At 37.8% G+C, this 275,528-nt stretch overlaps 15 protein-coding genes across 17 annotated transcripts; 8 read left to right on the forward strand and 7 right to left on the reverse strand.

Moving 5' to 3' along the window:
* Positions 1-79,157: 79,157 nt before the first annotated feature.
* On the forward strand, positions 79,158-84,476 carry LOC119692533 (early growth response protein 1). Its single transcript, XM_038113426.2, has 2 exons — positions 79,158-79,640; positions 81,216-84,476. The coding sequence occupies exons 1-2, from the start codon at positions 79,451-79,453 to the stop codon at positions 82,067-82,069; spliced, it is 1,044 nt and encodes a 347-aa protein (XP_037969354.2). The 5' UTR covers positions 79,158-79,450; the 3' UTR covers positions 82,070-84,476.
* Positions 84,477-86,042: 1,566 nt separating this feature from the next.
* LOC105381978 (protein TAPT1 homolog) lies at positions 86,043-91,114 on the reverse strand. The gene is made up of 10 exons (XM_011551789.3): positions 90,814-91,114; positions 90,464-90,728; positions 90,069-90,382; positions 89,730-89,827; positions 88,237-88,475; positions 87,753-87,941; positions 87,312-87,461; positions 87,070-87,184; positions 86,622-86,765; positions 86,043-86,317 (listed from the first exon to the last, which is right to left on the reverse strand). Exons 1-10 carry the CDS (start codon positions 90,959-90,961, stop codon positions 86,147-86,149), a joined length of 1,833 nt encoding a protein of 610 aa, XP_011550091.3. The 5' UTR covers positions 90,962-91,114; the 3' UTR covers positions 86,043-86,146.
* A 426-nt stretch (positions 91,115-91,540) lies between these two features.
* Positions 91,541-100,029, forward strand: LOC105381979 (eukaryotic translation initiation factor 2 subunit 3). 2 transcript variants are annotated; one of them, XM_011551790.3, is made up of 9 exons: positions 91,555-91,795; positions 92,160-92,334; positions 95,695-95,931; positions 96,454-96,671; positions 97,084-97,269; positions 98,390-98,572; positions 99,040-99,177; positions 99,569-99,717; positions 99,887-100,029. In XM_011551790.3, the coding sequence occupies exons 1-9, from the start codon at positions 91,727-91,729 to the stop codon at positions 99,942-99,944; spliced, it is 1,413 nt and encodes a 470-aa protein (XP_011550092.1). In that variant the 5' UTR covers positions 91,555-91,726; the 3' UTR covers positions 99,945-100,029. The 2 variants fall into 2 exon arrangements, with proteins under 2 accessions (XP_037969287.2, XP_011550092.1); XM_038113359.2 differs by lacking the exons at positions 95,695-95,931; positions 96,454-96,671; positions 97,084-97,269; ... (2 more) ...; positions 99,569-99,717; positions 99,887-100,029 and adding an exon at positions 93,067-95,235 and having other exon boundaries at positions 91,541-91,795.
* Positions 100,030-100,153: 124 nt separating this feature from the next.
* LOC105381980 (cullin-5) lies at positions 100,154-103,219 on the reverse strand. The gene is made up of 4 exons (XM_011551792.3): positions 103,037-103,219; positions 102,400-102,961; positions 100,467-102,097; positions 100,154-100,364 (listed from the first exon to the last, which is right to left on the reverse strand). The coding sequence occupies exons 1-4, from the start codon at positions 103,043-103,045 to the stop codon at positions 100,227-100,229; spliced, it is 2,340 nt and encodes a 779-aa protein (XP_011550094.3). The 5' UTR covers positions 103,046-103,219; the 3' UTR covers positions 100,154-100,226.
* Positions 103,220-103,671: 452 nt separating this feature from the next.
* On the forward strand, positions 103,672-104,694 carry LOC105381981. Its single transcript, XM_011551793.3, has 3 exons — positions 103,672-103,853; positions 104,004-104,425; positions 104,507-104,694. The coding sequence occupies exons 1-3, from the start codon at positions 103,759-103,761 to the stop codon at positions 104,671-104,673; spliced, it is 684 nt and encodes a 227-aa protein (XP_011550095.3). The 5' UTR covers positions 103,672-103,758; the 3' UTR covers positions 104,674-104,694.
* A 2,605-nt stretch (positions 104,695-107,299) lies between these two features.
* LOC105381984 lies at positions 107,300-119,246 on the reverse strand. The gene is made up of 6 exons (XM_048629457.1): positions 117,928-119,246; positions 117,171-117,357; positions 116,794-116,998; positions 115,878-116,128; positions 115,303-115,419; positions 107,300-109,970 (listed from the first exon to the last, which is right to left on the reverse strand). The coding sequence occupies exons 1-6, from the start codon at positions 118,654-118,656 to the stop codon at positions 109,876-109,878; spliced, it is 1,584 nt and encodes a 527-aa protein (XP_048485414.1). The 5' UTR covers positions 118,657-119,246; the 3' UTR covers positions 107,300-109,875.
* Positions 119,247-119,479: 233 nt separating this feature from the next.
* Positions 119,480-121,676, forward strand: LOC105381985 (peroxisomal N(1)-acetyl-spermine/spermidine oxidase). The gene is made up of 3 exons (XM_011551797.3): positions 119,480-120,911; positions 121,006-121,126; positions 121,331-121,676. The coding sequence occupies exons 1-3, from the start codon at positions 119,572-119,574 to the stop codon at positions 121,517-121,519; spliced, it is 1,650 nt and encodes a 549-aa protein (XP_011550099.3). The 5' UTR covers positions 119,480-119,571; the 3' UTR covers positions 121,520-121,676.
* An 895-nt stretch (positions 121,677-122,571) lies between these two features.
* LOC105381986 (8-oxo-dGDP phosphatase NUDT18) lies at positions 122,572-124,342 on the reverse strand. The gene has a single exon (XM_011551800.3). It carries the CDS (start codon positions 124,125-124,127, stop codon positions 123,126-123,128), a length of 1,002 nt encoding a protein of 333 aa, XP_011550102.2. The 5' UTR covers positions 124,128-124,342; the 3' UTR covers positions 122,572-123,125.
* A 224-nt stretch (positions 124,343-124,566) lies between these two features.
* Positions 124,567-126,159, forward strand: LOC105381987 (ATP synthase subunit O, mitochondrial). Its single transcript, XM_011551801.3, has 4 exons — positions 124,567-124,727; positions 124,806-125,060; positions 125,315-125,506; positions 125,889-126,159. Exons 1-4 carry the CDS (start codon positions 124,701-124,703, stop codon positions 126,042-126,044), a joined length of 630 nt encoding a protein of 209 aa, XP_011550103.1. The 5' UTR covers positions 124,567-124,700; the 3' UTR covers positions 126,045-126,159.
* Positions 126,160-126,375: 216 nt separating this feature from the next.
* LOC105382016 (c-Myc-binding protein) lies at positions 126,376-127,128 on the reverse strand. The gene is made up of 2 exons (XM_011551833.3): positions 126,968-127,128; positions 126,376-126,872 (listed from the first exon to the last, which is right to left on the reverse strand). The coding sequence occupies exons 1-2, from the start codon at positions 126,980-126,982 to the stop codon at positions 126,594-126,596; spliced, it is 294 nt and encodes a 97-aa protein (XP_011550135.3). The 5' UTR covers positions 126,983-127,128; the 3' UTR covers positions 126,376-126,593.
* A 304-nt stretch (positions 127,129-127,432) lies between these two features.
* On the forward strand, positions 127,433-130,814 carry LOC105381988 (T-complex protein 1 subunit theta). Its single transcript, XM_011551802.3, has 6 exons — positions 127,433-127,610; positions 127,851-128,408; positions 128,533-128,907; positions 129,153-129,379; positions 129,604-129,799; positions 130,086-130,814. The coding sequence occupies exons 1-6, from the start codon at positions 127,551-127,553 to the stop codon at positions 130,305-130,307; spliced, it is 1,638 nt and encodes a 545-aa protein (XP_011550104.2). The 5' UTR covers positions 127,433-127,550; the 3' UTR covers positions 130,308-130,814.
* A 1,597-nt stretch (positions 130,815-132,411) lies between these two features.
* On the reverse strand, positions 132,412-141,864 carry LOC105381989 (kelch-like protein 5). 2 transcript variants are annotated; one of them, XM_038113503.2, is made up of 11 exons: positions 141,511-141,864; positions 140,091-140,251; positions 139,626-139,828; positions 138,970-139,164; positions 137,887-138,069; positions 137,663-137,716; positions 136,931-137,083; positions 135,214-135,374; positions 133,822-134,029; positions 133,138-133,327; positions 132,412-132,766 (listed from the first exon to the last, which is right to left on the reverse strand). In XM_038113503.2, the coding sequence occupies exons 1-11, from the start codon at positions 141,735-141,737 to the stop codon at positions 132,624-132,626; spliced, it is 1,878 nt and encodes a 625-aa protein (XP_037969431.2). In that variant the 5' UTR covers positions 141,738-141,864; the 3' UTR covers positions 132,412-132,623. The 2 variants fall into 2 exon arrangements, with proteins under 2 accessions (XP_037969431.2, XP_037969432.2); XM_038113504.2 differs by lacking the exon at positions 137,663-137,716.
* Positions 141,865-146,389: 4,525 nt separating this feature from the next.
* Positions 146,390-215,310, reverse strand: LOC105382017. The gene is made up of 4 exons (XM_038113487.2): positions 215,110-215,310; positions 198,626-198,995; positions 148,912-149,072; positions 146,390-148,530 (listed from the first exon to the last, which is right to left on the reverse strand). Exons 2-4 carry the CDS (start codon positions 198,879-198,881, stop codon positions 148,471-148,473), a joined length of 477 nt encoding a protein of 158 aa, XP_037969415.1. The 5' UTR covers positions 198,882-198,995; positions 215,110-215,310; the 3' UTR covers positions 146,390-148,470.
* A 5,055-nt stretch (positions 215,311-220,365) lies between these two features.
* LOC105387007 (phospholipase A1) lies at positions 220,366-225,357 on the forward strand. Its single transcript, XM_038113763.2, has 3 exons — positions 220,366-220,511; positions 222,488-222,684; positions 222,763-225,357. Exons 2-3 carry the CDS (start codon positions 222,540-222,542, stop codon positions 223,716-223,718), a joined length of 1,101 nt encoding a protein of 366 aa, XP_037969691.2. The 5' UTR covers positions 220,366-220,511; positions 222,488-222,539; the 3' UTR covers positions 223,719-225,357.
* Positions 225,358-233,436: 8,079 nt separating this feature from the next.
* LOC105386964 (D-beta-hydroxybutyrate dehydrogenase, mitochondrial) lies at positions 233,437-268,166 on the forward strand. Its single transcript, XM_048629463.1, has 8 exons — positions 233,437-233,536; positions 236,575-236,722; positions 239,117-239,296; positions 247,448-247,651; positions 250,955-251,108; positions 253,840-254,027; positions 264,831-265,004; positions 267,904-268,166. Exons 2-8 carry the CDS (start codon positions 236,615-236,617, stop codon positions 268,060-268,062), a joined length of 1,167 nt encoding a protein of 388 aa, XP_048485420.1. The 5' UTR covers positions 233,437-233,536; positions 236,575-236,614; the 3' UTR covers positions 268,063-268,166.
* Positions 268,167-275,528: the final 7,362 nt, after the last annotated feature.

Below are 275,528 nucleotides of genomic sequence, written 5' to 3' on the forward strand. Positions count from 1 at the left end.
AATCGTGTGATTAATTAATTCGACATTTGAAATTGAATCGAAAAGGTGGTGAAGAAAGAGGCTTTATTCGATTGCGTGCGCGCAGCGAGTGTCCCGCTACCGACGGTTAGATCTTCGGAATAATTAACGAAAACTAAACCCTGTTAGAACGTGTACTGACTAATGATCGTGAATAGGTTCATTTGCATGGAACAGTGAATGCTGGCCTTAATTACTGGGAAAATTACAAATTAAAGAAAAAATAATGTGTTGCCCGAAGAAAACGCTTGAGCCGAGAGCAGTTAGGAGAATACAAAATGGGTACTATGCTAATGCGCTTTGGTTTTAAACGTATTGAACAAAAACAAATTATACGCGTGTATTGACGTATCAACCAATACTGACGTAAAATTTCCGTCTCGCGTGGGAACCTTCTGGATATTAATTCCCATTCCAATACACAAAGTATGGTTAAAAAATTTGTTTTGCTAAACCAATACCGATTAAAGCCAATCCTTAATCGACTGGAGCAATTAGTTTTATCGATATGTCCTGTATCGATTGCAATAAAAGCAGGTGAAGAGGAGGTTTCTTCGACTGCTTCCACGCAGGCCGATTACTATTGCTATCAAAACTCATAAGACATAAAACATTTCATCTCTGTGGGGCGCCCGGCCGCCGCGGGAGCGCGGGGCGGCGGCGGCGGCGGCGGCGGCGGCGGCGGCCGAGGGCTCTGCAAATGTCTTACGACACTGCCTGTGCACCAGAGCGGAGCAGTTTTTGAGGCAATAACCGACCATTGCATGAGCGGAGTTTATATGCAATTTCATTGGTCGATTTTTACCTCGAACACCGCTCCGATCTGGTGGACAGGTACCCTAAAGCCGTGTCAATGACGCCTGCGATATTACGAGGCAAACGGATTATTAGAGTGACATTACATTTAAAATACTCTCACGGACAATGAAAAGGTTCCATTGAGAAATGTACCAAATTACTACAAAACTGAAAAAGCTAACTGAAGTATATTTAACAGAGCATCAGGATATTACCGACTAAAAAGGTAATATTTTGTTCAAATATTAAACGAAATGTTTGAAAAAATTGGGGTTCTTTGGTGTCGTCATTTTGTGAGTGGAACTTTCTCATTTCCCGTGAGTGTATATTATGCATAATATATATTTTTAAAGGTGTCAGATATAAGTATATAAAATATTGTACCTGTATCAAAACTATCCAGACAATAAATACATTTATCCACCGTCATTCAGCAAGAAACGCTCCACCGATACAAGGCTTAAAACAGATAGATCATCCCAGATTTTGAATAAATCATCCTATCTCTACTTTAAATCAGACTTGAACCCTTGCGCGTCGCCACACCATATATCAATCATGTTCCATTGTCGCTAAAATATCCCGTTTCCAAGTTGAAGGCAGTTGTGGAGCACTACTCTGATTTGACGACGGTTTACAAGGTTTCGTAGCGTTGAATCCGCAAGATGTGTGAAGCAAAGTGAGAAGAATCCTTAATCGTAATTTTATAATCGTGAGATCGAAGTAGATTTGCTGATTCGCCACAACAAGACACGATCACCCGAGCTAACACCAAACTCTCTGCGATCATTGTCTGATGCTTATACATGAAGATCAGACCATGTTTCCATTTCCACAAACTTCTTATATTTGTTATTATTTAGGTACATGTATAACGATCAAAATTAAATTTCCAACTCTAAAACTTGCTACTGATCTCGAGCGCCACGAACTTTCGTATAAAAGATCTAGTTAGTAATTAATCATTACATGCAGCATTAAGTGCACATTAACATAACCTATTAACGCATGTGGAGCCGAAAATAAAATAAATAGAACTAAGGAAATAATAATAGCACACACCGAAACTCACTTTACTGACACACCTTATTTGAATAAACTATCACATGCCCATTTTTTTAATAACCCTCAATTAATTGTAGCATACTTGCTTAATTACAAACTAAACTTACACTACGGTTTAATTGAAATCTTTTAACAGAACAAGGGAAGTAATTGAGTGATTAATTATAATCGTAGCCTGACTGAGGTGAGGTGTTTATCTTATCTATGTACATCTACACATTACGCATTTGTGTATCGCGCGAATACAAATCTTTCGACTATTCGGTATTGGTATAATCTTTGAAATTGGACTGAAATGATCGAGTCTTCAAATTATAAAACTATAAAGAACATTCATTAATCAAACTTAAACCATAATTATCAGATTTACTTCATTCTTGACCAAAAATAAAGCTTTCACATTACATAACTACCTACTAGTAAATTATAAATCAATTTTCATTTTGTAATTGTCCACCAAGCGGTCCAAGATAAGATCTCTTGTCAAATTAATCACCAATATTATCTTATAAGCATCCCAAATTAAGCTATTACAATAAAAACTATCTAAAATTACACAACTCCCACCGCACAAATGTTGTTTTGGGAAGAATTCACGACATACCAGACGTATCATTAGAAACTATCAATAAATATTGTGGCACATTGTTTAAGACCTCACTGAGAGGCTTCGAATAGAGTTGTCGCGCCGTACCACCCATGGACTTTATAAAAATTGCTGAAATTATACGCTGTGTAGAGGAGATGGGCTGAGTGATAACAGCTATTAGAATAATGGTGGGTCATTGGTTCGAGGGTCCACTGGAGGCACGCGGAGCGCCAGCGTGAGCCCAGCTGGGTCACACTTGCAGCGTTTCAACATACCCGAATTTAAAGGCTTCGTTTTACATGACACTTTTATCAAAGAATTTTCATCTTTTACACCCAAGTGTGGCTAAAAATGGTAGATACCTCTCCTCTTCAATCTCTTCAGAAGAGAGAATCTCCTCATCACTGTAGTTTTATAGTAAGTACATAGTAAAGGTTTTACTTTTTAAGATAATGAGCAAGATTGATTGTTACATACTGTAGGACCTGTTGTAAAGCATAAATTACTTACAAACAAATTATCGTTTACAAATATTTGATATGCAGTTAATGGGCAGATATAAAGAGCAAATCTGTTCACGGAGGAGATAATTATCATAGTTATACACATGAAGAAGTTATCTTCGATTAACTAGCTATCAATTTATTTTAAATTATTTTCCCAGGCAAATACTTTCATAAACATCAGTTGCTTATTCTTATTACGAAGTTTGCGTCGCAATCATCTCATTATAGGAGGAACTGTTAAACCAATTACAATGTAAACATAATTTAATAGTAAATTAAAGCTTGCCTTACATTTGTGGAATATTGATGTGCCATTAATTGTTGAAAGAGAGGAACAAATAAATTTCGAAATATTGGTCTGTAAACCGTTTTGTTAGCCAAATAAATAAATAAATTACTTACAACTCACTATGTACTTAACAATTTATCAATGCATGAATCTGAAAACAATTCCTGAAAAATGTACTTATATGTACTTTTGGTCGAGATCATAGATCTTTACACATTATTAAGTAAATATTATTATGATATAAGTATATATCAAATATACTTTGTAAAATATAGCATTTAGTCCTATGATAGCCGTCAAATGCATACATTTTATTTGCCATTTGTTTGATTTCAAGCGAAAACCAGCTTTATTCACCAGGAATAAGGATCTGCCAATGAAACGTCACAGGGCTCACGCTATTTTATTTTACAAACTATAATTATACACAGCAACCTATTAGTTCCTATCGAAGCCGCTGGACACACCAATAGCCACAAAGTCAACATCGTATTGCAGAAGGACACTGATTCAATTAAAACAGAAAACTACCCAGTTCATTACGTGGCGTGTCGCATAAATTCCCCCGGGCCCAGCCGCCGCCTGTCCGCGATGACACTAAATGCATATAAACGTAGCATCCGCTGAAATCGATGCCGATTTGATTTCGCAGCGTTCATTAACGATCACAGAATCCGGTCCTCATTTGAATGAGCTACCGCGCCTTAATGATACCGACCTCTTATTCTGTTTAATGCCGTATTTAGGTGGCGGCCTCTTTGAACTGCCTTCAATGTTTGTCGTTGAAGCTTGTATTCGAACTGGCAGTTCCGTTCCGTTCTTACTGTTGTTGTTGAAGTAGCCTGAAGTATAGAGGACCGATAGAATATCGTGGTAGCGGAATCCGCGATAGTCGTGTAGCGTCTAGCGTGCGCGCGCGCAGAATGTCTGGAAGAGATAGCGCGTATCCAACCAATTAATATGCCTAATGCTAACATCATTATTACTCGGCGCACTTACCATGGTATATCCATTTACATTTTGATTTGTGTCGGGAAGCGGTACGATTAATCGGCGGGCGCAGGCGCCGCTGATATATTGCGAGTGGGGAGCGGGCGCGGGGCGGGCGGGGGTGAGGAGCGGGGCGGGCGGGGGTGAGGAGCGGGGCGGGCGGGGCGCGGGGCGGTGGCGGCGCGGGCGCACCTCGCGTGCTGTCAGCGTTCGCGAAGCTCACATACTGCGCCTCCTAGCTGTTTGAACATGTTCAGGAGGCGATATCCCGATCTCTGACTGGTTTCAAATTTAATGCTATGATTTAAATGGTAAAATAACGTTTTACAATACTAAATAATCAGACTTTCATTAATGTGTGCAAACTGCAAACCCTAGTCCTATATAAGTACTCTATATAATCGACACGCTAAAAGAAAGCTGTAATAATAGGTACATAAGTACTCTTTTAATTATTTGATTAATCATCTTAAAAAAAATTGCTGTGAAGGAAAATGTTGTTACGCTTATGATCGAGAACATCACCACTACACCTGTACAGTGTTTTTTTCTGTAAGCAAATTATGTACTGATTGTCATAAAATTTGCCTCCTACAGTACAAACAATACCTGTTGAATAAAAATGTACCGTGCAAGGGGGCGTAGAGGATTTATAACCTTGATAGCGATACCTTAATGGTGGTTTTACACCCGTATTACCTGTTCAATTAGCATACCAGACCTGAAACTCAAATTAGTTTATAATACAAAACCATCTTAGTTCAAGTAGCGTACTAAAACCGCAATTTAGGGCGAGCAGTAAAGTTAGAAGGTATATTTATTGAACTACAAATAAGCTTAATCAGATAATTACGATAAGTTGTACAATTATTGCCAAACTAATGACTGCGGTAGAAGCGGTATGGTGTGATGTGTGATATCAGTGTAGAGATTTTTAAGTGCTAGACTACTGTTATTCCGGCATTTCCACGTTAAATCTTATGAAATATGCCATTGCAGAAACATGCACATTTACACAATCATTTCACAAATTTCGCTAGCAGCAAATCTAATTACCTAACCGAAAACCTCACAATTAGCCGAGTCAATAAATCTACCGCAACCACAGCCAGTTGCCCGCTTGTTGCCACAATAAATCAGGTATCAGATGATCTGGGGGGTCACTCTACCTCACAAGAAACGAAATTTCGGAGCGCTTCTGCGCTAACCACGACTCTATATTGTATGACAGCGCTCGTTCGTTCGTGTTTTTTTAAGTAAGAGTAACCCTCCCGAGGCTGTAGTGAACGGTAGCCGGCCCCCGCCCACTGCGGGAGTTATCCGCGCGAGCCCACGGCAGGACGGCGAGCGCTCCGAAACGATTTTTTTATGCTGAAAAACGCTGAAATGAATCCCGGGACGCGGCTAGTGAGTGTCAAGCATGGAGGTTGAAGCAAAAGCCTTCCACTCTTGGGGATGTCCCATGTCTTGCAGTGGATTCTATCCCGGAAGGTGTGCACACTTTACTTTGATCGGTATTACAAAGCTTATGTTTTTTCGGGAGCCTATCATTCACACTCTACATGCTCAAAATATTTTAACTGCCGCATTTATTATTTACTTAGAATAATACCTATATATATATATATATATATAATCTCTAGCTTTATTTACAAAACCTAATAACCAACGAAATCAGTAGAAGTAATGCTTTCTGGCCACTAGCAAACCAATCAGCCGAGATGACGGAACAGCCCCACAAATACACCAATCTCATTATCATGCACAAAACCTATTGCAGTAAACACTAAATCCCGGACTCTCAATAAGCATTCGCAACAGCTATCTTTCAGCCCGCTGCTTTCAGCGACGCAGTAATGTCTGTCAGTTATGCCTCAACAGTATAAACTAGGGAGCAGACTGCGGGATTAGCATACCCGTCTCTTTATGGTCCCTTGTAGTGTTTAGGCACCCACTCGAGGATTGCGTGATCTTATAAGACCCCTGCATTTGTACCCTGCTCAGTGCTACTTTTGAAGCTTTCAAGCGCTTTGTTACAGTGTGTAAAGCTTGTTCGGATGTTTACAGGCCTGGAGGCTAAAAAGACCAAATACAATTTGTGAAATAGCTTGGAAAGCACATACTTAATTAAATTTATAAATACCGACGAATTTGAATATTAACTAACAAAAAAATATGAGCACAGACCAAGTGAAACACTTCTCTATTTTATAAGTCGTTTCTAACGATACTTAACTTATAAAATAAAAGAAGTTAAACTACACACTAGTCAACGTCTAGAGTCCAAATGGAACGGAGCAAAACAACTTAGTGTTACCATTTATTTATCACTCACTCCCGTGGATTATTGCTTCGGAAACAACAGGCAGATATGCAAAGATAACGACTCAGCATTCACTGCAATATCACTCGATCTATGCTACTAACACCTAAAGGCTAGTCCATAAATTCAAACTATGAAACGAGTATGAAACTTATTCGATTTGCTTACTTGAGCTTTGAATTTAGAATTATGTACTTATTTATGCATTTGTATTTCTGTATGTTACATAATAAATAAATTATTAAAATTAGTTATGTACCTTAAAAAATATTGTAAGAGGTGTACAGTGCTCCAAAATTGATAATGCGCATAGAAATCTTTGACAGATCGGGTGTTTTCGATTATGTGACACATGATATTGACTCCTATTTCTTTCGAACAAGGTGCAAAATGCAAGTGTTTTTTTAAGGCTCTTACGATTTAATTACTCGGATGTGAAGATCTGCATGTGCATTATTAATTTTGGACAAGTGTACCTAGATGTCAAAAAACTGTAAAACTGTATATTGACTGGTGGCTAATTGATAAGTTACGGAATCTACGCTGTTATAATATTCAGCGCTACTACTGCCGATGGAGTGATTATTTGTTGGAAAATATGATCAACGTCACAGTTAATATGTTTGTTTGTACATTAACATATCAATTCAAAGTACAAACACAAAATAAGTACTTAAATAGTCATTCAATACTTCGATATTCATAATAGCGAGTGGCGTACAGTTGACCGCGTTCCAAGATTGATTCGATATAGTAGCCTGTCACTTCCAATCTCTCATCTGCTATAGTAACATCTCAAGCCATCATCTTCCAATTGTCGTCCAGGGCTGCGCCCGCGCAAGCTATCAGACAATTAAATCAACATTCGGAGGCCGACGTGGCTTTTTAATTCGGTGCCCGCCAACGGCGGCTAAACTCTTTACAATGACTCGGATACATGACAAATAACGTTTTGATTGGACACTCGTACGCCAAACACACAGCTTCATTTGTTTCCAATGGACGTCACGTGCCGTGCCGTGGCCGTGCCGTGGACGCATGTTCATGCAGATGAAGGTATATAATGTAGCTGCTCTTCTTGAATCTATATGAAAAAGTGTATGACCACGGCTATCCTGTAAATATTAACAAGTTGATTTTTTTTCGCCCTTCATCTTATATGTCAACAGCAGTTGTACACCTACATAGTATAGTCGGGTTTATTTTCGAAATAACCAGCATTTCATACATTCCTTCAACTCAAAATTAAACAAATAACTTTAAAAGCTTTCTTAAGGTGTAATGGAAACAAACTATCAAGAATGATATAGTCATCTGCGTCATTATTACGTTCCATTATGAAGGCAAAGTGATAAACTTTTATAATAGCAGCTTTGATGCCCCTGACATTTGAGCTTCAGGCCTGTGTATGATCGTAATGAACTTCATATTAAAGTCGCACCGAGCATCGTTCACATTTGAAACGTAAATATCAATCAGACGTTTACATGACGGCCTGTCCACTGTCCGCCGAGTCAGGCCATAGCTCAGTGAGCTCTTCCTGTTAAAAAGGGCATCCATAATGACGCGAAGATAAACGGCATCACAAATTCCAAGTAAGCGGGTAACTAATCTAAATGTGGCATTTGATTTGGGCCAATGCTGGCCGGGGCGTGTTCCCGGGCAGATCTCGTAAATATTCATAGCCGCAGCTGGCGACAAAACGCTTTTCATCGAGCTCGCGCGGCCTCCCGACGCGCGAGTTATGGCGGACAGCTCCGGAGGTGACGCGCCTCCATATATCCCCTACTTAACAGCGGCTCCACTTCGTAAACATCACCTCTATACGGTGCACCAACCTTTTAATTGCAAGCGATTGCGCAAGGGGCCCCGCACTCTTTGAAAGCTTCATCCAGTGACAACTAATTTTTGTTCCGTCTTTCGCGTAGTAACTTACGGCGTCGTGCTGCGCGAATCACGATTATTATGCGACAGCGCCGACCGGAGCCTTCGGAAAAATATTCATGGCTCGCTTCTTAAGTAATTTAGTTGTAGAGCAATCCAACTTTTATTGCACTTGTAAAGCTGCTCACAGATTCATTTTCTAAATGTTTTGTTTTACTTAAAAGCGCTTTTAATGTGGAGCCACGTGAAACAGAATAGGTCGTTAAATCTACGGTGGTCTGCAATAAAGTGGTAAATGTCCTATTACACTGCACTTAAATTTGGGCAGCTGATCTAAATTTCAATGAACATTTCATTGCTATTGCACCTTGAATAGCGCACATACCATTAAAACAATAAAACCCCGATGCTGGTTCTGTTTGTGGCCGGGGGCGCTAGTGGGGGCGCGGCGTGCGCGACTGTACTAAGCACGTAATTTCGCTTTTCCCACAACAAATCACACAAGTCAAAGTTCACGGGCTAATTGCGCGGCGTTATCGACAGATCCGACCGCTGCGGGACAGAATATATCAATAACATGTAATTAAAATTATTTAGTCGGAGCCGGGCGCTTTGTGTCCCCCGGGCGAATATACCACATTCACGGCGAGAGGTCCGCACCCGTCATTAGCCGGGTTATTTTTATTCCTTTCTCTTTAATTTCCGTCAGTGGACGTAAATGATGGCGGGTACCGCTGCCGCCGCGGGGACGCGCGCGCGCCTGCACAACCAGGGTTGCCAACCTCATGGTAACTCCTCGGTACTTTCGTATTGAGAATCCACTTTGATACGGTCAGGGGCGGCGAGACCTGACCCCCCTCTCATAGTAACAATGCTTCTGAGAAGGGCAGGTGTGTCACATAGAAGATTGTTTTTTAAGAAGAACAGTAAAAAATGCATGGTGGGTTTTTCTTTCAGGTAACCTAACAACAGATATTTACATCATAATTTCTCGGCCCGTCCCTATAGACAAAGTTTAAATGAGTGAATTGATCACCGAAAGCTGGCAACCCAGGCCGCGGTCACGGGTCAACTTGTGTGTTTTTATTAATAACGTTGTTGCCATCTCCGCCGTCGATTGGCGTATAGCTCTTAATGTACCGGGAACGCATTAAATAATTATAATTTAGCCGCATTGGAAAACTTTCGGCCCTCATAAAAATGAATAATAATAGCCTCATCGATTCTGCGGCCGTAATTTATAGACATTTCTGGCAATGAATTTGTCGTTGAACTCTTAAGAATATTTTTGTGTATGGCATATACGAAAGTATAATAACTTCTAATTATGACAGCCACAAAATAGATCGATAAAGTTTTAATTTAAAGCTAATACCGTATTCGAATCTGAGTATGTCGAGACTAAATCCCAATAGATACACATGTATACGACTAACTTTTAGTGTCTCGATTTACGATATATATAAGTATATTAAAAATATATAACTACTCGTATTTTGTAATTATATACTTACCTTTATACAATATGGTGTGTAGGTATAAGCAAAAATCATTAACGAATCTCGACTATACCGTTTTTATGTTATATTGTGTCGATATTACGTCGTCGATGAATGACAGATTTCGTAACCGTATATTCAACCTTTTTTCATCATTAATTATTAGTACGTAGGTAGGTATAGGTTTTATAACCACCCTGAAAGTATATTAGTTACGTAAGTAGGTATACACAACACCTAAATATTGCAAAGTGGTATACTAAGCCTACAGAGGGCGACTTAGGGTTTCATTTTTAACAGGTTATGTTGAATTATTTTCTGCGAATTTCCAAAAGACTTAGTATAAAAAGTTGTTCAGGGTGACCCCCTAAGTCACCACCTTTCGGCTTAGTATACAATTTTTGCAACAACCTGTATAGTTACAATGTAAATTAAATAGTAGATCGGTGAACAAAGTGTATCAAACGGTATTTATACGAGCAAACCAATAATTATCTTGTTGAGTATTTTATTATAGCTCTAATCTAATAAGCCCGAACCTGTCTCATAATGATAACGTTAGGTATTCTCTTAGTAGAGTGGCGAGTCATTCGCGTTCATCTTTTATTTCAATAAAACTATATCGGTCCGGAAAGGTTCCGTAGCGAACATAAATCTCTAAGTATATAATTAACGAATAAATAAGTTATACAGGATGTAACATGACAATAGCAAACGATCTTTTCTGTCAATAAAGTATATTCATTCATTCATTCTTTCGCCTAATAATAAGGGCCTCAGGGGTAATTTTCAGCAAATTTTGTTCTACTACTATGGGACTAACATAAACCCCCTTTTTCCTAGATTTTCATTAATTTCGTGCAATATAATGTATATCAAAACTGTATCTACCTATCACCCCTAGTTTTCAGTCTCTAACTGCTAACCAACCTGTAGGCACCTACTCAGACTACTCACCTACATACTCTTCCAATATCAAGCTAGCAACGGATCCTTAACTATCGAACTTTACAATGTCGGTTACTGGGCTTTGTCTTAGACATAATTGATATGTAAAGTCTATGAAACAATCGGGACGTCAAAGATATGGACGCTTTTAGGGCGAGTCCTTCGCTTAGTCAAAGAAAGCCGAATTTGTTAAGCTGCTTTGACAAGCGCATCAAAGACTCACCATGACTTGTTTCTAGATTATTATCTATAGCCATAAAATCTTAATTACAGTCAACACAAGAAACGTTTAAAAATAAATGACCTATCTATTGATATTCTGGTTTGTCTTGCATGTTCGTTCTTTTAGCAGGTAGTACTTATATTTCCCCACAAGCTTTATATTGCATTCGAGCTTTCGCGAAAATGTTTTTTTAGTAGGTATGTCAATGAAGTTTTCCGTGATGGGTGATTATAAAATATTTATGCTTAATTAAGTTATACCTAGGTACTTACAAATCTTTTTTTCTTTATTTGTTGCCACTTGTCGGCGTCTGCTATCAGATTTCACGGTAAGTCGGTAGTCGTTTTATACAATTAGTAAGCGCACGCGTCGATTCGCCCATAAACAACTCACTCTTATATTTATTATATTCTATTTATTGTATTTTATAGTGCTCGATGCCGCCAATTAACTCGTTTCTCTTACAAGGCCGACTTAGCTTATCTGAGACGAATACGACTGAATTATTAGTAGCTATTAAAGGCGCCTTACAAAAATATTCGTTATCAATATTTTTAATACAGTAGCGAGTAACATATTCAAATTTTATGTACGCGTGACTAAGTTCATTACGGAGAAATATTCTTTGCGGCGTTCTTTAAAACGAAATGGGGATTTATAGAGCTTATATTGACTGATCACATACTCTGTGCTTACGAAAATTGTAAGTACATTTTTTTAACAGTAACCTATCATGCTGATTATAATAAAATTAATCATATACAATACATAGAAGATATTTTTTTCTTTTTTAGATAATATGCCTAACTTGGCTTATAGGTAGATTTTCAGCTTCTAAGTCAAGATTTCCATATTGGCTTTAGTTAATTGCTCTGCAATCTTCTATTCTTTGTTGATATTTGACATAGCTACTTACATACTTATTTCTATTCTAAGAACCGTAGGTCATTATAGAAAGCTGTCTAGGAAATATAATTGAAACTGTTACTGTAGCTATTAATTCATTAACGGCGCGTTTAGTTGATGGTTCATTTATTTTATCGAATAAATGAGTTTATTGAAGAGGAATTTAATAGAGCGGAGAAGTCGGTGCATTTCTAATCTCCGTAAGCCTCGCAGCTATGGGGACCAGTGATATGTTTAAACCCGTTGTAAAACTCGGCTGTAGTCTATTCAATATAACCTGTCTCATGTAGCTTCGGGGAAAAGTACCTATCACTTTTTTTTCTAAACTTTACTATATAGACAGTTAACATTTAATCAAATGTAGTTCGGTATTTAATGCAATTATGCTATGTAATAGGTTTCCTTTTTTCAAATACATTATTTTAACAAATGACTATGATTACCTATTTTACAGAAAGCTTTTTAGTAAAGAACTCTTGCAGTTTTTCTCAAATCCGTCCGGGACATAGTTCCACGTGCCTGTGTCCAGGAATGCGACCAACAAGAACATGCCGAGACGCAACTGGCCCTCGGCACAACAGTTGTATTAATAACATGTAAATATTACATATTCATGAGTCTCGGCCACGGGTCAAACATTCATTCTCAAAAGTACCCGCACTCATATTTATTAAGGACAGAGATATACGTAATTATCATAACCGCATGTAAAAGATGCCACTAATGGACGTAGGACAGAAATGTACGCTCGAAGATATATGAGTTTATTATCGAACGTCTCTTTATGCGTCGCCCGAGCTAAGAAATTCAAAATTATTATCTACTTGCAACGATATAGATTATTAAGCACGTAAAAGTGACGTTAATATACAGGGTGGCCCAAAGAGTGACGTCCAAAGGAAAATGTTTGATTCCTTAGGTCAAGGGGTAGCCAAATCACCCCCATATATGTTCAGCAATTTTTAGTAGTTTAGGAGTTATGATTTTTTTTTCCATTTTTTCTACGAAAATCGACCTCAGTGGATTAATTATGTTTTATTATTTTTTGGATAACTTTTTTATAGCATTTTTTATTTTTGTGTCATCCTCTTAAGTTGTTCTTTTAACCATAAAAGTTTCAGCTTCCTAGCTGTAATGTAAGTTAGTTATTTTTTTATCGAAAGTACGAATTATATCATCGAGCTAGACTGCTCTGAATTTTCTACTTGAAATTAAAAATAGAAAAAGATATTCTCATGGTGCCTTATTAATTTTAAAAACTCCGCAAGGTTCCAAAATTACATAAAAATAAAAATAAACTATTGCTTAATAGGGTATTATTTGCAGAAAAAAGCCTTCAAAGGTACCTGGGTGGAAATTACCTAATTAGTAAATTGTTTCAGAAAGTTGAAATATTCCTAAAAAAAGTTGAAAAATGTTTTAGTCTGAGTAGTAAGATTTATGAGATAATTTTATTATTAATAATAAGTAAATAAACTCTAATAATTATTTTAATTATCGTCACTCAAGCTGATGTTTATATTAAACATCAGCTTGAGTGACGATCAGTGGAGCCAGGCGGGACTACCCATTCGTCATGGTGGTTTGGGAATACGACGGGTGAAGGACACTGGACTTGCAGCATTTTTGGCCTCATCTCACGGGGTAGTGGAACTGGTCACTCACATTCTCAATGTTAATGGTGATGAGTTTCAATTGCCTTTTGTAGATGAGGCTTTAGCTGCGTGGTCGGCTTTGTGTCCTGGTTGTGATCCACCTGATCAGCCAAAATCTCAAAGAGGCTGGGATGACGTCCGGGCTCAGATCGTTTTTGAAGATCTCGAAAGGAGAAGCTCAGGCGCAGACTTAGCGAGGATTAAGGCATCAAAGATACCAGAGTCTGGGGCATGGTTACATGCTCTCCCATCACCTCAGTTAGGCACTTTAATGGATGATGACTCATTAAGGATAGCAGCAGCCCTTAGACTTGGTTGCAATATCTGCGAGCAGCATAGGTGCATCTGCGGTACATTAGTTGATGTTAAGGGATACCATGGGCTGAATTGTTTGAGGTGTACTGGCAGGTATCCAAGGCATCACGCCTTAAATGACATCATCCGAAGGGCATTGGTATCTGCAAACATCCCATGTGTACTCGAGCCCCCAGGTTTGAGCCGGACAGATGGCAAACGTCCAGATGGCTTGACCCTTGTTCCCTGGGAGCGGGGAAGATGCATGCTGTGGGACGCTACCTGTGTAAGCACCTTTGCTGCCTCCCACTTACCTCACACTATTTGTAGTGCCGGATCTGCCGCAGAAAAAGCCGCGCGACAGAAACACCTTAAATATGATGTCCTAAAGGCTTCGTATATTTTTATGCCTGTCGCGTTTGAGGTGACGGGTGTTTGGGGAACTGAGGCCAGGTTGTTAATTCGTGCAATATCCCGACGACTGCGAGATAGGGGTTTTGACCGTCGCTCCGGGTCGTACCTGTCTCAAAGGATATCCATGGCTATACAGCGCGGAAATGCAGCTAGTATAATGGGTACATTTGAGCCAGGTACGACCAGGGGTGGCCTATTTTACTAGGTATATTATTATTATGAATTTATTATTATTTTTAATGTAATTTTTTTTTTGACGAAGCACGCGTTGCTGATGTTTTTATTCTAGTGATTTGACGATGTATATTACAGAAAAATCTATGTTTTTATTTTTATATTGACGAAGCATGTTGTGGATTATTTATTGATTGAATTTTCATATTATTATTTTTTTTGCTATGAAATTAATTTATTATTTTACACATTTACTCACAATAAATTTTCAAAATGGCGACCTCCCATAGCAATACACAACCTACATCTACGCAAGAAATTTTCTTTAAGTCGCCTATACGCTTCTCTGTTTCATTCAGATGTAACTTTTTGACAGATGTCACATTTTTGAGAAAAGGTACTTTTTAACATGTTTAACCTTTTGATAAATGTCATATTTTTTACATTTGTCACTTTTTTGACTTAAAGAAAATTTCTTGCGTAGATGTAGGTTGTGTATTGCTAAAGGGAGATCGCAATTTTGAAAATTTATTGTGATTAAATGTGTAAAATAATTATTAGAGTTTATTTACTTATTATTAATAAAAAAATTATCTCATAAATCTTACTACTCAGACTAAAACATTTTTCTAAGAATTTACATTCAAAAATGTAACGTAAATTAAAAAAAAAGTAAATAATTTAATTTTCCCTTTAATTTGATACATTTTCTAACTTAATTAGTCCTTAGTAATGACATAACAGGAATATTTCAACTTTCTGAAACAATTTACTAATTAGGTAATTTCCACCCAGGTACCTTTGAAGGCTTTTTTCTGCAAATAATACCCTATTAAGCAATAGTTTATTTTTATTTTTATGTAATTTTGGAACCTTGCGGAGTTTTTAAAATTAATAAGGGACCATGAGAATATCTTTTTCAATTTTTAATTTTAAGGAGAAAATTCAGAGCTGTCTAGCTCGATGATATAATTCGAACTTTCGATAAAAAAATAACTAACTTACATTACAGCTAGGAAGCTGAAACTTTTATGGTTAAAAGAACAACTTAAGAGGATGACACAAAAATAAAAAATGCTATAAAAAAGTTATCCAAAAAATAATAAAACATAATTAATCCACTGAGGTCGATTTTCGTAGAAAAAATGGAAAAAAAAATCATAACTCCTAAACTACTAAAAATTGCTGAACATATATGGGGGTGATTTGGCTACCCCTTGACCTAAGGAATCAAACATTTTCCTTTGGACGTCACTCTTTGGGCCACCCTGTATAAGTAACGGCGTAAAAAATAAGTTATAATGAGGTATCTAAAAATAAAACGGCTATAGATCCACTTTGTTATATTTTAAAATTGCGAATAAGATTTTAATAAATAAAACAATATTCTGTATGTATCTTTTGAAAACGTACCGAATAATTAAAGTTAATTAAACGGATTTCAAAATATGTAATAACATAAATTTGATAAATAATGCAATCTCACCGCCATCGCCATCATCAACGAAACGATCCACACTTTTATAAATTCTTTTTTCGCGAGTACAGTAGGTATTCTGATCATATCGGGCAGTTATCTGGACGAATCAGCTAAAAACCCGTTGACAGGGAACAAATTTACCAAGAATCGTGCGGAGGCGATCTCTCGCATGACATTTATGGGTGCGATTTAAATCTTATCCGGCCTAAGCTCCTGTGGGCTTAATAAAATGAGTGAAGATGTTTGGCACACGACTCACACCCTCGCTTCGGTAGCCAGGGCGTGGGCGCGGCGCGTGCCGGGCACCGGTGTAGAGATGCCCTGTAGAGACGAATTGTATAAAAGAACTTACCGCTCTCAGGCGCCTGTTTTGTGTTTAATGAATTTTGGGAGCTATGGCGAAAAATTGCACTTATACATTACTAGCGTATCCTTTGAAATCATTGCTTGTATGTTTATTAAAAAGGCTTTAGTGTACAATAGTTTCCATACGATACTCTTTATAAATTAAAACAATTGAATATAATAATGATAAATTGATTATAGTTGTTGAACATATTATGGTCTTAGGTGGATAAAGTCGCGGGCGAGTCGCTCACGACGGCGCCGGCGCCACAGTCCACATTTGGAAATCAATTACAGCGTTTGACAACGCTTTCGTTGCGCATAAAACAATATTTTTATAGACTTACGTGACGACAGGCTACATGTATTGGTCGGAAATGAGTATGACAGGCCATAAAAGGGCGAAGTCAAACCGAGCCGACATGTCGCTAGACAAGAGGGAACATGGATGCCTGATGATGTAGTGCGCAGCCACGCTAGGCGGCGGCGGCGGCGCGTGCTTGACTTACGGCCGTGTAAAGACCGCACTGCCTCCATCACTCATGAATATTTATCAAAAAAATACACATTCGAATATCACTGCTCGATACCTCAGCCGCACAAACACCGATAAATATTTCACTAAGAACATTAACAGGAAACATTACACGTGTTATTATTTTACGATTCGTAAATGAAACGGGACAGGCCAGTCTAATAAGCGCATTGGGGATGCTGCAGGCCTCAGCCCGGTGTGTGACTCTCCGCGGGCGATGAATAACTTATCAGCTACAAACGTTATACACATTAAAGTTTTCACGTCATATAATTGGATAAAAATATTTTTATTAGCCCCCATAATAGTGGCACGAAACTTAGAACCGAATAGATATTTCGTAAATGTATCGCATAAGTTCGGACTGTAGAGGCATAAATAACAGCTTAATGAGCAATAAAACGATATCAATTATTAAGCTAACATTACTGTCCTAATTCGAATATTGGTCGTATTTATAATACCAACGCATATTTCCCAACCCATAAACCGTATCTTGTTTGAGTTCAATTAATATGAACCTCAACTAAAAAACCTAAAGGGGTCATAAAAGAAAATGTATGTGTAATTTCTTTAATCTGTTTGATACAGATTAAAGAAATTACACATACATTTTCTACAGAAGAGCTTGGTCTAGTCGGCGGACGAGTGTGGAATAAAATACATTTGGGGGACCCATTAAAAGTATGTTTTATCTATTTTTAAATATTTAGATATTCATCTGGTGAAAGTTATCTAAAATTTGGTTCATTACCGGCGAGCATGTGTCGTGAAACCGAACCCTACACGAGGAGACCTCTCGCCTTCGTGTTTCTGATAACACTCGACACATAATAGTCTCACAAAACTTTATATTATAAAATTTATACTGACTTGATCAAATCTGTCTTAACGATCTAAATAATCTCCAAAATATTACACTTTATTACACCCTTACCTAATTCGGCTATCAATTTAATTCATTTGCATACATGAGCTTCGAATGAAATTAAAAGCGTAAAAGTATTGCAGCGAAAAGAAAATTTAAATGGCCGATTAAAAAGTCGTGTCCGGGATCTTAATGAGGCCGATAAGTCTCGGGAGCATTATGAGATCAAGCACAGGGTCAAAATCATTGAATAATCAATTTACAAGCTTAGTCAATTAAACAGTTTTACGATTGAACACCAGATGGCGTGTCCAGTTGTCTAGCTCGGCTCCCAACACAGTAGCGGCCAGACTGCGACACATATACGTGGGCAGAGCTAACTGGGTTTCCTCTAAACAAGTGTTTAGAAACTATTCTCGGTGCATTTTCTTCAACTATATTTATGTAGAGACCCTGAGACGCATACTAATCGCCTGAGCCAGACATCAATGAAAGGGTTTTTCTGTCTGTATAAATCTTTACTACTGTATTTTTAAAGGGGTCACATGAGGGTAAAATGAAATGTCACCAGTGGCTATTTATAAATACCGATTTTCCCCTTTAATATCCAATGCTAAGTTTAAGGTATGTAGATATTCATTTTCAAGTTTAGTGGCATTCCCCGACATAGAAAGTTAGTTTTAGACAACGTATAAAGTTTGTTCAATACTGCTGAATAAAATTAAAGTTGTGCGGTATTAGACTAGAACAGAGGTAAGTTTATTTTACTTGACATTATTTAGAATACCCTATCCAAGTAGGTGGGTCTGAAAATTAAAAATTTGCGTTCTATCTAAGTTTTAAGATGAAAATGTTTTATACAAAGAGAATGTATGTTTCACCGTGTTTATGTACTCTCACTATACTTACCATGGCGGTCACTGTTTTCTTAATAATTTCAGACAAGACCTGTAAGACATTTAGGTAAGGAGGCGTAGTAAACATTTAAAAAATATATAGGTACGTCTTTTCGGTATTTTTCTTACGTCTTACTATTGTGTCTAACTGAAATATAGAAATATACCTATTATTTACCTCTATAATTGATTTTCTCTTCGGGTTGATCCCCGTCCGTACAGCTGCGTAACCCCGGGCCTCGCTCATATTCCCCGACGGTATCAAATGGCGTGCTGTCACCGCATTACTCTCCCGACTACTAATTGCGGATCAGAAGATGTTCACATAAATATAATCCGTAGTGAGTCCGACTCATTTGTAGCCAGCCAGCGGTTGTCATGTAGCCGTATATCGATGAATAAGAAATTCGTTATGGATGAGCTACAAGGCTGGCCATTACTGAACATTGTGGCGGGGGACCCACTGGGCTGATGGGGATTGACCAAATATGTAGATAGACATAGTACTAATGCACTTTTTCTTTTTTTAGATTGGATTTGTAAATAGATTGATGCTGCTTAACCACTGGCGACGAAATATGCTCGAAATGTACACCGTAAATTACTCATTATGTGGCTGCTATCTTAGCCTCTCTTCATACCTCTCCTCGAGTGAACAATTGTCAGTCTTTTTCCCTATAACCTGTAGTAGCAATTAATTATTTTAAAAATAAAGGAAAATAGCCCTTTAATTAAAATGACAGGCCTATTATAGGTCTACATCTAACGACGAAGGATTTTAGGTAGTTTCCGTCCAGGATCCTAACAATTTTTACAAAACCATAATGCGTCATATATTTTCTAATCTTCCAGGTACAACAGCTCGGTTTGACGGGCCCACCTACCCTGCTTCAGCTGCCGCCGTGTTGGATGGCTACCAGCGCCTCCTGTCGACTGCGTTTATCTGTCTGTCTGTATGTTTGTGTGTTTACTCGCCATCATTATTCATAACGTTTGTGTTTACAATGCACTACACGGCCGTGCGCAAGTGTTAGATATCAAGGCGCGTATGAAAAATTGTATGACTTTTAAAGGTCGGTTATCGGGAATGTACCTACTTAATCTTTTGAATTTCGAATGTTATGTTCTACAAAAAATAAGTAAATTATACTTATTTCGACGATTACTTGACATGTCTTAAACATTAACTATGTACCTATGTATAGTACGAGCAATGAAAGAATGAAAGTTTCACTCACTTGGTGAGTTCCTATGTCACTGTATCAATTCGTCTAATACCTACTTACCTATTTGTAGATTACGCAAATTTTACTCAACAACTGTAAATATCAATTAAATTTCCCCTCTGAACACTTGGTCCGACTGCTTAGTCCGACTGATCGGACCAAGTAAACTTTTTTTTCCTATTGGTTCGATTAAGGAATCGAACTATCATTACTACTTTGAAATTAGAACTTATGGTCCGCCTGATCGGACCAAGTAGTCGGAGTCGGACAGAAAGAACTAAAACTTTTAGAATATAATAGAATAGAATAGAATAGTATGGAATAGTGAGACAACTTTTAGAAATCAAACAAAACTTTATTCGGAACTTTAGGTAACTTAAGAACTTTAGGTTAAAAAACATTCTAAGCACAACAAAAAAGAGAACAACAGTGAGACTTTATTACATCATTAGCCTATAGCAGTCCACTGCTGGACGTAGGCCTCTCCCAAAACACTGGATGCGATCTTTAGCTTTCCTCATCCAATCGTAACCAGCCGGAGTATCTAGCCGGAGGGTGACTACGTTTGCCTAGTCGCGGCCTCCACTCCAGAACACGTTTACCCCATCGGTCATCGGTTCTTCGACAGATGTGACCAGCCCACTGCCACTTAAGCTTACTAACTCGGTGAGCTATGTCGGTGACTTTAGTTCTCTGTCGGATTACTTCGTTCCGGATGCGATCTTTCAGAGAGACTCCAAGCATAGCTCTTTCAATCATAGCTCGCTGAGTGTCCTTCAGTTTGTGAACCAGTCCCACTGTAAGTGTCCGCGTTTCAGCCCCATAGGTCATAACCGGTATGACACACTGATCAAAGACTTTCGTCTTGAGACTTTGTGGTATAGGCGATGAGAAGACTTAACGAAGTTTGCCAAATGCTGCCCAGCCTAACTGTATTCTTCTATTGACCTCTGATTGGAAGTTGTTTCTACCCAGCTGCAGAGTCTGTCCAAGGTAGACATATTGTTGAACAACTTCTAGGGTCATGCCATCAACGGTTATTGGACACGGGAGAACGTGGCTATTATACATAACCTTATTAATCTTCACTTAAATAATGATCCTTTCCACGCCATCCGTATGTACCTAGGTATGTATGATTTACACTTTGATGTTCCAGGCTTCGTCAAATTGAAAAAAACCGGGGACTAAGCAGAGAGGACAAAGTGGACTCACGTTTCCTACTCGTCCGATGATTCGGATCAATAGTTCACTTGATCCGATCGGTCGGACAAAGTGGACTCACTTTTCCTATTCATCCGATGATTCGAACCAATAGGAAAAAAAAGTTCACTTGGTCCGATCAGTCGGACTAAGCAGTCGGACCAAGTGTTCAGAGGGTAAATTTCAAATCTCATCACAAAACGGAGAAGTAATTAAGATATTGATGAAGACATAATAATATTTTAAATAGACAATTTATTTACATAAAGTAGAGAATACGTAATTATTTGAAGCCTACTCTTTAAGGCGGCAATCAAAGAAAAAAACCAACACGCCCGTTCCGTGTAAATCCGAACTGAGCTGACAGATCGGTTATCGTTTTATTATCATTATCGATAATGGAGCTAATATTCAATAATCGATGGACATTAAGCGAAATTAATTTTATTGGGTAATCGCGGTCGTGCGAGCCGCGGGTAGCGCCGCACGACTCGCTGTGACCTGGAGGATCACTCTAGCTAGCTTAGGGCCACTTGCAGAAACATATTAAATCTATATTTAGTGTCAAATGTCGATTTAAGAAACGTCAGTCCATATAAAATTTGACTCTAAATCGAGATTTAACACTAAATCTAGATTTAATTTGCTGGTGCAAGGGGCCCTTAAGGGATAAGCGGTTGACTATTCACACATCTTTCAAAAATTTACTATGGAGATGACGTATAATTGATCAACCTTTCCGTGGTTACAATCTAACCGACTATGGAGTAATTGGAGCTTAGTATAAAAGCCGATTCACACACTATTTAGTGTGAGTGTTTAGTTGACGTACATGGCTGGGTATGTATGGCAGATTCAAAAGTGTCGCAAATACTATACAACAAGCCCAGCAATTAGGTATACTTAACACTCGCACTAAACAGTGTGTGAATCGGCCTTTACACTAAGCTCCAATTTCTCCATAGTCGGTTAGATCGTAACCAGGGAAAGGTTCATCAATTATACGTCATCTCTATAATAAATTCTTGATAGATGTGTCAAAAGTCAACCACTTATACCTTGTTATGATCTAACAGAGTATGGTGAAAGTGGGGCTAAGGATAACAAAAAACTAATGAATTTGATCTGTAATGCAGTCGGTAGGTTGCTGAAACTACGTTTTTCGTAAGCTAGAGTGATCCCTCTGACACGCTGTACTATTTTGAACTGAAATCATTAAGTTCGAAGCTTTTACAGGCTTTTTTTATTTTGCTGCTTTTTTATTCCATAGAACCAGATTAGTTTCTAAATTTAACGTTGTTTTTCAAATGAATTCATGATTGCCAAGTATATTTTTCTAATGAGCTTCTTTTATTGATAAATACTTAAATGCCTGAAGTAGGCACACAAAAAGTGTAATTCCCTAATTATTGTATTTTTGTAACAAACAAAACACTCGAGTTTCTTTTCATGAAACCTCTTCAGACAATCTATGTAAGTACCTAAATACCTAATAGCAGAAATAAAAACATAATATCATCGACGAATATTTAGTATATTTTCTAACAAGCGCTCTTTTTCACTCCTTTGAATTTCACCTTTAGAACGAAGTAAAGGGCGGGGATGTTGGTACAAAAATGTATTAATAAAGAATAATTCCGTCTCGAGTGTTGCCTACGAGGTCGTCACCTGTTGGAATCAATTTGCCAGAAGTTTCGCAAGTCCATTATGTTACACCATCTATTACGCCGCAATAATGAACGATGTCGAAGGGGTTTAGAGGCAATTTACGAAGTGAGTCCTTACGTCAGCCCTCAGATAATGATGCTTCCATTTTAGTCCACAATTGGCCCACTTCGGCACAGGCTTGGCAGACACGATATCATTTTCTTCCATATTACTATGGTTAATTTAATAATAGTAATAGGATGGTGGCGTTTATGAGCAGGATTTACTGTTTAAATTAGGTAATAGACTGCTTTCGATATAAACTATTTAGGTATCCTACTTCCTACTAATATTATAAAGGCGAAAGTTTAAGAGTATGTGTGTATGTTTGTTACTTCTTCACGTCAAAACGGCTAAACCGATTTTAATGAAGTTTGATATGGAGTTAGCTGACACCCTGGATTAACACATAGGCTACTTATCGCGGAATTCCCACGTAAAAAAAACTTTTTAAGGCACAGCTACACATGGGAACAGCTAGTATTCATATAATTAGAAGGTTTGAAGTGGCAACAATAAAACATATTCTTCATACCAGAAAACCTTAATTCTATAACTATTACCCGCCCATACTCAATTTTCAATTTCTTTACCATGAAAGGATAATAAAACCACATATTTTGACGTAGCACGTGTCTTCACATCTGTGTCGTAATCAAAATACGGTCAGAACAAGAATAAATAAAACAGTTGAAGATCGAAAACAATTGAGTCTTAGAAGAGGCGTAGAGGAGACAATCGCCACATACCAGTTCATACATTTGGTACTGTTCACTGAAGTAGCTCTTATCAAAACACATTCAGAAAAGAACAATGATGTAGAAATATCGGTGCTTTTGGTCGGTCATCGTGCCTCTTTACAACCTGCGATGTGAACTGACGTAGTGGACAGGCTTGCATGATAAACAAAAACATTTAAATTTTATTATTATGAAAACTTAAAGAGGTCAACTGAAGTTTTTATCCGAGCCATGCGTAAGTATTATCAAATTATCATAAGAAATTTTCCACGTTCCTATATTACACACACATAGTTCACAGTTACAAAAGAGTTATCACCATTCTACATAAAAAGACTGATTATATCATGACTAGGGTGCCGATTCGATTCAAAAGTCTTATGGTGTAAAAGGTGTAAAAGGTCCCGCAGTGTCCACGCGCTATCCGGCGTCGGGCGCGCGTGTGGTCACCATACATGTCACCCAACAATGGACCACTGATATAAAGAAAATATTTATTCTCCAAATTTGACAATAAAATCCAGTCATCATTATGTTACGGCAGATTGTAAAGTAGACTACACATGTGGACCGCGTCCACTTTGTCTACAGATATTGTAGTTTACGGGCAGCGCGTGTGGCGTATGCAAACACAATCTTTTATGAATTTTATACGTGTCACTATACATATTTTATAACGCTTTGATGGGTGATTTAACAAAAAAATATTGCTTTCGAATCTATTCATGCCGTAGCTTCTTGTAGTGTTTTTATTCTGTCTTAAATATTCAAATCGGCCACAATTCTTCTAGATTACCCCATCTATATGTATTCGTGTAGTGAAAACAATTTTGATATCGATCGTGAAATCCCGGTGGCATGTCAAATAAATAAAGTTTATGTGCGGGCACCGGTAAAGGCGGATCCAATTGCAACTTTATATTATGTATAGTAGCTGTTGCCCGCGAGATTCGCTTTACCTTAAAAGGTTTTCCCGTGCTGGACTCCTATTTTGAACCACAATATTGATGTCTACACCCCAACGTAGGGGTTAACCTAGAAGAGGCTGTCTATGTACCTATGTCGAGGCCTAGCTTCCAAACGGGTACGATCGTACGAATAATGATGTATATGATAAGCCATGCACATCGCGTCGGTAAATCGCCACAAGCATTTGTTTCATCAAGCAATAAGTCACCGGCATCGCCAGCCGTACTGCTCCCAATTAATTAAAAACATCAATGGAGCCGAGATCACGACCGTAATATTAAGAAATGAAACTAATCATAAGTTGTAATAAAACAATGATAGAGTATTTGGCACATTCCTCGGCATCTAGCCTCTATAATGATTACAAGGTACGTAGGTACTAGAACTAAACCAATGAGTTACCACAAGTGACAGAAGGGGTGTATAAATGGGGCCTACTCAAGTGAAGTATCACTCTGTACTGTATAGGGACGTCCGACGCACCCTGGGCTCCAATGCGAGGTCAAAACGAAATAACATTTACGAAGTAATTAGCGTCAAATTCAATACAATTTGAATCCGAAAATCGTTGTTAAAACAAGTTCGCAATAGAGAGCCTGGGCAGTATACCATTTGCAGAAACTTTAAACTTTACAGAAATTATGGCAACCGGGCAACCCTACTATCCACACATGACCTCTACTAGAGCAAGATCTTGATCATGTAACTACTACGTGAAACAGTATAATAAAAACACTATTGAGTATGTAGCGACGGCTTCAGACAACACAAGCGCATCATTAACAACATCGGAACCAGAGTTATGATCACAGAAAAGAAAGCAGCACAACCCGGTAGGTCCCATTGAATAGCCACATCAATTCAAATTAAACGAAATGATGCAGAATCGGCGTTTACGCCTCGTAAACCTACTTACAAGCTTATCCAATGAATCAATGCCGATACCAAAACTGCATGACTAATTATTTCAAAAACATACCGAGACCGGAACTAATGTGGTCTACATTTAATTACTGTATTCATAACAAATGACATCACTAACGAAGCCATATTATTAATACTTATCAAAAAAGACCTTCGAAAGAAATATTTGCCTATATCTTATTGAAGCCAGTCCACCGCTTCTGGTTATTATAATTACTTTGTTTAAACTTAATTACATGTTGGAGTTAAGTTTACTGCTTAATTACTTGAGAGTATACTTAATAATATGGCTCGTAAACCGTTGATTACTACAAGTAAATAATATCTTACCTTTAACTTATACTTAAGTCAAGTTTCACTGAACGCAATCAAATTTATAGCCGTATCTTTAGACCTATCCTGGGAGTGATGATCATGTGAGGACTGTCACGATGTAGAGACAATTATAAAGGTGTTTTATTTAGATCAATTTTTCAAATGACTGCAATTAGATAGAGTGCATACTGCATATACAGGCTGTTCCCGTTTAGCCGGCAACTACTGGCTGTTTATCATTCGCAATCAAACTGCGTCGCGGGGTGATTAAGCGTTTGTCTTATCGAGGCAGACGGCTTACACTGTCGCTAATCATGTGCCTTTTGTACTACTGCGATTCTGGGTAGAGTGCTACAGGACGTCTAACATATCTATTTCATTAACTATTCCAAGATATAGGAAATTAAATGTCTACGATCAGTTATAAATAGACCACCAACAAATACTTAGATTAGCATTTAATTTGTGTTCATACAAAGTTTGCTATTAACCCTGAAAGGTCTTTTAATTGTTTTTTTTCTGAGGAGGACTATAATCTTTCAGCATTCCGCACCCTGAATTATAGTTTGCTACAGATAAGTCGTACGACTGATGGAAAATATTCACACGTTTGTCATTTTCCTTTTCTCGGCGATATGGAAGCTAACTACAGGGTGTTACACCACTGCCGTCAAACTAATCGTCTATAAAAAGTTGCGTTAATAATAACGTTGTTAAGCGGTCCCCACCTGTAGCCTCATTCTGCTAAAATTATGAGCAACTAATATGCAGTGCGCACTGCCGTTTCCATGAATTTAAAAAAGGACATACATGATTGCTTTTGCTTTTCGGAACTATTAAGAAAATTAAAATATTTATGTGTATCAGTCAGATGCAGTGCCTTTATGTTACGTAATATGTGGGGATATTTATGTATATAAAGCTTCAAATCATAGAACTAAAATTGGTTCTGGACGTAAATATTATGTTAATTTCGAATAACATCTATAATTTAATTGTATTGCCGTCACAGAGTATGCTGGTATTGGCTGGATGAGGAAGGTCGTAGAGTGATGTGCCTCCTTGGGAATTACAGTCATGTAACCCGCACACCTGTAAGGCTCATAGGTATGATAGCAGAATAGGGGCCTGCAATCAAACGCTTGTCCGGACCGCATTTAATAGTGTCACAGGCCGTATCTGATCCGCACCCCCGCACCCCGCGCCTCACACCCCGCGCCCCTCACACCAGTACCACTCCTCACCACTCGAACTATGTAATTATCGAGGGGACTTTCATAACACAACTCCGACCGCTCTAAACAAGAATGAGAGATATTTCTGAAAGGCCCAGCGCGTTGTCGTTTAATTATACGTTGCCGTTGTCACGTTAATAGAATTTAATTGTATAGCTGATATTTAGCTCGCATTCAAACTTGTTTTGCATTGAATGTAAAACTGATATGAAATGATTGCGCAAGATATTAAATTTTATCCGACGCATAGATACATAGTAGTGGTGTGGAACATCGCAGCGTAGAGACAGATGTAGTGTGTAGATACGCTATTAATATTTGTCGAGGCTACTGCACTTTAAACCAGATCGAAAACTGCTGAGTTATATCATCGATCACTACATAAATCAAAATAGTTTTACTCCGGTTAAGGTCTTTGTACACTGAAATCATGGTACTATAATATTAATCTTACACACGAGTTTTCGGACCAAATTCTTTGAGAAGTTTATTGAAGAAAAAGAGTTTCAGATGAACTTTTCTGACCTTTAACGAATACAATGCTTTTTTATTCATACACCTACTATAAACCTCAATGTAAAAGGTTACTCTTAAGCTTTGGTAAGCGTCTGGAACATTCATAGGCAAAAGATTACTTAGGTACCACTTATGAGAACCTGCTTTCTTTGATCAGGATTAAACTTATACACGCGTCACCTAGGCCCACACGTGCTGAGGTACTAAGTAAGATATTTATTTCCAGAATTTACCTTCACGTTCTAGAAAATATCCAGTATTTTTTTTAGTACAAAAATATTTTATGTTTTTTCAAATACTCATATCAGAATTTATTTGCAGTTTCTGACGAATTAATGGTCAATTTTCTTCAAAACACCGAGAAACAACTGAAAGAACTTTAAAGTTATGCTTCTAATAATCTAAAGCTCAGCTCACACTAGTGCTCAACGCTAGCCGGGTTTTCCGGAGCGCATCCCGTTAACCACGGGCCGGCTCGTTGCGGCATTGTGCCGCCGCCGCCGCCGCCGCCGCCGCCGCAGCAGTCAGCCGCCGATGATACATTATTTTTATAACAATAAATCGTTGCAAGTAAAGCACCGACTGCGCCGGTGGTCCAGAGCAACGCTCTTGATGTGTAGCTGACTTAAGCCCAACATCTTTATGAGCACAATTTGCAATTAATTTCTTGCTTTCCGTGCGGTTCTACTCGTCTTTTATGTTGACCTCCTGTTAATAATGTAATTATTTATAGGGGTTACTGTATAGTTGAGGGTTTAAGCAAGAACAGAATGCGGTTTTTGACCACTTCATGAAATCATATTCAGTATAATTTAAATTTAATTAAATTTAATTAAATTATGTAGACAGCTAGATGTAAAAGTACAGTTTATTGAAATTCATATAATTAAATTTTGGCCCTAATGTCTCAAGAAAACTTTACGGTTCAAAATAACGTGTTTAATTGATTGTCCGTTGGTTGTTGAGAGGTTGAATTCCTAGAATATTCTTAGGAGTGTTGTGAGTGTAGCGGCTGCGGGAAGCAGCTACATTTATTAACAGCCTTCTATCATGCACCGAGATAAGGCCTTCGACTTTTCAATAATATATTTATTTATTATCGTGAGGCAGATAGAATCTACTAGTTGCATACATAAAGATAAACGCGACTGCTTGTAGGGGCGTCAACAGGCAGTGTTGTGATAGGGATCGTAAAAATTAATAGTGTTTGACGACACAGCCGTTTCAATTTGCTTTTTAATTAGTGTTGCAGCAGAGGAGTCGTACGTCACAGTGATAGTGGCGATAAACCTCTATCGACCATCGATAATAACTCAGTCGTTTCGGCGATAAAACATCGTGGCAACCGGCGTCACCTCATCAGCTTGTTAAACACGTAAGCACGGCAGAGTCTCCATATTTCGTAAGATTCTTAATTACTGATAAGAAAAAGAAAGTTATATTTCAAATATGTATAAACTACATAAGTATGTAACTTTGTAACTAATGTTAGAACTTTACAACGTATGGATATCATGAGCGTGACTCAAGGAAATCAGATCATCTAGCTACTCGCGTTGAGCAAGCTATTACCAACTTAAATTATTTTATTTCCTACATTTAATGGTTCTGGGTAGTGCAGCCGTCCAGGTGAAATGGATTTTAAATTAATTTATTTAACATCAGAGTCGCTCTGGACTCAGTAAAGCTGCTATTTGAATTTTAACTGATCATTGAAATGCAAGACAAATTGATTTTAATAGTTAGTATTTAAGTATGCGCATTTATTAAAATATATCTCGGATTAAAACACATTAAAGATGGATCGATGGAGGCTTAAGCTAAAATCGATGCTATTAATTAATTTAAAGTCCCTTCCCTATTCCCCTGAGCTCTTTTAGAGCTGCGGCGTGCTATTAGCGCGTCAAATTAAGTGAACTACTTAGCTACATTAGAATCGGTATCGACTATTGCATCGAGTCACTTCGAGTTCATTAATCGAGAGATACACGAGAGCTTACGAGAAGCCAGTCGGACATAACTGTGTTATGTGAGTATATTTATTTCGGAAACATACAATTAAGAAAGCCAATACGAGGAGTAGGCTCTTAATCAAACGTCAGATTTAGTAAATATTGACTTTAATAATAAGTTTGGGTGAGTTAAGCTGGTATGATTAATGGTGGTAGCCGCGACAGAAGTTGGAGGTATATAATATTTTACATAGAATGTGTGTCGAGCGCGTGCTACCGGCGCGGTGTCGGAATCGACCTGAGATTTACGGCGCACACCACACAACAACACAATTCTCTACGATTTAGTAAATATTAATAAAAAATATAATTAACTTCTTTTAAAAATTCATATTTCGTAGGTAGGTACGAACTTTGGTTTTGCCAATAAGCAAATGCAACTTGGATATGAGTAAGTACCATCTGATAGAGGTACTTAGATACTTATGTAAAATATATAGTGAACCGTAATATCAGTAACTTTCCTATACTTAGATATTACTTAATTTCAAATCGTGCTATTAAATCTAATTAAGTATAGGGTAACGTAACGTAAGTACCTAGGGACATTTTCGACTACCCCAACTTTGAATGAAGCTATCGCAGCGTACAACTAAGATATTAATGTGAAATTTTCTTTATTCGGTAGGATATATAATCTATTATCACTAGTATTTGTGCTAAAGCTTTAGTGTGGCCAGATTTTATTAAATTAAGATAAAAGTAAAAAGGCTTGTTTTGACCCAAGGTACGTTACACGTTTGTACCTTGGGACACTGTTTCCTATAGCTTTTTACTATGGAAAATGCAAACTTCTAAATAACGCCTTATATCTCTGTTCTTATTGATTTACTGCATCTCTCTTCTGTCTAGTTTCACTCTGGCACTAATAAGAACAGAGAAATAAGGCGTTATTTGGATGTTTGCATTTTCCATAGTACAAAGCCATAGGAAATAGTGTCCCAAGGTACAAATTTAATCGTGTCCCAAGGTACAAAAAAGCAATATTAAACCAAAATTTAAATATCTTTATTTTTAATTAATAGGAATCTTTCAGATAATTGCCATGTCATAAAATTTAATAACTGAAAAGTTATACGTGACATCCATGTCTTTATTTTGAGCATGCCTCAATGAGATAAAGCAACACAAAAAACTATAAAAAAGCTACTTTTGACTCCAAAAAACTTCATATTGTCTTCAACACACACTCGATGCTGGTATGATCACGAGACTCACTAGTTTTGCCAAGCGAGTAAAATACTATACCTAGGGTAGAATTTTAATGTGTTTATTTAGCCGGTTTTTAAAATACAATCAATGTCCCGAGGTACAAGCGTCCCAAGGTACGTTACGTTACCCTACCTACTTAATCAAAACAGGGAAGTGGTGGTTATAATTTCAATATTTTTTGACCCCAGAGAATATTTTGTTTTCATTTGTAGTTGTTCTGTGAATTGTTACCGGGGTCCCAACACTCCGTAAAGTGATTCAAAGAGCTTTATTCGGCACGCGCCAGGAAGTTATTATCTGCTGTGGCTGTGCCAGTAATAAATCTCATTGAAGACAGTTAGTAAAAAGCAAAAATCACCCAGGAAACGGTTGAAAAGTAAATTTATCATAATTCATTAGTCGGTCATTGAGCATAGTATGCGTTTGCCGGAGCCGGGCGGCCATTACCCGGGATGACGGCGCGTGCCGCCCCGCCCCCCGCGCCGCCTGCCCGCGCGGGCGTCCGCGGGGGAGCCGCCTGCGCCGCGCAGCTCACGCTACATCGGACACGTCACGCCGCCGTCGCCTCTAAATAGGAAACGACATGTTTATCCAATTAGAAATTCACCATATCTTTGTGATAGTTGAAGAGGAAATTTGAGCAATCAGCGTGCGGAGCGCCTCGGCGTTCCTATCACAGTTTATTCAATTGAGCTCGTAATGAAGTTACGCGCGAGCCACAAATGTAACACATCATCGAAACTAAACAATTTCAGTCGCACCTAATCCTCGGATCACGGCGCGAGCGGCCGAGGTGTCAATAAAATAAATCATTGCAGCTCCAATTTAAAATAATTGCATCGGTAATGTAATGATGCTCGACGAGTTGTGTAAACAAATCAGTTTGGGCCATTAGTGCCACTAAAATTGCGTAATTTAACTACAGTAATATAGATGTTACCGTCATTTACGTAAATGACTGGGATAATTCCGCTAGACTCGTTGAGCTGCCTAAGCTACTAGCTATATACCTACATACATATACACATGCAAAAATACGACGCAGCACTTATGGTCAGGTTATGGTCCAGTCTGACCTCAATTGAGAATTAACTGTTCACTTTGAATTATAGGTGGCATGCTAAATGGACAACGAAATTTACGAGAGTGATTTCACAAAAGCATTTATAAAGTTAGAATCAAGTTGTTGTTACAAGGTGTTGAACCTGCTTTCCTGATTTATTGTAAGTTGCTATTAGCTTATGATGAATGTTGGACTGGCCTGTCCCATTGTCTCAAGCGTTTTATCAACATTAAAACAATGCCCCCATCAATCGGTGTCGCTGTGTTAATGCGACTTAATAACGAACTGTTCTGGAGATCAAACACAATTATCAAAGGATATTTGAGAATATTTAATGCACATTATAAATTTTAATACACTTATTTATGCCAGTGTACATTACCAAGGTATATTTTTAATATGACGATTCCAATCCCAGTAAGTAACTAGCTTACAACATAACTTACGTCCTAAGACCGTTGCACTTAGGACGATTTTCAGGCACATTGGAAAGCTACTAACGTTTCTTTAATAGGGCAATAATACTTAAGTATTATAAGTATTTGATAGATTATATTATTAATGGCAGGCCACGACTTGAGCAATATTTTTGACTGTTTGATTATAAACTGCTAGTTCACACTTGTGGTTTTATCTCGCGCGCGCCGCAGCGACCCCTCTCACCGGATTGACCTCAAACATAAATCCTCATTTAAGTTATTCGTAAGTGCTCAGCTTTATTCGCTAAACGAACGACACCAAAAATTGATGATAAAACTTAATGTCTTACTGATTATAGACACTTAACAATTCAGTAGGTAACTTAAAACGGTATTGGCTAATCTTCGTTTTGTAATTACTCACCTGTTGTAAACCTCAGTTGGCAAAATAACGGAGAGAGAATGGTCACTTGAAACTGGCATTCCTGGAGCATTATCTAGCGCTGGTATCTGACCTGAGCGGCGCAATCAGCGCGTGCGGCGTCGTCCAGCCCCACTCCAAATTAATATATCCTGGCTATTGCCGTGATTCCTAATATTATATTTAGACGTGACACGCGCTCGTTTGTATCAATTGGCCCCGTCTGTCTCGCTGATATACGGCAGACGCTACTTTAGAACAATGACGGCACAAATTGCGCGATTACGCGCGCGAGTTGCCCCGCGCCGCGCCGCATTCCGACCGGCCGGTAATACATAGCTCATCCACACCAGGACCAGCCGCGACATATGCCATCCACACATCTACTCACGTGAGAATCCCCCATCACCTCTATCAAACCACGCGACACTTATCGAAATGACTTCAGTGACCGATTAATCGAATTAGCCAGTTGCGGGCCGAGCTCGTAAAAGTAACGGAGGACTAATCCGATAAATGAGCGCACAAATGATGCTCACGTCGGGGACAGCCGATTCCAATACTCATTAATATCCGCCGCCGCTGTGCCGCGGTACAAATCTGTCTAATGAGCGCATCGCATGAAAGCCTTTTAATTTCCCATTTGGTGCGGCCACCTCCGATATCGGCTGACTGATATTAATACAGGGTCGGGGGCTGCCGGCGACCAGCGGCAACGGTATCGGACGCACCGCACTTATCTTCAGCTATTAATTACGCCGCGATATGCACTGGACAAGTTTTAATGCAACCGCTTCATTTGTTGCCGCACTCAGAGTGCCATATCGGAGACATTATAGGAGTGATAACTTTGTACCGAGTGGCAGCCGGTCGCGACACTCGGAATGGGTCCGATGCGGGAAGTCGATTCGCCAGTTTGATTTGTAATAAGTCAAGCTTTGAGGCAAGAATTAGACTAATTGTGCAAAATGCTATTTAAGTTGTGTAGATAAGGATCTAAAGCGCAGCGCGGCCGGCAGTGCGCGATGGCAGGCGGCCGCAGCTGACGCAATTATCGGTGGTATTCATAAAAGAAGACAGAATCAGATCGCGCGAGCCCGCGGGCGGCGCGCTGGCCCTCGCTAATAACACCCCGCGACTGTTCGCTGCTGTTACAAATTAAATGGATCTGGTATCGTGCTCTGTTTAAATCACTATTTATTTCAATCGAGCACCGGCAACCGCCTTGTTGTACTTGCAACCTCCATATTTCGCTAAAAATACAGCTACCTATAAACAAGCCTATCGTGGAAAAAACAAGCAAACAAACTGAAGCATATTATTTCCACCGGAATTACCACAGTCAAGCACACGGAGCCAGTCCATATTTCACTCATAGTGCTGTCGACAGGCGGCTGGTCAGATAAAAATAATGATTCCAAGAGATGCCGACATCCCGCGGCGACTGGTCAGTTGGTCAATGAGACTTACTGAAACTTGTAAGCGCCACTAAACGTATTGCGGATGGGAATATGTACCATATATGCAGTAGCAAACATTTCACCTGCCACCTTTACATAGTTTTTCAATACTTTACTCTGGACAGTGGTTATTTGGGGATTGAGAAATGGCGGTCAGTTAAAAATCTTTATGTACTTATATAATACATTTAATTCTATGTATGTTGAAATAGAGGTATATGTATAATTTTGTAAATAATTAATACCTGACAATCAGCTTTATTACTCGTTGCACTGTTGCACTACCCAGACGTCACAAGTAACGTAAAATATTTGCAAAGGCATTTACAATGATAACATAACCACAGCCTCGTGGGGCCCTCTACATCTCCTATCTGACTACAAATTATACTATTAATTTAATCTTAAGGCACAACTAAATCTGTAGCCATAAAGCTCGATGAAGATAAACTTTTAACTCGTAAACGTAAGTACTGGTATCATTATTTCCAATCAAATGCGTTGTATTACATCATCATTAACGGACAACTCGACATTTGTATGCAAAGACGATCGATTTACCATGTTTGGAAGATACTATGCAGCACTAACTACGTAACTTGCTTAGCCTTATTCTCTTGCAAATAACAATACGGCTATCGTCCATTAATTACGTGTTTCTAGTTGGGTAATCGGTTCAAATTGTTTTATTGTAGAATGTAAAAAAATAAGAAAGATAAATGATAGGTCAACTTTAGTCAACGAACTGTATTAAAGTCGAGAGACGTTATAAATCAATTCAACTAGATTTAATCCACTTTAAAGGAGGAAGTCAGTTTATAGTATTTAACCCGTGTACAAGAACATATTCCTCAATTATATATTGGATAGAGAACAAAATGTGTACGTAGTGGTGGTTCGACCACGATGGTAGTAGAGATTTAAAATTCGGTGATGATGACAGGATGCTATTTATTGCGAACCGTACCTACGGTCCGTCTATAAGATGTCCAAAGACCTCTATACTCTCTATAGTTAGGCACACTCTCTCTACATAAATACAATATAAAATTGGAACTTATATGTATTACTACACAGGTCTATCTAAGATTACAGACTGATTGGGAAGACAATTAATGTTGTAACACCATAGCACATTATAACTGTGGTGACGAGGCAAATAAAAAAAAACTGTTGATGTTGATTTCACCGTAACTCAAATCGATAAGGTAGCCCAGTAGTACCGTATTCTATAGGTAGGGTAACCACAAAATAGTATCTAGTAGTGATTCCGTGTTACAAATATTGATATATTTACTAAATAATATCCACCAAATAGATCAATGTAGTAGAGCAATTATAAAAAGAAAATTATTATGCGAATTTTTCTGTCGCTCCAATCTCCAATATACGATTACTTATTATATTATACGACTTTCTGAATACCTACTTATTTATGTATAGGTGGAACATGTTGCCAAATTGAAACGGGTCAAATATTAGTTACAGTTTACATCCCAACAGTAGACTGCAGCAACCGAACTGGTACCGACAAATAACACAGATAAGCTTGTAACGGTCACCTAAACGCCGGCATCTGTCTCGAGATAGTATTTAATAATTATGACTATAAAGTGAATTTTCGTAGATATCTGATGAGCCACGTGCCTAGCAGTGCCACTGATATGTAAATAGTAAATATTGGACTTGTCCCAGTATAACCTTTATTTCACTTTTTTATAAACTACCTAAGTAGGTATATTACAATATTATGTTAAGCTTTCATTGTACATAAATAGCAATCTAAAGAAACATCTCATCAAATAGTGAAACTAAAGTACTTATTTAACAAATTCAGCCTGGAAATTTACAACAATCTATTTATAAAACGTACCTATAGATAGCTTTTGGTAGATCAGTGAATAGAAACTAATAATATCAATAAAGTTTGGTTCACAACTCAGGGTACCAGTACAAACTCCAAGTTTCTTGTCGCCTTAGCTATTTTAAGGTAATTTATAAAGTGTATTTTGACTGGTGGCTACGAAATCTACGCTGTTATAATAATATTCGGCGCTGCTACTGCCGTGGACTGATTATTTGTTGGGAAATATGATCGACGTCACAGTTATTATGTTTGTACATTAGCATATGAAATGTGCAATTAAAGAGATAGATTTCTGGTGAAATTTAAACAAGGTAACAATAAAATAAATGAAGTCTGTTAATCACATATGAACATTATTTACGTAAGTATATAGAAAATACAGAATTTTTACACATTTTTTTAAAGAAAGTACTAATCCTTTTCTGGTTTATTAATATCTGCTGCATTCTTACGTTTGGTCGTTGTTTATAATTTTTGATTGAAATTTCATCTTTATATTCTGTTTCTTGAAAGTGTACTTAAATTTTTCCTCTTCCATGCTTCGTTCTTCACTGATGTTTATAAACACTCGTAAAGTACCTGAAAACTTGAACCTCTGGCCTTAAATGCTACAAAGAATCAGGTTTTCAGGGTATTTCACTAAAGTGCGCTCATTCTGTCTGTAAAATAATGAAAAAAGTATTTTATGCGTATAATTACACACACACACACACGCACTCACGCCTTGTACTAATGTACTCCCTTGCGGGGTAGGCAGAGGTACATTGCTGCACCCACTTTTCGCCAGAGTGTTATGTTAGTCCCAATGTAATAGGGGGCGGGCCTATTGCCATTTTACGGGCACATCCAAGACCCGAGAACAAATATCTGTGTTTAAACAAATATCTGCCTCAGCCGGGAATCGAACCCGGGACCATCGGCTCAATAGTCAGGGTCACTAACCACTACGGCATTCGGTCGTCATGCGTATAATTGTATCATCAAATCCATCTTCCATCCATCGTCCATCATTTTATGTACTGATGACCAATGGCTCTAGTATAGAAGTACATTATGAATGAATCAAGTACCTGTATACTATGCTATTCGAATGCTGAAAAGTAACTGAAAATATACTAATACCCATACACTTTTTATACAAACATACGAGCTTTTTAACTATATCGTTGGGTGGAACACCGGAGTCCGCGCTGTTCTCTGGATGTATCCATCGAAGCACTAAACAAAACTTTATGGGTATATTATATATATAATATACCCATATTTTCACGATATACTAAGAAGAAGAAGCAATACCGTTAACAGGAAAATATGTTTGAGGTTAGAAAATATCAAAATCTTTTGGTTATTAGTTATTTTAATGTATTCGGGGTCGGTAAATGTGCCCTTACGATGAAACGTCACATAAACTGCGTCCTCTATAGGTTTAAATTAGGAGAGATCACGTAAACTGACACCAAACACATTAACTGGTGGCATTTCATCGTGACCATTCTCTATCTTATTAAAATCAAATCAAATTTTACTATTCGTATGGTAATCTGATTAAATTGAATGGGTTTCCTACTAATTTTTATTTACGTGCTTAACCCTAAAAATACCGCTACTGACATTGCTAACTTATTAGATGGTTTTAAGATTGGGAACCTTAATGATGAATATACAGTAATTATATTTTTTTCAATTATACGCCTTTTAAGAATTGCTACGAACGTTTAAGATTTTTTAATAATATGCTTTAGTAATTTTCTCCGTATCATCCAATAAGTACTTAATCACAACACTGTACATTCCCGACTTAATAAACCCCCATATTCGGTCAATGGAAACTTTTATTAAAGTATGCGACTTACGATTTTCCTTCTCCGAGAGCTATAGTCCTCCTAACTCTGCAATAGGAATAATAGGATGTTAGTAGGACCTTCCATTAACAATATACGAATGGTGTTTCACATACAAAGACAAAGCAAGAAGTATTATAATTTTGTAAAATCATTTTGTTCACTTATTTTGAATTAGTCCGGTTAAAAGATTTGTGACTTTATTTATTGGTATAGTGGTTGGATTATCCTAACTAATATTATAAATGCGAAAGTAACTGTGTCTGTCTGTCTGTCTGTTACTCTTTCACGCCAAAACTACTGAACGGAATTGGATGAAATTTGGAAAACATATGGTCTAAGCCCTGAGAAAGAACATAGGCTACTTTTCATCCCGGAATTCCTACCGGAAAACTTTTTGATGCGAAGCGAAGCTCGCGGGTACAGCTAGTATTATATAACTTAAAGTTTATCTTGGTTTGACAGAAAAATGCGGCCAGTAGGTATTTAGCTTTATTTTTGTAGGTACATATGTGACACTACATCTATTTCGTAGGTATATTGTTTATCGAAGCATCCTGTAGATATAAGATAAGGAATGTCAGATTCAGTATGTTTGTATCTTGATGATTGATTACCGAGAATCCGACAGTTCTATAATAATTTTAAACATACTTATGGTATGATGTGTTTATGTGTCTTGATGACTTCGTACTTTGCACTTAATTGCCTTGAACTCTTATTACTGCTGACTTCTAACTGGTGATGCTGATATGTTTAAATGGAAGCAAGGATTTTACTTATTCAAAAGACCTAGGTCTAGGTACCTCCTCACAGTCAACAAACGCTCAGGTAGATTATACTCAAAATTTAAAATATAGATTTTCGAATAGACGAAAGCAAACCTCGTTGCATTGCACTGTGAATTAATTATTGCTTTGGAATCGCTGAGCCTTATGACATGGTAGGTGGTGTCAACGCAACATTCCTCACCGCGACGCGAATGCAAAACTAAGGTTTGAGCAATCGAGACGCAGTCTGCGATCACAGATACCAGACTGTGCGTATTGTTGACTCATCTATACGCCTAGTGGGAGTTTTTACTCACCATTCGAGCAGTCAAACCTATGCACAGGTCAGCTAGGTGGAGTGTCTATCGTGCTATACGAATTCGCGTTTACTTTTGGCTACTCGAGCGGTGAATAAACTCGCACTCCGTATGGTCGCGTCGTGATGGGACATCGCGACCTGTCGCTAGCAGCTTTATCAGAGCCGCGACAACCAGTCGGCGGCCGCGGACCGGGCCCAGCGGTCGCCACTCAGCCAGCTCTCACTTAACGTCATAAATAACTTTGTCAATCTGCTAACTTAATAGCATAATTTATCCATACCAGGACAACATAACGAGCCGTGCCGATAATAAACCAGAATAGCCATGAGGTGATAATAGCCATTCGTAAATAATGATGCCTGATTGCCGGTCCACACCTCAGCGGCCCGCCGTCGCGGAAACATAATACCACTTACAGCTGGAACCTACAAAAAGGTCCTTATCTAAAATTTACGCAGACAACCTCGCGACAGAGTGCACAATGTTACGACATTAAATAGTTTGAATAACAAAAGGCCTTCCTGGATGTAGTCCCGGCCAGAACAAGTTCTGATCTGACCCCGCGCATGTGGTGAGCTGGTAGAATGCAATCGCAGTCTAATTAACGCCAGCAGACACGGCCGCCAGCCCGGGATGTTCGATTAGGCCGCGGCCCGGTAAGGAGAAACAATCACATCTCAAACAAGGAATGGGCACGATTACGCCGCGTCTGCAGAGGAGCGACCAGCTGTGATTCACGGCCATACGAGGAGCGGAAACTTTTTCGAATTAAAATGTAAAACGTATTTCTTGAACAGCGAACTCCTTTTCAATGCTCGTATCGGAGTACTGAGATGGCAGTAAATAAAATAACACCTGTAACTGGCTCAATAAGACACCGCATAATAAGGTCCGGTGATGGCGCATGCGCCGCTATCTGTCAGCTGACATCGGGTGCATAATTCGCGTTTTGGTAAATCGGCCGCAGCTCCGGGCGGGAGCGTTTCAATGCTCGGGCTTGTCGCGCGGCGGCGGCGGCGGCGGCGGCGGCGGCGGCCACTGTGCACCGCACTATGTCGATGTGCTACCAGATAGCCCCCGCTCTAAGGAACACCATTTATTCATGGTGCAATAAATTCAAATTACCGGATTAACAATAGTACGGATAGCATCTCACGACCGATACTTTCCAGCCGATATCGACCATCAACAAATATTACCTTTGCTCGCTAGCTACCGACGACGATGCAAATTAAGCATAAAATTTGACGCAATCTGAAATACGTGCGCTTGGTAAATTATTGACGCGGTATAAATCTGAACTATTAAAATCGCTTAGAAATGGTACTTTGGTTATGTATTTATAATCATAATTTACAGTTAACGGCGCCTATCAGTAACCGTCGCGGGTGTTGCGCGCAGGGCTCGCGCATGGACAACTGGACGGGACACAGCGCAATGAAATCCGACACCGGGACGAATCGAACGCGGCCCTGTCGCTTTTGGAATTTGTGCAATATTTCGCCCTTTTCACGCAGATACCCCGCGCCCGGCGTGTCTAAGCCGCCGGACATGAAACACAATATCGCCAGACTCAATAATTTATACACTGCGCTCACCTCCAACACGGATAGATATAAGCCCATATAATCTTAAATTATTCTCTGTCAATGTACGAGTTATGTCCGACACTAAAGGATTTTTATATGCTTTTCGCAGTTGATAAAGAAGTTGCATTTGTGTGCCCTCGCCTGACACGTGAAGAGATAGTTCGTCGAGACAGGTTGGAGATACATGGAGAGGCTAATTGTCGGTGTGACATTCCTGCGCTCGCGCCGCGTCCATTTTCCTAAATAGATTCAAATGAATGCGCGCGATTAGCCCGAGCCGCCGCATCGCGGACCCGTTTTATATGTTACTACGGTTTAATTGGGCTCTGACGGCCGCAATACTCATGCAGACTTGCCGGTAAACAAACATCATATGTGTTAGAAATATGCAGAAAAGCAAGCAAACACTTATCAAATTCAAATGAGATTTGTATTGATTGACTACATTATCACTTCAATGTGCAATCTCTATTCATAACAAACTCATGGCTCAGGGCTCTACACAGCGATTAGAAATCTAATCACAATAATTTTGCCGAGTACTTTCCAGACCCCAAAAAAGATTAAGGAAAAAAACGCAGCGTCCGAGCCGCTTGAGTGCAGACGACAAGGTTGAAGCTCAGCGACTCGAAGCCATCAATCTATACGCGACGTGGACACGGCAAGCCGCGACACTAGCAGGCACATCCATCACCAACGCCGATGCGCCTGCCTCGCTGTTTGACAACACTATAAACATACCGAGATCTGTCTGTGACATCTTTATTAAATGAGCTGCTTATTGGGGCAATGTTCGATGTGTAAGCCATAAATCTTTGTTAATTTGGTCGAAGACATACCGCACAGCACTGGACAGTGCTCGTAAAGTAGGTAGAGGTAGGAACTCGTAAGATACGACGGGTGACATCGATGTCTACAAAGCAAGCTCGCCCTTGAAATACAGGTTAATTAAATACTGAAAAAGTATTTGTACAAGTACAACTATGCATAGCCTTATTACCTATGCGGCGTTGTTTACGCATGAAAGAAATACATGGACTAGATTAAATACCTACCTACCTAGGTACAAATACATATTTAAATACGAATTTCGATACGTTTACATGGAAATACCTGGGTACATAAGCATTATAATTAAGATCCCGTGTCTATCCAAAAAAAGTTTTATAGTTACATAATTTATTTACAAGTAGATATAGTGCCTATCTATAGGCTGCAGGTATTCACTATGACTATGAATAAAGTATACAAAGCTTTGTGACATCTTTATCAACCATATACACATCCAAAGTGATAATGAGGAGGTCATCACGATCATTGAGGCAATAACTAACTTTCAGTTATAAATCAAGTTGGGACATTTCTTTTATTTGTTTAGAAATTTAAATAAATACAATAAAAATGAATCTAAGCTGTATTGTACTAAGTTTGATGGCCGTGACCGCGGTCACAAAGTTTTATAGCTTCAGATAAATAAAATAGTCCATCATTCTAAAGCCGATAGACACAGTTAGTCATAAAAGTCTAAATTAACCAATAGCTATGTATTTTATAAGTTTTGTACCTAATGTGGGTACAAACTTCGAGTGTAAACATCATGAGGAAATCTTTGCGTGTGCCTTGTCGCCTCGAGGCGAGAAGTAATAGATACAGATTCGTGAGACGTGACAATTTCAAAAGCTCAGCACCACGCAAATTACATACAATTACTATAACTAACATCAAACTTTGCATGCAAAGTTATAAATAACAAACTCAAATTTAATTAACTCAACCTTTAAACATCAGACTTAACACACTGTGTAATAATCTTTGTTACAAAACAATTAAGTGACACTGATAGATTTGTTTAAATACTTCCAGATAGTATATTAGCAGAATTAGCGTGTCTGACTGTCCACAATATAGTTGCGGTCACAACAATCCAACTCAAATAACTAAAAATACTTAAACGAAAACAATCTCGGAATCTTGGCGACGTTTCAAGACAAAATATTAAGCTCTCAACATTTACTATTGTTTTCTTAAGCATTTCTAAACGTTCTTAAACGTTTTAGACTGGATTTTGGTAATTTAACAATAATATATAGGTAATATCTTCTTATTTTAGTTACATTACTACACCTACGATAGTCTACATTTTCAATGTTTAAACTTGACAATCTTTTTGCGTTTTTATTTTAATTTAATATTATACACGTGTGATGTTGATGCGGTGTCATTACACGCAAGTTGAAGTACCTACACCATAAACTAATTATAATTCTAACTGTCTCTCGCTAATGTCGCATCCTTTATGATATTCACACGGCTTTTCAGACCTGTTCCGATAACACCCTTTAATTGCTCCGCATAAAGCTACCGGTGGCGATCGCCGACAAACAATGTTCCATATAATTGTGCTGGTTCGATTAAAATGTCCATTAAAATGTATATAAAGGGGGTATTAATATGAGGGATTGTGTTCGCGGGTAAATTGTTCTGTGTGGAGGTGCGTCGGGCTGGCGGGGCTCGCGAGCGCGCGGTCCATCGCTCCGAGCGATTTATGCACCGGCCACGATAATGGCCGTATTAATGGAAATTGACACCGAGCCATCGCACCAGCTCTCGTGGGAGACCCCACCGTCGCCGCCGCATAAGGAAATATAATATTAACACCGCAATCATGATGTAATAATCCCATCCTCACACGTTGAAATGGCTTGTCTTTGAGGCGGCTTCAGCTAAGTGGCCATAATTAATTCGTCGAAGACACCAGTTTAACGTTACCTGTTTTCTAACGCATTTTATGATTTGACAAATGATTGTATTGGTATCTGATTGAAAGGAGAATTCCAAAGAAAGATGGTTATCTGGTAGAGTGTTGAGTTTGTTAGTTTGTGTGTCCTACCGTGTTCCCCGAGGGTCCCACTCTGCTTTCCACATTACCTTCATTCCTTTCTATTAAAGATCATTACAGCGGGCGAGAGTTACGGCACGAACTCACCTCGCAGACGATGGACCAACTGTCTCCCTCGCAATATTTATTGGCGTATAATGGCCTCTAATGGAAGGCTATTGAATCTGCCACCTGGATCTCTTTTATTTTCCGCAGGACCGAAAGGGGCGTGAGTGCGGCCGACGCATGTGAATATTCATATCGCAACGAAGGTTTCGATTCGACATGTGATTTAATTGATATCCAGCCGGCCGCGGACGTCCTCACGTATGGACAAAACGTAATTGCTCGTTAAGCTCCGATTCGCGATTGTTTCTTGATTATAAAACAAAATAAAACACCGGCGGCGCCGTGAGAAGAATTTTAAAGGATCACTGACAAACGATCCGAGCGCCCGACGACTCGACGTATTTGTACTGTTATTATTTTAAAACAAATGAATGTACACTTTTATGCCTGCTGCATATTCATGCGCTCCGGAGCACGGAGGTAAAGGCTGGGTCGCTGAAGATTGAAAAACCTGTCCGCCTGAATCGGATGATGATATCAAGGTAAGGAAAGCAACAAATAAGTGTGCAGTCGAATTTATTTGCGCAGTCGGTTGATAACGTGTAGGATTCAGGTTCTTTTGTTTGCGGAGCGCGACGGAGCTGGGCGCATTGCAATTTATTGATAGGTTGTCTGATAGTCGGTGGCGCGTGGGCCGGCGGCGGCGGCGGCGACACGTCAGCACTTCGACGAGCGGCGTCCGCGCCCTGCGCCCGCGCATGCTAAATACGCGCAATAAATAGTCGGCATTATGGTGTCGTAAAAACAAAGTCAAGCTGTGCGGACAGACTCTTCGCAATAAACAGAGACACAGCACTTGCAATCTCCACTTGCGGGCCCTTGTAGTTTTAACTCGCTCTCGAATTATTCCTCTGGCCGTGAGTGTGCATTTCGCTGACCAGCCATGAGCTTTTATGATTCTATTAGAGTCGAAACTTAAAAAAAACACATTGTCTTTGTCTGTAGCTATCTATATCTTAGCTAATTTGTTTGATTTTCATATAAAATTTTAATTTAGTACACATTAACCTGTGAGAAAGTTTGCTTTTTAACTGTTAAAAGCCATTCCAATATTAAAGGTCAGCGTATTCAGGAATAATCTAATTTAACGATCGTTAATGTGTAATGTGTTTACACATTTTATTATTGAATTCTCATAATCGTTACTATATTTACAATTTAAATGGTTTTCGGGGCGTTGTAATATGAAATTAATATGGAATTTAAATAAAACGGGACTAGGCTAGTCATCTAATAGCAAGAGGTGAGTATCTTTACTGACATCTCCTGTAGCGAATTGACACCTGGGGACACCTTCCCAATAACATTTACATTGGAATTAAATATAGGAATAGTGATAGCACTTGGAATTTGAATGAACACCCTGTAGCGAGCCGCGTTCTCATCAAGCGACACAACTGGTGGTACAATACAATAATATCAACTGCAACAGGTCAGTATTGTGGTTCGTAAGTTAGTTTTATTGACAACCCTTTTTTCAGCAGATTCTTGAATATTATAAGATTATATTATACCGATGATATCTTGTAAATACAATAACAAAAGTCAAGAGTCTAGCTAACTTGACGTTTTCGCTTTTTATTGACGTTATTAAATTCTTTATTGCAAATAATTTAATTTGAACATAGGCGAAGTTAATGCTATATTACTATCCTCCAGTTAACCTTATGTTGATGTTAGCGATTTGGTGGTTTGATTTGGCACTACTCTGTGCCATATAAATAACATATAATTATAAATAGAGGTAGTTAATATACTTACTAATATTTTTATTTACACAGCAAAGCGCGAGCTTTCCGATTCCGAACAAATCTCCAAAGAGTGAGTGTATCTGCCCGCGGCTTCACAATTATAGCGCGTCCGCGGGCTATCATTACTGCGAGTGTGAGAGCACTGGCCAGGGTCCTGTGCACTGTGCCCTTTGTCCTGTATCACTACTAACACTTAATCTTATACATATGGCTTTATGCCTATTGTGGCGACCGATATTATGTTTTGATTTCACAGATATGTAGTGTCCTCAATCTCAGGTCTTGGCAGCGCCATGTGTATGTGACCATAAACTCAAAAGTGCATGCAGCATTTAATTGAGTTACGAGTCGAGGTGTAATCGGGGAGCTTAGCAATTAAAAACAACTGCCACTAAATAGACGACTTTACTTTAAATATATGGTATTTGTAGATTTATAATAAATGTAAATATTTAAATAGCAAAGCTGCCATAATACATTACTCAATAATTTGTTACTTAGCTTTTAGCTAGTTTACCGTTCAGGATATGAATTACCTATGTTCAGAAATAATCTTACAATCTCTAAATGCAATTCAAGTTAAGAGATCTAGATAACTAGATATATATAGAGTTTGTACAGTATGCCCTTTCGAAAAACACCCAATGGAACTTCATCTAAGGAGTGGAGAGCATTTTGGGTTGATGGGCTGTTAAACCATCCGGCAGTTATAAACTCCAATTTCAGACTAATTGAAAAAGGAAAAAGCGGAACCCAGTCACAAATTACCGACACTACATCAAGTGCTAAACGGCACTTATCGACGCCGAAACGCGGGAGATTATTGACGATGAAAAATACACAATTTGAGGCAATAAATCAATGTCCTCATCGGCTCGCGGTAGCCTGCATCCGAATCTTTTATTATACTATTTATTACTTAAGCCGTATTTTATAAATGAAGCACTTAATAACACGCCGCTGAGCACTTAACTTTACACACCGACTCAACGGAATTTTGTGGCCGAGAACTCATCACAGATGCAAATAACTATTATACGCCGGCCGAAAGCTACATTGATTCAATACCGGGTGTAGGCAAGATTTCAATTACAGTTGTACAATTGTTTGTATTGGTGGGTTTTATATAAGGTTCGGTGGCCTGTTCACACGCAGGTCCCGGCCGCTATTTGTATTCGGAACGCATGCTCTAATACGGCGCGAGTCGTATCGACGGCGAGTAATTTATCTACACAAGAATCGAGTTTCGAGCAGCCTTGTGTCGCAACGCTTCCTGCTGCACGCCACCAAATTGCTTCTGCAAACGGCAGGGAATGCAGATTGTTCTATCATTGTTTTATTCTGTTGCACAAGTTTATTCTAAAGGCTGCGCTTGCGTATTCAACATTTTAATGCGTGCAGCGTGCGTTTCTATCTAGATCTTTTTCACACTGATGCATTGATGGGCAGATATGATCTATGAATTACACAGTGCGTCGAAGTCTAGATTAATAAAACAATAATAAAAGATACATACATATTTATGGATTGAGAAGAGTGATTCACATCTTTGTCGGGGACTAATTTGAAAATCGATCTCGCGAATCTTAATTGCAACACACAGGTAGGTACATACATCAAAAGCGCAATATTAACGAGCATCATTTTCTTCTATCAATCAAACAATACCGCCACTTAGGCTATTAGCATGATAAATACAAGCTGCGGACGCGACTACAAAACCACAGAGCATGTAGCCGTCACTGTAATAGATAGTTGGATTTGCAAGTACCTGCATGAGTGATCATAATCTGGCTCGTAGTTAATTACTGCTCCTCTCAGTTATAGCGAGTTCGCATTATTCCTTCCCTGGTGTCTTTGTAGTCGCAGCGGTGAACGTTTGAATAAAACATTCAGAAATCATGCTTCAGTTTGTCAGCGGTTGTGTTGTTCTTTACCCAGCTTTCCGCTACACCATAGTACCTAGTAGAGTTGAATAGACTGCAAATACTGTATGTAACATGTACCTACAGCTTTTTTGTCTATACGTAGGAAAATCAAAGGTATTACAGTGAAACCTGGTTAAGTGGGACCTGGATAAGTGAGAAACCTCCATAGCTGGAACTCATGCTGAGGTCCCAGCACTTTCGCACTGAATTACCTCTGTTAGTGGGACGAGGTAAGCCTCTATAACTGGGATTTGTTCTTTCGATTAATCATCATAGTTACCTCTATAACTGAGACAGCGAGTAAATTTTATATGCATAAACCTCTGTAACTGAGATTACATTTTTTGTTTTACTCATTCTTATTCTACCCACAAATTCCACACGTAATTCCAAGTACGTAAGTGCAAATTTTGAGCTTCAGTTCAGTTCAGTTCAATGTATTTATTATGCAATTACCTTCAGTTTTAGTTTCGCTTTACTCTCATACAGAAGTATAAATTTGAAAAATACCAAAACGAAAGCTACAATGGTTATCATTACCTACGTGAAAAACTGAAGTTAATATCTGTTTATGAAAGTGGGAAGACACGCGAAGAAGGTTGTGCTGAATTTTAATTAATTAAAAATTATATATGAAATTTAATTTTATTTAATGATCGCACCTGTATAACTGAAGTAACCTGTATTCTCACCTCTGTTAATGGAACCCTCTGTAAATGAGACAGATATTTATTTATACCTGTATATCTGAGACACTGGGTAAGTGGAATACCTCGATAAGTGAAACGATATTGCAGGACCCTTGAAGTCTCACTTAACCAGGTTTCACTGTATTTGTATCAAACTCTAGATTATATACTTTAATTACTATTTAGTTAAAGTAACTGCTTCCAGGTATTTCGGTACTGAAAATTCTCACGGTAAATTAGATTGACCTACAAATTTCCTAATAAGCTACTTGTTGAATACGCAATGAACGGTATAAATGTCAAACGCATGACCTAGACCTTATAATATACAAAGTAGATCACTTTAACACCCACATTTGATAATAAACGCGATTTACGATACATAAAATTACTTGTTAATTTAACTCAAGTTACAGGTAGACTTCAAAGCTAGCGTTATGTGTGAGATAAAACATTCAAGAAACTTCTTACTATTTAATCGGCCATCACACGTTTATTGCTTTATTGATAGACCATAGCCAATACAAATTATGTTAATACAATTATAGCGCGACTGGCAACCGCGAATAGGCCTGCTCTCCAAGTAACCCAGGTCTGTTCAGTTTGTAACTGAACACACCTGGGAATATAACCTAAAACAAATCACCATGTTAGGTCAAGTTAACGCATAGTTACAGAGATATGTTTGGCTTTTTATCGAACTGTGCCGCGTGGGAGTTCGGAGTTAGCAACTCAATAATATTATCTCCTTAAAAGTACAGAGTGAGATCGTTTTTTGTCCAAAATCGAGGTGGTTATACCGGGTGATATCGGTTCGGGCGGTGACGCTGCCGCTCCGCTCCGCTACCATATAAGTCCTCCTTCCTATTCGCCCCCGCACGGCTAATCGCGCAAACTAATAAAAACAACTACACCATTCTCAGACAACGGCTTCGATACAGCTAGGCACGTGTGTTAGTGTCGGCTCAGTTTTGAAGATCTAGCTCACTTACAAAAATACAAAGTAGATTAAAAAAAAGTATGTTTAGGTAGAAATAATATACTGTCTAATGTCTATGTAGGTGGGTAATCCCTATGTTGGTAGGACTTAGAATGTAAAGGTTCGAATGAGTTTTAATTTAATGGGTTTTTTATGAAGTATTTTTTTTTATAATTTTAAAGGGCAAAATCTTAAAAGTGATCTATTAATAACAATAGAAAAGATGTCTTGAATTTCTAAATAAGATAAAATATACGAGTACCTAAGCTTAAAATAAGAGAAATAACGAATCTAAATCTTATCCGAACGGAGAGTAATTTGTAAAAATTGACGTTCATCAGAAAATTTTATATTTGTACGATGAATAAAAAAATTTGAGTTTGAGTTTGAGTTTGAGTTAAATTGCGTCAATATTAGTACATAGTAGAAAAAAAAAATTTCCACTATTCCTTTTATAAAGGACGTTGATTATTTTAACATTACTACAATAAAGATTCAGTACTTAGACCCATTCCCTATTACACGATGCCGTTTTTATTAGACAAATGCACCTATGACTACCTTTGAAAGGATTAAAATACGACGGTTGTAGTGCTGAGAGAACAGCCCTATTGATGGCTCTATAGATAAAAATTAAACATTTAATTTTTGCAAGGTATAAGGTTCGTCTCGAGAGAGCCAGATACAGGAGCTTTGGCCGCAGAACAGAATAGAGAGCTTTTGTATCTTCAAAATAATAAAAAAATATTTGGAGACATTTTTCGAGAAAACTGGTAGGGGAGACCGGGGACAAAAGTATCAGTTTGGAGATTCTGTCTGATTTCTCGTTATTAGTAACATTTACGATAAAATAAATATAGTCACATATAACTTTCGTATATAGTCTACAAATATCCATTATTACTTTACTTAATACATCTCAAATTTTAGCATTTCTAAAGCCTCAAAAAAAAAAGGGAAATCGTTACTTTCGACCCCATGGTCAGGACGAAAGTAACAAGGCATGGGTCGAAAGTAACAACCCATAAATTCTGCCCAATGTTATAATACGATTCAAAAGAAAGAACAAAAAGAACAATCGAATTATTTAGATAAGAAAACTTCTTAAAAAACTATCGAAACTAAAAAAACTTATGACTTATTGACAAAACTAAAAAAAAAACTTAATATAAACTGCAAATGAGATCTATCATTTAATTAAACTGACTAACCGATAAGAAGTTGTTTTATTTGTGCCATAATATACAATATTATGACACAAATATCTAATCAAAACAACAAAAAATAAAAATTTATAATGTGACATACCAAACTTACGTAAGTAATTCGTTACTTTTGTCCTGCCGCGAGCTGTTACTTTTGTACCCATCCCCATTTTTTAAATATCAGGTGACATAACTTTAAAACAGCACGTGTTATTCGAAAACAATTTATGGCATGCTACAGACAATCTTATAATTAATCAATGAACAAATAGTCATATGGTTCTTGGCATCTTAATTCTACGTAAACACTAAATGAATAAACACACCAAAAAACTTACTTTAGGTGTGTAAAATCACGAAATGCTCACTAAAACAACCTTGCACCGCGGCACGGGCGCGGAAAATGATTTCATGTGTGGGGGGCATCGCATGCTGACTACCAGCTGTCGCTTGGGACGTTAAGGCTATTGGGGAAGTCCACAGAGTCTTTGTTACTTTCTACCCGCTGTTACTTTTGTCCCCGGTCTCCCCTACATAAAAAATATAAAATATATTGTATTACCCATCAAAACCATTCTTAAATAACACTACCATCAGCACCAAGCACGGTAATCCCCACACGCACGTCAGTGCATTATCGCACCCTATATTACGTATCGATGTCCACTACATATTATAACCTATATTATCGAAGTGGCTAATTACGAGCAATCGACTTCACAAACAGTGGATGACGTCCGAAACCCCGTGAAGGATGTCACCGTCTATTTTTACAAACAAACCGACCGATCAATAGCGGTAATTTTATCAATGACTATTATCGGAGTTACGGCACCATTGTACGTCATTCCGTGAAATGAAAAGCTTCAGTGTCGTTCCGAATGCGTCATACGGACCAATGCATGCAACTGTGACATAAATAGGGGCTGGATTGTCGGTTAATTTGATAATATAATAGGGAATATGCGTAATTTTTTTTTATACTTTTATTGGATAGTTTTACATCACTTTATTATAGTAAAAAAAAATTCAACGCCAAAATAAGTAATTTAAGGTATTTTAAAGAAAGTTAAAAAATTAGAACCATCACGACCACTTTGAAATTCCCGTCAGGATGGCGGGCTGTCGTGACGTCATAATCGTTTAATTTCACGGCTCAGAATAATGAGTCCCGTCAGTCGGCATAGATTTTTTACCTAATCAAGTAATCACAGAGTACTTTTGTATTTTCAACAAACCAATGTTGTCATGGTAACAAACGAAAAAGGAAGTGTATAAAGTGTGATCAGTGGCTATTTTGTAATGGTAATAAAGTGTGACCAGTGGCTGTTTTGTAATGGGAGCTCGTAAATAGCTGCTAGTAGCTCTTTTGAAATGGGAGCGCGCAAACCAGAGGACCTTTGTACACAATATTACGCTATTATGGCAATATGAATATAAAGTAATATTAGTATTGTATGTAAGTACTTACTGTAACTTTGGTTCTCAGTAAGAGAGACTAGGGTTAGTGGGTCATTCTATTCTATTATCTGTGGGGGTGTAAGAACCTGCACCTGGCTCTCTTGAATGGAACCATTGTGCATATCTCAAAGGTCTAAACCCCCTTATCTAAACTATCGAATAAGAGTATAAAAATATATGCATATTCCCTAATATTTGGGCACACGGCTCTCGACTTTTCAATAGTCTTTGCTGTCCTTTTCCGCAGCTGGCCACAGTTTCTGAGATTGATATATAAAGAATTATGACGTCACATCCGCCCTAAGAAAATGGGTGACGTTTCTCGGAAGTTAGAATTTGCCGAAGTTTTTTTGTACTTTTCAACTTCATTTACTTGCTCAAAAATAAATTATAATCAAAAATAATGATGGAGTCGTAGTTATGAAACAACAAAGTTTATTATAAATAATATTTGACCTTTATTTGAACCACTTGCATATTCCCTATTGAGAGGGATGATGATACTGTTATGTGTATGTCATATCATAACTACCTACAACAAAATCTGTAGCAAATGGTGTGTTTGCTGTCCTCCTTTCGCGTTTCATGCAGATACATGGAGTAAGTAGGAAAGCTGTTCAGTGACATATTGCCTGCTATTTATAGGTTAGGCAGAACTTTAGTATATCAAGCTACAGTGTGATCGGCTGAACTGGCTTTGGACTTCAGCTCCGTGCTGAGGTACTTCGATTTACTAAAAAAATAAAATAGTATACTCATTTTATAGTCTTTGACATTTATAGACACTGTTACGGTTGGCCTACTATCGGCTTACTATACAGCTTTTGCAGCACCCTGTATAAACTTTAAGCTTTTATGAATTATCCGTATTTCGATATCTTTACGTGTAGAAATTGTGAAAAAGCTTTAAGGTAGCTACGCCATTTCAGTAACTAATAGCGCTACATTTTTTAATACCAAAGGTTAGCAAGGTTCAATAACTTCTAAACTTAAGCAAACATATACCTTATTGGCATCGTCTTGGATTCCCTAGGCTCGTATTATGTACTGCCCGAATGTATAAATAAAGATACATATAGATAGAATCAATATTAATACTGATCGCATGGGTTATAAAACCTATGAAATTTACTTAGGGTTGCCCCGGGGTACAATAAAGTGATAAAATATATTATTATGTCAAGTCAGTAAATTACGAAATTTTTAAACGAAACTTTCATATAATATGAATAGCCATACACATAAAAATATGTTAATTTTACTATATCTATCACATCACACAAAAAGGCATTTATTTCGATGACAGCTAAACACATAAATACACCTAACAAAGTAGTTTTTACAAGATAGTTACTATAATCATAAACGTTCTTAATCCGTCCGAATACTGCAAAATAGGGCACTGAAAAGTCACGATATTTTGTTGAGGTTTTCGTGTTCACGTTTATACGTATACAAATGTAAAAGTAAACTATTTAGTTTACGCATTTAATACGAGTATTACAAGTTATATACTTATACAATAATTATATTATATGCATTTATATTTACGTAGGTAGTTGATAAAAAACGGTTGCTAAAAATCTCATCAAAATGTAACAAGTTCTAATCAAAATATAAAACATGCCTAATTGGTGAATGTGATCAACTTTGGCTATTATCTGATGAAGTTAAAGTTGCCCTTTGTGAATAAAAGTTGTCTACACCCCCACTTGTTGTTTTAGGTTGGATGTTACTACGAAAGTTTTAATTTTAAACTTTCCAGTCCGTAGCTATTGAATAGAGATTGCGTAGGCTTCTATAGCCCCGTAGGCTCCATTCATAATCGTAGTAGGTTTCGTAATTTTCGGTCGTAGGCGCCGGAAGGGCGTGGGTTGTTTCCGATTACACAGTTACAGTTTCATGCAGTTGTGACGCAGTGTGTGTCTGCCCTAGTCCGTCGATGGCCCTCATACGTAACTAGTGTGCAAACGATATTATCTATTTGTGCGTATTACCTATTATATTATCTGTAGGTACTTTACCATATATTATGAAAAAGGAAGGTAAATGACAGGGTGTCACTCAAAACATAAATTGTTCTGGAAAGTTTTAGAAAGGAAACGTAACATTTGCCGAATATTTATCATTTTTTCGTTCGTAAACTTTGACATTTACATCTCCGAAGCGTGTAGGATCAACAGATGGTTGCCATGGAGATGGTCGTGACCTTTCCCTTTCCCTTCGAGGAGGCGCGGCGCGGGGCGCTACGCATTGTCAAAATACGATCAAGTCATTTTATATTACGGGTACATTAATTTTTAGATTTTGTACGTTGGTTATAGTTATAAAAGCTAAGATAAGTATATTAGTGTTTTTCCACGTGAAACACATGAAAACACGTATGTCCATCAAAATATCTTATAGAGCAACGAAGAATTGTTACGTAGAGATGACCGAGTGTCTATTTATAGTTTTCCCTATGATGTGTAGCACGACGACGTAACGGCTCAAGTATCTGGAGCGGCGCGAGCACGTCACGGGCGCGCGTGGCGGCTAATTGCGGCATGACCAAAACCGTCCCCGGGAGACGCTCCGGTACGAAAGCGGCGCGTGATTCAGCGGAGAGAGTGCCGGGCGCGTGCAGCGTCACGCGTGCGGGCGAGCCTCCGCGCCCACGCCGCCGCCCCCGCCGCGCCGCCACTACACTTGTGCGCCCCGCGTTTTTCGCGCGCCTCCCTTCATCCGCGCCATTTTCCCGCGCACGTGGGCGACGATACACAGCTAGGGCGCTCGCCGGCTGAACGCCATTAACTCCATCGCCGTGAATGAATGCTGACCTCGGCCGGGTGGCGGCCGCCCATTGACAGGGCGCGTGGCGGGCGACGACCGGCATCCGGGGGCGGCGCGCACGCCCTCGCGCGCCGAGCGCTCTCAGTCGAGGATGTGGCGCGAGCAGCGCGACGACACGCGCCGACTGTGCGAAATCTGTGTTCATTTTTCAGTAGTAACCGGCGCGAGTAGCTGTAGTGTAAATAGCGCGGCGCGTTCAACCGGTTTCCTAAATAAAATCCTCTGTGATCGTGTCAAATTATTAAAACTTAAGTGACGAGTGACTTTATACGTGGAAAGATTTTTTATGTGTCGGATTGAGTGTCTCGGAAGTGTGTGTTCCGGTGCAGTGTTCAGTAGATGGTAGTGCGACTAGTGAGTGTGTGCGGCGGGTGCATGCGGCGGCGCGGGCATGCGCTCGTGCCATGCTCTCGGTGATCGCGATGCGGCGCGAGGACGAGGAGCTGGGCGCGCGCGCCGACGCCGACGAGTTCGTGGACATATCACAGATGCAGCTGCTGGTGGAGGGTGCGGGGGGCGCGGGGGGCGCGGCGCTGCACTACGGGGGCCCGCCGCCGCCGCTGGCGCAGCCGCAGCCCTACCCCCACCCGCCCGGCAGCACCGTGGACGACCTGTTCGCGCTGTACTTCACACCTACCACGCAGCATGCCCAATTCGGTGAGACTCTGTTTGCTGCACCGTTACAGACTACGGTACATTCTATTGGTCCTCGGGGGTCATGGCACTGCCGGTGTATTTAGGACATGCTATTAGTGTAATCTACATCAGTTTTTTGCAACAATATTGAAACCGGATGATAAATTGCTGTCAGTTTTTTTTTACACCAAAATAATGAATAGTATCTAACGACGACATAATATTATGAAAATAATAAAAGGAGTTAGAATAACTGCATTTTTTTTATATTAGGTACCTTTTGAAATAAGTACCTAACTAAATTCAAAAACGATTTTAAACTTTTAATTAAGTATGATTTTAAATTTATATTTATAAGTATAATGATCAGTAAATATAGGTAGAAACAAGAATTTACACTTTTAATTAAATAATGATCAGCGAGTTGGTGATTTCGTCAAACGACGGTCCAGTGCGTGGTGATGTCATGGGTTCAATCCTCGGCCAAGGCTAGCCCGGATAATAATACCTATGAGCTATTGTCCACAATGCTATGAAATGAGAGAATCTTAACAACAATAGTCCAGCATGGTACCTAACCTACACCTGTGTGAACACTGAAATGAAGTCTTAAAACAATGTAGGACAGTAAACAAATTGAATATTTCACATAACTTTATGCCAATATGCAAGGTAATCATAAAATTTGGATACCCTGAATCTGTATGGATACTGTAATAAATAGCAATAAAGTTTAAAAAATATACTAAATTAAATATTTAAAATTTCTTTCCTATTTAAATTATAAGGAGCCATGTTATTTTAGGTAGGTTTTTGATATTATAAATCATTTTTTATTAAATTAATTAGGTTTTCTTAATATCCATCAAAAATAAAATTATTAATAATTATGACTCTATTATTGAATGTGAAAGGCACTGTGCATACATGTCGGGAGTATAAACAGGGATACATCTTCTTAGTTAACGAGCCTTTGTGAAATGGTGGTAGACTACAATATTATGACTATCGACAGATATGTAATTGTAAAATTTTTAATCGAATAAAGAACATTTCCATGGAGGCGAAACTTTTGGCGAGGTTTTAGGCTAGCAACGTGACACAGACGACGCTGAGGCAGCACTCGACTACAATCACAGAGCAGCATTCCTCAGAAGAATGGCTGTTCTCAGCGTTCCGCATAATATCGTTATCGTTAGCGGATGCGGTAATCTGCTCACGCGCTACATAGTTGTCACCTATGTACCTACTGACGGCGGAATTGTACTAAATATGTGCCTGGTATCATATAAGAAATCCATAGGCAGAAGCCTTGTTATATTGATTGCATTTATAAGCCACAATCGCTTACGATAAGACACCAGCAATATATTTTTTTTATAGACCCCCTCCAATAATATATATTTTTTAAATACAACTTTAAGGACAACAACTGAGTAGATCAGATTTACACTAAACCCACTCACGGTCTCACGAATGAAAGCAGAGACCTAACGTACCTAAATTATAAAAATTGCCTTTTTAAAATAGTAGCTAAGTATATCTATCGCATAAAATTTTTGCTTCAAACTATACATTATTTTTACTTTTGGGAATTGATGTCATTTTAATAAATTATTGTATTTTATCCAAGATCGGAAATATAAAAAAATCTTCAATCATCTTATGGTGGTTATTAAACCGATTTTGATAGAGATAACTGCACGGTATGAGTGAAATTTGATTAAGTACTACTGTTTTTATTATTTCAGATCATATAGGAATAAGCTTCTTCAACAGCATCAGCTCTCCAGGTGGCTAAGTGCAGATTTTAAAAGAGTAAAGTTTCGGAGCTAAATTACCTGAGACTGGCACAAAACTCAAAAGATATACCTATATACATACATATCAAATACATAAACCATTTTCATTATCCATCATAGCGTAAGTTAAATGTAAAAGCTCGCAGTGAGTTTTAAAAATACACAATGAGAGAAACAAACTTGCATAGTATGCATAGTATGTTATAGCTGTGGTTATAGCAGGACTTGTAAACAGATGATAATGCAACTATGAATGAACATGTCACCATTGAGTGTGGGTGACCATTCGAGGCCGCAGTCGCCCGACTATATTGAACAATACTGTACATATCAATATTCATTCATAAGAGCAATGCTGTGGAGCTCTTGAAACAAAACACGACGTAATATAATATTCGTCTGTTTCATTTCATTATTTTCCGATTAGTTTATAGAAATTCGGTAATATTCGGTTTAATTTCCGTAAATATGTAGTTTATATCTATACCTGGATCTTTTATTCGACGGAATTCTGACAGTTATCTACTTTTGACATGTCAGAGATCACAAACCTTTTTTGGCTGAGCCCTTTTTTCAATACGAGTCTGGAGGGCCACTACCAAAATCAAACGAACGAACGAACAAGAGCTCCGCTCTATCTCGTTGTATTAAGCGTGCCGATTGCGTGACAATTCTTGTTCGTACGTTCGTCGATTTAGAGAGTGACCCCCCTGAACATCTAGGTCTAAACTACTCTATACATTTTATTTGTTAGTGAATGTACCTGTCCATTTTATTAAGTGCGGCGCTCCAAATTAAAAGGGGATATACCTACGGTGAGCAATAATTACGTCCCTTTACATCACAAAAATAATATACTTAATTAAAGTATAAATTAATAAATAAAGAAAAAATATAATTGATTATTAAAATATCTAATCGATGCTTAAATAATAATAAGAGCGGTGGTAGCTCTGTCGGGTAAGTGCCCGCTTCTCACGCAAGAGATGCGGGTTCGAATCCCGGCGCTGACATGTACCAATGAGTTCTTTTAACTCAAGTACAATGTATACCATCGCTCTTACGGTGAAGGAAAACATCGTGAGGAAACCTGCATATCTAGATTTAGCACATCTAGATATGTGAACCCACCAACCCGCAGTGGACCAGCGTGGTGGGAAATGGTCCAAGCTTAGGAAGGCAGTTTAGACCTTGGGGATATGCACAAAGGTTTTACTCGAGAGAGCCAGGTGCAGGTACTTACATCCCCAAAGAGAATAGAATAGAATATCTAATCATTATTAATCCTAACCGATTATGATGATACTTAGACTGCTCAATGTAAGCCATTAAAAAAAATTAATAGTGGCAATTGGTTTAATCGTTTCGGAGATATGCGTGGACAAACATTATAAACATACACACATCTATAAAATTTTGCAAGTATATTTGTTTGTTGTGCAGTCCCAATAATCTTACATAAGTACATACAAGTATGTACCGAATAAAGAATCTTTTTTTGAAATCGATTAAAAAGGTTTACTATCCCTGAATTTAGTAGGAAGTGATGCCAGCTAAAGAATAAAATAAAGTAATTAATATAAATTCCATACATTATCTGTCATTTTATTTTTTTATTGCCCAGAAATAGATCCAAATTTTTCCTTTTTTTCGGTTAAGAGCTTTTTAAGTAGCATCACTTTTGAAATGTCAGAATTCCGTCGAATAAAAGATCCAGGTATAGGTAAGGTTAAATATTTATTGAGTGACTAATTGTAGGTACGAGTACCTACTTTTAATCGACATATTTTTTTAAATAAATAAAAACTAATGTAATAATTTTTATGATTTATTCATGCGCAATAAACACAGTGCATCAAAATATTTTAAACATAAAGAAAACGTTACTAAAGGAAATAAAATTCACTAAAAAGTATGAAATGCTTTAATTTTGAGACTGCGGAAACAAATATTAAACAGGTTCTATTTTTGATGTTGGTGCGATCAATAACAAATCCAAATTATTATTGTATTTTTTTCTGTAAGCTTTATAAATTTAAACCGTCTTCGTAAAATAGCACCGAATACTTATCCGATGGCGCAGTGTGCCGAAAGCATTTTTCAATGACGATTGATTCAACAAAAGCATGCTTATTCCACATAGTTTGTCATATTGGTAATCATAATATTCTACTCTACATTTAGGTTTATGAGTACCTACATTTTCAAATTACAAGGCACAGCCCAAACCTAATTAGAATTGACCTTTAAAAAGGTACTTCACAAAGAATTTGGTAGTTTCAAGCTATATAATATGTATATAAGTACGTGGTTACTCGGTAAATTGATTAAATATACATTACATATATTAATTTATAATTATTATAAAGAGTATGAGTTGGTTTCCTACGAACTAATGGTTGGGTCCGTAGTGTAGATACAGTGTAGAGCTATTTCATCTTACCCCGGTCTCCCCTATCACCATGAAAAACTAACAAACCAAATATTTTAGAGAGAGATAGAGATAAGCATTCTAGAGATTGTTAAATAATATTCTATGTTTATTTTTTTGCAAAAGATGCCATAGCTATTTTATTCTATATTATTAACTTATAGCAGTAATTTTCTTTATATTATGTAGGCTCTATCTGGCAATAATAAAACAAGAAAATTTTCATTTTGGCTATTCCTAAGCTAAAACTGGCCTTAAATATTTTCCAAAAAAGTGTCTATTTTATTTTACTGGTGGTACAAGGATGAGCTCTATAAAGTCTTATAGCATTAGCCTAGTTCCTTTAAATTATTTCCTATATCCCTGTTTCATTTGGACCATAAAAGGGTCACCCTATGCAGGGAGCTTTGCATTTGGATCTGTACAAAAATAGGTTTGAATTGAGGTGAAACTATCAATGTATGAATTTATAAGAAAGTATAGGTTTTGCGTTTTTGATATTCAGCTACAATACCGTCAAAATACGTTCACATAGCAGACCATCATTTGTTGCGATTTACCTCTAGGAAGCAATGTGTTTGCGGGCTTTGTCAAGCGGTCCTTTTCATTTCGGCTTAGATCTCACAAACGATTCACAAGACCAATCGGAGTGGTGCCTACCTACTATTCATACATTCGCACAAAGGATGGGTAACAGATCGCGGTCTAGCTCAAAAGAAGGCGTGTCCTTTCAACACTCCCTCCGAGCGATGGGCGGGGCCTGCTAAATAAAAATACCTCTAATTTCAGTCTAGACACAATGGGCGTCTATTTAGAGTGTTTTATTGGCCATGGTTTTTTTTATCAGTAGGAAAAAACATTATATCTCATTAACGAGTCTCAACAAGTAACGGTGAAAACTTTTTCTGAGTAAAATGGTACAGATTTATCATATAAGTACCTATGTAGAATATGTAGCAACTTTAATTCAGTACCTACCTATCGACTCAAATCAAAATTTTGTGTTTGAATCCCACCAACATAAAACACACTTATCTACGTCTGATTCGGTATACCATTTTATTCTATTCTATTCTCATAGGGGGTGAAGTTCCTGTACGTGGCTCTCTCGAGTGGAACCTTTGTACATATCCCCTTGATTTCAGCTCAGCCAGCCTAGCTCCCGAGTAAACTGGAGTAGCAGGCCTGGGTGTTGTAATAGCTGAGGTAGGCGCTCTGTTGGTCCAAGAATAGATAATCTTGTTTCTGTAGTAGGTGGACAAGCTAACAAAATATGTTCAACCGTCTCATCTACTTCTTTACATGTCCTACATAAGGGACTAGTTGAGTTACCTATGGTATATAAGTGTTTATTCACGCAACAATGTCCTGTTATTAATCCTACCATTAATGATATATTACTACGGGACAGGTTGAGTAAGTAGCGTGTAAGTTTATGGTTGTATGATACAATAAACGCTTTACTTTGTCTGCAACCGGTATACCATGATACTTACCACTTTTCAGAGTTAGGTCGTGACAGTAGATACTGAAGGTGCCAATACTTATGTTTTTAATGAACTCAAATAACTCCTGAACCGACTTTCTAAATTCTTTCAGCATTATTATTTTTAATTAGAAACGGCCGGCAAACGACCAAAGCTCGTGGGAAAATCAAATTGTTTCAAAATATTTGTATTACAGAAAGCTCTTAGGATGCGGTATCGCATTAATATATCTTGGTACATACTCGTACTTCAAAGAATGTTCGCGCTTAGTTTCATGTCGAACCATCTCATAACTCAAACAAAAAAGGAGCCGCCCAAGACACCTATCAAAACCGTACGGAGTCATCAAATTTCACGTGCACACCATAAAAGCTTCTGGTGTTTCATGCTGATACTGTCAAAAAAGGTGGCGTCCCACGCTGGACGCGTCACACCAGCGAGAGGTCCCGCGTCGGAGGCCATTACTGCATGTGTCCCGATGGGCGATAGCGCCGCTTTGAGCCGCCGCTGCCACCGGGCCACGCACGTGCCTTTGAGCCGCCGCCCGCCACACGTGACCACATACAAATTGACAATCTACCAGCCACTACCACACCGCATTGAATCACCTCCGCACCACCGCCGCTTCCACGTCGCATTACTCCTCAAGCAAAGTCTGGCTAAAGAGCAACATTACCCTGATTTCACTTGTCTCAAACAACGACACTGATTCGATTGATTGGCGAACGGCTGATTGAATTAGGCGGTGCTGCTGGTCCCGCGCACCTGCGGGCAGCGGCGCGGAACAATTGCCGTGATTACGCCGGCCGAGCCCACCGCCACATATTCAAATACTCTCTACGACAATGCCAGTCTATTCCAAAGTCAATAAATTATCGCTAATGCCCAATTTGCGTCGTACGAGCAACAATGCTGGTTCTGTAACTGCGTATGATACGATCTGCGTCTGCGCAGTCATTGTCTCGATACCAGCTCGGCAATTACTGTATCGATTACTGACTTCGATTTAGTCGATTGACAGCCGTATAAAGAGTTGTTTTTATTGCCATTATTATGCCTCTGTTCGGGTAAACGGCATACAAGTTCTCCTAATTTGGATTGTTTCTTTTCCTTTGCCAATTTTGAATGCTCTAAACGCTGTCGTGAAAAAGAAAGCCGTCACCATATACATTTTTACGATCCACTGTAAATATAAATCTTTCTATACAGTGAACATGTTCTCTACACACACACATCACTCTCAACGCATAAAACTAAACCGTCTTCTTGATTGAATCGTAGCACCGAAGCGGGACTCTCCTAGCTTTTTCATTTCAATATTTAATACCAGTCAGTTTTACATTTCCATTAGACATTGGAGAATAAATCTCACCTGAGTCATGGCCGTGAGTCAAATAGAGTAAAATGAGCACGTAAACCGCGTCTGGAGCTGACAAATGGCATAAAATATTCATCTCAGTCCGCGATCTCATCTTATCGCTCCGCACCGGAAGCTCGCCATGGAAAACGTTTTATTTAACGACCTGCCTATGAGTTATAGAGAGATTAATCCTCATATTTAGTGTAGAGTACTGCAAGTGTGCACTAAACAGAATACTTTTGAATATTGTATCATACTTTTCAACGATCAGAGGAAACAGGGTTAGAAGTGTTTTGTCTGTATTTGGGTTCGTGAATATACAAAAAACTTTGATAGATAGATAGGAAAAGTACGAATTTCGCAATTTTCCCAAGCACAACAGATGCTCATAATGACAACATGTTTCACCTCCGAAGGGGATTACGATAACTTATGGGACATCATGTATACTTACTTATTTAAAAAACATAATAGAAATTACTGTTGCTATTATAAGTTAATTAAAATTGTTCATCAATTAGCCGTTTGTATATTTTATATACCTAATTAGTTGTTATTACAAAGTATATCTTTTTTTTTATCTAGATAGGCGTCCCTCAAGGATCTATTCTGGGACCATTTTTATTCCTCATTTATATTAATGACTTGCCTTTTATGGTTGAAAAATTGACTAATATAGTTTTATTTGCTGACGATACTTCTTTGCTTTTTAAAGTTAAAAGAAGTGAAAATAATTTTTATGAAATTAATTCTATTCTATCTGACATACACGATTGGTTTACCGTAAATAATCTTTTATTGAATTCTAAGAAAACGAAATGTATTAAATTTACACTGCCGAATGTTAGACAATGCGATACTAACATTATTCTAGATGGGAATAAATTGGACCTAGTTAATGATACTGTCTTTCTTGGTATGACTATAGATTCAAAGTTGCAGTGGGGACCTCACATTGCCAAATTGGCTGGAAGGTTGAGCTCCGCAGCTTTTGCTGTACGGAAAATTAGACAACTGACCGACGTTGAAACCGCCAGATTAGTTTACTTTAGTTATTTCCACAGCTTATTGTCGTATGGCATTTTGCTTTGGGGTAGAGCCGCTGATATTGAAACTATATTTGTATTACAGAAAAGAGCCATCCGCTCTATATACAAACTTGGTTCCAGGGATTCATTGAGAGAACTATTTAAAGAAATTAACATCCTTACAGTTCCATGTCAGTTCATTTTTGCCAATTTAATGTATGTACGAAAGAATATTTCCACTTTTGATACAATTGGCAGTAATCATGACATTAATACTAGGAACAAGCATAAGCTGGCTTTTCCAGCGATGCGTCTGGCGAAAGTTAATAAATCGTTTTTAGGGTACTGTATTAGATTTTATAATAAGCTTCCAACAGAAGTTGCTCAAATGCCAGAGAATAAGTTTAAGTGTTACATTAAAGAGAAACTCAGTAAAAAAGCTTATTATAAAATTGATGATTACTTAGAGGACGTTAATGCATGGCTGTGATAAGTAGTTAGCTCTGCTCATATTATTATAATAATTATTATTAAGCTTATATGTATTGTATACCAACTAGTTTTAAGTCTTTTTTTGAAAAGATGGCTCAGGAGCTTCTTGCCTCCGTTCTTCTCCTTAGACAGAAAGAGCCCCCCCTTATCCGAACGGAGAGTAATTTGTAAAAATTGACGTTCATCAGAAAATTTTATATTTGTACGATGAATAAAAAATTTTGACTTTGACTTTGACTTTGACTTAGGGTATCCTTGTAGTCACGTGTAGAACAGTTACGAATTTGGAAGCGTCACTCAATTTTTAAAAGTAAATCCAAACAAACTTTACGCACCTACATAAGTATATGTATAGCAAATTAAAAAAGTTCGCCCTTTTACCCTCTTTACAGAAACGTTTCAAAGTTACCACAAAAACTTAAGTAATACAGTATTTAAAAGATGTCTAACGCTGTGTAACGCCTAATAAATCTGGCTAATTTCATTTCAAACACTTGTTAAACAATGTTTAAAGGTTTTTCTTGTAATACAGAAAAGTGTTAAGTGTACACTGTACAGTCGTATAAAGTTTGCAAAACGCCACAACTGATGGTAGACACAGAGGAGCGGCGTCGGTACGTGGCGATGCTAATCAGCACATTCCTGAGAGAATCCTGTCCTGTTACGTGACGGCAGTGAAGCGCTGTACTTCATCACACGCATGGAAAATGCCTTCAATTTGTTCTAGGATTTGAGACGAATTTGAAAAATGCATCGTCGTGGATGACTCATCTGGTGTGGCTCACTTTATTTTTTACAGCAAAAATTTATTTTTTACTTGAATTACTTTGAAAATAGCCCCCTTTTGATGGTATTTTTATGTATTTTTTTAAAAGTATTTGAGTTAATCTAAACAATGATATCAAAACCGTATCTGCACTTTGAGGCAGACAAGAATTATTGAAATTTCAATCACACCTAACGGAGCTCAAATAAGCTGATTTCCTTTACAATCAGAACTCTTTCACTAAAAATTATGAAAGAAACACCAAAAAAAGTGGTAAGGTGTGTTTTGCTACCTTGCGTAGCTACCTAATGTCTCTACAAACGCTATGTTTGGAATAAAAATCATGCATGCTGACACTCTCTGAAACTATGTTTAAGGCAGTGACAGCATCAGCTTTCAGATAACATTTATCACATAGTGAAACATGCACTTATCCTAATCTTAAGAATGCATATGTAACGTTATTTGCTAGCTACATTCGTTGGTGTTTCATAAAAGATGATGATGAAATTAAGACATAAATATTTCAGAGAGCTACACGTAAACAACTCTCAAGTTTATAGCGGGTAGTCGGAAGGTATGACACCATTTTTTGCTATTTAGTAAGTGTGAAATTCACAGATAAGCGAAATTTTAGTATCAGTCAGCCGTCTGGACATGGGCCAAGATCCAACTCGTTTTGAGTTTTGTGCAATCGCCCTATTTTTCTGGACACGCACGTTGCACGCGACACGCTGCCTGGAAACTTCTGGGGCTAGACCAAATGACATCATAAATAACATAGCCAAAATTCGCGTCTTGAGCCACGCACGCATAGGTACTTTTACGGCAGGTACTCCTAAATACAGACACGGTAACACACTGAGCAACATACCATCAATGAGTATAGGGCACCTATTGTATATTTTTACTGCTGACTACACTGTTCAATTTCTAAACAGTTTTACAACACAGATCATTCATTCATACGAACACTCTTCAATGCGCCACTCTTTGTCCCAAACATAATTGTTCAACCAAAATTAATTAAGTTAGAGTCGCGTGCCTTCACCGCCACGTGTCGAGAGGAAGACTAATAATGTAATAAGCAGCGTAATAGAAAAGAAGCGGATACTCTAATTGATGGGCAAGAGCAAGACCCTGACCGCACGCTCGACGAATTGCTGGACCAATCAGCCGACCTCGAATAACCTACGGAATTCAAAAGCACTCCATCACCTTAGACGGCGCATTTAAAACGCCAAGATTTTAAACTAGTAACCTTGCCTCGTGTTTACTGCTCCATACTCGTATGACACGCCATCAGTCACAGCAACTCATTAGCTGTGTTTTAAACGCTTTTGCAGATTTCCGGATGCTTTGTGGCGATGGACACTGTCCTGCGATGTTAATTACGAGCATTTGTTACGGTTACGACAGTTGCTGTAATGAATAGTTATAAATGTTAACTTACAACATATTGCATAGGAAATTGCATCATTATGAAACTTTTAAAGTAAGTAAAGTATGTGTAATAATCATTTATATATTTATAATATGTTACTAATCATTGGTAATAATGAATTATTTCATTGTCATAAGATTCAATAAGTGGCAATTTCCTTAATCTTTGGTTGATTTTTGACTATTATCTTTCTATGCCCTTCGAAGTGTGAGATAAAGGTAATCAATTTCTACGCATAATGCATACTTTTTTATTTTACTTCCACCATAAAATTTTGAATTATTAAATAGAAGATTTCTCCACTTCTCTCACTTTCAACACAGGAGTTAATCATAAAGTTTACGAGGCCTAAATAAACTTATTTTATCCACGGCCGCAGAACTATTTTTTAATAAAAATATAAATATTTAATAACACTATTATTTTATATTCCGGAATCCAATTCAAAGAGTCATCCTGGGAATGTTGAGAACTGTTTTACTATTCAGTAAGTAATAAATAAAATAAAAATATGGACAGGGTAGAAATTTTAAGTGAAACATATCATCATCATCATTGTTGTTCATCGTCATTATCCGTGATCATCCACTGCTGGACTTCTCCCAAAGAGCGCCATAAAACTCCATCGTCGTCAACTATATCTTTCGCGATTCGGAGGTATGTAAGGTACTCACGGCTTTGATACATACCTATTACATGTCCTTTCGAGTCTAACTTCTTAAAGATCTTATAATTTAATGGAAAGGTCTTGTTTTATGATCCTGAACTTGGACAGTCAGACTGTGTGTAATAGTAGGAACTATTAGTAGCAGCTTTATACAAATGTAGTGGTATCTACCTCAACAGTCAACACCTCGATATAGCGACAGTTGATTTGACTCTACAAGGATTCGCAGATCCTGATGAAGTTAAAATTAGATACACATAAAACAAATACATGCCTACTGCGAAACTTCGAGGATTACAGTCATCGTGAGCATAACGCAAGCATGCAAGTATAACCAATCTGAGTCTTTTAGCTTAGCAGAATTTTGCAAGCTCGATCTTAATTAACCAATAGACAAGTCACACCTAAATTATTAGCACCATGGCGTCCTACATTTCATGACTCCAATACAAATTATAATCATACACATAAAATGTAGAGCCGATGCGTTTTACGGACTCACGGCAACATAATTTATGGCTGCGCACGCGCCGGCGACCGGCCTAATTGGCCGCCGCTCGACCTCGCGACACTTGCCTCGTTTATCTAATTAGTGGCCGACTCCCGGCTCCAGGCTCCCGGCGGCAAGACTAACATGAATGGGAGTAAGAAACGTACGAACCAATAACTCGGGGGTCACTCTCTAAGACTAAAACTGCGCGAGCCACGACTCTGTATCGTTGTTTAATACGTGCCGATTGCACGATAGCTCCCGTTCGTAAATTTTCCGTCAGTATAGAGTAACCCGCCTAGGCTAGGAAACGCTTCCTGCTTCGTGAGACTCCTGCTTGGTGTAACTGCTTAGGGCATTAATTTCGTCGTACGCGGATATAACCAGTAGAAGTCCAATGGGACGTAAGCCTCAATACTGAAGCCACGACTGACTAACTAATGACTGCAATATTAGGATATTTACATTTAGAAGCCAGGTAAATGAAAGTGAGAAAAGGAAACTTTGAATAATTATAAATACGGTTAAGTCCAACGTGCAGATTCTGCTGTAAACATAAAACATTTTACTAATGTATGGACAGCGGGAGGCTTCAAGAAAAAAAAATGTAATTGATAACTATGTTAATGAAAAAGTACTAGCTAGGATCATTTGAACATACTATAAGTATACTTAGGACTGTTAACACAGTAGCTACATATAACCGTAAAATAACTTCAAATGTAAAGTACCTACCCCTTTGGGACACAGGCGTAGGTGTAGTACGTAACATTATCTTTGCCCTTTTCGCGAACAGATGTAACTAATTCGTCTTCAAATGTAACTCAACAATGACGAATGGTACAACCCTTGTGAAAGTTCAAAGTGATGATCTAAAGATCACCCACAGGGCGATAGATCACTGGTGCACGTTAGATGATTAGAGTTAGCCCAGTTTATTGTAATTAACGTCCGAAGTTGGCCGCCGACACATCGGGAACAACATCTGTGCAGGATTCAATTAACGTACTGACCCAGACAACAATAGGCCGCTGACCCGGCCGCATTCGTCACTAAACTCATAAGACACACTTAATCGTAGAAAGAGTGTCTCTTGTTCTTTGCACTAATATTTGGAAGTATTTTATTTCATTGATTATTGTTAATTACTATAGGTTTTCATATATAAAAAGCTAGGTGTAACTGTAACTGTACTTAATACATAATTATACGTCCGGCCGACGCACCCTGGGCAGATCCTGGAAATATATTTAAGACTGGCTAATACTTTATCCACAGTAACAAACCCTTATCACCGGCACGGTAAACATAAGATCAAAAAACTTATTTACTTTAAAATACGAGTCCACCTTGTACACTTAGGGTGGCTTTTTCCAAAGTGATAAATGTATTTAACTTTTTATTTAAACACAATTTGAAATTAAATTTCCACGACCACGACTTAAATATGATTAGTAATCTGTTAAACCTAAATGCGGTCAAATGGCTATTTAACTTTACTAATCTCTAATCTTTAATCTCACGGAATTCTGACAGTTATCAATTTTTGAAATGTCAGAGATCACAAACCTTTTTTGGCTGGGTACTTTTTTCAATACGAGTCTGAACATCAGTTGTATCCGGACAATTTTCTATATTATATTTTTAAATATTTAGAATGATGGTCTTTACGTTAGGCGCAAAAGAACCACGAGGACGCTTCTTTCTGGGAGAGAGAAAGTTTGACTCTTGTGCTCTGTCAGATGGGGCCGCTTCCTGGGAAGGGCCAGGTTGTGGCTCCATAACGTTTATAAAAATCAACAACACACACACACACGAAACAACGCGAAAGGTCAACGATAAGAAACCGGCCAAGTGCCAGTTGGACTCGCGCACTGAGGGTTTCGTACAAGTCTACTTACCTGAGATATTTTTCCTTTTAATTTCATCATGATGTAGGTACATCTATATGACATATTAGCTTGATATCTTTAACCGTTTCTGAGAAAAAGGGTGGTGTCAGACAGACGGACAACAATAAGGGTTCCTTTTTTCCTTTTCAGGTACGGAACTCTAAAAAATAGTAACAATCGGATCAATCGTTTCCGAGATATTCGTGGACAAACATACATACCAACAAACAATAAACATACTTATACAATAAAAAAAATCATATTTGTTTATTAGGCTTAATGGATTGTCATATGTTAATATAGTGCAGTACCAATAATCTTACATAGGTACCTATATACCGAACATATTATTTACTTACCGAATTGAGAATCTTTTATTTGAAATCGATTAAAAAGGTTTGTTATCCCTGAATTTAGTAGCAAGTGATGCCATGCTAAAGAATAAAATAAAGTAATTAAAATTAATTCGATACAATGGTCGTGAGTCGTGATTTTACTTAATATTATAAATGCGAAAGTTTGTGAGTATGTATGTGTGTACCTTTGTTACTTCTTCACGTCAAATTAACTGAACCGATTTAAATGAAATTTGGAATGGAGTTAGTTGACACCCTGAATTAACACATAATAGCTTATGTGTTAATCCAGGGAATTACCTACGCGATAAAAAGTAGTCTTTTTATCGTGGAATTCCCACGGGAAAACTAATTAAGTTGAAGCGAAGCTCGTGGCAACAGCTAGTATTGAAATATTTCTTATTTTTGTATTACCTACTTCACTTGAGTAAGTAAATATTTAGATTTATGTTTTTCTATGAAAACATTTAAAAAAAATTGTCCTTAAATGGATCCAAATTTTACCTTTTTTCGGTGAAGAGCTTTTTTAGTGGTATCACTAATGAAATGTCAGAATTCCGCGGAATTAAAAATTAGAGTATAAACACATTTATCTATTACGCATGTCATGGCGTCAGTCGCGGCGACCAGCTGACCGACCGGCTGTCAAGAGAACTTTTCCATTTCTAGCATTTTTCCTCAGTGATGTCTAGTTGTTGTCTGTGAGAGATTCAGATGTCATTGTTCAGAGGTTGAGGTTATCTAATAAATAATGGATTTGTGGGATATTTTGTTTGATGACGATGATGAAGAATTACTTCTCTATATGAATAGACTTCGCTCATTACGCTATATTGCAGAAAGAACTAACTTATTGAGACACTACCGGATAAAAAAATTGTTAGGAGATTTCGTTTGACAAAACAAACTGTATCGCTATTCTATTCTATTCTATTCTTTGTGGGGGTGTAAGTACCTGCACCTGGCTCTCTCGAGTGGAACCTTTGTGCATATCCCCAAGGTCTAAACTGCCTTCCTAAGCTTGGACCATTTCCCACCACCCTGGTCCACTGCGGGTTGGTGGGTTCACATATCTAGATGTGCTAGATCTAGATATGCAGGTTTCCTCACGATGTTTTCCTTCACCGTAAGAGCGATGATATACATTGTACTTAAGTTAAAAGAACTCATTGGTACCTACATGTCAGAGCCGGGATTCGAACCCGCATCTCTGGCGTGAGAAGCGGGCGCTTACCCGACTGAGCTACCACCGCTCGCTAAACTGTATCGCTTCTACTACAAGAAATTCAACATAATCTTGAATTTATTTCCACCAGGTAAGTAGCTGTGAAAGCCGAAATAAGTTTTGTTTATGTTTTGAAATAAGTAGTGTTATTTTCTCTATGTTTGAAATTGATAGATTGACTACGTTTTACGCTGAGTCGTTTCGAATGTTCAATAAAAAATATGAAGTCTCTCATTAAAAGATGTGGAACTGAACGTAAATAACAAATCGCAGGATGATAAACGCATTTAACTAAATAGTAATCAAAAGACCATGGTGAATTATGAAGCTAAACATGTTTAGGATAAAATTGTTTAGTGCATTAAACGAAATTAGCTAAATGAATTTATGTAGTATTTAAATAGAAGTTCGTAACAGCCACCCTTATATCTCATATTTGTGCAATAAAGTATTAAATAAATAAATAATGGTTGGTTCAGAAAAGACAACAACATTTCTTGAAAAGTATTCATAGTGTTAAAATTGCATGATAGTGATTAACAATAACAATGAGTTTATATTGCGCATGCATATAGTGCAGCCAATTACTGGTAAAATCGTGCATTATTCCTTCACAACCACAATACACTTCAACACAGACAAACAATGAATATTTCAGTGTAAACTGCCCTTTATATCTTTGCAGAGAAAGACCTAGAAATTGGTGATACAATACCGAGCTTATTGTACTTAGTTTTAATGAGCAGGAACTCTGCAGCCCCCGCGGGCATTTTGACCTCTTGCCCGTTCGTGGACGACCTGACCCAAACACCTTTATAAGCTCTGAGTGGTTAATGATTGTTCTGGATCTCGCCTCTTTGAATTTATTGCAGTTTTCATTATTTGTTCACGGATTTTATACTGCGAATAGACATGAGACACGAAAGGTTTGTTTGTTGTAGATGTACCTAACCATTAATCTGTTTTGTTATTGGACTTAAACAAAAATAGTAAAACAAGACTTAAAGCACCTTGATGAGAAAGGTTTTGCCTTGTTTGTTTACACTCATAGTCGTAGGTGGCTATTTACTTGTAAAGGATCATCAGACATAACAAGAAATCAAATGTCAAATCGCGTTGTGAACTAACCACGAAGACAACTATACTTCCTGCCGGGCTATATACAGAAACGACCATCCGATAGGAAGTGCGGCAGTAAGAAACAACTGACAATCGTAAAAGCGCAGATGTTCGCTGATTTACAGCGCAAATCGAATCGAATAGGCTGTTTAGTCGCCGTTGTTCTGTGGGCGGGCAGCTAAATGAGGGTCTATCGCGGCCCGATCGTGAACCCGCTATGTTTACAACAAACAATGATCGGGATGAGTCAGAGGATGTTGCGGCAGACGCTCGACGCAATGGCACCGTGTTGGCGGAGACAATGCCTCTAAAACCTCTAATCGACGAAACCTGCAGGCCTTACCTTGACTCCTACGCTGGATCATACCACCTTTTACCAACCCACCTACTAAGCCTTGTGCCATTCAACTTCTACGTGTTAATGTACGCTAATTATTTACTATTTACCCATGTTTTAATGGCAATTGTTACTTATACGTCGTTTCTTGATCATGTAGATGTACTTACTTAAAACTATTGTGTACGGTCATTGCACAAGTGCATGATGCAGTAATCTTCACTCAAAACAAAAGACTGTCAATCAAAAGTTGCGTCATTTGTTGGAGCGGACCTTAAGGGCGCACTTGTTTCAATTGTTTGTTTGTTAGTGGAGTGATACGTTTTGTTATGGTATTATTCATGAGGAGTGTGGCCTCCACGTTAATGAATGGGCCTCGCCGCCACCCACGTGCCGGCCATTCATGCAGCAGCCGCGACCAAGGCGACGCCGCCTGCCCTGCATTCGCCTTTACTCTTGACATTTAATGTCAAGAACAATAATGGCTCCACGATTCGCGTAAACAAACCTCCTAATAACGTTGTACACTGCAAATAGCACCACTTTGAACAACATAAATCTTAGTACACGTATATTGTATATACATTAACTGAATTTCGATGAAAGAGATACTGTGAGCCTGTCTATTTTTCCCCGGCAAGAATTTAGGCAAACATCGTTACCATTTGGAGTAAATGTCTTAGGTCATCATGAAAGAAATGGCAGAGGTCGCATCGAATTAGGTGAATCGCTAGGCGGTTGCGGCGGGCGGCATGAATGGGCGGCGGCGTGGTGTGGGGCGGGAGGCTGCGGCCACGGCCAGGGCTGGCGCAGGCGCGCGCCGGCAGGTTCAAGGACGGCATCGATCGCCCGCACTGCCGCGCCGCCCGGGGCCACGGCCGGACGCCGCTCGGCACATCGATAATCGCACGAGGAAGTTCAATGCGAAGGATACGCTACGGTTGCGCGTGAACTTTGTCCTTTACTTTACGTGGAGCTTGTAGGTGGACTGTTGGCTTGGTAACCACGTTTTGAATAGCCTTTGGGATGGGTAACACGTGTCTCTTTTGAATGTTAAAGGTTAAAACTTAACCCTTGTAGACGTATGCCAAACTAAAATGCTCATATTAGAATCCCATTCCATTGATCTTCTAAAAGCAACCACATCAAACAACTACACACTCTACTGGTGAAATCATATCATTCAGAAAATAAGTTCTCCATTCACGATATACGATATCTCAAAAGTGCTTCGGTACCAGTTTGTAAGGTGAACCTATACAAGTATATTTTTCTGGAAGCAGGAGTTGATTGCGCGCGTAATCCGCCGTAAATAAGAGGCGCGTGCGCAGCGCTGATTACATTACCGCAGCGCACAGGGAGTGCGGCGGCCCAGACCTCAGATTTATTATTATTAACTTACACTAACCATATATTAGGACTTAAATAGAAGAAATAACTTTTGAAGAGTTAAGCACAGGCTGTCTGCCGCAGTGCGATCTTTAATGAGCTTACTCCTGTTTTAGTAGATAATTGAGTAATTCTTCATCACACTAAAACTAGGCATTAAGTGCTTGCTGCCTACACATCGGTATTGAACTTCGTTTACGCCTAAGCATAATTTAGTAAGAGAACTTAAACGAGACCAAATAGGCATCATAAATAATTGAACAAAGTTTAAATTGAGCAAGTACACTCCACTCCATTATGCGTGGTGTAGCGCGCGCCTCTGATTGCGAATGCATGTGTCGCGGACGCGTGTCCAATCGCGGCCCACGCCTCTTGCGCGCTGATGACTGGTTGTAGGTTATTCTGTCGTGCAAGCTTGCTGATCCGAAGCAGTGTATGGATATAGGTAGATTAGGTAGCTATGTGTACTTTACTGTACTTCTTCGTAAATGTCATACGTAAATTGACGTATATTTCGCCAAAAGTATAATAAGCTAACTGCACTAACAATTTAATATTAATACATCTAACTAAAAATCTATTTACCGTTGTAAAAGCTAAGGGGACATTATAACATTATATAGTTACACAAACTTGGAAATATAAACTGCAAATTGCAACCTAATACAGCCATAACCGCCACACGCAACAAATGGACTTACGCGGTCGGACATAACAATGCACACGTCACGACACATGTACCTGTGCACCCACAGAGCCAGCTAAGTAATTATATCACCCAACAACAAAGAATAGCACCAAAATAGCTCGGAAATCCAATCCTGAACCCACATGCAATACTGCATTTTCATTAAGCTCACACACACAGCGCTATTTCACCGCAAGGTGGGCTAGTGTGCATCGCCATTCATGAATTTCCCAGCTTTCAGGAACCTGGGTAGGGGCAAAGGGGGGACTAAAGCGCGGGGTGTGGGGCGCCCCCTGTTTATGAATGGGCGCGTACGTCATAGGCATCGATCGCCGCAGCGGCCCCCACCGGGGTTATGTAGCAAGGGCAGATAAAGTGGCTTCTAAGCTCAACAGGTGATCGGCTGACGCAAAACATTCAGAGTGTTTTCGATTACCGAGCCTTATCAATTACCTTATTGCGTCACGGTTATAGATCGGTTGTTTGGATGCATGTTATGTTTAAGTTTATGAAGTATTTTTTTTCAGTGCAAATGCATGGTAAGGAAACCTCATATATATTTTTGTTAAGGTTGACAAAACAAACCTGAAAATTAGATATAGTAGGTAGTACTATTTTATTTGTACGCCTGTAGTGATCCGACAATTTCAATATAATTAGGGGAACCAAAGACAGTCTTATCTCTTCTAAACATGTTTTGTATGAGTAGACTCCGAAGCTTCAGCAATGTAATGCGGTGTTGTGCAACAACGTAAAACATAATGAAATGACTGATTTCGGATTTCTAATATTCAAAAGGCTGCACGGTGCACGTAGCTAGTTCGCGTAGGTAAAGGTTTTAAAATGGTTTTGTATTATCAATGAACATAGACTGTTATAGTACTCGTACCTACAGGGTGAAATTTAATCCGAAGACAGGTCAATGTACCCGTCGACGAAGGGCAACGTCCTGAAATATGAAAAAAAACCTTTGTCGACTACGGCCTTTTTTGTAATTAAATCAAAATATTTTAAGGAATATTACCAAAAACTACATACATAAAAAGTCTGCTTGTATTGGAACATAGCTCCTGAAAATTCAAGAATCATTTCCTTAGCTACGCTTTTCGTAGCATTTGCAATATTAGCAGAACTAAAGTGCGTTGTGATTGGCTCAATTGTCGTTGAGCAGAACTCCTCAAAATTACTTGTGTAAATGTTGTAAGTACATTTTTTTTTCTTTGAGAATTGTACCTATTATGTATGGAATTAAGTAAACAGAAATTGTCGTTAGAATATTTTAAAAATAATACCACCTACGATCTACAAAATGTTTTTTTAATCAATACAATTTAAAATAGAGCTTTTTTGGGAAAAAATCTATGTATTCGTGCTCTAACAAAAAATCTACGAATTATTTTATTTTAATACCGATGTAGCTTTCCAGCTATCTTTTTACTTACTTTTTACACTGACATTCTTTCGTTGATTTTGATGCTTTAAATTGTCATCTTATTATATTTCATTACTGAATGGGGACATAAATCAAAATTAACTGACCATTCGCGACAACGTAACAATACGGAACATAACTTAAGGCATACGCAGGCAACCTGGACGCTACTTTTGTACACACTTCGGTAACTTTTATGCGGCTTTTTAGCACGTCATTCATACCATAATCATGAAAATAAAAAACTTTAGCCAACGTTACTTATGCTAAGTAGCATAAACGCTTTTGTTAAGTGCATAACTTTTCAGCGAATTTTCCTGAACAATGTGCCAGCTTCGAAGAAAACGCTTTACATAAGATTTTGGCACGTTTTGGCTCAGTACGGCAGTTGCGCAATGCTTGGAAATTTCGGTCCTTTCATTCTTACGTCCAATACCTTCGCCGTCTACACTATTGAGTGACCTACTTAGGGTGGAGTTACATCTTATGAATTATCGTCTGCCTAAAACCCGTAGCGGTTTATGAATAAGGGGGGTGAAACTCGTGTATCTAGGAGTCACGGTCGTGCGTCACGCGGGGGGCGGCGGGCGCGGGGGCGTGACGTCAGCAGACACCCTGTACAAGTATTCCGCGACGCACTGGATAAATCTATTCGTCCCCACCTCTAAGCATGCCCTTATGAAGACGGATTTCAGACTGATGTTTCCGAAGGAATTTGAATTTAAGTTCCAATCCGTTGAAGTAGGATTGCTTTAGGAAATTTTCCTACAGCGGATAATGTGAATTGAGGGAAAACTCGAATACAGAAAGTAAGTAAAAATAAAAGCTAATTAGAAAGAACGCACGCATTTCCCAGCGGCTACGTAGCCAAACCAGTATAGACTCATGTTTGGATTACATTCAAGTGGCGATTACACAAACTCTATAAATGAATCGGGATAAACATTTGATTTCAGCCTGTCTACGTCAGCGGGTGATGATGAATTGTGTGCGGAGATAGTGATGGCGTATGTGGCGTAATTATGTTAGTGAGTGTGCCGTGACGCGGGCGCGATCTCGAGATAACTAGATATCGAGTGCCAACATAGCTGGCCCGTGAGCGAGATCTATTCGCGCGGTCGCGTCATGCCACGGTTATTTCGGTTCGCGCTATCGGTCATAGAGCGTTGGGCGGGCGGCGAGCGGCGCTCTCTGTAAACCCACAAAATGTCCCGAAACATATGTTTCATGTAGATATCTAATTGTGTTTCCACATGAGTTAGCGATATCAAGAAGCAAACAAAGACCTTGTTATATGGGTAAAGCAAATTGAATATTTGTCTTCATGTTTAGATACTTCACATTTTCAGTTATGGGAATTAGACCATAAAAATAGTCTCCCATAGCCGTCTCGCACTTTCGTTATTTACAAACAATTGGCAAGTAGGAGTGAAGTAGGAACACTTAGTGCCACCGGTCCACTTTCTAATGCTCATATCATGAGTGTTTGCGCGGCGACCCGACCAGAAAATATATGTTTGCGATGTGAGCAGTCGTCCTGGACATATTTGGTATGGATCCGTTATCCGGATTTTTTCTGCGTTTCCTAAATAAAGTAGATATGAATGATACTTGAATATACAAGTACGCCCCGTATAATACCTAATGACATTAACAAAATTAGTCGCAATTATTACATCCCACATCATGACGTGTTAGTCATCTGTAAGAAAATTAATGGAAACGACATCGTGTAACTACGAGCAAAATAAACACGGGCAGACTTTATCATAACGCTACCAAAGCGTAACATGTCTCAACAAAGGTTACGTTGAAGGCGAAAAATATAATAAGGTCTAAGTTTATTTATATTAGTGTTTTGTCGAGCGTAAAGCAATATTTGTTAGGCATCTGTGTACGGAAGACTACTGTGTCCACCCACCATAACTATACAATGTTGTGTCGCCAGCCGGGCCGTGGGAAGTAAACAAACACTGTTTGTACAAATCCTATTGAACACACTCAGTGTCAATGGTCACGACCATGATAATGAGAAGCCCGCTAACTAGATATGATATTTGTGATTTTAAAGCGACAACTCTACGAGTTGGTTGGCAAATAATAAGTACCAAACATTTCCAATAAGCTGTTGTTAGGAGCTTGAAAACGTTTATAGCATTCACCAAGTCTATTTCAGTGGTTAATTATCTTGCCGTAACACCTATCAAACGACGCCGATGTCTATTGTAAAAGATCAAATTGAAGTATTCCAGCTATGGAAAACGTCTACCCAATTATAAATTTTGGCTAGCAACGACAAACATCATAAGCTAATGAGTAACTTCGAAACATTTCCACTTGCTTTCATGAGCACACCGAGTCATTTTCGCTCGAGCTGAGTAATGACAACTAGAAATAGAATGGCGATCAAAATAGAGAATGTATTAGAGTAACTGTCCGAAATAGCGTCCCGCCTCCGAACCAAAAGCAGTCTTGTTAAATATAGCGTCGTTTGGCAGGACGTTTTCATCTAGTGATTCACCTGCTGAAAGCTCGATTGTTGGGGGTTTACGTCAATCGGTTGCGTGGTGTTTACGCGGCGCGGGAGCGTCAGCTGACAGCCACGAATAGCTCTGACAGTGGCGCGGCCCGCTGCGCCCGCGCACCCGCAAATAGCGCGCTATAATTAGAAGCCAGTGAAATCGTGGGTTTGTTATTTTTCTTTATCGTCTACGTTACGCGATAATTGGGTTAGCGGTTGCATGTGGCTGATCGAGCGTCGGCGTGTCTCGTGGCCACGGCCGGGGCACCCTCGCCCTCGCAGGCTGGTGCACTACCGTACGAGACGACGTTTTTGCCAAACATCGCTCGATGCAGCTGACTCATAGTGTGCTTGTAAACAATGAACAATCGCGATTATTGATGTTATTATGGGTGATGTTTCATGAGCCATTTACTGACATTAATCTTTGGCTGCTGGCACATATTTCATCTTAACATTGCAACGATGACTAAATCATAGTTTTAATGTTCTTCTGTTATGTTTTGCTTCGATGTAGGTATGTTTGGTTTCAATTATACAGTTAACTATTCCAATTTAATAGACTTTAAGATGCCTATAGCTATCTAAGTTAAAGGACTATCATTGGCTTTTACAATATTATCAAGTTTCACAAAATAGATTGGTTTTGATTACTTCCTAAGCCACAAGCATTTCATTAACTGTTAATGCAATAAGTTCTCCTGTATCAGGCTATTTGAAGTGCCACTTAAGTGTTGGTCCTCGTATTATTGCCGTGATATTGTGTTATTGTGCGGTGAGGCCGGTCCCCGCCTACTCAGGTGAAACCTACACAAACCAGGTAATAGCCCCAGGTCTGATCAAAACAAACTGTAATAATCCCTGCTATTGGATAATAATAAAGGCCCGTTATTTACATTACTTTAATTGTTAATATAGGTCGTCAATGTCGGAAGTCAATGACATACATGAGGTAAATACTACTTAATAATTTGTCTTATTTATTAAATTAATTATCAGTTCTAACAAAGTTACAAAGAGCATGGGGCCTAATACAAAGCCTTGTGGAACTCCTACAGCGAAACGCAAATTTTTGCAAAAATATATTTTGCACATCTTTGAAAGCAATAAAAATACGCAAAAACCAACAAGGGAAGATGGCACATAAAATTGTCAAACTTGACGAAGAAAAATAAAATCACTTAAAGCACCAATATCCTTAATAAAAACCTCCAATTGGAAGTGGTACTGTTAATTGGACGGGCTCACCCGGCGCGGCGCGCGGTGGAGGCCGGGGGGCGGCGGGCGGTGGGCGCTGGGCGGAGCGGGCGGTGACGTCAGCCGAGGGGGGGGCGCCGCGGCCGCTGATTGGCGGAGCCGCGCGCGCCACTACCGAATATGGGACCGCGAGTCCATTGATAAAAGTGAGGTGCGGGGTCGCGCGGCGTTAGTCCCATTCGCACCGCCGGCGCGAGACGCCGTGTTCACGCTGGCGCTGTTTGTGATACCGTTGGGCCCTTGGGCCGAGGAGCAGGTGGTGCCGGACGGCATGGGCATGGACGAGGGCGGGGGCACCCTGCTGTCGCTGGCGGACGTGGGGCTGAGCTTCGAGTGCGCGCTCAAGCCGGCGCCCGCGCCCGGCCAGCCCGGCGGCATGCCGCCCGACCTCAACACCCCCGTCAGCACCGGCGACCTGGCCGCCTTCTTCCCCAACCTGCTGGAGCCGCCGCCCATCTCAGGTGCGACCGCAGTGATAACGTTGTAAATAAACAAGCAAGTCCTTGGACGTCCTTCAGTGCATTTCCCCCAGTTTCCCGACAGTGCAGAAAGCAGCTGTTGAAATTTTCCGCGCTCTCTATTTATACGGTTCGCGTGAAACTGAAAGTTCGCCGCCCGGCGCGCGATCGATACGCGGAGTTGAATGAAATGAAATTTCATTGTGAAGTTCAGCCGATGCTTCAGGGACTCGGTTTATTAGTGCGATTAGTTCAGTGTTTTGGTTTGTTTTCGGCTTTTGTGATGTTTTGATATGCATTTAAAAGTCCGTCGGTAAAACTGGTATGCTTTTTAAACATATTTTGGGTTTGTACAAATATTTGCTTTTATCTGATTTAGTTACTTAGAACAGTTATTTTCAAAAAAAAATATTTTGACAAAGTTAAAATACTCTCAAATAAGCTAGATCTTTGGAAAGTATAAATTATTTTCTTTTACAATAACTCTTTCAAGTAAAAATAAATACTAAAAGTAAGTAAATTTTAGAACTTAAATATTTTTTATCTTAACTTATCAAAAAAATTAGTTTTACCATTCTTATAATTGCATAAACAAAACTATAACTACAAACAACATAATTTAGAAAATATCACATTTATGCCGTGTTTTGATTGGTTCTTCAAACATGCATGTAAAAGCTTTGGGAAAGCTCTAGTTTAACATCACTCCAATGCCATGCCTTGGTTATTTTTTATTTAAAAAGTGCACTATGGAAATGAGATTTTTAGAAGTCGGCTACGCAGTCCCAGATTATTCGCGTTCGAAAAGCTCTTCATGACAAGCTGTAGCTAATTTAGTTCAAACTAATTTGTTTTTTCAACACAAAAATGCAATGTGAACAAAAGTTAAATAAAGAACATAGCCAGTAGGTGAGACAGTGGCCGGTGGTGGCAGATAGCCGTATCGCTTCCGTCGGCGCTTATCGCGCGCGCGGGCTTCCGTCGCGCATGTCAAAATAACACGCAAAATCTTTATACAACGCTGAAAAAGCTAATTCGTTTAACTATCCGGATAAATAAGATAATAGAAGGACATTTTGTTGATATCAAATCTTTTGGTGAAAATGCAATCAAGCATCTGAGATGTCGTTAGTCTAATTATTCTTTCTGTGTAGCTTTAAATGTCGGTTGTCAATATCTAATCCATTGCCTGGTTATTATGACTTTTAAGAATGAGATATTTTTATTCGTTTTTATCGATTTCATTTTATGTCGGTCTATGGGAAGAAAGTATTTCAATATGAAATATAGTTTTAGTATATAAAAATAAATGCAGCATGTTTAATATTGTGAACGGAGTGCACGAAAGGAACCGAAAGGAACTTTTATTTATTTTAGATAGATATTTCTTTTCCGGTGACCTATAGCATGGAACCCGGAAATATATTTGTATGAAGCTAGAGTGACCCTCCATGGCAACGAGCGACTGTCAACTAATCTGTCTGGTTAATCCTTTCTCTAGTATTTACCACCGACCCGACATTGCAAAAAGGTAAAAAGATTTGACCAAATTATCTAACAGTAGTGTATTGCCTGCAGGTTCCCTCACAAGCGATGAGCTGTCGCTCGTGTGCTCGCCGCGGCGGCACAAGCACGAGTCGTCGCTGTCCCCGGGCGCGCGCGCCGAGGACGCCAGCAACGCGTCCAGCGCCAGCGCGTCTCTGTACGCATCCGGCGGCGGCAAGCAGCCGTCCCCGCCGCTGCAGTGGCTGCTGCCGCCCGGGCCCGGCCCCGGACACGACAAGTACTTCACGCACGAGTACGAGGAGCGCGTCGACCTCATGCAGGACTGCCCGCCCTGCTACCAGCCGCCGCACTGCGACTACCGCGCGCCCGCGCCGCCCGCCTGGGACGAGTACCAGGCTCCCCCCGCGCCCGGCCCCTCCGGCCTGCCCAAGCGCGACCCCTACCCCGCGCCGCCGCCCCCGCCGCCCGCGCCGCACCCCGACCGCCCCGTCGCGCTCGCCGAGTACAACCCCTCCACCAGCAAGGGCCACGAGATCCTGTCCCAGGTGTACCAGCAGAGCGCGCAGCCGCTGCGCCTCGTGGCCGTCAAGCCGCGCAAGTACCCCAACCGGCCCAGCAAGACGCCCGTGCACGAGCGGCCCTACGCCTGCCCCGTGGAGGGCTGCGACCGCCGCTTCTCCCGCTCGGACGAGCTCACGCGCCACATCCGCATCCACACGGGGCAGAAGCCGTTCCAGTGCCGCATCTGCATGCGCTCCTTCAGCCGCTCGGACCACCTCACGACGCACGTGCGCACGCACACGGGCGAGAAGCCGTTCGCGTGCGAGGTGTGCGGCCGCAAGTTCGCGCGCTCCGACGAGAAGAAGCGGCACGCCAAGGTGCACCTGAAGCAGCGCATGAAGCGCGAGCGCGGCGGCGACTTGTAGCCGGACGCCGCCCGCCGCCGCCGCGGGCCCGACGACCCGGGCGCGGGCGCCGGCGGGCAGGGCGCGCTCGTGCCGCTCCTCACTCACTGAACTCTCACGCACGTTGAAGTTATCAAATAATTTCATCGCATATAGGTGTAAAGGATTGTCTTTAACGAAGCTTTATTAACTCTACATTTTGTAAATTCATTGAAATTTATATATATCTTTTTATACATATTTGTAATTATTACGGTAGGAGATGATCAGCTCGATGTATTTAATTTATTTAGATAGGTTTAAATGAATGAATCGACTGGGATCAAAGTAGATATGAAGCGAAGGTGGCCTAAATGTATCGAGCGTGCGCGAGTGCGCTTGTCTGTAACGAAGTGGAGATTTTACTAGTATTATAGGTTTAACGAGAGTCCGGACTAGCGTGACGCAGCATCCACATATCGGAGACGGCCTCAGCGGACTGAGTCCATGCATTATGTATCCTCGATCACGGACTGGTGATAAATACGTAATGAGCCTATTCGCTAGTTACTACTTAGGAAATGTATTGTACTATATTTATAATTATTCTCGTACTTGACAAACTAACGTGAAATTGTGCCATTAATTTAACTTAACGATGTGCCACTGCACAGCTAGTGTACGGTACTCTAACTCGACTGCTGAATAAGTGATATCTACTATTATTTTGTTTTATATTTCTAGTCGAAGGTATGACATGAGAACGTGTCGACTATATTTTCTTTATTTTAATGCATATTTCTGTATACGTACATTCTTATTTAATGTTTCGACTGTTTCACAAGTTCTTCTTGCTCAAATATTTTAATTTAACAAAATTTGCTCAATCCTGCTTCTTACTACTTTGTCTTTGCATTGAATCTGCTTTCCCGACACTAACGCACTTCTTGTTAACCCTCCCAGTGGCATATAATTTTTAACGTGCGTATTATAGACTAATCTAGTGAAGATAGCTATTTACTTATAGCGTTTAAATATGATCTCTTAATCAATATTAATTAATTTTCAATTATCGAAGGCCCTTTATTTATAATACTCATAAGTTTTGTATAGAAAATTGTATACTTGTAAGTTAAAACCATTTCACCAACAGGCTATCCGTTCTTACATCATAGATTCATAGGTAAATGTTCCACATATATGTTAGTAACTAAGCTTCCCAGTTTTGTTCAGTAAATAGTTGTTGTTTATGTATAAAAGTACAAAATTTGTGCACAAATAAGAAAAAATGATCATAAGATTCATGTCACAAGAATTTACTACATTGCCTTCTTCTTTAAATACAATTGTTGTTTAATTAGGAACTAGTTACATAAATAATTGTTGTATAGCGTCATTTTCTAGACAATTTAACTTCACCATTGTAAAAGGACAGGATTATTACCGGAAATGCAGTGATTTACACTAAACAACAGGGTTGGCCATTCAAAACTTTTTTCGGTCGTTATGAATTTAGGATTATCTGACAATAATATTACTAACTCTTGCGCATACTTCTGTAACTGTGAAAAAGTGGTTCTTCACTTCAACTTGTTTGACTCTTTCAGGGCATTACGTTAGGCTGTGCCATATTAAGCTTTGAATGGCATTTTTGATGATGCAAGTGCCATGTTAACAGTGTTACTGTAATAGTTGCCAATGTCCACATAGGGAGAGGCCACTCGGCCCGCGGGTCTCAGTCGACACTAGTGGTCGAGTGTCGCCCGACAGAGCACAAACCACTTGCACTTTTTATGAATCATGTTGCACGAAGGTTCATATTGTTATAGGCGAGACGTGGTCTCGGGTAGGCAAGGCTAGCTTAGATAGGTATAACTAAAGCGTTTAAATTCATGTTCGTCAAACGAGTGACAAATGTAACGAAGAAGACTAAATTCTTACACATTTTACGTAAATTTTGCATCGCGTTAAAGTTATTGATATGGTGTTTGTATAAAAGTTGACTTGGCCATTGTTTGTTACCTATAGCTAGACACTATTGTTGAGTCATTGCGGCGGCGAGGTGTAGAATGCACTGCATCGGATACCTTCATATTATTGTAGCTCATCTCTTAGACTATTTGAGAAGGGCGCTTCTTCTTATACTTTTAAGGTGTTCGCTATGTAAGAATCAAATCGAATTCTTTACGAATTTTGTGTACCTACCTATTGGTTAATTCAAAAGCCGTCGTATGTATTTTCACCTTGTGAAAGATGTTATTGATGTTCTAAGATAGTTGTAAGTATTTAGGTATTGTTAAATCTCACTAATTTTTACTAAATTCTATTTAATATATTTGTAAATACACTCTGACTAAATTTGGATTTAATGTGTATATAAGAGAAAGAGAATTTTTATTTAATTATGAAACCACCTAAGGTGCAAAAATACAAATTGTTGAAAAATTTACTTGACTATTTCATTACTTCCTTACCAAAACGAAATGACATACGATAAGATCTCGCCCTCTGAATCGAGAGGCCGTGTGTATGATGGGAATCCTGACATGCATTATTTTCAATCGAGGAATGGAATTACAACTACACCAAGGTTTCTTGCGATGAAGGAAACCATCGTGGAAACCTGTGCATCTAGAATTGTGTATGTGGTATCTTACCTAAGTACATTGTACTCATTCCAAAATAGCAATACGGCTCTGACTACCCCTTTGGGGATTATAGTAGTTTGCATATGCAAAATGACATACACGGAACTTCATTATCTTACAAATTACCAGAGAAATCTATGTAAGAAAATTATGTTTAAAATCTCAATGGACGAATAAGCTAGGCTATTGAGAAATATTGTTAGATAAACCTTAATAATACCAGAGATTCAAAAGGAAAAACTAAGACCATATTCATTATAAGAAACAATACATAATAATTATTTTTAGGGACAATGATGAGGAAAGCAGGCCTTAAAAGACTGCTAGCGCCACCTAGTAGTCGATGATGTAAATGCTAAAACAGTCGACGAACCAAACACACATCAAATTTTACTACTGCTTCACAGAATACGTTTCAACCCACAGCAAGAAATTCACTTTCCATTCATAGATGGCACTTTAGGATTAATTAATAACTATGATAAAAACTCAGGGAGTAGGCCTGGGATAATGAGTGAAATGATAATAATGAGATACAAATGATAATAAAAACTACTATTCACATTTTATGTGTGAGCATAAACTTTATTAAGATTTAACAAAGTCAGTATAAAGATTGTTGTTCTTAAATTAATATAACAAACAAGGAATAAATTAGGAGGTTAAGCAACATGTTACTTACATACATATTATTATTATGTGGAGACAATAACTTAACGGAAACATAAAACAAATGTAATACGGATAATGTATTTGATTTAGCACCACTAAACCCCTGAACTAACAATGCTACACTCAGTTCGGAAAAAAACGAGGCCAATCAACTGAAAAATATACTTAAACAATCCAGGGAAACCGCTAATCGAAGACTACGCATATCCGAATCGCCCAAGTCAGTCTTTGTCAATTTATACTTAAAAAACCAATAACCACACGCTTACAAGTACATCACTAATACAAAAATACTTTTACACCACAATGTAGCGAGCACAATGTTCCGAAGTATCACAAAACTGTCATTTCTGAATGTCACTTACGACTAGATAATTATAATGGAACCACGATAACTCTGCATTCAACTTTTTAGATTTCATTACTGATAAAAATTTTGATGTTTTTATTGAGAACTCTCTCATTGAGTTATTTACAAAAGACAAAACCCAGCATATAAAAGATTTTAGATGTTTTTATTTTGCCTGTCATCTGCCTTTGCAATAATAATACGTCAGTTAACTACAAAGCGATTTTTTATTTCACCGCATCATAGTTTTTGTCGTTTTTAACTTGGCGGCTGGGATTTTCAGCATGTATACATGTATATTAAAATTTTAAATAAAGACATATTAAAAAATTTATGACGCTCTAACAATGTACGTACTCAGTAACGAAAACAAAACGCACTGTGACCGTATCACACCTGTGCAGAGATACCGTGGCCTCCCTCTAATACGATTAGTAATCAACATACGTGTTAGGTAGTCTCTTCGTAGTGGTCCTCCGCCGTGACTAGGTTGGGTTCTGACTCGGAGCGCCGCTTGATGCGTCCCTCGAGGTCTGGGGAGGTCGGCCGCTCTTCCACCACTGGCTCTGCCTCGGCTGAAGCAGCCGCCTTGATGTCCGGCGCACTCCGGCTTACGTCCACCTGGGGTAAGGCAAGTTGAGTTGAGATTTCATAGGTATATTGGATAGGGAAAGTGTTTCAGAGGCTGGTGATGAGGGTTGCTAAGGTAATTGATAAGCGTGTAAACTCTTTTCTTCTATTATAGACTGCTAAGCAAGGCACTGCATGAGGTAATAAGTTCAGACCGTATCGTCATTTTGGAAATAGTATCTCCGCTAGAATGTAAATATGCAGGTTTCACATTGATGAAATAGTGAAAACATGCGGTGATCTATGAACAAGCATTACTTATTATACTTGACCTTTAAAATCTATTATCTCTTACCAATTCAGTTTCCAAGTAGTCTGAAGGCTCTTGTTTGACTTGCGCGTTCATTTTGTCATTCATATAGCACACGCCGTTGAGATCTATAGCACTGTTTGAGAATATGGCGGCCGCGCCCACTGACGCGTCGACTAACGGATCACCCTGAAAATGCAATACATTGGTGTGAAACCTGACAAGATCGAAGTAAGAATAATGGCTTTATACTAAGCCACATAATAAATATAGTGATTGCAGTATTTTATATAATAATTGCGAAAGAAACAAGAACATGATAGACGCTGATCCTCCGGGTAGGGAGGTTTTGAGTGAGATAGAATTTAAAGTTTTCATAAAAATCATTTAATGATATTTTATTTTCACAGTTATTACATTTAAGAACTGTACTGGTGTCTATCGATATAAAATATATAATTTACGTTACGTTATACGTATTAGAAAATCATACCATTATGATGTCCTCTGGAATTTGGAACTTTAATTGCTCTGGCTTCTTTACATTTTCTGTTTCAGATGTTTTGTGACTCAGTGGTGTATCTTTGTTTGGTAACTCCTTTTGCTCTCTGAAATAAAATATGAATTTCACAAAATTGCATAGGTAGGTACAATTACTTACATATTTTCTTTAGTAACTTGGCATACAGTGGCAACCATTAGTAATTAAAAGTCATTGCGACGATGACTACTCACTTTTTCGGTGTGCAATGATGACTGTCGCTCTTATCCGTCTGATGCTGAGAAATGAGATCACAAGCCTTGCCCAATATCACTATGGACACAAGTATCCTTACAGCTATTAGACATAAATACGCTATAGTTACAAGGAAGACTGCTGCAAACCTGCAAAGGAAAAAGGATATTAGAAGCGATAATATTAATTAAAACATCTTATAATCATAATTATAAGATGTTTTATAGTATGTATTTATAGAACATACACAACTTAACAAAGTTGTGTGTAGGTAATTTACTCGTGACTTGTTGCGATAATAATTGATTTATAGCTTCTAGTTTAGCAGATACAACATTAAAATTTATTTAACTTTAGTATGAATTGACTCCAAAGCTTCATATTTATTTATTTTATTTATATGAAAAATGATCGTTATATTATTATAATTTACTACTTACCCATCAATTTTAACGGCATGAACTAGTACCCTAGTGATTACCACGCCCAGGGGTAGAGGAATGAAGCCCATCCTCCGAGCCACCAAGTCCGAGTGGTCACTAAATGCGTGCTTCTGTCTCGTCTGTGCCACGTCGTATGCTAAACTAACTGTGTACTCTCTGTAGACTCCGTAGGGTATCTCGTTGAACCTGACAAAGAAAGAAAATTTCAGTCAGATATGCAAACAGGATGATAATGTGAAATGCCCTTTTCTTGTAGATTGACAGGAGCAGTTTCAACAATCTCATTATGTAATTATCTAATGATGCAATTTTTGACGAATTCATTAAATATAGGTTATCATGCCCTATATGCACATAAGCAGTGGTGCATTGTTGTACTTAATTTCTAGAGTCTAAGTTTTGGTCACAATTCAAGCAAGATATTGCCATTATTCAGGCACATACCTACATAGCAGCTTATTAGACAGAGTAAACAACTTACCTGGTAATAAAAGCATGTTTCACCCAGTCAATGATGACCTCAAACACCAGCACAAGGATACAGTCCGGCGCAAGAATCCAGAACCTCTCCTCTCTCCACATATACTCCTTCATGGTCTGCAGGACCACAATGAAGAGCAGGACAGAGAGATGCAGTCTCTCTCGCACATCACTACAGGATACTTGGAACAGGTTGTTCTTGTCAAACTTCTTGAACACACTGCCTTTTAACTCTACAAACTGAAACATAAAAAAGATGTAAGTATTTGGTAAGTTAAAGGAAGAATTTCTTTACTGACTGTTCTTGATGTTACACACTTTATGTAGATGATATTATTAGGGTTTCTGCTCGAGAATTCTCCAGCTCGAGAAGATTCGAGAAATTCGGCTTGGTTCGAGACGAGAAAAAAATCTGAAGACTCGAGAATTTCTCGAGCCTTGAGATAAAAATTTAAAATATTCAATTCAAATTTTCCTGCACCGCTTAACAACACACACGTATTATGATTTATTATGTTTCATCTCCATTTAAGCTAGTGCTGTACTGATAATACCAATGAATGATTAAAAGATAACGGTGTAATAGTTACGTACTGTTTTTTAGTTCAGGTGGACCAAAACAAGTCATCCGATGTTGTTTGGCTCTCTTTTTTTTTCTAAATGAAAAACTTTGATTATGTAACGTTTATTTGAACCTTTACAATTTTAATGATAAAGTCGCGAAGATGATATCGGCCAAATGGGCGCCGTCACAATTGATTGCCATACGGGTTCGTTTTATGGCATTTCTCATCACTTCAGCTAAAACTTCGGGCGAGATATTCTCGTACTCGTGTCGAATGTTGTCCTTAAAGGCTTCCAGAGACACTTATACAGAGAGGTTTATTCACATAAACACGGGACTTCAAAAAACCGCAGAAAAACTGTGTGAAACGGTTAAATCGGGCGATATTGCAGGGAAAAATTACAGATAAAACGAAAAAAAAGCGACCCAAACACTGAATAAACACAATTATTCCGCGTTCTAGGGGAGTATATCACTCCACGGCTTCTGAACTTGTATTCTGCATTTGTCAAGTCCACCAATATCAAAAATGATTTGAAATTGGCAGCCATTTGCACAAATGAGAGCAACTTCCAATAGGGTGATTACTTTTGGCCCACCTTATACTAGTAATTAGTAGCTAGCTAGACAGCTACCAATTATGAGTATTAGTAAAGTATTTCCTTTGTGATTAAGTTGACAAAGTAAAAAAGGAGTTTTAGTGTATTTTTTTAAATTAAGGCTTTTTTCTAAAGGTTTTCTTAGAAAGGCTCGAGACTCGAGAAGACTCGAGAATTTGGGCTCGAGATTTCTCGAAGCTCGAGAACGAAAACAGGTCGAGAAATCAGAAACCCTAGATATTATACATGAAGTTTATAAATAAATGTATAGAAAGTTCTGATGCATGTCTAAGTCTAAAAATTAACAATGTAAATTATTATTGTACTTACATTATTTGACATCATAATAATAAGCAGGCCTTTGTTGTTGGAATTTAAAGCCACATTTAATGTAGTTGCTTGGAACAATACTAGCAAGCTGTGGAGGACTGAATTTATATGATAAGGTAATTTATAGAAATTTTATAATTTTTCCTAATACTCATGCTGTTTATTGAACCAAATGGAATGGGATACTTAACATGGATATTTTTACCATTTTATACCATGTAAGAAAGAAATGGAGGGCAGTGTTATGGTCCCTCTTACCTATGTCCAGCAGTGGTTTCCAATAGGGTGATCACTATAATCAATTATTAGCTAAACCCAAATTTGTTTTTAAAAGGATACACACATAAATCATGGCAAATAATAAATGTGGAATGACACCCAAATGCTCTCTTCTCCTGTCTCTTGGCTCTGTTGCTGTCCAGAACAGGGCATCTATAGTGTCTTGACCAAATGCTGAAAACAACCGATCTCCAACTTCTAGCATATTGTAAAAAATATACAATTTCATAACACTCTGACTTTTCACCAAGTGATACATCATATTGGTGTCAATATAGCACATTAAAATACTGCACACAAGTAATATGAACCCCTTCAAAGCATCACAGGTCTCTGCTGGCTTCAACACATTGTTATTGGATCTTGAATTCATTCTGAAATGGAAAAATATATTAAAGCAGTTATTACAGACATTTGCCCTGCTAGGAATTAATTTCAGTAGTATAGTTACTTACCCAATACATTTCCTGACTATCCTGTTGGAGAATGACCAGAATGCCATAATAAACCTCAGTGGCAAGAAAGTATAAACAAACAGTAATGAATCTGCACATTGGAAGAAGCCATAAGCCATGAATTTTTCTAACTCCTGGGGTATTTTGATGAAGGAATAAACCTTTTCTCTTCGAGCAGAAAATCTCTCTTCATCGTGCTCCAATAAATAGCCTCTTGTTAGTTCGATGTGTAAAAATGCAAATAAGGAGGGTGTTTTCTCCCCATCTGAAAGAAACGTAACCTCATGTCATTGTAATGTTTTACCTCAGTAATTGTTCCAATAGATCACTAAAGATTGAGTGCATCATACCTTTACGTTTTATGTCCTTAGAAGACTTGGTTTCCAATGCACGATATGAATTTTCTTCACTCATATGGTCAGATGGAGACTGAATGGAAATTGATTTAAAACGCAACCTTTTCGGCTGACCGGGTATGTCTTCATTTTTCGTAACCATTACGACCGATAAATTACACAAAGCTTCTGATAAACATACACTAATAACATATAATACTATCTATTTAAATTAATTTTAGGAATAATACCTAAATGTAAAGTAGAAAGTAGCAGAAAATGAAAAACTTCATGAAATGAAAATATTTTTGACTTTAGTTTTTTTTTTTTCAGTAACGCAGACTCAGTGTTGCTAGAAATGAATAAATCGATTATTCTGTCACATGTCGTCATAGTTTATTGGTAATTTATAAAGTAAGCAAATTAATGAAATGCTATATATTATAATGAACTTAAGCCTAATAATAAATAATACAATATGTTACAACCTAAACTACCTATATATTATACAAACTATAAAACACTTCACTTCTGTCACATTCACATTACTTTTTTATGGATGGAAGAGGGAGAAATGACTGAGTAGGACTATTGCAAGAAACATAATACTGAGATTAGTGGGTGGGAGTGAAATGGTTTATTCTTTAGTTTTAGCAAGGTGCAGCAAAGATTATTTTTTGTCATGTTATGTTATTTATTTGGTTGGCTGATCTTAGCCGGGCATTTGTCGTTTGCCTTGCCGGCTTTATTTTTTAATATTGGCAACACCAAAATTTTGACTTCGACGACACGCTACGAAAAGGAACTTGATTGTGAAAGATTTTTCGATTTATTAGCCAATTTTTGGTGAAAACAAGCGTGAATTGTCCTTCTTTTGTGAAGTTAAATAGTTTTCTACTAAGGCAGTAACTTAATCTGTCTTCCAATCATGGCATCGAGTGATGGTCGTAATCCGAATCCCCAGTCGAACTTGCGTCAGCAAAATCTAACCGAATTGGTAAGCATAGAACTGCATTTACTGTTACAATAACAATGTTTTTACAATTATTCTACCCATACTTAAAGCATAACCATGTATAATGTTCAATGTAGTAATTTTTAAGTTTTAGTAAAACATAACCTTTTAGTCATTTTACATGGCGTTGAGGTTATTTTTTTGAGAGAGTTAAATTTTTTTTAGCGCCTATATCGTATGCATTTCGGTCGTATTCATTTAAACTGACTGTACCATATTAGTTAGGTGCCTCTATGAGATTATTTAAAGTTGGTCTAGTACTCACCTATAATTTCTCCCTCTTGTAACATAACTCTTACTCTATTGCTAGATAGATTGATACTAAAGTTGTATGTTTTAATTCTAGGATGTCACAAAACTATCTGCTCTGTCACCTGAAGTTATATCGAGGCAGGCTACCATCAACATTGGTACCATTGGTCATGTAGCCCATGGAAAGTCAACAGTAGTTAAGGCAATCTCCGGAGTCCAAACTGTCAGATTCAAGAATGAACTGGAGAGGAATATCACCATCAAATTAGGTAAATAACACTTTTTATATAACTTTGTGCTGGATATAAAATAGAGCAATACTGTTTTAAGTCAAATACATATTTGATATGAACAGTTTTAAACAGAAACATTACCAGGATTACCATGTCCAAGTATTTTATGTCTAAAACGGAGGTGAAAATATGTGGTATTTTGATTCTGATGTTTTTTTACACATTTTTTATTTAATTCACAAGGCACATAATATTTAACAACAAGAAATATCAAGTTACTCAAAAACTTTAATTTTGAGACAAAGGCAATAACATAAGATAAAAGCAAGTTTACTGAACAATATGTATGGCTATAGAAATAAAGTTTCATAACCCAATTAGATAAAAAGTATACTATGCTACAGAAACAATATCTGATAGAGTACTGTAGTAACTTTAATCAAGATCTATGTATCATAAAATGTAGATATTGTTTTTAATTAGTTTTGCTTAATCCTCCTCAATATAAAAGTTATTTCAAAGGTTGTTGTGTTAAATGCTTGCGACTTGATCCTATCCAAAATGCTCATTCACCACACCGCCAATAACTTACTGACCCATTATTTTAACTAGAACTACAGTTCCTTATTTATTCTTTTAACACAAATTATTAGTGTTGCTATGCAATGTACCATGTGAAGAAGTATGAATTAAATAAAAAAATACTCATTAAATTTGATTTCAATAAGTACAGGACAAAATTTAACTTAAACACATGGTATGTTGCAGAGCGCCTGTCGGACACTATCGTGAAACTGTATCATGAAAGAGCAGCTGAAAGAGAGGAAGCTATGTTCTTTGAGAAACTGCAGAGGTCACAGAAAAGACACTTCACACCTGAAATAGATGATCTTCCCCCGGCAAAGAAGAAAAAAGGAAACAAACAAGAAAAGGATGAATTTATCATTGAAAGTATACTAGATTACAAACTAGAGTCAGGCAAAGAGCTCTTCTTTGTAAAATGGAAAGGTTACTCACATGATGATAATACATGGGAGCCAATTGACAACCTCGATAATTGTCCTCTTATCCTATCAGCATTTGTGGCTGCCCAAGAGGTGAAACACTGCACTGAGTTAGAAAAACTCAAACAGGAAATATCCTTTGATGGTTTACTATCTGAAGAAAACCTTTTAAAGCGATTGAGAGATGTAGAAGATATTGACATATCTGCTATCAAGCAAACCCTCATTTTAAAGTTATTATTTATGTTAAGTCTAGATGAATCAGAAGAAGATTGTGTCTCTGACCTGGTTCAGGAAACACGTGATGCTTACCAGTTATATGTCACTGCTAGAAAACGATGTCGGCAGTTGAAGGATCTCAAAAATTGGGAAGACCATCTGAACCAAGTTGATACATCAAAAAAGCTAATTGTGGAAAATAAATACGATTTTGCAGGACCTCCGGAAAACTTTGAATACATAAATCAGAGCATACCTGGATTTGGGGTAGTGATTCCTGATGAACCCCCAATAGGATGCGAATGTACTGCTTGTGATTGTCGCTCCAAGTCTTGCTGTGGCATGCAAGCCGGTCTTTATGCTTACACCAAAAAGAAGCAATTGCGAGTGGCGCCCGGAACTCCCATTTACGAGTGTAACAAAGCCTGCAAATGTTCAGAAGAATGCAGCAACCGAGTAGTCCAAGGAGGCAGAAATATAAAACTATGTATCTTTCGTACTTCTAATGGCTGCGGTTGGGGAGTGAGAACAGAACAAAAAATAAAGCAAGGACAGTTCATCTGCCAGTACGTCGGAGAAGTCATAACATTTGAGGAAGCAGAAAAGAGAGGGAGAGAATACGATGCGAATGGCCTAACTTACTTGTTCGACCTTGATTTCAATTCAGTTGAGAACCCTTACACGATTGATGCGGCTCAGTTGGGAAATGTGTCTCACTTCATCAATCACTCCTGTGAGCCGAACCTGGGAGTGTGGGCGGTGTGGGCGGACTGCCTGGACCCCAACCTGCCCATGCTGGCGTTGTTCTCGACCTGCGACGTGGAAGCGGGCGAGGAGATACGGTTCGACTACTTACAAAAAGCATCTGAGCCTGAGGATGGCGAGACTGCTAGTAGATCGAGCTCGAGCGAAGTGCGCAGCGCGTCTGGACAAGAGCCGGTTATTCCTGGAGATTCGGAGACGGCGGCAGTCGAAGTGTCTTCGTCTCCATCTAAGACCAGGTTTGAAGCTCACCAGAGCAACCGGACACATCGAAACCTTACTGAGTGCAAGTGTGGAGCGGTCAACTGTCGGAAGTATTTGTTTTAACGAAGGATAAGGATATGATGTTAGTTTTTGATGAAATATGTATGGTGTTGGGTACAATGCATGATTGTACAGTATTTTGCTTGATTATGGAATAATGTTTACATTGTTATTTTATTATTTTGACTGTAGTATTATAAATTAGGTATTGGGATCGAGAATCTCATTTAAATTCAATTTAATATTATTAGTATCAAGTTTAGTGATACGTACTTTTTTCTGTTGAGAAATTTTGCATGTTGTTTATTAATGGTTCAATTAATTTCTGTTCTTATTCTATGATTAAAAATTACTTCCTAATTTCTTCTCATCTCAATCATCAAAAGTAAATGATTATACCTCTATTATTACTTGAACTCTCAAAAGGGCCTTGTAAAATTTTTGTAACAACTTTTGTAAGTATGGAGACAACTACTTTACAATATTGTCTGACATAATAATTATGTATAGTTAAATGATATTTTTATTAAGTATTATATTATTGTAATGTTATCATTACATATAACTGAAAACCTTAAGCACAAAAGTGGTGCTAATAGATATAACATAGACACTTAAGATAAATTGAAGCTTTAGCGGTAATACTGTGCCTTTTAGAAATAAAAAGTACCTACCTGTATACGTTTAATTTGTCTTTCATTCTAAGTTTAAGTTCAAAACAATTAAGAAAAACGGTTGCTGTATTTTACTTCACGATGAGGTGTTAAGGAGAGATAAAGACAAAGTACTTAAAGGTACCTGACACCTACACCTGAGCGAAATTCTATATTATTTATCACCTCAGACAGCAGTTCATAGTAAAATTATAGGAGATAGCTCTAGATCAGCCATCTATCGATAGACTCCACGGTCTATCCGTATATCCTCTGCGGTAGAAACTATTTAAAATCTAAATAAAAAAACTATAAACATAAAAAGATATATTATACCTATTGAATACGGTAGTATATAGAATGTTGTAAAAAGGGTACACTAAGCCGAAACCTACTTTTTGCAACACCCTGTATTATACTACCTAAACAAACATAGCAGCTATGTAAGTTTAGTCAGAGAACACCATCACCATCTAAACACCATCCCACCACAGGTTACGCGAACGCAAAGATCTACAAATGCGACAACCCCAAATGCCCGCGGCCCGCCAGCTTCATCTCGGGGTCTTCGGGCAAAGACGACAACTTCCCGTGTCTGCGGCCCGCGTGCTCGGGGCGCTTCCAGCTGGTGAGGCATGTGAGCTTCGTGGACTGCCCCGGCCACGACATCCTCATGGCCACCATGTTGAACGGAGCCGCGGTTATGGACGCCGCGCTGCTGCTTATTGCAGGTATGTATATGTACATATGTACTTGCGGGAGATATTATATTCAGGTATTATCCACTACTGGATATTTATACTCCTCTCTGAAGGAACGCCACAACACTCTGTCTTTGTCATTAGGAGTATAAATATCCAGTAGTGGATCATCATGATGATGATGATGATGATGATCCACTACTGGATATTTATACTCCTCTCTGAAGGAACGCCACAACACTCTGTCTTTGTCATTATGCTCTTAATCATTACTAGTTATTATTGTGTGATTATGCGAAGAGAGCCTAGCCTTACGCTAACCTCTTCCCCCCTCCATTCCCCTGTGGGATCTACAGAGGTGTATTGCTACGCTTTACCGACGTTTCGTCAGTGTTAAATATCCCGACGGAAAATAGATCGTGTCTCGCTTCAACAGTCAGCGCCAACCCTCTGCTCCCTTCATTCATCGCTATTCTCACTGGAAGATGCAAAAGTTATGTCTTCAGTATTTTATCTTGATAAAATTTTGACACAAGCCCAATTTCATTCCAGGCAACGAGTCATGCCCTCAACCCCAAACCAGCGAGCATTTAGCTGCCATCGAGATCATGAAGCTGAAGCACATCCTGATCCTGCAGAACAAGATCGACTTGGTGAAGGAGGGGCAGGCGAAGGAGCAACACGAGCAGATCGTGAAGTTCGTCCAAGGAACTGTAGCTGAAGGCGCGCCCATTATACCCATCTCTGCGCAGCTTAAATATAATATTGAGGTGAGTTTATTAGTCGTTGATGCGGTATATTGTTATCTGAAAACACGATAGGTACCAGGGTAGACGAGATCTGCAGTGGAGAACGCGATTCACAAACACCAATGGCGTCGCGTTTTGACCCATTCCACCAACACCTCTCCTCCAAGAGTCATCTGTTGTGGTTCTGTGTAGCCAGTGCTGGTTTGATGATGATGAACAATAGTTCTACTTGTTGTAAATATGTATACCCAGTGATGTATAAGCAGTATGTATACCCAGTGAGGTATAATATGTATAAGTAGCAGTACTAGCAGTGGATGATACCATGTAGGATATGAATATAACATCCCTAATTTTTGCGCATTAGATTTATAACATATATACACATATATAGTATATTATAACAGCATATAATCATTCTATTCCACCCCAGGTGCTCTGCGAGTACATAACAAAGAAGATCCCGGTGCCCCTCCGCGACTTCACGTCCCCGCCGCGCATGATCGTGATCCGCTCGTTCGACGTGAACAAGCCGGGCTGCGAGGTGGACGACCTGCGCGGCGGCGTGGCCGGCGGCTCCATCCTGCAGGGCGTGCTCACCGTCGGCATGGAGATCGAGGTAACTAGCGTCATAGCGTGACAGTGAGACGTGAACAAGCCGGGCTGCGAGGTGGACGACATAATTATATCGAAATATATCTGTCGCAGACATCTGGTTTAATCTCCTGTTTGATTGAACCACTAGCCCGTTCATTGGATGGCGCTATTCAGTTGTATGACTAAAGGACAACTCGTCAAGTCGTTGATTGTAACGTTCGACGTCTTGACTGAACGTCATTCAGCGGAGTCGTTGAATGGGATATAGTATAGCAACTTTGTAATGTCTGGTTAGGGTGAACATGACCCGACAAGAGTCAACAAAAATACTATGTTACAAAGCTCTTATCTCACAAATTAACTAAACAATAACAATAAACGTACCTTCATATTGTTGATTATAATTATCCAGTTACGCCACCATTTTTTCTTTGAAACTATCCGCCCGCGGCGTAATAATATGTAAATCCATGTTGTCACACTATTTTAACACAAATAACGCACTTTAAAGCTAATTTATTTGCAAAAAACTAACAATATAGGCGGTTTTTGTGTTAGCTGTTAGACGCCATATTTGTTTGGTTCACTACCTGACTGATTTTAAGTCAGCTAACTAGTTGGACGTTTTGTGACGCTTGTGCAATCAACGTTCGGCCTAGTCATACAACTAAGCAGCGTCATCCAATGAACGGGCTAGCGGTTCAATCAAACAGGAGATTAAACCAGATGCCTGCGACATATCGATTTCAAGATATGTCTAAGATGGTTGCATAAATTGAATTACAAAACCAAAAATATACATTTAAATAATCAATGCTGAAAACCTTCTGAAAACGCTATCCGCCATTATTACGACAGGATGTAATGTCAAAAGGGTTGAAAATAACTTATGTCACTGACATATTTGCGTGTTCAAAGACAAATAGCCGCTCGTCTGTCACATTATCACAATTTTCCATACTATACCTAAGTTACTGTTCTCATGAAACGTGATGATCATGAAACCCTATAGGTACAGATGGTCTCCAGTTCTTCACCAACTTCACACTTCCATAGGCTGCCCTTTTATCCTCGCCAGCCTAAGTCAGCTCGAAACTGGCTTCCAACTTCTAAACAAATGAATAAACCCATTCATCTTCCAGGTGCGGCCGGGCCTAGTGAGCAAGGACGCGGACGGCAAGCTGACCTGCCGGCCGATCTTCTCGCGCATCGTGTCGCTATTCGCGGAACAGAACGAGCTCCAGTACGCCGTGCCCGGAGGACTCATCGGAGTGGGCACCAAGATCGAGCCCACGCTGTGCCGCGCTGATAGGCTGGTTGGACAGGTGAGCGACCAATGAACGACGAGGGTTCAACTGTTAGGACCAATCGGACTTGCCGGCTGATATTTTCCCGCATCGTGTCTTTGTTCGCGGAGCAGAACGAGCTGGGAAATGCAAACACGCTACCTTTGGAATGCCTCCCTGAATCCAATGGAGATAAAATTAACCATTCTGATGCTGACTACAGTGTGAAATTTTACTAGTGAGGTTCCTATTGCTTAGTCATTAAACCCGACATTATGAGCAACTGTATAATAATTGTGGAGTAAATATATGCATTTTATATGTGTTGGTTGAGCCATATAAAATGTTTGAGCTTATTTATTATTGTTGACCGTGGTTATCAATCCACTTTCACCCCACGTTCGACCTTCACGACAATTTATGTAACCGGTTTACCAATTTCGCTTCGAAAGCACGCGATGTCTTTATGTATCTCAATCTATTCATGGTTAAATTTATTCAAACAGGTTCTCGGGGCCGTGGGCGCTCTGCCAGGAATCTTCGTGAAGCTCGAAGTGTCGTATTATCTGCTGAAGAGGTTGCTCGGAGTCCGCACTGAAGGAGACAAGAAAGCGGCCAAAGTACAGAAATTGACCAGGAACGAAGTAAGATATTGCACTATTGCTTTTTATGATCACTATTTGAATAGTACACATATAAATTATAATAACTCTTATACACACCTACATAGTACTTATATCATTGTCAATATTGTCGTACCTAACAGGTATTTATAATGATACAAAAGTATGTACCCTTAAAACAGGGCGAACTAAAGAGTATAAAGTGTCTAGTGCCTTAGAATAGACCCATTTTATTGAATTTTTTTTATTGTTTGTTGATGAACCTTATTCAATAATAAATACACTAGGAAACAAAATAATAATAATATGTCGGGCGTCTCGAGTCCTCAGACATCGGGCAATGTATCTTAGTTGGTTCAAGACTTAACATCATACGTAGTCTTATGTATTAATCGAAAATTTCGTTTCACAGATCCTGCTAGTAAACATCGGCTCCCTCAGTACTGGCGGGCGGGTGATCGCCACGAAGGCCGATTTGGCCAAGATCACCCTCACCAACCCCGTGTGCACGGAAATCGGAGAGAAAGTCGCGCTCAGCAGAAGAGTTGAAAACCATTGGCGGTAAGTTACTCCTCATTCTTGGATAGGTTATCAAGTTGCAAAACATTTGAGCAAGCTAGTCAATGTTACCTACTTGCAAGGTATTTTGTTCTAACGTTATAATTGGTTATGGCCTAAATTTAGTCCTAAGATCTGACTACTTTACTAAATGAACATTTTTCTTTTACAGATTGATTGGCTGGGGACAGATTCAAGGAGGAGAAACGATCGAGCCCACCAAGAACTAGTTGTTTTGTGTAACATATACATTATGGATTTCAACTTTTATAATACGTTCTGTCATATATTTAATAAAAAATATTATTATCGAAATAATTTGTTTGACTTTGATAATTCAAACAGAATCCTCTCTGAGGACCCTACCCTATTAATTAGCCAGTCTCATTATGAAACAATCGATCATTATAGTAGATAGAATAGAATTAAGAACTTGCAGTGAAAGTTTATGAAATGAATTTTATTTTGATTTGTTTTTGCTTACATAATGTACTGTGAGACTCGTGTGAGATTTAGGCCATGTATATGAATGTGTTGATGTCGTCGTCGTCCCGCCGCATGTACTTGTGCTCGATCAGCCACTCCAGTTGCTCTTTTATCATCTTCTTCGATGGTAAGAACATGTTCTTCAGGATTTCTACCAGTTCGCTCTGAAAACAAAAAATACAAGTTAGTAGGTAGGACCAAAATTAAAATAATGAATTATTTTCGGTGTAAAAAAAGTATATAATAGTACAGTAGTAAGATCTTACCTGAAGTGCAGTGTTGGTAATACGCTTTCGCATCTTTAATATCTTTATAATGGCTTCTTGAGTCCGCAATATCCTGAGTTGCACAATGGAATGATTGTCCTCAATCTGCGACCGTTCAGTGCTGAGCTGCAGGCGACCAATCAGATTGATCTTGCCGCGACGCTGCGGCTTGTTGTTCTTTACTAGAGCAAATTCTTGATTCACCCAGAATGTAGTGTTCTCTGCAAAGTCTTTAGGATTCTGCACTAACGGCTCGTAACACAACAACTGCCGCTTCAGCTTCGGGAACGCGACCAAAGACCACAAAGTTCTTCTTAGTTCAGGGTCAGGCAGTTCAGTTGCTAATCTCAAGTTTTCATAACTGATCTTCTCCATTGGCCTCTGATTCCACGCAAAAAGCACTGCCATTTGGAAAGTGGTGACATCCAAGTCAAATCTGCCGACAGAGTTAGCAAAAGTGATAGTACCATTGCTCATGTGGTGGTACCACTGCAATTTTCGGCCAGAATGTTTCTTCTTGTAGAATTCTTCTACTTCGGGAATATAATCCTCTAGCTCTAGAGGAAGACTGACAGTAACTCGCTCTGACCCACGGGCCCATGCGCCAGCATTCAATATTTTGATGTTGATGGCATCATGTCTGGTTGTGTCAGTTCTAAACTGAGTGTTGAGATCTTCACTTACTTTAATATCCTGGAACATTCTGGCCAGCTTGTTGACATAGTCTGCTGGCATTCCCACCTCTCTTAACCACTCAACCATATCCTCTTCCTTTTCTGAATCAGCACTGGAATCCAAAATCAACCTTCTGGTCAAATGAGCCTTGTGGTACCTCATAAACACATCTTTGTTCTCAATATACTTCAAAACTAATAGCACATCTCTTAACCGAGTCTCAATCTGCTCACTCGTAAGTCTTTTACTAAGTGGAGTTTTTCTTAACAACATGTCACAATAGTTAGCTAAAAGCTCAGGGCACTTACTCTCTGGTGCTGTCCCTTTAGTGCCTCGCAAAAGTGCTGATGATGGTAATTCTAATTTAAAAACTGTTGTGTCATTAACCACAAACTTATATGCCTTGTCCCTAGCTGTTAGAAACCGTGGGTCATCAAGGAAGGCATCCTTAACTAATGAACTGAATCTTTTAAAGAGATCAAGCAAGCGCTCCACATACTTTTCAGAGTCTGAGGTGATGATATCTGCTGATGCCACCATGTCTGCCAGACCTGCTGACACTATGTGAGCCTCTAAATCTCTCAGTATAGGAGCAACACCATCTGCCACTCGGTCAAGAAGACGGAACATTAACTGAAGTTTCTCAGTTTCTCCAGCTTTGATGAGAGGTGCACTTTCTGCCAGGATTGTGGGCAGATGTTCACTCACAAGGACTCGTTCACAACACTGAGTTAGGGCGGCCACACTACCACTGCCAGGCTCAAGGTATCGGTGAGCACGAGCTTCCTCCTCCTTTAGCCGTTGGTCAGCATAGCTCATGTAGGATTGAACTCCATTAGCAACTAAATGCTCATTAGCCTTTAACTTGTAGAACTCTTCAGTGGCCTGCATGTAAGCTGCTTCAAAGTTTTCTCTATAGATCTGCAGCTTATCAACTGGATTTGAACACAGGTTAACTGTAAGGAAAATATTTTGTTTTAAAGTATAATAGGTATTCAGGTTCAGCTGCCTTAGCTACCTTTATATGCCAGTGCTCAACATTTATAAAACTTTGAACACTACAATATATTATAACAGTCATTAATGCAGTTAACTTCAATATTATCAAAATTGGATTTACTGCAGTTTTTGCTAGCTAACAATAACCAATAAAATTGTAATATAAAAAGAGAAAGTACCCAATCATATGGAGAATTATAAAGTCAGAAGTAGAAATCTATACAGAATGAAAATTATGAAAAAATTATAAAATTCATACCATAAGATTCTCTCACACCTATAACAAGCTGTGAATCAAAAGATTCACCATTTCTCTCAGCCTGAACCAATTTCATTGCTGAATCTTGTAGTCTTTGCTTGATATCAATAAAAATGCTCTGGTTCCAGGAATCCAACATTAATTTCCGCACAAGGCTGTCTTCATTGTTGTTGTTGTTATTCTTCTTTTGGGAACTGGAAGAGTTGGAACTGCTGCCTTTCGACACATTGTTTATGGAATTCTCTAGTTGCCTGAAGGGTGTTGGCAAATAGTTGCACTGGGTGAAGAATTTACCCCATTCTGCTATGTAGGCCTTCAGTAATGCTTGCTCTTCCCGCTGGGCGAGCACACGATTCTGAGCTTGTTTTATGTAAGCGACTATATCCTGCTGTAAAGCATCACGAAGCTTATAAGGTCCTCTTTCATCCCATAAACACACCAAATGCACAGCTCCAAATAAGTCTTGCCATTCTGGTTGAGAAACAGTCTCCTGCTTGAGAAGTTTCAAAACTATTGGTCGCATAGAAGGCCATTTATCTTCAAAGGAGATTTGCCCCTTGTCCTGAAAAGTAAATGGTTTATGAGAGGAGAATGATTATTGAAATCACTTCACTGCGAGTTCGATAGTAATGTTTACCTTGAGCATGGCGAAGTTTTATTACTTTATATACACGTCAAAGACACTCAGCATACCACTAGTACGAGTGCTTTTTACATCAATTCACAATATCGTTTAAAAACTGCAATCCACATAAATTCGACCGACAAACAGCAAGCGACCTCGAAAATCTCAGAAATCTCGAATAGACATTTTTTGTTTTTTGGCACAGAATATTTTATGGATGGATTCACTATTCTGTGGTAGAGGATAAAGTCGCCGACACACTAGCGGACGCGGCTTACGGACGTGGCTGTCAGCCGCCACTGATAAGTGTGCACAGTCTTTTGGGACATTTCTTGCCAGGTCGCCCTCCTCGGACGTCTGAAAACTGAAGGTCAGTCCAAGGCATAGAGTATATTTTTTTTACTAGCGAGGTTCAACGTTACGTCCGCGACTTACGTCCATCCGTCCGATAGTTTGAACAGCGTAGTGTACATTCCTTAACAAGATACTTTTCTTAAGTCGTGGCTCACTGCCGCGTCCGTAAGCCACGTCCGCTAGTATGTCGGCACCTATATTTTTTTCCTTAAAAAACCTTTTTTTTATCTGTGAATAAAAATCTGTTTGTCATGACATGATTTGAGTTTTTGTTTTGACGTCTGTCATAAAATTCTAAATAAATCAAATTCAAAGTTTCTTTACTTTGTTTTTAGCAATTAATTAGAATTAAATAGGTACAGGTATTTATCCATTGAACCATGACTACATTTGGAGAAATAGTAGAACCAACAAGTCGCACAGCTTGGGAAGATTGGGATGATATTGAAAATAGAATAGATAGCCACATCTCGAAGTAAGTATACTTTATTTTCTGTGTACTAAACCTGTAATATTCTTTATGAAACCAATTCCAAACCTAATACGATAACTTATATCCATATCTAATTTAAGTCTATTTACTTCACAACATACCTTTTTTTTATTAAAATAAATTGCTTTACAGGTTAGCTTGGGAAAAAGATGTTCCAGTGCCTGGGCAAATTGAAAACTTGTTCATACTTGAAGGAAACTATCTCTCTGAATGTGTCAAATCGCAAACACATCTTAAATTGCAACTAATTGATTCCATCCCAGAAGTAAACCTGAATATCTTCAATGCTGTGGGCACCTTCAACTATTTTGTCACTGTGAAATATTACAACTTGGTTTTGAGCAGTGAAATTGTAGAATGCTTGAAAGGTTATCTCAAAGTTGCCCGCAATGTTGTAGCATTACAAACAAAACCTCTACCAGAGTTTCAGACATCAGTGCTAACTAACCAAGATTGTATCATAAGGACTTTATCAACCACATTGCCAGTCTCTATTGATATAAAGTATCCTAAATTGGAACAGCCTAATATTATTTCTGGAATTTCAGCTGGAGGTAAAACTTTACATAAGTACTTTGTGTCTTATAAAATTTATATTTTAAAATATAATTTTAAATTTTATTTGTATGTTACAGTGCTCAGCCTGCGAGAACATCTAGATATGAGCTGTGTAGCAATCATTTGCTTTGTCGAACAGCTAGAAGAGGTTCATGAAGTGAAAACACTGTTGGAGAAATTTAACATTGTGAGGAATGTCAATACCAAACCTGCTAATGTGCTAGATTCTAATTTGTACATATGAATAAAACCTCTTTTTAAGTTATCATAACAGTTTAATTTGGTCAGCCCTCATAAAATTGTGATCATTATGGCTTATTTCATATTTCTTCATCATCATCATCAGCCTGTAGGTATTCCTCCACTGCTTAAAATATAGCCATAAAAGGGCCTAATGTAAGTTCAGTAAAAAAAAATATTCTTAATCACGAGTAAGTAGTACCTACACTTTTTTCTATAAAATATCCTTTACTTATGCAGTTTTAAGCACTCGTCATTTCGGCTCTTTCTCAAACGCAAAACCAGTTACGAGCAAAGTAGGTATAGTTAAAAGGACTATTTGAAAATGTATCAAGGTACGTGGCGCCCCTTTTTTCGCGATAGTTATTCCTTGGCAATCGGCTTGTCACTGACTGTGATGACGTCACCACCCTGAATCTGCTTCACTCGCTGCTCAACCTTCTGCACCGCACCGGCGTCCTTCAAGAGCGAGTAGGTGAGTGTGAACTGGGCACTCTGCCCCGGCTGTAGTCGCTTCACCCGCCCCTGAGCTTCCTCTATGGTCACCGGGTAGGCGTAGTTAGTCCCCGGTTCGATACCAGTCACGTAACCCTGCTTCAGGGTATCGGTATTTTTCCATAACGTCAGCAACGGAAGCTGGCGAATGTCAAACTCGATGGACGCTCCTTTATCACCCTTGCTGCTGATGAGTGCAGCTACGGTTTTGCTATCACTATCCGCTTTAGGCGCAAGGTTGAACACCATTTCATCGAAGTCTTTCGTCGGCGCGCCGTAAACATTCCAGGTGTTCAGCCCGCTCTTGGCATAGTCATTAAAAGGAGAAACCGATTTCAGCGGTGCAATGAAGCGTGCGTCCTTTTCCAAAATGGGCGTACCAAAATTGCTGTGGTAGATAATTTGATAGTTGTGTGCATAATCCGCTTGGTTAGTCAGCACGTCGTGGACAGTGAACGAGTCAGACCCTGGCACGTAACGAAGTTCAGTCCAGGTCTCCAGCTTCGCTTTCTTAAAGGTGACTTCTTTCAGGAGCCCTCGTATGCGTATTTCATGTGGTGCCTTTTCGTCGACGGTTACTTCGACTTTTGATGCGGGTGTGTTGCCGGCCCTTCCATGCAGGGTGTAAAGCACTCCGTCCTTGGTGACTGGATGTCCGCTCCACTCGAAGCCGCATCGCACCATCATTTCGTTGAAGCCGTCAAGCCAGCCGAGTCCATTGCGGCTCTCCAGGTTTATATAGGCGGGGTTGACGACCTCCTGTACCGGGGAATCCCAGCCGAGACGCACTCCGTGGCCGCTAACATGGAGCAGATCCATACCACGCGATGGACTGAGCGTTATAGTCAAGCCATTCTGGCTGGTCACCGTCAGGACTTTAGACCCCTCCTGTTTGCCGCCGCGCTGGACCTTCTGCTCGATGCTGAAGCCCGCCCCGCTTAACTTCAGGTCATCGCTGGTGATCTTCCAGTCTCCCTTCTCCGTGCTGGTTTCCGTATCCGTTAGCAGCCAGCGTTGCGCTGATGTATTTTTGCTGATAGACGCCATCACTAACACTGTCAGAAGTTTATTTATCATTCCTTTCGGGTGTAGCAGAGTTTATTTGGCTCACCAAGCTCTATCGTATATTTAGCACACTGATCACTGACCTCTATGTGTAAAGAGGTCAGTGAGTTAGCTTCAAAGAAACACAGCAGACTAGGAAACGATTCTTGTTTCCAGTTTAATGCTCAAGCCGATACTAATGTATTGAGGTATGATAGATGGACTTATATAATGACAAACAGTAATGTATGATAATGTTTACATTACTATAGAGATTATTTTAAAGGTTAAACTGAGTCTTAATAAACAGTATCATTAAACAATGATATTTATCTATACACTATCTAGGCTGTAAGTGGTAGGTACGATTATTATGCTTTTGAACAAGTATAAAAGTGTTTCGTGAGGTAAACCTACCTATTGTTATTAAACTGAAGAATGACAAATCTGCTGATTTATATTTTAGTACTTACATAAAATATGAAGGAATAGATCGAGAATGATCGGTTAGGTATATATGTTAGGTACCTAACAAGAATGTCTTTGTGTACAAGATGCTTATAATCTAGCTAGGTACACAATAAAATATTGTTTGTGTTCATTAAATTTATTTCACATTTAATACATAAAACATACAATGAAAACATGTTATGAATCAATAAAAAAGAATAACCATACAAAATAAGCACAGCCTATTGAATCGCAGAGCAGTTATTGAGTTTGGTAAGTTTTGTGAAAAAAACTTTTCAGTTGAAGTTTCTTTTCAGTTGTTGAAGTTGCAACTTCAAGTTTTTTATACAAAACATTTTCATGAATAACATAGGGTACATAAGGATGAGGACAATGTTTAAGATATAAGTACTTATCCCATTCCACGGGGAGAGACATCTAACAGAACCCTTATTAAATTAAATTCGAATAAGGGTAGTTTTTGTTGTATCAGATGGCTTTCCCCGTGGAATGGGATATACCTAGGTACTTTTGAAATTTTATTTTACATTGTTTATATTTTTTGTTTAATTATTAATTGATTCATATTTTCTTTCCCAAAATATAATATACCTACGTATTCATAAATTTACTCATAAAAATATGAATGGCACATTAATGCTTACTCTTTGTACTATTGCTGAAACTTGGAGTTGCTGGCAAGTCAGTGACTAACTAGGTATTCAGTATACCTACCCATCACAATAATAATATTGATATTTTTCATAAAATATGTGCCAGGTTTTTATATAATTCTCAGGTACATTATAAGAGGCCCTTTACCACAATACTATGTAGTGCAATAATTAAGTTGTACGTACGTTTAAATCATTTTGTAGCAAAAATATAGGACCAAAATTGGATTTAAATATCAATATTATGAATATGATGTTATTATTCATTTATAACTGATACTGGTTTACAGTCCATCTTCACATAATAGATAAACAGTTGAATATGAGTACACTTCAGAACCTTGTTACATTAAAAAGTGATAACCAATGTACCTACAGTCAACTAGATAAATATGCAAATACATAGTAAGTACTGTACATGTGCATTTTTGTACCTTGTCAGAACGAATCTTTATGAACCACCAAAGAAAACGTGTACACGATACATATTTATCATGTCGACTGTTTGGTATTTATGTGGCTACCAACATTGTAACATTGTCATAGAGCTGATACATAGTAAGGTATAAAAAGTGCACATATTACTTTAAAACAAAATTATACAAGAATACAAATTATAAACCCTTTAGGACTGCATCTTATCATTGTTTCTTTGCAATAATAAATTGTGTTTAACCGTGATGAGTATGTTAGTTAATTTCAAGCAAAACCTTTATTCTTATACCAGTAGTGTTTATTTACATCTAATGTAACAGACGACTGAGATGCGACAATACTTTGCCTATACACGTAAAGGATGCGATTTAGAAGCACTTTTGATATTAAATTTGCCCACTTTAAGATTTAACTGAACAAACCAGCGAGTTATTAACAATAAGTTTTGATAGTCTAATTTTATATATTATGGCGCCTTCAAAATCGGCTTCAATAAGTGGTTAATAGTTTTTAACTGGCTTTAAGAAGTAGCTACTTTCTAAAATTATTGCGTTTATGAAAGTCTAAAGAGAATTAGGTACTGAGTCATCAAATGATATAGGTACCTCAATAAAAACTATAGCTATCTCAATCAATCCATAATTCACCAAATGTAGCTAACATTAAATACAAAGAGGCCGTCCAACCATCATAGTCTTTGTTGATATGATTTAATATAAACCTTGTCATTTAGAAATATGAAATATATTGTAACCATAATGCATGAATATAATTATACCATTCACCTCAAATTAAAATATTTGCAGATCGTTTCTAAACATAAACTACTTAACCCTATGGGTAAATTACATTTTACCTCGTAATCGTAACAAATTCATTATACTTATGTAATTATCTTAAAAACAAAATATTATTAAACTTAACAAAGTATGAAAAATATAATTAGGTTCTGTTAAAAATAAATATCACAATTATAAAAATGTAATCATTGGTAAACAGACAACAACTGTACAATTCAGGGAGTTAATAGATATTTATAAACAAAATACGTTGAGTAAAATAACGAACAGCCATGCAAATATGTTAACTATATAAGTTTCTCAATTTAGACATGTAAAAGAGTAATATTTTATAGAATACGAATGATTTATTTATATGTAGATATAGCGCATAAAGTCACAAGCTCTGAAGGTAATAAGGAGTTTCACTCCTTTGTTTACTAATATTGCCATTGCGTAAATTTTCAGGGTGATCACCACTACTTCTGGAGTAAATAACTTTATAATATTTATATGTGAGTATGTAGCTTACAAGTTTTAAACCAGATCATCGCAGCATATACTAAACTCCAGCCATTTAGATGTATAGTATAGGAACATATAGTACGTTCCCAAGTTCGCACATGTTTTTGACGATAATTAGATGTTTTTCTATGATTTAGGTAGCAAACAGGCGATAAATTTGGTAAGACCTGAGTCATCTGAGATAAAATATATGGCATTTTATGCGAAATTCAATGATCATAATACAGCGAAATGCAATAGTAGAATGATAACTAAGAAACGGCTAGAGCTTAGGCACCTTAATAATAACAATAACACACAAGTGTTCATAAATATTATTACTTATATTAAACTTTCTTTAAAATAATCCTTCTTATCTCTGTCGTGTATCTATAGTAAAACTACAGTTAATCGCAAGGCATATAAAATCATTGGTTTTGGTGTCTTTAGTTCGTGATTATTTTATCTCATTACAAAAATAGAGGTATGTAAAAATGCAAAGCCCTGCACATATTTTTCAACTTTTTAAAATCTTATTTATAACGTAAAGCTATACCTATGGCTAAACAACATCTATATAAATCTACAGACACCTAACTTATGGCATAATATACGATAGTCTGATTGACGATAAATGACTTAAACTTCTTACAGTGGATCTTAAAGCTACTAATGACTACATGCTCGGTTGTTACCATACAAAAATAAATTTATCTTAAACAATCGCTATTACATGATAACACATAAAATTCTCATCATTAAATAACTTTGGAGGTACCAGAACAGCCTTTCGTTTATATTCAAATGTGTATTCAACTTTCACTTTTATAGATCATGTAATCCGCCATTGTTTTTACCTGCCATGACATTATCCAGGATTTTATTGACGAACTCGGAAGTTTTTCCGGCGATTTTTACTTCTGAAAAGATGAATGAGTAAAAATTATTATGAAAATATATTTATTTGTTTTACTAACAATAGAATAAGATACATTTTTACTAACACACTATGGAGTATTTTGGTCTGAAATAAACGATTTATTATTCTTATTTTTCTAGTCCGATTCAGTGAGTGGATAGGTCAGGCTCAGGTCACGAACTAATAGGTAGAGCAGTGCCGCTTTCCAAAGTTAACCGAAATGTCTTGACATAATTATCAGTTACGGCAATTATCCGTCCCAAAACTCTATTGTAGATGTTTGTTTAAAGTAATTAAATGCGATTGTCTGTTTTTTTTATGTATAAATCGAATCCGCATTGAATCCACATAGCACAGTAACAGGCTAGGTCAATAAGTAAAAATAGACGCATTTTTCCTGAAATAAAAATGACATATTATGTATCTAGCCTATCTGAAACCTAGTTAAACATTGTGAGATATGGCGTTTCGACTTTCTCCGTGTTCGGCATCATAAGGGTCACAGTCACAGTGACAGTTAAATAAAGTCCATTTTTTCTCTCCACCTTTATTTTGCAAGGTGCGGGTGCCTATATAAATAGAGTGAGTCGCCCGCGCGCCTCAGTTGTAATATCACCATGCAGAAATGACTAGGTTTCAGATAGGCTAGATACATAATATGTCATTTTTATTTCAGGAAAAATGCGTCTATTATGTAGTCTGAGCCTATCTGAAACCTAGTTAAACATTGTGAGATGTGTTTATTATCGCATGGTGGAGAGAAAACCAACTGTGACCCATAAGCTACTGATGAGTATATCAGTAGATAAATATTTGAATCTATAAATTTATAATGCATAGATTTCTAGGTAATAGATATACTAAAAAGAAAGGTATAAGTATACATAAGACTTAAGTACCTACTTCCTTATTATTCCTGACTTGTCAGAAAGTTATGGAAGGTATGTACCTATACATATGGGTAGGTATTTACACATATGGATACACACAGTGCCTCTTCGAAAGCAATACTTATAAGTAATTATTGATCAAAATCTTGGTATTGTCAAGGCAATATTTTTAACATACACTAGCCGAATGGATGGAACCAGTGAAATACTTTGCAACAATATTTAAAAGCTGTAAAATGTAGAATATCCAGGCCGCTGGGGCTCAGGTCAGCACACGCTGACTAGGGTATGTAATTCTGGACTGACCTCAGAAATGCAGCAGCCGACCCTGGAGCCTCGTGGACCTGCTCAGTCAGCCCTGTACGACGACACGGCCTGCAACACCTGGCGCGGCATCTAGTCCTTGGAACGAGGAGTGGTGCTTGAAGGGAAGATAATTTTACTAAATATCTCAGCCTCATCAGCTACTGGAAAAGATTAGATGAAGGCTGTGACACTGGCGGATAACTAAGTATTCAGTTTTTCAAAACATGATGCAGGTCACTATATTCATATTCTAGATTGACAAGTGACACACAGTCTAATTTTGTATTCTAACTAACTCGGCGGTTAACGAGTTCCTGTGCAGTCCTACTAGGAAGGAAAGTTATTTTATAAGCCTTTGCACCGATTTTGTGGGCTACTATCATTCTGTATCATCATGTGTGAATATTATGAGCTCTGGCAGCATTCCTTGGTAGATGACATCAATTAATAATGATTGATTAACACGACAATAACAATTGTAATAGTTGATAAATGAAACCCGGCTAACATGTCTTAACTGGGTAAGTAAATGATCAGTCGTGCCACCAGGATAAGTAAAATATGTGTCGATTAAATGTTTCTTTATCTTTATCTTTATCTTTAAAATGTTCAGTACTTCATCTGAAAAACATTAACAAGGTCACCTTTAGGTATGTTCGTCAACACTAAGGGCAGGTCTCGGCCAAAACCTTAAGGCTTCGCCTTGTTGCAACTTCAAAGGTACGTAGGTAGGTACCTACTTACATTGTTGTAGGTTCGATTTTGAAACCATTAAGTCAACCTAGATAAAACAAAATAAAATAGCTCGATTAAATAAAGATGGTACGTAAAGATTTTAGTTGTACCTGATCAGACCTGATGCAACGACAGCCAACATAGACTCTAATCTGTGGAAGCAACAATCATGGTGGCGGGAACATGGACAGTTGGACGAGCCACCTCGAGCCTGACTTATCAATCAGAACTGACAGTTCGCCAACAGCGGATAGCTTGCGGCTATCTATAGGTAAACTTTGGTAGTTAGCTATACCAAAGAAAAAGTCCTTGGACATCGATATGACAGTGGAACGGCGAATAACTGTGACATTCTTTAAAACAAAAAGGCTTGTTGTTGTTGTTGTCCAGCTAAGGAAGGTTACCTACTTCAGCGACCTGGTATTGCATTCTGAAAGAACTGCGAAGAGTTAATATTATGACTAATAATTATTACTTATTTAGAAAGTTTTCAGCAAACTCTAATAAATCAAGCAGCTACCACGTCACCGCTGCCCGGTTATAACTCTGTACTAGCTTAGTAGATATATATACCAGTTCTAGCCTTCAGCTAGAGGCCAGAGAGCTCCTAAATGAGATGCGAGTACGAGCATGACACAAGTAATTTTTTACTTGGTAACTAGTTACGTAACTAACTGAAAGATCCATAAAACAGTTGAGGATTACTCAAAAAGGAATTTTGAAAACGGCACGTCTGCATCTTAACCAGTCAGTCTAAGTAGTTTCAGCAGATACAGTGTTGAAAATAGTTATGAAACGTTTGCGCCAGAATCGAATTATTTTCATTAGAGAAGCCGTTTAGGCATGAATAGGTACTTTCACCCTTTGGATAGTGCTCCAAATGATGACCTTCGAAATTCATAGAAATTTAATGACGACTGCCATTGTTTATTATCTAGCCCCGTACATTGAGTAGGGCTGCGGCTACACGTGATGTGATACACAGTACACAGTAGGTATATGCATGTTCCCAGAATAGTGGAAGTTATAATTTTACCAAAAGGTAGTCGTCTCGTGCAAGAGCACCCTTACTCGATTTATTCGATACACAACTAGTAGACAGCTGCTGCGTAGGAGGTTCACGCATTCAACAAAGAGCTCGGATACACACTCACAATCCACTGGGACATAAGGAAGACAGCTAATATGGTGCCACTCAGAAACCGCGATGACACTCCGATCATGATCACCCGACAGTAGGATCATAATAAATTCGGTAACTTGTGAAGCGGTATGGTATAGCAACAGCGACTTTCACGAAATCAGGAATTAGCTCAGTGCTTTTAGGTTGAACACTCGCCGGTGGGATTCACTTTGCTCACAGCCGAGAAAAGAAAACACTCAAAGCTGGAATCTGCCGATGTGTCATGACACTTAAGATAGTGTCTGGGGGTCACTTTATATGACGAAAAACGAACTTTCAGTGCACTGCGGCGCGAGCCGCTCTATCTGTTTGTATGTATTAAACGTGCCGATTGCACGACAGCTCTCGTTCGTTCGTTTCTCATCAGTATAGAGTAACGCTCCTGTACTTACCGTGCGACACCATTCCCATGAGCAGTCCAAAGATCTTTAGGCAGTTTAGAACAAAAGCTGCATTAGACAGTTTCTTCAGCAGAGACATCGAAATAAAAAATTGATTGCACAACTATCCCCAGGAGCAGTCTACAGGTCACTTTGGGCAGTTCAGAAGAAAGCTGCTTTAATAGAATACCCTACCTCAGCGGAGGCATCAAATTGAAGTGCTATAACACTTTTATAAGCGGTGCACGTTACCCGATTTGTCGTCATCCATGCCGATGCGGCTACGGCGACTGCAGATGGTTACTCAGGGTTCGTTGGTGTGCCCTTGTATGGCTAACATGACCAACCTTGGCAGTAAACGTTCGTCTGCATATGCCAAAATCACTGATGAATAGCGCACGTTACTCGATACCTTCTAAATAAGTCACTCATAATGATGACTGATGATGATGATGACCGTGCTAGCAATAGTGCAGGCGGTTTCGCTGAGCATAAAATCTCTTCCCAGACAGGGGGCGTTTGGATCTGGCAACCAGAACAGGAGTGCCAGGTGTGCGCAGCGATGATGGTGGGACAACACAGCCGCCAGGGCAGGAGTGCATGGCTGGGTCTATGCAGCGATGCAGGTAGCACAAACCGGTGGCCAGGGCCAGGACCGGGTGTACGCTGCGATGCAGGTGGCACGAGACGGCGGCCAGCGCAGGAGCACAGGGCCGGGTGTATGCTGCGATGCAGGTGGCACGAACCGGTGGCCAGGGCAGGAGCGCAGAGCCGGGTGTACGCTGCGATGCAGGTGCCACGAGACGGCGTCCAGCGCAGGAGCACAGGGCCGGGTGCAGGTTACACGAAACTTCAATTTCACCGAATCGGCCTGCCTACCTTCAGCGGGTAGGTACCGGCGGATCACATTACTCGCCGCACATGCCACATTGTCCCAACATACTGAAACTCGGAGCCACGTGCTTCCTGTAAAAATCCTATGACGGTCCTGGAAAGCTCCTGTTTGTAAAGCCTTACATAAGCTATAATCAAGTGCATTATTGTAATAGCAAAGTTTTTATCAACTGTTTTCTAAAAATATTAGAAATTGAGGGTAGAAAAATATATTTTTACTAAATTTTTTTTTTCCTGTATAAAATTAACATATGCTTTACTTAAAGCGGTCATTAATGTAAGTATCTAGCTCAAGCGCCACTAGTAGGACCGGAATATGTGATCAATCATCACCACGACTATTGAATCGGACCCTACTGCGTGGGATAAAAACCCCAAGCGCCGGAGCATTATGACCAGTGGCCGAGCTTTTAAAAGCAGTAAATAATAGCATTTTACTCACGGCTTATCAACTCAAACCTTCGTTGCGAAATCCTCAGCAATGGCTGCGTGCGCAGCAGCCGGCAGGCCCCGCGCCGCCTGGTCCGCATCACGCTACAGCTCCCGGCAGCGAGGACTCCGCAAATTCAATATTATATTTTTCCCCGTCGGAGCGAAGCCGACGAGAACCGTGGCTACATTGAGCCATTTTGCCGAAGTGTTCACTTCAAAAATCAAAAACCAACTGGGGCGCGCGGGCGACTCACTCTATTTATATAGGCACCCGCACCTTGCAAAATAAAGGTGGAGAGAAAAAATGGACTTTATTTAACTGTCACTGTGACTGTGACCCTTATGATGCCGAACACGGAGAAAGTCGAAACGCCATATCTCACAATGTTTAACTAGGTTTCAGATAGGCTCAGACTACATAATAGGAATATTTTTAGGCAAGATTATTCGCAAGACCTTTCGATTGCTAAAAATCGAAATGGAAGTCAAAAATGCATAATTTGAATGGCTCACCTGTAGCTGTATTGACGATGGTGTTCAGGTGAGAGGTCCAATCAACATTGTTCTGTGGATTCGTCACCCTGCTCTGGATAACTTGTTTCATTTGACTTATTCCATGGAGAAGCCGTTCTGTAGATAAATAAATTGAGTATAAATGGCTGTTTAAAAACACCTATAAGTGTAATGCTACATAAATAGTGTTTAGCTATTTTATTATGAAAATGTAGAAACGCGGAAAACATACAAGAAAAAAAGAAGCAGGACAGATGAAACAAGTTTAGAATTAATTATTCTGCCAACCAGTTTAAAATTTCACTTAGATTAGACGGTAAATACTGGAGCAATTTATTATAAATAATTTTAAGCTACATTGCAATAATAATTAGTAGAAATAATCAAGTCAAACAAATCTCAAGATTTCACTGCTTGTTTGACACAGAATTATACTGACAAGCAAAATTTTATTTACAGCAGAACAGGTAAATAAAAATATTGCTGATATCTGCAAGCTGAAGTGGCAGTACTGGGCCATATATGCTGAAGTTGACGATTACAGGCTGATGATGATGATAACTAAATGTACTTACTGTGCTCTTGTTGCAATCCATACAGTTTCAACTTGTTAGCTTCATGTTGAGCCTTCTTCTTGAGTCTGCAAGCTCTGGATGCGAGTTTGTTCTTCTCCTTCCTTGTCTTTGGTCTGACATTGAACGGAAGCTCGCTCACTGGTATCATGTCGTTGATCACTTTGCCCAAGTTGTCCAGTTCTTTTCCTATCAAGTACAGTTTCCTTGGGTTCGGTGTCAAATCATTGCCATCACCTTTTCTCGCTTTGCCACTGAAAGTAAGAGGTTACCAGTTATAAATTAAAGTTCATATTATAAAATCATTATACTCCATTATTATTGATTTGAAAGTGGTGTTAAATTACCTACAGCATAGTTAGGTTAGGTATATTACAGGTTTACTGCATCTGTGGTCTAGTGGTAGAAGCTTCGCTTCATGACCCAGAGGTCCCGGGTTCGATTCCCGGGTGGGACCATCAATTTGTGTCTCTAAATTGTGGTTCTAAGTTTGGTTAGGACATAGAAGGCTGATGTCCGAAACAGTGAAACGATCCATGCTGTCGGATGGGCATGTAAAGCAGTCGGTCCTGCGCCTAGCTCTCTCCAGTCGTGTCGGTCAATCCGTCCCATTGGGCTATGAGAGTGATGGAACAGAGAGTGCTCCTGTGTACTGCGCACACACTTGGGCACTATAATCTACTCCTGCGTAGATGGCTGATCTCAATTGAGATTGGCCGCCGTGGTCGAAATTCGGCTAGGAGGACATTATTATTACAGGTTACAGGTGACCCAGTTTACTTTTGGCGAATTCATCATTGTAGTATGAAGCATTTTGATTTACATTAAATATGTAAATTGACTATACTATACCTATTAGTTAATCATTAATGTAGGTTATGTACCTGCTCCAAAATTATAAATTTATATCTATTTATACCTGTGTTTGATGCCTCTAACACTGCAGTTGGGGCTGAATACAGGGTCAGTGACCAGATTGAGGATGTGTGGGTCTTCAGACTTCTTCTTGAGCACAAGCCTCTGTCCCTTGGGGCCCTTGGCTTGCACATTGTACTGCCAGAAGTAGCGCTCTTTTTTTGCTATGGCTCTCGCTTGCTTGTGCTCTGGGCTCTCATCATTTGACTCTGGAAAATAGAGAAAAATATATTTATCAGTAAACAGTACTTAATTACAAGTCATTTTACAACTAAACTTAAATCATTATCATAACAGATATAAATAAAAAATAATAACCTATTAAGATAGTCTTACTAAAAGAAAAAGTATTCATAAAACTATTGAATTATTTCTATTTACCATCTGAAGAGAGATCCTCATATCTGTCACTGTCTTCATCAGACTCCACATCTCTGTCATCTTCATCTTGTGAGTAGTCTCCGGTGACGGGGCTGAGCAACCCCCCGGACAGTGATGAGATGGAGCCTGCTTCAGCCAGGGAGCTTGTTGACAGCAAATGCTTTCGTGGCTCACGTCTTTGCCAAATCTAGGAAGAGAAAAAGTTTTGTAATTGTAAAAAAAACATAAATAAAAAGCATTCTTTGCTTTACTAAATGAGGACCATAAAATCAGAAGGTACTCAATACTCAATCATTTATTGCATCAGGTAATTAGGCCATTGCCTAAAATATTGAGAAACCAAAAAATCTCTACATATTTTCGATTATAAAACCACTTTTACTTTTAGTTACAATCAGTTCCAGCTGAAATTTAGTACCTAAATAAAATTCTACACAAGTTGCTTTGAATAAAATTAAGGCATAAATTACAATATACTGGTGTATTGGACAAAACATGTTTTGTCTTTCTTTCTAATTTTTTTGTCAAGATTTGTATGGAACAGAATGCATTTGTGGTAACAGGTGAAAATTATCCAAAACACTGTAATATTGCATAGTAAAAATAATAGGAATGGCCTTCATAGTTTTCCCTCTAATTTATTTATTTTATCTTTGATATGATAACAAGTTATATTTTATGATACTGATGTAATAACAAGTTTACATTACTCATCCAGCCACTAAAAATTATATGTATAAATGAATGGAGCATTTACCTGTTCCATGGTAAGATGTGTTGGGGCAGAAGAGGACAGTTGAGTGTGTGGTGGCTTTATATTAGAAGCGAATGGAGGCAGAACTGTGGACGCCGGCACAGACTGTCCCAGGGAAACCTCCCCACCGTAGCCATCCATACGCATCATCAGCTCTGGTATCTGTGTCACCGGCTGAGTGAAACTTGAGGAAGCCGAGCTGTGCTGGCTCGATGGAGAGAATGCCAGCTGGCCGTGGCTGTATGGGCTGCATGGACTCTCCGACATTATAGGATTATTAGCATGCAACTGATCAAATACTATTCGACGAGCATGCCCACTCATAGCCCCACCTATCTGCACAGCATACCCACTCTCCTCGGGCAAGAGAAGATCATCAAAATTCAAATCATCCAGCATAGTGTCAGGATTGGCATTCAATTCGGCCAGAGTCGGCCCTAATATTAAGTCTGCTTTGTCTACTTGGAATATGTCATCATCATCCATTTTTATGGTATCTGGTTTGTTAGCATCAGTGTCGTAGTTGAGCCTGGTGTACTGCATGCTGGGCAGGTTGTGGAAGGAGGACGAGTCCTGGAGACACAGGTCGATCTCCGAGGAGAAGTCGCAGAGCTCGGCGCGGCGCGAGGGGATGGGCACTGAGGCCGACATGCTGCCCTCGTAGGGACTCTCCTGCTTGATCTCCACCCCTCCCTCCAGCAGGAAGTCATGTGTGTAAATAGACTCCGACATTGCACGTGTTTGCGTAAAGTGACCTTGACGTAAACAGTCTCGTTGATAGAGAGTGGCGCACGCTCCTTGCGCCTCGATCGATTATTCAAAGGGACCCACGTGTTCTAATGTTTATTTATTCCGTGACACTACACAATAACAAAGTATATTATCGACCGAAGGTGGTCAGTTGCACGAGTTTATAGCTATCACATCCTTAGATTACATAACGCTACATCCTACAATCAAATAAAGATTTTGTGAGCACTTGATTATTCACAATGACTTTTGATATCGAAATTGTCAATGATGCTAACGCAAACAATAGATACTTCACTTTATTAGTTTAGTTCACGTTACTCGTGGCCTCAATAGGATTGCTTACACCAGTATATTATTAGAACAACACAAAATTCACAAGACTTTTCTTTGAACAATATTATTCACCACAATAACAAAAACATTGCCATTTACTAGCCAGAGTAGGTAAACAAAATGTTGAATGTACGTATTCCTACAAAGGTCATTAGAGCAAGAGAAAAAATATAAATTTATCATTGGAGTAAAAGAGAGCTAACATAGCACGAAATACCTCGGCAAAACGAGATAGCATGTTTGAAGTGAAATAGATAAACCATAGACTACGGTACACCTGCTAAATAAGAGGGGAGGATGACAGAGCGAAAGATAACGAGGAACGAGGAAATTAAATTCTCGGCCTCAGAATATTGCTGTTTTGTTTTTCTTTTTTGCGACACGTGCTTTTATTGCTAACGGTACTGACTACTGAGTGAATGAAATAAACATTTAATGTTTGACCGGAAGTAGCGCATCCCTATTAATTATGACAGTTTTTTTTTTCATAGATATGGATGTCGTAATCATCAACAGCTGAGCGTCAATGATCCTGAAAAATATTCTTCAATAAATATTATTATGGGTGACGACAACTTAAATTCTAGTAAACAATGTGATACCATTAAGTGCAATGTAATAATTATAGGAGCAGGCATGGCCGGGCTCTCTGCTGCAAACCATTTACAAAAAAATGGCATCGAAGATTTCAAAATCTTAGAAGCTCGAAAACGAGTCGGCGGACGGATTGTTTCAATACCTATTAAGAACCACAACGTTGAATTGGGTGCTAACTGGATCCATGGAGTTTTAGATAATCCGATATTCGAATTAGCTATGGCCAATGGTCTCGTGAATATTATAAACATACCGAAACCACATAAGGTTATAGCAGCGACTGAAGATGGCAAGCAAGTGCCTTTCGGAGTGCTGCAGGAGATCCACGAGGCGTACGTGACGTTCCTGCGGCGCTGCGAGGAGTACTTCCTGTGCCAGTACCTGCCGCCGCCGGACATCCACAGCGTCGGCGAACACATCAACCTTGAAGCAGCCATCTACCTCGAACGCCTCCCTACATCTGAAGAAAAAAAACTAAGACGCCTCATATTCGACTGCTTATTAAAAAGAGAAACTTGTATATCTGGATGCAATACCATGGACGAAATAGACCTATTAGAGATGGGAAGCTACACAGAGCTGCAAGGAGGAAACATTCTTATACCCAAAGGCTACAGTTCTATCTTAGAACCCATGACGAAAACTATTGCACCAGATAAAATGTTAACAGGTGATCCTGTTAAGAAAATAATATGGAATTCAGATCAACACAGCCCTAGTGATGACATTGGTGATGAATCTGAAGATTCTGATCAAACTGTGATAGAAGACATGTCTAAATCCTCTGGTTCTGGCAAAACTGTTAATGACGGCTCATCTAAATCTGTAGACACTCCCCATAAACCAAAGAAAAAATATGTAGAAGTTCAGTGCGGGAGCGGTAAGAAATTGTATGCCAATCATGTCATATGCACAATACCCTTAGGTGTCCTGAAGGAAGAAGCAGCTAATATATTTGACCCTCCCTTACCATCATACAAAATGGAATCCCTTGAGAGGCTTTTGTTTGGTACTGTAGATAAAATTTTCTTAGAATATGAAAGACCATTCCTCAACTCTGATGTCACTGAAATCATGCTTCTCTGGGAAACGCCCAGTTCTCCTGAACCCATGGAAGATTCTTGGTATAAAAAGATATATTCTTTTGCCAAAGTGACAGAGACTCTTTTACTAGGCTGGGTTTCAGGTAAGGAGGCAGAGTATATGGAGACATTAGCAATGGATGAAGTAGCCGCTACTTGCACAAAAATACTGAGGAAATTCCTTAAAGATCCATGTGTACCTGAGCCACTGACATGTGTTTGGTATGTATTATTTTCTGAGTCATTTTTACCACCATGAAATGTAAATACTTAATAACTTTATTCCTATACTTACAGTTATGTTATTTTTTTTCAGTACAAGCTGGAAGAAGCAACCTTTTACAAAAGGTTCATACACTGCTATAGGTGTTGGAGCTAGTCAAAGTGATATAGAGAGCCTTGCACAACCATTATACAGAAATGTTCATGACAAAAAGGTAATTAATATCTGGCAAAGATAGTCTAATCTAATGCTACAATCCAATTCCTATATACCAAATTATCTAGTTAGAGATATGGTTGTGTACTAACTGCATATTAATCTTAAGTTGTAATGTTTCTAGCAGTTTTAGAAAAAAAAAAACATGTTGCATTATTAAAAACAATGGCATATTTTAAAAATTAATATATTTATATTCCAGCCCACACTGCTTTTTGCTGGTGAGCACACTCACAACCAGTTCTACTCAACTGCACACGGGGCGTATCTGTCAGGACGGATAGCAGCTCAACGCCTCACTGATGCAGATGAAACTAGAGAAAGCAATATAGAATGTACTGGATCTGCTGATCTCCATGCCTGGATTCAAGGCATACAGTTAGAAGGCTAACTTCTCTCTTTTGTATCTATAGTAATCGGTAAGTCTCATTGCTATCATCAGTATAGGTATGGTCAGCGTCATTAGTAGCTATACACTTTTGTACCTTGTCAAACTCATAAACTGCGAATGTTTGAATGAATAGGCGGTTTGTAAGTATGACAAGGTACAAAAGTGTAAGTATAGCTACAAATGGTTATACATAATTAAAAACTTAACTTGATAAAACTGCTCTATGGCCTGATAGAAACCCTGAAATGTGCTATGTTTTGCTGCCACAAGAATTGTAGGACCTAGGATAGTTTAGTTACCCAATATTCCATGTAGATTTATTTATTTATTTGAAGGTTGTATAATGAAGTATGAATGGATATAAAATAGCATTAGAATTAATTCCTTATTTGGCTATCAGAAATTAAATGCTATTTGTGAATAAAATTTCGATGTATTATAAAAATAAGCTTATTGAGCTGCTACATGACTTCTTTACTAAGCATTTATTTTATGTTGAAACTTATATTATGTAAAGACAAATTAAATAGTTTTATTTCATGTTTCGTATTGTATGTATCAGTATTTTTTATGTCCCTTTGTTCAATGTTATGAAATATCATGTTGTATTGTACATTATCTGTATATTTTTATATTAAATTGAGATATTTTTGGATCTTCCTTTGATTAAAGAGTAAATTATGAGCTGAAAGCAACCAATAAGTTAAATTCTTTCTATACTTGTTTAACTTTCTTTCTGTATTTGTTACAATTATTTAGTTTTGATGATTTGCCATAGAGGCTCTCTAATTCTCTTGAACAAAAATTTATATGTTTGATGAAATTACTACTGCAACACACAAGCTAAATGTAATTAAAATTTTAAAGTACCTTTACTACTGAAATTATAAATATGTATACATAAGAAGAAAATTAGTTTATAGAATTTCTGAATTTCAGGTTGAACATATTCAATTTTCTAGTCAGCGCAAGTTTTGTATTGCTTTAATAAATAGCAAAAAACATTTGGTATTTTATTCTCCTTTTTAGGGAAATTTAATAATAATGAAATATTTTCGGAAATTAAAGTTTTTATTTCAAATTTTAACAGTAAGTATATGTATAATTGTATAAAATAATATAACAAGTAAAACCCTGAACCATGATATACAAATTTAAAGCTCAAAGTCATGACACTGCCACACATAAGAAGTTATCTTAGAAATTGTGTGCAGTAGCATCATAAACTATGTGTTAGTACAAGGAAATTAAATTACTATTAATTATGTCATGAGTTTACATATTGTATTTACCTATTCAAAGCTTTAGGGATTAGAACTTATAACTAAAATATAACATATTGTTGGATAAATATATTGAGTTGAAATATTATCTTGGAATGTAATAAAACATTTCACATTTGGCATGATTTTGAACAAAAATACCTATTATATTGTACAATAAATTATCTGCTACAAGTAGCAACATCAGATCAATGACTGGCAGGCTTATGATGAGTTGTAAAAAAATACAAAGGAAAGCCAATAAACACTACAATTTATCACTTTGTAAGAATGAGTATTCTGTCAGTGGCACTTAAAATTTACATACACAACAGTCTTCATGACTAACGCACTACATGCAGTTCAATTGTGGAGTTTTTAGATGATGTTACAGAGAGGAGCTGTTGTTCCACATCCTTGGATACCTCTTGCCAAGCACATTTACCAATGAGGGGCACTTCCTCCAAGGGGGCACGGAATGCTACAAGGAGAGTGAGGCAGCAACCATCAGAGGCTGGGTCATGTTCTAAATTCAGAAGTCCAAGAGGCCTATGCTGGCCTACATCTGCCCCAAACATTTCTACCATGAACCTTCTCAAAGTTGAATGGACACTTTTTGCTGGGTTAATCTCACACACAGGAAAATGTATGGCAGTCTTCTCACTTAGCAGCACATGTAGCCTGTTTGTACTTCTTCTTTTAATCACAACAATCAGTCTCAACAAGTCTTTACTATGAGGTATTGAAGCTGGCAAAAGATTTTTATGCCAGCCAACTCCAGGAGTACTCTTTTTATGCAACTGAGCTCTTTCTATCAGGTGCAAAATGTCATTGGATCTCAGTGAAATTTCCTGTAAGTTACCAATCCATTTTGCTTGTAGAGACTCCTTGTCTGCACTGGCAGGTGTTTTAAGTTCACCTCCAATCACGTCACCTGTCAGGACAAATCTATACCACATTCCTCCAGCTGTCTCCACTACTAGCATAGTTTTTGGATCAACCATGAGACCAGTTTCCTCCAAGACTTCTCTAATAGTAGCTTGTACAATGGTTTCGCCTTTCTCCATTCGGCCAGCAGGCAGGTACCACTTGCCGGCACAGCTTTCCTTCGCTTCCTGCATCATGAGTACTTCATCGTCGTCGTTGATCAATACGCAAGCGACTACATACGTCACATTGCTGCCAAGTACCGGTTTGAAATTAGAGGGTGTGGTGGGCGTGATACCTTGAGACTCGGCTACGGAATTCTGGTCGGCGATGGTGAAATCACATAAGTCATGGTCTTCTCCGCTTAGTCCCAATCCGTCTAACAGTTTTAGAATGCTTGAGTCCACTTGGCGCGACATAGTTACCTACTTTTCGATATTTGTAACAGAAGATATTACAGAAAATACCGCATATTATTACTGTTTCGGAGTCTCCAAATTTAGTTTAATAATCACTCAAATATCCTTCACTTATATTTTTATAAAGATAGTTTTTCAGGTTTTTAGCAATAAACAAACAAAAATTTTACACGAATGACGAATCGACGAAATCAAAAACACGCAAGAACACACAGACCCGAATAAGTGTAATCTGTGACTGCGTGTGACAGTGACAGATGGTCAGCTTCACAGAGCTCAAAACAATAACTAATTCTGCTCGATCCAGTACCCGAACTTCGCTTATACCTAAATGTTTATTGAAGATTTCCATTGCAATGCCACCCGTTCGATCATAATAAGTCTAAGGACTATTTTATCCTCAGAATAATGACTACATCTGTCAAAAATTAATTAGTTTTTATTATTCTGTGGTTCATAATTTTAGCCTGTGAATATAGTGTGGTTCATGAAGGGCGAGTAGAGTTTCGCCTATTTCCATCCATAATTTCCTGTAATTCAGGCTTCTCTCATAGCTAAATAACATCTTCCACCATGTCGATGTTGAAGACTAATATGCTCGTGAGTGTTGGTCTAAAAGGCATTGAATATTTACAGTTTTCTGCAAATAACAAGTTACTTACGTAATCTCAATTTCAGGTCCGCTCTTTGAGCACTTCAGTTTCTTCAGCTCAGATGGTGAAGCCCCCAGTTCAGGTGTTTGGGCTCGAGGGTCGCTACGCCGCCGCTCTGTACTCGGCAGCCTCCAAGAGCAAGGCCCTCGATGCAGTTGAGAAAGAACTTACTCAGTTCCAGAAATCCATTAAGGCCGACCCTAAACTCAAGGAATTCCTTGTCAACCCTTCAATGAAAAGGTCTCACAAAGTTGATGCCCTGAAGCATCTGTCTACTAAGGTAAAAAAGTATGATGTACTTAGAGTAAATGAATTTAATTACTAAATAATATTTAGAGGTTAGGTTTGATAAAAAAATATAAAATTATGTTTTTCTTTCATTAAAGTTCAATAATGTTTACATTTAATCAATCAATTAGAACCTTTGTGCATTTTGCGATTCTTAGCTCATGCAGAGGTTAAAGTTAGTTAGTAAATCAGAATTTCATACTTGCCTCTACTACATAAAACATAATACCTATGATTCTTTTACAGACTAGCTTGTCTCCCAACACTGGTAACTTGCTGGGACTCCTGGCTGAGAATGGACGTCTGAGCAAGCTGGAAACTGTCATCAATGCCTTCAAGATCATGATGGCCGCCCACCGTGGAGAGGTCACCTGCGAGGTGATCACCGCCAAGCCCCTTGACCCTGCCCAAAAACAGAGCCTGGAAGCTGCTCTGAAGGTATGTGCTATTAAAACAAAGTATTTTGAGTGAGGTGTTTCAGTTGATAGATATTGCAACAGATTCTTACTATTTCCATTGCTGATGGGAGGCACTAAATGTCTCTTTGTGAATTAAAACTGCTTCAGTTGTGTAGCTGCATTTATTTTAAGTTGCTGCTATTTATAATTAATATTTAATGGAATATAAGTAATTTTGAAAAAGGCACAAATTTTTCTATTTTCATGGAAATAGTGAACCCAATGCTCTCAAGTTCAAAATGATTAACAGAAAATTATTCAGCTACTTTAGCATGATAAAAGTTTTCTATCATTGATAAGTATAAAAATATTAAAAATAACAAATCAACAATAACCTAAAAGCCTCTTTATGTCTTTTTCAGAAATTCATCAAGGCCAAGGAAACCATCCACCTGACCGCCAAAGTAGACCCTTCAATCATTGGAGGCATGATTGTATCCATCGCTGACAGATACGTGGACATGAGCGTGGCAAGCAAGGTCAAGAAGTACACGGAACTCATCACCACCCCTGCCTAAACATACATACACCATAAATGATAGAAAACTCTTAGAAGTAAATTATGTGATCATTCAAATGTATTTTTCTTGATACATCTCCAGCAGAAATGATTATATCCTCTTTATTTACCATATATTTTTGTTTTTATTCAGTAAATTTATCTACCTTTCTTGTTACTCTTGAATTGAGTCAGATCTAAAACTATAAAAAAGAAGGGGTTTTATGTAGCAAAATGTGTACTTTTGAAATGTTATTTTGAATTTAAATACACATTTATTTCATAATTTCGAGGTTTTAATTTTCAATCCAGGAATTAATGCTTAGAAAGATGAAACACTTGAAATCATGTAAGCAAACCAAAAATTTATTGTGCTCTCTGCACTTATAACTAAACATAATGTCCTTATAACATAACAAAAACTATACTCTCACAGTAATCATAACACTGATATTTTTATAATTATTCAAGGTCAACAGGCATAAATTTTTATGAGATCATTGTAATAATATGCTATATTGAGATCAATCAATTGAATATGTAAGTAGGGGTGATTAATATCTGAACACTACGTTTCGGCGGGAGCGGCGGGCTCCGCCGCCGCCGCAGCGAGGGGTGCTTCGCCCTTGAGCAGAGCGTTTTCTGCCTCTAGCTCGGCGATGCGGGCGCGCGCCGCCTCGAGCTCGTCGTCCCCGCCATCAGTGCCCAAGTGCTTCCGAACGTACTCCAAGGCGTCTTCCGGTTTGTCGGGCTCTTCATATAAACTAACTAGAACTTTGGTTAAGGCGTCCATTACACCTGCTCTTTCCAAATAGCGCCTGAATTCCTCCCGTTTAGAATCAATAGGCTGAAAGGGAAATAGAAACATGGGTTTCAGGCATTGCAGGGAAACAACCGCGTTGTTAACGGAGTGGCCAACTTGTAGAAAGTGAGGATACTTACTTTGTATGAAGACATTTTGAAAAATATTATTTATTCCAGAATCCAGATGAAAGTAAAGGAAATTTACTTATTCTAATGTAATGTCACAACAAAACATCGAGCGGTCAATCAAACAAGACGCCATCAAATAATCAAAGACAATACAGCTTTTCTTTTTCTGATTTTCATTTGTTTTTTCTTTACTTCCGGAAATAACCAAAGACAATCTTAAAAAGTGCAGTATTGCACTGCACAAAATGCAATTTTTGCACACAGTAAAGTTACCTTATTAATAAATATGCCACCTATCCTTAACTAATATTGGCTTAAACGGTAATCAGCCTCTTGTTTCCACCATCGTCACCGCCCATTCACCGCCACATAAAGTCAGGAAACTTACGAATATACGGAGCATCGTTTCTGTGCGGCGAGCCTAATAAAATCATTCATTCGTTCAATGTTTAAAAACATAATTATTTTGTCTATGAATTTTATTTATCGTTCATTCTATTTAGCGGGTGACTAAAAATCTGGAATCATTTTTACTTTTTCAACAAAGAAAAAGAATTAATTCTAAAGAAGTGAACCACTCAAATTCAGAAAAATGGCTTTACATGTTCCCAAAGGTCCTGGTGTGCCGTCAATGCTCAAAGATGGGGCTCGAGTAAGTGTTATCCTAACCTCTAATATTAGTCATGTGCATCCCGCAGTATGTTTCTTGTATTTGAAATTAGCAATAAACTATATGGAATTGCTTTGAAAACTGTTGTTACTACCACTTCTGGACATCGAAATTACAATATTTTTCGGTTAGATCATGTCCTACGTTGTTATTAGCAACAAAAGAGACTAGTATGGAATGCTACGATCGCTCAGCAAAAATCATATATTTAATTAATTACAGATGTTCTCCGGCTTAGAAGAAGCCGTCCACCGCAACATAAACGCGTGCAAACAATTCGCCCAAAGCGTCCGCTCGGCGTACGGCCCCAATGGAATGAACAAAATGATCATCAACCACATTGACAAGCAGTTCATCACCAGCGACGCCGGCACCATCATCCGCGAGCTGGACGTGGAGCACCCGGCCGCCAAGCTCATGGTGCTGGCCAGCCAGATGCAGGACGCCGAGGTCGGGGATGGCACCAACTTTGTCATCGTCATATCTGGAGGTCTCCTAGAAGCGGCAGAGGAACTCCTCCGCCTCGGAGTCACCACCAGTGAAATCGCTGAGGGCTACGAAATGGCCCTCGACAAGTGCCTAGAAATCCTACCAGAGCTGGTCTGCCATGAGGTCAAAGACTTCAGGAACTATGAGGAGGTCACTAGAGGCATCCGCTCGTCTATTATGTCCAAGCAGTACGGCCATGAGGACTTCATCGCTGGTCTTGTAGCTAAGGCTTGCATTTCTATCCTGCCAGAAAACACCACATTCAATGTGGACAATGTTAGGATATGCAAAGTAAGTATTCTTGTTTTTTTTTATGATGTTGCAAACATGTATAATATGTGCATGTGTCAACAATACTTTAGTAGCACTTTAAAAAAATTGTTCACAGTATTAATTTATTATGTATCCATTTCAGGTCCTTGGATCAGGTCTTCTACAGTCAGAAGTTCTACAGGGAATGGTATTCAAGAGGGAAGTGGAGGGTGACGTCACATCTGCCACAAAGGCTAAAGTTGCCATCTACTCCTGCCCTGTAGATATCACCCAGACTGAGACCAAGGGAACAGTTCTAATAAAAACTGCAGATGAACTGATGAACTTCAGCAAAGGAGAAGAATCCCTCCTTGAAAAACAGATCAAGGAAATTGCTGACACCGGTGTAAAAGTCATTGTGGCTGGTGCTAAGTTTGGAGACATGGCTCTTCATTATTTGAACAAATATGGTCTGATGGCCGTCCGCCTTAACTCTAAGTTTGATCTCCGCCGCCTTGCTAAGACTGTCAATGGCACTGTAAGTATAGTTTTTTATTCATTAAACTTAATTAAATTAACTAAATTACAAAAAGAACGGCTTAGTTACATAAATAATTAAGATAAATTGTAAGAAACTTTACCTATGTTAGTTCACAATCTATTGTACATGTAAGAATAATGCAATCTTCTTGAATTCATATACCTAGTTAATATGTTTATCTCAAGTGAACCAAATCCATTTTCTCATGCAGCTTTAACACCTTTTGAATTTGTAACTTTTAGGTCCTACCCAGACTGACGACACCCACAGCCCAGGAGCTGGGCTACGTCGACACAGTGCTAGTGGACGAGGTCGGCGACACCAGAGTGGTGGTGTTCCGCATGGAGAGCTCCGAGTCCCGCATCTCCACCATCGTCATCCGAGGATCTACTGATAACTATATGGATGACATTGAACGAGCCATTGATGACGGAGTCAACACTTTCAAGGGAATTGCTCGAGATGGGAAGTAAGTAAGCCTAAGTATGTATAGCAAAAGTTCACCATTCCAATTTCCCATTTCAATTGTATCCATTCTTCTCCTCTACAGGCCTTCCAAACTATTAGCAAATAAGTAGATTTAGATTGCTTCCAATGGCCTGCTTTTGGGACAGTCCAACAGTAGACTGCTATAGGCTGAAAAAGTAATTATTGTGTTTTTTATTTTTATAACAAAGCTATTTTCTTCCCCAGATTCGTTCCCGGCGCTGGCGCCACAGAGATCGAGTTGGCCCAACGTTTGTTCCAATACGCGGACACGCTGCCCGGTCTCGAGCAGTACGCCGTGCGCAAGTTCGCGGTGGCTCTGGAGAGCGTACCGCGTGCGTTGGCCGACAACACTGGTTCTAATGCCACGGAGGTCGTCAACGCTATTTACAAGGCTCACAAGGTATGTGTGGGTTTGTGTGGACTCGTTCTACCTACAGACATGTTAAGTCAATGATTAAAAATGAGTGTAAATTACTCTTTCACGTCTAAACGGAAGTATTTCTGCTATACATAGATTGCATTTAAGACAAATGATGTAGAGTTGTTTTGTTACCAGGATTACGTACTATTCTGTTTTCCTACCTCTATTAAGCTTGAAGATCAAACCTAACACCAAATTATGAATTAATACCTCGTCCATAATTACTTCTACACCTTCAACTTTTAATTCCACCACCACTCCACAGGAGGGCAACAAAAACGCCGGCTACGACATCGACTCGGAAACGAGCGGCATCTACGACGCCACGGAGAAAGGCGTGCTCGACCTGTACGTGCTGAAGAGTTGGGGTTTAAAGTACGCCGTGGGCGCCGCCTGCACCATCCTCAAGGTGGACCAGATCATCATGGCGAAGCGCGCGGGCGGGCCCAAGCCGAGACAGCAAGCCGGCAGCGACGACGAATCTTAAACTAACTTTACCACTATAGGTGCTTATATCCCATTCCACGGGGAAAGACATCGGACAGGATCCTTACATTCGAGTAAAGGTATTTTTGTTTGTATCAGATGTCTTTCCCCGTGGAATGGGATATAGTAAAATATAGCATGAGTCCTGTGACAGATGCTAAATCATATCATTCATTTTGTCATTTTTTAGTTTTCAACATAAGGAAAACTAACTGTATTTACCAGACATAAGCAAACAAACGTTATGAGACTCATGCTATATTTTGCAAAGTATACACACTTACATCGCTAGTATTCTTATAGCCTTATTTTAACTCTTATTAATAATAATGATTAGTTCCGCTATATTTTTTGTCCGCGATCGCACGCCACTGTGTTATTTTTAACATGCTTTAATGAGAGTTTAATTTGTAGCTTACTAAAAGCAGCATTTGTTTCTGTTTAGGTATATTGTCACAAATTGTGGCTGAATTAATTAAATAATAAATATACATATTTATATGATATATTCCATGGGTTTTATTTGGAAGCTACCTTAAATTTAGAGCAAAATAACATTAACTGAAACACAATTCTATTGTTTTGATTTTATTGATTAAATGCATTTAAAATAATGGAGCACAAAATAAAGATATGTAAAAATATAGTAAACATCTCAATCCAGGAATGGTTACACACAATCTCACGTAGATAAATATAGATATGGCTTATGCCTAGAGAAACTACAAGCTTGATCTAGCAATTCCATACGTTCTAGCACTAACATCACAGTCCCGCCACTCTTCTCACATCAACTAAAATAATACTGAATTCTAAAATAAAGTCATTTTGATATCAAAAGTAAATTTTATCAAGGATTTTAGATTAAATTTATACCACCCACCACCTCTGCTTAAAGATCTAAGTACCTCATAATTTTCTATATATTCATTCAGTTGTAGTATACAATGCTAAACCATATTCAAAGAGCAAAATCATCTTCAATGTTTTAACTACAGTCCTACCAAATGACGAACAAACTATGAAGTCTAGAGCCTCTGTTTCCGAAGATCAAAACACTGGGGCATAGTAACTACTAACAAAATGCAATATTCCTGTAAGTACATCCTTAATAATGAGATCATAATTTTCCAATTCGATTATTAATGGTCCTAATTAGTAGGAAGTATATTTTTTAAAGGTTTTTCCCATAAAACATTTCAAAAGCACATACCCTTTCTTCAACTGCATTCAAAACAGTCCGCTGGGGTTCGTTTCTAGCATATTCGACCCACGATATACCCAGTGTTTTTGCAATGCTATAAGAATAATTTACGTGAGTTTCACTGGACAATTGCTACAAATAGTTACAAAAATACATCGAAACTATAAAACTAAAATAAGATCAGTTGATTAATCACAGATTAAAATCTATAAGTAAAAGTAATGAATATAAAAATATAATTATGTCTTATGCATGACCACTCAAGCCTCTTTCTAACTTAAGGGGAAAATTATTTGGATATTTTTATAGTATTTGAAGTACCTAATACGTTCTATTAATTTATCATATAACGTAAATTTAGTTAAGTATCAGGCTTTAATCCTTATTTATTTTCCTAATTTGTACCGACTACAATTTAGTCTGATTAATTCCAATTAGATAAGTACGGTGGCCTGCGCCTAAAAGTATACAGGCGGAGTTTTTAAAATAGCGATCCCTAATGATGAAGGGACCAGCTACATCTGTTATAAATCCGGGGACGTGATGTGTGTGATATGTGTAGCAGTGGTGTTTATGTGGATGTGCTTGAGCAGCATGTGAGCTTAAGATCGCTATTTTAAAAACTCCGCCTGTATACTTTTAGGCGCAGGCCACCGTACATAAACAGTAAGTAATTCTTCCGCGTTCCACTATAATATATAAAGAGTGGTGTTTCGACACACAACACATTCTAGCTAGAGGAATAATTGATTACGTATAAGTACACATATTTAACTACCTAAAGTAAGATACTATTTCTCTTGTATCAGTGGTTAGCTTAGTAACCGCTATGAGAAACCTACTCTGTCCACTATTGGCCAGCATTGCAGTAGCCATCATACCTACACTCTACTACAAGTAAAACTTCTTATTTTACTTTACTACTACTTTTGGGACACTTCACATACCTACCAAAAATATCTCAGAAGAACAAACCCGTCCGTTACGCTATCTATCATTAGATTCCTAACCCATTACAAGAGTGAGTTTTAGTGGACCCATTCTCTAGTCGTCATCATCATATTCCTCCATGGCTTGCGCGACTATGTAGGTCCACAACTGGTGGTTGATGTATCAGAAGACATTTCTTGGAGGTGGAATGGCAACCACGGCCGCGCCGGCCCTGCCTGCCCCCAGGGGAGATAACTTCTTCCAAGTGTTGGTTTCTGGGTCGTATATCTCCACGATGCAGAGGTATTGGACGCCGTCGTATCCACCTGGGGACAAAGGCGATGGTATAGGTTGGATGTTGGATAATAGAGATTAGGTGGAGATATTACACAGCATGGGTCGGCATTCAATCTACCGGTGACCTTAGGCAGGTAGGTAGCTAGTACACATTGGATAATGTAGGCGGAGACATAATGACAGGTAGGTGCCAGTATACAGATAATACCATTTAAATAAATAAATTATTATTACTGGATAATGAAGGCGGAAACTCTCCAATATTCCAAAATTTTCCGTATCATTACAAAGATCGCAGCGCCCCCTAGCGGTAATTATCACACAACTTATTAGATAAAAGGATACGCAGAAACTGTTTTCGCTTCCACCAATCACAAACCTACTACCATAACCCACTTACCAACAGCAACGATCCTGTCGCCCAACAAGCACGACCCTATAGCATCCCTGGCACAAGACAGCCGCGCCAGCAGTAGCCAGGAGTCGGTGGCCGGGTCGTACCGCTCGATGCACGCGAGGCGCCCGCCCGCCGCGTTGGCTGGCGCCTCGTGCCCGCCCAGCGCGTAGAGGTAGCCGCCCGCTGCGCATACCTGGGAGGAAGGACGTGTATCATTAATTATTAGTCTAAATCGTCAGTGCAGCAAGTATAAAACATTCTAAATGTACTATATAAATACTGCGGGTAAGAATATAGTATCATTTAGTTACCTAATTTACTGTAATTGCATCCATCATGTCACTTTTCTGACCTTGGTTGTGTATTCTAACTAAAGTTGAAAACAAAAGAAACAGTTCCACTCTCGATAGCTCAGAATATCGTAGCGTTCTACCACTGGCCAAGAAATCGTTGCCTCCCGCTCGCTACACAATACAATCAACACAGTGACTCACGCTAACACCCCCCCTCCGCCTAGTCATCGGAGCACACGGGGTCCAGTGGTTGGTAGCCGGGTCATAACACTCCACAGAGCGGAGACAGGCGCCGCCGTCCCGCCCGCCCGCCGCGTACAGCCGCCCAATCGCTTCACAATACAATCAACACAACAGTGACTCACACATTGACTTATATATTACTAGGACTCACGCTAACTCCCCCTCTCCGCCTAGTCATCGGAGCACACGGGGTCCAGTGGTTAGTAGCCGGGTCATAACACTCGACAGAGCGGAGACAGGCGCCGCCGTCCCGCCCGCCCGCCGCGTACAGCCGCCCGCCCAGCGCCGCCACGCCGCACGTGCTGCGCGCGCCCGCCATCGGCGCCACTAGCGTCCACGTGCGTGTGCATGCGTCCCATCTAGGGGGAGAGAATTAATAATAATACATTTTAATAATTAATTAATTTATTAGATTCGAAAAAAGAGTACATGTTAGTAAAACTAAGATCCCTAGCTCCCCCACTAGGATACCCTGTGTTAATAATAATAATATGTGGGGACATCTCACACACGGCCATCCAACACCCAAGACCCGAGAACAAATATCTGTCATTAAACAAATATCTGCCCAATCCGGGAATCGAACCCGGCACCTTCGGCATAGCAGTCAGGGTCACTAACCACTACACTATTCGGTCGTCTTGAATAGAATTGAAGGAAAGAGTTATTAGAACAAATTATAATATACATAATTTGTTTTATCATGGTGAGATTAGTGACCTCTAGAGGCCCTGGTTAATAAGAATCGCATTGGCGTTTGCGTAAAGCTGCGTACAGACCGGGCCAACGAACGCCAACGGTTATCCCAACGATGTATATTTATCATACATAATACAGGGCAGATTGCAGCAACGAAGGTCAAGGAAACCCGTTCGTTGGGCCGGTCTGTACGCAGCTTAAAACATATCGAATCCAGCCAGTTATAGTGCAGATAGTTATATGACAGAAGAAAACGCAAACACTTCCGATTTCGTAAATTATCGAAACTGACTCGAGACACTGGTAACCATTCAGTAGGCACAATAATTTACAGAACCACTAAGCTAAAGTCTCGGAACCCACCTCTCCACGGAGTTCAAGTAGATCCAGCCGTCGTGGCCGCCGACGGCGTAGATGGGCGAGTTGGGCGCGTCGCCCAGCACGGCCACGCCCAGCCCGTGCCAGTGCGTGTTCATGGGCGCCAGCGTGCGGCTACCCCGCTATCTTATGATGAACGATTAGGGTGAGGCCCCATTGGTGCATTGCGCTGCGTTGCGTCGCCCTTAAGCCCTAAGAGCGAGGCCCTATTAGTGCGTTGCGCTGCGTTGCGTTGCGTCGCCCCAAAGGTACGATCGTCCAAACGTCCCAAAAAATATATGGCAGTGACGACGCTGCGACGACGCAACGCACTAGTGGGGCCTCGCTCTAATTGCCTTTGAATTTATGTATATCGTGCTATCTTAGGGATGAATGCAGAAATTCCTTTCGCCACGATTATTGGCTACCATTTCATTTACAACGCTGCCATTTCATTTACAATTCCGCACAACAGCTCACAGCTCACCTCTCCACAGAGTTCAAGTAGATCCAGCCGTCGTGGCCGCCGACGGCGTAGATGGGCGAGTTGGGCGCGTCGCCCAGCACGGCCACGCCCAGCCCGTGCCGGTGCGTGTTCATGGGCGCCAGCGTGCTCCAGCTCAGCGAGGTCAGGTCGAAGCATTCCACCTGCGATGGAAGGCAGAGATTCAACATTAGTTACTACGTAAGTAAAGGGGAAAGATTAGTAGCAGGGTAGTTATATTGCTGGTAAAATTAGGCGTATCCTCTTAGCTTGTCGCTACTTTCCACGCGCTGCACTCCATGTTTATCATTATAACGCGTGCGGATTGTAATTGCGAGATAACTGATACACTCTTATTGTAAATCTATGTACGGTGGCCTGCGCCTAAAAGTATACAGGCGGAGTTTTTAAAATAGCGATCTCAAGCTCACATGCTGCTCAAGCACATCCACATAAACACCACTGCTACACACATCACACACAACACGTCCCCGGATTTATAACAGATGTAGCTGGTCCCTTCATCATCAGGGATCGCTATTTTAAAAACTCCGCCTGTATACTTTTAGGCGCAGGCCACCGTACGTACCAGGCCGCCATTTTCATACTGGTTTATATTATGTACATGAGTTATTTAGTTTCTTTAGTAGCACGCGTTATAAGTCTATTATTATGTAAAGCTAGCTATCAATATTATACATAGAATGTGCGGTCACCTGCTTTACAATATTTCTATGCCGCACTTACTCATAAGACAGGCGTTAATTTCAGCCATCATAAAACAGGCGTCAATCTAGTGCCATAGGTCACCGTATTCAACGTCTTCAACCCATCTCGGCCGCCCGCGACGACGAGCTTGTTCTGCATGACGGCGACGCCGAACTGCAGCCGGCGCGAGCCCATGCGCATGAAGGGCGCCCACGTGTCCGAGCGAGGCGAGGACATCTCCATGATACTATACTATACCAAGTTACTATAATGCATGCGGCTATAGATCAATAATGGCTAACCTACATAGTCCTAACATACTATAACGCTGCCATTTTCAGTATTGTTTCTTTTACGACACGCGTTATAGAAGCTGATAGTACATAGTCCTAACATACTATAACGCTGCCACTTTCAGTATTGTTTCTTTTACGACACGCGTTATAGAAGCCCAATGCTGATAGTTGATTACATACATCCAATGTGTTGTCACATGTTTCACGTCATTTACTCACGAAAACTACAAAAAGGTGCCAATATAATGCCATAAGTCACCGTATTGAGCGTCTTCAACCCGTCCCGTCCGCCCGCGACGACGAGCTTGTTCTGCATGACGGCGACGCCGAACTGCAGCCGGCGCGCGCCCATGCGCATGAAGGGAGCCCACGTGTCCGAGCGACGCGAGTACATCTCCATGATGCTATACCGACTTACTACAACGCAAGCGGATAAGAGAATATGAAAATGGCGAACCTACATAGTCCTAACATACTATAACGGTGCCATTTTGATTATTGTTTCTTTTTACGCATTCGTTCTTAAGCTGGCATCTGCACTATAACGCTGCCATTTTAAAATTGTTTCATTTTCCACACGCGTTATACAAACACCCTACAAAAAAGGAGCAAAAGTAATGCCATAAGTTACCATACTCAACGTCATCAGCCTGTTCCGTCTCTATTCATATTCACGAAAACTGAAAAAAAGGCGTCAACATAATGCCATAAGTCACCGTATTGAGCGTCTTCAACCCGTCCCGGCCGCCCGCGACGACGAGCTTGTTCTGCATGACGGCGACGCCGAACTGCAGCCGGCGCGCGCCCATGCGCATGAAGGGAGCCCACGTGTCCGAGCGCGGGTCGTACATCTCCATGTTGCTTGCGCCCTGGAAAATTTACGAGGAGATAAAGAAAGTGTCAACCTTTAACCGTTAAGGGTTACACAAAACGCGACGTCTCGCTCTCAGTCTGCTATGGAACACCGGCGTGTGGGAAGCAATGCGAATTCGCAGTTATGTTGTGGGAGCCCTAACTGGTAGAAAAGTTAAAATATTTCATTGGTTTTGGAGCTTAAGTTAAAAGGTCAAAATTTGGTGGCTATTATGTTGCCGCCACCAGACATAGGTTTATTAGAGCATGGCTACGTAATTTTTTTGTTGGTTTTCGTCGATAAGGTTCAAAATTATGTGGTTTCCATATTCCCATCGGTTTACAGGGTTCATCAAAACATAGCGTGAGTTTGTTTATGTTTGGGAGACATCAGTGTCAACACTGTATTCTGAATTCTGAACAAACCAAAATTATAAGCCATAACAATAAAAACACAATCTTGAATATGGGATTTAGCTGAATAGTGATGAGAGAGTTTAGATTAGATGAAGGGCTGTGGTAAGACATAATGATCAGTGTCACTTTAATAAAAGTTATGGTATTATGAAAAAAACTTACACAGCAAGGATATTTACCTTGTTGTATCCATTTTGAGAATTCGGGATGTTGATTCCGTGGCCACTGCATAACTGCAGAAATTTGTATAAAATAACGTAAAAGAAAACAAAATAAAAAGTTTTTGATGTTTATAAAGTTTGCAGTTGCCTAGCATACATATACATATTTGGATACAGTGCAAGCAAACAGCAACCTTATAAACCTCAAAATGCGGATACAACATAAATGATCGCATAAATACCTTATAGCCATCCATGCCTCCTATGGCGAGTAATCGACCAATGGTAGAGGTTCGCGGTCGCGTCCTATTGGACGAGAGGTTGAGTCTTCTGTCCGGGAGCAGATGCCATTTGACGGCCTCCATGATGAGAGGTTGGCATTCCGCCACGTTGCCACACGCCACTTCCACTTTGTCTATCAGATACTGTGAACAAATATGTATTTCAGTATATTTATAACTGCAAAATATTATTGATAGCTGGAATATACCTACAGAGTGTTGCGATGGGTGTAAGTATGTATTGTATGTATGTATTGTATAGTAAGCTAGTAGATTACTCTTGGCAACATGTATTTCTAAGTATAGCTACTAGACTTACAAAGTGTCTCGCACGCTCCAGATCACTCGGCCTAGATAGCGTGAGAAAATTAATATGATATGGTTCAATATCGTAACACTCACGCCATGTGCCAACAATGTACTTCCGTTGAGGTTCTAATAGGAGATGGGGCCTACTGTCACCATTATTCTAACACATCCAAGGCCCAAGAATAGATTATTGGTTGTGGTAATCGTAGTACCATTCGGATGATTCCAATAAACGTAGTCACTCAACCACAGAAGCGAGCAGCAATAGTAATTTAATAAACATGTGGCAATTTATTGCTAACTAGAGTGGATCAAAATTCAGTCCCAATGCAGCCTTGCAATATCTGGATGCACCCATAATTATTAAACAAAATGAATTCCCTCGTACCCCAAAGATTTTCAAGACTTAATTTTGTCTTAAAACTTACAAAAACTCGTGCGCTGGGTCATCTTCATATGTGCTGTTTCTGACATTCGTAGGGAAGTCCGTAAGATGTCCAGATATTGGGTGCCATCTTAGGGGTTGTCAACTGCCGCGCGCAATTATTCATCGAGTATTCCTAATTAAACCATCAAAGCTGGACCAACAAATGAACAAACCTCAGAAGTGAGCAGCGGCAGTTTCATAAGCTTCCGCCCATCCATCATGTAAGCGATGGGTTTTCTACTGCAGCGCGCCCTATTAAACCCTCAAAGGTAGTCCTAATTAAAGTACAAAAAAAAACAAAATCAAACCTCAGAAGTAAGCAGCGGCAGTTTGATAAGCTTCAACAGCTGCGGCAGCTGTGTCTCCCGCGAAGGCTCGTGCTGCACCCACGCCATGAGGCTCTCGAACACGTTCTCCTCGCTGTTCACGTTCAGCTCGTCCGACTTGAACAGGCTGGCCAGCTGTTCGGAGCGCAGGGAGAGGAACTCTTGGTGCTTCACTACCTGTGGATAGATTGACCGGTTTTAGGGTTGCTACACGGGTATGAGTCCCAGGAGGGTCACTCTCTAAATCGACGAACGAACGAACAAGAATTGTCACGCAATCAGCACGCTTAGTACAACGAGATAGAGCCGTGGTTCGCACAGGGCTCCGAAACTTCGGAACAACAAATATGCAGCAATAACCACGACTCTTATCTCGTTGAATTAGGGATTGCATGACAGCTCTTGTTAGTTCGTTCATTTGATTTTCGGTACAGTATTAAAATGGATTCGTTGCCGGCCTCAGTCTACCCGATATAAAAGTTACATACATAATACAGCATTATTGCATTTATTGAAAGATCAATTAACCAAATTGTAAATTGAAGAACCAAATTAAAAATAATATTAAACAAACTATAATAGAAAGAAAGAAAGAAAGAAAGAAAGAAACATTTATTTTTAATAGGCAAAACAATAACCTGCATAAAATGTTGGTACGTGTATTCCAAAGCTTGTTTGTGTAAAGCCAAGCAGCCCTGTTGCTCTGCAAACAGCGCAATGCCGAGACAGTTGCACGGGTCCAGCTGTTTCTTGAGGAAAGCGCAGCAAGCGTTGGTCACCGTGTTCAGTTGTAGCAAGCTGGCAGTCGACAGCAGGACCTCCACTGACTCTTCCCTTAGCTCTGCAAATTAAAGTGTGGCTGGCTACAGAACTAATAAATGTTTGTATGGTTGAAAATACACTGGGATGCAAAGATCAGTACAACATTTTTGCATTTCCTTTTTCTTTTAACATAGTGGTTTTTATGACTTGGTACAGTAAATCAGTTTTTCAGAACAAATATGGATTTTCAAAAAAATAGAACAGAACAGATGCTGCCCAGAATGTTGACTTGAGTCTCCTACTCTTTGCTTAGTGTGTAGTGTAGTAGTTTGTGTAGCTACCTATATTGCCGGTGTAGCAGTAGTGTATGAGTGCCTGCAGTGCCTGCGGGTCCACGCGCTCCAGTGTGATCTCCGGCAGCTCGGCCTCGCGGAGTGCACCCGTGAACATGGCCGCAAAGTACTCACTGCATGATGCCAGCACTACCTTGTGTGCGGGTATTCTACAAATAGAAATTAATTATTAAGGTAACATAATGCTAGTTATATTAATTTCGATAATATATGTTGTATTTGATTGATAGAGCATCTTAACACATTGATGGACACTAGATTAACGGTGAAATTCATAAAAACGCACAACATTTTTGTATGGGAGTTGAGTGTTGATCTGCTGGTGCACATGCCGGCACACTGCCTAGGCGCAGTAAAGAAAACACGACGTCAATGACCGTTGTGTGCGTGTGAGTTCACACTTTTTTCTGTATGAAAACTTATTGCTGTGTGAAAAAAAGGTACTCTGGGTGCACATATAACTTTGAAATCCTTCCAAATAAAGCACAACAAGATGGTCTTCATACAAACTCTAGGTAAAACAGGACTGCATTGACCGTTGTTGAAATAATTAGAAAAAGAGCGGGGACTGCATTCGACGTTGTGATTTTTTTCTAAAAGTGTGGTGGACGTCAAATGCAGTCAGTGTCCGTCAGTGGGAAGGTAGTGAAGTTTGCAGGTGTATTGCAAACCTACATTTTTGGGCAACCTTTGATTTTCTCTGAATCTCTGTAATGTCTAATATCAATAATATTCCAAAGTACTATTCTAAAGAATGTATCTATAAGGTGCCATGGTTACACTATGCTAAACCTGCAAAGTGATAAGTACTGTAAAAGAGGATTTTCTCTCATATTTTTTAAACCAATTCAGTTTAGTAGATCCAGAAATTATCATTACAACTTCATAAATATTAAGTAGGTACCTCTTTAAAGTAACTATCCAAAAGGATATAGCCAAAACATGCTAAAGAGTAACCCAGTAATATGGAACATATAAAAAATATGAATCTAATAGTAGCATAAATCCTAAAGAAGATTGGATTGTGGTACAAAAGAGAAAGCAGTAACAAAATGTTGAACATTAAAATAGTCATTGTCTGCAATTCCTGGAGAGTTCCCCTTTACAGTGATATGACTCATAAACTAAACAAACAAAACAAGTAAAGCTATGTATCTTTGTTGATAAAAATAACATCTATCCCGAATGCTACACAAAGCAAGCAAATCACACATCTAAGCTATAGTCACAGTTCATTAGAGAAAGGAATGCATTCTAACACAAACAGAACTAGTAGCTTTAATTCATGAGCATTGGGAACGAGGCCGTGTTGTCGGCGGAGCGGCAATTATTGTAATACGACCTATTCGGAGAAAGGAACACTGACGTTTCTTTGTGTTAGAAAAATGCATGTAAATAGTGGACTCACCTGCAGCCGCCAGCTATCAGCACAATGTCGCAAAGCTTTTGGGACTGATAGTAGCTGCAAACATTCTTCAACGTGTTTTCAGCGTGCCCTTTATCAGTAAACTCATCTTGGCTCGCAGCACTTGCGAGACTTAATTGACTCAGCTCTCTCGGCAAACCCTCGTCGATTGAGTTGTTGGAAATATTGTCTTTAAACCCATCAGGCTTCTGAGATTCACTAGCTGCCATGATGATTGTAAATATTTAACCAGACATTAATACAACTCAAAAGTAATTAAATATTCACACAAAGGCTTGTGAAACAAAGCCAGAAGCCACACAAGTTCGCAACACTCAACTCAAACGCAAACAAAACAAAAATTATGGCCAATGACAGGACTTGACAGGAGTTGCTGTTCTGTCAATGTCAAAACTGCAATTTGACATGATGAATGAATGAGGGCCCGTTCATTAGGGGACAACGTTGGCCAGATTTACATTATCACAGCACCTCAGAATAATATCGCACTCGCGTTTCTTTCTACACCGATTTACAAAAAGTGGTTGGTTGGTTTTCATAATAAATTCACTTATTGGTTGGTTTTGGTATTGATAGTACTACTATACTACTAGGTACCTAGGTACTATGATGAGTTTCTATCTAAATCTAGGGATCCCACCCGTCTGTTTGCCGTGAAGTTTGCGGATATATTTGTCCCTATTATTAGAGATTAAGGGTGGCTTGCGCAACCAAGTTAATCAAAATTAAATAGTTTTTCTCTTTTTAGATTTAATTTTGATTAACTTTGTTGTGCAAGCCACCATAAGAAACATGTTTCACCTTACCTCATTAGAGAACCTCTCTAATGAGAGACTTTACAGTTGTGAAAAGTCATGTGACCAAAAAGTTTCCACAAAGAAGCAAAATTTTTCTACCGAATTTTAAAAAGTCTTATAACACTAGTTGTTCAGAATGACCTCTTGAGTCTTGGTCCCCCTTTTTGGAACATTCTGTATGCTAATCGACAACCACAAGGCAAGCACAAGTGCTTATGACACGAATGTTTGGGCCTTGGGCGGGATTCGAACTTGCGCGCGGCAAGGGCGTACCCAGGATTTCAGCTAGGGGGGGGCAGCTCATACCTATTTCGAGATGATGGTCGGTTGGGTATAATGAAACAAAAAATCATGAAAATTTAATTTTAACTATCAAAAACAAAATATTAATTTAACACTAACTAATTTATTTTGTAATAGTATTAAATTTTATACTTATTTAGTTAATATTAACTAGTTTCGCGGGAGCTTCAAAATATACTGCGTAGGTAACAGTAAACCGCATAACAGTAAACCTACTATACTTAACAAATGTTGTACAATATTTAATTATAACGTAAACGCAGGTATTACCGCCATCCTTAAGCAATTTTTTGACTTTAAAGATCGAAAACAAGGGTTTTGATTGATAATTATAAATATTAATATACCTACCTATTTTTGTATACGATATACAGTGTGTTGTTTTTCGGACCCGACAAACTTTAAGGGTGGATTCTACGAGTAATTTCATCGAGAAAACCCCCATATATGTGGGGTAAAATCTCAATATTCTAGAAATGGCGGCCATTTTAAAGTAAAGATATTTTAAAGTTGACTGCGATTTCACTTTTGTGCTTTATCAAACTAACCAACTTTACTATCAATCTTTGAAAGAATGTCAATGGATTTGTTATTTTGACAAGATACAAAAGTGGTATCTATCCACTAACTTCCGAACTAGTACATATTTCGATTCGAAATAAAAAGCTATATTTGTATGCAAACGTGATTGATATCGCTATTGCTGCTTTTAAATTTTCTTATATGTAGGTAGGCTATATTATATGAATAAAGGTGTATTCGGCGTGGATCTACTAGATTTACCAACCAAATAGATTAAATACCCCTGAAAGCTGTTCGTCATCGCCTATAGCAGTCCACTAATGGACATAGGCCTCTCGTAAAGCACGCCACTGGATGCGATCTATAGCTTTCCACGACAATCGCAATAAAAGCCTTGGCCTATAAGCGGGTGCTCCTAGCTAGCAGACATCTATAGAAGATTATACACACTATTACACTAGGTATACATATACGTAAATAACTAAACAACTGAAAAAAACATACTTCTAAAAGTGCTAGGTTTTGTTCGTCATCAACTTTTTAGAAACTCCTAAACTTATACTATAATATCTAGGTACTTAGAATCCAGAAATTAATTTAATTTCCGCTACAAACGCCTGTTTTGGGTTTTTTGCTATTTACTTCTAGACCCATCACCAAATAAATTACCTACATAACTTTTTTCAACGCAACAGTAACATTTCTCTTTCTAAGCTCTTTAACACAAAAAAGTAGCAGATCTGCAAGTGACTGGCAGAAAATGCTTTCAGCATTAAGTCCACACTTTGTACCTACTTTACCTACAATAAAGAGTTAAATAATAAAATACACCCACTTCTATTTGCTAGCCATATGCAGACGTGGGCGTTAAATGTTATCTTGATCATTAAAGTAAATAACATGCAAAATGCATGTTCACTCGATTAAAAACTTGAATTGCTACGTAAATGTGCGGAATCACTACGAGATTGCTACGAAGTCTCGTAGCGCTACGAGATTTCGTAGCAATCCTTTAGTCGTTAATTTACCACATTAGTGTTCCGTTTGAATACGAAATGTTGTGCTTCTAATTTAAGTATTTGTGGTGCACTGCTACATTATGTTATGTTATTTACTTTAGAAAAGTCTAAGTAATTTACCATTTGTTAATTTAGAACATTTAAGGTAAACCGGTTGTAATGAATGATGATTCAATTTACCTTCCTTTTGCGACTCGTTAGAAGGTGTCCCAATTTAGTCATTTACACGATAAAAGTTAATTTGTATTGAAATGAAACATCTCTTTCATCTGGCTGAGGCATTTATTAACATTTATTTTTGTTTTTATTTTTTTATCTTAATACAACATACATAGTAATTAACAATACATAATAAATAGTCCAAAAGTATATTACGCCTACAAAATAGCGTAGTCGTTATAAGATTATCGCCATATGAGTTGCTAACACATATTCTGCGGAATGCCAAGGCAACTCATGTGTGGCCAGGGGGCCGTGGGAGGCCCTCGGGAGGGCTCCACTGCTTCCCGCGTGTGGATGTGAGGTGGAGGTGAGGATGAGAGGGTGCTGGAGCCCCCGCGGAGGGCGTCCCACGTCCCGCGTCCACGCGTCAGGCGCTGACGCCGCGGCGGCTGCGGCCGGGCCGGGCCCGGGTGACGTCACCTCGCCACGTGGCGTGTGATGACGTCAGCGGCCGCCGCGCGTCCCGGATGCTACTCTGTCAAGGTGCACGTTGAAGTGTCTCTCATATGTGCGGCAAGAAGTATTTCGTCTTTTGGCAAACTCAACAATATGAGAAAATATAAATCTCTATCTAGTGGTAATCAAATAGAAATATGTATCTACAAAAATAGTTGCATTTTCAAATAATATCGTGATGGAAATGAGAAGGAGTTGTAGTTCAACGCACATTGGACAGGAGATCTGAAGGCTGGCGCAGACAAAATGATCATAATTTAATTGACCAAATAAAGTGTTACTTATTTGGTGTTATGTTAACTACAAGTGGTGATCTAAAAATATGTTATTCAACATCTTTGAAGGATAGTCCTTCGTTTGAGCGCACAGAATATGTATGTTTTTTGTTTATCTTGCGGGTAATTTGAACTGGCTTCGGAAGATTTGAGTGAGCGTTTCCGTTTCTCACAGAAGGTACAATTGTTGACAATCTCAAAACGTTCACGACGTATAAAAGACTAGAAACATTTATATCAATGTGTACCTTTAGTATACTCAATACATGTATAGAAAAATTGTGCTCGCAGGTGTGCTTACATACATTATATAAACTACACAATACATAGTGTGAGGTGGTGCCGTGAGGTAAAGTAGGGCGGGACAGCCGCCCCCACTAACTAATACTTTACATTACGTTTACACACATTAGCAACTCCATAGTGTCCTTAGTGTGTCTCGCCCTTTATGACATATACAACCATAAACCGGAATTAAATGAGTATTAAATATTATATGAGCCCATGTGTTGGAGTCGGTGGCCGCGCGGGCGCAGCGCTCGCCGGCAACACACGGGGCTTACAAACAGTGGACAACAATAAATAGCGTTTCATTTATCCTAAATACACACATATATCGATAAAATTGACCAAAATTGCTAAATGTTTCCAACATAAGAGGATTATGTATAATATAATACTATAATCGATCTAGTGCGTTATAGTCTACGAAATGAAGAGATGTTTGCGGTAACTGAGGAGGCGGATCTAGACTAGAGAAAACATTGACACAAACGTGACCAAACTCCCTTCCCTTGGGTAAATGCTCTTGGAATGATGTCTCGCGACTGACTGCGTCTCGCACAGAGCACGGTGCCCTCTTTCTCGACTTTACTCGTTAAAGAATCACATGGAACGGTACACAGCCCACTCGCGAGATCATGATTTGCACCTTATCCTATAGTATTTAAAATATCACAATAAATTGCTGTGCACGTACAGAACAGGCAAATTTTGAGTGCAATTACATTAATATATAATTTAATATTTTCAATCTAATAAAAATATTTACAACTAGTAAATCATATAATAAACATGGATTTAAAATACAATCATGATGAACGCGGTGTTGCTATTAAATTCAGAAATAAAAAATAAGGTTGTAAACAAATATGAGTAATCATAAAATATATGTTTTTTTAAATAACTGGCGTTACTATGTTTTTTATTTATTCATTAGAATTAATTGAAATAGAAAATTTAGAAATTTTAAAAATGTTTTTGTTTCATTGTGTTTTTATTTTTCAAATGAGTCATAATTTCATCAATCAATCATCAAAGTAATTTTCCTGTGATGGTACCGTCATTTGAGATAGTAAAATTTAGGTTTATATGATTATCCGGGCGATGATACGTTTTCAAAGGAGTGTCGTCAAAGCAAATATTAATAAGAATGTACCCTAAATACCATAGAGTCTGGTGGCTCAAGAACAATGTTCTAACAGACCACTGCGGTATTTAGCTAATGTGACGACTATTCTTTTGTCTATAAAACTAATCACTTTATACAGAACAATCGACAAATCTACTTTTTTAATATTTTGCATTGACGTTGCCTCGTTGACCCTATGAAAACTTATCATTCCATCACTTAAACTTGCATCCGCTAATAAATAATAAAAAATTTTAAGCATTAATTCTAAACAATACTACTTTAGACCTACAATAGATTATCATAATAATGTCATAAATATTAGTTTTGATAAATAAGTAATGAATATGTTGCAATAATTTCTTGACACTATTGCTCTACCAACATTTTTTTATGTAAGTAATTAAATATATTTTGAATTTTTACCTATATCTAAAGTAATTATAATTAATAACGTAAATGCTGCCCAATTATGACGGCTATCTAACCAACTGTTCATATAATTAACATTCAATTATCTTATAGGTACTTTAATTTTTATTTAAGTAATTATTAAAATCTATAATGAGTATTTCTAATGAGTAATTTATATTTTCCATCTTTTCAAGTCTAATTACTTCACTCATAAATATTTTCCTTCTGTTTCCCACTCACTTATATTAAGATTTTTAAATATATTTAAGACATAAGTATTTTAATAATTAACCTTATGCGGATGACAACAATAAGTGATGTATACAACTATCGATTCTTCGAGAATTCCTGGAATTATTTAAAGTTATGCAAATTGAATGGTACCTACGTGACAGTATGGTTCTAAAGGCTATTCTAGTGTGTATTTGTGACAGTACACTTTTGCACTGCGAGTCCTACCTATGGCTGGTAAATGATCCAGTAAAATGTTGTATTTGTTAAATCTCAAAATTTTCTATTTCAATTATCATAATATCAATTTAAATCCACAATATTGTTTATTACTTAGGTATATCAAATACTTTGGTATTTTATTTCCGGTATAACGAAAACAATAACAGTCAATAGCAACACCAACAGTAAATAACTCTAAACTTATAATAAAAATACTTTTATAAACTTTTGCTAACAGTAGATCATTTATGAGATAACAATAATAACTATTTCTGTACAAAATATCTACGGAATTCAATGAAAATAACCGTTATTAATTTCATTACTTACACATAATAGCTGCCTAAATTTGAGGTGAACATCATAATAATAATCATATTGAAATATTCAATACTTCATAGATATAAGCGTATTTTTATAAATATATCTGAGATTTAAGAAACAATAATATTAATAAATGTTTAGAGTAACGGTAACTTACGGAACATAATCTCCGCGGCTGTTCTAACTAAATAATAGGCCGAATATTAGGTACAAAATAACACATACCGCTATGTACATACTTCGTAGAGTTAATAAACAATGGCTTACAACCCATAATACAATTAACTAATTACGAATGGAATGTTAAATAAATTCATAAATAAATAATTGATGTTCGTCAAACGAAGATTCATAATCCTAAAATATGTATGTATAATATACGCTACAGACTAACAATGTTGACTACCAGTCTCACATTTTAGTTTAATAAGTGCTAGAAGGTATGAAATATTGTAAACGAAACCATCTGCGGAGGTGAACGGGGACGAGACCGCGTCATTCCTCGATCGAGCGGCGCGCGCGCACTGCTACCGTGCATCTTACACTACACTTTAAGTGGTCATGTCTTTAGCATCGAATGCACCACTACTTGATATGTTTCATTGTGTTCACCCGCATCGAATATTGCCTTGCGATCGAGATTTGACTTGTGGATAGAGTTCGTTTGCACTCGGGGGCCCGCGATGTGTGTGGGGGCCTCAGGTGGGACGTGGATGGTGGGGCGAGGGGGGCGGGGGGCGGGGGGCCTAGCGGCCGCGGGCCCACCGCAGCAGAGCGTCCGCCAACACGTCCAGGTGCGCCTTCGTCTGGAAACAACATGGCAGAAGGTGAGATATGGTAAGCCATAGGCAAAGGCATCTTACGAGTACAACGTTTGTCTGTTTGAATTTTATCTAGAGTTTCATCTATGTTGTTAGCCTACCATAAAAGAAAGTCGCTAACGGATAATGATGATGAATGTTTGAGGTTGTGTTACATAACGAATGAAAGTATTGGTAAGGCCATACGGAATTAACATGCCTCTTTTTTCACTTCCAAAGTGTAAAACTTTAGGTAGGTAAATGTTGGTATTGGAATAGACATAGCTTTAACTCTTGGAACGTCTGATTTCCCAGCATATACGCGGTGTAAGCTTGGTAATCATGGTTATTTATCTAGATAAATAGATAGCTGAACAGTAAACTCACCGTTTTATAGAACATGCAGGCTTGCCGGTCCTCGTCCTCTCCGTTGGGACAGTCGATGAACCCGTCGCACAGCACGTGGTCGTCGATGCAGCGGTAGCGGCCCTGGCGGTCTGGCGTCGGGCACGCGAACCGCTCCATGCCGTCAGCAGCCGGCGGACACTCTGCAACCAATCAGAAACAAGGTTGAGGTTTGCGCGACCAATGGGGAGTAGGCTTGGAGTTTGGGACACCAATGGAGATCGAAGGCTGGGCGGTCTAGCGGTTAGTACCTTAACTGAAGTGCTAAAGTCTAACCGGGGCAGATTTATACTGTAAGTTTTCGGGTCTAGGACGTGCATGTCTTTGTTGCTTAACAAAATAGAAAAACATACAAAAAATACGTATAAACTAGGAACATTGAACAATAGGCGGCTTTATCGCTAAGAGGGCAAACTTGAATAGAACAAAAAGCTCACCTCACCTCCATAACATTACAGACTATAAAGAATACTGGAGAAAGACTGAAATACAGCTTTGCCTACCCGCAGTAGTACAAGGTGTGAGTTTTTGAATATACATAATGTATGAATATAATAATATACGTATGGTTTTATATAGTTGTATACAAAAATAAGGCTCTCTCCGGATTAGAGGCACATTATTTATATTTATTGCCAATATTTGCCGAAATCCCATCTTCTCGCAAATACAGATAAGAAGATTGACACTTTTCGACAAGAGTGGATCATGTCGTCTTAGCAATATTGCAAACACAACGAAGACAAAAGTAAATATTATAGCAAGTGTTGTTTTCGCAAAGAAAATTCGTTTATTTTTGTAGGTATTCTTTGATTTATTTTTCTACTCATTCGAGCAATTTATTTATTTATTTTAATACGTACACAGAACAGGCTCAAGATATTTATTTACCGACTAATTTTATGGATTGTGATTTTTTTTATCAGTAAAATGTGTAATTTATTCAATTGCTACGGACTACTACGAAATCACTATGGTAGATGTAAGAATTGCTACGAATGCTACGCAACTTAAACTGCTACGTATTACTTTCAGTAATATTTTGTTTCGGAGGGATCTTTTGTTTTATTCATTATTATTAAATTGCACGAAAACATTTATTAACGCCTTATTTCTAATATAATTATCTACTTGTTAACTTAAGCTATTGCGGGTAAGTCATAAGGGTACGGTCAAGTGCAGAGAAACCTGATCCTCCTCTCATAGTAACAATGCTTCTGTGAGGGGTCAGGTTTCTCTGCACCTTACTGTACTATTGATGGATCAATTTATAAGGTATTATATAAGTAAATCTCTCTGGCTAAAAGTGGGTGCAACAATGCACCTCTGCCTACCCCGTAAGGGAGTACGTTAGTACAAGGCGTGAGTGCGTGTTTTTTTTTTAACTAAGCTATAGCTAGTATTTGTGACCGACTAAATGCTATAAATTACATTGGTTGTATTATTGCCCCTAATTGTTCATTCACAATAGACTTATATATAAATATAATATTCCGAGGTCAAGTACCCAGACTGGTTATATAAATAGCATATAATTATATACGTGAACCAAATACTGATATCCCTGTAGATAATTTTATAAATAGACAGACAGTAACGATTCACAAAGTAGGCTCTATCCACGGGCGAGCCCGGCCCCAAGTGTGTCAAGATAACACAAGTGGTCAACCCTGGCCTTTCATCTGAAAGAAACATGCTTTTTAGGGTTCCGTAGCCAAAATGGCAAAAACGGAACCCTTATAGTTTCGTCATGTCCGTCTGTCCGTCTGTCCGTCTGTCCGTCTGTCCGTCTGTCACAGCCGATTTACTCGGAAACTATAAGTACTACAGTGATGAAATTTGATGGGAATATGTGTTGTATGAACCGCTACAAAAATATGACACTAAATAGTAAAAAAAAAAATTGGGGGTGGGGCCCCCCATACATGTAAATGAGGGATGAAATTTTTTTTTTCGATGTACGGTGGCCTGCGCCTAAAAGTATACAGGCGGAGTTTTTAAAATAGCGATCTCAAGCTCACATGCTGCTCAAGCATATCCACATAAACACCACTGCTACACACATCACACACAACACGCCCCCGGATTTATAACAGATGTAGCTGGTCCCTTCATCATCAGGGATCGCTATTTTAAAAACTCCGCCTGTATACTTTTAGGCGCAGGCCACCGTACATACCCGTGTGGGGTATCAATGGAAAGGTCTTTTAAAATGATATAAAGTTTTCTAAAAAACATTTTTCTTAAAGTGAACGGTTTTTGAGATATCAGCTCTCAAAGTCGTAAAAAGTATGTCCCCCCCCCTCTATTTTTATAACTACGGGGTATAAAATTCTAAAAAAAATTGAGGTGATGCATGCTAATTAACTCTTTCAACGATTTTTGGTTTGATCAAAGTATCTCTTATATGTAGTTTTTGAGATAGGTTGATTTAATTGCTGCTACGGAACCCTTTGTGCGCGAGCCCGACTCGCACTTGGCCGGTTTTTTATATTTAAACTCATTATTATATTTTCACCTTTACCTATATTCTATTCTATTCATATTCACTTATTACGTCATACTAATACTGGTGAAGTAGTCAGCAGTTTAGAATCCCTGGATTATAAACTGCTGACGACTTCTAAACTGTATTATAACTTCATTCTATTTACCTAATAATTGAACCCTCGTATAATCACTGTAGGTACACAATGGGGAGGTGAGTGTGGCCCGAAGGGTTTCAGTTGTGAACGTCTAGCAACAAACGAAGGAACCAACTCAAAGTGATCATTCATTTGTTATTCGCTCTCGTGAATGGCTGTGATACTCTCAAGAGGCCGCTTTTCCAATTTCAATGAAACCTCCAGGGTAAATAATCCACTTTATTATCCGGCGCAGGACGATAAGATAATGTACTTCACAAGTAAGAAACAATAATATACGCACATGAATTTCTTACGAAAATATTTTTCATATCTATTGAATAGCAAAAAGTGTGAGTTAGGTGGGGTAAAATGAATTCCGTAGCACCTTGAAATACCTAGCTGACATTCTTAAAGGTAGAAAAAGGTAAAAGGTCAAAATTAGACCCTTCAAAGAATACCTGGCTTACTCATCTTGTTACTATTAGATGTCAGCCAACCCAAGCTTTAACAGGGCAAAGGGTAACGCTCATGTAAATAAACAAATTTAAAGGTTGTTTTTGACGGTGATTATTTACACAGGACGAGAAGGTCCTCGATGGTGATGAGCGATCACCTCGCGTCCTCTGAAGTGTTAATTTTAACTTTAGCCGTCGACTGTTGACAGAGCGTCACGAAGGGTCAAAGGGTAATGAGCCGTGTCAACAAACACGCGGCGATCGATCGACGAAACTAAATATGATTACAGCCCCGCCGCGTGGCGAACGCGCTCGCAATGATGGAACTGGAGTACTTATCTTATCTGCAGATATGCACGTTGTGCAGCGTGAGCCAGATGTTATTACAATATCATGTTCGTTATCTAGTTTGCATTGAGTTTGCCCGCAATTCGTTTTGAGCGCGGAGCCGATAGCGCATACAAAGTTTGCCCATACAATGAACGGCTGACGTCATAGGGCGCTACGTCAGCACAGTAAATTGGCGTAAACATAATTCTCGGAATCTGACCCGTAAAATATTTTTCAACCCTAATACTCATTAAGGTGCGCCGTTCAAAATGGTCAAGTTTTAATGGCGCACTATATCCTAATGAAGATTAACAGTGTAATATTTCCGTAAGTTGTAGAACTTTCAGGGAGTATGTGAGGTGTTTGTAACTTGTTGCTAAAGGTGAGTAAGGAAGTGTATACCTATACAATCTCTATATATACGTTTATCATTTATTATCATTAGAGTTAGAGTGGCTGCGGAACCATGGGATGCCATCTCGCATGGCCACTTGATAGACTCGCGGACGAGTAGAGGACGCCTAGTAACGCAGCCGCTCGGCCACTTTGTCGTAGCGTCTATTTTTAGCCACCGGGGAAAGTGAGCCGACGTGAGCCGACTGCGTCCCTCTCCCTCTATTCACTTCTGTGCGACTCGACGACGGCTTGTGCATTTCTGAGTAGATTTTACCTATTCATAGATACGCGGCCATTCCTGCGCCCGTTAACAAATATCTTATGGCCACGCGTCCTATCCTATCTCTACGCCAAGTAAATATTGTTTTGCATTCTATTACTGTTATAAATAGATACTATCCTCACTATAGTGGATGCGTTTTTGCGTCAAAGTGGCAATACAGCGAAAAGAGGATGGCTCGATTGCGAGTAACCTCTGCCTATCTTTACAGGAATTACAATCGTGAGCATAATTTGGTAAATGCGGTTTTAATCAACTGACTCAATTGTGTACGTATATAAGTGTCCGTTTTATTTCCAAAAAGAACATTAATTTATATTAATTGAAACGTGAATTCGTTGTATTCGGTTTATTTTGTAATTTATTTGTACATTTAGTCGTAAGCTTCGTTAATGTTTAATTAGGTGCTGCGGTACACCGGATTCACATTTTAAGCGGATTTAGTACCTGCAAGTGTTAATTAATAACATAATAACTGGAATGAAAACTCTGTTAATAGGACTTCACAAAATATTTATATTATTGCCGTTAAAAGTGATAAAAAACTTAAACTTTCATTTGAAATTTCAGTAAATAAAATTTTAATGAAGCCTGTATTCTATATTCAGTTTTGCTCCAGACAATATCTGTAAAAGTAGAAATCGTTTAGTTTAAACGAGTACATACCTACAAGGGATCATTATTTTAAATTTAGATATCCCTGCAAGCTACTTAAGCGGTAGGAGGAAATCTAACAAAAAATATATTTAACCTGAACGTAATCTGAAAAATCTTCCAAGAGCGATTTCAAGTCCACTTTTCGTGCGATTCAAAGAATAATAATAGTGTTCAGAGCACGTAAGTTGAAAGTTGACCAGTTGTTGAGGACGGGCTAGGGCGGGACGTGCCTCGAACCCGCGAGCGCAGCCTTCAGCTAATAACAAACACTTTTTCCTTCACCGCTCAACCTTCATTGTAGAGTCAGCAAAAGAGATGTGTAAACCACTCCAACGCAAACACTTCTATTTTATGATTTACTGACGAGTGATACTGATACAGGACATGAAAAATATTGAATCTATGTATAGAGATTATGAATTATTTTATTTATCTATTTTTTTACCTATGAGTCTCTTTTGCTGACTGTACAATTGTGCCTTCCTTTCCCGACTTCACCGTTTCTATAAAATACGGTTTCTTCGAAGCTTTAAGACTTTGTAATCGTATTTTAAAGTGGACACGAAAGTAAAGATCGTTCAGGGTGTCAATTAAAATATTTCACGCTGAAAATGAAGCGTCGAATGCAAAAGTTCAAGTTCTAGAATATTACGTTACAAGGTCGCAGTTTATTACGCTGAGATGAAAACTTTACCTCTTAATAGGTTCATTAAGAAAGAAGATGTTCCATAATGACCACCGTTAGGTACAGTAATTAATTTACTCTACCGCTGAAGTACTTAATACAGTTCGAACGACAAAAATAACTTAAGCAAACTTAAGTTTCAAGAACACACTATCACAAATATGCGGAACCCTAAACGGTACTAACTAAAATAAGAGATCATAAAAACAAACTTGGCATGATAACAAGGTAAAATTTGAAATGACATTCTTTATAAAGTCGTCGCCGCCATTTGAAGACGGGAGCGGGGCGGTCGTTGCCCTGCTATTCAATTTACCTACGTTCGTGTTGTACACCTCTACATACATCCCCTAATGCCGAACTCACATTCTTTGTTCGCTCATGTGCAGGTACACGTATTTATATCAGAGCTTATCTCGTTCACGTTTTATGTGACCTACGAGAGTAAGTTTTCTCTTCGATCGCGGGGTTTGTAGCATTTACGTATCTATATGTACAAGTAAGGACGTAACTTTTTTATTGTTGAAAATAGTCGTGTTATGATCGTTATTCTTCACATTCAATAAGTTCTGGTATATTGTTACAATAACATCAACGTATATCTATGTAGTGCCTATACATATATCTATGTAAGTATAGCTTACAGAAAAAATATGCCTAAGAATATTAAGATATCTTTTACAAAGGGAGCGGGAATAAAAGTAATAAATCAGCCCGCCCACACACAGTTTCGGTAAAGACTAGTTTAGCTGTTTTCTAATTCGCATGATGAAGGCAGACGCAGTGTCGGCGATGTCGTCAGCGGAGTGTGTAGGCGTCCCGCGCCCCGCGCCCCACACCCCGCGCCCCGCACCCCGCTCCGCCCCACAACTGACGTCCCGTAGATCCTTGTTTACATACCCACTTCCATAATACGCACTTAATGTGGTAAACATGTCTGTGACACTGCACGCGGCGTGTCTAAATTGTCTATGTACGTGACTCATTCCTTATCTTTATTATTGAGGTCGATATTTTTGCGGTTTTTACCTTGCGAAAGCGACAACAAACACGTTAGTTCCAATAGGGTCGAAATTTACGCTTCGGCTTTCCAAGGCGCTTTATGTTCCCCCGAGCGTATAACACAATTTTACAACTTTTAAAGTCAAGCTTAAAGTTTTTGATCCTCTCACTCTATCACTGGATTTAACAAGTTTGTTTTTGCTTCCGTCTACGACTTTTGGAACTAACTCCCTCTATGCGTCAGCCCTGTGAGGGAGGTAGCTGTTCCTACAATACGCTTATTAAGGCTTTGAAAAGTTTTAAGGGCCTTTCAGAAATATGCCACTATTACTTTTTCACTTAAACTATAACTTACAACTTGCTGAGAATTTCCAAAAACTTTCACCTGCAGATTACTTTTCAGCCTTCAACATTCAAAGTACAGCTTTGAGTTATAATACAGTTTAACTCTCATATACAATTTACAGATACTCGAAAAAGAAAGAGAACACAAAAAGACCGAGGTCTGAAAAATTAATGAAAACGAAATTGCTCAACGAGCACTTAAGAGCGTTGGTTAATAGGAAAAAAGTTCTGTCTGGAAATAATTGTTAAGGAGAATGCAGGTTGGTGCCCGAGCCGGGCGGGCCGGGCCGGCGGCGGCGGACTCGATAAATATTTACGAGCCGCCGCCGGACGTGCGTCGGATGGCAATTGCTAAGCATCGTCGGTTTTTGCACATTTTCGACGGAATTGTTAGGAAAACGGTAACAACATGTGCCTAAAGCCCTTACTACCTCCTTTTGTATCACGCGTGGCATACAGAAAAAGGAGCCAATGGCCGGTAACGTTTAGATCGTGAAAACAAAAGTGAAGTAAAAAAAACTGGCGAGCAATGAAAAAGTTCCAGCGACATAACACTTGGCAATGGCTGGTAGATTGTTTTCATTGCTCGCGAGTGTTCATATTTTTGTATGAGTCATTATTTATCCCGAATCCACCGTAATAATACCTGTCTAGGGTACGCTATTGGTAAACTCCTACATCTTCAAAATTTAAAAAATTAATATACTATTTTACCAAAAACTTGTTGAAAAAAAATACACACTTGTTAATATTTTACAAAGAGAAACAGCTCACAGATAGCAAGCAACCATAAACAGCTGCAATTAGTCGTGTTTACGGCACAATAGCGGTGGCATCTCCGCCGCATCATTTGTAAGACGCAAGTTTAACCCGGAAACGGAAACAGGCAGTTAATCCCGGCTACCTCCACCTCGCCGGCGACGGCGACTGCTGTGTCGACTAGTGAATACGGTCTCTTAGTGGAACGTCTGGGACTAGTGAACACGGTCTCTCGCAGAATGTCGATCTAGTGACTAACCCCCGTGTGACTCACACTTTATGCCGAAATTTTGTGATTGTTATTATTTACTGTGTGGGATAAAACTGCCAAATGTTTGAGTCAGTTGAGTTATGCCTTTGATGAAATCAGAATACATTTATTAAAGATAATAATTAATTAAAATACTGTTTTAGGTGTTTTTGTTTGTAAGGTGAGTCAGAGTATCTTATCAATAATATCTGGCGCTGAAGTTTGACCGTAGTAGAATTATGTGCTTACATACAGTTTTAAAGCTTGTCAATTTTTTTTGTCATTTAATCCCTTGAGAATCATATTGGATCTAGTGACCATACTTTGAATCTAACTCAAGCTCAATAAATCCTCTCTTTAAAGAGACGTGCTTTATTTTTTAACAAGATAGCCTCTGTGTTTAAACTTGGAGTCAGGTTTAACTAACCAGACTGAGACCTCTAAATCTGATAATAGAACTTTACAGCAAAGGTTTATTTATAAAATTTGCAACCAGTTAGGTTAGAATTTAGATGCCCAACGACAGCTCAATAGACAAAAACAAAAATCTAATTTAGATTTTTCTATGTAGTATAGGAATTTATATTCATTATTATTATTCATCAAGTTTTAATTATTTATTTAAAAAAACACGCACTCGCGCCTTGTACTAATGTACTCCCTTGCGGGGTAGGCAGAGGTGCATTGCTGCACCCACTTTTCGCCAGAGTGTTATGTTAGTCCCAATGTAATAGGGGGCGGGCCTATTGCCATTTTACGGGCACATCCAAGACCATTAATCATTTATTCGGTATTTTAAATTACTTATTTTATTATTAAAAAACCTATTATTTAGCTAATTCAAAACTGATTTAATTGGTTTATTGTTATCTTTAAGTATGAAAATCTGAGCGAAATAGATTTGAAACCCAATTTATTAGCAATTGGTAATCAGTGGGTAATTGGTAAATGGGATGTCACAAACAGATACAACATACGCAATAATTGTTTCAATTATCGTGGTTATTTGTGTTTATCAACTATTCAATTACTGTTTATTTGATCAAGATTTTTCGGTCGTTAACTAATCCATAATATTTTATATTTCTCCTCCCAATCTAAGCAAATAAATAATATCTATGAGGTCCTAATTCAAACTGATTATATAAATGTATAAAAATCTATGTTGATATGCAAATAACTAGTCGTAAGTGTAAGAGGGATTCTTATAAATTTTCAGTATAAATGATTCTAGGAAAGACCAAATTTTATTATAAAGAGAATTTTGAAGTTACAAAAACGGAGGTCTATATACTTAAATATGAATATGAATTGAATGTATTCTATAGAATCCCTTGAGAACGGGCCGCAAGCCTGATATTTATTTATTTATTTATTTATTTATTTAATACTGTAACACTCTGGCGAAAAGTGGGTGCAGCAATGCACCTCTGCCTACCCCGCAAGGGAGTACTGTAGTACAAGGCGTGAGTGCGTGTTTTTTTTTTTTTTTTTTTTTAATACTGTATTGCACAAATATGAGATATAAGTGTACAAAAGGTGGACCTAATGCTAAAAGCATTTTCTACCAGATAATATAGTAAGAGAGGCTCACGTCTTATCCCAGTATATTTATAGATTGATCAGGTAACTACATTTATTCTTTTGAGTTAATTAAGTGTAATTACATGATAAAGTTATAAATATACAATAATATACAGTATTTACTAAACTATAAAATAGAAGTAACTAGATAAATAGTTAATGAAGTATATTTTTAAAACTAAACTACTTACATGCTGAGTAAAAAAATATGAACTCCACAAAACCATGAAAAATATATTATGATCTCTTTATTTATTTCTTTATCTTGGAACTGAAGTGTGAACGTAAAAGAGATGTATAAAATTATGTCATTCAATATTTATGAATGAAATTATATTTTCATAACTAATTCATAATATTGAATTACAAAGGCCCTATCTATAAATGCGGTGCTGAGATTATATGGAGATACCCACACGATACATATACATAAAGGTCATGTCCTGTGTACACTTCCAGTAACGCTCTTGTTGGTTGTGCCTTTGTCGCGAGTTTAATTAGACAGAATGTGTTTATACGCCACAAACGCCCCGGGCTAGAGGAGTAGGTAGAGTACTTGTTTTGTTATTTCCTTTTCGAAACACTGTCGCATTTTCAATGGTGTTCACTGGCTAGGATAGGTTGTGCAGCTGTAGGTATATGATGACTAATTTCAGCACTGTTTAATATACGATACGAAACTAAAATTAATTATCTAAGCACAGAAAGTGTTGATGGCATGTATGTTATGCAGTTGTATATATTAAATGGTACACTTAAACACAAACGATCAATAAAAGATACCTAAATGATGACATACGGAGGCTGAGGGAAAATATTTTATTACGTAGAAATCTTGCACTGAAGTTATAAGTATATCGGCTATTTTCTACAATTTATTCATAAACATGACATCGACATTGACCGTGTTTCCATATAAAGTAAATGTATTCCAAAGAAAATACATATAAAAGCGGAGATAGAGCGGAGATTTACTTGAAATCGTAGGAGTTCCCGTAGGAGGTTGTGTAAAGTAAAACATCCTGAAAGTCATTTACTGTAGTAAAGCAAATTTTACTTTGATCAAGGGCCCATCTTCTAGAAATCTTTTTATATTAGGTTTAGAAACAACTTTCTTGAGAAGTCGGCTTTCCCCCGAAGCGATGTGTTTTTATTCCGCCTTGTAGATACATTCTGAATTTATATGACCCTTGAAAATTGTAATTGAATGGACAAGGGTAGGCAACACTGTAAATTCAACAACATGATTCAGTATCAGCTATTTTATGTTCCTATTATTTTTCTCCAAAAATAATTACTAAACTTTGTTCATAATAGTTTTAAAGTTTTAAGTGCTTATTTGTATGTAAATTTATTTAATGTGTTGATGTTTATCTGATCTGTTCAACGAAATACTGAGAAAAGAAAGAATACCAATGCAATGGTCCAAATCAACTATCATACTTCTGCATAAAAAGGGCGACAAGGATAACATTAACAATTACAGACCAATTAGTCTCATACTGAATCTTTACAAAGTATTCTCCAAAATTATTTTGAACCGCATAACTAAAATTCTCGACGAAAACCAGCCAATTGAACAAGCTGGATTCAGAAGCGACTTCTCCACCATTGATCATATTCACACCATCAAACAGATTATTGAAAAATGCTCAGAATTTAACTTAAACATCTACCTATCATTCATTGACTACAATAAGGCTTTTGATTCAATTAAGCATACACAACTTTGGAATGCCCTAAGAACACAAGGATTACAGGACAAGTACATAAGACTAGTAAAAGAAATTTACAAACATTCAACAGCCAAGGTCAAAACAGAACGGGAAGGTGAAGAATTTCAGGTCAAGAAAGGTGTAAGACAGGGCGACCCACTCTCCCCAAAACTATTTTCAGCTGTTCTGGAACACATATTTAGAAAACTACAGTGGGATACTTATGGGCTCAACATCAATGGGGAAAAATTAAACCACCTTAGATTCGCTGATGACCTAATCTTACTAAGCGACAATCCCAAAGATCTACAAACAATGATGCAAGAATTAACAGTTGAAAGTAAAAAAGTTGGCCTAACCATGAACACCGCTAAGACAAAAATTATGAGCAACCATGAAAAAACTGATATAATAGTGAACAACTGCAAAATTGAATATGTGGATGAATACTCATATCTGGGTCAAATTATATCTCCAGTAGATCAAATGCAAAAAGAGATAGAAAATAGAATAAATAGTGGATGGAAACGCTTTTGGTCATTAAAAGAAGTAATGAAAAATCCTGAAATTGGTATAAAAGAAAAACGAAAAGTTTTTGACTCATGTATATTGCCATGCCTGACATATGGCTGCCAAACATGGGCTCTGACCAACAATCACGTCAGACAACTAAAGGTATGCCAGAGTAAAATGGAGCGGAGTATGCTGAGTGTAAAACTAGCTGACAAAATGAGACTGGAGATAAGGAAAACAACAAAAGTAAAAGACATAATACACACAGTCAGGAAACTGAAATGGAAATGGGTCGGTCACATGCTAAGAAGTCCAATAGAGAAATGGTCCAGAAAACTTACAATGTGGTATCCCAGAGAAGGAAAAAGAAGTAGAGGCAGACCACGGAAAAGATGGGAAGATGACATAAAAGAAGTTGCTGGACCATTGTGGAGGAGAACTGCAATGGATAGAAGAAAATGGAGGGCTCTAGGGGAGGCCTATGCCGAGAGGCAAGCTGATGACACAACATAATAAATAATAATGACTTTATTAAATAATAATAATTAATTAAATCAAATTGAACAATAAAAAATGTCATTAATAAGTACCTACACAAATTAAATCAATTGTATAATTAAAGTGCAAAATAAAACAAATTGTTATTTAATTGCATGTAATATTTCTTTATACTGATGTTATTAAATTGTTATTACATTTTGTATTAGGGGAGACCGGGGACAAAAGTAACAGCGGGTAGAAAAGTAACAAAGACTCTGTGGACTTCCCCAATAGCCTTAACTTCCCAAGCGACCGCTGGTAGTCAGCATGCGATGCCCCCCGCGCATGATATCATTTTCCGCGCCCGTGCCGCGGTGCAAGGTTGTTTTAGTGAGCATTTCGTGATTTTACACACCAAAAGTAAGTTTTTGGGTGTTTATTCATTTAGTGTTTACGTAGAATTAAGATGCCATGAACCATATGACTATTTGTTTATTGATTCATTATAAGATGGTCTGTAGCATGTCATAAATTGTTTTCGAATAACACGTGCTGTTTTAAAGTTATGTCGCCTGATATTTCAAAAATGGGGATGGGTACAAAAGTAACAGCTCGCGGCAGGACAAAAGTAACGAATTACTTACGTAAGTTTGCCATGTCAAATTATTATTTTTTATTTTTTGTTGTTTTGATTAGATATTTGTGTCATAATATTGTATATTATGGCACAAATAAAACAACTTCTTATCAGTTAGTCAGTTTAAATGATGGATCTCAATTACAGTTTATATTAAGAAGTTTTTTTAGTTTTGTCAATAAGTCATAAGTTTTTTTTAGTTTCGATAGTTTTGTAAGAAGTTTTCTTAACTAAATAATTTGATTGTTTTTTTTGTTCTTTCTTTTGAATCGTATTTATAACATTGGGCAGAATTTATGGGTTGTTACTTTCGACCCATGCCTTGTTACTTTCGTCCTGACCATGGGGTCGAAAGTAACGATTTCCCTTTTTTTTTGAGGCTTTAGAAATGCTAAAATTTGAGGTGTAATAAGTAAAGTAATAATGGATATTTGTAGACTATAAACGAAAGTTTTATATGACTATATTTATTTTATCGTAAATGTTATTAATAACGAGAAATCAGACAGAAACTACAAACTGTTACTTTTGTCCCCGGTCTCCCCTATATAATTATAATTAATTGCATGAAATAATTATTGTTAAATTCTCAATGCAACTGAAATTTATATTGTAAAACTAATTGCATGAAACAATTAATGTTCACATACTAATGTAAATATAATTGTTATCAGAGTAATAAAAGGCTTATAATAAATGAAACAACATTGAGTTCAACACAATACCTTTGAAATTGTGATGTAATATTTTTTTTTGGTATACGAAATCTAATCAATTGAATTCATACAATCTACGAAAATAATTCGTAATAGTCATATATTTCATACTAGTCACTTTTGCAAAACCTTTATAATAGTAAAAACGTTATTCTTAAATTCTTTGAAATGCCTACAAATGAGTACAACAAAGTCATGATCTAAATAAATTCGTGAATCAATGAGGAAAAACTGAAATATGATAGACGAGTTCTACCGCGGGTTCCTTTGTATTATGTTCTCCACAATAATTCTCGTTGTTATATTGATACAACATAACAAAGGGTGAGGATTGAACACAGCTCCATTCAAGGTAATGCGGTAGGCTCGTTTGATTGATTGATCTGTGTTCTTAGCCATCCGCTGCAGCGTACTGAGACAATTGGACAAGCGTCATAGTACTAAGTACAGCCAAGTGCATTAACCAGTACACATGGTACAAAATAGTGTATCAGTTCTAGTTGGAGTGTAATGGACGAACCGCATGCAGCTATGGAAAATTTAGTCAGAAACTTTCGTTAATTTTTGTCCCTGAGTGTTCTTAGATGTATTTCATTTGCATCGGTTGTTTGTTATCATGTAAATCTATCAACGTCGGTGTTTTTAACTTCAGTTACGAAATAACTCGATAACTCATTGACAAAAAGAACAATATACGGGAGTGTTTCCATTTTTTCCGTTCACAATATATCATCAGCATGCAAAACGATTGGAAGCAATTAGAGCCGTTCGAGCAGCGTCGCGCTGCATACAAAAGAGGATTTTCGGTTTCAAACGAACTTTACACCGACCAAAAATAAAAATGAATCGAACTCTATCGTAGTCTGTACAAAGAGTGTCAAAATATAGAATTGGGATGGTCCGCCCTTCCACCCCGGATCGGCGACACAAAAGAAGCAATTTCCCATCTGAATGAATACAATCCGTTATCTGTGGGTAGGTGATCCTTGCCATTAGGTATGTGTTATCAATACGTTTGTGTTACAGATGTTTTCAAATAAATTATGCATAAGGTAAATGCAAACACACTGGTACCAATAAAACACACCTTTTCTCACATGCATTATATGTATCGTTAAAATGAACGCTTTACTAACTCAAAATAACCTTAAAATAATCCAATAAGTCGCAGAAGTGTATTGGTTTTCCATTACACTTAGGGACAAGAACAATAGAGTAAATACTCTCATCCGTTTATCTGAAAATCTGAGTGTCGTGTTCCCGACGTAATGGAATGGAACGAAAATATCACAAACCGATTAACTTGATGGAATCACGTCCTGTGAATACAACTGGGTCTTCTGTAGGGTCAACGAGTTGTCTGTCCTTGATATAATTACGTTCTATTAATATAAGACGTGATAGAAATATCAGCAACGTAAGCCCGTTACTAGATCTCGAAGCGAGTAGATAATTCATAATAGACGTTTTATTTCTATGGCATTACGACGTGAATCAGTCGATGTATTGTGCCGAGTCACGATCTTGACTCACGAGTCTGTGGGTGTCGAAAGGAGGTTGGGGTGCCATTAATCATAGTAGAGGGTAGTTTATAGCTTCAATGGAGCCCCTATATCGACACACTAGTGCTCAATGGCCCGCATGCAAGTATCTTGTAGATCGCTATTGCCCTGGATGTGGGTTACGTGGTATTGTCGGAGCGTTTACACTCGATTTAAGTTAAACATTTACTACTGAATTCTATATCTTACGAATACGAATGATAAGAAATATCGGAATTTTGTACTATGTGTAAGATGATAAGTGAATCTGGTACTAATGTACATCATTTATTTATTTATTTATCAAATATGGAACACCAGCAGTTTACACAACTTATATTGAGAGATACATCATTTACTTACATTTACTCATGTCTTGTCATATCCAACTACCATGCTAATGAAATCTATAAAATTTAGAAGAAATCGGGCCCTGTATAACAACGTGGACTCGGATACCGCTTGACACGTAGATTGTATCAAATTTTAATCAAAATTATGGTAGTTAATCAACAGGTGTTGGATCGTATCCTTGAAACTGCATTGTATTTCGCTTTGTCAATTTGATAGTCACTATATTTTGAAAGGCACAATTTCATAGATTTTGTGTCCAAAGCGTGTGTACTGTGTGTGGGAATTACGAAAGAACGACTATTACCTACTTTACTTTGCATGAAGTATATCGGTATTATGTTTAAATTGTATGCGTTTTTTTTGAAGTCACTTACGTAAGTCACGTACCTAAATATCAAAGGTGTGTGTGCCCGTATTAAGCGCTCCTGACGGTTAATCTAAGGCTTTACCGGCTTATCTTAAGTTTATCTTCACACCTAATATTAGCAACGTAATTATATATTATCACATACTATCTCTCTCACACACACACACACACCAAAGAACAACTTAAATTATACGATTATTAAGATGTAAAAACGATGTAGGTACAATCCTGTGTTATCTATTCTAGTACCTTAAAATTTTTAGCAAAATACACTCTTACAATTTACACTCTTATTATAACTATAAAAATATAAGTTTTTAATACTTATATTAGTATAAAACAAGTTATAGACATAATTATACGAGCACATTAAATGTCAGTCACTACAATATAGTGTAGAATTAAAAATTAAACTTAATCGAAGCTCTATAATCTGTAAGTATAGTGCATAGTTATTTAATATATGTAGTATGAGTATGTATGACCTTTCTGTTTTTAACATGACCCTTCCATTTGTCCGTCGATGTTTATATAAATATCACTAAGCAGCTATAACGGGCTAACCGACGAACATTTTATACTACAAGTCAATACAATGCAAACTAGTCTTTAATACAGCTAAGCTAAGACACATTGTAGCTTTAAATAGGCATACAGGTGATTTGGTCTGTCTGTACATAATTTAGTGGCGATGCGAGTCGATCGATGGTGGAATCGGACAATTTAGGCCGAATTATTTGGCAGTTATATTTATTATTCTTATTGATACGTTGTGGAAACACATGCATTATTAATCTGTAAAGGCGTCGGAAATACTTCACGGTCAATGTGATTATATCGATGATCTGCACTCGAACGATATTGTGTTGTACGTACTATATCTAGGTACATGTAGCCAGAAGCGTAAACTAAAACAGTTTCAACTAAATTTGCAAGTTCCAAACTGAGAGAATAGTTAAATTACTGTAGCATGCAACTTCGACCATAGCCGCAGGATTAATATTTCTGTACACGTATCATTGATGTCAATACAGCTAGCATAAACGACCATTTCTTTAAATATAGCTTTCGTTCTAGACAATGTAACGGTTATCCATAAAGCAAACTTGTATTGCTTCTGAACCGACTGATGCTTCTCGTCGCAAATTAAATTAGTGTCTATTTGTCAATGTGCGACAGGTCGAATGGGTTCAATTCGGGAGAGTTATGTGTTAATATTCATACATTATAAGAGTAAAGTGCTTAAGCTGACAGTGCTCTCGGTGGCTGTCTTCAATGTTCGATGCCAAGAGTCGGAGATGCCAAACAAAGGCAATATGCTGGTTCAGGAGGCGATGCGTGCGGCGGCGGAAGTCGTTCGGCACCGCGAGTCGCTCAGACACGCCGACACACACATTATTTCATCCAACTTCCTCCAACTCGATCATATGAGCCTACTCCGTATGCAAACTGTGGCTTTGTGTAGTTAAATGATGATCATGAGAGTTGACCTTTCCTTACACACAGTGCCAGCAGCCTAGCGGTATAATTATAAAACAAATGAAGTCGATCGAATGTTGTCTGAAAATTTACACGAAGAGTACTGTGGGTGTTAGCGCAGGTGTGCACCACTTATTCGATAATTTGACTTTTAACAATACAATCTCACTTATTAATAAACTTTGCATCAACTTTCAAATTGGTGGTTAATTGAATATAACCACGGAATCGGATTAAATTGGTATTATTTGGATTAATGAAAGGCGTGGGCGGTCCGAAGTGAACGCTTTTCGTTTATAGATTTGGTTACTTAATCCGGTCGTATTGCGCTCAGAATACTAAACAGTACAAATTGACTTTAAAGGTTACGGCGTTTAATTTAAAATTTATCTTGCAAAGCTCGTCAAATTAATGTGGGGTTCCTTGCTCGGGTTCCTTGGTTAGGAGCATGCATATTCAGTAGGCGCGGCAGCCACACATGCTCACTTTGAGCAGTAAGATTATGGCAACACACGACGAGGTTAAATTATAATTCATAAGTAACTTGAAGGGCAAAATACATTACAATTTGATGACATTACACTGATGGTTTTATAAAATTAAAGTTATATACATATTTCATTTTAACATCCCAACTCATATATGTAACTACAAACAGTTTTGTAAATTAACAGGCCTCCACTTCACTATTATAAGATTGAGCACAATTCCTATGATCTTAAGTTTAATTATGTATTAGTTTGTATCGTGACATCGTGAAACGTAAGAACATAGCTGTATTTACTCGCCTTTGATTACTCGCTAAGCGCAAATTTCTTACACTATTTTGTAACCAAAAACTTTAGTGCAAGCTACTATTTAACTACCATAACACCATAGAATAACAGGTAAAGTAGTACTATTACTCGTTATTCTATGATAACACCTAAGGTTCTAAGGTAGTATATCAAAAGATAGCAAGAAGATGATTAGTGTTAGTAAGTTCGCTATCGGCCGGTATGATAGTGAAGTATTCTAATGTTATATTTTTATAAGGCCAGCAAATATTAAACTTTCGCTTGTAAACAGTTATAAGATTAAATAATTAAATTTCGCCAAGAAAATTATAATTATAAAGAAAACAAGTGAAACGTTTGACCTTCACTATTTATAGAGATCAATACAATTTTTAAACAATAATTATAGAAGAAAATTATCCTTCTAGTTCACATGGGCAAGACATGGACTCTTAAAAACAAAGTAAATAGGTTTTTGACCTCCTTTTACTGAGTTTATCTATTATAAGTCTTTATAGAAAGTAAAAACATCAACTACTTAGAAAATAAAAGAACAATGATCCTTCAATATTTACGAAACTCAATAAAACTGGACCTTTATTTGTCAATCGCGACTAAAAAGTTGCTTCTGCGACCTAGTACAATCAAACAAAAAGTCTCGTTCGATACAAAAAAAACATTGTGTTTCGTAACAATTCCGATATTTTTGTCAAACTGTTCCACTAAAACAACGTTTCTGTGCTACCAGCACACAAACAATAGCAATAGTGTATGCCTGGGTTTTTAAACACATATTGAATATTATTGACCAATATACACTATTATTGACAATTCAGCTAATCACAGCGCATAATATTTTGTATGCTGAAGTTGTGGTTAACTTAAAGTTATCACTTGAGAAACCGATAGTAAAACATAGCTCAGTATTCCTAATATATTCTTCAAAATCCTCAGCCAGCAATAACTATGTACATCCACAGTCTGCATCGACTTAAAACTTCAGCCACAAAAACACAAGTCACTAATTGACAAGTAGTGGCTAGCTGGTGAGAAGTGGGTGGTACAAATTTCCATGTGGTGTAAGTATCTGGTGACAGATGCGAAGGGTCCCGGCGGCGGCGGGCGGGGCGGGGGGGGCTGGCGACGGGCCAGCGCCGCCGTCGTCTCGTTACCGCGGCCAGCCTGCGATCTAATAGTTTTCCGTCTTTCGGGGACCATTTAATCCCCTTGTTTATATCTGTTGTGTTAAAAGTGGAGCAGCATTTTGAACGGTTTCTCGGTGCATTGTTGGAGTTTAGTCGGTTAGCTCGATTTGTGTAGTCTCGCTCGGTTTACTTTGCGAATGTGCCGGCTTCTAGTGGCTGCCTGAGGTGATCGAATTGCAGTGTTTGGATAAGCGGATTTTCTGCAAAGTGACTGATGTTCTCTAGTGCAGAATGTTTGCGTGAAATTTCACTTATGCAACACACGATTCAGAAAGTTACTCAGTGCCACTGATAACAAAATAGTATTCTGAACTAGAAAAATATATACACTATACTTTTTCTGATACGCTACAATGTCAGTGGACTAGATTAACTTCAGACTTTTAACCTTATTTATAGGATGAACTCCCTCTGTTAGAACGCTTTAAAGTTAGAGCTTAGTAAAACTTAAATCGTAGAGCAGTTGAGAGTTACTCGACGGCGATACGCGATCGCAAATGCTACGCGTCGCTACGCCATGCTACGAGCTACGAGATTTCGTAGCGGTCTCGTAGTAGTTTTGTAGCAAGTACAATAATTTTATGGTTTGTTTCTGTTCTTATCAACCATCTTGTTTAAATTACTTTAGTAAATATATAATAGTTATTATGACTCCATGCTTTAGTAATCAATCATACTCCCTCACCAAAATTGACTCAGCGTTAATGTAGTATCTATAATATGGACAAAGTTTTCAGTAAAAGTCTCCCTCTCACCTTCCAGTGGTGCTGTGTTTAAATAAACAAAATGAGTTCTCCGCAAACAAGGTGATAACAAGAAGTTATAGCGGAAAAGTTAAAAGAGTGTGAAACCAACTGTTATGTTCAATGAAGCACTGACCCTTGTCAGGTTTTAGTGGCGGCGGCGCTGCCAACAGTGATAACCTTTTAGATACCGCGCGTACCTCTACGGCAGTTTATATGCGAGCCTTGTTTAAGATACGGCTTCTCGTAAACTTCTGTATAAGATACACATGAATCCTTTTAAAAGCCTACACAGAAAAGTCATCTTAATTTTCCTTTCTAAATAAACATGAAGATAAGTTGGTGAAATGACTTCATTCAATTATTTGCTAAGCGTGATTGTGGTGTGTGCCGACTCCCGTTGCTACTTGGGGCTCTGAGAAAATTGCTTTTACGATTTAGGTGACGTAAAAGATGTGATTTAATATATTGTGCGATTCGGAACAATTTGATTGATGTCGAGTCCTCTTTGACGGCGGAAATGTGCTCTCGACAACTTTATAATGATCTGCTGATTACTTTTGAAATTCGCTAGTTTTTGAAATTTATTAAACTTTTAACGAGTTTTTCCTCTGAATAAAAGCCGACGTGGTTGCTGGAATAATATCGATTCTCTCAATTAAGATTCCAAAGTTTAAATATCTCGTAAAGACTTAAAGCAACGTTTTATATTTGAACATTAGTATTTTGATTAAAAATTTATTGCAAATAATTATTAATTATTAACTGACTGGAGCTATGAGTTAAATTATATTTAAATGGAAACGTGTATATTTTTACTTGCTGGCCAAAAAAGATTCATAGAAGCTAATAATACTAAAAACATAATAATATAATATAAACAAAGTACCGAAAAATAAACATTCGTACACAAGAGAACACCATTAAATATTTTCAATAGTTTTTAATCACCGGCATCGTTTTATGAGTTTCCTTGTTAGTGAGCTGAAACAACGCTGCAAAACGAATTCACAAAGGCCGCGCCGACCGATGAATCATTTCTGTTACCCTTTTAAATTGGCGATAGTATCTTTCAATTTGTTGAGCGGCGGAGCTGGGACTTTGTCTAATTAAGGCTCCCGGATCGTTCGACTTGGCCATTCTTCTAATCCAACCTCTAATTGGAGGTAGAGCTTAGTCGGCGGGGAGTGCGGCAGGAAGCGGCCTGCCCTGATTAGTGGCTCTCTAAGTATTAGCGGTGTTTGGGCTAAAAATACAAACTTGACCTTATCTTAACGTTGATTTCGCCCGGTGGAATCGTGATACTTTACTGGTAATTACGTACTCAAGAATGTTTACAAAGCTTGTCTTGATAGGCAAGAGATGTTAGGATATAAAAATAGTAAAGTAGGTAACGAGTAATGCGTGTGAAAGTGGCTACAAATAGCCGGCGGGTTCGTTTCCCCTGGCTGCTGCTCGTTTAGTTCGTGCCCAATTTTATTTTTACCCGCCTTTAAGTAGGTTACAAAGTACTTCCGCGCAGACAAGGTCGACAATAATTTGATTAGGGTAAAAAGGGTATAATAAACTAATGTAATTGATGTTAATGTTATGTATTTTTTATTTGATCATGTGGTTTATGTGTTACATACGTGTGTAAGGATACATTATATTATAGTATTTTTTGTACTTTTAACGGAATATTTAATCGATTAAATCAACATTTATGATATACCTAATATGATCCTGAGTGTATAATGAGGACCATATCGTCTAGTGCCTATATATACGTAATATTAAAAAATACCCTTTGTGTTCTGGCAAAGCTCGCGTGAAAAAGCTTGTATATTTTTTACACATTCACATTACACCTACGTATATTTATATTGTTATCCTGTTTTTCTTCAAAAATAGTCTACTCCCACTCAAACAAACGCCTAACTACGCGTTTTAAACAAAATACACATACGGGCCATTCTGGTGAGTAGCGAACTGTATAAATAAACAAATAAATTTTGTTTACTACCAAGTAATAAAAACCGCAATATTCTTGGCGAAGTACATTCACGGGAAAGTGAGTAAATGTCACGTCGGATTACGAAGACGTTAAATTAATATATTAGCCGGTATTCGCGAGGAATTTACGGGTGACCGTGAGATATGATTATATTTCATTCTGAACATAAAAAGGATATAAAAGATGACGTGTAAATGAATACCTGGATAGAGTTTCTAAATAAAGATTCCTAGAGCAATTTATTAATTTTCTCTGATAAGTTCCGTTTAATCCTGAATAAAAATGCTAGTAAGCACATTTTATATGTGGGCAGCCGTGAGCCGTGGGCGGGTTCCGCTTCCCCTTACCCTTCCGGAGCGGCTAGTTTGTTGGGATATTCGCAGAATTTATTATATTTCTGTTCGTCCTCTTTATAATTTGAATAAATGAATGGCTAGTAGGGGCCGTTACTTGTTTAAGGACATACTTAAGTATTTTTCTCGGTTCAGAAGAAAATCAGCAAACCCTTTATTAAATGCTTCTTTATTTTGTATGATTTAATGTAGGTTTGGTAAGTACCTATGACTAAATGTGAACATAAATATCAGGATAACTTAAGTAAGCCTAAACTGTAAGCGCCGCGGCTAAATGAATAATTTACAGAGATACGAGTCTTTCAGGCGTAAGCAATATTCGTATCGAGGCAGTGGTTTCATTCCAAGAGTAATTTCGAGAGAGTACTACGTACGGAGGGATGACACATGTCGAATATTAGTGAGATGTGGGACTCTAGGTGCGGGTGCGGAGGACGACGGCGGGGGTGAGGCGCGATCACCTGCGGCGCGGGGGGGCTGCACCCGCGTGCAGCCGCCGCCGCCAGCCAGTCTGGCGCCGCGCCGCCGCCCCCGCACCCCGCCCACACCCCGCTCACGCCTCCCCGCTTGTTTTCAACTTTGATTGATAATTTGTTATTGGAGTGCGTGCGTTCGAAAACATTATTGTTCAATTGTTGAAATTGAGTGAATACTGCCGCCTCCGCCGAGAGGACGCGGTCTACCTCGTCCACTCGTGAGGGTCATGAGTGATGCATGAGTAGGGGAATCAGCTTTCAGGTTTTCTCATTCATACCATGAAAAATAAGGAATGGTCCTAAAACTAGCCAAGACCATAGATCCATAGATTCCACCGTTTATTTACTGTAGCTGTATGCTTAATCAATAACATTAACATTCAGCAATATAATTTTCAGTATAAGTACTTAGATAAAACGAAATATTTTCCAAACTACATGTAAACTAAATTGCAATCTATTTTCCATCAGTTGAAAGAGTCGGTGATTGTGGGAACCCGGGGGCCCGAACCCGTGTCATTAGAGACTATTATCCTTTGTCCTCATGAGCCTACCACATTCAGTGTATTCCACGCAATTTATAGCTGAGGTTATCAATACATCTTGTCTTGTCATTCGGAGCGCTTCCCGGTGCGATGCGTTTATTGGGAATTCGGAAGTAAACATCATACAATGGTAAAAGTTTCACAAAACATTACTAGATATCTCGGAATGTTTTATTTATAACCGAACGGTAAGTCCAGAGTAAACTTGAAACTAAGTCGATGTTTTGTATAGTAAAATACATTTTGCTTGAGGAAACCTTCGCATATACTGCTTTGATAATACCAGATATCTATGTATGGCTCTTGCAATAGGTTTTGATGTTTTAGTTTAATTTAGTTAAAACTTTTCAAAACGGTAAACTTTTCAACGTAAATAACCTTTTTGATTGTGAGACAGTGAAAAGCTTCTAATTATGACGAGAGTGGCTCATCAACATCCTATTATTCACTATTGCTACAGCTTTCAACCGGTCACAGATTTGGAATTAGCATAATGCACAGTAATGTTGCGGTTTTAGGAACAAATATTGAAATAGTTTTTATGATAGTTATACCTACTGGTGATTTTCAATTCTATCGTCTAAGGCAAAACGTATAAGAACTTTACAAAAGCATATTTTTGAAAGTCGCGACAAAAATATCTTTAGATAGCAAATTTGCTTAAAAGGTGCATTTCATAGCATGAGGATTGCACATTTTTTCACTGATTTCATAGTTTTATACAGCAAACGTGGTTCAGAGTGACGTGTGGCCCGCTACCCTTTGTCGGCTTACAACACCACTTTTGTTTTTTTATTTAGAAGAAAATTTGAATTTAAAAGTGTTCTACTTATTTTGTAGCCTAGTGAATATCACTGAGGTGCGAATAGACTGTTCCACGCTCACAGAACATCAACACATTTACTTTAGAATTGCTAATCTGAGTACGATTCAGTCGAGCTTAAATTTATGCGTACAAATGTTAAATGACGTAGTTGTGGTAGTCGCAGTATGTACGTGTATCAGATTAACTATTGTTTTCTTATTTAGTAGTTAGGTGCTATTTCGATGATTGATTTTTATTCATAAGGAATTAAGAAACACAATCGACATTTAAGTTTTGACAGTATAGGTACTTACTTTTCCGATTATTATGTATACTAAAAGGAATATTTTTATACCTCTATTTTAAGTACTGTACCTACATTTAGATGATCATAATTAAAAGAAGCTTTCTGCGAAATTTATTTTTAAAATAAATAATATAGGTAATATTACTTTTTACAAAATGTTTCTTTACGGCTTCATCAATAACAGTATCATAGATATCAGTATCAGTAAATACTTAAATGTAATTTAAACAGAGAATGTAAGTAAAACAATAGCTTTCAAAAATAACAAAAAGTAAGCTCGGTCGAAGCGGCTAAGAGTGCAAGCGATTCAATCTCGGGGCGTTCTCGTATTCCTCAGACAAAGAAAACAAACGAATGAAGATGTAAATTCAATAACGGAAAACCGAAAACGCCGCCCTTGCCCTAAAAAGGAACCGTATAAATTGCAAATGTTAGAGTCGATTAGACCTTGAGTGACCTCCGAGAGACGCGTGGGCCGGCGCCCGCTTACTCGGGGGCAAGCCCATTCCCAACCTTAATCACATCACGCTAAGGCCTACAATAACGAGCATCAACTGGAGATTAGGATTGTTGATTAATACTCTCAATTATTTATTTAAGATGAACACAGTCATTAAAGCTACAGCCCGACATAAAATAGATGAAAACGGAAATGGATACTAAGTAATTATTTTCGCCCTTGTTTAATTGATTTATTACTTTTATATAAGCACAAATATTGAACATGGAGATTATCAATCAGTTTATTTTAAGTGAATCACAGACTGTGAGGATAAGATTTTGCAAAATCGCACTCTATTTCCAATTTTTCATTATGGGCTATAAATGGTGTATTGTTTTTCGTAAATAACATTGAAAGAAGAGAATTTAAGTGGACAATTTGCAAAGCTGTATGTGTATAAAATAATAAATAAAAAATAAAAATCATTTATTGGCACCGATAAAATGTTTTTACAATAGTCTGGTGGTTACAATAATTTGGTGAGGAGTTGATCTATATAGTGTTGACAGTGTCCCCTACACTAGGTACAACCCGTATCGTGGGGGACGGTAGGCAGGTTATTTGTATTGTTTGGTCAGGTATTCGTTAGGTGGCTTTATAATAAAATTATGGACCATTAAATGACATTAATTAACAATTTAGATTTTAAACTAACCAAATTAAACTTAAAACCTAAAACCTAAGTTAAGCAGAATGTAGGATAGAATTTAGGTATACAACCCGTATTTTGTGTGTAAAAGTGTGGGTGAGTTCTTCTTTCACAATTTAAATAATAAGCAATATAAATTACAATTTACATCATTGGAATTGTGCGTTTGGTGCTGAAAGCATGATACGTAAGTTAAATCACAGAGCAGCTGTACTAATCCGGAATTTCACATACAAAACATGTTTTACGGTGAGGCAAAGCACTCGAGAAAGATAATAAGAAATAAAAAAAAACCCTTGCGTAGCGGGCTTCCCGTTTCTAAAACATCCTTTCCCATAATATTAGTACCCAAAAACAAGTTTGTGAAACATCCGTTTCCCAAATAGATTCACTTTCCGATAAATAATGTAATGAAATAAAACACATTTATTTTTAGTTATGGTGATTTTGAATTAAGACGTGTGTTTTTAGAAAATATGTTCCTTGATTCAATAGGATTAAAACTACTAGACAAAAGAAAAGTGAGTGGCATGATATGTAAGCCATGCGGCCATAACACTTGGTCCTCGGCAATTTCCGACACTTGCCGACACCACAATCTTATATCTGACACATCTAAGCTCACTCACACACGCACCTACACACACACAATACACAAACGTTACATTATCATTTACTATTTATTTACACGCTTGAGGAAGCTACCTCTATGACAACACGGATATATACTGTCTTGTCGTTTTATCTTCAGTTCATTTATCGAGATCAAAGAAAACATTTTGTACGTTTGTAGAGTTCGATTCAAGTAAATTGATAAATTTACTTATAATTTTTTACCCGACTGCCGAAGGAGGAGGGTAATGTTTTTCGATTGTATGTTTGTATGTATGTATGTTTGTCTGTTTCTTCGTTCCCTCCTGTAGCCTATACGGCTTGATAGACTTTGATGTATAAGGTATCATTAGAAGCGTATTGATTGCGCGATGGTTATAGGCTATGTGACGTTACATCAAAATGTATTATAGCGCCCTCTAGAGGACATCAAGTGAGCTAAATGGTGAACCCTCTGTTGGTCCCCGCAATATCGTTCCGTCTTTTTTGACCATCCCTCGTGGATCGAAGCGTCTGCTAGTTATAAGGCTGACCTGCGGATGACCACGTATTTTCTATGCTTACTGTAACAATTTCTGTTTATGTTATTGACACAAATTGGGTGAATCGTATATCGGATTTTCATTTAATGTGACATTCGTTCGCATCTCACCCCCTATCCTATAACCTGTGTCATCAAATCCCTAAAGCTGTTATTCGAAACTCTGTTATTTTATGTTACGTTAAAAAACATTTTTCGTGCAATTTCCGCAGTAAAGTAAACTATCCTTTCATTTTATTACATGACATACTGTAAATTCTAAAATAAATGCGTACTTAACAGAAAAAAATAGGTTTTATATAATTAAAGCTATTTTTCATTGTTGTTTCTTTTAGTCCTCCATGGGGAATTAAAACTACTAATAAATAAATTAATGCGAAAGGAAGCGATTCATCAATTTGAATGTGTGGCTGAAAACAGCTGACAGCTTCAGTGATTGATTGCTTCTTCACTGGTCCACCTACACGCACTATATAATTATTAGCGACAGAATATTTATGGTAACACCATGTTAATCAGTGGAAGCACCCTGTTAGCCGTAAAGGTTAACTGCTATAGGACATATTATGTGGTGACGTTAAGCATAAGGCGGCGTCCTTTTATTCGAGAGACGGTTGCTTAAAATCCTAGCACATACCTACCAATCGATTGTTTAAACAAAAAATCTCAAACGTTCATTTGAGAGAGCGGTGCCACGGAACCCCGGTCGACCAGCAACGCAAGTGGAATTGGATTGGCCACACCCTCCGGAGAAATTGTGACTATATAACTTTACAGGCAATGGAAGGAAAGAGCAAGCGTGGCTGTTCTAAGCAGACGTCAAATTTTTTATTAATAATTTATTTGAAAACTAAGTTAAACGAACTTTTTTGCTACTTATATCTCAATACAATAACGAATTTTTACTTATTTAATAGTTAGGTTCATAACTTACGGCATTATTTCTGGTACAATAAGGTGTATGCGGCCTATTTTTCATTCTAACTCCGTTTTACAACCGACTGGGGAATACATTATACATAAAAGATTTCCAAGGCAAGTCCTGTCACGATATTCAAGGGAAATGTTAGCAGTGAATGTTTGAAAATATCGTCATATTGCGATGCTATGGGGATTTTCATATTTGAGAAGTAAATATAAACGTGCCATGTGGTGTTCTGTCACAACACCTAGGAAATAGTATTTTTTTTGAAGTTTATTTTAAAACTGTGAACCCATTTATAATTGTATTAAGGGGGTAAAATTCAGTAAACAAATACAGAATTTAATTTTTTAATAAAATTAAAAGTAAAACATACCTACACATATACAGTGTGTTGCAAAAAGGGTATACTAAGCCGAAACCTATATGTGCAGCATGGTATATAAAGCCCGAAAATAAAATCAGAATTTCAAAATTCGCGATATTTTTTTATCATTTTCCATAGAAGCTACGAGTATGTTGGTCACGTGACCTTTTTACTATGGAGATAGACTTTTTTTCGTATGTAGGTTTCGGCTTAGTATACCCTTTTTGCATCACCCTGTTTACAATGCGTGGTATAGGTACGTAAAATATAAAAAAAAAGATTTTTCAGACAGTATTACAAAGAAATAAGTAATTAATAATTGTTCACTTTTATTTCGAACAACGTGTTACGTCTCTGTTAACTCGAGATTAATGATGAAACAGCTAATTTTATAATGCAGCATCACTCATTGTCAGGTAGAAGATTCCCTGAGGCTGTTTGCTAATTTTAAATGTACAAACAAGATTTATATAGGTAGGTTTAGTAAGTATCTACTCTTTATTAATCGTATGTACATATTGTACATACATCATGGAATAGGTAAACAAAATCATTCTTAGGTTTCTATCTTTAAAATTCAGAAACTTTTTTTTACAATAGAATCAATCAAGAAAAATTCATATATTAAAAAACTAACTTATTCCAAGTGAATGCTCGCTGATTGAATTTTACACGGACAAAGTCACATGCGAAAAGCTAGTTGCGAGTAAAAACTAAACTACGTTTAACAAGTAGTGTTAGTGAGAAGCAGGCACCGAGTGGAGCAACAGGAAATTGTTCCAACTCGCAATCTCCACGTCAGATAAAATTCACGGCTACTTACGAATATTATATACAGTTAAACTAACATACCGAAAATGGGGCGCCCCAAAATTTACATAATGTGTTACGATGAAAACAAGACTGAGCCAATTTGGAAATTGATAACTAACAATGTAGATACTTTGAACAAACCCACGCGGTTTGCGGCTGCCGTATGTGAATGAGTATATTAATAAGTAATAACATGCTTTGCATACGGAATATAGTTCACAATTGCGGGAAATGTACAAAATTTTCATGGAATGATGTATGTAGGAGTGCGTGTAATACTTATCTTCAGGTCATAGTACTGAAGCCGAAAGGGGCTGACCCAGGGGTTCATTCTGGACAACTTTTGTTCTGACCCCCTGTGTCACGCCCTTTTAGTTTAAAATTTTATTCTCTGTTTATTTTAAAAGTAATAATACTAATACGCACTCAGAAAATATTTCAAAAACAAAAACTTTTAACAGTCCTCATATTCGTTTTTTTGTGTTTTTTTTGGTACTCTACCTGCTTTTCAGATCCCGATACAGAACCTCAGATACAGATTTAGCATATAATGTGTAAGTATCATTATTTTCTTTCGGTCAGTTCATTTGCGTACAATCAGCTATGTAATCATATATGATAGACATAAATACGAGTATATTGTTGTATCTATTGTGTTTGTGTATATATTTTCCGAGAATAGCTATATTTGAGTATTGGGTCTCCACATCAGTTTGATTGGACTCCATCTGTTCCCACGCATGACCAAGTTGCATGCAAGATGGATGGCCATTCCGGGAAACTACTGATGGAGCAAGTTACATGAGTTACTTTTCATTTGTGTGTATTTGCGAAATACTGAGTTCAGCGTAACTACTTATACTATAGTTTACTGTAAGGAAATGTCTAAAATTTAGAAATAAATAATAAAAAGTATCTTCAATCCGTAGCTTACATTAGGTTTATTTCAAACCTGTTATTAAAACTGACTGCTTTGTTTGTTCACTTGACTTACAACAAAAAGAAATACGGTTCAGGTTCAGCTATAAATAGATGAAAAGGTCTAAAGCCGGTTAAACCGAACAGACAGATCGGAAATAGAATATCACGAATGAAGCATAATAGGAATGAAAAACTTCATCCATAGAAATGATTTCCATCAGAAGAGCTTTCAGATCTGCGGCGGCTATTGTCTAAATCGTAGATAAGATCTCCGTTTATGCAACCACTCCGCTTCGCGATACCATCACTTTATTAAATAAGGGAAATGAAAAGTGGAACGCAGTTGTAATAACCTGCTATAAACTACTGTGAACTTTGCTTTATTTGTGCTAAGCGCTGAGATCGTCCCTGCTTTACTTTATTAAAGTCGTTTAAACTTTTGAAAAGGTTGATGCAAAAAACATGTAAATACCTAGGTACCTATCTTTAGAAATTTTGTTAATAAGTTGGGTCTGGTAGCATCAAAACTAAATTTTAGTACAAAAAGTAGGCTTTCGACCATCTAGGCATAAAATTGGAGAATTTCGAATATTTAGACCATAACACATACTTAGGTTTTCTTTCGTTACCTTTATGCTAAAGTTAGGTTTTTGATTTAAGTGTTTGTTATTTTGTAATTTATCTCATAAATTCAAAAGTTACCTAAAAATGGAACAAAACATAATAACAACGTCTCAGGTTATGCAAAATTATTCGCAGCCACAAAATGTACAACGAACGTCACTGGTTACGTAACTTTGCTCTTTTGTATTTTACCTAGCTTTACTTTAATTACGTATAATTTACCTAATGAAATAAGAAAATAACAGAGTACGCAATCTTTTTATTCCTACTTCGCATTCGTTTTATTTAAAGAACTTTTCAGTAGACATTATGAAGTTAAGTATTGTAACGTGATATTTATATAGGCTGACAATAAAAGAGTATTAAATAAATACCGCAGACGAAAAACATTACAAGCTGTTTTTTCTGGTTCACAGAATTTAACCACAATAATTTGCCAGTGGGTTAATCCCGGGAGGGGCGAGTGCGACACGGCGGCAGCGGCGGCGGCGGCGGTGGACCCACACACCTCGACGGGTTATTATTTAAACAGCCTAATAAGATTTACAGCTGAAACTATTCACCACTAACTCATAAAGTTCTAATAATAATGAATTTATGTGTATGTAGTATGTACAGTTTATTAAAGTTTTAGACAAAGTATATCCTTTATGAAAATATATTATCGTAGATCTTGTTTATAAAACACCATCCATCTCTAATAAATTTTAGTATATTTTTATTGATTTCATAAATCAAGTCAATCATTATACATGGTGTTAAAAAAGGGTATAGTAAGCCACGTTTCCACGTTTGTGGAAAATATACTTGAAAAACCATAAATGTGTACAAACACGCCATCTAATGCAAGATAAACTACACATCCTTACCCTAAGGTCTCAATAGAGGCAAGTTTCCGTGTCAGTAATGAATCTGCCCGGCGAGGCGAGTGTGTCTGTCCGGGCGGTAGCGTCTTGCGGCCGCGCGGCTAACAAGTGGTCGCGTGCGAACTGACGTTTAATTTGTAGTTGCAAAAGCGCAGTACGAATTTACTTATAGTGTACATACTTGCCCCGTATAGATTGAAGTAGAGAAGACGTATTGTTTTAATAATACATTCAAAATTTTGAGTAGTTGAGATTTAAAATAATGTAGGTAGTCTTAATTACAAGATATTGTGATATTGTTTTGAATAGTTATAAAATGCAAGGTACCTACCCACCGAGTTGTTTATTAGTTTAATGACATCAAAACCTCAATTTTACTTCAAGGGACACACAAATGAAAATCCAAGCAGAACGGATTTGATTAGCCGCTTTGTGTAAATGCTCTTGTTAGAGAAAACTCTTTGAAATATTGCAAGGATAAAAATGGTAAATGGTACTGTTATTTTTACTCAGCGCAGGCGAATCAAATTAAAGCGGATTATAAATACAAGCTTTGTACAGCGAGCCAGCCAAGTAGGTATCTGCCGCGGAGAGGCCCTTATAACCACTTTGTTCAGTTGCAAATACTACGCCGCTTGTTATTTGTCTTCTTTAAACTTTTGTGCAAACGGTTGTCAACTCTATGAGCAACTGGAAACTGTAATTGAAAATGTTCTTTTTATATTACTTGCACAATTTAATTACATTTGTGTAGAGTTAACAATTTATGTTAATAATAACTAAATAGGCATGTCAGTCGTCTTTTATTTATATCTGTAAAATTTTGGAATTCAGAGAGCCTGGTAGCAAATGCTGTGATTCTGATGAGGGTTATCTTGTTATCTGTATCCTTTATTTTCATATTTAAATTTAATTTAGAATTGAATGACTGGATTGAGCCAGCCTTGAACCCATGTCCAACGGAGGGTCTGAAGGTGAATTAAATTATTGCTGATTTATGGGTTGGGAAGCCATGACTTGTCTCGACCAATAGCCATTTCAATAGTGATACGGAACGTTGTATTGAATTTAAGTTTAATTATTTACCTACAACACTTTTTTTGAAACACTAGGTTTTACCACCTTTTTAAAAACTTATTCAATGAATCATAATTATTATTAGTCATCGCGTTGAAACAGAGTTTCCACCACTAGGCCACAGAGGAAAGGCTTTAAGTTAATGCTTTGTTCATACCCCGTAGAATAAGTTCATAGGTTAGTTTATAGGTTTTAAGTTTTTTGCAAGCAATAAAGAACTTTTGAATGGTCCGATATTACATCAAACAACTATTAAAACTTAAAAGTTACTCTAACTAATGGATCCCTAATTATTGATAATTAATAATATGATTATTTAACTAGTATTTACTAATTTCAGACTTATAACTATAACTAAATAATGGATCCCTTGAATTGCGATTATAGGTAGATCTTGTGTACTTATTTATAAAAATAACAAAATGTCACTTGATAAAAAGTGGTCTACAACTCGTAAAGTTCTAAGATAATTAATATTTCAGAACTGTATGTCATAGTTAGACCTAAATACAAAACATATAATTATAAAAATCCACACAATCAGCTCACATATTACTATTTGTCATAGTTTATAGAGTTCGTCGAGGCGTGTCATTCAAGATTATCCTAACTAATATTATAAATGCGAAAGTAACTGTGTCTGTCTGTCTGTCTGTTACTCTTTCACGCCAAAACTACTGAACGGATTTGAATGAAATTTGGTATACATACGGTCTATACCCTAGGAAAGAACATAGGCTACTTTTTATCCCGGAATTCCCACGGGAAAACTTTTTAAGGCGAAGCGAAGCGCGCGGGAACAGCTAGTTTTATATAAAAATATGCTTAGGCGCTCCGCTCACTGCTAGAGTCTAACTAGGCCACAAGTGTGGCTCACTTGTCAAAGCACAACTGGCATATTATGCAAAGATAAGATTTTTTTAGCATCTAGTATTTGGTCTAGGTGGGTTTGTAGCTTAACAGGAACCAAAATGTGGCGGTGTGGTCGTAATGTCGGGAGTAAACTATTTTACGAGTTCTGTATGTGATGGCGGCCGCACTCGGCTAATCAAGAGCCGTTTGTTGAGTGAATGTTCAAGTAGCCGGCCCCAAGTTGTTGGCGCAGATTCTTACTTCGGATATGTTTAGTAAAACTGTGTCTCTTTCAATTTCATCAGACTCTGAAGACAATTCTGAATCAGTCTCATTAAAGATTAACGTTACTCAAAGTGTAATTTGTTCATTAACTGTTCTAATTGTTGTTCATTAGCCAACTTAATTATTTTAATTACTTTACATCGCTTGGTACGCGTCCTCATTACATGAAGCCATCATGTAATTTTAACATCGAAGGTAGCAGGAGTATGCAAATGTCCTCAAACAATTTTGACGCTTCAACGAAGTGAATATTGGCTCTGCGACGACCCGAGCGAGACTGAAAACTGAAAGCTTTGTGCGATACAGAGATCTCTGAAATTAGGCGCGTTTGATATGCAGCTCGCTTGCGCCAAAGTAACTACGAGCTTAGAACACTAAGTATTGCTACGGTACAGTAAACAGGCATCCAATATATAGGTACTCACGGGCAATGAAGGTTCCACTGAGACAAGCACCAAATTACTCTATCGGAAAAGGCTAGCTCAATGACGCCTTCAGCAATATTGAAGTACATTAAACAGAGCATCAGGATATTACCAACTAAAAACGGTAGTATTTTGATAAAATTTTAAATCAAATGTTTGATATTATTACTATTTCATTGCCTGTGAGTGTATTTGAAGTTTAGACAAAGTTTTTTAAATCTACTTTAAAAAAAACTTGTTAATTTTACAACGAAAAGCCGGTGGCTTAATTTCTTGTGAATCACCTCAGTCATGAACATGATGTACATATTCATCTACTTGTTTATTAAATGTTCTGGTTAAATATAAATACATGGTTAGTGTAAAGATGCGCGTTTTGGCTGGATTTCAGAAGTAGGTCTACACGAGCCGGCGGCCGCCGCGCCGACGACAGCGGTCGTGTTTAGAAATGGCCGACAAGTGCCAAGTGCATCGGAGCTCAGAGTGATGGAATTCTTTTAACATTGCAATAACAGTCTCTTTTATCCACTAAACAAAAGTTATAAAAAAAAAATTGTTTTTGAGACCAATTCTTTGTGTTAGGACTAAAATACGTATTTGTAAACAGGTACTTTTCAAATTCGAATAACAATTATTTGGATTTTTTTGGTGTTCCAACTATGCTTAAGTTCCCGGATTCTATTCGCTGCCGAGGCAGAAAAATTCTTATGAAAATGAAAAGGTGACTTTATTACTCGTCTTTACTAACATTTTGGTTCCAAAGTACTCATCAACCATGAATGCTTAATGTTCTATGAAGATGCTCTCGGAACCACCTGAGCTCATCAGTTACCAGCAACACCAGGTAAGTGGAGCTCGACGATGCAAATGGGCCAGCGTGATCACGAACCAGGCTCGCTCCACACTGAACGATGACTGTACATTATTCACCGGTTTTACCCTGACAATGCTCGACATGCAACGAACTAGAGAGCGACAATTTGTCTTGTCCCCAGCGACGGTAATGTATGCCATTTTGATTTCATTATGACAAAGTGTGATTCGCTCTCGTATCTTCCACTTAGTCGCCGGGGGCGAACCAACACGCTTTCGGTTTTTGCGAAGGCCTGGGGCTATATTGGTTAAATAAAGGGTAAAATTGAGCTTGTGCCTCATGTAGCTTTTGTTTACAAAGGATTCCGGATATAAAATTAAGAAACAATGTAGGCGAATACCTACACATAACATAAACACCAAATTTTCCTGAAAAGCTCTACTAAAGCTTTTTATTTACCTGCCGGAAAAATTGTAGTACTGTCATTATCTATATTTAAACTGCGAATTGCAATAAGCTACAACCGTTTTATATATTATGTCTCGACCTTTTCAAAGGTTGTTGAATTCCATCCACTTTGATTTCCGCATATGAGACGAGGTTTGGAGTGAGTGTGCCGAGAGGTGGGCGGCTGCGTCACCCGGCCGCGTCACGGCACGTCACGGGGTCCCGACACAACCTGCGTCACATTTCACCTTCTATAGCGAGGGTCTCTCCAATCTTAAAACTCCCAAACGTACAGTACCGACCGAAGAATCTACACTTGATTTCCCGACCGTGCAATATTATAACGACTTCCATTCATGCACCTCTAGATTTACATTCGGTTGAACAGATGTGCGACACTCTTTCTGTGGGTCGGTAAGAAGTGGGGTAGGTATGCAGTTTTATTTTTCTATTTTCTATTTTCGTATAAAGAGCAGGGAAGTGTTCTTTATGTTCATGCGGGGCGGGCGCACACTATTTCTCGCTCAGTGAAATGTTTACGTGCCCACGCCGAGATAACGCGGGGATTCGTTTTAAACAATAACATTTGTCAGCGCCATCACACACGGTTTTAAAAACCCGAACACGTACACTCGTATCCTAAGTATTTAGAGACAATCTGAAAAGATTTTCCAATCACATATCCACTTCACTTTATTGCCAATATAAAGCTGAGCACCCGTTGTAACACAATAAGCATTATAGATTTAATATATCCAATGATTTTTTTAAAAAAACCTTGTATGACGTGGTAACCTAAAAAACAAAATCTGATTAATGAATCCATCGCCACTATAGGAATACGACTATATAGAGTTATTAGAATCTGTTCAGCGTTAACCGTTGGGGAGCGTGAAACTTATTACACCTACTGTTTCAGTAATTAGAGGGTAGCATCAACATCAAATAATACGGTTTTGAACTACTAACTACACCCCGAGTGCGCATTATTCTATCTAGTTTGTTGCGAAGGTGTGGAGCCTTAATATAAGAAAAAAAGTTGATTCATGAAGTAGGTATTAAAAAATACATTTTAATTCATTTTTGATGCCTACGAATCCTGTTCGAAATCATACCAACAAAACTCAGGTACAACCTTGTAAGACGACGAGTGTCGTAGAGGATTATACGCGGTACAAATTATTAGCATAAGCAGAGCAGACACGACGAATGGCGTTGGTTTTTCACGGTACATTTTAATAAAAAAATGTATAAATATTTATGAGACGCAATTTTCTCAATATAAATTTGCTAGATGGAAAAAAAGAATTTAAAATACCGAATTTAGTACAAGTTGTGATGTGTAAAATAAATGAGATAATTCTCTATTGTAATGTGCGAATGTGATCCGTCTGTGACTAAAGTATCATTACTGAGTTTCCAACTCAGTCACGGCTCGTTAGCAAAACATATTTCTGCAAATTAGGACAGCGATAAAACTTTAACAGTACCTACTTATTTTTCCACTTGACTCTGTAACTTTGTTGGACAAGGAAAATAATTAATATTGTTAGAAAAATCATTACGTAGGTACTTGATAAAACTTTTTCACATTATGAAAATGTTTTTCCTAGGATCAAACGAAAAAGCCCCGCAGAAAGTAAAATGTTTTAGCTTCTGAATAAAACTGATTCTAAATTCAATATTATTACAGTCGAGCGTTCTTTCTCAAGTAGCTGATCTAGAAATATTGAAAGGTAAGCTTTGCACCTGCAGCTAGAGCGCCTACGCCTTCAGGTTTCAGCAACGAGGTGAGGAGATTTTATAAAAGTGTGCTACGAGTGTGATTTGTGAGTGTCTATAGCCACGTAGCTCTCTAATGGATGAATATATTAAGGGTGTTAAGGGGTCAACATAAAGCCTGACCTGTAGCTTTCAGGATACTGTTGCTACTTTTTAATGTCATAAAATGGTTAAAACATTTTTGAAAAGTCAATATTTAAAATTTTACAAACCTTTTTACAATCCTACGCTCTATTCTCCAATTTTATAAATTAATAATGTTTATATACGTAGGTTATACTAATTGAATCTGTACTGATGTGGATTTTATGGTCATATAGCGATATGCATTGTCCCTATTCACAAAGAGAAAACTGATCGTATCCATTGACATCTAGATGATAAAAAAATAAGGACCATTGCAGTGTATTCTACTGATCATATAGAAATATTGACCAAGATCGTGAGCAAAATAAAACTAAAAAGGAAAGTTACAAAGTCAAAAGTTTTCTCTTTCAAACGCTATTAATCGCCCTTCTGAATTACATGAGTTGTAATTGAAGCATCTGAGGTAAATTAAAGATGGCAGCGGTGACCGTCCGTCTCACTGTAGGCTCATGAATACGCAAATGCTCTGAAACGGCTAATAACCAGCGGAGACTTTGAGCGTCTAATTAAGTGCCCACATTGGTATGCATGTGCATACTTACCATGTTATTTTTACATGAACCCGACAGAAAATAGCGCTTTCAGTGAAAAGATGAATATGAAATAAACAAATAGCGGACCAAATTCCGAAACTGCCCGGGTGTGAAATGGAAACAAGTCGTTTACACAAATGTATAAATTTGAATTCGTTTATCGATAAAGATAAAAGTCGCGAAATTGAGTCGAGCCCTTGTTTGTACCTACAAAGTCGGAGTCGGAGTTTCTGAAATGAACTTTGTTAACTTAAATGATATTAAAATTAAAATGTAATCTAATAGCGAAGTTGCGAAGGCGCATCGGATGATGTTTTAGTATTAATTTAAAACTTTGATACCGACTTAGTATGTTATTTGTATAAATTTCTAAACTTCGAATTTAAAATTAAAAGTTTGTACAACATATATAAACTGAAAGTATATATAGCTTAAAATATATCAGTATCATATTGTATAAATATAATTTCTTTCTTTTAGAGGTTGGTGGTTGACCTTCACAATTTGAGCAGGTGTTTACCTTTTAGTTGATTGTAGTGTGTGCATGTGTGCGTGCGTGTGACGTGGCACGCGCGTGTGTGTGCGTGGCTGCAGGTGTGAATGGCGCGGGGCGGGCGGCGCGGGGGCGGGGGCGGCGCGCGGGGGGCGGTATCGACGCGAGGGCCGCGCCTGCGCCCGCCCGCCCCACCTCACCTGTTGCCGTGAGCTCGTGGAAAGATACTCTTTTTCAAAGGTGGTCATCTGATACGGGTATAATAACGAAATTTCTTGACACTACTTGGATGCTTTATTTCATTTTATTATATTACCTGTATTAATTAAAAAAATCCTTATAACATAAGTAGTATGATTAATCCTTTTAGTTATAAATATTCTACGCTTCGATTCATAGGAGTATAATATCTCTAGTAAAATAAAAATAAATAAGCACAAATAAAACCGTGTCAAGACGACAAATGGGTTGATCGATTGTGTAATTGAGCTGATTCTGGACTCTAGCAGGGCACGCAGCGCTGTTCATTGACTTTATTGATAGATCGCGCTCCCGCTACAGGGATGGTACCTAATTGACAACTAGCGGTTGTGAGGTCACCTAATTAGAGTATTTATTTTGCAGAGCGTTGAAACTCAATCAAAGTTCATTAGTACTCCGAGATAGAGTATGATATCATTCTGCAACTAAAAAAGCCTCAAGGAAAATATTTTGTAGAGCTGTGTGTAGACTCTATATGAGTTCATACTGAGTCCATATACATATAAACAGTACATTTGGCTATGAAAACAAAATTATCGCTTCCATTAAGCCTTTCAGTCCCGTTGAGCTTTCACCAAAGGTAAGGAAAGTGAATACCCTATCCAAAGATAACATTTCAATTTATTAAAATTAGCTTTTACTCACGAGTTTCGCTATGTCAAAGGGTTTTCCCGAGGGAATATCGGGGCACAACATTTGACCAGCCATTTATTCGTGAAATTTTATCCAAAAATTCCAATAACATCACATGATTATCGATGTTGGGTTGAATATAACGGAGTCTATAAAAATGGAATATAATTTGTCACCCTTTCGTTATCATTCACCTTGAACGACCGTAGGCATTAATTATGGTGATTAATATGAATTTGTTAATTTAATTACTTATCAATAACTAAACTCAATGGCACAGAAACGAATGCACTGACAGAAAAAGTTAGTTTACGATTTAAAAAAGTAAAAAATGGGTTGTTGTTAAATAAAGGTTGGCTATTTTGGTCCCGGCTGTAGTGGAAAGTATCGGGTGAGTTTATTTTGGGAGACGATCATTATTTATAGTCGTCGCCTCCATTTGACACGTGGTGTAGATCGGCGATACGGGGACACTATAATTGGTCGGAAATGTGCAGAGTTCAATAAATAAGTAACACTATAGCATTTAAAATCGTCAAAAGACATGACTGTCATAAGATTTATAGGCCGTAAGGAACCTATTGCCTCCGATTGAGGGTTATATACGACATAATAATATTCGAATGCAATCAGTGAAATCCGTTTATAAACTGTCATTTTTACTGTAATAGACTGTAATAGCCATTACGGAAGAAAGTGCCAGTTTATGCAAACATTCAATAAAAATGCATGCAAGCAAAGTTACAACTTACAAGCTCATATAATCTTTATGAAGGAGGTGGATTTTATGAGTTAGTAATAGTAACATTTCACAGTGCTCGCGGCGTCTCCAAAGCACTCACTTTACTGTCTTTTCTCAGAAAAGGATTTCATGTTTATTAAAAAGTACAAAATGAATACAATGTATCCTTTTTCTTGGGGTTGATTCTCGATAGCTTACGGCTTTGAGGCTTTCAAGAATGTTTTATGCAACAAATTTACATTCGCTTTTGTTCCAATACAAATATAGAATTTTCTAGTTCTGCATCTGTAAGGGAAGTACCGTGAGAGATTCTGCAAAATGTTAAATGCTGTGTTTGCCGACTGCACAAGTGCACATACGTGCACTTTGCATGATGTTTGTGATTGTTATGTAAATTTATCGGATGTAGACCTAACTTTACGAAAGTAACCTGGGCCCGAAGTCTACTATATTTTGATTACATGAGGAAATTTCATGTATGACAGTTATTTGGTCGGAAAATATGTAATTTCGTCATGTTTAAATTCAGTTTCCATGCCATTAAAATCTATAAAATTTAGCGGACTTGCCTTGACTTCACTGATAAAATAATATTTACATATCTATCTGTGTTTTAAATATAAATACTAGATAATTTAATTAAGTAAACCTCTAAAATTTTGAATATGAATGCAAATTATTAGTGTAATATTATACCACAAAAAATAACACATAATGTGAGTGTCTCTGCTTCGTTTATTCCATACTACAATAATAATGACCTACCTACAATAGGCGATTAGGTGCCGTATAATTCCGAACTAGGTAAAATTATCAATAATAATATAATTTCATATTTTATAAAAGTAAGCCAAAATAACTAAACATCCTTCAATTATCCCAAAGGCGTGGGTTGTAAAAAACGTGTACCTACCTACATAAAAATGTTAGGGTTTAGGCAATATATTGCGAGAAATTATTATTCTTGAAAAATATTGAATAAATACACTCGTATTCGCACTAATATTATAAATGATAAGTATATTTTGTGTGATAAGATTTTGTCGTAATTTAAGGTTGAATATAGATTGGATTTAGAAGATCATACCTTAAGTTTTCATCCCTCAATGGTAGTAAAATTGCACCCCATTTATGAAATTAGGGATTAATTTGTTAATATCCACCACCATAATCATGATGAACTGTAGTAAATAATCATATAAAAAACTAGCCTGTATTTTCAAACCGAATCTTTAATTGACTGGGTGTAAGTTGTTCACTCGCTTAAAGGGATTGAAATAGAATTCCAATAATTTTATTATTCCGTCCATCGCCCCGCAACAAGAACTCGTCAGAGGATCAAAAGCGGAATGAGATAAATAAACTGAAAAGTGGAAACTTAATCGGCTGGTTCTTTTCACAACTTTTGTAATCATCTTTTAAGTCTAGTTTTCTTTGAATGCTTCACTTTTCTTGTTTAAACGATTTAGGGTTTTGGTTTTCTTTTATTGTTGACCGCTTGCTCAATTTTGTTCGTTTTTCGTAGAGTCTGCGAATACATTAGTCAAAAAATTAAAACCAATTCTAATATTTTCGAGTTTTACGCATACGTGCAAATTTTAAATAAAATATCAGTCTATGAACACGAAAATATTAATGTATACAAACTTTGTGCCGTAACAGAAACTTTGCCGATGTGCCGAAACAAAACCACCCTCGCGCGACATTTTACATTTCAAAAGCTTCAGCCTCGTGTATTGAGTGCCGCTAATTTATGCGAAAAGTTGCGCGTTTCTGTAAAGAACCAAAGAAATTGCTATCAGTGCTAAGTGTGGGAGTGAAAGAACATACATAAATTACTTTATTATAATAAAATCATGCGACGCCGAAAAATATTTGGGTATGTACCTCTGTAAAGTTGTATTTCTTTTACGTACTGTCCATCGATTTCAATTAATTTTCTAATTTAAACCTATTTCATCAGTTTAACACACAAACACTTGATCAAAATCAAAAGAAAAGAGTGACGTCGGCTTTTCAGAGGATTTATTTTCGACAGCAATATTATTCCGAGGGTGCCGAGAATACACCGGGTGGCTCCACGTGCCTCAGCTATAGCTACCTGCATAGGTTAGCACTAGTGCTCTAGTGAAAGGCCTGATTCAGTCACCTATTCTGTATGGTGTTGTCAAAGTAATTTACGTGAAAACCCTGAATTAAGAGATATTTCCACCGATTAAGTTTCATTTGTCGCGTGTCGAAAAAATTGGACTCGATTTCATCATTCATCAATTAGCGTCGGAACTCAAGTTCATAGAAATTGCTTGTTTCCTGTAAAAATGTGTAGTGTCACGGGGTGCAGGGCGAGGAAAGGGAAAGGGAGAAAGGGGAAAGGGGGGAGGCAACCGGAAGTAGCTAATGACCCTGTTGCTTGTGAACTAGCGGTGTAAGTAACCTGCCACTCAGATAGGTTTCAACACCTTGCCTCAACTAAATCTTTTACTTTTACCATTTCCATGACAGTGATGATAAAAAACTTATGCTGTATTGCTAAGAGCAGTCAGATGTTTGGATGTGGTTTTAATAACAAAAAACGGCGGGGGTTTTAGAAATGAGAAACCCCAATATTACCTTTAAATACATCCAGCGCACCTTGCGTTCTAAGCTACGACGCTAAACTCACTAATAAAACCCTAGTAAATAATAAACATACTTACTTTAATAGATAAAAAATTTAAAATACATATTTTTTCGGTGGTGGACGTGTCACCCTTTCCACCGTACTCTAATAAATTTACGTATCGATAGGCAAATTGTCACACACGTCATGTGCGAATGCCGCGGGAAGGCCATAAATAGTAAACAGGCCGGCACCGGCGCTCGCTCACTGAACCAAATTGCCATGCATAAACTATACGCGGTAGCAAAACCGATTTGCGAATTACTTTGGGGAAAAAATAATATTCCTAGGTGTGTAGTCGTTATGTCACTCACGGTTAAATTTTTCGATACATTGCCAATATTTTTTCCTGCTACTCGTATTCGCGATTTTGCCCAATTGTGAAATCGTCAACCTTTAAAGAAACAAACTTAAACTAAAGAGATGTTTGTGAATACACTCAGCTGCAAAATATAAGTACTAACCTTAAATTAACTTTTTCTTCTAAACTAAACTACTAGTTCTATTGGTATTATAAGGCATTGAGTATGAATGGTCGCCCGAGTCCGCGTTGTTCTATGTTATAAGGGGTCGACTTAACATTATGAACGACTATTGCTCTATGAAAATGGAAACAGGTCAAATCTCATGCTATGAAACGTACGTTTTTTTTTACATTGAATTTCTATTTTGAAGGTACATTATATAGTTTGTAAAATACATACCTATATGTTTTTATAAATGTATTGATTTTTTAAAGTGTGGTTATTATTCTTGCAGCCTAGTGTAGTCCTGAAGATGTAGATGTGAGTGGAGCCGGTTGTCCGTGGCGACGAGGCGAGAGGTGGCGACAGTTTCCACTCGACAAGCTCGGAATTTGAAACTTAGTTGCCACAAGTTTTCTAACCAAGTTAAAAATGCAAATGACTCGCTGTATATTTTGCGCAAAACCCATTTAGAAGATTTATTAATAGTCGCCTCTAATTTATACTTAAAATTAATAGTGATTCAGGACGATGACTTCGGAGTTAGTTGTTAACTGTCGGAGTTCATTTACTTTATTTGCTTTCTGTTCCGTAAGAAATATTTATAAGCAATTTATTATAAAAGTTCGATAAATGTTCTACTTATGGTGCACAAGTAGATAGAGAAAATTACAAACAAATATTTGCTTAACTTAGTTATACGTATTTTAGAAATCCCGATCCAAAAATGACGATTTATGTCAAAGTTATTAAAGCATATACACACTGGCTTTCAATCCCAAGCTTTTGTAATGTAACAAAGAAATAAACTTTGAACTTGTATATCAGACCTACTTTCAGCAAGACATAATTATGTATGTACTTACCTAAGAGAATGCTACGAGTTTTATAGCTGAATGATTTCTAATAATAATAATAATCCTAAAAACATGATTTATCGATATTTTTGTTTCAATATTGCTCCCATCATGTCTGCCGAAGTAACAAAGAAAAACAAATAAGATCGCCGTGTCCCTCCCACACCATATTCCAACCACAAATGTACGCAAGTTTAGAGATGTGGAACAAAATTATTATGATCACGTACAAATTACCGCATTGTTATTATATTATCTACGTATGTACCTAAACCTCATATTGATACAAATTACTACGTCTATTTAAGATTGGGGCTGATAATAGTGTTACACACTCATGTTACAAAATGTTGTTCAATATTAATGTTCTGTGTGTACACATACTACACTTACATGCTTCTCAATAACTATGGTTTAAAACATTCAGGCCTATTGATTGTCCATTTAACTCGTTTTCAACCACAACCAACGCAATCACAAGGCGGTCTATACTGTACCTATTCACTAACTACTAACCACCCCATCTAGAGTTTGTAATTATCGCAGGATTACGTAATAATAAAAAACCACGTTATTTTAAGCTCCATGCCCACTCGCGTGGAATTACACATTTTTCCATTACCTGGTTTAATTTAAATGGGCCGGGTCCCTGCTGGGCTTTATGTTACTCGGAATGAACACTTGCGGAAAAAGGTGATTAAATTAATTAATTCGCTGAATTGATCGGATATGCGCGTTTCATGCCGATTTCAGCAAATTGCGCCATTTAAATTCTTTAATGTTAAATATTGCTTGCATACTATTAGCTTCTGGTGCTATTAGCTTCATGAAAGTTAATCAGGTTTCAAGTACTCGGGTGTGTAATTAGTGGTTGAAACTTTACCTGCTGTTTATTTTCGGTTTATTAGTCGGATCTGACTATACTATTATTATGTCGAAATAATTATGTACAAACTTATTTCGAAGACTATTTTTTGCGCATTATAAAACATCTAGGTATAATACGTAAATGACAAAAGTTTTGTTTTTATTAACTGTGTACCTACGGGGCTACTTATATCTCGGAAGAATATTATTCGCATAAAATCCTAAAACTTTTTTGTCTTCCAAATTGCTTCGAGGAAACCTTTTACCGGTTATGAGATAAAGACACCTTTGAAGTGTTCGCGTACAGTTTTATCGAGTTCAAATTGACTGAACAAAAAAAATAAAAAGTAAAGCTCAGTGTGCCACAGCGTAGGCAGGTGGGGTGGGGGCCATTCTGCTACGATAATAGCGACTCTCTTGAATGGTGCTGTATATAATTATAGTTTACTATACCTACGTCTACTTTGTAAATTTTTATACTTAGGTACGTATATCTACGGTTGTAAAGAATAGCTTTTAGGTTTAAATCTCATTTAGAACAGTATCAAAGCCCCCGTAGAAATGTTTGAAAAACTCAGAATAACATTTGTAACGTTGTGTTATGTATCGTGTATCAACCATGATTTCAATAATTATATAAACACTTTGTTACTCTTCTACATTAAATACATTTATAACAGTCTAATGATAAATGGTAATCATCCAATGGTCCATCTATCATCTTCAATTATAGTTGAATACAGCAGGCATTAAGTATATTAATTTTCTAAATGTACATTATAATATTTATAACTTACTTATACAGATTAGTAAAACATTGATTTTTGGTCATATGTTAGCTACCCTGCTTCAGAGCGTTTAGTAGACTTGAGGCTCTCCAGAATTGCAACTTTTAATGATGACGTTGTGTCACAAGCGGCGACGAAGCGCGCCACTACCCTCGAAGTTTCAAGCAGCACTAAGCATTTTAGAATAATTTTAAATTTTGATACATCCTAACTAATATTATAAATGCGAAAGTAACTGTGACTGTCTGTCTGTCTGTTACTCTTTCACGCCAAAACTACTGAACCGATTTGAATGAAATTTGGTATACATATGGTATAGACCCTAGGAAAGAACATAGGCTACTTTTTATCCCGGAATTCCCACGGGAAAACTTTTTAAGGCGAAGCGAAGCTCGCGGGAACAGCTAATACTATAAACAGTGATTTTTATTGCTTCGTCGTTAGAAATATGAAAATATCAATGTAATGTATAAAAATAACTATGAGAAACCTACAATTTTCTAATTACTTGTATGTTGGGGAAAGCGACTGATCTCCTCCGATAATTCGCTAGCAAACTACTTATCCATTGGTAAGAGAAGAATATGTTTGCATGTTCACTTCCAGTTTATCCATAACTGTTACATGTTCAGAAAATCTCATGAAAATATTGGTTTCGTATGCTGCCTGTCATATATGTTCTGATTCTCTTTTACATTCCACCCTTCTGTGATACAACAAAATAAGAAAAGTATTTTTCTTTCCAGGTAGATGAGGTACACGTAGAATATAAATATTTTGATATAGTTAGACAGTTGTACCAGAATAAGTAATATACTACAAAAAATATGATACTTAATCCTTAAGTGGTTAATCTTAGCAGCTTTTGTTTTATAGATTCCGAGCCCTATCAGATTTAAAAGCTCTTTTCAAGATCTAGCAGAATTTAATATGTAATATTTCAAAAACTATTAGTATTAGGTACAAAGAGATAGGTACAATACGTGCCGTAGTTGAATTCGTAATAATGGAGTACATAAAATACAAAGGTTTCTGTGAGTGATATATAAGAAACTTGCTCGGATTAAGAAACACGTACCGTCAGAAAAAGAATTACATTGGCCACCCCAGCGCAAACACTTTAATTTTATGGTCCACAGACGTTGAATGATACGTGAAATTAAAAATACTTTACTTATAGAAATTGTTTGTATGTAACGATAAAATGTTATTTGATTCATCTATTTTCCAACCCTTAATCTCTGAATAAAACTGTTTGCGCTGGGGTGGCCAATGTAATTATTTTTCTGGCTGTATCTACATGAAATGTTATACATACATATATATAGGATATACCACAGATAAACCGACAACGTGAAGAATTATTGGCCAAGTTGAACAGTCATAATTGGATCAACGCAACTTACATACGAGGAAGAAACTCATATACCATTTTGGATTAGTGTAAATATAAGATACACCTTTATGTGTATCTTATATTGTGGAAGAATTATATACTATTTCGGATTAATGTAAGATACGCCTATAAATACATACGTCGAGGTAAATCATACTCTTTTGGATTATTATAAATATAATATTATGTTATGCTACGCAATAATAATATTTTTCCATGACGTCAATAATAATACTATAATTTATACCCCATCTTGTTATTGAAAACATATCGATATCGATATGTGCGTTATTGTGGCTTTTGCATAATTTCATTTCAGAAAGCGTTAGACATTGTTTTTACTCGTATATTATCTTCTTAGACCCCTTGTGAGGTCTCTAAGCTTTTTAAATTCCGGGTGACTTATATCTACGTAGTAAGGTTGAGCTTGTTACCGCGGCGGCCGTCGGCGTGATTAGTGGCGGACGTGCAGAAATTACAACTTTCTCTTGTGAGGCGAACAACGCTTAGATTTCGCCCACGCAACCCGTATAATCCAGAAAGTACGCCACAGCCACTTTATTTTTGTTACATTCATTCGTATGACGTCCTGACGCGCCGAGACGCTCGGCTTGAAATGTTTTTCTTCAATGGAATTGTTACGAAGCATTCGAATAAAAATATATGTTTGAATGGTAATAAGAATAAGATATACTTCACAGAATTTTTTTTTCCTCTAAAGGAATACCAATACTTTGAAAATAGCCGAATAATCTGATTCATTAATTAAATTATTATTTGAACAGAGTCGATGTATCTTGCTCCGGGCGGGTAACGAGACATACCCTATTGAAAATTCTGAATATTATATCAGGTATTACATTAACAGATTATCCTTTGGAGGATATTATTACGTACAACTATTTAATTCATGGTATGTTTCGGTGAGAACAGTTTTATTATGTATAGTCTACCGAAATACACACACACAGTCATAATATATGGTGTCTATGATATTTAGGCAGTTGAATTTGATAATAACGAGAATACTACATAATATTATACCTACTCGTAGAGCCGTACGTACATAATACATATAGTATTGTAACTTTAGTGTATATGGACGGTTATAGAAACTCCGAGTTCTCTCCAATGCACACTGAGCGAATTTAAATAAGTAGGCCATTCTACTAAAAATAAATTCTACTAAAACTATAATCGCAAGCTGCATTCAGGATGTTCTCTGTTCATCCCGCTGAGTTCTGAGTAAGAGATTGTGCCATAACAGCGATATCGCCTGTGAGTCCTGATATATTGTTATTATGATTCTTACATGTTTGTAAGTACGTTGTAATCCAACGTCTTGGACTCTCTTTCATATCGTTTTGTTTAAAATTATGAAGTATTTAAGACTTACTAATAATGTCAACCTACATAAAAAGAAGAGTGTAAAAAAACACTTAATTTAAAAAAATATATTTGAACCCTTGAAACAAATATTGGTAGGTTAAATCTATTTTAACTTTCCAGCTAACTCGTAGAGAATTTTGGTGTCCATTGTAGCTTAATAATGTATTATTATGTAATTATTATAAACTGCCTTTACATAATATGTTGACAATGAAATCTAATTATGGACTTTCAAATTTAACAGACTATCACGGAATTAATAATGGTGTATCAAAACTTTGTGTGTTTTATTTTCATGTAATTTTTTCACTTTAACTCTTTTGGTAGTACTTACTAAAAATTACCATAACAGCTTTTTGATTAGTTATTATTATGTGATTAAAGACAAAGCTTTATAAATCAATTAAAATAGAGGGTGAAGTTTTTCTTTAATTTGTTTGTGAAAATTATTTGTAATTCTTAATAACTTCGTCTCTCAACGTAGAACGTAGCAAATAAGGTAGTATTCCCAATGGCAGGTGGTAATCAGCTGCCGCTCCGTGAGGTGAGTGCGACAATCGCCGGCCACTCAACATTATGCTAATGCAATAAACCTTATCTCCCCGGAACTACAGAATACTTTGCAGCAACAATTTATTAGTCACTGAGAAATGCGTCCACGTTATTCGTAGTCTTCATTTCTTTTTCTAGCCGAATTTACTTATTTACTTTATTTTGGCTATGTTGGTGCGTTGAATATTTTTACACAGAGTGATAGATAAAGGTTACAAATGGGATGAGATTTTCCGGAGGATAAAAGTCTCGTCACGTTTATGGTTTTTCTAAGGATTAATAATTATATTTCTAGCGGAGAAGAATTTGAAATCATGATAAAAATATTTAAGTTATTTAAGCACCAGTTTAATTATGAATGTATTTGTAATAAATACTGCAAGAAAGTAGATTATATTTTTTAGATTATAATTTTATCCGTTTAAAAACATTCATTTCATCTTTCAGTAACCCATAAGAAATGATACCAAACTGGGTATATTGTAGACATTATTGACCTAATAATATTGTTTTGTTTGTATTGTAAAACGGAAAAAAATATTATTTGCAATAGGAAAATATCATTCGTAATTTCAAAATTTATTAGAAATTTAAAATTGAATGCACCTGAAAATTACCAGTAAAGTCAAATGCTTTGTTGAAGTTGTACCAATAACAATACCGAGTGGTCGAAGAGCAATTCTCAAACTGTGGCAGCCGTGACCGCTTGTGACGGCTGTGAGTGGCGGGAATCTGCACCGGGGCCCGGGGGCGACATGAGGCAGCCCCCCGCCCCCCGCGCCCCCGGCCCCACGCACGGACACTCATGCACTGGCTAATTGCTAGGCCTGCCCGCCCGTAAGCGGTGACAGCTATTGAGCGCCGGATAGAGTCAGTCGGCAGCATTTAGTGGCGGCCTCGACACTCGCTGAATTGTAACGCTGTCAATGAATGTCAGGTGCATCCACAGTTTACCCTTTGAGTAGCGTTTCGAAATATTAGACACCTACATCGATTAAAGTAACTGTGGGTGCACCTGTAGATCTGAGGGTGACTCACCTATTTGCGGCACATCGTAGGGTCGGGCGGATCGGGCGGCGCGCAGCATCATCTGGCTGGCGATCTCGGTGGGTATGTGCGGCGTGCGCTTGGTCCAGGCGCGCGCGCGGCGGCGCTCCTTGTCGTGGGGGGGCGGCGCGTCGTCGAACAGGTCGTGCAGGGGGCGCGCGCGGGCCAGGCCCCGCTCGCGCTCGCGCCACGGGCTGGGCTCGGCCAGCGCCAGCGCCGCGAGCACGGTCACCGCGCACACGCGCATGCTGGGCGGGACTAGGTCGCTCCCGGGCCCGAGCCCAACATGCTTACACCGCGGCGCCACGCGCTGACGGGTACTGCCCCGTCTAAGGCAAGCCTTGCTTGCTACTGACGCTAACTGCAACAATAGAAAAGGTTTTCAGTCAAGGTTTTGGTTCAATTTTGTATTCTTGGATACATAAGATTTTCTGCAGGGGTGTTTAAGCATTTAGCTCTCTACATTGTAAAAACCCGTTGATGCGGCCAAGTTCTATTGACACATTAATTGGAGCGACTGAATACAGAGAGTGAACATTAAATCGGAGGTAGTTGTTGGCGCGAGTCATTAGGCGGCTGCGGCGGCCGCAGGTGTCGTTCCCGCCGCTGCACGCCTCATTCCCGCAAACTTCACCCAACTAATCCGAAGCGCACTTTGAAAGCGCTCCGGATACTTTACCATACAATCAACAAAGTACGGGCATGTGTTTTGATTAAACCGACTCATAAATAAAATGTAAAGCCTTCATATAAAACGGAAATCAAATCAGCCGGTCCACTTACAATAAATCCTCAACCCTCGCGCGCATAAAGGGTTTCAGTTTAATTTCGTGTGGCGCAACATTATGGCGTATAGGCGGCACAGGCGTTAAGATGTAAAACGACCTCGTAAATTAGAGCATTAATTTTTTTCCACACGCAGCGAGAATGCTGAGCGAGCGACGCGCACATCCCGTCACGGAGATAGATGGCTAGATATATATTATACTAAGTTTACGGTTGGGTTTACGTAGAATGTGGAAAGTTTTACAATAAAAACAAATTAGCTGTGGTCTAACTCGTGCATCTGACTACTGTGGAGATTTTAAGGACAAAGTTTGAGACTAGCCGAAGTCTGCAAGTCTGTTCAAGTAAACATCGAATGACTGATATTTGTTATTCATAACGAAAGACAAGCAGTAAGTGGCCGCGTGGGCCGGTGTGGCCCTCCTTCGGCAAACAACTCACTTCATTTAATTGAATCAGCTGCAACTTTTTCTTTTGCAAACACACAAAATAAATCACAGCGGTTCTCTTTTTCACCTCATAATTTCAACAAAAACTTACTTACTTTCTCAGGGGATGTAAAGGACTTTTTATTTTATTTTAAAGGACTTTAAACTATTATCTTAATACAAACACTTTCCTTGCATGGCATAATATATGTTTTTATCCCAGAAATCTACCGGGAAACCGAATGAAAGTTCATCAACTGAATGTACCAGCAAAAAAAACTGGTCCATTAGAAAGTAAAGCGAAAAACCAATTGTATTTGTTTGTACGTAGCTACAATAAAAACATTCATTTTCCTTGAAATGGAACTCCAATTACCTTCAAAAAACATCCGGACTTTATACAAAATATACTTGAACCGAAGAGGTTACAAAAGCCTATTACTTAAGCTTGACACCAATTTTATTATCTATCAGCATTGATCATCTGTCCGCCTCGCCTACAGGTTATCATTTCAAAGGATTTCGTAAGGCCTCGGACAAGAAGGCCCAAAACCTGTGGCGTGCTATCGCGAGGCTATTTATACCCAGGCTCGCTGGTGAAGTGGAGGGGCGCTGACGTCAGCGCGGGGGCGGCGGTACGGGGGGGAGGGGGGGGGGGGCGGCGCGCCCTCCGGTACGCACTCGCAAATTCGCACCTCCATGAATGGAGGATTAAATTATCCTGAGCCGAGCGCTGAATTCATACTCGAACCTGATCTGAACCCTAAATGCCTGTTTTGTAATCGAGGCACAATGCCTCGTGCACGTATGCAAGATGTGCTGACGGATCGGAAATTCCTTATGTGAACATTTGTCCTAACAGTCCGTAAGTTTCATTACTTCTGGAAAAGTTAAATCATGCCACATTTTATAATAGGTAGGTAAGAAAAAAAGTTTACCATAAGGAACCATCAGCACCGAATAGTCTCACAAAATATTTAATCAGCTTATGGTGTTTTATGTCAACAGCTTTAAATCGAATTACGGTCATCAAAGGCCTGCAAAAAGCATTACGAATTTATGTGGCTTTAATGATTACTCATAATTATGATTTTATGTTATGATGGACTGCTAACGTTTGGCCGTGAGCTTGGTTGGCTGAACAACTATTTACTTCATAGGTATTTCACGCATATATACTTAATGGCATGTCAGCTCTTCACGATAGATACATAGATAGGTAGATTATGGACACGTCTGTACATACGTATATTGGCGGCCTGAACCAACCAGCAACATAATTATGTCCTCAACCTTCCTCATACAGCTACTACTAGCTACCTCACTAGGTCTAATAAGACATTTATCTAACATGGCAATTAATGGTTGAATTTATCAGTACAGTTACACTACACCTACTCAACCGCCCACTGCTTAACTAAATAGTGTAATTAACTCGGCAGTACTTAAATGTAATAAAAATTACACAGAGAGTTGATGTTCAATTTAAACGTCTTTGACTGAGCGTAACTTATAATTATAATTAAGCAAATACATTTCCTTTGACTAGAAATGTGTAAGTATTTTATTTTATTAGCGAGACTCACAATATGATGTTCCTTTTATAAATCTGTAAGCGTCGCTGCAGGGCGTCGGATATATACGACGGTTGGCGGCATAACAAAAGGAGGAAATAAAAATATTCATTTTTCCATTTTCCTTTTTCTGTCCGCGAAGGTCAAGTGAGTGGCGAGGACGGTCCTGCGTAGCGACGTCGCGTCGGGCTAGAGACGCGCGGCCCCCGGCGCTACATGGACGCACAGTCAACGCCATAAATATGTATATATGTACAATGAATATGTGTACTTTTACATACACATGCTCAAGACTGTAATCCCCGAAGGGGTAGTCATAGATGACTTGCGAACGAGCCACCCGCTTTTCGCTGTACCTACATTTGTAACTTTTCAAAAAGAAATAACGTCATCGGCGACTCCTGAATTTCTACAATAATGACAAGGAATTAGATAATATATTTTTGTCTGGTAGTTATTTTAGTGACCAATAAAAATATATATTGTATTCAATAACTAGTTATAACATGTGTAAAAAATACAGTTTTTCCTGTAAGTTAAGATACTTCCGTGGAAATACAATAACTGTATATATTTAAAAATACTGAATCGAAATCCGCTTTGTTTATTAGTTTGCTTTACGTATTATGTAGTGATATCATCACGTAGTGTAAACATGTATACTAATTTAATATTTTATGGAGTCGCCTGTACACTGTACAGGAGGTTCATCGCAAATACTCCCAACACTTCCCCAGTGCGATACGTTGCGGTAGAGCGTTCTTGGGCGATCGCTGTCACCGCCGGCCCAAGTGTAACACTATAATATAATCTGCGGTGTTGAGTTGTGCGTGCAGTAATCGGAACGTTCCGTGTCACCACGAATAATTTCACTTGATGTCGGTCCCAATTCAATTACACCTGTCACGCAAACCAACGATCCGCCTAATAGAGCCGCCGAGTCGCGGCCGTATCCAAGAAACTCTAATGAGTACAACTCAACTTTGTATTTTTATTTGATTTGACAAATTAGTGAGAACAAGTCACACCGCCTCGCGCCGTCTACTCTGATAAAGTCACGTGCCTGAAACACTGAAATTCTCGTGTACGTAATTTCAGCGTTGGGTTTCCCTTTCCTATTTGCGGAGATTTATGGCATATTTTTGGCTGATATATTATGTTTATTGAATGTAAATAAACAATAAACTGTATATAATATTGATCTAGGTACAATATTAATTACTGTATTGATTTTGCTATCGCACATTCACCGTAATTTTACTATTACAGCGATTTATTTTAGCAGAGCGCCTTAGATTAGACCTAACAATAATAGGCATCCGTTGGAAAACCAAGTGATGGATGATGTATAGTATAAATGTTTATTTTCGTCATCGTTGTGTACAATATCCATTCAAAATGGTGATATCGTAGATACTCTACAATACTTCAGTCCAAAACTTCAAACAGAAAAAAAATACTTAAAGCAGGCGAAATGAAGACATGCTGGCTTACTTTATTTTGAATATGAATCAATAGAGATAGGTCTCCACGAGAGCAAGAGAGCCGGTATCGGTTGATATGTTGACCTTTTGTCTAATGTCCTACATCTGGATTGCTGCACAGCCTTAAAATAACCTACGTTTGTATATAGGGTGTTACCAAAATGGTAATTTATGGATAAATGAGGTGACTCAGGTTGTCGTTCTAAACGAATTTACGGTCAATAATTATTCAATTGTTTTTATTATCTATGTCATAAGCGTTGCAAACGTTGACGAATTGAAGTAACACACTCGCATTTAAAAATCACTGTCTCCAAAATCTTTCTGTCCTTCATATAAAGAATAGGGCGTAAAACGCGGCTTTAGGTATAAAACAGGCTTATAGATTTTATCCTGCACTTCAGGGATTACATTTTCTTTTCAGCGCGGGCTCATATTCAAAAGGTCGAGGAGAATCAATGCCTCCCCTGAGCCCCAACTTGCGGACAACATTTCCACACAGTTGTTCCAGCTATTTTCAAATCTGTCTATTATTATGAATGAATCACTGAGAAGAAAGGGTTGGGTACGAAACTTGGGTTGGGAAAATTATGTAACTTGTGTTAGACTTCAGCAAATGTTGCTCTGAAACTTAAAGCGAATTTGTCCATACATTAATTAATAATTGATATTACTTGAAGTATAACTACATATAATTAGCGACATAGGCTAAATTGTCTACTGTTGAACAATATATCTTAAATTCTATATCCTCCTCATCCAGTAACTACCTGTGTAAGATTAAATCTTGATTAAATATTGTTTTGTTAACAGTATTTCGTTTAATTTCTTATCTCTCTAAGCAGCTTTCATCAAATGAAAATGAATTGTTTTACAAAGGTCAACAAGTTTAGTACGAAGTAGGTAAATTTCGTAGCTAGCTGAGAACGACAGTCATATTTTATTATACAACCTACATGCATGCTGGTATGTATTCATAAAGCACCGAAATAATCCAATGCTATGAATGTAAACGACACTACGGGTCTGAGTGTCTTTTTCTCTAGACAGCAACCTACTTGGCTCCAATCCTTCGCGTTATGCTAATAAAGAAGAAAGTGGTGTTTCTTTAACTCAAATATTCTAGGACAACCCGCGCAAAAATGCCGTTTAAAAAAGACGGAGTAATTCACTCAAAAGCTAATTAGCGAAGTGTCGGTTGTACAACTCGATAAGAATGGCTCCACTGGTCATCGTGTACTCTTATCACGATCGGTCATCGGTACATTATAGTGTAGTGCAATTGCAACGTATTCAATTGTTTGTTAGCCCCGCGCCGCCGCCGGCCGTACATTATTCAGCACACAAAGTAAGTGCGGTCGCGGAAACAATTAAGAGTCACCCCCGCTGAGTTCGCCGGCAGTTGAGAGGGTGAGCGGAGTGATGTCTGAATAAACATGTAAATGAAAGCGCGACGCGGCCGCCGCGCCAGACTGTGCCGCTAACCCATTTGGCCGAGATTCCTTATAGAATGCTAATTTTATGACAATTACATCAATTAACCTATCCTTTTGGTGAAGTTGAGCAAACTCACCAATTTGCAAACTGTGGTGAGGGCGCAATGTAGAAGTATTATTAGTCATAATTAGCGGCGTGTTCATCACAAAAGGGGTAGAGATACATCGCACAGTGTTGGGTTTAGAATTCTAACATTATCCCAAAACTTCCAGCATAATTTAATTGGTGTTTATTGAAATTTCTTAGCACTTTGAATTCGGTGAGCCCTGTTGCTATATCTTTGACCAGCATAAGTAAGTTGCTAAGCACGATCCAATCTTTTCAAAATTTTGTAGTGTTCATATTTAATTTTCCACTCGAAAGAACACGCGATATGCTTCAATATTAAGTACGTGTATATTTAAACGGTTTTTTGTATTTACTCGTATACTACTATGGATGTAAATACTATAAATAAAATGATTCCCAGAAAAATCTATAAACCTAATTTCGCCACAAACATCACATATACAAGGGTAACGTAACAATAAAATACAGATTACCTAAATTTAGAAACGGTATCACAGCAATATTTTCAGCGCGGCAAAATGCAGGTGCTACGTGTCGTGAATGCTAATAGCACGGACTAACCATTAATAAGATAAAGTCGTAACTCTTTCTGCCCCTGCTCACTGCAAGTGGCTAGTAGCTGCAGCTTAATTGCATCTGTCTAACCACCTTCTGTGTTCATATCAGTTATGAGTGGCCCGCAGCAGCTGTATTTGCGCAGCGCAGAGCAAATTTGTTTAGCTGGCCACTAAAACTTTTGTCGGCAAATATTTCCACAAATTAAACCTGCACTCGGGACTACGTGTTAAAAACGACTGTAAAAAGATTACCAGCCATCCATTCAGGACTTCTGTTGTCGTTGTTTTGTGACGGGCCACTGGAGGGTTTAGAAGAACGACGAACGGGATACAAGACATGTTTTTAGAAAACTGTAGCTATCTAGACAGCAAAGGTGGTGAAAAAGAATTCTTATTATATTTTTCTGCAACATTAGTCACACTGACTAAGACTGTATGAAACCTAAACTAAAAGCGTTGAACTAGTAAATAGATAGATAAAACATTTTCAATGTTCGTAATATGAAAACGTTTATGATCGGCTAATTCAGATGCTTAATTTGGTAGCCAATAAATCGAGATTTGGCATTTGTGTAAAGAGCGCCCGCTTGACACTGGAAACTGGAAACGATAATAGCGAATTCTATTTGCGTTTTGAATTGGAAATCAAATTCTCTAATAGCCGAACTTGTGATGAAAACTAATTGATACTGACACCAAAATAAACAATTTGTAGATACTTTTACATCTGAATCTGAATCTAAACTGTTCAATTTAGATTTATAAACACAACAGTATATTTCTAGTTGACGAGTTCTGGGGTGGAGATATGAACAGACAAATGTAGAGATATGATAAGACATCCAGAAGCAGCTGGATAAGAGTATGCGAATAGTAACGCTACTTTAAGAGGTCTATGTCCATTAATGGGTAAATGGCACACACTATAAAATTGGATTAGGTATTTATCGATGATGATGAATGTTCTATTGCCTTATGATATGCGTTTTTCTTAGCTTATTTTATTATTCTGGTCTGCAGGTATTTGCCGCGTTAAATTATGGTTTCCGTCATCGTTTAAGTTTAAACAGTTTATACTGCGAATTGCCTTTACTCTATTTTCAATAAATTCGCTGAATGGACGACTTGCCTCTCAAAAGAATAATAAAAATAAGTCTTCGCAGGCACTAAATTCTTTTACGAGATATCTCTTTTAGAATTTAAATGGCATTGGTTTCTTAAAAAATGCCGCTTTTGAAGGGAAAGCAACTGATTTATTTCCTTATTCACGTTATAAATAAACTGATTGAATATCCTCGGATTTGGTCGAGTGGACTATTGAAATAGGTTTAGCCATAAAATAGATAAATAATCGGAAGTAGATAAAAAAGTTTACGAGTATTTTTAACTACTATATATCTATAAATATTAAGACTTGTGAACTCGAGTCAAGCTTATAATACTTTCCACTACTTTGTAGTTGCTATAGATTAAGATTATAAACAGCATGTATACCAAATATACTGTCTAAACTCCAGAATATATAAGTAGTGTTCCAAAGGCTTCAATTTTAAATTCACCTGTTAGATTGAACCTTCAGACTGGCTACCATTGTTTCACTAAAACGGCATCACGTCTACACCCGTATAATGTGTGTTGACAAGCAACGGACGGCGAAACAATACGGCTGCTCACAAAGGTGTTCGGAGTCAAGCGCCGTCAATCAGCGGGGAAGTGGTCTCTTTGTGCGCTCATCGACGGGGATTTCGTTTCACACGGGAAATCATGCAAATTCCTGTCACATCTCTGTAACTTCATTGCAAATTTTACCTTTAATTCGTATGCAATACAGGGGTAGCGAAAATATTGTAACCCAAAATGGAGTGAATCAATTCGTCACTTTAAACAACTTGCATTCTATGAGATTCTATCACTGAGTGCTTTAGACTGAAAAATTCTCGTTCCGCAAAACTCGAGATATATAAATGAAACATATTGTTTCATTATGTGATTATCCGGGCGTACACGTGAACAGAATCTGTAAGGGTCGCTCCCGCGGGAAATTAACGACTACATCAATTGAAATGATTTGACTTAGGTACCTACTAGGAAGTGTTAGGTTTAAATTTATTTATTGGCTTATTAGCAGTAGTAATTAAGTATTTTGAATATTTTCTTAGAACGGTAGTGCATATGTTGCTCAATAGGGTAACACACCGTTGCAGACGACGTCGAAAATGCGGGTTCAAATGGCGTGCTATGTATATCTATCTATATACTCGTACCGGCTATGGTGACGAAAAAGCTGAAAAATTGGTATATAGTTGTGTTTATGCGCTATTCACTACCAACCATGACCATTTAAATATTGCTTGTATGTTTATCCTTTTTCAATGTGAACTAATCGTAGCTACTCATAGGTATTTAATTTATGTCAATACAGTAAAAAAATATGAACAAAACCCAGGGTGCAAAAATTGCACATATTTAATAACGTTGAAAGCTTATTCTCTTAGAAATTAATGGCTAGTTAGCGTAAGAAGCTCATATGCAAAACGAGCATCTTGTTGACATCTCATTGAATAATTAAACACTCCATGAATCAAATTAACTCCATACGGCAACTGCACAAGAAGTGTTCACTGCTTTTTCCAAACGGAATTTTACAGAAAATGACACACGAAACACGGGAGATTAATAAACGAGCGCTGTAAGCTCAGCGTGTTGACACAGTCACGGTATATGGCGTGCTCATTGTGCTAATTAGTGTTGTTCCTAGTAGGAACATGTCCGCTGGGATGCCACGTCGCTGGGACCCGAGGGCTGTGTATCTACCGTGTAGTACGTGGGCGGATTTACACAGCCCTGGCGACTGTAGAGAGCCAACATGCACTGTTCTAGCACGGGTTACAACTTGCGTACGCCGAAGAAGTTTCATTCGGTCATCTGCATACATTATCTGTCAAAATATGCATGGTCATTTCCGCCAGATACGCCACTTCATATGCGAGAAAAAGTAAACTTTCAAATCGTGTGCATACGACACCGCTGACCGAAAACGACTGAGTGAATTTCATTTGTAAGTAAGTATCGTACAAACAACATAGGGAAAAGCATAATGTTTTTATACTGAGTTCGTGTCGTCAAAGAGGTCAATGAAATAATCATGAAACAAATAAAGTAACCAAATCTAACTGGACCGATAGCTATCCAACATGACTGCCCAACTGGTGAAATGAAACGAATTTAAAGACTTTATTATTAATACCTACTAATATGAAGTACATAAATTAAATCATGAAAAACTAAATAATACCTTTTACTTTACAACTTTTCCACGAAAACCTTGCCATGTAACGTGAAAACCGTGCAGTAATGTATGCAAGTTTATGATAATTACGTTATGTTATTATTCGTTTTACATTTGTCACTGAAACCTTTTATATTTCATTAAGTATACAATATACATGTATGTATATGTATGGATTCCGTAAATTCGTAGCTCGCGGGCAGTAGCTTTTGAATCCAACCAATCTTTCTTTTAATCCTTCAATGGACTTATAGGTACACCATTTACAATCAAAATTCAATGTTTATTATGGCACTTCACAATTTTCGTCCGTAGTTTTCATCATCGGTTTGACTTAACCCTTCTGATAGTGGAAAATATTTTTTTTACTAATTTATCAAGTAACGATAGGTAACTCTGCCAGCCTCATCTGAACCATCATGAATTTAATGAAATATTCAAATACTGAAATAAAGATTATGATTTTTTTTAAATTTGTGTAGTGTTTATGTAAATAACAACTTATTTAGCTTTATGAATTTTTGTAAAAATATTTTTGTTATAATTATTCCGTAATTTTCGACGTCTGATGACATGTAATTATGTAAGAACGTAAGTGCGCTAAAAGCCGTACTCTAATAACTTTTTAATTACAATGTCAAACTAATTAAGCTGAATAAAGTTGATACTGCTCTGCTAATCCTTAAAAATGGTTTTTATGTATTTAAACTACACTTACTGCACTTATAAATTTGCCACAAATAGAGATTACACTAGAAATGAAGTCTTATGAAAATTCATAGAATAGTTTCTGTAATTATAGTATGTGGCATCAAAATACAATAGTATCTTTGTTTTTATCTTAGTAGGTACTTCTGTAGCTCCACAGTTGATTCACACGATCTCTTCAAATTATCAAGGCTTACATCGTATATAGATTCATTTTATGCATGTCTCACTAAAAAACATTCAAGTTTGAACTGTCTCATGTGGTGTCAGTTATCCGTCCCCTTGGATCATTGTGAAAGATGGAACAGAAAATGCTCTTGTGTACTGTGAATACACTAGATACATAGCTCAGTGGAGTTGGTTTGTTTAATAAGATTTACTGCCCCAATATTCGATCAGGGGACTATTGTTTAAGGGCTAACCATGACATTTTAACTCTGTGATGTAAGCTCGTTACAAGTCGAATATTCAAACAACAAGCCTCATTCGCAGATCAAACGAATATTGAGTGTCAATCGGCACCTTTAGAAGTTTTAAAGGTCTCTATAATGCTATTAAACCTTTATTTATATATTTATGTTAAAAGCAATATAATGAAGAACATTATAAAAACATGTTATAATTAAAAAATGCTAAACCAAGGGAAACAATATTTTACTAATAAAGTTTACAAAATTATCCGGGCTATAAATAGTGATTCTTGCAGTTTAAGTGCCGGTTTCGTTGTATATTTTTAGCATCTATTCGTGACATGAAAGCGATGCCTGAAATATTAAACAGACGAAGCCTTGGCCTTGCAAACACAAGCTAATGAGAACTCAAGCTCACATTTTTTCAAAGATTTAGCTAAATATTGTTGTTCGTAACACAATTGATGTCATTCTTGTGACGAAGCCTCGACAAATATGAGCACCGACGGGAGTGCCCCATTAAGTGATTGAAAATTTCAATTTACTGTAACATCTATGCCAGTTTTAATACTTCATATTATAAATGGATTGCTGCAGCCATTTTTCTGTATCCAAGGATATAATATGATATAAACACTTTATAAATAAATAAATAAATAAATATGTGGGGACATCTCACACACGGCCATCCGACCCCAAGCTAGGCAGAACCTGTGTTATCGGTGTCGGACAGCTCATATATCTACACAAATACATAGATAGATACATACTTAATATAAATATCAACACCCAAGACCAGAGTACAAATATCTGTCTTTAAACAAATATCTGCCCCAACCGGGAATCGAACCCGGGACCTTCGGCATAGCAGTCAGGGTCACTAACCACTACACCATTCGGTCGTCAAATAATATAATATATTTGGCTATTAAAAATCTCATGGTTATAGCTTTCATGGTTAGTTCTTTAGAGCTAATATTGTGTAATATCTTACCACTATATATAAAATTGAAAGAAATATAGAGACGAAAATAAATGCAATGTAATGTTAAATTTTAAGGAAAGCACCGCACCGGTCTATGCGGCGCTACGCCTTGCTACGATGTCGCGCTACGCCGTGCTACAAGCCGCGCTACGCCGTGCTACGACGCCGCCGAGTAGCGGCAGCGTAGCGCGCTACGTCATCCTTCCGCAAACCCCACAACAATTATTTTCAGAACCATTACGTTTATGGCTTTATTATTTATGAATGACAAGTTTTTATAAGAAAGTTGAATCGTTAAATGTTATTTCGCCGTATTGTTCGTGAATAAGCGTTTTTTATAGCCGGCAAAACTAGGGAAAACATTTGATATCGCTGACCCCAATTTCATAAGTTTCTCCAATTATAAATGAGCTTCATTAGCATTTATTGTAGTTCTTGGTATTTTGAAACAAAATCAATCCATTTGTAATCGAACTACTTAACTAAAATATTCAATTCTCAAATTGCCATGCTGGAATTGGTGCTATGAATACAATAGGTGATCTAGTTGGAGAAATAATGGGTTGGAGGGTAACAAGCGAATATAATACAGCATATTGAACAATTTGCGGGTAGTTAGTTAGCGAGTCCATTACCTGGCCCGCCGGGGTCGAGTATCGCCAAGCTACGAGTAGGTGGGCCCGGCGACCTCATGTGGTGGAACCCTTCAAACAACCACCGGGCTAGTGTGCCCATGTAGTAAAATTATTATTAGTAAATGAAAATTGGCATTACAACTTATTTGGTTATACCACGGTTATACAGACAGTAACTTGTATTTGACCAAAGTGTCACTGACAAGTCACTGTTAAATTATTTGTTCGTAATCCAACTTTATATTAGTTGACGTAAATCTCAATTTCGCCATTCCGAATAAAAAAATCCGAATTCGCTATTAATGCGTACTTAAAATAAGTGTCATCAGAATCGCTACCATTAACTATGTTGTTAATTTGTTATGGTCACTTTATTAGCATGACATTGTCAAGTTGACTCACTAGATGTGATTGCCTATCAGTGGCCGCGGCGGCCGATGTGTTAACAGCACTCGAGACGAAGACGGCTCAGCCTCTCTCAATATTCCACAAATAACCTGACTCTAGACTGAGTGATCAATGATGGGAGATCATTTAGATAGATACCTACATATTCTTTGTAATCCGAAGAGATACAGTTACAGATATTATACTAAGTAAATACAAATTATGATAACAAATACAGTTACTTAGCTTTTTTATCCGCTTCAGCATTTATTTATAAAATATTTTCGATGTGATAAAAATACAATTCCATTATTTACATTTATTTTCGAATAGGTAAGTAAAAGTCTTTTTGATGAACAATCCACTCGTGAAGATTGTTCAGTAACAAGCGACTTGTTGGCCTTTCCTTTTAGGTAGAAACAAGTAAATTGGCTTCACGGTTAAACAGCTTTCCCTCGAGCTAAAGGTGAATCCCCGTATAAAATAAAATACTCACTTTCTTCTTTTAGTCATTGTCGCCTTGCTTTTGTCTTTACTGCGCAGGGTAGCTCATGTGCTACATAATGCTACATAGGTAATATTTATAGTTGTATTTGATTTGACAACATGATACGCATATTACGTGTATGGGACTGTATAAAATATTGATTGAGAATTCATTTAGAATCCATCTCCTAATATCCAAGATTTTTAGATCAAGATATACCACAATACTATAAAAAACAAACAAAAGTTAAAGAAATAATTCAGTATAATAATATGAAAATACTTTTTCTAAGCACACTATTTAATAGCACAAAATAATATGTAATTTTCGTGTTACTCCGCTTATTACATTCAGTTGATTATGACCTCATTCCTAACAACCTGGCCATTAAATTCCCTCAAAAAACGGAAAATATCATGGCTATTTTCAAATTAACACGTACAAAAGGTTTTTAACCTTAGCAGCGGTATTGAAAAGAGTATGTGGCGTCTTATTGATTAATTTAATTGCATTATTTTTTCAACTACAAAATAAACAACTAAAATTGATAATCTTAAAATGGTTGAAAATATTTTTATAAAACATGGTTAAAACACTGGTAACATCTATCATCCTAAAAAACAAAACGAAAATCGGTTCATCTATATGTATACATACAACAACACACAAACACACACAGGCACATTAAACTTATAAAACCCGTCTTTTCCTTTCTTTCCCGTCTACCGGGGGTTAGTAAAATTCCTAATTTACAATGACCATGGTTTGGTAGCCAACCTTTACCACGGTGAGTGTACGTATGGGAATACCATAATGATCCATGTGAAAAACATAATCATAATGTATTATTTTCATGTTGATACATGAAAATACTCTTTTTGGGAAGGTGGCATCAGCCAAAAATCAGGCAAAACCCTGTTCTTGTTTATCTGTTCCAGAAGGGCTAGTACGGGGCGCATTTAAGACGAGACAATAGTTTTGCATCGCGCTCAGTCACATCACGCAGCCTCAAGAGCGAGCGCGACGGAGAACTCTTGTCACGTCGTAATAGCGCCCTGTGCTACATGGCCAGTATAGGTGTTTTTTTTGTTGTTGGTATTTGTGGTCTCTATCTCTACCCAAACGTTTATCGCATTCAGCTATGTCGGTAACGTTGTTGGCTTTCTAACAGAGTCCACCTGTCTGAGCATAATTATATAATACACAAGAAACGTTCAATAACAACAATAATCAATGCTTCAAAAGTCTTTCCTAAATAAAACTTGGGTTGTTGTCATTAAATTGTGAGAATGGAAAGAACAGCAGTGAACAATCGGAGCTGTAGCGGCAAGCGGACCAAAGTCATAAGTAAGAGGCCACCACTTGACCGCTTTTGATCTTAAATTTTGGGCATTTTCTTTTCAATAGGTACTAGGATTACATGAATAGGTAAAAAAAGTATAATATCCGTGTTTCTGAAATCAAATTATAACTGAAACTAAGTATTTTACAAATGTTTTAACAATAACAACTATATTTACGAAATAATTAGGTAACTTGAAAAATCTGAAAAAATAATTGATTTGCTGTGAGTCTTACTCTTACTTTACATGTAAACCTTAATTCATATTTTTTTTCCATTATTGGCACGATGTGCTGTAGGTTATCTTGTAGCTCTCTACTTGTAGTGTCCAAGTTGCATTGTACGAAGTGCCCTCCTGCGAAGCGCCCTCCAAGTAGGTCACCATGGAGCAATTTGATGCCAAGACTATTTTTATTTCAATGTATAGATTGATTGTAACAATTTGTTACATTAGTAATAATTAATTTTAATGAATTCACAATGTTTAGTCTTGGTTACAAGATGTTACATCATCTTAAAATCGTGAACATCTTTCTAATTTCGTCTTCATGTCAAATATCGGTATCCGTTAAAGCACTATAATTTTATTGTTCAACTATCCAAGCCCCTATAACGATTTCCCTTTAAAATTTTCAGAATTCACTCCAAAGGCTTCAAAATGCCAATCGGGTTGTTTTATAAACTTATACCTATCAAGTATTGATGTCTCCAAACGTGGTCCAAACATAAATCTCTGTTTCTAATCCTTATTCCCATAAAGGTTAAAGAGGATGCTAAAATACCAAAAATATAATAATTCTTGTTCGCTATAAAATGTCCCGTAAAGAGCCGAAACCGAGTAAAATACCGATAAATCAGTGACGATAATACCGCTCCCGATATGTTTATGTCCGTCGGTAATATAATCTATACTTTTCAGCACTTACTTAACTCATATTTTTTATTAGTAACACTTAAAACTATCTAATTACTTTATAGTTTGGTTCCACGGGACCTGATTTTTATGTACTTTTGTCATTCCGAGGATATTGGGATTTCCTTTGCTTATTTTTGATTAAATTGATTGTGGTAGCATCCCCCTAGTCGCGGTTAGTCAGGTGCGGCTGCAAATACCTTCTGTAATGAAGTTATTCCAAAACGATTTCTGTAGATTTTACAGTTACAGTAACTGTTTTATTATATTCATAGGATAAGGAAGGTTCTAGATAGGCGCAGATATTTGCAACAGTTACGAAATTGGTTTGATAGAATATCCATTGGTAAAATGGAGTCCGGAAGATTTATTAACGGTGCCGCCATTACATTATTATCTCTTATTTCGGTTGCACAAGCATTTCAAACATTTCAGCACGGAATTCATGATAGGTAGTTACTTAAATTAGGTACTTTTTTAAGACACATCTTCAAATCTATCTTCAAATTAGATTTAGAGGCCCGGATATGGTTATGATAGATTCCGTCAAAAGTAACTGAAACCTTGCTTAATAACGTAAATAACCTTGGATAAAATTTTATTTCTAGAAGGCTTTTAGTTGTAATCCTTATTAATAACGTAACTGTAGCTGAAAAAGTACATAAACTAGGTACGATTTAGGTTTGTCTTAACATAACTTATTTTCTATAACTTACGAGACTCTCATTTAACCCCAACAGTTATGAAAATACATTCATTGATTGACTGGGGTAAAAATAGTCTTCATACTGATACTATATTTATGCCGCAACTCTATAAATGGCTTTAAAACTTTGTAAGCTCTAGGTTATAGTGTTAATAGTAGTAAGAGTCGTCGCTAAGGAATAACAAAGTAAATACAAGTTGAGGAGCGGAAAAACTTACGTGTTTGTCGTGTGAAGAGGAGGAGGTCAGGAGAGCCGGGCCGGAGGTTTGTTGTGCCGGCGGCGGCGGCGGCGGCGGTGGCGGAGCACTGAGGGTGCCGGGACGAGCGAGCGGGCGCGGCGGCGGGCGGCTACTGGCCGGGACCGCGCGCGCCGCGCCCCACAACCCCGCCACCCACACCCACACCCCGCAATCTTTACATTCACCAAATAATATCACATCAAAATTATTCCTAATGCCCAAATTGCAGAAGGTTTTTCTTATTCATTGCACACATGATGCGATTTATTTAGCCGCTAAACGCGGCGCGGCGCTGCGGGCTCCCCCGGCGGTAAAGGTTGAAGGTGATGTTGGTTTTCTGCTAAACTGTGTTTGTTGACGATCTTCAAGATTTATGCATGCAAATAATAAATAATTGTAGATGCTTCTTAGAGTAAGCATCTTGCGAGCATGTACCTGCGCCTTTTTATTATTTTCTCGTTGAGCAAGTAATATGTACGGGGGGCGTAATAATGTGTTCGCTAAGCGCGCAATGAAAGCGCTACCACTATAAATAATAGTGGGTACTTTCTAACGTACTTTATAACGAATGGGCGCATTTGCAGATTCTCTGAAATACAGGATAATGTAAACAATCATTTTCTTAGTAGTAGTCTCGATAATTATTTATTAATCGATTTCTTCTATTATTTGTGGGGGTGTAGTTCCTGTAATATTGCACACTCGAATGGAACCTTTGTGGATTTCTCCGTACTGTCTAAACTACGTTCCTAAACTTGACCGTTTCCTACCACTCCGGTGCGCTGCACAAACAAACACCTACGCGGTATCGCAAATCTAGGTTTTCTACATGTGCAGGTAATCGTCCAGGTTTCCTAAGGTTGTTTTCTTTTACCTTAAAAGGGATTGTACTGTTATGTCACAAAATATTTTAATTTTAAGAACTCATTGTTCACGTCGTGAGTGATCTGCATTTATCTACTTTGAGAGTAGCATCCGAATCCGAACAGTTCATGCGTACGTCTCATCGGGAAAACGCGGCTTAAGCCTACAAAAAGCCTATAGCATAATATAAGAGTATACCTAATTAAATATTGTGAATTTCCAAATGTCCAAAACAAAATTTGTTTAGGATGACCCCCTGAGTACATCCCCTTTCGGCTTAGTATACTACTTTTGCAATCCCCTGTGGTGAGGTAGAAGCTCCGAGGCTCCAGGAAGCGGCTATCAGGGAGGACCATCTCGAGAATAAAACGTCCAGAGCAGAGTTAAGCCGCGGAATGCGTACACCTACATGTGAACTTAGATCTCTTACGTCTTACGTAAATTGCGTCACGGCCGACCTTTTTAAAAGTATCTGTAATAAAATCGAAAATCAAATCTAACTTGTCGGATATCTAAGTATTCAAAGTCACCTGCAGAGGTAGATGCTTCTGACGACATCTCTGGTTATGATGATTGCGATTTGTGTTTTGGTACAGAATAAGTTTCAATACCTATTTTGTGTGAGTCTATTCAGTAGGGCACTACCGTAACTTTTCAGTATTATACAGGATTTTTTTATAGCAAAGAGTGCCACCAGGCCGGACCAATTTACGATGATCAAACACAATAGTCACATGCATAGATACCACTACAAATACCAAATACAACATACCATTAAAATGACTGAAAAAACATTGAACATAAAGTTTAATAATTACAAATCGTACACCGATATATCTCCAGAGGCGCTGTCGCCGATAGCGCGTGCGGGTTACATTGAACTTTCCATTTTTATCTCGAACAGTTATTACAACTCACGAGGCGCACCGACACCACTAACTTTTCGCATAAATAATGCAAGCGTAATCAGGAATACGCTCCGATAGCGCGCATCGAGCGTCCATGCCTCCGTATCGCCACCGGGATCGTAACAAACATTAAGATCCCCAACTTCGGTCTGGCATATCAAACACCCAAATCGAACGAGCGATTTAGCTTAAAAATAAATCGCCCACCAGAATGTTTAGTTTCTCTTTGAATACAGATATTGCGCCGTCCAATAAAGAATGTAAGTCAGATTTTCTGCATGCATTTGCTCTAACCTGGCTGAAATCGACGTGGGAATTTATGGATTTATGCAGAATATCTGGGCCTCAAGTCTGCTAATGAATGGCGGCTCAATGCTGTGTCGTCTGAATGGTTTTCCGACTTTAGGTATCTGTTTTCTCTTTGTTAGTGAGTCCCAGTAGTGCAATATGAAACACTTAATACTTATTACTGTTTATTAACGTTAGTTCTTTAAAAAAGTAGCAATAAATATTTCCTAAAACGCAGATAATGAATACCTACAGTGCGAAACCCATGCTGCCGACACACAACTGTGCCGCCATTCCTTAGCAGACTTGGGGCCCTGGTTCCATGCATTTTAATTAGCGAGCGTCCAGGTTGCTCCCTGCGAGTATTGTTCCTGCTCCGCTGCCGCGAGTGCCTGCGACGTTCCATTACTTCAGCAGGTTGATGGCAGGATTAAATTAAAGCTGGTGTCTTGTCCATTCCACGCCAAGTCCTGAAATTAGGTAAATGTTAAACCCGACCCGTGATGTAATAATTATAATTTTGTAACTTTGTGTACACACAAAGTTACAAAATTATAAACGTGATTTGTGCTTGTGACAAACACTACAGTGTTTGTCACAAGCACAAATCACGGTGGCGACATTAATAAAACACTTCCAGCTTTATTATTTTATCTGGGGGCACGGCAGTGCCCCCACCAAGTCCAGCAAAAAAGCGGCACGGCCCCCTGTAACTTCGTTGTGGATAAAACTAGAAGACTGAATTTTCACTAACCATGCAGGCATTGTAAAGACACGGTATATTTTAAATTTCATTCAATTTGAACCAGTAGTTTAAGAATTATAACGGGTCACAGTTTCTTAATTTGTTACTGACTCACTCACTCACCGATCATAAAAATTCTAAGGCACTTCTAACAGACCTAGAAGCTTCAAATTTGGAATATAAGTAGTGTTTGGTGTATGAATCAAGTAAAAACAAAAATATTTGGGGGCACGGTAGTGCCCCCACCAACTTGAGTAAAACTTTTCAATTTTGGTCCAGTTTTGCTTAAATAATTTCATAACCACATATCTGGGGGCACCGCAGTGCCCCCACCAAGTAAATATAGGCGCACGGTAGTGCCCCTGCCAAATCGAGCAAAAAATTCCCGTCATGCAAATTAAATCCGCAAAGGATGGATTACCTACCTACGGACAAAGCACATCAGGCTACCAGTGCTACCACTTATAGTAAAATGTTCTTAATGTACAATGAACTTTGTGTATTGGAAACTAAGGTTGAAATTTAATTAGGGAAATTTGATGCAGTACGAAGTATCAAAGTTACGTTTATTCATTACATACATTACGTAGCCAAAAATAAAGATTCTTGATTCTTATCCCAAGTTTGCGATTTATGTAGGTAGGTACCTACCAAAGTAAGTTAACGCACCTACGTACCTTGAAGGTACCGAAAAGAAAAAAAGTAGAACTGTCTACAAAGAACAAAAAGAAACGATCCCATCAAAAACAATACTTGTCAATAAAACCAAGTCTCGTAACTCAGTTGTTCTACGGTAAAAAGTTGTGAGATCCATGTAAGACCAAGACTTATCCACGCACGCATCTCAATTTTAAAAATCTTTAATGTTTTATATAAATATATATAAAACATTAAAGATTAACATTATATAGGTTATCGCACTAAATAATTTAATTAACACGCAATTTAATTCCATGCTATGGCCGAGTCAATATATTTATATAAAACATTAAAGATTTTTAAGATTGAGATGCGTGCGTGGATAACACTTGGTATTACATGGATCTCACAACTTTTTACCATAGAACAACTGAGTTACGAGACTTGGTTTTTTTGACAAGTATTGTTTTTGATGGGACCATTTTTATAGTAGGCACCAGAAGTTATAAGTAAGGTTAAAGTAATACGGTACCAAATTTGGAATAGATAGGACATAAGGAAGTTTATCAAATCTCCTCATCCATTACAAAAGCGCTGATAATCTTCAAACCGCTTATCTGATATTCATGAACCATGGCTAAGGACACTGGATAACATTACCTATAACCCTAACAAAAGAAAACGAATATCACTTCAGCCGTTTGGTATAGACAGATACACAAACACGTTAACCTTACAACACTCCTCTTTTTTCGTCGGGGGATAAACACCCCTCTTTTTTCCGACCGGGGGTTAAAAATACATATAATATTACGAAGATTAGTAGGTGCATGTGTGGATATGGACGTTGGACGTATAATAAAATAAACCCCGACGCAAGCAATAACACGGGGCCATGAGATGTGAATGAAGTGAGCCAGCGCGCCGGACACGCGTAGCCGCAGCCCGGCCACGGCCGCAGGGACCAACCGCCGCTGGACACACTCCGTTGAATGATATCACTAAAATGCCATGTCTTTATTTTCCTCGCATGATAAAGCTGTAAAGGTACGATTTGAAACGTCATAGCTACGTGCGTACCAATTTGGTACAGTTACAATCTAACATAGTGGTAAGTACGCATGTAGATATATGTTTGTTACTCTTTCGACTGCGATCGACTTGTAGGATGGGTTCTCATATTGGATGCGTCACTAATTTATTCGTTAAGACGTATACTGCAAAAAATTTGCAGTACAGTGCGGTGTGAACCCAGCCTTCCGCGCCCACATCGAACGCATTTTAAATGTATGTAACTGTGAGTAAGTCGCTGTGTCGCTACCACCTTTAGGCTGCATTCCCAGAAGGCGAACTGCTCACCCATCACTAGGCGCGCGTAACAAGCTGAGCTGAGCTAAGCGCAATACTTGCAAACTGTGAACACTCGGCAATCTTGGCCTACTAAACTGAGATTCGCTGTGTAATATAATATTTCTGTGGATACGCAGATGAAACTCAAGAGCAAGTTTGCCTACTGGGAACGCATCCTTAGAGTTTCTTCAATAATAAGATATTAGCTAATACTTAACATCTAAAGCAAACCAATAACAAGGACCATCATATACGTACCTACTAATCATATTAAAATGTATGATTTACTGTTTAACTGCCACTCTCAAGATCTCAATAAACATTAGCTCTACATTCTAATTATGTATAAGCAAATAGTTATTATCTCTGATGGCCTTAATGACTCGGATCACAAAATGTATCATTGTATGCATCTAAAATGTTAGTTCTCCTCAAGCTATCTTAAGATTCAATCGTCGTGTATATTTTTTATCAGACGTAGAGAAATATCTATTCTAGTTTATCGAGAAATATTAATAAAAAGAGTGCTTAGGTACCTATCTACATCTGTTAAACCATTTGCTTTATTCCGTAGAGTAATATATTAGGTGAGTAAGTTATTTATTTCTCCTTCATAAATTATATTTCAAACGATGAGAAATCCAAATTTGCTTAAAAACTGTAATATATGTCATAGGTTATTGGATTCCTACCTTACTATATTAAGGCCCTGTTTCACAATGTCTGGATAGTGGCTACCTGTAAGATAAAAGACATGCTGTCACTCTCTGATATTATATTTTTGACAGTGACAGCATGTATTTTATCTCACAGGTAGCCAGTAACCAGACATTGTGAAACAGCGCCTAAGAATATAAGAATAAAATACATAATATACACATTCACTCTTTCAACTTATTATCTTGCAAGTTAAATAAATTTCATGCCTAAAAAATACAAATAGGTTTCTAAGAATTATATTACGTAGAAGTTCGTTTATAAGCTAAGCAGTATCAGCGATTGCCACTTATTTAGATATTCGCTGAATGAAACTTTGCCTGACTAATGCTAGAAGGCGTTTCTCAAGGTTTGTTTAGGATATAAACCCGTAAACACTTTTTTAAGGACTTTATGATTTTCTGTGAAATTTGTAATATCTGTTAATTTTATAAATAGGTACATTCATAGCAATGAAAAAGTTTCAGTGACATAGCATGATAGCACCATAAATATTCAAAAACTTATTAAAAAAAAAGCATAATGACGCCGTCTGCAATATTCAAATAAATTTAACAGTGCATCATTATAATAATATTACCAACTAAAAACGTAAATTTTTGTGGGTTTGTTTGGTGTCAGCTTTTTGTGAGTGGAAAGTGTATGTAGAATTGTACCTAGATGTAGATATGTCCCAGGAATCTGGTTTTATCTCCTTTTTGGTTGAATCACTAGCGCGTTCATTGAATGGCGCTACTCAATTGTATGGCTAAAGGACAACGTTGAATGGGATATAGTATAGCAACTTCGTAATGTCTGGTTAGGGTGAACATGACCAGACAAGAGTAAAAAAAAGACTATGTTACAAAGCTCTTATCTCACAAATTAACTAAACAATAAAAATAAACGTACCTTGATATTGTTGTTCATAATTATCCAGTTTAGCCATATTTTTTTCATAGAAACTAGCTGCCGGCGGCGTAATAATAAATAAATCCATATTGTCACACTATTTTAACACAAATAACGCATTTTAAAGCTAATTTACCACCTGACTGATTTAAAGTTATCTACGCTAACTAGTTGGACGTTTTGTGACGCTTGTACAATCAACGTTCGGCCTAGTCATACAAATGAATAGCGCCATACAATGAACCCGCTAGTGATTCAACCAAAAAGGAGATTCAACCAGATGCCTGCGACAGATACATAATACGAAATTATTATAAAATATCGTGATGCTTGTATTAATACACTCACGGGCAATGAAAAGTTTCCACTGAGAAAATAACCAAATTACTCCTAAACGGAAAAAGCTAGCTTAATGACGCCTTCTGCAACATTGAAGTACATTTATCAGAGCATCAGGATATTAATAACTAAAAACTGTAGTATTTTGTTCAAATTCTAAATTAAATGTTTGAAAAAATTGGGGTCGTTTGGCGACGGCATTTTGTGAGTGGAACCTTTTCTTTGCTCGTGAGTGTAATAACAAATCAGTCAAAACAAAAGGGAAGCCGATGGGAATCGTATTGTATGGGACCTTCGCCACTGCTAAAGTATGTAGGTAGTTAGGCAGCAGGTTCCTTAGTCGGGCTCTCAGTGGTACATATTTAAGAGGGGCATTGACGAGAGTTCCAATGGTTAGGTATACTAACACACTCTGATGTGAAAATTGAGGTAGATATATTTTTTATGCGTAAAGCATGAATTAAATTACTAATGTAAGTAAGTATACAAAGTGTCACAGTCGGCAGTGTTAGCACACATGTGTAATGTACAATGGTTCAAATTTGCAATATCGAGCCTAAGTCTTGTACACCGTGCTCTAGATATCCCCACTAGCCTGTGATACCTTTCTCTGCAGCGTGCGGCCGCGGCTGCAGTGCCCGTGCGGAGGCGACAGGGTCGACAGTGGCATGGCACGCGCGCTCGCCGCCGCCGCGCTGCTGGCTCTCTGGCTGCCCCCCGCGGCCCCCGCGTCCCCCACCGCCCCCCCGCCTGCCTCCAGCCAGCCAGAACTGTCCTTCGCAGAAAACGTCTACGTCAAACTCTCAGGCGCATGTGAGTGACCTTCTACGCTCTTGCACTTCTAAATGCTAACTACTTACCCTTTCATTAACAAGGTAATTCACTTTGCAGGTCGCGCAATAGTCGACTTGCGTTACAGCTCGCAGAAAGATCAAGGTGAATTGGTCAAAAGCATGAAAATAGTGCAACTAGTCGGCTCCGAGTTGCGAACGTTTCCAATAGACAGTGCGTACAGGTCGCTGACCTCGACTTTGTCGTTCGACATCAGCAAGCAGACTAAAGTGATAATCCACGGGTTCAACGACAACGCGCAGTCGGAGGTGCCTCTGGAGCTGGCGCGCGCGTACGGAGAGAAGAACATGTTCAACGTGCTGTTAGTCGACGCCGAGGAGCTGCTGAACAAGTGGTACCCTCTGTCGGTGCACAACGCGCGCGCGGCGGCGCGGCGGCTCGCCAACCTGCTGGCCAACCTGGAGCAGCACGGGGCCGCCGCCGCCGACCTGCACCTGCTGGGGGTCAGCCTCGGCGCGCACGTGGCGGGCTGGGCCGGCAAGTACTTCCGCCTCTACAAGGGCCGCAAGCTCGGCCGCATCACCGGGCTCGACCCCGCCGGGCCCTGCTTCACGCACGCCTACAGCGACCAAAGACTGGACAGACACGACGCGGAGTACGTGGATGTGATACACTCGAATAGGCTTGTGCAAGGGGTGATTGAGCCGTTGGGTCACGCTGATTACTACTTGAACGGGGGCGGGCCGCACCAGCCGGGCTGCGCGGCGCCGAGCTGCAGCCACCTGCGGGCGGCGCAGGCCTACGCCGAGAGCGTGCGCTCGCCGCGCGCCTTCGTGGCCGTGCGCTGCGCCGACTGGCAGCACTTCCTCCACAACTCCTGCGGGACCGACTACTCCGTCATGGGCTACGGCTCCTCCTTCACGTCTAGAGGACAGTTTTATCTCAGAACTAACCCGGACCCTCCGTACGGCATGGGCATGAATGGGACTGTCTACAAAGACAAGGTGAAATCAACAACACAGAAATGGATGGAACAACTGAATCTAATAAAATAAGTCTTATTTTAGTCATTAAAGTGTAAATATAAAGATAAAATGAATCAAAATTATGTTCTTCCCGTATAATAAACTCGCTTATTATTAGCACATAATAAGCCATATTTTTTGTCACTAGATTAAATTTTGCCATAGTATTGTAAAAGTGTTACGTTTTTATTTACGGTCTGCAATAGATTATTAAACTTAGCGACAATTGAAATTACAAAATTCAATGTAACAGTGAATTACGTAGCGTTATAGAATTAGCTACTCGGTCCGTGACAATCAACCGCGGTGGCACATTTCCGACTAAACCATTTGTAATTTTGTAGTTAGCGGGACAAACTAGAGATTTATATTTTGTGATATAATAAAGTTATATTTATTTTTGTTAACTACCTATATACTTATGTTTGTACTCTCTAAATGTCACCGAGATGAGTGTTTATGCTAACGCAATGATTAAGTGAACATCAAGTACACCTGGCTTTAGCAGGTAAATAAATATTGCATTTATTCAAATGTTGTAGGTACATACATGTTGCAAAAAAGGATTAAGTGAGTAGAGTGTACAAGAGGTAGTTATACAAGTTTCTTATTCTGAATAAAGACTGTTTCACACTGTATGCGTGGAGTCTTGACGTGCGCAAAGAACAGTTAAAAAGTATGAAAATCCTGTCTCGTATCTTACGTATCATATTTTATACGTCACAGTCTTAGATTAACAATATACGAACAAGATGGTGTGTCACGTACAAAAACAAAGCAAAAATCTGTCCGCATTTTGTTTACTGCCAAACGGTTTTAAGTTCAACCTAACCACAACCATTTTACTAATGAATAAGGTCACAAATCTTCTAGCCGAACTAATCCAAAATAAGAGCTCAGTAGTAGAAGTGCCTGTTATTTGTCGTCTTGTGCACTGACACTCCATCTGGTTCGTTTATTGTTCTATCTAATATAATCTAAGCTTACAACTCTGCTGCGTGCGCATCTCCTGTGCATGCTTCTTAAAAAGGTAACCTATGGCAAAGTGTCACGTACCCATTTCAAATATCTGTGCAATACAAAAAGATATTTCCTATCTACTCAACATCGCGCATTTCAAAGGGACATACGAGTTCTGATATACTTATTAGAAAACTGCATAATATTCAAAATAAAGAAACTTGATCCTAATGTCTACGAAACTATACCTCCATGTTTATCTATCATGTACCCACTCCGATTTTGTCGCGCAATACATAGTCAATCTAACTGCACGGAGGGTAATGTACCGTTATTGCTAATGTCAATGTATTGACGCCTTTTTGGAAGGAAATGAACAATAAATCGCAGTAGGTAAGTATCTTATACTTACTTGTAAATCATTGAGGCCAATATTGCATCCATGCCATGTGTTTAAAAATGTATATTTTATTAGGTATATTTGTTTAAAAGTACCTATCACATTTATATTAAACCTTCACCCAGGGTTCTAGCTGAAAACCAGCGCTATGGTTTATCATAGCACCAAGCTGAGCTAGAACCCGTTTCTGCACCGGGAAGCAACACCCTTGCTCATTTTCCTTTACCTAAACCTTTTCATTATTTGTTTTATTATTTATTTTTGTGTTGTTTCCGTGTGTGTGTGTGAAATAAAATGTATTTTCTTTCTTTCTTCTTTCTTTCTAAATAATGCATATATGTAGAGTCTAAGGTATAACAGGAAGAAGAAATAAATAGTATAAATACACCCACTGATACTGATAACTATAATTAAATCTGCTCTTATTGCTAGAAACATAATTATTATACGTTGTTAGAGCTGCTTGGGAGACCTACTCCTACCAACCAACAATCCATCACGGTGACATATCCAAGCATATTTTGGTTCCCTTGATATTGTGTCGGTAGTAGATGGTAGCACAATAAAGAGTGCAATGTTGCCTTGACACTACATTTTCGTGCAGTCAGAGAAGGCCAGACTGCAACCAGCGAGCCAAACTAATTAGCCTGTAGGAAGGCACGGCTGATATTTGTAAGTAGCAATGTAAGTTATACATTCAAGTTTATTTATATACTTACTCGTTTGTGTCGTGTTTATTTTGGGATATGTTTAATTTTAACCCTGTTGTTCTCATTCCTAGAAATTTCACGGTACAATTCTACGAATGTAAGTAAACTATATTTTCCTGCGAGCTAGTATTTATTTTGTTTTTCACAAACTTAAAATAACTTGTTAAAGTATTTTAAACTCTTAGCCTAAACAATTATCTATCTCATACTATCTAAAAGAAAATGTGTTGGTTCTATGGAAGTTAAAACTGAGTGTACCAAATAATCATAAAGTACATTCATCCGTTAATAATAACTTGCTGAGGCTGACAGAAAATTGTCTGACTCTAGGATATTATTAAAGGTTATTATTACAACTCCCATATTTGCTTATCATCCCACACTTACCTGTATAAATATCATAATATTTCTATGGCTACATTTATTGCGCCAGTCAACCCAACTCCTATCAGCAAGGATTGAGTATATATTTTTTTTACGATTCGAAATGGTTTGAACAAGGAATAGGTCATAGACAGGTTATTTAAAGGACGTATTTATTCGCTAGACATTGTAGCTAAATTGTTGTAGATATTATTCGGGGCGGCCAACAGTCGTGTTGTTTAATGAGCGTGACATTTGAACAACTGATTTGTAGTAAGTTAGTTTGTTGTGCTAGTGTGTGGCTAGCTGTGTGGCTGTGGCTGTAGTGCGCTTGTGTTTCACTTTCAGTAAGTTCTACGTTCGTAGCTGGAACAGCTTTGCGTTGGTGGATGCGGATATTGGTGAAACAAATACAGCTTGTGTCATTGATTATGGGGTTTTTAAGAATATTGGAGTCTGAAGAGGTTGTTTTTCAAAGAGAAAGTGATTCACAGGTCGGTCAAAATTGCGCTTCCTGTATAGTACTTAATAAAAAAATCCAGTTACGATTTTAATGTAAATCAAAAGGTGGCTATAAAGGTTGCCAATGTAAATAACTTCGATTTTACGAATTTAGGATATTCACGCCATAATTATTTCCATTGGTGAGTGATAATGCGTATTAATTAAGTATATTATAATCCTAATGATAAAATGAACTTTGATTATTGTTGAAACCATACAGTACGTACCTAGGTACTTTATACACAATGTGCGTATTTTTTTAGTGCGCTACATTTTATTATAACAATATGAAATTGTTAAAGGATATAAAAAAGTAAAGAGACTAATTCTCACGACACAGTGAATGCACCTAGTTAGTGCACAACCACGAACAATGTCGAGGTGTTTTTTTGCATATTATACTTATTACCTATACACGATTTAAATATACAATTCTTAGATTTTTTGCTTTGATTAATATATCGTCCTATATTTTCCTTTTTCTGCCGCAATTATGATTAAAAGTGATTAATTGTGTCTGAAAAAAAAATGACAATCTCAAATATTTCTATGATCAACCATGATCTACGATACTCATACCTATCTGATACCTTTCTGCTATGATTTAAAGATATAATTGAAATATTATACTTACTAATTAGGAATCTAACAGGATTGATAATATAGCTATTACTGGTATTTTACACCGCCTTATCCATTTCCTTTGGAAATAGTATAGAGTTGTATTTTATGTTTGATGTTTTGTTGATTAAAAAAAAAACATAAAACCATAAAAAAGTTATTAAACTGTAAGCTACAACATTGAAATTCCCAGCTCCTATAAAGCTTCTTAATAATTAACTGAAACGAACTTAAAAGCTGCAAAAAAGAATAGGTTTTTCAAGAAATTTTCTTCTTGTTTTTTTTCAAAGGCTTCAAAGTAGCTCGGATGTACAGAGTGCTCGAAAAACCTATTTCGGAATTACTATACAGGGTAGAAAAATAAGTTGAGCATTGGACGGAACCATTCTACCGATTTGTGAACCGTCGAAGGCCCCAGGTTCGATTTCTGGCTGGATTACGATTGGGTTTCCCGTGTATTTAAAGCTTAGCAATAGGCCCGCCAATACAAGAGATCTTTCTATACCTACCTCTCAAAAGCTTTCCATCAACACTAATCTAATACCAATTCAATTCCATACAAATGGACGCTAATGTTTATTTTATTTTGAACACCCCACACTAAAACCAAAGTTATTCAAATACCGATTGACTCGGTTACATAGAGCACTCATTTCGGCTTCTCAGTAATAGATTCTTTTAACACCCTTAGTAGTAGTAGTAGATAGTTAGGTCGATAGCTCGGTAGTTAGGCGTCGATGGAGGAAATAGAGGTATTAATAAAATAATGAACAGATCTAACCAACGTTAGAAACCCCGTTTCAGACGTTTGGGAGCTACGCTACCCCAGACAGATACACACATACAGATAAACAGACACATTAAACTTATAACACCCCATTTTGTAGAGCTACAAGCTCGGCCAACAACCTCAGCCAATCATGGAACAGCGGGAAAATAGCAACAGTTCTCTAAGTTTCACTTCTGCTGATTCAGTGATTGGCCGCTGCATGTCGTAACGTACACTGTACCTATTGCTACTGCGGTGTGAACTGCCGATAACAGATGAAGATGTTAACCAACCAATTCTAGTTTATTGGACAAATATGTCTACTTGCTGCTTGTAATTGTTACAACAAATAACAATCTAAAACTGATTATTTATAGGTTTGTACATAATTATGTATTTGAATACATAATAATTATGTACTTCCGCCAGTTCTCTATCGGAGTTTTGGAATGGTCTCTATGGAATCGCCTGTGATTTTTATCCGGAGCCGACTCTCTAGGTGAGAGTGACTTTTTTATAAAATCAACACGCCCTCATATTTTATGAAACCTTTTATTTCAAGCTATTCTTGCTAGACGCTATAGAAAATATTTTGCTGCAATCAAGTTTCTAAGTAAACTGTGTCACTGATACCATGGCACAGAAAACAAACCGTGGGCGGTAGAAATGTTTTATATTATGCGAGCAGAAGTAGTGGTAGTGGGTGTATTGGAGTCTGTCGGACGGCCCGCTGTATCAGTGTAATAGAAATTATTTTGGTGAGCCGGCGGCGGCGGCGGCGGCGGCGGCGGCGGCGGCGGCGGCGGCGGCGGTTGTACTTGGCAAGAGTTCAATCTTTCGTGGATTTAGCTCGTAGCTGACTCGTGTCGCCTACGCACGCTTCGATCTATGGTGTACTAATGCTCTGCATCTTTATCATCGACCGCTTATTTTATTTGACTTACATGACTGTATTGTTTTATCTCTTATTAGACACTTTATGGTATTAATTCATCACTTACCTCATATAAATAAGTAAACGTACAGTGGTTATATGATTGATTTGAATGTTTCAATTGAATGTCAGTGAATGTGAATAAATTGGATTGTCCGCATGGTAATTACCGAGCTTTCAACAAAAATAAGATAATAAATTAATTCTATAGTCTATAATTATAAGGTTAATTTGGATAGAGAATTCAGCGGTATGTAAGTGTGGGACGCCGTCCGGTTCGCTGGTCTGACTACCTTAAATAGGCTGGTGGCTGGCCAGGAAAGCCGTGGACAGTGTTGTGGGATCGGTCTCCTAGCCGATGTCCAACAGTGGACTACAACGACTACGGGCTACGGATGATATTTATTAAATTAAGCTACCTACTTCACGATTTCATCACTAAAGATGTTGGTTTTTATTCACTATCCGTACACCTAAAGCAAACTCTCTCATTTTTATGAATCATTAATTCAGCTTATAAAAACATGCTCGAATTCGTACAAATACTTTTTATATGCCTATGTTGGATCTATTTTTACAATCAAAGAGATCAGCGACCTATTTGGCAGTGTTAAAATATGTAGCTGTAGAGGTATTTGAAACTCGGTTTACCTGTAGATATTTCTATGACGATATTATGGCCTGATTTGTTTGGTCATCTTAGGTTCAAGCGACCAATTTCAAGTTTATAAGTTTAGCCGTAACATACCTATAGGTACTAATAATATAACAAAACATCTATACCATGTAGGTAAATATCTAAATCGTATGTAATTCGAACTCTGATCCAAGACATTAAAACCACCTTTTGACTGCTAGACCACCAGGTCATCCACATACAAGTAGCTCTAGATTCTAATGATAGACTTTATTGATCTAAATCTGGCAGATCTGCTAAACCCTTGATCCAGGTCGATGCAAACGGAACTGGCGTAGATTCACTAGCTAGTGTATGTATGATTGAATCTAAAAAGGGGCCAAATAGTGGAACATTTCCATTTTCTAAGGTTTTACAAAAACTTTGTCGTGAGTTTATTATACAGTGAATTGTACTACCTACATGGAAAACATAGCAGAATAAAGCAAATTAAAAATTATGCTTTGTATAATTTTCCATTGAATAAAGTTTATTCAGTCGAGAGTCAGACAAGTCACATGTTGTTTCAGTAAAAACTCAGACGAGTCACATGTTGCTTTGTCAAGTAAATAACTTTTTGTACCCTGAAAAGTTGGTCAAAATTTTATTGTAGAAGTATATCAATGAGCAGCGGCTGCTTGGAAGGGACTATAATATTATTATAGGTAAGTATACTCTATGTATCTATATCTCTTTAGTTGTCATAATTTATATTTAGTAGACTCATCAAAAATTGGTAAGTCAAAAAAATTAAGTGGTTACCAGCATCGTTCTGAAAAAATACATTCGAATGAGTACATCCTCCTTTTTTCAGTCGCTTAAAAGCATCTAGGTACTTGGCATATACACTGAGGCTGAAAAAAAAACGGTGACAAACACTAGAGCTGGACTAGGATTTTCCTGGAATATGCTTTAATAGGATGTACTTATAATAATTATGATATTTATAGTAGACGCTTCATACACGTCATTTTTTCATGCACCCATATATAGACAGATATATTTTGTTTAATGTACATACTCGACAAAACCACGTAAATTATTCTCAGACTGGATTCAGTCGGATTTCTGTCAGCGGAAAACGAATCTGAAACCTAAATACCCTTCAAACTTTTTAAAAGTATGAATTGTTTTAGTTTTGTTTAAAACGAAAAGTTTTGAATATCGTTTTTGTACATAATTAACGCACAAAACTGAGCTTACTTTTAGGTTTTGATACATAGTCATGTGGAAAAATATTATTAAATTACATTAAATGATAAGTTAAGGTTATATACTTACTAGAGTGCCGCTTACAAAGACGACGTATTTGCCGCTCTAAAGAGCCGCCAGCATGGCCACCCGGACATACCCTCGTACAAAGTTCCGATGGCATAAACCAAACTAACTCTCTAAAAGCCAACGCTGTGCTGTTCCGCCGGCATGTGTGAATTAGCCTTTACAGTAATTTCACACATCAATCGTTCATGTACGAGATCATTTAACTCAATGTTAAAGATATCTTACACACTTAGGGCGGACTAGTTCGCTATGGAGACCTAATAAGATACGGCTGGTACTTTACCTACATCACCTACTCTTTAAACAAGATGATAATGAAAATTACAATACAACACGGAGAGTGTTTTGTTTAAGCTTAATTCTGTATGGAAACTCTCGAACATACAGCGCAATGTAAACCGGCCATCATGAATTCTCAATTAATAATCAACACCTCGCTTCAAAAGCCTTTGCTACTTGCAACAAATTTATGTTAACACCTTTACCACTTTCTAGTAACGCTTATGGCCGAAGCATAAGGTTTAGGTTTCTTTGGCGAGACCGCAATATTATATTGGTGGATGGATAAATATGTTTCCGCTAGCTGCTAGGCATTTCAGATCCGCTCTTCCATTAAGACTAAATATAGACGTAAACTTAGTTTGGTGTAGTTATTTGAGTATAGTATAACACAAAATGTTCATTTGATTATCTAAATATAACGTTTACGTGAAACCGTAATTATTCATGACTAAGGTTACAACTCGAAATGATTCATCTAAAGAGACCCATAAACTACCTAAAATGATCCAGAAAACATACCGTCTACAAGTTGGTACATACATACGTAGTTATTCGTTCATTATAATAAATAACTCATTCAACTTTAATTATTATTTGGGCTTGTGTATTCTATTACCTATTTAAATACATGTAATTTAAAAAAAAACAATAAGAAAAATAAAAGTTCATAGCAACCGAAAAACCATCTACAGGAAGAAGCTATGAAAACATAACTTTTGTATAAAAAAATAAATAAATGGTATAGTTTACCTCTTTCATTACAAAAAAAATATTGTTCTGTAAGTAAGTTTTCGGAATTTATACAATGGGCATTGTTTTCTTTTGAGAATTTGTTTTGACTGCAAAGTTTCGAGTTTTTGGAAAGCTTTTTGAATGTTTGTTCCGTAAGTGTGTCTATCAACAAATTCTCTACAATACATTTATATATGCATTAATTAAATTATAAACTATAACCACTAAAAGTACTTAATGCAAATATAATAACTGTTTCAAAATTCTTTAAAACAGCTATTATATCATAGAAATAATTAATATTATTTGGTAGCATAGCCATTAGCTATAAGCCTAGTGTGGGTGCCGTGCCGTGGTTAGCCGTAGGCAGAATATAACCAAAAATAGTACCTACTGTAAATATCGGTTTAATTGTTGATGTTTAGCCGATATTATTTTAAAAAATGAAAAAATATTTGGTTTAGTTCAGGTTATTTGTACATGATTTGGATAGTACGTAAATAAATTGAGCAATAAATACAAGCATTCAAATTATTTTACTTAATTCATTTATTTCAGACCTTCAGCCCAAAAGATAATAACTCACATTAATTTAATACCATTCATTTGGTAAGTACTAATCTCAATGTACTTTATCAAATTCTACCTCTATTACACGAATTGAGATTGGTATACAAAGTCTTTGATCCCCTTCATAATATATGAATATCAACATATCAAAGCTACAATGAACAATATTTTGACAATGCCTTCATGTTGATTCCACAGTGTTAAAAAGAGTAAATAACCGACACCCACGCAAACTCTTGCTAGAAGATCAAACTTGGTACGTACCAAGTATAAAGGATCATTAAAAGGTCATGGCATTATCAAGAGGGCACGTGTGCTGCGTCGAGAACAAGTAAATTATTATATTAGTTAGTATATTATAATAGATGTTACAAGATGGAGCCGGTGGGCGCTTCTCATTTTGTGAAAATCTGCAGCTACTTAATGCATTGTTGGCTGACATTTTGTTTCTGCGAATGATCCGTGGGTAGAAATGAGATAGAAAGCACGGCACGAGGTAATCCTTAGCAAGCAGATTTACTGCCGCAGTCGCAGAGCTAAAGGCTTCAGGTAATTAGTGGGCGTTACAGCCGTGTTTTACGGAAATCGTCAGCTTATCCCATACTTTCCCTAATCCAAGATGTTAGTTTAGTAGTTAGGGCGATTTGGCGGTGGGCAGATATGAACTTCTGCATTCATTCAGTAGTTATTGAGTACAAATATGGTAATCAGTGGCAATAAACCTTTTCATTTGTTACTACATTGTTACAGACATTTCAGCAACGTCGGCGATCGAACGCGACGCATAGCTTCATTTGTTTCAGAAAAAAGAACTTCATTTGCTGCATGTTTATTACGAGCTAACATAAACCAGCGCCATACTTACGATGTTTTGGCAAAAAATATATCTCTGTGAGTGGTCGGGCAATAACGTAGGAATAGTTTGTATAATAAATATGATGCGTCAGTTTAAATCCGTATGTTGCGCGCGCGCACGCGGCCAGTACTCGACCGCTCGACGCCCGCACCGCCCGCGCCGCCCGCCCTAGCCGCCTAAGACATAATAAGTGCGTCCCTTTCATTTACTACCGCACTGTTTATACCCATATATGCACAAATACTCCCACTGTAGTGTTGGCGCTATCTGCGCTGGCCTCCTAAAGCCTTTCGTTCAATCAGTGAAGTGGAATGTGACTTACAGTGAAGCAGCTGATACGCTTTACTCGTTCGCTCGATCTGTCGACATTATATGAAATAATGTTCGTAGTTTTTGCTAAAGGACTATATTTTGTGCTACATAAACGTGAATAAACATGAAACTAATATAAGTTCATTACAAAAATATTTTGTGTTTAATAATATAAAATTTAAAAATGTCCACTCGAACAAACATTATCGTTTGATCACAATAATAATAACGGATCTTTTTACGTTTACAAACTCACAAAGTTAATGAAACCCAAATCACATAACAGTCGGATAGCTACGGAAACGTTCTAACCGACTGAAAGTTTTATAATACCATGTATAATTAGAAGAGATCTCAGACGTGAAAATCATTTCAGGTCAAGATTCAGTGACCGCGAGTGTCCACGGCGAGGCGACGGCTTCCACACGAATAAACTTACTGCTTTGCCTTCGCATAATACTTTTTTATATACATAGGTAGATACTTATGCTAGGAACAAGTGTAAATGACTCTGAAACTAGAATTTCCTTCGAGCTTCGTCTGAAAGGTTTTCCGTTGGGAATTCCGGCATAAAATGTAGCGTATGTCTAGTTGTATACAGGTTATCAGCTACCTACATTTAAAAAAAACATTAATGATTAATCTCGTGAAAAAGTAACAAATATACTTACAATCTGTAGCATTTTTTATTATGGTAACCAAAATAACACAATTAATAAACTGTGGACCACGGTTTTAAGTATTTAATCTTGCAAATACCTTCATAAATTACTGTTCTAGAATATTATTATACAGTAGTTCAGTTCACGTTACACAGACTTACGATAGTTTACCTAGTGCTCATAGAAAGTTCCAGAGAAACTTTCGCAACTTCGTTAGTGGGCAGACTCACGATATCATAATATTCATTACATTGTCTTAAGTTGTACATTCCGAGCCTTAGTTACCTATATGGCACGAATAGGGCCTTTGGCATAACACGTATTTAGGGGGACAGACAACATACTTATAACTCATTAATAAATGTGATTGCGGTAAACATCCATTAACTACTGTAACAAACCACCCGGCCATAATTTTTTATACGTCTAAACAAAAGAGTAAGTACTTATGTAAAAAAACATTGTTGTCTAACTAAAACAAGGAGCTCATAAAGAATGCTACTTTCATCTGGGAACAGGTGCGAACGGGAAGAACCCGCCTGACAGAGAACTGAATGTAAAAATAACCGCGCGCCGCCGCCGCCCGGCGGTTCACTTATAATGCGACATTTACTGCACTTCTATTTGCGACACCCAGCTCCCTTAGGAACCAATATGCATTGTGTTACGTCATCGGGCACCCCAAGCTACCTGGACACGTGGGCACCTGAAAAACTGGCTACACAGTGCCATAAGAGAGACGAAGCAATGGAGTGCGATTGGCTGAAGACTGTTTATCCATCACGCTTATTGATTCGTCATACTGTGTAAAATATATAAACTTAGACAAATAAAACAGTTATGGTTTATGCCCTTATAATTGAAAATTGCCGATAATGCTCGTAGTATCGTAGACATAAAAATCATGAAACTACTGATGGAAACTTCAGTTTGATAGTCCTCTGATTGAATTGAAACTGTAAACTCTATCTTTATAGCTGAAACAGAAAACTATACGTTCGTTAATCTAATTGATTGGGTAGAACAATTATCCAGTAGATATTAAATGTCTGTCTTTTCAGGGACCTTTGACGTTAATAAATAATTACTGGTTGAGATGAAATAAGTGAAAGGTCACGAGGCAACAAGAGCCGTTATTACCCGGCATCGGACATCGAAATGAAGAGTACTAATGAGAGACTGGATTACGAGTTTATGAGATTTTGAGGACGTACGAGTATTTATAAAATATTTTATTTCGTGGGAAAGATAAAATTTTATATTGATAAATAACTTTAATTATTATTACTTTTCACATTTGACCCAGATATGTGAAGATAGTTAAGTTCCTACATTTTAAATACTCACAAATTAACTATAATCTGTAAAACAAAGGGCGGCATTTATTATAAATCTCAAAATATGAACGTTTAATAAAAGTAATAGCTTTTGACCATAAGCTCTCTTTTGTGTAAGTATACTGACTACGCTTTCTCTGTAATAAATACAATGCAATTTGAATATGAAAAGGATTGAGCCGGATATTAAGTCAAACTTGAACATCAATGCCAAATAAACCTTACGCCATTTTGTAAATTGTGCCGAGAATTGACTGTTTCCCAAAGAAAGCCATTTGTCGGAAGTATAAAATCAGATTTTATTCGCTCTAAAGCCAAGCTTATTTATATAATTGAACTTTAGTATGTTTCCGTCACAAATGGATTAACTGCCGCCGTACCTTACCTTCATAAATGAAAACCGCTGCATCTGTCACTGAGATTTTCTTACCAGTTAGAAGTTAGTGGAAAATCAGATCGTCTATTGTTATAGTCCAGTTGCTTACGTATGATCTAGTTCATTCGACATCGGACGATGACAATAGCGTAGAGCATAAATTTGCATTTATGTCTCTCATTTGAAATTGTACGCGAACGCATATCATTGAAGCCTTATACCCTGATCACTTCCGAGAAGAGTGGCCGAGACAGTATCCTGGGCCGAGTACTCGGTCAATTGCAAGCCGTTCATTGGTCAAATGCCGAGGATACTGTCTTGTCACTCTACTCGGTAGGTGTAACGAGGGTCTTGGGTACCTGTCCACCAGTGCGGAGCGAGATAGCGGAGCGGTGTGCGAGGCTAAAATCATGCAATGAACAGAGCGCAAATTGCATGAGCGGAGGTTTTATGCAATCTCATTGGTGATTTTTTACCTCGCACACCGTCCCGCTCTCTCCGTACAAACGGACAAACGACCTTACTGTGTGATGTTCCACAGCGGGTGGTGAGTTGGTGACCGAGTGGTGTATCCTGGAAGCATGGTGGCGGGAGACGTGACGCGGCGCGCGTCGCTGACCGCGCCCTCCATGCACCGCAAGCCCTCCGTGCGGCGCGGCTCCATCATCAAGGGACAGGCGCAGTCTCAGGTACTTATCACCACAACCCTTCATCACAACCCATCACATCTCCAGGCTGTTTTAGCAGCATGCGGATGTCTCACTTGCATATTCCACACGCAATTAATACTTGTATGAACGCGTGCGGAGCAATCCCGTGTGCGTGATCAATACCGCATGCTGTTAAAAACAGCCCCACTGGAGGGCACGTCACTCCTTCCCATGAAGTAAGGATTTTACGCCTAGTCGACCACGCTGGCCTAGTGCAAGTTGGTGGGCCTCCGGTACTTATAATTATAATGTTATCAAATAGTTAAATCCATTTATTAGCTTCGAAAGCGGCTGAAATAATAAAAACGTTCTTTTAGGAAACGTCTTATAGGAGTCCAGTTACGTAGAAGGATTAAAAAGCCGTTTACTAACTTCGGTTTCTTAACCAGGCCGAAGGGTTATATGGCTTCTCTGAAAATGCTATAGCACCTAGCACTGAGAGTTCACCGCAAGCAATAATTACCATGAATGACTTGTATCGACGACATATTGCTGGAGTAAATAGCACATCAAATCGACAAGCTTCAGGTGCAATACTATTTCACGGGCCTTGTAGGTACCACATGGACAAGCTAATGCAAATTACAGTGTTTTCCAAATGTATCTGAAGTTGTTTACACGTCGAGAATACCGCAATGTCATTCGCTCACACTTGCATTTGATCATGTTTATTGGTTTACGCTCGTCTCGCAGCTATTTTAAGATATGTAGTTATTTGTGGGTTGAAAAATTCGTTAGGCGAAACATTCTGTAGGTAAACAGTCCACGGGGTCAATAAACTGTTGATGAACCATTACACTCCCTCAAGTAACTTAATACAGGACATCGTGTTTTATAAACAGACTGTCTTTTTTATAATGAGCTTTTAAGGAGTGGCCTCAATAGTTAAGAGGTAAAAACATTGCCGGGCAGATTGTTTGTAAAGGTGATCATTGGTCGGCTGGTTGAGGTTCGGTCCTTGATTCGAATCTTCCTCTTACAAACTTATAGATCAAAAATAAAATCGAAGGCGTAATGTGTAAAACATTAGGTAATACACGTACACAACTTTTCTTTGGTGAATTAGCGCTGTGTGTTTGGATCGGGATCACAGCATATTTTTTACAATATTCTAAAGACTAAAGTAATCTCATTCATGTTTTTGTCAAACATTGTTATTTTGAATGTTTAATTCTTAGCTTGTATGTAACAAACATTATAGCTGGACTTGTATAAAAGAATTTAATGATTGTACAGGGCGAACTTTTCATAATGTAGATTAATTTTCTTTTAAAATGTAATACTAGTCATTGCAAACTTTAAACTTCTTCTCAACCGCTTCTCAAGAGAGCAATCTGTGTGTTTTACTTTAAGTTCTTTACCTAACAGCTCCTTAGAACTTAGTAGAATACGCTTAGCTCAAATAAGCTTTCAAAGTTGGAATTTCAACGAAATCTTTACCAACTGATATTTGCGAAGCCAGCGGCAGTGTGGGTCTTAGATGTTCTTTGAAACACACCCTTAGTACCTCCAAGAGTACATGTGTGTGCTCATGTGTGTAAAAGATGGAAAATATTACGTTAACCCAGAACGCAGACATTTATTTGTCTATTTGTGAAACACATCTCTTTGCGCTTATTGGTAGGGTTAAGAAAAATAAACTTTATTGCTGCCTTTTTCTATAAAATAACAAGACCTTTAATTTGATACTATCGGAGTTTAACAAGCTATTATTGTATTGTGTAGGTGAATTGTATTTTCGAGCCAAAGATTCTGTTGTTTACACTGTACAATATTGGTTACGATCAACGAAGCCCCCACTGTTTACGTTGTTAAAGTATGATACTTAACTTCAATATTGTAAACAAATCTTTGCATACAGCCTCTTCGAGAATAATAGATCAATATGAGGAACATAAAATTTAAAGGTCATTTATCCTTCTCCTCCAAATGCTGGGAAAACTGAATAAACTTCATGGGAAAGGAGAACCGGCAAGACTTTTTTGTCACCAAAAACAAACCTCCTCATAACAGTCCAACGATAAAGTCCTGAAAACGGCAGTGGATCTTAACTAATTGTTACCGTAAGTATTACCGTATTTAATCGATCTTAAATATTCATTTAAACATAAATCCGTTAGAAGAAACTATCATTTGGTAATTACTATATATAAATTAAAGTAGGCCAATAAATGACGATGATAAAATCGTGCGAAATCGCATTTTTTTTCATGACTTTATATTTGGACTAAAAAGTCTAGACAGACTTTTTTTTTTGTAACAAAACACTCATGGCAATACTGCTCCTCAGACACACCTGTCTTATGACTTACTTATCCCTTATGTGTGGGTTTACTGTATATTTGCTACCATTGCAACCAATCTTCTCCCCAGGAGGTGCCATGGGACATAATCGACCGGTGCGCGCTGCCGCTAGTGCTGTGCCACGCGACCGCAGTAGTGCTGTCCACGGTGCTCAACATCCTGCACCTCAGCCAGGTGTCGGTGTTCACGCTGTTCCTCTGGTTCTCCATCTCCGTCATCGGCTCCCTGTGGTTCTACCATAACTTGCAAGTGAGCAACAATGTTTTAATACGAACTAGATGGAGTGAATACAAAAGAACCGTCTCGACAAATCCCACACCAACACTCAACTTTTACTTTCTGAGCTCTTTTATTTGTGGCTTAATTTATCGCTACAATGATTGTCATTAGATTCTTCGATTTGACTGTAACAAAACGCGGACACATTTTCGCTTTGTTTTTGTATGCGACACACCATTATCGTATATTTTTAATCTAAGCACTGAGGTACACAGTTGGTTATGTCTACCGCAAGGTTAAAGAGAATTGTATATGAATCCTTTAACTGGTAGAAAATCAGAAATGGATCATGTACCTCACGACAAAACACTATTGTTAACACTAAAGTTCAAAATTAAGTGGCCATATTTCGGCCAGGTACAGGTAAAATTAAAAGAGCTTGTATGTAGCATTACTATTTTTTTTGTCATTTCCGGTAGACGTTGTATGTGAAAACTCTCAAATACGTTCTATGATTTACTAAAAAGATATTTATCTCAACTACCAGGCCTCCCACTGTTGTTGCTTACAAAATTAAAAAGTCTTAAATTAAACTCAGGTCAAGTTTAAAATGCTTTAATTTGCCATTCCTGAACACAGGTACCTACAAGGTTATGTAAATAACTAGAATAACCTTTGAGAAAATTTATTCTCATGTTTATAAAATTGTGTTTAGAGGTAGATAAAAACGGGCAAGTGTGAGTTGGCTTTCAACACGAAATATTTCAGTAAGGATTCAGTATCTTCTGTAATTTAACTGGCATTACTCTAAATTATTATGGCATAATTGAGGCATTATAGTAAAATAATTGTTAATTAGAGACAAAAGTATGTTGAAACAACGTTAAAAAAGATGTTTAGATTGGTACTTATTTGATAGATTTATAAGATATTTGATAGCGCTAAAAATCTTTGTTGTACATTATGTCTGGTAAGGTTTTAGTTTAGACAATTACCGTAATTAATATGATCCCATCCTTTAACAGATGATTATAACCCAAATTGAAATTTTTGAATAAGCTAGATCATAGTAGGTCGTACGAAGAAAGCTTTAAAATAGTTTAAAGGTAAAACCTTGTATATTACAAAGGAGATCCCTGTTAAGGTATAATCATGTTATATTAAATTTGAACCATCCCTCATATTTCATCAGGAACACCTACAAGCTGAGAGTGGGTTTAATTTCTCTCCTCGTATATAGTTACATAATAATATTGAACATGAAAATTACTAAGAATTTACATAATAATAATTAAAACTTTATTTTACTACCTTAAACAAAAATCATATTCTGTAAAAAACATTTTGTGGGGCGAATGTGCATTGGTTAACAACATTCCTGGATCTTATGAAAGTCTGCATAAGTAACCCCAGTCAGGGCTGATATACAATATATACCTACATATTTATGGTGTTTTGCATTGACTTATAAATATTACTAGTGTTATAAATATTACATAGATGCTTTGTCCATGATTCACTAATATTTGTGATATACTTAAATATAATATTCAAGAAACAATATATTTATATATATAATTATGAAATATTTAATGTGTTTTATTCGTTTGGTTTTATTATTTTCATTCTCTAAGGAACTCTACTACATTTATGATGTTCTGCTTCGGAAAGCTTAGATAGAGAAACTGTACAAAGCGCTTTGTAGTAAACAAAAAGATTTAAATTATACTGACATTAAACTAATTAAATAGAATAAGTAGTTAAAACTTTTCTTACAAAATGAATAAAGGAGTTATAGGTTCTACTTAAACAATCAAGTCGTAACTAACTTATTTTCTATGCTTAAGACCTTTAAAACCATGCAATGCTATATAGTTTCAAAACTAGAATACTAGTGAAATTTCTCAGAACGCAAAATACTGTCCTTACTACTAAAGTTGTTGAACTAACTCTGTTGTGCCTTTCTATTACTCACAGCTTGAAGTTTGCGCTTGTACACAATCATATAGTTTATGATTCACAGAGGGCTTTTCTTCCTTCATTCAAGAACTTTGCTTGAATAAGAATTATGTGTAAGTACAGAAGTAATATACCAAGAAGACTATTACTGAAACACAACTTAATATTATTATTTTCTTATCTTATCTCAAGAAGACAAACAGCCTGTTATGGATGGATGAGGGATGAGGGGGGCAGAAGATAGAGTTTTGTGGCGCTGCGCTCCTTGGTAGAGCTCTATGTCCAACAATGGATGTATTGGCTATAAGTAGATGATGAAGCAGCTGCTCTGCAAAAATCCAAAAGCACTGTTTATTTATCGCCTTATTATGTGTAGGCATAAGCAACAAGCGCATTTTGCTTCTGCGCAAAAACTGTTTAAAATGATATAAAAAAAAGTATTTATAGATAGACTACTTACACAAAAAGAAGTAAACGTAATGTCACCAATTCAATTTATTTTCATTAGTTGTAGGTCATTATAATCGTTCTTGTTTTATGTATTTAAATAAAAACAGAGGCCGCTGCAATCCATTATGATAAAGATCCTTTTAAAAGAGCAACAGACAATCTAAGTAAAGGCCGCTAGCTGTAGAGACATAAACTGCAGAAGAGCTTTCTAAGTAAGTCGTTAACAGCCCACGCGCTTGCGTTTTATAACTGCTCAACTATTACTGAACGTATTAAACTAAACTCATTAACTTTATATGATGTATGCTGTGGAATAGTTTATCTCTGTCAATTTCTTAGCGAGACTTATGTACTCGTGTACCACTAGTAAAAAATACATACAAATTCTGCCGTTCAGTGCCCGTGATGTATGTTCAATGTTTCAACTAACTTTACAGGTATGTACTGTAAAATTATATTTAAAATACTTCTACCTAAAAATATTATAGAAAATAAATATTCCACCTAGATGAATAAAAAAGTTTGAACTCTGTAATCCTACGCATTTTCCTTGGCGGTATCTATTGACCTTTTCAAAATCAAGCACGGGGAAAAGAAATCTCATTATTAGGTTATGTTTTACTAAGAAATTGATGTCTTAGCAGAGATTCCCTACCTACCATGACAAGAGCCATTTACCGTCAGTTCTATACTTCTATTCTATCTATCTTTTATTTAACAACTACCTAAGTATTAAAAAAATATAGAAATTAAGGAACATATAAACAAGTATCAGATAAACCTTGATAAAAAAAACTTATTAATATGTCACATGATCACCAAGTTTATCGGGTCTACCCACACACGAAACTAACTTGTAACTTCGGAATTGGGTTTTTGGCATATAATGATACGAATAAAACATTTCATAGACAAATATTTACTACGAAAACAGTCGTTTAGCTGTTCTTACCGAGGGTATTTTTTGTCTTGAATATTATAAATTGAACCATGCATACTATTTCATTTTGAATTGTACCTATGTATTTATTTTTATTGAATGTAATTGTAGGTACCTGTATTTGTAAATACCTTTAAACATAACCGAACTCAAAAGTCCAAACTAACGTCTAATAAATTAAGTAAATTTCACAATAATTGCATAAGTACTAGCCTTAAACACTGTTCCTATTCCATATACATATAACTCATCAATGTGGGTATAGGTACACAATGATATAGGTTTTTCATGCGTGTATATTATTTACTTACCGAGAACATTAAGTAAAATTAATTGTTTGAATAACATTGTAAATTACTTAGTGTAATTTTTATTAGTCGAATGTTTTTCACGTATACATTAAATTATTAACAGTCCCTGCTCCGAATTATTAACTAGAAAATAAATAGCAAGGGAGATGTGGGAATTGACTAAGAATTTTATTCGACGTAAATGTATTAATAAGGAGTCGTCGTGGCGCGTTTCGTAACGGATAAGATCTTGGCTCTCATTTGCGAGGATGTGGGTTCGAATCCAAAAACATCGTGAGGAAACCTGCACATCTAGATTCTAGGTGAACGTCTAGGTGACCTTAAGTGAGAACCTCCTCCTTTTTTTAAGTCGGTTAAAAATGGCTCCTGACCTATCAAGTGAGTACAGATTTACTGCGAAAATTGGGTGGCTCGCTTGCTAGTCACGTGAGCTTATTATTATGTATATACAGGGTGTCCCAAAAGTCAACGTCATCCCTTAAAGGGCTGATAGGTCAGCTCATGAGAGGCCAGAATATCACAATATGACCTTAGTAAAAACTCGATAATTTTCGAGATATTGACACTTTTATAAATTTGCTGAAAATCGACACCTTGGATCAGTTTTTTGCGTGCCGCCGGTACAAAAATCCATATTGTTAGAATTTGTTTGGTGTTGCATCACCCTGTATAGCCATGCTATTGATCGCAGTCAAAAAAATATCGAGTAATGCTGTATGTTTAAAAAAAACACGGTTTTCAAAGTCATAAAAGGTAATCGTATTTTTTTATACACAACTTTGATTCTACATACTGTAAAAAAAATATACCACGCAAACCTGGCACCTTATTTGAAAAGATTGCTCATTTAATGCAGTTTCCAAAATGGTATAAAACGTTGCTATTGTTTCAATTAACAAAAAAGTTATTGCTATTTTAGTACAAAACGACCTCGATGTAAAATTGTTTGAAGGAAATTTATCTGACTGAATTTATTAAGGGTAAGTCATGTTGGAATGAGTAAAAGTAAAATAGGTGGTGGGGTCAGCCGTTGCAACATAGATGACGCAAAAATAGCTAAGAAAAAACTTACCAAACTCTTATAAAACATATTTTGCGTTTTTTTACACCTTATTTAAAAAAAAACATTTATTGTCTTTTATTTTTATTTCTCAAAATCACCACATTATTATATTAAGTACATAATCAGCAAAAAATAATACTCATTAATGGTCATAATCATAATTTTGAGAGTTTGGTTTTGTTTAACAATAACTTTAAAATAAATAACAAGTAATTAGAGATAATATTACTGACAAACTGACCCTTTTTTGGATACTGTGGGTGTACAATGTACATGTGTAAGCGTTTTACTTGTACAATATCACACATTAGCACTACTCAGGAATGTACGTTACCATGCGCTACATTTATGGGGAATGTGGAGTTGCTATAGTCCACTTTTTTCGAGAAAGATACTCAAAATGCGTTTTTTTTATTAACTGTGACAACGTTGTCTCTTTTCCCACTCCCGGCCACACCACCTATTTTACTTTTACTCATTCCAACATGACTTACCCTTAATAAATTCAGTCAGATAAATTTCCTTCAAACAATTTTACATCGAGGTCGTTTTGTACTAAAATAGCAATAACTTTTTTGTTAATTGAAACAATAGCAACGTTTCATACCATTTTCGAAACTGCATTAAATGAGCAATCTTTTCAAATAAGGTGCCAGGTTTGCGTGGTATATTTTTTTTACAGTATGTAGAGTCAAAGTTGTTTATAAAAAAATACGATTACCTTTTATGACTTTGAAAACCGTGTTTTTTTTAAACATACAGAATTACTTGATATTTTTTTTGACTGCGATCAATAGCAGGGTTATACAGGGTGATGCAACACTAAACAAATTCAAACAATATGGATTTTTGTACCGGCGGCACGCAAAAAACTGATCCAAGGTGTAGATTTTCAGCAAATTTATAAAAGTGTCAATATCTCCAAAATTATCGAGTTTTTACTAAGGTCATATTGTGATATTCTGGCCTCTCATGAGCTGACCTATCAGCCCTTTAAGGGATGACGTTGACTTTTGGGACACCCTGTATAAATAAAATAGTCAAAACCTATAACAAAACAACAATACATAGAATGAATAGTTAAAGTATAAATTCAAAGTCAAAAGTCAAATGTTTTTATTCATCGTATATAAATATAAAAAAATCTGATGAACGTCAATTTTTACAAACTACTCTATACTTTATATTTGATATTTTAATGTAGGTAGCTTAAAACGTTATTTACAATTATAAACAATTAAATTAATCTTTAATAAAGGATTCCTATGTGTGGGTAGGAGATTAAAATACATTCGTCTAGAAAACACAAATAAAATGTGACATTTACGTAGTATCGTATTATTAAATAAAGTACTATTAAATATCGTTCTAAAAATAAAAAAGAATGAATTTCCGTGCAGTTTTCCAATTAAATGCACATCGAATACCGATGTAGATACGTGGATGATATTACCGGCCGCCCACGCACGTACTGGCTCTAACCTCTGCTGTTTCGCAAATTTATATCTGCTTCCAGGTATTCACATTTCACACATTGAACGTTGTTTTCATTTCAATTAAAGTGATATTATTATGTTCTGTTATATTTATATCACTGTACAATTTAATTATAGATATTCTTTAATGGTACCCAAAAAATTGCCAAAATTACAAAAATCTTAATCTAACACACATGTACAAATGGCGATCTTATCGCTTAAAGAGATTTCTTCTAGACAACCTTTTAATTATAATAGTAAGTACTACTGCATTGCGATACAATGAAGGTTTCAGGAGAGACCCATAACGAAAGTTGATATCTAGCTAGGACCTATAGCCTAGCAGCCTATCCAGCAATGGTCAACATTTCAAAAATAAAATGCTATAACAAGGTACATAATTTGTTATAAAAAAAATAGGTTTATATGCGCTGTTGACTTTGCGTCGGTCGTCACGTTAAAGCAAAGCAAACACACCCACACATATCAGCCAACAAATAAAAACTCCCCAACTTTAAAACATTTTAAACAAACCAACCCTTCTTCTCCCCAACACTACAATGGGGACTACCGTTTTTTTGCTCACCAGTTGGCGCCACTGTCGCTGAGGTCAAGAGGTACCATAGCTGTCAAACTTATCAAAAGAGACTGTATCAAATTGGCGCGAAATAAAGTTTTAAAATTTTGAATCTTATAAGCTTATTAATTATAAAATATCTATAAAATAAAATAACTATGCCGCAATGTAGTGTAGATCCGTTATGTTTGGAAAGAAAAGGAGGACTTATGTTAACAAGTGATAAAACTGTTCTAAAACAGTGGCATGTGAAATAATTATTATCCGACAATCTCTTGTTTGTGAAAATCATTATAACCAATTTCAGAAAGAACATAATGTAAATAAGGATTAGGCATTTAATAAATACAATAAAAATAAAAGAATTACACACTGATTTAACTTTTATTTATCCTTTCCGTTTAAACACACTGCTATACAAAAAATATAACACATTAGTAATCCACACAATGAATGCTGGTTGAGTTGTTAGTTGAAACTAAATAATGGTAGTATAGTATACAAGGCCCCTGTTTCACAATGTCTGGTTAGGCGCTACCTGTCGGATAAAATACATGCTGTCACTGTCTAAAAAATAATAACAGAGAGTGACAGCATGTATTTTATCCGTCAGGTAGCCACTAACCAGACATTGTGAAACAGACCCTAAGTATTATATTATTTGTGGGGGTGTCAGTACCTGCACCTGGCTCACTCGAATGGAGCCTTTGTGCATATCGCCTTAAGGTCTAAACTCCACTCCTAAGCTTGGACCATTTCCTACCACGCTGGTCCTCTGCAGGTTGGTGGGTTCGAAAATCTAGATGTGCAGGTTTTATCACGATGTTTTAAATAACCGTAAGAGCGATGGTATACATTGTACATAAATTCCAAAGTACTCATTGGTGATAATATCTAGATCTGGAGTTTAATTTTTAGTGTTCACACTGCTATACAAAGTTTCTGAAGGCCACTCAACAGTACACTGAATCATTTTGTTGTATGATGCTGTCCTCTACGTTTCCAACCAAGTTACTGTTACGGTCATAGTCTTGGTATCTGTAAAAAGAAAAAACATAGCTGTTACCTAAGCAAACAAGCATACACTTCGTAAAAAATAAGTTTGTAAACAGTAAACAAACTAACCTCGAAATTAGCTGCTCTTTGAGACTGCTTATTTTTGCGCCTCTTTTCCTTAATTATTCAGCTTTCAACGACAAATAATCCATATTTGCGATAATTTCGCAAAAAGAGATCACTTTTCAACAGGGAAATGAACGAAAATATAATTTATCACGAAGCCCGCCAAACAAATTATATGAAAAGTAAAATGTCACTTGACCTCAGTGCACACCAGCGCCCCTAGCGGCAAATTCACACGCGTTAGCCCCCATTGTAATCCTAACCAACCAACCCTCCACCAGGTGACGGCAGCCGGCAAGGCGGTGCTAGTGACGGGCTGTGACAACGTGCTCGGCAACGCCTTGGCACGGCGCCTCGACGACCTGGGATACCACGTGTTCGCCGGCTTCCAGGCCAAGGCGGGCAACATCGACGCCGACATGCTGAAGGAGGACTGCTCGGGGCGCCTGCACACGCTGCAGCTTGACATCACCTCGGAGACACAGGTTTGTATCTCTCGCTTTCTCCCATTGGACACTTGAGAGTAGGAGGGAGACAGCCAAGGCTGGCAAAATTGACGCAGACATGCTGAAAGAGGACTGCTCGGGGCCCCGCCGACATCACATCAGAAACACAGGTTCTATTCTATTCTGGGAGAGGGTGAAGTTCATGTACGTGGCTCTCTCCAGTGGAACCTTTGTACATCATATCCCCTTAATTTCAGCTCAGCCAGCCTAGCTCCCGAGTAAACTGGAGCAGCAGTCTGGGTGTTACAATAGCTGAGATAGGCGGTCTGTTCGAAGGATATTCTGGTCGAAGAATAGGTCGTAATAAACATAGGTTCGTAGGCGACTAAAGGTTTGGGTACTACAAAAGTTCTTTGGGCAATGTGTAAGCGTGTGGCAAGGTAAGGTTTAAACTCACGAGCAATGAAAAAGTTCCAGTGACATATTATGGAACGGCAATGACAGGTGCAACTTTTTGTTTTTAATTATATTTACGTTATAAAAGATCAACGTGCTTAGTTAAAATTATAGTACCTATAAAAAAATTTGCTCTATGATGTGGCATAACCCTAGCCTACCACCTCGCTCCATGCAATAAGAAGCATGAGAGTTTTTGTTTGAGAGTTGAAAGAGCAGCTTCAAAGTTCGAAAGACCTCGACCACCAATCCAAGGCCAGTTGTGACATGGACTTGCTCAAAAGGGATAAAAGTGGTCGCCTGCACACTGACACCACGCTAGAAACACAGGGTGGCCTTTGTTTGTCACGTCACGTCATCACCTTTGGCCGTTTTTTATAGAGTGTGTGCCGCTGGAAACGGGCCATGTGGCCGCCGCGGCTTGTGGCGAATTCGCTTTAACTGCCGGCCATAAAATAAGAGTGATATCATTATAAGGTTCGCGTATGTTTGTGACCAATATTAGTGAAAATTTTGTGGTCATTTGAGGGTTAATTTAGGGCACATTAAATTATATTTTAATCTTAAAGCTTATAGGTATTTATTCTAGTTGTAACTCCTGATACGGTCTAACCGTGGATGGGTGACCGCTAGTGGCATTAATTTAGAGCCCCTCAACGCTACAAAAGTCACGTAAATCTGTTGGCCGCGGCTGTTATTGGGAGATTAAGGCCGCTAAACCATGACTAAAAGTCTGAAGCCCTTAGGCCTTTAAAAATTATCACTGTTGGTAAAAAAAATAAGAAATGTATCCTTAGATATGATAAATTTTTCACCCGTAGGTACTTTTAAGGTATTAAAACTGTAGAAGCACATAAGGGAAAAAATAACCTTTTTACTTTACTTATAATAAGCTTTAAAGTAAATATACTATATGTCCTACACTAGCGATCAATGGAAAAGCTTCATTGATTAAGTTACTATGTCACTGGAACATTTTCATAGCTAACGAGTGTATATTGTAATTCATATTTATAGGTACATAAATTTACATATTTGTATGGTCACTTAGAATGATAATATCATATTCTTTTTACAGGAAAACATGTGGTTATAACAATAGATAGCAAATACCTTCAGTCGCTATCCATTTACCCGATTTATTCTTTCTAAACTAGGTGCTACAAAACACACAAGTAGTTACCCAATCTTCTTCAGGGTGGTATAGGTACCTGAAATATCCGGCTGAAACAAGGTTACCCGAAAAATATAAACTTTCCACTCGCTATATCTTTGAGGTAACGACTGTTGTTGCTACTTGAGACCTCTGTAACTCAGCCGCCGTACAAAACCATTCTGCTAAAAATAGCTTACCGAACTCTTAAGTAACTTCAAATGAGACCGAGTATCTTAATTCGAAAGCCACCCTAATGAGAAAAGACACTTTCATTCTAAGGAAGCTAAATTTGCATCTGGAAAATATCTTATTAAGTCTGGATTTTCGTTAATTCGAAAGCATCAGACGTCGTTTTGAGGTTTTATAAGTAGATAATCTTGTTCGTGTAACGCTCCCTGCTAGCTATATAATACCAATTTGGGGGCTGTAATACACGGAGCCAAATTAATTTGGGTGGCATTGGCAGGAGGAAATAAAAAGCTTAGAAGGCAGACCAGATATTTAGCTTAGAATTTGTCTGCATAATAACACTGATAACTAAGCTGATCACGTGAAATTAGAATAACATACCGCAACAGCTCCGAACTAAAAACTTTTTATTTGAAATTTCGTAGTTGGATTATTCATATTTCAGATAACATGATTATAGGTTTACCCATTTTCAGGGAAATTGCGGAAACCACGTTTTACGCGCGACACTAAAAAAGTTTAAAACGTCGCTGGTTATACTGTCTAAAATATTACCTATTAGATATGATTATTTTTTATTACTATATAGTTAAAAAGATTCAAAATAATGTTACTTGCAAAATTATTGCCATAATTATACCTCCTCCTCCGACTACAAACACCTCCTCGAGTTGCTAGTTGTTTCTTAACAACCTGTTTTTCCCAACTTTAATTACGGAACTTACATAGTGTTAATATAGAACTGAAAGTTTTCCCAAAGGACAAGGAACTTGCCAGAATTTCACGTTTATATTTTCATAATTTTTTATCACTGTTGTTGCCATTTTACCCTTTTGATTTCTACCACCAAGTTAAAAGGTTAATTGATATTTATTACGAAAATGAGAAAGGAATACGAATACGAATTATTATGTGTAATACGAATATTTGCGTGGGTAGAGGTAGTCCTTAGATGAAATAATAAATTACTTACTGCAAACAAAAAGAAGTCAACAGGAATGAAATTAATTTATAAAATACCAGGTATTTTATATAGGTATTTTAGCTGTTTTATGAAGATAGAGCGATAGAGTTATCAAGAATAGCTCTACCCTTCTTCTGTGCTGTGCATTATATCTTAATATTCAGTTTACGGAATTAAATTCTGGGCTCATTTTTAACCCCTCTTCCTAAACAAGTTAATAAAGGCTAACACCCAAATTTCACCTCGCTTTTACCTTTATTCCTTGTAATATAGCCTTACAAAGGCTGGATGAAAATTAATACTAGCATTTATAAAACCAACAGAATATTAAGAAACAGGGTAGGGTGTTGCAAAAGTGGTATTAAGCCGAAAGGGGCTGAGTCAGAGGGTCATTCTGACTATCTTTTGTCTGACTTAAAACAAATGTAGTACTTTGCATCCATCAAATACAGTGTCATTATAGCATACAATGAATTAAAAGAAAATGTTTGATTAATAATTTTGAATTCTAGCGCTACCTGTTTTCATACAAGAGAACTACTGCATTTACTTACTCCACGTAATGTTATTGTTGCAGATCCTGTCAGCGTCTCTGTACATCATAGACCATCTACCAGAGGGCTCTCAGGGGCTGTGGGCCATCGTCAACTGCGAATCCTGGTGTGCGCTTGGGGAACTAGAGTGGGTGCCATTCTCCGTCATCCGACGAGCGATGGAAGTCAACCTGCTTGGTGAGTGCTACGAGCTACGAATTGCTACGAAAAAATGCCACGGGCTACCAATAGATGGCGCTAGTCATGTACTTTGTAAAGTTTTATTGAGCTTGACTTGAGATTATCTACAGAGAGAGCTTACCCCTGATTAGCATGATATTGAATTTATATCCTCGTTGGAAAGTTGTTAAAAAGTAATTGAAAATACATTAACCTGAGTGTGCACTTAACCTTTATAAATAAGAGGCTTCATTAGATTTCACTTTGAAATCTGACTTGAAACTTAAATAAATACGAAACTTCAATCTTATTAGGTTCTTAAATAAAATAGTGTCCTTGTTCAACTTGGGCTATGGGGGGCTGCAACGAATAGTAATTTATAATTCTATTACCTAAATGAATAACTCTTCATCACACTTACTTATTAGATATAGACGGTCTTCCCAAAAAAACTAAATACTTACACGATAAATAAAATGTTTAGTGATTTATTTCATACTTAAAATATTTTCTAGCTTCAGTATCGGATTCAAATCCGTCAAGTCTACAAAGCAGTTTGATAAAGTTATAAATTGAGTCCATTACTGAAACGCAGTGGTGCTAGAACCGATTGGTTGACATTAATTTAAACTTGCATTTCCTATTTCCTGCCAACGAATTTCAATCTATGTAGTACTTCGACAGTTAATGTGCAATATTTATCATTCGCCGTTGCCAATAACTATGTACAGTCTGCAATGTTACAAATGTCCGATACCTCGCTTCGAGCCACAATCGGAATCCACTACATGGGTAATGGGTAATATGGGAATGGCTGAGCTATCTAATAAATGTGCCTAAACATTACTGCACGTTAGCATTTGGCGACAGATAGTGCGCTGGGAATTAGTTATGAATTTCTCAATATTATAGGTATATCATAGACAAGTAGGTACCTACATTCAAGTAATTATTAAGTCTCTTGTAGTATTTTTTATCTTTAGTGAAGTAGTGATTTAAATGTGACCCACCTATACGTATACGTCATTTAAGTTAATAGAGCTGGACATTCATATCCATTAAGATATGATAAGTAATAATGCAAAATTCAGCTGTTTTTATTTTTGTTACTCAATTACCGTGAAACCACTCAGCCGTATTGGACAAATTGCTGGGGCCGCGAATTAACAGACAGGCTTTTTAACTGTGAAAATTGCCTTCGACGTTAAACAAATCATTTGTCGCCCTTCGCCGACCCGGGTCAAAACGAGGCAAAATTGCACCCCTTAGGGTGAATTCGTCCAAACATCACGTTACACGAGAATAACTATACCGGAATAAAATTTATACGCGAGTAAATATCCAGGATAAGTACTTTTGCATTCTACCAAGTTATACCATGATTAAATTGAATGAACGAGGAACGAAACTGTAATGCAACTAAAATAAAAATAGCTGCGTTTCAAAGCATGCAATAGAAATGACATGCCAACTTAGTTTGAATGGATTATAAAAGTATGAAATTGTTTATGTTTTAATATTTTATTCGCTGTTGTTATTCTGAGACTTTGCCTTTAAACGTACTTTTGTTTATGTTTTGACAGATGTGTTTATATGTCATTATGACGGTTTTCTAATCAGCTGATGTGCTGCCGCCATTACAAAATTACTCTCGGATAAGCTCGTTACACGGTCAATTTTGGCGGTATAACATTTTATTCTTGGGATAAGCTACTTATCTTGGTTTCAGGTTTGGTAGAATGCAAAATCTGCTTACTCGCGAGTAACTAGTACTTTACTCGTGAGTAAAAAGTTACTCGACGTTGGTCGAATCCGCCCTTAATAATGTAACAACATCTTCGATCTTAAACTATGATCTCGTTAACGCCTTTTGTTTTCATAGACAATAGCTGTATCAAAGCTAATGACTAGGCAACAAATTATTAAGACTGACTTTGCACATTTTTTGTGTCCTGTTCTTTGGCTGTGTAAATTTTGAATTATGATATTTATACACATATTCCTAAAATTTTGATTCCGGTATAACTAATACAATTTTATCACTTCGAAGTCCTCTTTGGTTTTACCAGGCCCATCAAGTCTGGTCCAAGTTATTACACTCTTGTTTACACCAGCATACCTAACATGGGGCGCAAGACCTGCACGACAAGATGTAGCCAATATTTGCGTCACGCTCACTCATATCCCGCAGCCTCAAGAGCGAGGGCGACTGAAAATTTTTGTGTGCCCGCGCTAGGCGTTCAGGTTTATCGAGAGTGTTCCAATTATTAAATTTCTCTAATTCCCTCGTCAGACCCATCTAGACTGGTGCAAGTTATGACATCCGTCCTGCCTTCCGCCAATTAGGCTGTGTAAAATCCATTATTGTTGCACTCTCGGTTTTCTGAATAAACGTTTCTTACCCTTCTCTCCATAGGCCCATCTAGACTGGTGCAAGCTATGACATCCCTCCTACATTCCGCCAAATAGCTGGGTAAAATCCATAATTGTTGCGCTGTCGGTATTCTGAATGAACATACCTTTCCCATCTCTCCTCAGGCCCATCTAGACTGGTGCAACTTATCACATCCCTCCTATATCTTACCCATCTCTCCTCAAGCCCATCTAGACTGGTGCAACTTATCACGTCCCTCCTATATCTTACCCATCTCTCCTCAGGCCCATCTAGACTGCTGCAAGTTATCACATCCCTCCGTAAAATCCATTATTGTTGCGCTGTGGCTAACATATCTATCCCTTCTCTCCGCAGGCCCCTCTAGACTGGTGCAAGTGATGCTGCCGCTGGTGCGGCGCGCGCGCGGGCGCGTGGTGCTGGCGTCGTCGATCCTGACCCACGTGGCGGCGCCGGTGCGGGGCGTGCACGCCGCCTCGCTGGCCGCGTTGGATGCGCTCGCCGCATGTCTGCGCAGGGAGCTGAAGCCTAGGGGCGTTGATGTTGTGAGTATTGAGTACCCTTCGGCCGGTTCACCATAACACGTTTTATCAATCTACAACGTGTTTGCGACCCGTTTATTATGTCAACAGGCTCCCATAATGATCTTACGTTACTCAGAAAAAAACGTAAATTAGTGTAAACACGGAGCCTTGTATTCTTATGAGGTGAAAAGGTCCTAACATAAAGGACATAATTTATAACCTCACCTACCCGTGGTGCGTAGCCTGCTGAGAAGGAGACAAAAATCTAACTGCTGAAGACGAGGCTCTGACTCCCACGTTCATTTATAGATGCCATGGCTTGACTTTTACACAGAATCAAGCAACCACTATAGATTAGGATCTTTTAGGATGGCGTTTTCCCTACACTAACTGCCACCTAATTGAGTAAGTAGGTAATTCGATTCTTTCGCACGTGCCATTTCAGCGTGAGGATTTTCACCTGATATACAAGACGTGAACGCGTGATGACTTGAGAGCTTGAAACTGAGGAGCGGGTAAATATACCTAAGTATATAGATAGTTCATCCTTACCACGTGGCGAATACGACATGCACGCTGATGTAAAGGCAAGCTACCTAACAGATAAATAAATTTTGACCCTCATAGACATTATAAGTCCAATGCCATGTGTAGGAATGATAAGTAAGTATACCTACCTAAATATCATAGGACCCTAGCAGGTGAGGTAAAAAAAAGTTTCTTCAAGCTATTATGTAAAATTAAACTTAGAATTTGTTAAAATTGCTCCCATTCATTCCAAGACAAAGTTTGAAATAAAGTTAATAAGTGAAGAATAGTACAAGGTTCTGCAAAAGGAGGGCGCCTCGGTCGCTGCGACCCTTAGCCTCAAGTGCAACGACTCACGACGGGCACAAAGGATACTGAATTATTTCTCACTTGATACAGTCCACACCACTCCTACAACACTCACTGTCTTGTTCAAACATGGACTTTATTTCCAGACTCATAGCCGTCGGTTTTGAAGCATACCGTAAATGGAACAAGCTTTTTGTATCTTCAGCTTTCTTACAAAACGAGTATATGATATTGAATAGACGCGTGTGTCGATCATTATCACCTCACTAGTGAACTCGTTTGGAAGAACCTATTGCACTTGTCTGTACCACGATCTAAAGCACCTCAAGAAGGTGAGGAAAATGCTTCAATTTAATTTAGACCCTTTTTCCAGTGGAATAAAGTTTGGTGTTGACTTCGTGAAAATAATTTGTGTATGTCTGTAACAGTCGAGTCTGAGGTCGTGGAGTCTCTTATCACAAAGTTATCCTTTCGCCCTTGAGATCTCAAGGGCTCTACAAAAGACTAATGATGATATCTTGCTGCGTAGATTGCTTAAATAGATTTATGTAGAACTAGCTGTGCCCGCGAGCTTCGCTTCGCCTTAAAAAGATTTCCCGTGGGAATTCCGGGATAAAAAGTAGCCTATGTTCTTTCCCAGGGTCTATACCATATGTATACCAAATTTCATTCAAATCCGTTCAGTAGTTTTGGCGTGAAAGAGTAACAGACAGACAGACAGACAGACAGACACAGTTACTTTCGCATTTATAATATTAGTTAGGATTGTATTTTATTTAATAAAAGAGAGCTTTGAACTTTTGGAATATTCAACTAAAATATATTTGAAAGGAAGGGCCACTTTCGTGAATATCTCAATTTAGAATTCTTTAAAAGACCTTTTCCAAAATTGTATTCCAACGTGGTGGGCGGTTTTACTATGCGGGAATGTTGTTTTACTAGCAATTTTATGATTACGTTCCGCAAAGGTTAAAAAGGGAGCTTCTACTCTTATTTTACTTTCCATAATTAGTTACGTTATTTTGACAGGACAAATTCGTACCTACCTATGTAAACCAGCCTACTGCACACACATCTATACCTATTTATAGATTCGTGCAGATGTAAACGTATACGATAGGCGGACCTTACTTATTTATTTACATACGACCAAGCTAAGACATAATATATAGTTCATTGTTCCTATACTGCATACATTCTTACTTGGCACAAAAGGTAAACAATATTTGTGTGCAGTATAATATGAGTATTTTTTGTATGTTTTACGGTGAAGGAAAACATCGTGAGAAAACGTGCATATTTAGATTTAGCACATCTGGGTGAATTTCCCGCGGCCAAAAATTGCGTGGCATCAATGAAATCGGTACTAAAAAACCAAGTTATAATTTTATAATATTTTTTTCCGGTTAAGTGAAATAGTTAAGGTAACGGGTCCATATATCGCGGTATTCAAAATGGCGTCCTTATTTCGAGTTATATTTATTTTCATGATTATTACTCATTTTAATAGGTTTGGATACTCTAAAATTACATTTAATCGTTCATTATCTTTAACTGAAACTACTTGATGTAGTAAATATGTTTAAAATTGCCTAAAATTACTAAAAACTCATGTAATGTGCCGTGAGGGCGACGCCGCCATGTTTTTCATACAAACGCGACCCGGCTTACGTAAGGCCAGCCATATTTAATAATAGTGTTTTTTAATATTTATACGACGTTCAACTTTGTAAATAGTTTATATTTAGTTTATTATATTCTTATACTTACATTAATTTTAAATTTTAACTCTTTTTAAACTAATTTAACCCCTTTAAACTCAAAAACAAAATACCTCGGTATAAGGGCCTGATTTTTATACGTTGTTCCTAACTCCGAGTTACCCTCGGTATAAGGAAAAATACTATGTCATGATTTTTAGCTTATAACTTTACAAATAATAACATTTGAAGTATATGCTTGATTACATAATAATAATGATGAACGTGACAAGCTTATAACCTAATTCGGCGGTACAAAATATCCTCTAGGAATCTTAATATGACACGATAATTGTTGACCCAAAAATCATGGTTACATAGAAAACCTTAACTTTGTATGTATATTTGAAATGATAAAAAACAGTGTTATTTCATCGCTATTAACGTAAGTGATACATAATTTTACCAATATTTTATGTATGATTTGAGTAACAAATCTATGTTGTTTCTAAATCGATAATTTGATAACTCGGAATATGGATTATTAAAATACTTGCTGAACCCCTAATATGGAGTATGACATTTTACATAGGTAGGTCTCCTCGTAAACTTACCTCGGAAATCGGAATATGACTACATCACACCTTCGCAGTGTCATCCGATGCCGTCATCAAACCATAAATAAAATCAAGATGAATTAGCGACTTTCTTCCTAAATATAAAAGGGGTGTGGATAGATATGCCTGACTTTACGAAACTACTACTAGATACTACCTACTTATTACTCTTTATAAAAGAAGAAAGAAAGAAATTTGTAGACGTAAAACTTTATTTGGGTGAATAAAATAACACACACGACCGTGGAGTTTTTATAACACTTATATACACAACTGCCTAATTTCATTTCTGTATTTTATTTCCATTATCCTTCTACTTCGAGGTCTGATGGCCGTTGTAATATTGTTATCCCAGAATTCCCAGATAAATGAATGTCCTGTATACTGCATTTCATGTTTGGTTTAGGGGTCTGGTTGATTTTTTCATTTTCTTGTTGTTGTCACTGAAAAATAAAGTAAGTAGGTAAATTGTATGGATAGTTGACAGAATTAAGCTTATCCTTATAAGTTGGTACCCATTTACACAAAACTTAGTGAGTTTAGAAACGAAAACGCTAGAACAAAAACCTAGGTTAGTAACTAAACTGATGCCAAATTACTGATAAAAACATAAAAATATTTCCATTTTACGTAATTTCCTAAAATAATTCGCACACAAGCTTACCTTATCGATTTTCCAATTGCATATTGCAAATACAAACATAATAATTTAATAAAAGATGTTTGTTTTCTAATGTAAAGACTTAACAAAAATACTTTCAAAGAATAGCGGCAAACTTTTCGGCGGAAAATTGAACATGGCGCCGGCGCGCCTCCAGTCCACCGCGCATGCGCCATAGAGATGTACCTAGTGCAATGTTCCTTGCTTCCGACCTATGCTTGAATGAAAAAATAATCGATGCTGGATCGATTCCTGGGTAGATACTTTTATTATAATCATATTCGTTTATGGTAAATACATTAGGTACTCATCGGAAATTAGTACTGATAAGGTATTTGGCTTTTGTAAGTATTCGATACTTTTCCTCATCCCTTACACATCTACTTTTATTACGTATCATCAACTTTTAAACATTTAAGTAAGAACATAAAATATCGTGGAAAAAATCTAGACCTTACTTAGATAAAAACTATAGTAAAAAATGTTTAAATCATTCGAGTTCAATAATCGATTATATTCGATTACTGTCACTATTTCATCAATTTACCCCATCTCTACTCTATTTTTTTTTTAATCGCTTGGAAAAGTCCATAGAACATCATAGAAGCATTATGAATATTTTTTCTAGCCAATGTTACCAGTTGCAATAATGAATTATGAAAATTGTACAGGGCCCTGAGTGCGAGTTTTTACACACTCAGGGCCCAGAGCGGTGTAATCCGGCTCGAAGGACCAATGTACAGAGCGGTATGCAATTGTCACACTCTGTATAAGATTATTGTCAATTAGAGATGTCAGGATGTCAGGGTGTCAGAATGAATACATAACCGATACGTATAAAGGTCTATAATGTACTAAAGCTTAAACTTATAATAATCGTAAATGTAATGATCGTGTATTTACAAAGATGTCACGACTTCCTTAATTGAGGGCGCGCATGTACGCGCTGTCATCAAATAGTCTCATGTATGAGTGGCTCATACAAAAATGTTACATAAATAATAGAAATTATCACGAAAACCAATATAAATGGAGAGTATTTAATTCTTTTCATTATTTTCAACTACTATTTAGAATAATTAAATTTATTTGGAGTACTTTAGGGTTAAAAAAGTATATCGATATTTTAGATTATAATTTCCTTATGTTCATGGCCACACTCATGGAGCCACTGACAGGACTAACTCGGAATATGGAACAGGCTACCTCGGTATATGGAAGAAACCATAATCCTACCTCGGTATAAGGGCAAATCGACATGTGTAATAAATTATATTTTTTTAAGTATAATTAATGTGTTATCAATGAATCTGTGTTAATAAATATAAAATTTAACGTATATTCTTACAGAAGACAATATTTCACATCAATATTGATGGTTACAAATGCTTATTTTTCTTACTTACTTTCAAATGTTGTTATTTACCTCGGAATATGGACCCGTTACCTTATCTATGTGTAGCACTAAATATTTTATTAATACGATTAATGGATATTTTTAAAATAAATATTAAACCTCCAAATCTTTATTATTTAAACACTTTATTGTATACAATATACATAGGTATAACAGTAAAAAAAAATGGAGAGAATTAAACTAGACTAGTATACAAGGGCGGACTTATCGCCTCAACGCGATCTCTTCCAGTCAACCCTGGAGGTAAGGACACAAGTGGCTAAACTCTTAATAACTAAATTTATTGTTGTATACAAAAGTATCTAACAAAACCTATTTTCTAATATTTACACATAAAGTAGGTACATATTTTAGAATCATATATACAAATTATCTATAATAAATATATATTTACACAATTAATAATATATATTATAAATAGATATATACTAAAATAAATAAATACTTAAATACTAACTACCTACCTATAAATTTCTACCAACCTAAGGTCGTGAAATAATATCTTTTCAAATTATTTTTAAATGCGTTAGGTGATGATGATAATCTTACATCCATAGGCAATGCATTCCATAGATTCACCGCTTTAATCGCGAATGAATCTCTGTAGGTGGCACTATTATGTGACGGTACACTCAGCATCTTATTCTCCTGTGATCGCAAAGCACGGCCGTGGGAGCACAAGTAGGTGAACTTGCACCGTAAGTAGTGGGGAGCAGAAGGATTATTGAGGACATTGTACAATAAAGTTAAAATATGAGTATTCCTTCGAAGGCGAATTGGGAGCCACTTAAGTTGAGCACGATACTCTGAAATATGATCATATTTACGTAATCCAAAGATAAAACGGATACATAAATTTTGGAGACGTTCGAGTTTATTAAGTAGCTCTTCAGTTAAGTCGAGATAGCTTACATCTGCGTAGTCGAGGATGGGAAGCAGCAAAGACTGCGCCAGCGTAATTTTAGTGTGGTGAGGAAGGAAAAACTGCATGCGCTTGAGCGAATGAAAAGATGCAAACATTTTTTTGCTAACAGCTTCCACTTGGGGAAGCCAGGATAGGGTGCTGTCCATTATGACGCCTAGATTCTTTACAGCATTCACAAAGTGTATTTCAGTGCCGTCATAAGTAAGCTTCCCATGTATGAACAGATTTGTCTTATTTAGCAATCTAGAGCTGCCTAATATAATAGCCTGTGACTTATCCGGGTTAAGCAAAAGTCCGAACTTCTTTACCCACTTGGATATGATTTCCAGGTTGCTATTAATATCATTAATTGCCATATTTATGTTTTCCGGAAGAACACTTGTGTAGATCTGGAGATCATCTGCATAGAGGTGATAGAGAGAAGTAAGTTGTTTAGCAAGGACATTAATAAATAATGAGAAAAGTAAAGGAGAAAGTACGCCGCCTTGCGGGACGCCAGCTAGTACCGGACACCAGGCAGAGCTCTCTGCGTCGGTGCGCACACACTGCTGACGACCTTTAAGGTAAGATTCGAACCAACTGGTGACTGTCGGAGATACGTTAAGAGATTGTAAGATGCCTAAAAGTATATCAAAGTTCACCGTGTTAAATGCGTTACTAAAATCTAACAGGGTTAGAATAGTAACTTGATGGTTATCCATATTAAAACGAATGTCATCGGTGACCTTGATCAGAGCCGTGACGGTACTATGTCCTGTTCGAAACCCGGACTGAAATTCATTAAGTAGATGGTGAGTGGAGAGGAAGTTGGAAAATTGTTCAAATACAAGGCGTTCAAGGACTTTTGAAAGGAATGGTAGGATAGATATTGGGCGAAATTGGGATAAGGAAGAGGGATTAGGGACTTTTGGAAGAGGAACAATGAAAGCATTCTTCCACGTACTAGGAAATGAACTGGAAAGTAAAGAAAGGTTCATTATATTCGTGATATGCGGCAGAATGATATCCAAAATTGGATTAATCATAAGAATACTAACATTGTCAGTACCGGTTGCCTTGCTGGTAATGTTAGAAATACATCTCTTAACGTCACGACCAGAAACCAATTTAAAAGTGAATGAAGGGCAATCAGGGAGCGGTATAGAATCAAGATTACTCAGAGCCTCGGCCTTGTTTTGATCACTAAGGGTCAAAGGAGGAGTGGAAAAGTGCTTATTAAGTGAATTGAGGTCTGTGTCAATGTTAGAATGCGTCCTTGATTTGCCTATGCCCAACGTTTTAAGAAATGTCCATAACTGTGAGGTGTCACAGTTATCAATGGAAGTATGAATGTATCGGCGCTTTGCATCTCTACACACTCTATTGCAGCGATTCCTGAGCTCTTTATATTTCTGCAAGTGTTCATCTGTCGGTTGCTTTATATAGCAGTACTTGGCGTGATCTCGCTTCGACATTAGGGTCTTGATGTTATCAGTAAGCCAAGGGGCCGGCAGCTGTTTCACACGAACTGGACGAAGGGGTGCGTGTTTGTCAAAAAGGTCGGTCAGGAGAGAATTAAACAACTCAACCCTTGCGTCAATGTCGTCAATGCTATTTAGCTGCGCCCAATCAATGGCGTTTGCATCTTCGCAGAGCCGCTGCAAGTCCATCCTCTTAAAATTACGCTGGAGAATTGTACGCTTCTTTGGTTTAGGAGTACGAACCTTAAAAGAAAGATAAAGAAGATCGTGATAGGAGAAACAGTCAGCCGTTAATTGGCCGTGCTGAAGTACAAGGTCAGGAGAAGAAACGATTATAAGATCTTTCATTGCCGTGTCTGTCCCCACGTAACCACATTTTGTATTATTCTTCATTGATGAAAACATATTGAGTATTGATAGTTAAACTTAGTTTCATTTGATACATTAATAGTTAAGGTATTGTCACGGAATACATTTATTGAAATATATAAAGAATATAACGAACGGTAAGTGAAAATTCATGTGTCCCAGAACTTCTGTTCATCGCCGTGTCCTAAACATGATCAAGGATATTGTTTTACCTATGAACTTGGGTGCCCCCCTCAGTGCGCTAATCGTTTCTTACAAGTGTCGCCTAACTGCTAGACGTGGAAGGAGGTTCATCGGTGCCCGCGTTTTTGTGCTATAGTGAAAATCAGTAAAATTTTTGGGGACTGGACAATTTTTCTTTCATTGCCGTGGATAGATATAACTTCTATAAAATTAAGTTTGTCTTCTAGAGTGAGCATTCAAAAGAAAGCTTTTTGAAAATATTTACCTTATAATTGTTTATTTCTTCGAATAGTTAATACTTTTTTAGTTATTTATATTTAATGCCTTGGTTTTCAACGCCATGCTTTCATTTCCGTGGCTTCCGTGGCCAATATTTGCTATGGCAATGAAAAAAAAGCCACGGCAATGAAAAAAATTTCATTGCCATGTCTTGTAAAATAGTTTGTATTCATTGCCGTGGTTAGGTTATTCATTTCCGTGGCCAGGTTATTCATTTCCGTGACTTATGTTTTCATCACCGTGGTATGTATGATTAGGGAAAGTAACATATCTTCACCATCTTTTACCTGTAATACAGGTAATACCGATCATTGACATTACCTACAGGACTAGTCAAATTACCTCTTTTTGCAGTGCGTTAAAACGGATGCGTATCGCGATGTATAAAAACGAAATATATAGTATTACATAAATAATAACAATCACAACATAATTATAATGAACGTTATGTATAAATAAGATCAGTGGTAGCTCAGTCGGATAAGCGCCCGCTTCCCATGCCAATAATGCGGGTGCAAATTCCGGCACTGACATGTACCAATGTGTTCCTTTGAATTTAAATACAATGTATACCATCGCTCTTACGATGAAGGAAAACATCATGAAGAATCCTGCATATCTACCTATAGACTTAGCACATCTAGATAATATGTGAACCCACCAACCCGCTGTGGACCAGCGTGGTGGGAAATAGTCCAAGCTTAGAAAGGCAGCTTAGACCTTGGGGATATGCACATTGCACAAAGGTCCCATTTGAGAGAGCCAGGTGCAGATACTGTACACCTCCCACATATAGTAGAATAGAATATAATAGAACATTCATCTCTGCAGGAGCTCAGCTGGATGCTAAGTGGCCTTAATGCTGCTTGCAACGTGTAGGCCTCCGTTTGAAGTTGGGCAAGACAAAAGTCATGTAGCATGTTCACATAAAACCGGAGCCGGTTATCCTTCGTGAGACAACTATCGAAGTTGTGCAATAATATGACTACCTGAGGCAGACTATTCGGCTAGGCAGAAGCAACTTCGACAAGAAGGCTGAAAGGCGCATCCAACAGTCTTCAACCATTGCGCCCTGCCAGTTATGACATATGGTGCAGAGACGTGGACACTGATGGTGGGACTGGTCCACCGATTTAAAGTCACTCAGCGTGCTTGGGGTTTCTCTAATGGATGGTATCAGAAAAGAGGTTATACGTCAGAGGACTATTGGTTACCAACATACATAGCTTTCAGAATATGCAAGCTTAGGCAGGTAGCCGGTAGTGGCTGGATTCGGAAGACCGAGGAGCGAGTGTTGTAGCGCTCCTTGGGAGAGGCCTATGTCCAGCATTGGATGATTATAGGCTGATGATGATAACATGTACATTTCATATTATTATACCAATTAAAATATATTATGATTACCAATTAAAATATACTATGATTTAGCATAAAGTTCATATAATATTTTATCATATCTCATAATCTGTGTTAAATTACACAAAACCATCAAAACCTCTAACACCACAACCTAAATAAGATAGGTGAAAATATAGATGTTATAGGTAAGGTTTATCATAATAATATGTTGTGAACGTTATTAGTGTGAAATTAAACATTTTGTTTTATACGTCGCAATACGGACCCCACAATGCTACTTAGAGAATTCCATACTATATTCTTATTTTTTTATACATACTGTCGTTCTTTCTTTCGTTCCAATATCTATCCAAATATTTCTGCCATACATACCTGTCTAAGTTTGCGTTTCCCTCAAAGTATTAAAAAAAAATTGCAGTGGATTGATTCTTTCATTTCCATTGCATACAGTTCTTTCATTGCCGTGGAAGTTTGTTTCATTGCCGTGGGCCTTTGTTTCATTGCCGTGGACGCTTGTTTCATTGCCGTGAACGCATGTTTCATCGCCGTGGCACGAAATTTTTAATCATCCGTATCTCGTTCAGTTTTTAACTTATCTGCTACCCATTTAGTAAGAACACTAACATTAACAAAAACTTTAATAAAAGCGTTTTTCTAATATAAAAAACCTTAAGATAAAAAAGTCCACGGAAATGAAGATTTTTTAGGACTTGTTGAAATCCACCCATCTAGATATGTGAACCCACCAAGCTGCAACGAAGATTCCACCTCGAGAGAGCCAGCTGCAGGTACTTACACCTCTGAGAGAATAGAATAGATGTATGTTTTACTATTTGTGGTGACCAATAAAGTCATATTCTATTCTATTATATTTTTTACTCCCAGTAGAGGTGGTCGTCTAAACGATTAGCTATAAACTTAGCAAAAAAAGCATTATATTAAGCATGCTTATTTTATTAAGCATAACGTTTAAATTCGTTATACTATTTAAGCCGTTATTTCCATCTCTTCTCCCAGGTGGTGGTAGCAGCCGGCGAGTACACGACGGGCAGCGCATGGCTGTCGGAGGAGAAGCTTCTAGAACAAGCGCGCGACATGTGGAAGCGGCTCAGTGACGAGCAGAAGGGCGCCTACGGGGAGGACTACTTCGAGCAGGCGCTGCGCAGCCTCGAGAAGTACACGCAGAGTGCTGTGAGTACACCTTCTACCTTACTTTACCTTATATCGCAAGTCGTCATAAATACGGCGCGGTGATTGGTAGAATGCGCATTCCTGATGAAGGGGTTGCCTATTCCCCTCACCTCACGGTAGAGCTGTAATAGCCTACAGTCAAACAGCGAAAACGGTAAAAAAAAACGCACAATAAACGAATTTATCGACGTCAATAACGAACCTGTGCAGGCGCCGCTTGTCCTTGTTGCAATAAATATACAATAGGAATCATACGGGCATGGGGTAAAGTTTTATCAGCTCTCTATGAAAAGTTAGGAGTAACTAATAGGGCTAACTTAAAAGAGGCAGACTAATTACTATAATAATAACTATCAGAAAGGTAAGCATCACTGCCTGAATGGAACCCAAGACTTCATAATCGCAATCATTAGGCCGAGCTATCTCAAACAAAAACGATAGGTATCTTTTCTTATCACTTGGGAAATTATACGAGCACTTAGGACCTTGGTCGTTCTTTATAATCCATTTTAACAAGTCAAGGTTATCGGCCATCTTGTCTCATATTTTATTTACAAAAAAACTTTAACCCAGTTTCTCTTTTAAGACGTGAAGCCACTATCTACCTAGTCCCTCGGGGCACCGGCTATTTTATGTGACAAAAAGTGGCTCTTGAAAACTGGCAACTTTATATTCAATTTACTCTCTCGGATAGACTAATTTTGTTTACTGAACACCGTTTTGCATATTGACAATACAATTACTTCGCGTCGTACCTAACAGCCTTGTCTTTATTAGAAATCATTACTGTTGTTATTTTTACACGTTACAAGAAAAAACACTTAGTAAAAGGGCATATGCTGTCGTTTTCCTAATATTAACTGACTAAATCCAATAGTCTTTTTAAACAACAACGCGAGATATGTTTTCCGAAGCCCAAGCTCCTCCTTCCTAATAATGTGATAACGAACGCTCAATAAAGTTATTCAGCGGTGTAGTTAAGTACTAACCGACGTTCAGCAATGCATAAGCTATCGAAGCAAATGGTCGATAGCGTCGGTTGGTTCCGGCGGCTGAGTGAACAATTATGCGCCCCGTGGAGTCATCAGTACTGCCTGCAGGCGGATTACTGCCTCCGCCGGTGAACCACACCGAACGCAATCTTAACCACCCGCGGAAGGGAGGGAGTCTAGTCTAGGGAGGGCGCCACCATCGATAAAACATTAAACTCGAACATAAAAATCTGAACTTCAAGTAAAAAAGCTGTTTTGTTTTTCAAACTATACTTACCACTCGAACGGTTTTTAACTCCACAATAACTTGACACACATTAAACAAATTTTTAGCGCTCTAAAATATTCTGTGCATCTGTCAAAAACCGTGTTAAATACTTGAATAATACTAGTGATAAAACAGTCTCTAACCAAAAATATGGTTTATTTATCTTAACTTGCCGATACACACTATATTTCAATAAATCTGTAGGCACGTGCAGGGGTTAGGGATTCAAAACGCTGCATCCATTTTTCTCTCAGCTCGAGATCCATCGCTTCAGCCGTAGCTTTAGAATGTAGTACCTACGATATTGGAATTGCTTACGTACTCTGCTTGGGTCGAATAATACAATATTTACTACCTACTCCTTGATATGGACTGTAAGCACACTTCTTTGTAACACGAATAAAAAAAGCATAAGATTCATAATGAAAGTTATTGTTGCTCTACGTTAGGTAAAATCACAATCTATTGCAATGTTTAATTTATGGGTATCTATGCAAAGCCATTTTAAAAGAACATACATCATTCATGAAAGTTCTCGCCCGTTTAATAATTTTCATAACGACGCGACGTGACTAATAAATCTTGTCCGCATTCTTCCGCTATTCGTCAAACAAAAGCCACAGCCTTCATCGCAGGAGACATTTATTAAATTAAACGGCTTGTTCATGTTTAGGTAGCCTGATATGATAAACGTCCCTAAAACATAAAACAGGAATTTAGGCCATAAGAACCCTCAGCAACTGACAACAAGCCCGCTTTGAAGTTTTACTTAAAATCAGAGAGCCTCTGTGATATTTTCAGAAGCTATCCTCAGTACTAAAACTAATTTGGAGCCTCCTTTGACTTTTATAATTTCATATTCACCGTAAAAATACTCTACCTACTATTTCTCGTTACACTCATAAATAATAAAACGGAAAGAGTACAGAAAACATTTTCATGTATATTTTTTGGGCATATTTAGCATCTTAGCTCATAGTCGGCTTCTTAAGATTCCGTAGTTGTCAACTATGTTTACATAACGTAAACATAAACGTGGGCGACACTAAAAGGGATCTGAGGGACAAACCTGAAATACTTTAAGAAAAGCTTATAACATTGTAGGATTTAGTATAATAACTAACCTGTATAGCAATAAACCACACACACAGTCGCATATAGTAAAGGTTCAGTTCGTAACTGTAAATGTTCATCTGTTCCTCCGTTTAAAGTTGATTTCTCTGTGGGATCATATCATAATACGATCCATTTGACTTTAATGAGGTCATCCGTCATAGAACTAAAGTTGCCGACATCTCTATTAAATATGCAATCTGAAATGGTGGAGATCTCGTCATATCTGCCGGACGATCTAAACGTTGGGATAAACGAGTCCCCGAGGTGAGGTTTCCGCGAACACCGTGCTTTATTATGGTGTCCATCTGCGGACAATTGGACTTATAAGGAAAACAAATTGAACTATTAAATGCTGAACTTATATACGGTTAGGGCCCTGTGCTTATGCACTCACGATACTTGCTAGCAATCGACATAGCTCATATCGAAGTATAATATTTTGTGTAGGGCAGCTTTCCTCCTGCACCCTCCACACGTTTCCCCACCATGCATAAATTCAAATTCGCACCGGTTTTTTTCCCAGGACGCGGATCTGAGCGCAGTGACTCGCGCGCTGACGGACGGAGTGACCCGCACGTTCCCGCTGCCTCGCTACACGCCCGTCTCGCCCCGGGAGAAGCTCAAGTCCGTCCTGGCCGAGCACCTGCCCCGGTCCATCTACGACGGCATCTACGCTGAGTGAACGGCGCCATCTTGTTTTCAACCCACGCAAAGAAGGCGATCGTAGCTGACTAAAATGTCAGAATACTTATAATTTATACAAAAAAATTGAAATAGATAAATAGTTATGTGCAATTCATATTTTTCAAAATCGAAATTCTTGTCACTTAAAAAGAAAAAAAGTTACACAAAGTAAATTATGTATTTTATAAACATGGCTATAATATAAATATTAGGTAGGAATAAATTCCTACGTTCATAATTATGTAATGTTTATAATACTTACTTACGTTCAATTTATATCTCGTTCCTGAATATTCTTTTACGAATATCTCAACACAACGCGCATAAGCTACAGGCTTCATTACTACCAACATAATACATGGCTTAAATCGTTTTATATAAAGCCTGAGCCGGTTTACAGTTCATTATTACATTTTTTTACCATGAAGTACAGCAGAAACGAGTATAAACGATATAATAAGTACAGTGCCACAAACTTATCTGTTCCGGTGAGAGCTCACGTAAATGTCTAATATTTCTTAATTCTTTAAGATGTTAAGTTTTCCCGTAATGGTAATTTACCCTTGCTATTTTAATAAACCCGTTAATAAACCCGTCTAATCTATATCAATATATAATTTATTAGTAAATAATGAGATATGGACCAATTTAGTGAACTGTCACCGGAACAGATAAGTTTGTCGCACTCTATATCAAGTTTTATACAGGAACTATCCTGTGAATTATTTGTTTTGTTAGACAAACAACGTCAGCAAATAAGAACCGTATCTGGATTATATTGTACCTGCGTGCGTACAATATAATCCTGAATTTTTGATGAGACTAACCTTGAATCAGGGAAAGTTCTATTCTCGGAAACCACTTACCGGGTCGTAACTATAGCAACATACTGTGAGGCGGAAAACTTCCTAGATCCTTCCGCAAGTTTCCCATTAGAGTGGACAAACAATCTTTACCTGTTTATCGTAGCGGTAGATATCGATCACTCGTGTTATTTTAATGGCGATGGAATATTCCAAGCGTCTCTGCTGACGTGTAGTCGCATAATCCCTTTGATACTTATTTGCTTAGCATAACATTCTAGCGTGTTGCGATGCTCAGATGGGACGGTAGTAATGAAGTGGTGTGCATACCGCGGCAAACTTTGTAGGCAAATTTATTTTCATCCAAGTATCGTTTAATGCAGCCGCCTCTTGGTCACGTTGCGCGGTATCTCTAGGCGCTTCGTTAGCACAAAACTTTCTCGTCTACGGAAATTCTAGTCCATAATTTTCCATCGACCTAATTCCAAAAACAGGCGAAGCTTCGTCGCCTTTTTCAAACATGAACGCACTTATCTCAACGCGCCCCTTTTAGCAGAACTAAAACGAGTCTTTTGTTCAAATTATCTGTTCATGAAACGTGACTACAATGAGAATGAAGAAACATGTATCCATTTCAAATTTGACGCTTTGAATCTATTTGAATATTGAAAAGTTATATGAAATGAAAAGCTTGTACAGTATGATTTATGAATGCATAACCAATGTGATTCTGATCAGAATAATCCGTCAGTTAAATTAATTTTAACATATTTGGCAGTTTAGTCACATAAATTGCGTTTCGCTTAATTGATTCCCGAGAGGAGGCCGTCACCACCACACGCCACCATTTTGATCAATATCCGCATTTATTGAAAAAATATCCTTCACTATGATATATGAAACTTATTCAATTATACCTAGTCTGTTGTGGTCTGAAAAGTTTTTAGAGAGCTTTTCACTGTGTTAGCATTTACCTACCTGTAGTTTAGTTATTTATTCACCGAATTCAGTCTGAATATTTCAATCATAACTTCACTTGAACAATTTCATCATAATATATAATTTCTAGGTTAGGTTAATAGGGCTAAAATATGAGCATCAAAGTCATATCTACATGCATAATTTATTTTTCACCCTGTATACGATTCATGTGTTTCTTTGCGCGAAATGTTTGTTATGTGATTTTATATTAAAATAAAGTAGAAAACTGTTTCAATTTGTTTTTCTTTTCTGTTATATTTATTTATTGGGTTCCCAGCCTCGCGGCCTGGTGGCTATTACATAATAATTTTGCACGAGAATGGCCTATTTCGCTGAGAAAAATTACAAAGCATTGTTTCTAAAGTAAGGTAAGACAAAAATGTACTCCATGACTTTGCAAAACGTGATTCATTTGCTTACTTTACCTAAAAAATATATATGTTTAATAATCTACCCGTAACTTTTTATGACTAATGAATTATATAAAAGAGTGGAAAGTACAGACAACAAATTTTACTATCTAAAAATTGTACTCGACTGTTTTCCCATTTATTATTTCGTAGTCTAATTAAAGTTTTTACTCAGGGCTACTTTTCACTTTAATGCGCTCAGGACTCTAATTATTTACCGTAACACACAAACATATATAGTAATACCATTCTTATGTTAAATTATATTCAGGACAAAATAATGTTGCAATAACGCTATAATCTGATCTTGGGCTTGTTAGTTACTGCAGCTGGCTCACACGACCTATATAATCCGACATACGCATATAAATCCATTATCTATCCTATTCACTCAAACGTAGACATGGTATGCCAATACACGTCCGGTGGAGGCTTCGCCGGAAGCGGAAGGGCAGCAGACGCCTCCGCCGCTATCAGCTGACCGGACAGAAATGGACCACGCCAAATTTGGTACACAAACGTCAGAAATCCATTAGGGCCTGTCAACTGAATGATTAAACATATTTTTGGGCAAAAAATTCCATGAAATGAAATACATAAATAGATATTTTATTTATTTTAAAGCATAATAATTTGTAAATACACCTTGTAAATGCCCTTTTCTATGTTTAGTTCTTTTCTTACAACGGTTGTCTGGAAGAGATCGCTTTTAGCGATAAGACCGCCATTTGTGCATCTCTGTTATTTAAGTTAGATTTAAGTTTTTTTTATGGTGTGCAAATAAAGATTATTGTATTGTATTGTATTGTATAATAAAACAGGTCACACACAATACATTTCTAAGTATAGATAATAAGATATATTATATATACAGATATATTATATTTATTTATCAATATGGAATACAAAACATCAGTTAATCAAAACATGGTACACAGTTTTAAGTTTCTAAATACAATCTAGATCAACTACCGAGGTATGTAGATGTCGCAGGATCTGGTTGAATCTCCTTTTTGGTTGAATCACTAGCTTGTTCATTGGATGGCGCTATTCAGTTGTATGACTAAAGGACAACTCGTCAATCGTTGATAGTAACGTTCGACTGAATGACGTTCAGTCAAGACACTGAACGTCATTCAGCGAAGTCGTTAAATGGGATATAGAATAGCAACTTTGTAATGTATGGTTAGGATGAACATGACCAGACAAGAGTCAACAAAAAGACTATGATACAAAGCTCTTATCTCACAAAATAATTAACTAGACAATAAAAATAAACGTACTTGATATTGTTGTTCATAATTATCCAGTTTTGCCACAATTTATTCTTTGAAACTAGCCGTCTTCGGCGTAATAATAGGTAAATTCATGTTGTCACACTATTTTAACACACTTTAAAGCTAATAAATTTATTTGCAAAAAATAACAATACAGGTTTTTTGTGTCAGCTGTTAGCTGTTAGACGCCATATTTGTTTTATTCACCACCTGACTGATTTTAAGTCCGCTAGTTGGACGTTTTGTGACGCTTGTACAATCAACGTTCGGCCTAGTCATACAATTGAATAGCGCCATCCAATGAACGCGCTAGTGATTCAACCAAAAAGGAGATTCAACCAGTTGCCTGCGACATATACGCTACACACATCATTTCATGTAAAGCGTAAGTAAACAAAAGTACTAATTACACCCCGTAACAATACTGCTATCCTTGGATTTCATCATCCTACCACTCCAATGGGTAACTTTTTTTATTGATTATAATTCCAACTCTAACATAAGTATCACATACAATTTAACAAGCTCCATGACCATTAATTAGTTTATAGATTTAAAACTGCTTTCCGTTAAGGCACAAAAAAATTGTGTTTATTTTTTATTTATTTTTTTCATTTATCAAAAATCCCAATAATTACACCAACTTACTACGGCGCGGCGCTTGCTACGGGTGGCGGCGTAGCCGTTGCTACGAGCGGCGTAGGCTTTGCTACGGGCGGCTACGACGGCGGCGTAGACTGGAACTAACTAAATTAGGAATTGGTTTATATACGTGTTTGAGACGCTTTAGTTCTAATGCAATAATCTTGCACTGTAGTTTCTATATATTTTACACAAAGGAGGACATAAATCAATTAACCTAGACTTGATAGAACGACGAAAATTCGGCCCGCTCAATCTAGTTATGTAATTATTTTGGTTTCGCTCAGTCAAATTAATCGGTAAGTCAATACAATAAATCGTAGATAGTTACACTTGTATTGAGAATTATTCGTAATTAGTTTAACGCCAAACTTATACAATAGTTTTCGTACTTTAGGGTAGTGTCTTATTCATAACACAATACTTATATATGTTTAAAAAACACAATCTCTCCAATAGATTTATTTTTTTGGTCGTATTTAAAAGATTTTATTGATAAAAATATCAATTTCATGGTTGTCCTGTTCAAAATAACTTTCCGGATGAATATTTTCCAATCCATTGGACAATGTTTGGAGCACCAAAGGAATTCAGGTCTATTCTAACCCAAGGTAAGTATAATAATATAACATGAATTTTAATACATAGGTTACGTAAAAAGCGAAACATTTAGTACAAAATATTTCTTTACCTTGACGTCAACTACGAGTAAAAACAAGATAATTTTCACAAAAACTTCAGTAAAAGAGGCTTTGACGGCAAATTCCCCGATGAGGCCGTCAATGGCCCATCACAGCCATTTGCGCCAAATGAAGAGTAATGACTGCTGATCCTGACAAGCTATTTACTTAGCCTCCGATGTGAATAAACAGACTCTAGATGATATACTTAAGTACAAAACACAAAGCTTTGTGGCTTCAGACTTGTTTCTGATAGCTCTGCTGAGCTCGCGGAGTACCAACTTTCCTATTTGTTCTAGGAATCCGTAGGCAAAAGTTTGGGGGTCTTTTTGTTTAGGGCACATCCGCATACAAAACTTTAAGCAGAACCTAAAATGACTATTTATTTATAAGATTTTTCAGCTTTTTACGTATCTAAAATACACACACTATATTTAGAGAACAGCCTGCCTGAAAACTGGGCCTTGTTTCACGTGGGCTACTATTTTATGTCGAGTCTAAATCTAGGGTTTCGAAGCTCGTTTTCAGTCCATTGTGTTTTTTAATAGGAAGGCAAAAACATTTCGTTTCGGAAAATCATTTTTCCTGTTTGTTTTCAGTGTTGCGGGTGGTAGAACGTTTTAATTTAAAAACAAAATGGGTAGGTAAAAAAATATACCTATATTTGAAGAATCATGGTAATATTGTCCATCTTATTAGGCAGAAGGCACAATAGACACTGAGAAATATCTGCATATATTCATTATATCTTTGCATATTTGTTCAAAAACTTTTTCTCTTGCAGTCGCAAGATCTCACCTTCATATTCTTTCAATTTAAAGTTTTTCGTATTTCATAGTAGAAACTGCAACAGCCCACTCTACCTCTGCCCGATGCCAACTTTTGGTGTTAGCCAACTTTTGCACCTTCTCCACAAATGAACCACACCCTCCGGGGAGCAGAGGAAAAGCAATTAATTATAGAAGTTCATAAATAAGTAGTTTTTACCCTTGATAAAAAGCGAGGAAGTGCCGTATACGGTACAGCTTCAAGAAAAACTTATAAGGACGTTTTATTTTTTATAAACACCTTCTCGCACTTTTATTAAAATCGGGATCTTGATGGAAATGTATAGTAATTTGATTGGTGTTTCCCTCATTTACCTGCATCACAGCTTACTCCCGGCGGCGCTTACACTACGTCAGGCAGTCAGCGACTGACAGATAACCTGACTGGCCAAACCACGACGGAGATAAACCCTAGTCCGACACGCTCAAGAACCCCAGGGATCTTGGCCATATGTGCTATACTTAGTATGATATTTTAAATATCGTGTTTGCTCCATATTAGATAAATATATATTTTTTAAAACTAAACTATTATCCAAATGACAATAAATATCATAAATTATAAGCAGCATCATTTTCAAAGCCATTACAAGTTGGCTGCAACTCCAGCCATTCGACCGCAGCGGTAAGCCATTTATGGCTCCCAAATGTGCATACGTTGTTGTATATTAGCAGGAGGAACTTGAAGTCGCAGGCGTGACCTCGACCCGGATGCCTCGGCAAAGGTCACGCGGTGCAGCCGGCACAATGTTGCCCCCCCACGGCCCCGGACAAACCCGTCTCAATATCATCCCATCACCCGTAACTTAAACCAGGAAGGACCAATTTAGCGTAACTGTATGTGGCAGTGCGGTATGTAACATAGCCTAGAACTGGCCATTAGAACGACTGAACTTTAAAATTAAAATTAATTATTCCGTTTCCATGAATTTGTAGAGATAGTTTGTTTAGTCGACGTGTGGTGGAAAGCTTCGTTATTCAGTGTTGCGAGCGCAGGTGGGTTGTTGTTTCATGACGGTAGTTGTAACTACAGACTTGCTAAGTTTACATTTACTGTTATGTTGTTGCATTTAACCATATTATATATTAAATAGCATATATTCTTTAAAAAGACAATAGCATACATACATACCATACATATCTACTTATACTATTTAGTAATTTGTAGATATTTTGTTAGAAACGGTTTGCTAGGTTTCAATAACTATTGATTATCGGACGGTTCTAACTGACAAACTTTAAGTTCTGTATTAAGAAGTTAGACAGAACTAACCAAGTGATTAACTATTACTACTGGTGTCGTTCTCTAATCGCCTGGACAAAGTAATTGGTGGATTAATGATAACAAAACCAATATTCAATAACTCAATAAGATTGGATCAGTAAGTCATTAAATAAAATTGAAAGGCTTAAACATAAACAGCAGATTTTAATTAAAACTTCAGGTACAAAACATAAACAGATAGGGATATCTCAATTAATTATTATTTATGATTTTGATAAGGTTTCATCCAATTATAATTTTACTCAGCCTTAAAAGTGAACTTCAATATCGTATAGGTACCGTAGCACCGTAAAATACGGAAATAAAACAGAAAGGTGATAATAAGCACACATATGGCTACAGATAGAGCTGTTAAATTAGCAATAAAATAACGGAATAAGACAGATACCTACAGTATTACGAAAATATAATGTACTCATATTATGCAAACCGATGGTTGTAAAACATTTTAAGACTATCATTGGAACGTGGAAGTCGCTCAGAAACCAATTTGCTAAATTGAAAACACTCCGAATTGCAAAATACATTAAATATTTCAGAACACTGAAGCCTGAGCTGT

Source organism: Plutella xylostella, chromosome 23 (genome assembly GCF_932276165.1).
Source record: "Plutella xylostella chromosome 23, ilPluXylo3.1, whole genome shotgun sequence".
Taxonomy (NCBI): Eukaryota; Metazoa; Arthropoda; class Insecta; order Lepidoptera; family Plutellidae; genus Plutella; species Plutella xylostella.

What these genes read in the sequence shown, in the direction of transcription:
- LOC119692533 (XM_038113426.2), top strand. Translation starts at nt 79,451, where the DNA reads ATGGGCATGGACGAGGGCGGGGGCACCCTGCTGTCGCTGGCGGACGTG. An exon ending in GGAGCCGCCGCCCATCTCAG is followed by an intron (nt 79,641 to 81,215) that starts GTGCGACCGCAG and finishes TATTGCCTGCAG; the next exon opens with GTTCCCTCACAAGCGATGAG.
- LOC105381978 (XM_011551789.3), bottom strand. Translation starts at nt 90,961, where the DNA reads ATGGTTACGAAAAATGAAGACATACCCGGTCAGCCGAAAAGGTTGCGT. An exon ending in ATTTGCCATGATTTATGTGT is followed by an intron (nt 89,828 to 90,068) that starts GTATCCTTTTAA and finishes ATATAAATTCAG; the next exon opens with TCCTCCACAGCTTGCTAGTA. An exon ending in TTCCAGAGGACATCATAATG is followed by an intron (nt 86,766 to 87,069) that starts GTATGATTTTCT and finishes TTGCATTTTCAG; the next exon opens with GGTGATCCGTTAGTCGACGC.
- LOC105381979 (XM_038113359.2), top strand. Translation starts at nt 91,727, where the DNA reads ATGGCATCGAGTGATGGTCGTAATCCGAATCCCCAGTCGAACTTGCGT. An exon ending in AGCAAAATCTAACCGAATTG is followed by an intron (nt 91,796 to 92,159) that starts GTAAGCATAGAA and finishes TTTTAATTCTAG; the next exon opens with GATGTCACAAAACTATCTGC. An exon ending in GAATATCACCATCAAATTAG is followed by an intron (nt 92,335 to 93,066) that starts GTAAATAACACT and finishes GGTATGTTGCAG; the next exon opens with AGCGCCTGTCGGACACTATC.
- LOC105381980 (XM_011551792.3), bottom strand. An exon ending in AGGTGTGAGAGAATCTTATG is followed by an intron (nt 102,098 to 102,399) that starts GTATGAATTTTA and finishes TTTTCCTTACAG; the next exon opens with TTAACCTGTGTTCAAATCCA. An exon ending in TTACCAACACTGCACTTCAG is followed by an intron (nt 100,365 to 100,466) that starts GTAAGATCTTAC and finishes TTTTGTTTTCAG; the next exon opens with AGCGAACTGGTAGAAATCCT.
- LOC105381981 (XM_011551793.3), top strand. Translation starts at nt 103,759, where the DNA reads ATGACTACATTTGGAGAAATAGTAGAACCAACAAGTCGCACAGCTTGG. An exon ending in ATAGATAGCCACATCTCGAA is followed by an intron (nt 103,854 to 104,003) that starts GTAAGTATACTT and finishes ATTGCTTTACAG; the next exon opens with GTTAGCTTGGGAAAAAGATG. An exon ending in TTCTGGAATTTCAGCTGGAG is followed by an intron (nt 104,426 to 104,506) that starts GTAAAACTTTAC and finishes TGTATGTTACAG; the next exon opens with TGCTCAGCCTGCGAGAACAT.
- LOC105381984 (XM_048629457.1), bottom strand. Translation starts at nt 118,656, where the DNA reads ATGTCGGAGTCTATTTACACACATGACTTCCTGCTGGAGGGAGGGGTG. An exon ending in TGGATTGCAACAAGAGCACA is followed by an intron (nt 115,420 to 115,877) that starts GTAAGTACATTT and finishes ATTTATCTACAG; the next exon opens with AACGGCTTCTCCATGGAATA. An exon ending in CATCGTCAATACAGCTACAG is followed by an intron (nt 109,971 to 115,302) that starts GTGAGCCATTCA and finishes TCATCTTTTCAG; the next exon opens with AAGTAAAAATCGCCGGAAAA.
- LOC105381985 (XM_011551797.3), top strand. Translation starts at nt 119,572, where the DNA reads ATGGGTGACGACAACTTAAATTCTAGTAAACAATGTGATACCATTAAG. An exon ending in GAGCCACTGACATGTGTTTG is followed by an intron (nt 120,912 to 121,005) that starts GTATGTATTATT and finishes ATTTTTTTTCAG; the next exon opens with TACAAGCTGGAAGAAGCAAC. An exon ending in GAAATGTTCATGACAAAAAG is followed by an intron (nt 121,127 to 121,330) that starts GTAATTAATATC and finishes TTTATATTCCAG; the next exon opens with CCCACACTGCTTTTTGCTGG.
- LOC105381986 (XM_011551800.3), bottom strand. Translation starts at nt 124,127, where the DNA reads ATGTCGCGCCAAGTGGACTCAAGCATTCTAAAACTGTTAGACGGATTG.
- LOC105381987 (XM_011551801.3), top strand. Translation starts at nt 124,701, where the DNA reads ATGTCGATGTTGAAGACTAATATGCTC. An exon ending in TGTTGAAGACTAATATGCTC is followed by an intron (nt 124,728 to 124,805) that starts GTGAGTGTTGGT and finishes TCTCAATTTCAG; the next exon opens with GTCCGCTCTTTGAGCACTTC. An exon ending in GCCTGGAAGCTGCTCTGAAG is followed by an intron (nt 125,507 to 125,888) that starts GTATGTGCTATT and finishes TGTCTTTTTCAG; the next exon opens with AAATTCATCAAGGCCAAGGA.
- LOC105381988 (XM_011551802.3), top strand. Translation starts at nt 127,551, where the DNA reads ATGGCTTTACATGTTCCCAAAGGTCCTGGTGTGCCGTCAATGCTCAAA. An exon ending in ACAATGTTAGGATATGCAAA is followed by an intron (nt 128,409 to 128,532) that starts GTAAGTATTCTT and finishes TATCCATTTCAG; the next exon opens with GTCCTTGGATCAGGTCTTCT. An exon ending in CTAAGACTGTCAATGGCACT is followed by an intron (nt 128,908 to 129,152) that starts GTAAGTATAGTT and finishes TGTAACTTTTAG; the next exon opens with GTCCTACCCAGACTGACGAC.
- LOC105381989 (XM_038113503.2), bottom strand. Translation starts at nt 141,737, where the DNA reads ATGGCAGCTAGTGAATCTCAGAAGCCTGATGGGTTTAAAGACAATATT. An exon ending in TGCCGCTGCTTACTTCTGAG is followed by an intron (nt 138,070 to 138,969) that starts GTTTGATTTTGT and finishes ATTTGTTCACAG; the next exon opens with TATCTGATAGACAAAGTGGA. An exon ending in CTCAAAATGGATACAACAAG is followed by an intron (nt 137,084 to 137,662) that starts GTAAATATCCTT and finishes TAAATTTTCCAG; the next exon opens with GGCGCAAGCAACATGGAGAT.
- LOC105382017 (XM_038113487.2), bottom strand. Translation starts at nt 198,881, where the DNA reads ATGCGCGTGTGCGCGGTGACCGTGCTCGCGGCGCTGGCGCTGGCCGAG. An exon ending in CTACGATGTGCCGCAAATAG is followed by an intron (nt 149,073 to 198,625) that starts GTGAGTCACCCT and finishes GATTGGTTGCAG; the next exon opens with AGTGTCCGCCGGCTGCTGAC. An exon ending in CCTGCATGTTCTATAAAACG is followed by an intron (nt 148,531 to 148,911) that starts GTGAGTTTACTG and finishes TGTTGTTTCCAG; the next exon opens with ACGAAGGCGCACCTGGACGT.
- LOC105387007 (XM_038113763.2), top strand. Translation starts at nt 222,540, where the DNA reads ATGGCACGCGCGCTCGCCGCCGCCGCGCTGCTGGCTCTCTGGCTGCCC. An exon ending in CGTCAAACTCTCAGGCGCAT is followed by an intron (nt 222,685 to 222,762) that starts GTGAGTGACCTT and finishes TTCACTTTGCAG; the next exon opens with GTCGCGCAATAGTCGACTTG.
- LOC105386964 (XM_048629463.1), top strand. Translation starts at nt 236,615, where the DNA reads ATGGTGGCGGGAGACGTGACGCGGCGCGCGTCGCTGACCGCGCCCTCC. An exon ending in ACATCACCTCGGAGACACAG is followed by an intron (nt 247,652 to 250,954) that starts GTTTGTATCTCT and finishes TTATTGTTGCAG; the next exon opens with ATCCTGTCAGCGTCTCTGTA. An exon ending in AGCCTAGGGGCGTTGATGTT is followed by an intron (nt 254,028 to 264,830) that starts GTGAGTATTGAG and finishes CTCTTCTCCCAG; the next exon opens with GTGGTGGTAGCAGCCGGCGA.